Source organism: Oncorhynchus gorbuscha, linkage group LG06 (genome assembly GCF_021184085.1).
Source record: "Oncorhynchus gorbuscha isolate QuinsamMale2020 ecotype Even-year linkage group LG06, OgorEven_v1.0, whole genome shotgun sequence".
Taxonomy (NCBI): Eukaryota; Metazoa; Chordata; class Actinopteri; order Salmoniformes; family Salmonidae; genus Oncorhynchus; species Oncorhynchus gorbuscha.
In genome coordinates, this window is record NC_060178.1 from 88,406,887 (window position 1) to 88,652,590 (window position 245,704).

The following is a 245,704-nucleotide window of genomic DNA, read 5'->3' on the forward strand; positions in this document are numbered from 1 at the left end:
CACAATGCTGGCACAGAGGCACGGAAATCTTGGGTGTTCCCCAAGTCAGCAAAATGCTACACCATTTCTTTCTTCAGATTACTGTCTTTTTCTGTCTCTTTAAAGTCATGTACTGCTTCGTATTGTACGCAGACAGAAAAGAGATGAACACATATAGTTATGGTTTATGGACATGACAAATTGGTGAAGAGTTTGAGTGTCAGTTGTGTTACACCAAAACATGAGAAACTGGCATTAAAAAGCTTTGTACTGTAGTTAGCCAAATGATCCCTTTATGATTCAGCTGTTTTGGGGGTATATCTACAGAAAATCCTCGACATTCTTCTACAGTCTGAGTATAGCACTGGGACTGGTCATGGAGAACATCCAAGCTACTCTAGTGCCTCCATGCCAAGCAGAGCTTACAGCCAAAGGAGCTGTCTACAGGTATAGCTCTGGTCCAGGAGGTTAATGCGCATTCCTCTACTAACAGAGAGTTGCGGAGAGAGTTGTAAGATTGGTGAGTGGGTTCAGGGGTCAGGGGTTGTTGTAGGTGCGTGATGGTACCAGAGCTACAGATATATACACCCACTTCATACGATATGTGGCTTTCTCAATACTTTCACCTAATTCCTGGTGATATAAACATAATTTACAGTATAACCCTCCCTGTGCTTCCAGATATGTCTATTAAGGTAATTAAGGTATAGGTAGGGTTATACAGGTAGGGTTATACAGTATAACCCTCCCTGTGCTTCCAGGTACGTCTATTAAGGTAATTAAGGTATAGGTAGGGTTATACAGGTAGGGTTATACAGTATAACCCTCCCTCTGCTTCCAGGTACGTCTATTAAGGTAATTAAAGTATAGGTAGGGTTATACAGGTAGGGTTATACAGTATAACATAATCCAATAAGTAGGCCTATTAGTTAAGGTAATTAAGGTCCGTTCATCTTATTAGCTGTTCGGTTAGCTTACTGAACATCCTCCAAAACAGCATCATCATACTTGGGTTATAGCATTATGCCGCTATAATGACAGGTCAAATGTATAGGGAATATGGTTTATTTTGTATTTTCAGTGTCATTCCACCCACATCTCATATTCCAGTATATTTGTTGGACATTGATATCAAAGCTAAAAAGGCAGGAAGTATCCTGTAGATCAGAAGACGCAAAAACACACTGGCCAATCGAAATAAGGCTTGGGCCAATACAATAAAATGTACTATTTTGACATGAATGTTTACAATCAATCACAAATATAGTCTTGGGAATGTCTTGGGAATTTACTCCTATTAAATGACCATCCACAAAGTGATAATATGGTGAAATCAAAATCGATAACAATATAATTATGGTGGGACTGCATTTAACAAAAAATACCATATACCCTTTTGCAAACTTTGTTATGTATTGTATCTTACCAGGCATGTCAAAAACAAATGGACCCAAAGCGTACGACTTTCTAATACTGGATACATGTCAGTCTTGAAACACCATTCTACAAATGAAAGTAAAGAAATGAAAATGCTTTCAATGGCAAATAATTTGTCCAGTTTCATAACAATCTAATATAAAGTTTCATCATATGTAATCTTGTGTTGCGTTGCTATCTATTCTGACTGAAGTGACCCTCATTCTCCAAAATGGGTAATTGATGGAGTCTGGTCACTAAGGAGGAACTGGCTGTGCAAACTACATGGCTGAGTGTTAACGTTATTGACTGTCTGACTGTACACTTGATTGATATATGATTATATTTATGTATATTACGTTGCTTCATTTATATATAAATATATATTATGTTACTGCATGTACTGTACATATGAACTGGAAAAAGGTTGTCCTTTTCCAAGAGGTTAGTTTGTACTGATGTGATCAGTAACTCGTGACTGATGAAGAAGGAATCTGAGGGAGAATACTGAATGATGTTTTCCCATGCAAACACCCCATTCGTCCCAACTACTCCTTTGTTCTCTGGAGTTCTATGTTAAAAGAATGTTTCGGGATTTTGGCAATGAGGCCCTAAATCTACTTCCCCAGAGTGGATACCATTTTTATGTCTCTGCATGCAGTTTGAAGGAAGTTGCTAACTTGCGTTAGCGCAATGACTGAAAGTCTATGGGTAATGCTAGTTAGCATTGGCTCGTGAAACGAACTCAACCTTCCTTCATACTGGACACAGAGACATACAAATTGTATCCACGAGTTCATCTTTAATCTGGGGGAAATATATACAATCCCAAAGTATCCCTTTAAAGCTAGAATCTTTACTTGAAACAATAAAGCGGTCAACCCTTTTTGGGGGGTAAAAAAGCTGAGTGATGGGCCTGGTGCAATGTAACCACTCTCTAATTCAGAGAGAGAGCTATGGATGCAAGGACTGACTAGCCAAAATGTCAACATTACAGTTTTAACCATGTTTTGAGGCTATACAGTATTTGTTTACATTTACATTGTTTACAAACATTGGAGTAAAACAAACTTATATTTTGGGTTCTGATGGGGTATGACAGTTGAACTAAGCTCCTGAGGCAAGTTTAAGTTATATTTTCCAAGATTCAATGGGTATATATCATTAAAGCAACTAAAGATTCAAGCTTTAAGGTGTTCTTCAGGTTCCAGTTCCACGGGTTATAGGTGTACTTCCATGTGTTCTCTAGGTGGGTTCTAGATGTTCTTGGGTTCGAGTTCCAAGTTCTTTTTCCAGGTGTTCTACAGGTGGGTTCAACTGTAGGTGTCAACATGGGGTTCTGTAGTTCAGCATTCGTCCTCCACCTCTCTGATGGATGGAATATGGTTGTTGGTGGATTTGTAAGGGTTCTGGTTGACCTGGTGGTTGGCTGTGTGACTACTGTGACTAGTACTCATTGGCTTGATGTGAACGTTCCTGTGGTAGGTCGCGTTCTCAGGCTCATCTGTAAACCATGTCTTTTCTGAGAAGCAACAGAGAAATTAAACAGTTAATGGTTTGTGGATGTTACTGGTTCCATCTTAAATGTCACCCTATTCCCTATACAGTGCACCTTCTTTTGACCAGAGCCCATAGGGAACTGGTCAAAAGTAGTGCACTAGGGAATAAGGTGCAACTTGGAGTGCAATCACTGTTTCCAAAATGTCTAAGTGATTAAATGGCTATATCATAAGCATGCCCAATCAGTACTGTTTAAGCTGAATGGGACCTAATGTCAGATAGCAAGCTATCTTTATAGAATAGTTTACCATGCTGTTGTGTGTGTCAGTGGTCATGCAATGCAAATATCATAATGTAAAGCCACAGTACAATAGTCTGCAACATCAATGCATTCAGCTCTGGGTCAGCTGGGATGGCTGGAATGGACTCATAGGTTGCATCCCTAATGGCACCCTAATCCTTATATAGTGCACTACTTTTGACCCAGAGCTTTATGGGTCCTGGTCAAAAGTAGTGCACTTTAAAGAGAATAGGGTCCCATTTGGGATCCACACAAAATCGATAATGTTTATAATCAAGATTTAACATCATTCAAAAGTAATATTGCTTTATGAGGGGCTTCAGGCTTTGGCTTGATGCAACCTGCATTGTGTGGATCAAATTAGAACTACAAGACCAACTGACAGTTGATTTGATATCCATACTGTATATATCAAATTATGAAATTACTTATTCAATGACATTGTCCTAACAAGTGTACTTTCATAGAAGTATATGGTGGTTAGTGTAGAAAGATCCATAATGGCTGAAGTATCTGGTGGTTAGTGTAGAAAGATCCATAATGGCTGAAGTATCTGGTGGTTAGTGTAGAAAGATCCATAATGGCTGAAGTATCTGGTGGTTAGTGTATAAAGATCCATAATGGCTGAAACATCTGCTGGTTAGTGTAGAAAGATCCATAATGGCTGAAGTATCTGGTGGTTAGTGTAGAAACATGCATAATGGCTGAAGTATCTGGTGACTAGTGTAGAAACATGCATAATGGCTGAAGTATCTGGTGATTAGTGTAGAAAGATCCATAATGGCTGAAGTATCTGGTGGTTAGTGTAGAAACATGCATAATGGCTGAAGTATCTGGTGACTAGTGTAGAAACATGCATAATGGCTGAAGTATCTGGTGATTAGTGTAGAAAGATCCATAATGGCTGAAGTATCTGGTGACTAGTGTAGAAACATGCATAATGGCTGAAGTATCTGGTGACTAGTGTAGAAAGATCCATAATGGCTGAAGTATCTGGTGATTACTGTAGAAACATGCATAATGGCTGAATTATCTAGTGATTAGTGTAGAAACATGCAGAATGGCTGAAGTATCTGGTGATTACTGTAGAAACATGCATAATGGCTGAAGTATCTGGTGACTAGTGTAGAAACATGCATAATGGCTGAAGTATCTGGTGATTAGTGTAGAAACATGCATAATGGCTGAAGTATCTGGTGATTAGTGTCGAAAGATCCATAATGGCTGAAGTATCTGGTGATTACTATAAAAACATGCATAATGGCTGAAGTAGTTGGTGATTAGTGTAGAAACATGCATAATGGCTGAAGTATCTGGTGACTAGTGTAGAAACATGCATAATGGCTGAAGTATCTGGTGATTAGTGTAGAAACATGCATAATGGCTGAAGTATCTGGTGATTAGTGTCGAAAGATCCATAATGGCTGAAGTATCTGGTGATTACTATAAAAACATGCATAATGGCTGAAGTAGTTGGTGATTAGTGTAGAAACATGCATAATGGCTGAAGTATCTGGTGATTAGTGTAGAAACATGCATAATGGCTGAAGTAGTTGGTGATTAGTGTAGAAACATGCATAATGGCTGAAGTAGCTGGTGATTAGTGTAGAAACATGCATAATGGATGAAGTAGCTGGTGATTAGTGTAGAAACATGCATAATGGCTGAAGTATCTGGTGACTAGTGTAGAAACATGCATAATGGCTGAAGTATCTGGGGACTAGTGTTGAAAGATCCATAATGGGGCGGCAGCGTAGCCTAGTGGTTAGAGCGTTGGACTAGTAACCGGAAGGTTGCGAGTTCAATCCCCCCGAGCTGACAAGGTACAAATCTGTCGTTCTGCCCCTGAACAGGCAGTTAACCCACTGTTCCCAGGCCGTCATTGAAAAAAATATTAACTGACTTGCCTAGTTAAATAAAGGTAAAATTTAAAAAAAAAATTAAATTAAAAAATGGCTGAAGTATCTGGTGATTAGTGTAGAAAGATCCATAATGGGTGAAGTATCTGGTGATTAGTGTAGAAACATGCATAATGGCTGAAGTATCTGGTGATTAGTGTAGAAAGATCCATAATAGGTGAAGTATCTGGTGATTACTATAGAAACATGCATAATGGCTGAAGTATCTGGTGATTAGTGTAGAAAGATCCATAATGGGTGAAGTAGCTGGTGATTAGTGTAGAAACATGCATAATGGCTGAAGTATCTGGTGACTAGTGTAGAAAGATCCATAATGGCTAAAAGGATTTACTCTACTTTGACTGACTTCACTTGTTTACTTTATTGTTCCCATCTGGAAAATGTGTTTGCTGTTTAATTTGTCTGAAAACAAGTCAATGTGGCATCAAACCATTTGGTGTGGTCATATAAACTACTCCATAATAGAGTATTTAAGAGGGACTGATGACGAGCTTATAGTCATGCAGGTCTGGGATGCTGTCGGGCGTTGTAGCATTTATTTTGGAAACACCAGAAGCTTCTTTGCTTTCATTTAGAAAGCAAAAAAAAAATCAACAAGGGCATGACTTTGATGCATTATCTACTTCATGCATATTCATTCATCGCATCCATACCTTGGCCCATTTTATTCATCCTTGTTGCACTTTAGAAAAACAAGTGTGAACTACGCATGTAAGACAAATAGGCATCATACATTGTATAACCATACAGTAGGGAGAACAAGTATTTGATACACTGCCGATTTTGCAGGTTTTCCTACTTACAAAGCATGTAGAGGTCTGTCATTTTTATCAGAGGTACACTTCAACTGTGAGAGACGGAATCTAAAACAAAAATCCAGAAAATCACATTGTGTGATTTTTAAGTAATTAATTAGCATTTTATTGCATGACATAAGTATTTGATCACCTACCAACCAGTAAGAATTCCGGCTCTCACAGACCTGTTAGTATTTCTTTAAGAAGCCCTCCTGTTCTCCACTCATTACCTGTAATAACTGCACCTGTTTGAACTCGTTACCTGTATAAAAGACACCTGTACACACACTCAATCAAACAGACTCCAACCTCTTCACAATGGCCAAGACCAGAGAGCTGTGTAAGGACAACTGTTGGCGCAATTATTAGAAAATGGAAGAAGTTCAAGATGACAGTCAATCACCCTCGGTCTGGGGCTCCATGCAAGATCTCACCTCGTGGGGCATCAATGATCATGAGGAAGGTGAGGGATCAGCCCAGAACTACACGGCAGGACCTGGTCAATGACCTGAAGAGAGCTGGGACCACAGTCTCAAAGAAAACCATTAGTAACACACTACACCGTCATGGATTAAAATCCTGCAGCGCACGCAAGGTCCCCCTGCTCAAGCCAGCGCATGTCCAGGCCCGTCTGAAGTTTGCCAATGACCATCTGGATGATCCAGAGGAGGAATGGGAGAAGGTCATCTGGTCTGATGAGACAAAAATAGAGCTTTTTGGTCTAAACTCCACTCGCCATGTTTGGAGGAAGAAGAAGGATAAGTACAACCCCAAGAACACCATCCCAACTGTGAAGCATGGAGGTGGAAACATCATTCTTTGGGGAAGCTTTTCTGCAAAGGGGACAGGATGACTGCACCGTATTGAGGGGAGGATGGATGGGGCCATGTATCGCGAGATCTTGGCTAACAACCTCCTTCCCTCATTAAGAGCATTGAAGATGGGTCGTGGCTGGGTCTTCCAGCATGGCAACGACCCGAAACACACAGCCAGGGCAACTAAGGAGTGGCTCCGTAAGAAGCATCTCAAGGTCCTGGAGTGGCCGAGCCAGTCTCCAGACCTGAACCCAATAGAAAATCTTTGGAGGGAGTTGAAAGTCCTTATTGCCCAGTGACAGCCCCAAAACCTGAAGGATCTGGAGAAGGTCTGTATGGAGGAGTGGGCCAAAATCCCTGCTGCAGTATGTGCAAACCTGGTTAAGAACTACAGGAAACCATATGATCTCTGTAATTGCAAACAAAGGTTCCTGTACCAAATATTAAGTTGTACTTTTCTGATGTATTAAATACTTATGTCATGCAATAAAATGCAAATTAATTACTTATAAATCACACAATGTGGATTCTGAATTTTTGTTTTAGATTCCATCTCTCACAGTTGAAGTGTACCTATGATAAAAAATGACAGACCTCTACATGCTTTGTAAGTAGCAAAACCTACAAAATCGGCAGTGTATCACATACTTGTTCTCCCCACTGTATGTCTAATAACCAGTCTAAATGTGCTAGGATGAAACTTAAAGGGGTTCTTCAGGATTTTGTATCTACTTCCTCTGAGTCAGATGAACTCGTGTATACCATGTTTATGTCTCTGTGTCCACTATGAAGGAAGTTAGAGGTCGTTTCGAGAGCCAATGCTTACTGGCGTCGGCGCAATGTCTAGAAGTCTATAGGTATCTACTAGCATGGGTATCTACGAGTTCATCTGTCTCTGGAGCAGTAGATAAAAGGGCCTCATTGCCAAAATCCCAAAGTATTCCTTTAAGGATTTTGGGCACTGACCAGCCAGGCTGGTAGATCACAAATTCATGTCCAAAATCTGTGCCATGCGATATTTTAACATTTCACTGGCCTGGCTAGCTTGTTTGTCAGATTATCTACTAGTCCAGTATAAAAAGTTCTAGCCTCAGTCTAGCTTAATATCCATCCCTAAAAACATTTGAACACATCAAAGTGTATTACGGTAACATGGTTCCAATTCATTTGCTAATAATTTTATAAAATGATGTTACAGCATGTACTCTACATTGGTATACAAATGCAAAGCAACTATAGAATGTCCATGCTTGTTTCCACAGCGTTCAGAGAGTTGTCCATGCTACTGTATAAATGGTCCTCTTTTTTGATTTGACTGTAATTTTAAAAAAGATATGAAAAGCATGCAACATCCAAACTTAATATTTCTAAAAGTGGCATTCGCCTATATTAAAATACTAAAATAAGTATGCTATGTAAGACCAGAAAATATGCAAGATAAATAAAAACAAGCTTGTAAGTATATTTGTAGTCTCACCTAGAGTACTAACCATTGTAGCATTCACTCAGCAACCTCAGTAACTGTTAAAGATATCCTGTAAATCCACACTTAAACTTCAGTATTTTCAAGGAGATCACACACAAATGATCTCTCAGTATGCAGTTTGTGTGAGTAGTTCCTTGTTTAGAGATTACAAGTGTAGTATTGCATTATATTCAGCTGGAGACTTGGCTTAATAAACCATTTATAAACAGCATGTGACGCCTAGCATTGGGGTGAGTTGCTGTCAGGAGTGTTCTGGAATCCAATGGACTGCTTTAGCATTAGTTAGCCTAGCATGCTGATGAACAAGGCAGTTTAATAAAAGAACGAGTATTATTTCAATCTTCTCGATTTCGCGGATTGGATAATGGGATAATCAGGAGTCCAGTGACACCTTGCATCCCTGGACTGAGATATATCCCTTATCCGTCACTGCAGTGAAAACATAGTCTCATAGGGCCGTTTGGACCTATATAGTTTTTTGGGCCTTTTCCCCAGCATTGTCCCAGCCAGGAAGAATGAAGTCCTCCACAATAACATGGGGCTTGCCTGTCCTAGCCACTCGGTAGCTCACCATATAAGATGCTTCTAAAAAAAAAAAAAAAAAAAATATATATCTAAAAAAAATATGCCATTTAGCAGACGCTTTTATCCAAAGCGACTTACAGTCATGTGTGCATACATTCTACGTATGGGTGGTCCCGGGAATCGAACCCACTACCCTGGCGTTACAAGCGCCATGCTCTACCAACTGAGCTACAGAAGGACCCTTCTTATTAATGGTATCTGTTGCTTTTATACATGTCTTAGTACTCCCGGGGCTTATTTTTCAAATTGCCATGTTTTGCCTCTAAATTTCTGCACAAGTTTCATCGAGTTCTGAGATAGTACTTTTGCACATATAACACACTGTGGCTGAGGAAAGGCACTACTCCTAATATAAGTGAACCCCAAATCAATGTAGTTCTCATCATATTTGCGCCTCTTCGATGGTCCAATGTCCCGGTCTGTTGTTCGATGCTTTCCCGGGTAAGGGGGCAGTAGCTCTTCGGCAGCATCAGTTTCACAACTGTCAGTGTCCATGTTTGCTGGGCTAACAACAAATGTAGAATTACTGACGCTAGCATTGGATGTCCTCGCGGAAGCAGAACAACTTGTGTCGTTGACAGGTGTAGTACTGCTGGTAGTAGCAGTACTACCAGTAGAGCTGGTATGTGTCTCTATGGACACAGGGTTTACTTTTTTAACCATTTATCATTTTTCAAGCAAATGGATTGAGCAGCAGCTGCGTTTGGCTACATATGGACTGTTAGTGGAATTCCCGCAAAAAAAGTAATGGTTAATGTGATTGGATGTTAATTATTTAACTAGGCTACCTGTATTTGACATTGTGTTGTTATTTCGCTGAACACGAGATGGTTTAATTTTATTTTTGGCAGTGAAACAAGGCTACTCACACCTCACCCAAATTTATAGTCCCTTTGGAAAATATAAATGGACTATTTGAAAATGTGAAGAAAAAATATATACTGTATATATGTTTTTTATATATGCCGACGGCATTGCCCAGTGGGGGAAAACCTGACATAGATAAATACATTTATAAATATGTTTATAAAAAGTTAGTCAAACCATTAATCAACCATTAACACATGCCTTATAAGTAATCTGATGAGTTGACAATAACTGCTTTATAACTGGTTTATTAGTACACTGGTAGTACATTATACATTATTTTGAAATTGTGAACATACTATGATCAAACAGCTTATTAATTATCTTAACTCAGTAATAAATAATTTAAATGCTTAAATGTCTATTTAGAGATTACTTACTGACATTTACAAATATAGGAACAATGATTAATACATGTAAGTAAACTGTAAACTGTGGGGCAGTATTTTGATGTTTGGATGAAAAACGTACCCAAATTGAACTGCCTATTTCTCAGGCCCAGAATCTAGAATATGCATATAATTGTCAGATTAGGATAGAAAACACTCTAAAGTTTCCAAAACGGACAAAATATTATATTTGATTATAACAGAACTGATATTTCAGGCGAAAACCAGAGGAAAATCCAACCTGGAAGTGCTGTTTTTCCTGAAAGCTCTCTGTTCTATTGCCTGCCTTCGCTCCATTTAAAGGGGTATCAACCAGATTCATTTTCCTATGGCTTCCCCATGGTGTGAACAGTCTTTAGACAAAGTTTCAGGATTGTATTTTGAAAAATGAGTGAGAAAGATCACATCGCATCATTGCATGGCTGGGTGGCAGCAGCGTTTTGCATGTGCAACAGCTTGGAGCAGACATTTACTCTCTCTCTCCTATTGAAGAAGCTAGTCCCGGTTGAAATATTATCGATTATATATATCGTAAAAACAACCTGAGGATTGATTATAAAAAACGTTTGACATGTTTCTACGAACTTTATGGATAATATTTGGAATTTTTGTCTGCCTGGTCGTGACCGCTCAAGCCTGTGAATTTCTGAACATAACGCACCAACCAAATGGAGGTATTTTGGATATAAAAATAATCTTTATGGAACAAAAGGAACATTTATTGTGTAACTGAGAGTCTTGTGAGTGCAAACTTCCAAAGATCATCAAAGGTAAGCGATTCATTTTATTGCTTTTCTGACTTTCGTGACAAATCTACTTGGCTGCTAGCTGTTTGTAATGTTTTGTCTACTGAGAGAGATGTCCTTACATAAACGCTTGGTATGCTTTTTTGAAATCTGCCACGCCAGGTGGATTAACAACAAACTAAGCTGTGTTTTGCTATATTACACTTGTGATTTAATGAAAATTAATTGTTTGTCTTTTTTTTGCTTTTTCTTTTTTTTTACCCTATTTTCTCCCCAATTTCATGGTATCCAATTGTTTTTAGTAGCTAATATCTTGTCTCATCGCTGCAACTCCCATATGGGCTCGGGAGAGACGAAGGTTGAAAGTCATGCGTCCTCCGATACACAACCCAACCAAGCCGCACTGCTTCTTAACACATCCTACCCGGAAGCCAGCCGCATCAATGTGTCGGAGGAAACACTGTGCACCTGGCAACCTTGGTTAGCGCGCACTGCGCCCGGCTCACCACAGGAGTCGCTGGTGCGCGATGAGACAAGGATATCCCTACCGGCCAACCCCTCCCTAACCCGGACGACGCTAGGCCAATTGTGCGTTGCCCCACGGACCGCCCGGTCGCGGACGGTTACGACAGAGCCTGGGCACGAACCCAGAGTGTCTGGTGGCACAGCTGGCGCTGCAGTACAGCGCCCTTAACCACTGCGCCACCCGGGAGACCATTTTTAGTAATTTAATTTGAATTTTACGCTCTGCAATTCAGTGGATTTTGACGAAAATGATCCCGCTAACGGGATGGGTGCATCAAGAAGTTTTAAGGGATCTTAATATCAAGTGTTACCTTCTGCTGTTATCAGCGCTTGAATTGGGATGAAAGAAGTGCAGGAGCTGTCTTTTTCCAAGTTGGTCCACTAAACTATGTTCGGCGAAATTCAAAAATTACATTATGCTATAGAGACCTCTGATTATTCATTGTTATGGGTTCATACACATTTTCAATGACTTCTCCATGACTTTTAACCAAATTTGCACGGCTATTATTATAGTCTACATGAAAAAGTAAGCATTATTGACACTGGAAGGCTGCTTGCTGTTGCCACCCTTGATATAAAATATTAAAACCAAATACTTCTGCTTTAAAAAATTATTCCCTCATTCAATGAATCAGGGATCAAATGGATAAGGTATCTAACTAGACATGTTTATATACAGCACCAGTCAAAGGTTTGGACATACATACTCATACATACTGCAGGTTTTTCTTTATTGTTTTACTATTTTCTACATTGTAGAATAATAGTGAAGACATCACAGCTATGAAATAACACATATGGGATCATGTAGTAACCAAAAAAGTGTTTAAAAAATCAAAATATATTTGAGATTCATCAATGTAGGGGTGTTATACAGAAGATTGCCCTATTTGGTAAAAGACCAAGTCCATATTATGGCAGGAACAGCTCAAACAAACAAAGAGAAATGACAGTCCACCATTACTTTAAGACATTAATGTCAATCAATCCAGAACATTTCAAGAACTTTGAAAGTATCTTCAAGTGCAGTCGCAAAAAACCACCAAGCACTATATTGAAACTGGCTCTCATGAGGACCGCCACAGGAAAGAAAGACCCAGATTTACCTCTGCTGCAGAGGATAATTTCATTAGAGTTACCAGCTTCATAAATTGCAGGCCAAATAAATGCTTCACAGAGTTCAAGAAACACACATCTCAACATCAACTGTTCAGAGGAGACTGTGTGAATCAGGCTTTCATGGTCAAATTGCTGCAAAGAAACCACTACTATAGGACACCTATAGTAATAAGAGGCTTGCTTGGGACATTAAACCGGTAGAAATATACCCTTTGGTCTGATGAGTCCAAATTTGAGATTTTTTTTGTTCCAACCGCCATGTATTTGTGCGAGGCAGAGTAGGTGAACATATGATCTCCACATGTATGGTTCCCACTGTGAAGAATGGAGGAGGAGGTGTGATGTGCTTTGCTGGTGACACTATCAGTGATTTACTTAGAATTCAAGGCACACTTAACCTCTTCAACCTATGGGGGCGCTATGTCATTATTGGATATAAAAACGTGCCCGTTTTAAGCACAATATTTTGTCACGAAAAGATGCTCGACTATGCATATAATTGCCAGCTTTGGAAAGAAAACACTCTGACGTTTTCAAAACTGCAAAGATATTATCTGTGAGTGCCCCAGAACTGATCTTACAGGCGAAACCAAGATGAAACTTCAAACAGGAAATGAGCAGGATTTTTAACGCTCTGTTTTACTATCGTCTCCTTATAAGGCTGTGAATATGCTGTGAACGAGCTTATGCGCTCTGCCGTTCGTCCAAGATGCCTGTAGCATTGTGACGTGTTTGTAGGCATATCATTGGAAGATTGACCATAAGAGACTACAGTTACCTGGTGTCCGCCCGGTGTCCTTTGTCAAAATTATTGCGTAATCTGTAGGTCCATGCGCGTTCCATTTCTTCAGAAGAGAAAGTCAACTGCCACGAAGGATTTATCATCGATAGATATGTGAAAAACACCTTGAGGATTGATTCTAAACATTGGTTTGCCATGTTTCTGTTGATATTATGGAGTTTGGGAAAAAGTTCGCGTTTTAATGACTTAATATTTGTTTTCGTTTTTTTCTTCTTTTTTTTCTTTCTTACCCAAACGTGATGAACAAAACGGAGCGATTAGTCGACACAAATAATATTTTTTGTAAAAACGGAACATTTGCTATCTAACTGAGAGTCTCCTCATTGAAAACATCTGAGGTTATTCAAAGGTAAATGATGTTATTTGAATCCTTTTCCGGTTTTTGTGAAAATGTTGCATGCTGAATGCCAGGCATAATCCTATGCTAGGCTATCAATACTGTTACACAAATGCTTGTTTAGCTATGGTTCAAAAGCATATTTTGAAAATCTGAGATGACAGTGTTGTTAACAAAAGGCTAAGCTTGAGAGCAAATAGATTAATTGCATTTCATTTGCGATTTTCATGAATAGTTAATGTTGTGTTATGCTAATGAGCTTGCGGATAGATTTACACAATCCTGGATACAGTTTTTTTCTGTAGCTAAACGTGACGCAGAAAACGGAGCGATTTGTCCTAAACAAATAATCGTTCAGGAAAAACTGAACATTTGCTATCAGAGAGTCTCCTCATTGAAAACATCCGAAGTTCTTCAAAGGTAAATTATTTTATTTGAATGCTTTTCTGGTTTTTGTGAAAATGTTGCCTGCTGAATGCTAACGCTAAATGCTATGCTAGCTATCAATACTGTTACACAAATGCTTGTTTTGCAATGGTTGAGAAACATATTTTGAAAATCTGAGATGACAGTGTTGTTAACAAAAGGCTAAGCTTGAGAGCAAATAGATTAATTTCATTTCATTTGCGATTTTCATGAATAGTTGCGTTGTGGTAATGAGCTTGAGGCTGTAGTCACGATACCGGATCTGGGATGGCTCGACGCAAGAAGTTAACCAGCATGGCTACCCCAGCATTCCATCCCATCTGGTTTGCGCTTAGTGGGACTATCATTTGTTTTTCAACAGGACAATGACCCAACACACCTCCAGGCTTTGTGTATTGTAATTGACAAAGAAGGAGAGTGATGGAGTGCTGCATCAGATGACCTGGCCTCCACAATCCCCAACCCTCAACTCAGAGATGGTTTGGGATGAGTTGGACCGCAGAGTGAAGGAAAAGCAGCCAACAAGTGCTCAGAATATGTGGGAACTCATTCAAGACTGTTGGAAAAGCATTCCAGTTGAAGCTGGTTGAGAGAGTGCCAACAGTGTGCAAAGCTGTCATCAAGGCAAAGGATGGCTACTTTGAAGAATCTAAAATCCAAAATATAGTTTGATTTGTTAAACACCTTTGTGGTTATAACATCATTCAATATGTGTTATTTCATAGTTTTGATGTCTTCACTATTATTATACAATGTAGAAAATAGTAACATATAGAAAAACCCTTGAATGAGTAGTTTGACTGGTACTGTATAAGGCTCAGATATTACTGTTTCAGGGGAAATCTCTGCACAGCAAGTTATTTGTCAATTAGGCTATTCTTAGATCATTTTTTACGTTGTCACAATAACTGTTTAATACATTTAAATGTAAGTAATTTAGCAGATGCTCTTATCCAGAGCGACTAACAGTAGGGAACAGTAGGGAATGAACAGGGCTCCGGGCAGCCGAGCGGAAATGGAGGAAAACTCGCCTCCCTGCGGACCTGGCATCCTTTCGCTCCCTCCTCTCTACATTTTCCTCTTCTGTCTCTGCTGCTAAAGCCACTTTCTACCACTCTAAATTCCAAGCTTCTGCCTCTAACCCTAGGAAGCTCTTTGCCACCTTCTCCTCCCTCCTGAATCCTCCTCCTCCCCCCCTCCTCCCTCTCTGCAGATGACTTCGTCAACCATTTTGAAAAGAAGGTCGACGACATCCGATCCTCGTTTGCTAAGTCAAACGACACCGCTGGTTCTGCTCACACTGCCCTACCCTGTGCTCTGACCTCTTTCTCCCCTCTTTCTCCCGATGAAATCTCGCCCAACAACCTGCCTGCTTGACCCTATCCCCTCCTCTCTTCTCCAGACCATTTCCGGAGACCTTCTCCCTTACCTCACCTCGCTCATCAACTCATCCCTGACCGCTGGCTACGTCCCTTCCGTCTTCAAGAGAGCGAGAGTTACACCCCTTCTGAAAAAACCTACACTCGATCCCTCCGATGTCAACAACTACAGACCAGTATCCCTTCTTTCTTTTCTCTCCAAAACTCTTGAACGTGCCGTCCTTGGCCAGCTCTCCCGCTATCTCTCTCAGAATGACCTTCTTGATCCAAATCAGTCAGGTTTCAAGACTAGTCATTCAACTGAGACTGCTCTTCTCTGTATCACGGAGGCGCTCCGCACCGCTAAAGCTAACTCTCTCTCCTCTGCTCTCATCCTTCTAGACCTATCGGCTGCCTTCGATACTGTGAACCATCAGATCCTCCTCTCCACCCTCTCCGAGTTGGGCATCTCCGGCGCGGCCCACGCTTGGATTGCGTCCTACCTGACAGGTCGCTCCTACCAGGTGGCGTGGCGAGAATCTGTCTCCTCACCACGCGCTCTCACCACTGGTGTCCCCCAGGGCTCTGTTCTAGGCCCTCTCCTATTCTCGCTATACACCAAGTCACTTGGCTCTGTCATAACCTCACATGGTCTCTCCTATCATTGCTATGCAGACGACACACAATTAATCTTCTCCTTTCCCCCTTCTGAAGACCAGGTGGCGAATCGCATCTCTGCATGTCTGGCAGACATATCAGTGTGGATGACGGATCACCACCTCAAGCTGAACCTCGGCAAGACGGAGCTGCTCTTCCTCCCGGGGAAGGACTGCCCGTTCCATGATCTCGCCATCACGGTCAACAACTCCATTGTGTCCTCCTCCCAGAGCGCTAAGAACCTTGGCGTGATCCTGGACAACACCCTGTCGTTCTCAACTAACATCAAGGCGGTGGCCCGTTCCTGTAGGTTCATGCTCTACAACATCCGCAGAGTACGACCCTGCCTCACACAGGAAGCGGCGCAGGTCCTAATCCAGGCACTTGTCATCTCCCATCTGGATTACTGCAACTCGCTGTTGGCTGGGCTCCCTGCCTGTGCCATTAAACCCCTACAACTCATCCAGAACGCCGCAGCCCGTCTGGTTTTCAACCTTCCTAAGTTCTCTCACGTCACCCCGCTCCTCCGCTCTCTCCACTGGCTTCCAGTTGAAGCTCGCATCCGCTACAAGACCATGGTGCTTGCCTACGGAGCTGTGAGGGGAACGGCACCTCATTACCTCCAGGCTCTGATCAGGCCCTACACCCAAACAAGGGCACTGCGTTCATCCACCTCTGGCCTGCTCGCCTCCCTACCACTGAGGAAGTACAGTTCCCGCTCAGCCCAGTCAAAACTGTTCGCTGCTCTGGCCCCCCAATGGTGGAACAAACTCCCTCACGACGCCAGGACAGCGGAGTCAATCACCACCTTCCGGAGACACCTGAAACCCCACCTCTTTAAGGAATACCTAGGATAGGATAAGTAATCCTTCTCACCCCCCCCCTTTAAGATTTAGATGCACTATTGTAAAGTGACTGTTCCACTGGATGTCATAAGGTGAATGCACCAATTTGTAAGTCGTTCTGGATAAGAGCGTCTGCTAAATGACTTAAATGTAATGTTAAATGGAATGCATACATTTTCAAACTCCCAGCTTTCGGTGCAGATGTATTTAGGCTATCTATAGTGCCGGTGGAAAGGCGACAACTACATTAATGCTTAGTTAGCTATAATTAAATGGCGACAAAGCTGCGACAAGTTATGTTTTGATTTGGCCATCTCGTTAGACTGTTGTCTGTCATTACTTTATACCGGCTGTTGAAATGTCACACTCTCTCTCCTTGGGCAACAGCCCACTCACACTGGCACTCATGCAGCACCACAGACATGCACTGAAGGGTCATTCGGATAATGGCTGATATGTCATTTTTTAATTGATTGATCATATTTAAAAGTCTACTGTCACACGCAGATTCACTGACTAGCGGCAAATAAACTTGAACAAAGTGGAATCAGAAAAATGAATGCCCACTCTCCCTTGCTATTATTCAATGCAGATCCTGCCTTCATTCCACTTTGATCAAACCTTTTTGCCTTGGTGTGGGAATCTGGGCCGGCAACATGCTATTTTGTTTTATAGAGGAGCCGGTTACATTCCCAAAAAATTTGAAGTGCCAGTAAAGCGCTCAGCTCTGGCCCAAGTCAAGCACTGGCTGTCATCATCGACTTAAGGCACTTCGGTAGCCATTTTGATTTCTATGTTATAGAGCCATTGATGTCGATCAGTGAGAAGAAACCGGATAGGACACTTGACAACAGTTAAGACAGTTCACAGGCATTACTCGACAAACATGGTTACGTCCCAAATGGCACCCTATTCCCTGAACCCGAAAAGCAACAATCTTTTTTCTTTTTTTGCCCCCAAATTGGTAATGATTTAAAAGAGGCACTAACTGTCAAGCAGTAACACTTTTATATTTTATTAACCTTTTGTACCATAAATGAAATGGCCATTAGGGCTCTGGTCAAAAGTAGTGTACTACATAGAGAATAGGGTACCATTTGGGATGCAACCATCTTTAGAGGGGTACATACTTCTGTTTGTCCCGCGAGTCCCTGCTCTTGGCGCGGTTGGTACGGTTGGTGGCAGTGAGAGAATGGACGGAGGAGCTCTTTTTGCTGGAAGAATGGGAGGAGTGGGAGCTGTGGGAGAGGCTGGCCCTGGACTGACCCGCATTGTGGTCAAACTGCATCAGGCAGAAGATCAGGTCTGATGGCACCAACTCAAAACCATATGGCGGATTGGTTATCACATACCTAAAGAGGAAAGAGCCAGTGATGAGTCATCAATTCAGATGATCTACAATTGATTTATCCCAAAAAATTATCAACCAGATGCCAAAGCTGGTTGAAATGGCGTAATTACAAACATATTACATCGGTTGAAATCTAGTTGTAATGATGTCGTTGCAACCAGTTTTGCCTTCTGGGTAGTGGACATTCTGCCAACAGTAATTTAAAACATACTCACCGTTTAGTGCATTGACTTGTATGACTTTGTGTGTTTAAATGTGCGTCTCTTAATCGATAAATTCCGAAGCACAGCATGTTGTATGTTTTTAAAGCTTTACAAAATAAGTCACCGTAGCAGCCACCATCCTGTAAGGCAGAGAAGCAGGACATTTCATACGGAGTTTTGATATTTCACACACGTTTGTCAAATGATACAGATCTCAATTAAAAAATCGGATAAAAATACATATATTTCTTAATGTGAATGAAAGGTGTATTTACATATGAACATACTATATCTCCCTCAAAACTAATTTCATTATAAACATGTCCATTGTTTGTATGGTACAGCATTTGCTATGATAGGGGTCACAGGCCTGGATATATCATATAACCCAGCCATCTCCATATGCCCTGTTCTCCCCTACTGGCCTCGATGAGCAAACAGCCCCGAAGGACTTCTCTCTACTGCAAGCCGAGGTGACAAAACACAACCAGTCACTTACTCCCAAGTCAGCGAAAGGCCCGTCGTACAAGGCTAGCTGTGCCACACGACACCTGTCCCGGTTAGCGAGGGTCTGCGGCGTGCTGTAGCCTCCTCGTAATGCGTTCTCCTCCGCCAACAGACCCTCCAGCTCCGGAGTGGCCCCCCCTGTTACCAGCGTCCGGATCAGGGTGAGGATATTATCATTGAAGTATGTCTGAAAGGATGAAGGAGACGGAGATAGAGAAAGAGAGAGGGAGTATCCTTAAGCAAAGCAAACCCAGTCAAAGTCACAGCTGAATCCACACAAAGTGCCATGCAGCCTGAAGAGATAGTGCTATCTAACCCTGGCCTGTCTCTTCACGTCGCCCTGCGCCCAGACTGAACAAACAGGATATTCCAATTACTGCAGGTTACACTCTCTCTCACTCCTCTCCTTTCACGTCCATCAGACAGAGCTACAGTGACTTGTTCCTACACATTCATGCTGTTGAAGTACTCTTAGGAGTGGTAAGATCGGGAATGAAAGGTTTAGCCGGATAGAGAAGAAACGACAGTAGAGTAGCAGTGGTGGGATAATAAATATGGAACAACCTCCTGTTAGTCAGTTACACCAATGTAGACTAGAGAACATGTTCAGGCCTTTTGATATCTCTGTCCCTTCTCCCTAATATCATGCACATCTTGGTTACTTCTTTGTTCCCCATTAGTGAGCCTGTACTGTGATGTCTGCCGCTTTCTAACGCTGTAGACTATAGAGGCTACAGCTGTCTCTCTGTCTGTCTGTCCTTGTTTGTTCTACACAGGAACATGTCCCCTGGCTGGGCCGCTGTCAGGGCTCCAGAGCAGAATGATGGACGAGGCCAATCTATTAAGTAGCATGACCTTTGTCTACAGTGAATCGCACTTGAAGGCAGCTTCTCAGTCAAAGTGAAAGGTAGACAGATGAAGCTATCATACCAGGTAAAGTGCCAGGCTTTCGTGTCTGTCTTCCAGGAGCTTTTTAAACACTGGGACATAAAATGCAATTGCACCAAGACCTTGCTTGATATGATGATGTCTCTATAGATACCTTTTAGTTAAAAACATCTATAGGTACACCTTCCTAACCAATATTTTCATTGCGCATTTAGGTTATGAAATGTCTAAACCACAAGCACTTTGCGTTATCAACTGTGGTCCGAACCCGGGTCTCTGGCGAGCCCACTGAGCTAAAGCCTAGCCAATCGCTCAGGGAGGCCAACACAAGCCTTCAGGTCTGGGTTTTGTGTCTTACCGCACTCATCAGGGAATCCAGCACACTGACTGCGAAGGCCGTCCCACAGGCAAAGGGCTGAGTGAGGTACAATTCTGTGTCAGGGTCATCATCATCATCCTGGTCCAGGAACTGAACATTGGAGTCATTCACTGGTGGAGAAAGACATACAAATATGAACTTATTGATGTGTATGCTACTACAGTATCATGGTATTGCATGAAACACATGCTGTTGACTTTGTCAGTAACATGCCGACTAGACCGGCCAGGTTGCGTGCGTGAGCATTGCAACACATACATGTTATTCACTCATTTCATCCAAACTGCTCGTGCATCAACGGGCAGTTTGGATGCGCTGATGCGCTGTAAGTCCCGCCTTTCTCATCTACTCATTGGTTTTCCCAAGCATACTAACCCAAGTGGGTGATTGAAAGATGAATGTGGAGAGATTAATCCTCGACCAACCTGTGCCCCCGCACATTGACTCTGTACCGGTACCCCCTGTATATAGCATCGTTACTGTTATTTTACTGCTGCTCTTAAACTATTTTTTACTTATCTATTTTTTTTTTTAACTTAACACTTATTTTTCTTAAAACTGTAATGTTGGTTAAGAGCTTGTAAGAAAAGCATTTCATTGTAAGGTGAAAGTACCTGTTGTACTCAGCGCATTTGACAAATACAATTTGATTTGATTTAATCAAAGAAAACTAATAAAAAACTAACTTGGTCTCCCCTTTACCTGTGAAATAATTGTCAAAGTAGAGATACAAAATCGTGTGTTAACTCAAAATGGGTCAAAATTATACAGAGATCCAGCAAAAAAATAGGACCATTATGGATTTCAGGGAAAATAACAACCCAAAGTTTATCTCCCAGGACAAAGTAGCTAGCATCAACAAGCTAGCTAAATGTCCATGAATCTTTCATGTGTGTTTTGACCAGTCTCCAAATGAATAGAGTTGGTTCACAGTTGGTTTTGATATTTTAACTTCATAAACGCGTCATAAACGTGTCTGGTGGGGAGAGACAATATCGACATGACCACAATGGCGGACGCGCGTATGGGGACGGTTTGGTCAAGGTGTAGGCTTGAATTATCATGCATACTATATACTTTTACATACAGACTAAATGTGCAACTTAATCTAAGACATGGTTCACATCCAACAGTGACTATGAAGCATCACATATTCAGTGATAGAACGTACACAATGCCTTATAGCACAGAGGGATTGCTTTAAACAGTCAATGGCAGGGGATATGGATTGTTATGAGAATGAGAAGGGGTTTAGTATTTCAAAAGTATACATTCAAATCATTGTTGTACTTGGTTGGAGAAGATCTTAATCTTTATAGGCATCCTTGAACCCAAACATACACTGAGTATACAAAACATTAGGTACACCTTCCTAATATTGAGTTGCAACCCCTTTTGCCCTCAGAACAGCCTCAATTATTTGGGGCATATACAAGGTTTCTCTACAAGGTGACGAAAGCGTTCCACAGGCATGCTGGTCCATGTGACTCCAATGCTTGCCACAGTTGTGTCAAGTTGGCTGGATATCCTTTGGGTGGTGGACCATTCTTGATACACACAGGAAACTGTTGAGCGTGAAAGACCCAGTACCGTTGCAGATCTTGACACACTCAAACCAGTGCACCTGGCACCTTCTACCATACACCGTTCAAAGGCACTTAAATCTTTTTTTCTTGTCGATTCAACCTCTGAATGTCACCCAAACACAATCCATGTCTCAATTGTCCCAAGGCTTAAAAATCCTTCTTTAACTTTTTATTGCAGTGGGCTAAATCAGGGTCAAATAATTTCTTGGTAGTCTTAAACAAAATGGATTAAATAAGATAAAAAAATCCTCGACTCTACACACAATACCCCATAAAGACAAAGTGAAAACAGGCTTTAAAAAATGTTTGCAAAAAAAAACAACCTTATTTACATAAGTATGCAGACCCTTTGCTTTGACTCGAAATTGAGCTCAGGTGCATCCCGTTTCCATGGATCATCCTTGAGATGTTTCTACAACTTGATTGGAGTCCACCTGTTGTAAATTCAGTTTATTGGACATGATTTGGAAAGGAACACACCTGTCTATATAAGGTTCCACAGTGACAGTGCATGTCAGAGCAGAAACCGAGCCATGAGGTCGAAGGAATTGTCCGTAGAGCTCCGAGACAGGATTGTGTCGAGGCACAGATCTGGGGAAGGGTACCAAAAAATGTCTGCAGCAATGAAGGTCCACAAGAACACAGTGGCCTCCATCATTCTTAAATGGAAGAAGTTTGGAACCACCAAGACTCTTCCTAGAGCTGGCCGTCCGGCCAAACTGAGCAATCAGGGGAGAACCTGATGGTCACTCTGACCGAGCACTAGAGTTCCTCTGTGGGGACGGGAGAACCTTCCAGAAGTACAACCACCTCTGCAGCACGCCCCCAATGTACATTCCAGAAGACTGAAATATAACAAAACCGTTTGACATAGAAACACTGGATTTTTGGTGTAAAAATCAATAAATGTTTATTAATTATGAAAAATAGTAATAACATTCCACCCATGATGCCACTAGGTGGCGCTTTGGTCATTTGACTGCAGGAAAGGTTTATCCTGTCTCCTCCCCTTCATCTACACTGTGGATTTAACAAATTACATCATAGCTTTCACCTGGATTCACCTGGTCATGGAAAAAGCAGGTGTTCCTAATATTTTGTAAACTCAGTGTATATTGAATCTGTGAGTATTGTTTCTGGTTGGATTTGGGGTCAGCTCTTACACTCATGGCTTTATGCATATTTAAAGCCTCAAGCTTTGAAATTCAATGCAAACAATCCTCAAGAGATCAAATATATAGTCTTAACAACACAGATAAGATATAATTTTGTCTTGTAAATATAGCTAATAGTTCCAGCTATATCTACACTGAACAAAAATATAAACGCAGCATACAACAATATAATTGATTTGACTGAGTTACAGTTCATAACTCAGTAACCTGCATTGCTTGCTGTTTGGGGTTTTAGGCTGGGTTTCTGTACAGCACTTTGAGATATCAGCTGATGTACGAAGGGCTATATAAATAAAAGTTGATTGATTGATTGATTGATATGAGGTTATCAGTCAATTTAAATTAATTCATTTGGACCTAATATATGGATTTCATATGACTGGGAATACAGATATGCATCTGTTGGTCACACATACCTTTAAAAAAATGGGCCTCAGATTTCTGCACTGTTTTTTTGTGCATTCAAATTGCCATCCATGAAATACAATTGGGTTTGTTGTCTGTAGCATATGCCTGCCCATACCATAACCCCACCACTACCATGGGGCACTCTGTTCACAATGTGGACATCAGCAAACTGCTTCCCCATAAGATGCCATAAACGTGGTCTGCAGTTGTGAGGCCGGATGGACGTACTGCCAATTCTCTAAAACGACGTTGGAGGCAGCTTATGGTAGAGAAATGAACATTCAATTCTCTAGCAACAGCTCTGCTGGACATTCCTGCAGTCAGCATGACAATTGCATGCACCCTCAAAACTTGAGACATATGTGGCATTGTGTTGTGTCAAAACTACACATTTTTGAGAGGACTTTTATTGTTCCCAGTACAAGGTGCACCTGAGTAATGATCATGCTATTTAATCAGGTTCTTGATATGCCACACCTGTCAGGTGGATGGATTATCTTGGCCAAGAAAACTTTTTCACTGACAGGGATGCAAACAAATTTATGGGATCTTTTATTTCAACACTTACCATGTTGCGTTTATATTTTTGTTCAGGGTATTCATTTAAAAAGTCTTGTTACATACTTTTCACTGCCCAAAACTATGTCCATTTTTAAAAAACATGCCTTTGACCACAAAAAGCACAAAGCTTTTATAAAATAAAGTATTGATGTTGAGTTTTGTTTCAGAAGTGTTACTTCTATCAGACACTTCCAGCTGGGTGCGAAAATAAACGTCAGTCAGATTTGACGAGTCAGATGAAAGGAAGGAGGTCATTGGCCAGAGGATATGATCTATGAAGAACTAAGATGATACTTTGGGAACAGCCACAAGGACTTGTATTGGGATGAAAGGTCGTTGTGATTCTCAGAAAAGAGAAAGAAAAGAACAGGCGCATGAAGAAAGGAAGAAAAAATAGGCCAACACAGTCAATTGCAACAAAAGAACCCAGAGTAACATAGTACAATGTACTCAAAGTGATACCATGGGAATGAACCAGACTAGGGCTACGTCCCAAATGTCACTCTGTTCCCTACATAGTCCACTACTTTTGACCAAGGCACAGGGCCCTGGTCAAAAGTAATGCACTACATAAGTAATAGTGTGCCATTTGGGAAGCAACCACAGCCTCTTGGGCCAGGCAGCACGAGAAATCAAAAGGCAGCTTGATGGAGGACGAGGAGGAGGCGGCTGTAGAGCAACACTGAGGCAGTAGCTTCTTACCCAGCTCTGTTAATATTTGTATGTTGATCCCACTGCTTTTATCCTGACTGAATGAAACCACAGGCAGGACTTTGCCTGCTGTTTTTGACAATGGTGCTACAGACAAGTGTTAGGGAGAAATAGTTACGTGATGAAGCATGTTCAAGAGGTTATTAAGATCAGATGAATGTATTAGTCACGAATGGTTAGAAACATGAAAATCATCTTCAGAAGGTTAGAGAGCAGCAATTGACTGAGGAATTATGTTCTGTTTGGTTTTGGGTGGTTGTCATCGTCAAAACCTGAAACATTCTTACTATAGATTAGATTAGAAAATGTTTCATATTCTCAATGAGGCAATTCACTTTGGTGCTTTTTCGTCAATCATTAATAACAAATAATTAATATAATTACATGAAACGTTTCCTTTTCACAAATTTCACCCTCCTAAAAGAGTTTGTCAAAGTGACATTTCATTCATACCTGCTGACATACCTAGTTCAGTGATTATGGGGATGTTGGCCCCTGTTGTGATGGAAGCCTGTCGGACCAACCCCCCATGAAGTGGACTGTTTTCAGGAGAGGACCTGTCCATGCCTGGAGGAGTGAAACCTGCATGGAAAGATATATAGACGTTAATGACTGCCTACGACATATATTTAAAGGCTCTATAATTGTGGGTTACTACAAATCACATTCTTGCTATGTAGCACTGTTGTTCTGCCCCTGAGCAAGGCATTTAACCCCATTGTTCCACGGCACCGATGACGTGGATTAAGGCAGCCCTCCGCACCTCTCTGATTCAGCGGGGTTGGGCTAAATGCGTAAAAAACATTTTGGTTGAATGCATTCAGCTGCGCAACTGATTAGGTATCCCCCTTTCCCTTTACTTATCTATTATCTGAGGAAAGTAGTAGAAAGTAGAAAGGAACAAATCATTATTTATTTATAATACATTGATATATGTTTTAGCCATTCTTTGTCACATTCAAATCATTTGTAGTAAGACAATATTACACAATGTTGAGTGCAATATTCTTGAGGTCCCTCCATCCATCCCTAAAACATAACAAATGTTACATGTGGCCCATTTTGATTCCATTAATGCCACAAAATAATAAAACAAGTGATGTGAGATTGACTTGACATCTCTTGCTTTCCTCAAACTGACACGTAAACACATTCACTCAGTGATGCTGTATGCATTATACATGGTCCTTGTTTTGACATCTGTGTCTTGCTGCTGACTACGGAAAACCGTTAGGTCACACAAGTATTAGAGACACAACCCAAGTGCACAGAAATGTATTTTCAGGACAAGAGGTCTCATTTACATGACATTCAATGCCAGGGAGTGGCAGGCCATTATTGAAGACCATCTCACTCCTCTGCCACTTCTCACAAGAGAATTGTTTGATATAATATTGATAAATGATCTGCTATAAAAAAATATATAAAAATGGTCAGATTGATTACATATGAATAATAATCATTCCTATTATTCATTTGCGTTTAATCTACAAACAAATACACATTTAATTGACTTTGCATTCTCAAGTAAAGCATTATGCCAGGATAATGCCAGATTATCACCAATTACATGATGAAGAAACCAACCAGTAGCTAACTAGTCATTGAACATGAATCACCAGGCTTTCCTGTCAAACACACCAGGTCAGGGATATTTGCCCAGCCAGGGCCTGTCTCCTCTGGGCAGAGCACTGAACTATGATAGGCCAACTCCTTCCCCTTGCTCACCTTGGGAGTTAGCCTGCAAGACCCCGATGCTGTCGTCAAACTGCATGGACTTGATGTTGAGTGACGCCAGGATGCATTCCTTGTCTTGCAGTGACGCGTCGTCAATATTGTTCTGATTGGCCGACAGGATGACACACATGTCACAGAGGTTGATATTGACAGCCCTCAGATCGGCCCGGCTTAATGGTGTGCCCTGTGAAATATGAATATAAGATGAACAAACATTGTTATTCTATAATAAATGATAATAGTAGAGATGTGATGGTGTGCCCTGTGACAGGAGAGGGATACAAAGGTGAAAAAGTTATTCTATACACTGTAAAAGATTTCCTGTCATTTTTACAGTAAATTACTGGCAGCACAGTCATTTGTTACAATGTAGTTGAATAAAGCCAACATGTAAAGGTATATACAGCTATATAACATTAAACAAAGATTGTACAATGACTAAGTGTGAATGGTCACGTCATATCGCTGAGTCTCAGTTTCAGTTATTTAACTCAATTAATTTATATTCCTTTTGTCTTCCTTCTGGAGGAAAACAAACTGACATCAATTTTCAAAATGTGATTTAGCTCTACTCACAGGTAAGATGGAGACTTTGGGGAAATTGTGAAGGGTCTCCCATTCCCTCTTCAGATACTCCAGAGAACCCACAAACACGATGGGTTTCAGCTCGTGGTAGTGGAAGTTGCTAGCTCTCAGAGGCATCACAAGGTTCCTTAGGCCCACCAAAGCCGACTTCGCGTCTCCAAATATACAGACGACCACGTGGCCGCTTAGGACAGTCATGGCAGCTTCACTTCTGGTCTGAGACAGGGAAAAGAATCCAGTGACATAATATAATACAAGCCTTATAAAAGGACATTAGAAAGGCTCTTACTTATAACAAGTAATAAAGCATTATACCTGCAGGCTGCAAATTACTAACCTCATTCAGTTCAGTTATTCTGAACAAAGTGTCCCTTGAAATTATTATTAGTCTACTGACTGTAATATAGTATCTATTAGATTGTAATTTGCCATTTCTAATACAGCATATTGGTATAATAAATGTCCTATATACAGGACCCCCCCATGGAGCAAATGGCATGCCAACCACCTCATTACAATGTGTTTAACTGCCCTTTTGTGACACAACACGTCTGTCGCGGGAGAGGACCGTGTCACCAGATGCGTTCCAAATAACATCCATTCCCTTTATAGTTGACTACTTTTGACCAGGACCCACAGAAAATCCATAGATCTCAGGTCAAAAGTAGTGCACTACATAGGAAATAGGGTGCCATTTGGGACACAAGCACTGATGAATGACCCCCTCAGCGGGAGGGAGTATGGAGACGCATGAGGGAGTGAGGTACCCACCAAGATGACCTTCTCGATGTCTTTGGACTGGCACCAGTGGAACATCCCTGTGGAGTCGTACTTCTTCACGTTCATGTCCATGTTCTCAATCTGTTCGTTCCCCGGCATGAGGAGAGGGTCATGCCTAATCAAACAAAAGAAGGAGGGAGGGAGGAGAGAGAAGAGGGAGGAGAGAAATGGAAGGATAAGAGATAGACCTGCAGGGAGGATTGGAAGCTTGTCGTCGTTGTGTCGTTTTAAAATGTAATGAACTGGCGCATAGTCGGCAGCCGCTGGTCAATATTTGAACATCAAGATGAAAGGCAATAAATTGTTGAGCATTATTTACCTGCGGTTGTATAACCTGAAAGTTGGCGAGACAAATCTATCTGGTTTATATTTCAGCTCAGCAGAAGGAGGTATAGTATATAATGCTCACAAGCTAGAGATAAAGAACATCAAGATACTAAAGGATGTTTAGTCTACATGTCAGAAAAGCATATTTCAGATCAGGGAACCTGACTGCTGTTTACAGTATGTACAGTGCCTTCAGAAAGTATTCACACACCTTGACTTTTCACACATTTTGTTGTGTTACAACCTGAATTTAAAATATATTACATTTATATTTTGTGTCACTGGTCTACACACAATACACCATAATGTCAAAGGGGAATTATGTTTTTAATAAAAAATGGAAAGATGAAATGTCTTGAGTCAATAAGGGTTCAACCCATTTGTTATGGCAAGCTTAAAATTACTAGTTCAGGAGTAAACATTTGCTTAACAAGTCACATAATAAATTGCATGGACTCACTCTGTGTGGAATAAAAGTGTTTAACATGATTTTTTAATGACTACCCCATCTCTGTACTCAGCACATACAATTATCTGTCGAGCAGTGCATTTCAAACACAGATTCAACCACAAAGAGCAGGGAGATTTTCTAATGCACCTATTCGTAGATGGGTAAAAACAAAAAACACAGACATTGAATATTTGAGCATGGTCCAGATATTAATTACACTTTGAAAGATGTATAAATGCACCCAGTCACTACAAAGATACAGGTGTCTTTCCTAACTCAGTTGTCGGAGAGGAAGGAAACCACTCAGAGATTTCACCATGAGACCAATGGTGACTTTAAAACTTCTTAAGGCTAGGGGGCAGTATTCAGAAGTTTGGATGAATGAGGTGCCCAAAGTAAACTGCCTATTACTTAGGCCTACAAGCTAGGATATGTATATAATTGGCAGTACTGGATAGACAACACTCTTAAGTTTCCAATATTGTTAGAATAATGACTGTGAGTATAACAGAACTGATATGGTGTCACGCCTTGGTCATTGTATTTTGTGTTTTTGTTATATGTTTGGGTAGGCCAGGGTGTGACATGGATTTATATGTTGTATTCGTATTGGGGTTTGTATTATTTGGGATCGCGGCTGATTAGGGGTGTTGTTAGGCTTGGCTGCCTGAGGCGATTCTCAATCAGAGTCAGGTGCTTATCGTTGTCTCTGATTGGGAACCGTATTTAGGCAGCCTGAGTTTCGCTTTGTATTTCGTGGGTGATTGTACCTGTCTCTGTGTTGTAGTCACCAGATAGGCTGTAATTAGTTTCACGTTCCGTTCTGTTGTTTTTGTATTTAGTTTCAGTATTTTCATGTACCACGTTTTTCATTCATTAAAGTCATGAGTAACCAACACGCTGTATTTCGGTCCGACTCTCTTCCTTCAACAGACGAACGCCGTTACAGAATCATCCACCACTCACGGACCGAGCAGTGTTTGAACTGGCAGGAGTGAAAGGAGGACGTTATGGACGGTAGAGGCATGGATTATACGACGTGGGAAGAAATCGACAGGTGGGCGGCCGACCCAGAGAGTGCAGGCGCCCGCCTGGGATTCGCTTCAGCAGTGCGAAGAGGGCTGCAGGCGAATGGAGTCAAAGAGGAAAACACGGCGACGCAGAGCGAAAACCGAAAGTAACCCCCAATTATTTATTGGGGGAGGGCGCAGAGAGAGAGTGGCTGAGTCAGGGTTCAGACCTGAGCCAACTCTCCCTGTTAATCGTGAAGAGCAGTTGCAGTGGGAGAGGCTGCACCACTTGGAGAATTGGACATGGGAGGAGGAATTAGACGGTAAAGGACCCTGGGCTCAGCCTGGAGAATATCGCCGTCCCAAGGAAGAAATAGAAGCGGTTAAAGCGGAGAGGCGCTGGTATGAGAAGGCAGCACGGCGACGCGGTTGGAAGCCGGAAAAGAAGCCCAAAAAAATTATTGGGGGGGGGGGTAGAAGGGAGTATGGTTATGCCAGGTAGGAGACCTGCGCAAACTCCCTGTGCTCACCGTTGGGCTAGAGAGACCGGGCAGGCACCATGTTATGCTATGGAGCGCACGCTGTTTCCAGTGCAGGTGCAGAGCCAGGTGCGGCACACACCAGCCCTTCCTATTGGCCGGGCTAGAGTGGGCATCGAGCCAGGTAAGCTTGGGCAGGCTCGGTGCTCAAGAGCCCCAGTGTGCCTGCACGGTCCGGTCTATCCAGAGCCACCTCCACACACCAGTCCTCCGGTAGCAGCTCCCCGCACCAGGCTTCCTGTGCGTGTCCTCGATCCAGTACCACCAGTTCCAGCACCACGCACCAGGCCTCCAGTGCGCCTCGCCTGTTTAGCGCAGCCAGAGCCTTTCTCCTCTCCTGCGCTGCCGGAGTCTCCCGTCTGCCTAGCGCCGCCAGTGCCGCCAGTCTGCCCAGCTCCGCCAGTGCTCCCAGTCTGCCCAGCGCCGCCAGTGCTCCCAGTCTGCCCAGCGCCGCCAGTGCTCCCAGTCTGCCCAGCGCCGCCAGTGCTCCCAGTCTGCCCAGCGCCGCCTGTCTGCCCAGCGCTGTGCCCCAGCTGCCCAGCGCCGCCAGTCAGCCCAGCGTCCCCAGACAACCAGTCTCTTCCAGATCTGCCAGACAACCAGTCTCTTCCAGATCTGCCAGACAACCAGTCTCTTCCAGATCTGCTTGTCAACCTGAATCTTCCAGTTCCACCAGCCAGCCAGGATTTACCGGAGCCTACTACCTGCCTGAGCTTCATCTCAGTACTGGGCTTTCTCTCAGTACTGGGCTTCCTCTCAGTACTGGGATTCCTCTCAGTACTGGGCTGCCCCTCAGTCCCGGGCTGCCCCTCTGTCCCGAGCTGCCCCTCTGTCCCGAGCTGCCCCTCTGTCCCGAGCTGCCCCTCTGTCCCGAGATGCCCCTCTGTCCTGAGATGCCCCTCTGTCCCGAGATGCCCCTCTGTCCCGAGCTGCCCCTCTGTCCCGAGATGCCCCTCTGTCCCGAGATGCCCCTCAGTTATGTGGGGATCTGGGTGAGGACTATTAGGCCATGGTCGGCGGAGAGGGTGGATTATCCCAGGACGCGAAGGGGAGGAACAAGGACATTAATGGAGTGGGGTCCACGTCCCGAGCCAGAACCGCCACCATGGACAGACGCCCACCCGGACCCTCCCTATGCTTTTGAGGTGCGTCCGGGAGTCCGCACCTTAGGGGGAAGGGGGGGTTCTGTCGCGCCTTGGTCATTGTATTTTGTGTTTTTGTTATATGTTTGGGTAGGCCAGGGTGTGACATGGGTTTATATGTTGTATTCGTATTGGGGTTTGTATTATTTGGGATCGCGGCTGATTAGGGGTGTTGTTAGGCTTGGCTGCCTGAGGCGATTCTCAATCAGAGTCAGGTGCTTATCGTTGTCTCTGATTGGGAACCGTATTTAGGCAGCCTGAGTTTCGCTTTGTATTTCGTGGGTGATTGTACCTGTCTCTGTGTTGTAGTCACCAGATAGGCTGTAATTAGTTTCACGTTCCGTTCTGTTGTTTTTGTATTTAGTTTCAGTATTTTCATGTACCGCATTTTTCATTCATTAAAGTCATGAGTAACCAACACGCTGCATTTCGGTCCGACTCTCTTCCTTCAACAGACGAACGCCGTTACATATGGCAGGCGAAAACCCGAGGAGAATCCATCCGGAATGCTAACTTTTTGAGGTGACACCATTTAAAATGCTTGTCTATGGGAAATCAAAGGAATACCTCCCAGATTGCAGTTCCTAGGGCTTCCAGTAGATATCAACAGTCTTTAGAAAGAGTTTCAGGCTTGTTTTTTGAAAAATTAGCTTGAATTTGTAGTTTTTCTAGGTGGCTCCCATTTTGGCTGTGGTATTGTGGCGCGCGTGGATGAGAGCGTGCACTTCGTTATTTATCTCCGGCAATGAACATACTATTCTCCGTTAAATTGTATTGTTTATTTACATATTAGGGTACCTGAGGATTGATTAGAAATGTTGTTTGACGTGTTTGGACGAAGGTCATTGCTAACTTTTGGGATTCATTTGCATGCATTTTGAACGAGGGAAACTGGTGGATTACTGAGTCAAGATCACCAACTAAACTGACTTTTTGGGATATAAAGAAGGACTTTATCGAACAAAAGGACCATTCGTTATATAGCTGGAACCCTTGGGATGGCAAACAGAGGAAGATCTTCAAAGGTAAGTGATTTATTTGATCACTATTTCTGACTTTCGTGACGCCTCTGCTTGTTTGAAAAATGATTGTAATGCTTTTGTATATGGGGGGCGCTGTCCTCAGATAATCGCATGGTATGCATTCGCCGTAAAGCCATTTTGAAATCTGACAGAGCGGCTGGATTAACAAGAAGTTAAGCTTTTAAATGACGTAAGACACATGTATTTTCATGAATGTTTAATATTACAAATTAATATTGCGCTCTGCAATTTCACCGGATGTTGGCCAGGTGGGACGCAAGCACAAAGAGGTTTTAAAACAGTTGAATGGCTGTGATAGGAAAAACCTGGGGATGGATCAAAAACACACATCCTTTTTGCAATAAGGCACCAAAGTGTGTCAAAGAAATTAACTTTCTGTCCTGAATACAAAGTGTTATGTTTGGGGCAAATACAACACATCACTGAGTACTATTCCACATATTTTCAAGCATGGTGGTGGCTGCATCATGTTATGGGTATGCTTGTCATCGGCAAGGACTAGGGATTTTTTTGTTTAATAAAAGACTCACAGCTGTAATCGCTGTCAAAGGGGATTCTAACATGTATTGACTCAGGAGTGTGTGTCACGTTGTTCGTAATAATGATGGTTGGACCAAGACGCAGCATACATAGAGTTCCACATATGTTATTAGAGAGTGAAACTTAGAAGAAGAAAAAAACAATAAAGAATAAACTAACCTTGACGACAATGCAGTGCTAACAGGCAACTAAACATAAACAATATCCCATAATATCCCAGGTGGAAAAAATGCTACTTAAGAATGATCCCCAAATAGAGACAACGGTAACCAGCTGCCTCTAAATGGGAATCATACAAATCACCAACATAGAAAATCAAACCTAGGACCCCAACATAGAAAATATAAACTAGAACAAAAAACCCTAGTCACGCCCTAATCTTCTCTACCATAGAAAATACAGGTGACAGTGTGAATACTTATGTAAATTAGATATTTCTTTATTTCATTTTCAATAAATGTGTAAACATTCTAAAAACATGTTTTAACTTTGTCATTATAGGCTATTATATGTAGATGGGTGAGGGAAAAATTGTATCATCCATTTTGAATTCAGGCTTTAACACAACAAAATGTGGAATAAGTCAAGGGCTATGCATACTTTGTGAGGGCACTGGATCGTGTCACAAATGGCACCCTAGTCCCTATATACTGTAGTGAACTACTTTTGACCAGAGCACTATGGGCCTTGGTCAAAAGCAGTGCACTATATAGGGAAAGGGTGCCTTTGGTTCGCACCCTCTTTCACTATTGTTAAGTGTCCTGCACTCAATATAGCACTTTACCTCCTTCAGGTTTTCACATAAGCCATCAGCAGGACTGGCCATAAAATTCCAGTTTCCATCCTCAAAACACACTCATCAATATGATATTAAAAACCTTTTAGAGGATCAGCAAACAAATCACTTTTACTCAAAGTCGAAGTCAAAGCTTTTTTTCTTATTATTTTTTTCCAGACTTTTTTTTTCTGCTTATTCTTGTCAGAAGTGATCAGTGGAGATGCCAACAAACTGCAGGGTCATCAGAGTGAGTGACATCAAATGTGAGGAGGAAGAAGGAAGGAGATGGCAGCAATACACTGCTTCTGGATGCCTCACAAATTGCACCTTACTCCCTATATAGTGCACTACTTACCTTTGACCAAGGCCCAAGAGGCTCTGGACAAATGAGCCTTGGTCAAAAGTTGTGCAATACGAAGGGAATAGGGTGCAATTTGGGACAAAACCTCTGACTGGCATGAGCATGGACAACCAATTACGGCTTCCTTACAGCATACAGCTTCTGACGCTGCACTCCTCACGGTAAAAGCTTTAACAGACCACACTTTAAATATTTCAGCAATTTGCCCAATCATATTTGCTTTCCAAACTGAAGACCATTAATGTTTTAGCATCTGAGCGGTGTGTGTGTCAGGACCGAACAAACCAATTTCTAGTGAGTGCGGTTATGAGCATCTGAGCTTGATGGTATCCTACACTGACCACTAAACGTTCTCCAAACAAGCGTACCTGTGGTTGTACTGTGCATGCACTGACGCTAAAACAGATATGATCTTTACAGTCCGTTTGAAAACAGTTGTAATATTCAGGTTGTGGAGACAGGTTGGGGGGAAGGCCAAACAGTAGTATGAGGGTTAAAGCACATTTTATATGGGATTAATAATTGTGTTTTAGGATATAACGGCTTATCATCAAGTGCTACAGGCATAGAAAAATAAGCATGCCTGTTACCATGTTAATCTATGAAAATAAAACTACTTTTAGTTCCATACATTGTACCTAGCTTTTGTTACAACATGGATTAGTCAAATACATATGCCTGAAGATAATACCCTCTGAAATATGCATATACTCTGTCTTCATCCTTTTAAATACTTTATATTTTTTATCAGTTAAAAGCACTGTATCTTTGATCTGTATGGACATTAGAAGAATGCCACCCTAAGTAAGGTTTTAAGTATGCATGATGGTGTCAACTGAAAGAACAATCCCTCAGGCTCCATCAGACAGGAGACCCAAAATGTCTGCCTGTGGGGGTTTAACCCAAGGCTATAGCCATAATGTTCCTCTCTCTCAGGAAAGTAGTTGGATAACGCTGGCAAACGTCTAATTTAAAGCAGCAATCAGTAGTTGAAACAATAACAAAGCAAACTCCCGTCTCTCTTTTGGTAAAAAGCTGAGGGATAGAGCTAGAGAAATGTAACCACTCTAAAATTCATGGACAGAGCTATGGATGCAAGGAAAGACTATCCATAATATCAAAATTATACTTTGAACAATGTTTTGAGGATATATAGTGTTTATTTAAATGTACATTGTTTACAAACATTGGCGTAAAACAAGCTTATATTTTGGGTTCTGATGGAGTGTGACAACTAAGCTCATGAGGCATTTATTTTATTATAATCTTCAAGAATCAGTGTATATCGTTAATTTATAAGTCCAAAAATGGATGAAGCAACTGCAGATTGCTCCTTTAAAATGCTTTCTACTTCTCAAACTCAAATCTGTCAGGAGAACTCAATTCAAAACGACAATCCAAAAAGACCCAGCTTTGTACGTGAAAGACACAAAGGTTGTGTTTAAACAGGATTAGTGGAAGACAAATCGTGGTTGTTTTATTGTAGTGCACGACCCACACTTAAATATGTGAAGAAACACTATACAGTACCAGTAAACAGTTAGGACACACCTACTCATTCAAGGGTTTTTCTTTATTTAAATAATTTTATACATTGAAGAATAATAGTGAAGACATAAACTATGAAATAACACTTATGGAATCATGTAGTAACCAATAAAGTGTTATTCAAAGCAGCCAGCCTTTGCCTTGATGACAGCTTTGCACACTCTTGACATTCTCTCAACCAGCTCCATGTGGTAGTCACCTAGAATGCATTTCACTTAACAGGTGTGCCTTTTTAAAAGTTAATTTGTGGAATTTCTTTCCTTCTTAATGCATTTGAGCCAATCAGTTGTGTTGTGACAAGGTAGGGGTGATATACAGAAGATAGCCCTATTTGGGAAGACCAAGTCCATATTATGCAAAGAACAGCTCAAATAAGCAAAGACAAATGACAGTCCATCATTACTTTAAGACTTGAAGGTAAATTAATTTGGAAAATTTCAAGAACTTCAACTGCAGTCACAAAAACCATCAAGCGCTATGATGAAACTGCATCTCATGAGGACTGCCACGGGAAAGGAAGACCCAGAGATACCTATGCTGCAGAGGATAAGTTCATTAGAGGTATCAGCCTAGGGCCTCCCGAGTGGTGCAGTGATCAAAGGCTACTAGAGATCCTGGTTCCAGTCCTGGCTCTGTCGAAGCCGGCCACGACCGGGAGACCCAATTTTGTCCATTTGCGCACCAGCGACTCCTGTGGTGGGCCGGGTGGAGTGTGCGCTAACACGGTCACCAGGTGAATGGTGTTTCCTCCAACACGGTGGCGCGGCTGGTTAAGCGGGCATTGTGTCAAGAAGCAGTGCGTCTTGGATGGGTTGTGTTTCGGGGGACACACAGCTCTCGACCTTCGCCTCACCTGAGTCCGTACGGGACTTTCAGTGATGGGACAAGACTGTAACTACCAATTGGATACCAAGAAATTGGGGAGAGAAAGGGGTAAAAAATAAATATATAAAGAGTTAACAGCCTCAGAAATTGAAGCCCAAATGAATGATTCACAGAGCTTAAGTAACAGACACATCTCAACAACAACTGTTCAGAGGAGACTGCGTGAATCAGGCCTTCATGGTCAAATTATTGCAAAGAAACCACTACCAAAGGACACCAATATGAAGAAGAGACTTGCTTGGGCCAAGAAACCCGAGCAATGGACATTAGACCGGTGGAAATCTGTCAAAATGTGGGATTTTTGGTTCCAACCGCCGTGTCTTTGTGAGACGCAGAGAATGTGAATGGATTATCTCCACATGTCTGGTTCCCACCGTGAAGCATGGAGGAGGAGGTGTGATGGTGTGGGGGTGCTTTGCTGGTGACAATATCTGTGATTTATTTATAATTCAAGGCACACTTAACCAGCATGGCTACCACAGGATTCTGCAGCAATACGCCATCCCATCTGGTTTGCGCTTAGTGGGATTATCATTTGTCACATGACAATTATCATTTATCACATGACAATGACCCAACACACCTCCAGGCTGTGTAAGGGCTATTTGACCAAGAAGGAGAGTGATGGAGTGATGCATCCGACTTCAGCCCAATTGAGATGGTTTGGGATGAGTTGGACTGCAGGATAAAGGAAAAGCAGCCAACAAGTGCTCAGCATATGTGGGAACTCCTTCAAGACTGAAAAGCATTCCAGGTGAAGGTAGTTGAGAGAATGCCAAGAGTGTGCAAAGCTACTTTGAAGAATCAGAGTGGCGCAGCGGTCTAAGGCACTGCATCTCAGTGTAAGAGGCGTCAGTACAGTCCCTGGTTCAAATCCAGGCTGTATCACATCCAGCCGTGATTGGGAGTCCCATATGGCGGTGCACAATTGGCCTAGCATCGTCCGGGTTTGGCCGGGGCAGGCCGTCATTGAAAATAAGAATTTGTTCTTAACTGACTTGCCTAGTTAAATTATGTGTTATGTCATAGTTTTGATGCTTTCACTATTATTCTACAATGTAGAAAATTGTAAAAACAAAGAAAAACCCTTGAATGAGTAAGTGTGTCCAACTTTGTACAGGTACTGTATATACAAAAGTATGTGGACACCCCTTCAAATGAGTGGATTCAGCTATTTCAGCCACACCCTATGTTGACAGGTGTATAGAAACGAGCATACAGCCATGCAATCTCCATAGACAAACATTGGCAGTAGATTGGCCTTCCAACAAGTCAGTTTTTACATTTCTGCCATGCTAGAGCTGCCCCGGTCAACTGTAAGTGCTGTTATTGTGAAGTGGAAACATCTAGGAGCAACAACGGCTCTGCTGTGAAGTGGTAGGTCACACAATAAATCTTAACGCTACAGTATACAATGACATTATAGACGATTCTGTACTACTAACTTTGTGGCAATACCCCCGTGCACAAAGCGTGGTCCATACAGAAATGGTTTGTTGAGATCAGTGAGGAAGGACTTGACTGGCTTGCAGAGATCCCTGACCTCAACCCCATCGAACACCTTTGAGATTAATTGGAACGTCGACTACGAGCCAGGCCTAATCGCCCAACATCAGTGTACAACCCCACTAGTGGAAGCAAGTCCCCGCAGCAATGTTCCAACATGTAGCGGAAAGCATTCCTAGAAGAGTGGCGGCTGTTATAACAGCAAAGTGAGGACCAACTCCATATTAATGTCAAGAATTTTGGAATGAGATGTTCGACGTGCAGGTGTCCACATACTTTTGGTCATGTAGTGTATTTTGAACAGATCATTTTAAAGGAATAACATTTATGAAATATGTCAAGTTCTCACAATGGCTGATCATCAGAAACAACCACTTCTATTAGCAATTGGTTATCTCAATGTATTTTATAATTTATTCTCAGTAGTTGCCTGCATGTGGATATACCTCTAGTTCAAAGTATAAACCATTAGCTCCTTCATATGTACATTTTGGCTGGGCTGATCTAACATTATCAATTTACCTTATACATTTTTTTATTTTACCAGGCAGGTCAATTAAGAACAAATTCTTATTTACAGTGACGACCTGACTTGCATGTTGTGTTCTTAATAATCTGTAGGAAGTTGAAAGGAAGACCAGAACAGGTGCTAATAAGAGTGAAAGCATTTAGTGCTTTTACACCCAGCTAAATATTTCATTACGAGCTTGCATGTTTCACCACTCACTCAGTGGAGGCCTGTCACTTCAATCTCCACTCCCCACCATGACTGGTGATTGAGGCAGAGACTGTCTGCCAAGATAGCTATCTCTCACAGTCTCACAGACACACTGTGTGCGTTCCAAATGGCACTCTATTCCCTATATATAGTGCGTTACTTTTGACCAGGGCCCATGAGGCTCTGATCATTAGTAGTGCACTATGTAGGGTATAAGGTGCCATTTGGGAAGCAAACACTGTCAACCATGACGGCCTGGCTGCCTGTCACTAGCCTACACCGCCACTCACCTCAGCCGCGATGTACCCAACATGACATGGGTGTCACGGTGCAGACGGGTATAAGCAAATGCTTTGTGACTTTCCACAATTAGATGTGTCTCATGGCCCATCAAGAGGTATGGAAATGGTGTTAATGTCAGCGAGGAGGAAATCGTCAAGGAGGATAGTGGAAGAGGAGGTGAGGTGTGACTTGTTACTTCAGTGACATGTCACATTCTCTCTCTGCCATCATCAGGAGATGACTATATCACCATGACTGCGTCCCAAATGGCACCATATTCCCTACATAGTGTGTTACTATTGACCAAAATGAAGGGTACTTTGTACTTATAAAATAGGGTTCCATTTGAGATGCATCCAATATCTCCTAGTATCTCCACAGCTGATTGCTTTCATCAACACATACTGTAGGCTATGGGTTAAATTATTTACACGGTGTAGATTTAGCAGAGTCGAAATCTTTATGAATGCCATAGGTTTCAGATCCACCCGTGAACCAAGAAAAGTTTGGGGTGGTTTTATTTTTACATTCTAATTAGTCATATTTATCCTGCCTAGCTTGTAAGCCTATCACAGTGATTGATTCATTTAGATTCACTTTCAACATGAAAGATAATACATCAGTAGCATATAAAATCAATGAATTCTAGAGCATAGGAGTTGACAGCTCAACTGCTCATAGGAGTTGACAGCTCAACTGCTCATAGGAGTTGACAGCTCAACTGCTCATAGGAGTTGACAGCTCAACTGCTCATAGGAGTTGACAGCTCAACTGCTCATAGGAGTTGACAGCTCAACTGCTCATAGGAGTTGACAGCTCAACTGCTCATAGGAGTTGACAGCTCAACTGAGAAGAAACTCTGCTAGAAGCATTTTATTTGTGTCAAATTTCCTCTTCCAGCATTCCCTTTAGTAAGAGTAATGTAGCTACAGCAGCTCCTAGCTGTGGGTGAAAACTCTGTCCCGCTCCACTCCAGCAGGCAATGAAAGCAGGCAATGGCTTTGAAAATGCTCCCCCAATCATACAAACTGACAAAGGCATGCTTTTCAAAAACCCACAGCCAATCTGTTGATCATTACTTATTTACAGAGGCCGTGGGGCCCCCAGGTCCTGTAGAAAACACATTTGATATAGTATACATAACCAGATGGGTTTTTTTCTCCGCTTGTAGAAATAAAGTATCCCTGAGGCTAACCCAAACAATCCCCTCTTCTCCACAGCGCATACAGCCAGGCGATGCACCATGTAGCTATTAAGTAGTTCATATATGAAAGATCAGATCCACCTGTATATACAGCAGTATTAACATGACCAACAGAGGAGGAGGATACGATAGGATAAACTTCAATGTCCCCTAAGGGGGAAATTCGCTTAGACACACAGTACTGCTGTATACAAAATAAACACTGTACATTACACACTTTGATGTGAGTCTGGTGCGTTAGCGTCCATTTAGCTAAGGGCTATAACATGAAAAGGCCTTAGTCTGCGTAACATTACAGATCACCAGGTTTTCAACTACCTTCCCAGGAGCCAGGGAAACCTCCTAAAGTGGTACTTTAAAGCTCTGACACCACTTTGAAGCAAATCAAAAGAGAGCAAATGCCTGCTAAGAAAAATGTCCAGTCAAACAGATCAAAGAAAACATGTAAATTATGTGACAAACAGGGACACTCCTTAGTTTTCTGCACAAAGGTGATTTCCTCATGTAAGAGGGTGAACAAATATTTGTGGGTAACTGTAGTGTAGTACTATAATAACTTGCTTGGAAGTACCTTCAATTCAACTTACTTTTACACAAGTATATAGAGTAGTAATATAAAGTAGAATTACATCATGTTTTATACAGAGAGGTTTGGAGTTGTTCCATACACTGCTGTGTGACTTCTCTCTGATCTGGTCCATCTATTACCTTTCCCCTTTAATGATAAGGATTCTTCTATTCCCTCTAATGGCCTCATGTGTTGAATAACAGTCCCCATCACCCGTCAAAATCAATAAACACTCATTTAATTCCATGGGACAAGATAAAAGCAAGGTAGCATTTGATTTTCAGTTTGGATGGTGATGGTGCACATCACTCGTGGCCTTATGAACCAAAAATAGAACTCAAAGGGATCGCTACAATAGAGGAGTAGCCCCAGGCGATAGAACCACAGGAGCCTCTCTGATTGGTTGGTGATGTCATTAGTGTCACTGCTGTTTAAAGACTCCAGTACATGTGGATGGGACTAGGAGGGTGACAGTTGAGGCCTTAAAACTAGAGTATTTCTCAAACAGATTATCATGGTCGGTCCATCTGTCCCTCTCATTAAATAACTATTGAAGCTCTATGTGTCATTAACCGCTGATGAACTGAAAAAATGCTTCGGCGTTAGAGAGTTCTGTCCCTTCTTTTTCTATGGCTAATTCCATGCAACACTTATCATCACAGTTGTTAGGTTAAAGAAATAGAAAATAATATTACTGATATATAGTGCTCTCTTGAAGCTGTTGTCCTACCTCATCATTTTTGGTGAACCGTTGGGTGAGTTCCTTGTGTCTCCATTACGTTGTTTCTTTTTAGGCGACAGTGTCGAATACTGCTCCTCTTCGACTGCAAGCACAGACAAGAGTGTGAGGAACAAAGGAATGGCTGAGTGAGAACACTTATAGTAAATCATACATTTACTGTATGTACTGTAAGTAACAACACCAAGACAACACAATCAGTTCAAAAGTCAGAGAAGATCCCAAAGAGAGAGGTTAGAATATGGAATGGGAGACCAGGAGGTGAGAAAGGAGTGAGGAAAGGGTGAGGTGGGGTAAGGACAAGACAGGAGGGCACATGGTATGCAAGTACAACCTGACATGTTTGAAAAACAGTCCAAAATCCCCAAAATGCAACTCAACCAAAATGCAGGTGCACATTATCCATGTGTGTGAACATAATGATCCAACATGCTGTATTGCCATCCCCATCATGCTGCTGAAATAATGTATCACTGACTTACTGTAAAACAGACTTACTGTAAAACTTTGATAAGTGCTCATTTTAGCTCTTACTGTAGCTTTCATACTGTGCATAGAATATTATATGACAAAAATGTTACAATACAGTACTGTACAAGAATCACCATAAAAACCAAGCCCACACTAGAAGGGCAATTACAAATGATACCTTCTCTTTTCCTTGTCAAATGTTTCTACTTGCATATCTTGTTCACGTTCTTTAGAAATATACAAATTGTAATTATCCTCATAAAGCAAACAATTTCTGAATCATTGTAGTTTAAAAATGCAGTATGGAATCAACCCATAGAATTAGCTAGGGCTCGATTCAATCCATAGCGTAATAGAAATGTAAAGGCAATGTTCCCGAGTTAGCGGAGACTGCATTCACAGTAAACACTGCATATGATAGCTTAATCGCAAATCAATCGTGTTATAGTGCTGAACTTCAGCAATACGGATTGAATCGAGCCCCTAGTATCACTAAGAGGGTGTGACTGACTGTAACACATGCATTAACCCAGTATAGGCAAATATTATTTAAAATTCCATATGGCCATGTCCCTTTAGCGACTACTCATTATATTAGAAACACTTAAGATGCTTCTACTGCCGGCTATGAAAATCACTCACAATGTTCGTTCATCTAATTAAGATAATAAAGCATAAATATCACGGAGATGACATCGGAAATATGGCCCCTTTGTTCCAATGTCTGAATGCATCTGAGGTGGCTGGTCTTTAGTTTCCTCTCGTCTCGGGGCCTGACGACATTGACTGCAATGCCCTTGGCTCGTGTAATTAGGTTTGTCTGAGTGCCAGTATGATTTATCCACCGCTCAGCTTCCCCTTGGACATTGTCTTTTAACACTACGTGAAGCTACATGCACTGACCCAGGCTCTTCTCTTTGCGGGAAAAATAAATTACAAGTTTCACCCTCGAGTAGAAATTAATTTAGCTGATATCACATTTATACACAAAAAAAGAAAGCAAAAACAGCTCCTCTGTGCCAGTTGAGTGAAAATAAAATTGAAGAAAAACAGCAAGTTGACAGCTTCTAACTAAGACTTTACTAAAATCCTCTCATTGCATGTTAGCGTTTCTATTCACTTATCTTTAACACACAACTAGCCATGTTAGCAGCCATGTTGAGTTAGAACGAGTTAGATATACCAAAAAACAGGGTAATGTCCCAAATGGCACCCTATTCCCTATATAGTGCACTACTTTTGACCAGGGCCCATAGTAGTGCACTAGGCAATAGGGTGTCGTTTGGGACACACAGACAAAACCAGGAGAAGCAGCTAAGTGGTTTTAAATGGTGTTTCAGACTGTCAACATGACACAACGTGTTTAAACCTGACCTTCCTTTACAAAGGAATCTAGAATGTAACTCCTACATTCAAAGGAATAACATCTCAAATATCATGGTCCTTTGAAGTTGGGCTACACGTTCAATTGCAACGCTGCTGGCATGTCTACCTACGACAGCATAATGGAAACAGGGACGAAGCACTGTAAGTAAGGGGCTTTCAGCAGAGTGGGATGCTGCTCACCCACACACAGACACACATACACACTGCTGGAGATGGCTGGTCGTTTGTTCACATCTTCCTCAGTCAGTTTGTTCAATATTTAATAGCTCCCAGCTGACAGCTGCACACACTGGGTCATTAGTAAGGAATGCTACACATGCAACCACTCCACTCCACCCCAGCAGTACAGCAGCCTTAGCTTCAGTCACAAACACATGTGTTGTGACGTTAGCTGTTGTGCAGGGCCTAGCTAGCCTAGGCACACCGTGCCGCACAGAGGCGAAACGCAAAGGGGGCTTGCAACCCCTCCACTAGAGCCTAGCAACAGACTCACAAACACATGCGTTATGATGCTAGCTAGTATTGTTGAGCCGGGCCTAGCTAGCCTAGCCACACCGTGCCGCTAGGAAGGGCAACACGAGGGGGCTTGCAATCTCTTCATTCAATCCCAGCCACGGTCGCAAACACATGCACCTGTGTGTTGTTATCTAGTAGTGGTGAGCAAGGGCCTAGTTACTGTTGCCTAGCTAGTCACACCATGCTGTGGTTCTATGTGAGAGGGCTTCTTACATGTACAGTGTCTCATATTGAGCAGGGTGGCATTACTAGAGTGACTGGGCTGGTATCTGTATTTCACTGGCAGGCTGCGTGCCCTCAGGAGCCTGCTGGCCTCCTCTGCTGCCAGCCCCCCTGGTCCCCTCGCCACCTCGACCAGCTCTCTGGAACCCAGGAGGCTACGCCTCAGCACTGAGGGCCCCCTGGAAGGCTGCAGGCTTCCTTTACGGTTGTTGACTAGAGGAACTGACCCAGAGCCGGATCCAGAGCCAAGCAGTACTACTCCACTGTGGGGCGTTGCTACTTTATGGTGGGTCGCGTTGGCCGTGGAGTTGTGGTTCAATTTAATAGACTTGTTCTGATAGGTTGACCTTTTGATAAGGGTGTTGTCTTTAACTGCCAAATAGAAAATAATGAAAATGAGCAAATAACAATAATCACAGTTTATGAAATGTAGTTTGTCCTCAAATGAGTAACTATGGGGTTGATTTAAAATTTCTTTAATAATGGGTTGGATATCAGGGGATTCTTTTGTTGTTGTTCACAGTCGTGTCATTCCTTATTATTTTAACTACGGGATATGGCACAAGAATACTAACAGCTAAATAATTAAGGATCTCATTGTTATTAAACACCACTTAACCAGTAGACTCTTAAAATGAAATGTTAGATATGACATTTACTTTGATATTCATAATAAACATGAATGAATTAAGCAGGGCTTTCAGGTGTTACTTGGATTGTTGTACGATAAGAACAACGGCATGACAACAGACATTTACAATCAGTGTCTAAAAAGGAAAAATAGCATAATGCTGAATGAGGAAGAACAAAACATAGTTTATCACAATAAATCTAATAAATCAACTATTTTAATCCCTAATCAAAGCTGTTCATTTGTTTATTTACTTCTAATTTCCTAGTGTTTAAAATAGACAAAAATGGTAAATATGACTCAAATGTAACAATACCATCAGGAGGAAGATATTTCCACCTCGCCCAAAGCTAGCTGGGAACAGAAGCCAGTGAAGCCAGGGTGTAGAGATGATTATTTAACTGGTCAGCTGTCTAATACATTACCGTCCCAGCCCCAAACCTCCTGCATTCATCTGTCCCACGTCAAACCCACACTGCTTTACAGCAGGGACAACACATTGTGGCAGATGGGCTGGCTATCTAGGACCAATGATGTTCAGTGCATTCTGAAAGGCTGAATACTTATGTAAGTATGGTATCTGTTTTTTATTTGTAATACATTTGCAAACATTTCTAAAAACCTGTTTTTGCTTTGTAATTATGGGGTATTGTGTTTATATTGATGAGGATGTTTAATACATTTCAGGATAAGGATGTATCGTAACAAAATGTGGAAAAAGTGAAGGGATCAGAATAATTTCTGAATGCCCTGTAAAATATTTGCCCTGGATTGCTGATTCTATGTATTGGCCATTGAGAGCCTTTCAAGACACACGTCAGTATTGGCACTACCCAGGAGGAGCAGTCCTCCATCCATTCTACAGTATTTTAATTAAATGTTTCAAGGATGTACATGTATTTAAATATGTGTGTTGTTGTAGTGGGGACAGTAATATTAGTAACCTCAAAATGATACTTTAAGGAAAAGGTTTTTATATATATACATGTATTTTTTTAGCTCACATAACATAACTGAAAGTATGTATTAAGCTGTCTGTAATATAATTCACTTGGCAAAGATGAATATAGTCATTTATAACTTCTATAGCTTCCAAAATAACATTCTATAGCTAAAAATGTTTAACAATGGTGGGGACCTGGAAAGATGGAGGCACTGTGGTTTCAACACAGCGCCCCCTATCAGTCATCTAGTGTATGTATAAATCATTGTCTAGGGCCCTCAACTCTGTAGATGGTCTATAGTAATATTTTCTCACTGCACTATACCCCTCCTAAATAATGTAGAAGATGATGTGTTCTCATTGTCAACCCCCCCCCCCCTAATGAAAACAATTGATCCAATAGTTATTTCCAAGCTCTCTTGAAATTCTCCAGACATAAGTGTTATCTGAGAACTAGAGTGCTATACTCTACAGTCCAGTGAACTCCAGAGATACCTTAGAGCCGTAGCACCATCTACTGCTCAAATTACAACTAATACTTAATGAAACATATAGTATTGGAATATAAAACTGAAAAACAGGTATCGGTCTGTACTTTCCACAAATAAATATTTTTAAATCAATAAATAAAGTGATACAATAAAATGTCAAAGTTAATTTGCCTCATGTACCATGTCAGGCTTACTGTACAGCAATGTTTTTATCACAGAGCAACATCAGACAGACACAAGCCCCCCTCCCAAAGATACACAACCCAGTCCAGAGAGACATACTACATAGTCACTTTATCAACGTCAGTGGTTGAGGATGTGGGATTATTGAGCAGTGAAACACAGGAGTGGCTGACAAGCAGGGTTGAGGGTTTACCTTTATTTGACTAAGCAAGTAGTTAATAACACATTTTTATTTATATTTAATGCAGTCAATCCAGGAAGTAAACTGGAATTCCAATTCCAATTTTTCTCCCATTAGAAAAATAACCATTAAGGAAAACTGGAATTGTAATTTAAGTGTACTTCCTGAATTAATGAAATTAATTGAAATGGAATTGACCCCAACCCTACTGACGAGCAAACAGGAAAATATGAGGTAGACACAGTCAGAAGGATGACAGCGGGGAATGGACGGGACTGGAAGGGGGGTTAATGACTTAAGAAACAAATAAAAACATAAATTGAAATCAAAACTTACTTGATTTGATATATCCGTTATAGTTATTTTTTGCTGAGAAAAATGCAGATACAATGAGAGGTTACAGGGTTGTTGCAATGAGAGCAAATTATATAGGATAATAATACAGGTTAAAACTGAAGGCTACAATGTTGGTTAGAAAGCCGCTGTTGGGTTGAATCTCTTTAAGACACCACTGAACTGTGGTGTGCCTTGAAGACAATATAGACAAAGCAATGGAAAATAGAAAAAAATATTAAGAAAAAGAAGAATGTTTCAATGATTTGCGGTGATGCTGTCAGCAAGGTGAAATTATGAATGGTTAACTTAAAATGATAAACCGTATTGTTACAGCGCAACGTAGTTGTATTTACTGCATATACAGTACAGCATACATGGATGACAGAGGCCTATAGCAGAATGGTCTACATTTACAAAGGAAAGGTTTTCCCTACTCCCCGGTAGGGATATCCCCGGTTCCACAGGACTGCCTGGGAACATCTGGACGCATGGAAGTTACTTTCTGTGAGTCAGTGATTCGGCTTTTGGACCCAGAGAAAATACATGTTCATAAGTACCTTACGCATTGAATCCCCATTCCTGTATAGTACAATATAAAGGTCAGGCTTTGGGCTAAAGGCAGGACTGTGACAGGACATGTTCAACCAGGGAGCATGCTGTTCCTGGCATCTGTCGCCTGCGATCGGCCGGCACAGGACTAAGAGACTAGCATCTGTCCCCCAGCGAGGGGGGTGAGAGGGACCGAGAAATGGGGAAAGAGGGAGAGAGAGAGGGAGAGAGGGCCCTGGGGGAGGAGAGAGAGAGACAGATGGGGAGAAGGGAAGTGAGGGAGAGGAAAGGAGAGAGAAAGGAGGAGAGAGGGGGCTGTGGGGTGGGTGGGGAGAGAGCGAGAGATGGGGAGAGAAGAGAGTGAGAGGAAGGGAGCGAGAGAGGGGGAGCGAGGGTGCTCTGGGTTGTCTAGTGGTTAGGAACTGTCACCCTGAGTTTCATGACAACCGGTAGCACTCCAAAAAAAAAGAAAATGCAAACATAATTTCCATGTCAGCCCGCGTAAGTCCCTGCCCTCAGCATGCCGCACACCGTGTAGACAGCGACTCTGGAGTATTTTCTGCTATCTTATCCATGCAGCCAGACTACAGCTAGTCAACTGGTCACATCCACAACAGCCCTGGAAGACAGGATGCAGCTGGAGGGGAGAGGATAGCCCCAGAGATGTAACTATGTGCTGCAGATCTGCTTTTGATTAAAATACGTTTGCTTAAACAAATTTGGACTGACTTAATATATCAAAGTAACATGTAACACATTACATATTCTGCTCTTCTCAGGACTTATTTTCCCCCGACACAAACAACAACATGCATTAGTGTCGGGTGATGATGTCATGCGCCGACACCTCAGAGAGATATAAAATGCCTGAGTTATCAGGAACAAAGCTCCCTTGGCTCCATGTCTGTATCTCTGTCTGTAGGGGCCTGAGTTACCAGAGACAAAGCTCCCTTGGCTCCATGTCAGTGTCCCTGTCTGTAGGGGCTTGTTTCTTGGCAGGCTGGGTTGTGTGTCTTACAGCCCCGGCTCTTAAAGCATCTCAGTGATGAGTGATCCAGGTCACTAGTAAATCTACCACGTAGGCCACAGCATTATGAAACCCTTCAACAATGTCCAAATAATAAAGGCAAGGAGAATTGGTTATGTCTATCCAAAATATCTAAATATTATTTAACATTTTGTCAATAAACTTATTCAAATGTAAGAGATGTACTGTAACCAACTAAAAACATTTCATAATTCAATAAAAGAATGATACATCATTTCATACCCATCTTGAAAGAATCCATATAAATTACACATTTTTAAAACAACAACAATAAAGCTGTAAATTATCTGACGCTAAAGTAAAACCAAAACACAAACTATGAAGACACACCAGCACAACCCACGCTAGACTAACATAGCATGCTCTAGAAGAAAACTACCATCTTCACTAGTAGCAGGACAAAGACACTACACAATACCTAAAATCATAACACGAATATCCAACAACATCAACAATTACGCCAGTAGCTAACAAAAGTGACATATTTAAACTATCGATTCCTTTTAAACCATATAGAAAAGAAACGAGCCAGACTTTGTACCACATGAACATACATACAGTGAACATCACGAACATGGATAACACATGCTGTGTCACGTTGACAACTTACAGGCACTTAAAGTGGTTGAGCATTCATTAAGAGAGACAGGAGAGAGAGGGAAGCCACGTTGCTGAAGGGTGTCCTTCGTGTTACTATCATGATGCACATTGGCTGACATGCAAGAGCAGTCACACTCTGAATGGCCGCAATCAAAACAACATGCCAGCATCATTCTCTTGTAGACGGACATCTTGGCTACAGTCATGGGACGGCAGGGTGGTTGGTTGGTTGGATGGCAGGATGAGAGGAGGAGAGGAAAGGCAGCAGGTTAATGGCAACACAAGGTTATTCTGTACCTAGGGAGGAGGATGGGGCTGGGGAATACTTGGGAAGGGAGTAGCTGGGGAGTCAGACTAACTACCACATCACTGACTGGTCCTACTATTCTATCATCTAAAACTGACCAATGTAGCTAAATCCTATTGTGAGCTTTAGTTTGAAAACATTCATTGATGCTAACTTGTGTTCTTATTAAGCACATAAAATGAGGATCTTCAGTCAGTAGCTATCTTCTGAGACTAGTGGATGTAAATATCAAAGGGTCAATGATGACACTCAAGGTCATGGATGATAGATGCCCTGAGGTTAAATACACTGTACTCAATACGTGCATAGAAAAAGGTTAGTGGATGGGCTACTGTATTCGTTGTGTAGTGTATCACAGTTATACACAGTTATAGTATCACAGCTACACCAAAGGTATATCACATGATATAGTATGCAGCCTAAAGGTTTAAATAAAACAGTTTGCTGGTTTTGTGATGAACATGAACTGTAAGCATTTGACAACCCAAGCAAAGCAGGACTGTGGAATCTCAATGTTATGCCAAAAGCTATAACACTACAGTATATCTTTGTCATCTTGACATAGATCCTCAGAGAAGTTCACATGATGTAGCCACTGGATGAGATGTTAGCCACATACAGTACAGTACACACGTAAGAGGATGGGACTGGGTACTGGTTTGGCCTGCATGGGAAAGAATTGAGTTTACTTTGTTGGATTCGTAAAAAGTGAAGGTGAAGTGACTTTTGGGTAGAAAAAAATGGCATCTTCAGATTTCAAATGATAGGCTGCTGTAACAATTACTAGTTGATAGAGTTTGGAGGACATCTGGTGGCTAGTCGCAGTAGAACTGCTTCTTTTTCTACAGAAGTCAAATATGTATCATGTATCATGTAAACACCACACTCTAAAAAAAGGTTATTGAGGGGTTCTTTGTCAGGTGTGAGTGAGGGTGATAAGCCTAACACTTTTTTTTTTTGCATTTCAGGAAGGGTTCTTTACTGCTGTGAAGGTTGTGAAGGACCATCCTGTTCTTTCCCCCCAACATGAATGCCTTTATGCCATGAAGCACGACACTGTTCAAAAGTTACTCTAATTTTTACTCATTCTGGGGGTTTTCTTTATTTTTTACTATTTTCTACATTGTAGAATAACAGTGAAGACATCAAAACTATAAAATAACATATAGAATCATGTAGTAACCAAAAACAAAAAAAAGTTAAGCAAATCAAAATATATTTTATATTTGAGATTCTTCAAAGTAGCCACCATTTGCCTTGATGACAGCTTTGCACACTCTTGGCATTCACTCAACCAGCTTCATGAGGTAGTTACCTGGAATGTATTTCAATTAGCAGGTGTGCCTTGTTAAAAGTTAATTGGTGGAATTTCTTTCCTTCTTAATGCGTTTGAGCCAATCAGTTGTGTTGTGACAATGTAGGGGTGGTATACAGAAGATTGCCCTATTCGGTAAAATACCAAGTCCATATTATGGCAAGAACAGCTCAAATAACCAAACAAATGACAGTCCATCATTACTTTAAGACATGAAGGTCAGTCAATCCGGGAACATTTCAAGAAATGTGAAAGTTTCTTCAATTGCAGTCACAAAAAACATCAAGCCCTATGATGAAACTGGCTCTCATGAGGACTGCCACAGGAAAGGAAGACCAAGAGTTACCTCTGCTGCAGAGGATAGGTTCATTAGAGTTAACTGCACTTCAGATTGCAGCCTAAATAAATGCTTCACAGAGTTCAAGTAACAGACATCTCAACATCAACAGTTCAGAGGAGACTTCATGAATCAGGGTTTCATGGTCAAATTGCTGCAAAGAAAACACTACTGAAAGACACCAATAAGAAGAAGAGACTTGCTTGGATAAAGGAACAATAGCAATGGACATTAGACCGGTGGAAATCTGTCCTTGGTCTGATGAGTCCATATTTTGATTTCTGATTCCAACTGCTGTGTCTTTGTGAAACGCAGAGTAGGTGAACGGATGATCTCTGCATGTGTGATTCCCACCGTGAAGCATGGACGAGGAGGTGTGATTGTGTGGGGAGACTTTTGTGGTGACGCTATCTGTGATTTATTTAGAATTCTAGGCACAATTAACCAGCATGGCTACCACAGCATTCTGCAGAAATACATCATCCAATCTGGTTCGTGCTTAGTGAGACTATAATTTGTTTTTCAACAGGACAATGACCCAAAACACACCTCCAGGCTGTGTAAGGGCTATTAGATCAAGAAGGAGAGTGATGGAGTGCTGCATCAGATGACCTGGCCTACACAATCACCCGACCTCAACCCAATTGAGATGGTTTGGGATGAGTTGGACCTCAGAGTGAAGGAAAATCAGCCAACAATTGCTCAGTATATGTGGGAACTCTATCAAGACTGTTGGAAAAGCATTCCTCATGAAGCTGGTTATGACAATGACTGCCTCTCCTGGTTGACTGCCTCGCCTGGTTCACCAACTACTTCTCTGACAGAGTTCAGTGTGTCAAATCGGAGGGCCTGTTGTCCGGACCTCCCCCTCTATGGGGGTGACACAGGGTTCCATCCTCGGAACGACTCTTTTCTCTGTATACATCAATGATGTCGCTCTTACTGCTGGTGATTCTCTGATACACCTCTACGCAGACAACACCATTCTGTATACTTCTGTCTCTTCTTTGGACACTGTGTTAACAAACCTCCAGATGAGCTTCAATGCCATATTAACACTCCTTCTGTGGCCTCCAACTGCTCTTAAATGCAAGCAAAACTAAATGCATGCTCTTCAACCGATTGCTACACACACCTACCCACCCGTCCAGCATCACTACTCTGGACGGTTCTGACTTAGAATATGTGGACATCTACAAATACATAGGTGTTTGGTTAGACTGTAAACTCTCCTTCCAAAATGTAAATCCAAAATTAAATCTGGAATTGGCTTCCTAATTCACAACAAAGCATCCTTCACTCATGCTGCCAAACATACCCTCGTAAAACTGACTATCCTACCGATCCTTGACTTCGGCAATATCATTTACAAAATAGCCTCCAACACTCTACTCAGCAAATTGGATGCCGTCTATCACAGTGCCATCCGTTTTGTCACCAAAGCCCCATATACTACCCACCACGTCGACCTGAATGCTCTCGTTGGCTGGCCCTCGCTTCGAACTGCAAAAATCACTGAAGCTGGAGACTCATATCTCCCTCACTAGCTTTAAGCACCAGCTGTCAGAGCAGCTCACAGATCACTGCACCTTTACATAGCCCATCTGTAAATAGCCCTCCCAACTACCTCATCACCATATTGTTATTTATTTTGCTCCTTTGCACCCCAGTGCCGCTACTTTCACACTCATCTTCTGCACATCTATCACCCCAGTGTTTCATTTGCCATACTGTAATCATTTCTTCACTATCGCCTATTTATTGCCTCACTCCCCTTATCCTACCCCATTTGCACACACTGTATATAGACTTTCTCTATTGTATTATTGACTGTATGTTTGTTTATTCCATGTGTAACTCTGTGTTGTTGTTTGTGTCGCACTGCTTTGCTTTATCTTGGCCAGGTCGCAGTTGTAAATGAGAACTTGCTCTCAAATAGCCTACCTGGTTAAATAAAGGTGGAACAAAATAATAAATAAATAAATAATAATAATAATAATAATATGCCAAGAGTGTGCAAAGCTGTCATCAGGGTAAGGGTGGCTACTTTGAAGAATCTAATATATTAAATATATTTGGATTTGTTTAACACTTTTTTGGTTACTACATGATTCCATATGAGCTATTTCATAATGGTGATGTCTTCACTATTATTCTGCAATGTAGACAATAGCTCAAAGACAGAAAAACCCTTGCATGACTAGGTGTCCAAACTTATGACTGGTACTGTAACTGTCAACCAGCTGTCAGTAACTTACTGTACTTTACCTGGACTTTTCTCATTACAAGATAGCGTAATATCAGTTGACATCTGCTAAGCATTCTTTGTGGTGAACACACTTGGGACCTCACCTGGCCGTAAACAGACCTTCCTGTCACACCATCAGGTCAGTGAGAGTGACAGAGATCAGCCACAGTAAGTTCCTGTGAATAACTACTTGAAGCAGGCTGACAGTAAAATATTGAAAAATAAACATGAACTACAGTACCTGGTGACCAGCTGCCATTACGTTACTGGAAAATGCACAGTAACCTTAACTCTTACGGAAAAAACACATGAATTTAACATGTGATCCGTTGTGATCACTTGTGATTTAATGTGAAGTTAATGTGATGATGTGATAGATAGCATGTGACAACATGTGACAACATAAAATTACATATGACAACATGTGAGAACATGATCTCATATGAAGTGAATGTGAAATAAATGTGACAACATGGAGATGCAAAATTGCAACATGTGAGAACATGAAACTACATGTGAAAACACGATTTCATGTGAAATAAATGTGACAACATGAGGATGCAACATTTTAACATGAGATACCATTACACTACACGTGACGACATTTGAGCACGTGAAAACATAATCATGTGAAAAAAAATACATCACGGGGATGCAACATTTCAACATGTGATACCATTAATTACACGTGACAACATTTGAGCACATGTGAAAGCCTATATGTCAAATGCCATTTAGAATACTTTAAAAGGCATTATTGACATTCATTCAATTTAAACAGTCATGGTCCCCTGCAGCTTTTGTCTAGTTCCCAGTTTGTTTCAGGGATGACCCCAATTATGTTTTTAGGACATTCTCAGAATGTTGTGTTATAGTCTTCTATAGGTTTTTGTCTAAAATACGGTTAATCTAAAACTAGTTCCTGTATTTTACAGCTAAATTAAGGTGTTACGTTAAAGGACAGTATACTGCAGAGATTGGCAATATATTTATTGCCAATAATACATTTCTGCATGTTGCCTAAAGTTGCAGTAAAAATAAAGTAAACATGCACAACAACCTAAGTGTTATTTCTACAAAATGACAGTATGCTGCTATATTCTGATTTCAATTACTGTAAAATCTTGTATAATTTTGTATTGTGAACACATTTGGGAAAAGCTGCCCAGAATCAAATAAATAATTGTACAATTATCAACACCAGCGTAACATCAACATAAAACTATGCAGGGCTTAAGGACACTACAGTATATATTTGTGGATTTTAACTTGCAACCTCTTGGTAGGGAGTGCATCAATGTTTCTGCAGTGCCAGCAGGGTCATACTCATTACTTGGAACATATTTTTATTACATTTTTTATTTAACTAGGCAAGTCAGTTAACAACAAATTCTTATTTACGATGACAACCTATATATATTAACACACTCCAAAAATAAGGGTATGGTTAATGTACAGTGTTGTTCCTTGGTGTACAAAAAGACAAAGGTACACATATAAACTCACATGGTACAGTTTATATTTTGAATATGAGGTACAATCATTATTACACTTTAAAATATAAGTGGGGCAGAGATGTGCAGTATTTCTGTTACATGTATTTGAAGTATGTATTTCAATTACTTCTGAGTATTTTCTATTACACTGGGCTGAAGTATACTCCAATGTATTTTTGTAACAACATACTTTCGAGTGCTGTAATTCGTATTTTGAAAATATAAAATACTTTTCTATACCATTTTTTTTTATAGTGGTTCAACATTTTGTGGCCACCTTTCACCCTGCATTGGTATCAGAATACTGATGGCACTATGCTGGAATGAGACCATCTGCTACATGAACTAAATATAATTGTGTATGTAAACATGTACAATTGCAAAAGATGCTGAGTATTATTCTAATGAGCTCCGCCACAAAACAAGGTTCGGTCGAGAAGGGATACAGCTTTTGTCGAAATGGACTTTTCATAGCAGGTTTTGGAAAATGTACGCATCAGGTTAATTGAATTAACGTAGCAGGTTAGGATAATTAGGTTAAACTGTGTCCCATCTAGACATTACCCCAAAATAAGGCCAATAATAGTAATAATAATACCCAGTGTGCTTTGCAGTTCATTTTGGTTCATTTTCACATACATTACATTTTGTAATTTAGCAGACACTCCTATCCAGAGTGACTTACAGTCAGTGCATTCAACTAAGGTAGATAAACAACAACATATCATATCAAGTAAGATGTTTCTGTAACCGTTACTAAGAATGCTGTTGCTGTACAGCCCATCTACTTCTGAATGTATTTTTATATTTTAAAATACAAACTACATGTATTTCAATAAAATACATTTCAAAATAAAAGTATTTTGTAGATTATTTTTGTTACATTGATCTTCATGGAAGTTTATAATTGTATTTTGTCATTTTTTACCCATCACTGTGTGGTGGAAAAGTACTGGTTGAGGCTCATTAGCATATGTGGGGGAGTGGTCAAATGTGGCCATTTAGCCAATTTCAGTTTCCCAATGACTTTAAAGCACCTGAATGCACCTGAAGCTGGTATTTCCGACTTCACAATTGGTAAATTCCCACCTCCCACATGGTTACTAATGCAGTACCATATTGAATATATTGGGTAGAAAAATGTACCATTGTACTAGATTCTCTGCACATGTACCCTTTTTGTACACCAGGGAACAACATTGTACTGTAACCCTACATACTTTCATATTTGATAGTGTGTGGAGATATGTTCATGTTCACAAATAACCATCTGGTGGCCCTCCAGAGACATTAATGCACTCCAGACCAAAAGGTTGCAAGGACAAGTGCCAAGATGCACACAGGGCTAGATTCTATAAGATCTGCACTAATGGACACCTGCATAGTGGTTGTTTTGGCAGTGTCGGAGGTGGAACTGCATTAGAGCTGTCAAATCCCCAAGCAGTTCCCGGCCTTATACCTAAGAGGACATTACAATTGGCTGCACAGAGCAGTTTGGAACACCGGACTGTGCTATGTGATCTACAGCTCAATTAGGCTGATAGAATTTAAAATTTCATTATTTCATTATTTCTATATAGCCTACACTTTCTCATTATGAAATTCTAACATGATTAGGATGGGTGTGGCTTTGTGACAATGACCACATGAGCAGCCACTCACCGATTTGACAGGTCTAATGAGTTAAAACTCCAACACCGCCATATTTATTTTACCTTTATTCAACTAGGCAAGTCAGTTAAGAACAAATTCTTACTTACAATGACGGCCTACACTGGCCAAACCTGGATGCCAATTGTGCGCCGTCCTATGGGACTCCCAATCACAGCCGGTTGTGATACAGCTTGGATCACCAATATGCTTGATCTGATTGAATCTAGGCTTTAATGTCAAGTGTCCCTAAGCACTGCTACTTTTTCGTTGGTGTTCTTTGGTTATGGTTGCGTCCAAAGTGTGCTAACGAATGTTAAGGTCAATTCAAAAAGTGAATCAAATTCCCAAATAATCTTAATTTGAATTTCTGTGCACTTCCCGAATACAGTTCGTTGTATAAAGTTCAGCTGAAGAAATACAGAAAAAGTTGTTCCCACTATTTTCATCACAACTCCGTAGCTGGTAACTTACTATAAAATTACAGGATTTTTGATTTTACAGTTTGTCCCAAAAGCACACCTAAACAAGTATCCTATACGTTTAAATGCAATTGCAAGTGAGGAATGGCAAGCTAATTTATGTGAAATCACGTTGAAAGGTGTTTTTGAAATACTTCACATGTGAAAACGTGTTTTTGGAAAACTTCACGTGACATTTCACATTTGAAAACGTGTTTTTGGAAAACTTCACGTGACATTTCACATTTGAAAACGTGTTTTTGGAACACATCACGTGACATTTCACATTTGAAAACGTGTTTTTGGAACACATCACGTGACATTTCACATTTGAAAACGTGTTTTTGGAACACATCACGTGACATTTCACATTTGAAAACGTGTTTTTGGAACACATCACGTGACATTTCACATTTGAAATCATCTGAAATTGTGTTTTTGGAACACATCACTTGTGACATTTCACATTGAAAATGTGTATTTTTGGAACATGTCACGTGACATTTCACATGAGAAATCATGTGAAAATCTGTGTTTTCACATTTTACATTTAAAAACCTGTGTTTTTGGAACACTTTATGTGACATTCTACTTGTGAAAACATGGATTTGGAACAATTCACATGTGGCATTTCACATGTATGATCATGTGAAAACCTGTTTTTCCCGGAACTCTTTACATGATATTTTACATGTAAATATATGTAAATATATATATTTTTTTGTAACACCCTCACGTGAAATTTAACATGTGAAAATATTTTTTTTTTTTTTTTTAGAACACTTCACTTGTGACATTCCACATGTGAAAATGTAAAAACATGTTTTTGGAACACATCATGTGACTTTTCATGTGAATTTTTTTGTTTTTGGAACACTTCACATTAGTGATCACATGCAATTTAATGTGTTATTGCTGTTCAGCTAAAGTATGACCCCACCTGGTTGTTGAACAGACAAACTCTGGAATTTAAGTACACTGACCTTTCTGTTGCGCCACAAAGTCATTGCCACACATATTCATTACCTATAATACATCTCTGCACTCGTCATTGATTTCATTTACTCATTTCATTTACTTCATTTACTTACAGTATTTCAGCAATTTGAGGGTTTTCTGTATAGCTGTCTAATGTTGGTGGGGCATATTATTCTGTTTTAATGTCACACCTGAATCACTATGATAAATATAATAGTTTTTCTTTGATTGTATATTTAACAAAGCTGAGATTTAGGCCTAATAACAGTGGGTTAAGTGCCTTGTTCAGGGGCATAACAACATAATTTTACCTTGTCAGCTCTGGGATTTGATGTTGCAACCTTTCGGTTACTAGTCCAACGCTCTAACCACTAGGCTACCTGCCGCAATGAATAGCATTCTCACATAGGTGTTCATTTTGTCCAGGTGAGAAAGGGCAGTGTGGAATGCGATTGAGATTGCGTCAGCTGTAGATCTGTTGGGGCGGTATGCGAATTGGAGTGGGTCTAGGGTTTCCGGGAAGATGCTGTTGATGTGAGCCATGACCAGCCTTTCAAAGCACTTTATGGCAATCGATGTGAATGCCACAGGGCCGTAATCATTTAGGCAGGTTACCTTCATTTTCTTGGGCACAGGGACTATAGTGTTCTGCTGTAAACATGTTGGTATTACAGATTCGTTCAGGGAGAGGTTGAAAATGTCAGTGAAGACACTTGACAGTTGGTCTGCGCATGCTTTGAGTACATGTCCTGGTAATCCGTCTGGCCCAGCGGCTTTGTGAATATTGACCTGTTTAAAGGTTTTGTTCACATCGGCTACTGAGAGCGTTATCACACAGTCGTCCAGAACAGCTGATGCTTTCATGCAAGCTTCAGTGTTGCTTGCCTCGAAGCGAGCATAAAAGGCATTTAGCTCGACTGGTAGGCTCACGTCACTGGGCAGCTTGCGTCTGGGTTTCCCTTTGTAGTCCTTAATACTTTTAAGCCCTGCCACATCCGACGAGCATCAGAGCCGGTGTAGTAGGATTTCATCTTAATCCTGTATTGACGCTTGGCTTGTTTGATGGTTCGTCTGAGGGCATAGCTGGATTCCCTATAAGCGTCTGGATTAGTCTCCCACTGCTTGAAAGCGACAGCTCTAGCCTTTAGCTCAATGCGGATGTTGCCTGTAATCCATGGCTTCTGGTTCGGATATGTACGTAAAGTCACTGTGAGAACGACGTCGTCGATGCACTTATTGATGAAGTCGATGACTGAGATGGTGTACTCCTCAATGCCATTGGATGAATCCCGGAACATTTTCTAGTCTGTGCTAGCAAAACAGTCCTGTAGTGTAGCATCCGAGTCATCTGACCACTTCTGTATTGTTTGAGTCACTGGTACTTCCCGCTTTAGATGTTGCTTGTAAGCAGGAATCAGGAGGGTAGAATTATGGTAAGATTTGCCAAATGGAGGGCGGGGGAGAGCTTTGTATGCATCTCTGTGTGTGGAGTAAAGGTGGTCCAGGATTTTTTTCCCTCTTGTTGCACCTATGACATGCTGGTAAAAATTTGTCCAAACTGATTTAAGTTTGCCTGCATTAAAGTCCCCGGCCACTAGTAGCACCGTTTCTGGGTAAGCATTTTCTTCTTTGCTTACGGCCTTATAGAGTTGGTTGAGAGTGGTCTTATTGCCAGCTTCGTTCTGTGGTGGTAAATAGACGGCTATGAATAATATAGATGAGAACTCTCTTGGTAGATAGTGTGGTCTACAGCTTATCATAAGGTACTTCTTTAAGACTTCTTTAATATTAGACATCGCGCACCAGCTGTTATTGACAAATAGACACACACCCCCACTCCTCGTCTTACCAGAGGTAGCATCTCTGTTCTGCAGGTGCATGGAAAATACCGGCAGCTCTATATTATCCGTATTGTCGTTCAGTCACGTCACGTAAAACATAAGATGTTACAGTTTTTGATGTCCCGTTGGTAGGATAATCTTAATCGTAGGTCATCAATTTTATTTTCCAATGATTGCACGTTAGCAAGAAGAACGGATGACAGTGGGGGTTTACTCACTCACCTACGGACTCTCAGAAGGAGGCGAGGATCTGGGCCTGTTCCAGTGAAAGCAAGATATCCTTCTCGTCGGACTCGTTAAAGGAAAAAGTTTCTTCCAGTCTGCGGTGAGTAATCGCTGTTCTCATGCCGAGAAGTTATTTTCGGTCAGAAGGGACAGTAGCACCAACATTACGTACACAATAAGTAAAATCAATAAGTTACACAAACCCCCCAAAAATATCAAAACAACACAATTGGTTGGGAGAATGTAAAACGTCAACCATGTTCTTCGGCGCCATCTTTGGTTCACTCCAAAGTAATCAGAATAAAGCAGCAAACTGTCCCTTACAGCAATAATACCTTAATCGAGCTCTAAAAATACAGTTTTTGAATATTTACTGAATTTCCACTGCAACCAGTAGCCAGAAAATGTTGAACAGTGTAATGAAGAACCCTCTGGTTCTGTCAATGTAATTAAGAACTATACACATGGTTATTCGAAGAACTGATGTAAAAAGGCCAAAAAAGGGTTCCTTTACAGGGTCAAAAAAATATATATAATTGGTACAAACTAGCACCCTCTTTTTTTCTCTTGTACCACAGGAAAAATAATTGTTATGTAATTGGACTCGTTTAAGGCTACATTGTATATTTGGCTTCATCAAATACTTAAGGTTGACGGGTATCTACCCTAATGTATAGGGTCGACAAATCTACCAATCATCACGTTTTTTGTGTTCTCCTTGACCTGAGAGTATAGCGTGCAAATGAGATGTGAGTGAACGTGAAGGATGCAGGCAGAAGTGTCCACCATCGCCACATGCAACATGTGCATTACACTCAACAATAACAAAAAAGATTGAACTCAAGGGTAGCAGGCTGTACTACGGAGGGTAGGGGTAGGGCACCTATATTACTCACAATAAAGCACTATACGTGAACAGTTAACACATTGTTTCATGTTCCAAGGCAGCAGAAAGAGAATACATCAAACATTAGCGTCAGTAGATATGGTCATCAAAGTTACATGAGGCAAGCCTCTTTAAACAAGGCACAATATAGAAGAAGCCTGTTTGAAATCTTGAAAGGAGAAAATAAAAACAGATTTAAGACAGATCACACTGTTTTTGTTGTTGTCATGACTGGTCCCAGATCTGCTCAGATTGTTTTGCCAACTTCTATGGTCATTGTAATGCCAAACATGACAGATCTGGGACCAGGCTATTTGTTTCTATATCCTCATTCTCTTTATTGAGTGCTACATTAAATATGAATAAATATGCGACCAAAATGGCCACCTATTCCTTATTGTGTCCACTACTTATGACCAGGGCCCTGTGGGATCTGGTCAAACGTAGTGCAATATATAGGGAATAAAGTGTCATTTGGGAGTTAGCCCAAATGACACTTTATTAATTTTCTGTACACAGTTATTTGTGCACTGGATGCTTGTTTAAAATAATCATATAGCCTTTCCTGAGGCAGAGATTACAGGGTTTTATCCTGTGGATTATTAATAAAGGACATAACTGGTTTAGACAAATGGCTATGCAGATCGTGTAAAGACAATAGCTTTGTTCCAAATGGCATCCTTTTCCCAATATAAGGCATTACTTTTGACCACAGTTCTATGGGTCCTGGTCAAAAGTAGTGCACTATAAAGGAAACAGGGTGTCACATATGACACAGACAATGTAGTGACACTATAATGTGTATGTTAATGTTGGGCTCTGCTCAAACCTCTAAACAAATACCTGTCAACGGGCATCAGAAGAGGTTTTTATTCAACAACTTTGGTAGTTATTGTACATGAATAATATCTAATAATTATAGAAATGTGTATAGTAGAACATTCAGTACAGTATAATCCATGTACAGTATACATATTGTTCAAATACCTTTTATTTTTTTTAAACTAACACCTCGATCACACCGACAGCGTCATTGCATTTTGGTACACCAGAAGTACATTCATTTCCAACGGAACGATGCGTTTGCCTTGCAGCATTCCATTGAAGAGGCAGTTGCAGTGCGCTCTGTGTGGTGCATACGTTGGATTTATTGAACGTATTGCGTCAAACTGTATGTGTCAAACTGTATGTGTCAAACTGTATGTGTCAAACTGTATGTGTTAAACTGTATGTGTCAAACTGTATGTGTCAAACTGTATGTGTTAAAATGTATGTGTCAAACTGTATGTGTTAAACTGTATGTGTCAAACTGTATGTGTTAAACTGTATGTGTCAAACTGTATGTGTTAAACTGTATGTGTCAAACTGTATGTGTCAAACTGTATGTGTTAAACTGTATGTGTTAAACTGTATGTGTCAAACTGTATGTGTCAAACTGTATGTGTTAAAATGTATGTGTCAAACTGTATGTGTTAAACTGTATGTGTCAAACTGTATGTGTTAAACTGTATGTGTTAAACTGTATGTGTCAAACTGTATGTGTTAAACTGTATGTGTCAAACTGTATGTGTTAAACTGTATGTGTCAAACTGTATGTGTCAAACTGTATGTGTTAAACTGTATGTGTTAAACTGTATGTGTCAAACTGTATGTGTTAAACTGTATGTGTCAAACTGTATGTGTCAAAATGTATGTGTATGTGTTAAACGACATCCGATCCTTGTTTGCTAAGTCAAACGACACCGCTGGTTCTGCTCACACTGCCCTACCCTGTGCTCTGACCTCTTTCTCCCCTCTCTCTCCAGATGAAATCTCGCGTCTTGTGACGGCCGGCCGCCCAACAACCTGCCCGCTTGACCCTATCCCCTCCTCTCTTCTCCAGACCATTTCCGGAGACCTTCTCCCTTACCTCACCTCGCTCATCAACTCATCCCTGACCGCTGGCTACGTCCCTTCCGTCTTCAAGAGAGCGAGTTGCACCCCTTCTGAAAAAACCTACACTCGATCCCTCCGATGTCAACAATTACAGACCAGTATCCCTTCTTTCTTTTCTCTCCAAAACTCTTGAACGTGCCGTCCTTGGCCAGCTCTCCCGCTATCTCTCTCTGAATGACCTTCTTGATCCAAATCAGTCAGGTTTCAAGACTAGTCATTCAACTGAGACTGCTCTCCTCTGTATCACGGAGGCGCTCCGCACTGCTAAAGCTAACTCTCTCTCCTCTGCTCTCATCCTTCTAGATCTGTCGGCTGCCTTCGATACTGTGAACCATCAGATCCTCCTCTCCACCCTCTCCGAGTTGGGCATCTCCGGCGCGGCCCACGCTTGGATTGCATCCTACCTGACAGGTCGCTCCTACCAGGTGGCGTGGCGAGAATCTGTCTCCTCACCATGCGCTCTCACCACTGGTGTCCCACAGGGCTCTGTTCTTGGCCCTCTCCTATTCTCGCTATACACCAAGTCACTTGGCTCTGTCATAACCTCACATGGTCTCTCTTATCATTGCTATGCCGACGACACACAATTAATCTTCTCCTTTCCCCCTTCTGATGACCAGGTGGCGAATCGCATCTCTGCATGTCTGGCAGACATATCAGTGTGGATGACGGATCACCACCTCAAGCTGAACCTCGGCAAGACGGAGCTGCTCTTCCTCCCGGGGAAGGACTGCCCGTTCCATGATCTCGCCATCACGGTTGACAACTCCATTGTGTCCTCCTCCCAGAGCGCCAAGAACCTTGGCGTGATCCTGGACAACACCCTGTCGTTCTCAACCAACATCAAGGCGGTGGCCCGTTCCTGTAGGTTCATGCTCTACAACATCCGCAGAGTACGACCCTGCCTCACACAGGAAGCGGCGCAGGTCCTAATCCAGGCACTTGTCATCTCCCGTCTGGATTACTGCAACTCGCTGTTGGCTGGGCTCCCTGCCTGTGCCATTAAACCCCTTCAACTCATCCAGAACGCCGCAGCCCGTCTGGTGTTCAACCTTCCCAAGTTCTCTCACGTCACCCCGCTCCTCCGTTCTCTCCACTGGCTTCCAGTTGAAGCTCGCATCCGCTACAAGACCATGGTGCTTGCCTACGGAGCTGTGAGGGGAACGGCACCTCAGTACCTCCAGGCTCTGATCAGGCCCTACACCCAAACAAGGGCACTGCGTTCATCCACCTCTGGCCTGCTCGCCTCCCTACCACTGAGGAAGTACAGCTCCCGCTCAGCCCAGTCAAAACTGTTCGCTGCCCTGGCCCCCCAATGGTGGAACAAACTCCCTCACGACGCCAGGACAGCGGAGTCAATCACCACCTTCCGGAGACACCTGAAACCCCACCTCTTTAAGGAATACCTAGGATAGGATAAGTAATCCCTCTCACCCCCCTAAGTTTTAGATGCACTATTGTTAAGTGACTGTCCCACTGGATGTCATAAGGTGAATGCACCAATTTGTAAGTCGCTCTGGATAAGAGCGTCTGCTAAATGACTTAAATGTAAATGTAATGTAATGTATGTGTTAAACTGTATGTGTCAAACTGTATGTGTTAAACTGTATGTGTCAAACTGTATGTGTTAAACTGTATGTGTTAAACTGTATGTGTCAAACTGTATGTGTTAAACTGTATGTGTTAAACTGTATGTGTCAAACTGTATGTGTTAAACTGTATGTGTCAAACTGTATGTGTCAAACTGTATGTGTTAAACTGTATGTGTTAAACTGTATGCGTAGACGGCTTAACAGAAACGGTAGCAGAAGGTGAATGTTGAACTTTTGTTGCACACATATCCAGAGGATGCTGCATACCATTTTGCACAACAACAAAGTAGGTGTGATCGAGGCGTAATGCACAGTTTTATACAGTATCTACATATGCATATTAAAATATGCCTGTGCATTAAAGACAAAGCTCAATAAATATTGTTATTAATTAAAGAACAGTAAATAAATACTTACATCGTTTGCATCCACATTTCTTTATCCTTTTGGGATCTGTGATGTCATCGTGACAAGCTTTGCAGTAAAAAAGTGCCCTAAGAAAACAGCACAGTATTAAATCATCAGCAAGTCCAAGAGTAATTGAAAATACAGTAGTTTGATATCAAACTGTATTTGTAGGCTTTCTGTCTCTTCTAACAGAGGCAATTAGGTACATTTTCCTACATTTGCAGTACATTTTATCCTGATGCCTAGTCACCTTATCCCTTTACATATTTACCTCTATCACTCCAGTATCCCTGCACATTGTAAATATGGTACTGGAACTGACCCTGTATATAGTATACTTACTTACCTCATCGTGTTCTTATTATTTATTATTTTTCTATCTCATGTGTTTTTGTTCTACCCTGTTATTTTTAGTATTACACTGTTATTGATTACTGCATTGTTGGGAAATAGCTTGCTAGAAAGGCATTTCACTGTACTTGTGCATGTGACATTAAAACTTGAAACTCGAAACATTCACGTACCTCTTTACTTCTTTGGCATCACTGGCGATAAAGAACCCCAGGGTTCCTTCCTGCATCGTCACATGGTTCCCAGGGTTGATGAGGGTGCTGTTGTCAATACAAACACATATACATGGTCGTCAATGAGGAGAATCTTTCTGTTACATTTAACATCCTAATGCACTAATCACAAGGAATGGTACACAAGTTACGCCTTTCGGACAAACACGGGTTGGTGAGGTACTGTATTTCCTTGGGATTCAAGCTAAAAACAAATGCAGGTGTCACTGGTATTATTAAATGGCTGCCATCACCCAATGATGTCATGTTTGTCATTTATTATCTTGTCTTGTCCCTGTGCTTCCCATTCTATTCGTTTCCCTCTGCTGGTCTTATTTGGTTCTTTCCCCTCCTTCTAGCCCTCTCTCTCCCCCTCCCTCTCTCACTCTCTCGCTCTCTCTTCTCTCTATCGTTCCGTTCCTGCTCCCAGCTGTTCCTATTCCCCTAATCATCATTTAGTCTTCCCACACCTGTTCCCGATCCTTTCCCCTGATTAGAGTCCCTATTTATTCCTTTGTGTTCCGTTCCTGTGCCGTCAGTTCCTTGTTTTGTATTCCATGCTGTGATTGCGTTTCGCCCTGTCCTGTCGTGTTTTTTGCCGTGATTGTGTATCACCCTGTCCTGTCGTGTTTTGTGCCTTCTTCAGACGCTGCGTGTGAGCAGGTGTCTCAGTCGACTACGGCCTGCGCCTACCCGAAGCGACCTGCAGTCTGTGGCCGCTTCTCCAGTTGTTTTCCCTCTACATCTAGAGGATTTCAGTTATTCCGTTTTGAACATTAATAAACTCTGTTTCTGTTAAGTCGCGTTTGGGTCCTCTTTCACCTGCATGACAGAAGGAACCGACCAAAGAATGGACCCAGCGACTTCAGACGCTCGTTACACTGCCGTCGAGATCCAAGGAGCCATGCTCGGCAGACACGAGCAGGAATTGTCCGCTGCTCGCCAGGCCGTGGAAAACCTGGCTGCTCAGGTTTCCGACCTCTCTGGACAGTTCCAGAGTCTACGTCTCGTGCCACCTGTTACTTCCTGGCCTGCCGAGCCTCCAGAACCTAGGGTTAATAACCCACCTTGCTACTCCGGGCAGCCCACTGAGTGCCGCTCCTTTCTCACGCAGTGTGAGATTGTGTTCTCTCTCCAACCCAACACATACTCTAGAGAGAGAGCTCGGGTTGCTTACGTCATTTCACTCCTTACTGGCCGGGCTCGAGAATGGGGCACAGCTATCTGGGAGGCAAGGGCTGATTGCTCTATCAAATTCCAGAACTTTAAAGAGGAGATGATTCGGGTTTTTGACCGTTCAGTTTTTGGTGGGGAGGCTTCTAGGGCCCTGGCTTCCTTATGCCAAGGTGAACGGTCCATAACGGATTATTCCATTGAGTTTCGCACTCTTGCTGCCTCTAGTGAGTGGAACGAGCCGGCGCTGCTCGCTCGTTTTCTGGAGGGACTCCACGCAGTGGTTAAGGATGAGATTCTCTCCCGGGAGGTTCCTTCAGATGTGGACTCTTTGATTGCTCTCGCCATCCGCATAGAACGACGGGTAGATCTTCGTCACCGGGCTCGTGGAAGAGAGCTCGCATCAACGGTGTTTCCCTGCTCCGCATCGCAACCATCTCCCTCCTCTGGCTTTGAGACTGAGCCCATGCAGCTGGGAGGGATTCGCATCTCGAATAAGGAGAGGGAACGGAGGATCACCAACCGCCTGTGCCTCTATTGCGGAGTTGCTGGACATTTTGTTAATTCATGTCCAGTAAGAGGCCAGAGCCCATCAGTAAGCGGAGGGCTACTGGTGAGCGCTACTACTCAGTCCTCTTCATCTAGATCTTGTACTACTATGTCGGTCCATCTACGCTGGACCGGTTCGGGTGCTACATGCAGTGCCTTGATTGACTCTGGGGCTGAGGGTTGTTTCATGGACGAAGCATGGGTTCGGAAACATAACATTCCTTTCAGACCGTTAGACAAGCCTACGCCCATGTTTGCCTTAGATGGTAGTCATCTTCCCAGTATCAAATTTGAGACACTACCTTTAACTCTCACAGTATCTGGTAACCACAGTGAGACTATTTCTTTTTTGATTTTCCGTTCACCGTTTACACCTGTTGTTTTGGGTCATCCCTGGCTAGTATGTCATAATCCTTCTATTAATTGGTCTAGTAATTCTATCCTATCCTGGAACGTTTCTTGTCATGTGAAGTGTTTAATGTCTGCCATCCCTCCCGTTTCTTCTCTCCCTACTTCTCAGGAGGAACCTGGCGATTTGACAGGAGTGCCGGAGGAATATCATGATCTGCGCACGGTCTTCAGTCGGTCCCGAGCCAACTCCCTTCCTCCTCACCGGTCGTATGATTGTAGTATTGATCTCCTTCCAGGGACCACGCCTCCTCGAGGTAGACTATACTCTCTGTCGGCTCCCGAACGTAAGGCTCTCGAGGATTATTTGTCTGTGTCTCTTGACGCCGGTACCATAGTGCCTTCTTCTTCTCCGGCCGGGGCGGGGTTCTTTTTGTTAAGAAGAAGGACGGTACTCTGCGCCCCTGCGTGGATTATCGAGGGCTGAATGACATAACGGTTAAGAATCGTTATCCGCTTCCCCTTATGTCATCAGCCTTCGAGATTCTGCAGGGAGCCAGGTGCTTTACTAAGTTGGACCTTCGTAACGCTTACCATCTCGTGCGCATCAGAGAGGGGGACGAGTGGAAAACGGCGTTTAACACTCCGTTAGGGCATTTTGAGTACCGGGTTCTGCCGTTCGGTCTCGCCAATGCGCCAGCTGTTTTTCAGGCATTAGTTAATGATGTTCTGAGAGACATGCTGAACATTTTTGTTTTTGTCTATCTTGACGATATCCTGATTTTTTCTCCGTCACTCGAGATTCATGTTCAGCACGTTCGACGTGTTCTACAGCGCCTTTTAGAGAATTGTCTCTACGTAAAGGCTGAGAAGTGCTCTTTTCATGTCTCCTCCGTTACTTTTCTCGGTTCCGTTATTTCCGCTGAAGGCATTCAGATGGATTCCGCTAAGGTCCAAGCTGTCAGTGATTGGCCCGTTCCAAGGTCACGTGTCGAGTTGCAGCGCTTTTTAGGTTTCGCTAATTTCTATCGGCGTTTCATTCGTAATTTCGGTCAAGTTGCTGCCCCTCTCACAGCTCTTACTTCTGTCAAGACGTGTTTTAAGTGGTCCGGTTCCGCCCAGGGAGCTTTTGATCTTCTAAAAGAACGTTTTACGTCCGCTCCTATCCTCGTTACTCCTGACGTCACTAGACAATTTATTGTCGAGGTTGACGCTTCAGAGGTAGGCGTGGGAGCCATTCTATCCCAGCGCTTCCAGTCTGACGATAAGGTTCATCCTTGCGCTTATTTTTCTCATCGCCTGTCGCCATCTGAGCGCAACTATGATGTGGGTAACCGTGAACTGCTCGCCATCCGCTTAGCCCTAGGCGAATGGCGACAGTGGTTGGAGGGGGCGACCGTTCCTTTTGTCGTTTGGACAGACCATAAGAACCTTGAGTACATCCGTTCTGCCAAACGACTTAATGCCCGTCAAGCTCGTTGGGCGTTGTTTTTCGCTCGTTTCGAGTTTGTGATTTCTTACCGTCCGGGTAGCAAGAACACCAAGCCTGATGCCTTATCCCGTCTGTTTAGTTCTTCTGTGGCTTCTACTGATCTCGAGGGGATTCTTCCTTATGGGCGTGTTGTCGGGTTGACAGTCTGGGGAATTGAAAGACAGGTTAAGCAAGCACTCACGCACACTGCGTCGCCGCGCGCTTGTCCTAGTAACCTCCTTTTCGTTCCTGTTTCCACTCGTCTGGCTGTTCTTCAGTGGGCTCACTCTGCCAAGTTAGCTGGTCATCCCGGTGTTCGAGGCACTCTTGCGTCTATTCGCCAGCGCTTTTGGTGGCCGACTCAGGAGCGTGACACGCGCCGTTTCGTGGCTGCGTGTTCAGACTGCGCGCAGAAGAAGTCTGGTAATTTTTTTTTCTGCTTCTGCTCCTGGTCTTGCTGGGTCTCAGTCTGTTCCCTGCCATCGCATCTCTCCTGTTCTTGTCCCTGCCCTTGCTGTGTCTCAGTCTGTCCCTAGTTCTCATTTTTTTTTTTTTAGAGTAGTACCCTAGTTTCCCTTTTTATCGTTTTTCGTTACGGTCCTGAGGAGAGGAGTTGGGTTCTTTCTCGGGACGTGCTGGACCGTTTGATCTATGATTTCCTCCGTTGCCGCCAGTGTTCCTCCTCGAGAGCGCCAGGAGGCGCTCGGTGAGTGGGGGTACTGTCATGTTTGTCATTTATTATCTTGTCTTGTCCCTGTGCTTCCCATTCTATTCGTTTCCCTCTGCTGGTCTTATTTGGTTCTTTCCCTCCTTCTAGCCCTCTCTCTCCCCTCCCTCTCTCACTCTCTCGCTCTCTCTTCTCTCTATCGTTCCGTTCCTGCTCCCAGCTGTTCCTATTCCCCTAATCATCATTTAGTCTTCCCACACCTGTTCCCGATCCTTTCCCCTGATTAGAGTCCCTATTTATTCCTTTGTGTTCCGTTCCTGTGCCGTCAGTTCCTTGTTTTGTATTCCATGCTGTGATTGCGTTTCGCCCTGTCCTGTCGTGTTTTTTGCCGTGATTGTGTATCACCCTGTCCTGTCGTGTTTTGTGCCTTCTTCAGACGCTGCGTGTGAGCAGGTGTCTCAGTCGACTACGGCCTGCGCCTACCCGAAGCGACCTGCAGTCTGTGGCCGCTTCTCCAGTTGTTTTCCCCTCTACATCTAGAGGATTTCAGTTATTCCGTTTTGAACATTAATAAACTCTGTTTCTGTTAAGTCGCGTTTGGGTCCTCTTTCACCTGCATGACAAATGATAATTAAACAGTGACAAGTAATGATTAGAGAACCTCCACCTATAGAGAATGGAAGGGACAATATGAGAATCGTCAGAGCTAGTGTAGCCGCGCCAAGGTGCAGCAAGAGAAGGACTGGACATGGGAGGACTAACTGGCAGGTGAAGGACCTTGGGCTCAGCCTGGAGAATATCGCCGCCCCAAGGAAGAACTGGAGGCGACAAAAGTGGAGAGGCGCTGGTATGAGGAGGCAGCACGGCGACACGGATGGAAGCCTGAGAGTCAGCCCCCAAAATTTATTGGGAGGGGGCTCACAGGGAGTATGGCTATGCCAGGTAGGAGATCTGCGCAAACTCCCTGTGCTTACCGGGGGGCTAGAGAGACCGGGCAGGCACCGTGTTATGCTATGGAGCGCACAGTGTTTCCAGTGCGGGTGCATAGCCCGGTGCGGTTCATACCAGCTCTTCGTATTGGCCGGGCTAGAGTGGGCATCGAGCCAGGTAAGGTTGGGCAGGCTTGGTGCTCAAGAGCTCCAGTGCGCCTGCACGGTCCGGTCTATCCAGAGCCACCTCCACACACCAGTCCTCCGGTGGCAGCTCCCAGCACCAGGCTTCCTGTGCATGTTCTCGGTCCAGTTCCACCAGTGCCAGCACCACTCATCAGGCCTACAGTGCACCTCGCCTCTCCAGCGCTGTCGGAGTCTCCCGCCTGTCTAGCGCTATCAGAGCCTTTCTCCTCTACAGCGCTGCTGGAGTCTCCCGCCTGTTCAGCGCTTCCAGAGCCTTCCTCCTCTACAGCGCTGCTGGAGTCTCCTGCCTGTTCAGCGCAGCCTGAGCTGCCAGTCTGCATGGAGCAGCCTGAGCTATCAGACTGCATGGAGCAGCCTGAGCTATCAGACTGCATGGAGCATCTTGAGCTGCCAGTCTGCATAGAGCAGCCAGAGCTGCCAGTCTGCATGGAGCAGCCAGCGCTGTCAGTCTGCATGGAGCAGCCAGAGCTGCCAGTCTGCATAGAGCTGCCAGTCTGCATAGAGCAGCCAGAGCTGTCAGTCTGCATGGAGCAGCCAGAGCTGTCAGTCTGCATGGAGTAGCCAGAGCTGCCAGTCTGCATGGAGCAGCCAGAGCTGCCAGTCTGCATGGAGCAGCCAGAGCAGCTAGATCCGCCAGTCAGCCAGACTCTTCCAGATCTGCCAGTCAGCCAGACTCTTCCAGATCTGCCAGTCAGCCAGACTCTTCCAGATCTGCCAGTCAGCCAGACTCTCCAGATCTGCCAGTCAACCAGACTCTTCCAGATCTGCCAGTCAGCCAGACTCTTCCAGATCTGCCAGTCAACCAGACTCTTCCAGATCTGCCAGTCAACCAGACTACCAGATCCGCCAGTCAACCAGACTCTTCCAGATCCGCCAGTCAACCAGACTCTTCCAGATCTGCCAGTCAACCAGACTCTTCCAGATCCGCCACCCAGCCAGGATCTGCCGGAGCCAACTACCTGCCTGAGCTTCCTCTCAGTGCTGAGCTTCCTCTCAGTGCTGGGCTTCCCCTCAGTGCTGGGCTTCCCCTCAGTCCCGAGCTTCCCCTCAGTCCCGAGCATCCCCTCAGTCCCGAGCTACCCCTCAGTCCCGAGCTGCCTCAGTCCCGAGCTTGCCCCTCAGTCACGAGCTGCCCCTCAGTCCAGTGGGGTTCTGGGTGAGGACTACTAGGCCATGGTCGGCGGCAAGGGTGGACTATCCCAGGACGTGGGGGGGAGGAACTAAGACATTTATGGAGTGGGGTCCACGTCCAGAGCTGGAGCCGCCACCATGGACAGACGCCCACCCTGACCCTCCCTATGGTTTTGAGGTGCGTCCGGGAGTCCGGGGGGGGGGGTTCTGTCACGCCTTGGTCTTAGTATTTTGTGTTTTCTTTATTTATTTGGTCAGGCCAGGGTGTGACATGGGTTATTGTGGTGTGTTTTTTGTCTTGGGGTTTTGTGGGGTGTCTACGTAGTCTATGGCTGCCTGAGGCGGTTCTCAGCCAGAGTCAGGTGATTATCGTTGTCTCTGATTGGGAGCCATATTTAGGCAGCCATATTCTGTGAGTGTTTCGTGGGTGATTGTTCCTGTCTTTGTGTTTGCACCAGATAGGGCTGTTTCGGTTTTCGTTATTTCATTTAGTTATTTTTGTAGTTTCTGTATGTAAGTTTTTCCTTCATTATAATATCATGAATCATCATCACGCTGCATTTTGGTCCGATCCTTGTTCTACCTCTTCGTCAGAGGAGGAGATAGAAGAGAACCGTTACAATACCATTTTCTTTGTCAAACTTTGTAAACTATCTGTAAACCATAAAATGTGTCAAAAATGCCAATTAGTGATGAGTACTGTGTATTAAGTTGAAGTTGAAATCCATTACAATAGATCACAGTCAGGACAGCTGTATTGTCATTGCAGTCTGGCTATTGAGGTTTGCATGTAAAGATCTGGAAAATGGACAACCTGTACTGTGCTGCATATGACTTGGTTCAACATTATTTTGTACAATACAATTTCTGACAAACATCACATTGTACAATTGGCAATGTACAACACAGTGAACTTTACCTGCTTTCCCTTATATCAGACTTGTACTCGATAGCAATCAGTAGCAGCTTCAGCTTCACATAGCAGAGTCTAGAGAGGAGCATTCAAAATCATCTATATTTATACACAATCAGTAGCAGCTTCAGCTTCACATAGCAGAGTCTGGAGAGGAGCATTCAAAATCATCAATATTTATACACAATCAGTAGCAGCTTCAGCTTCACATAGCAGAGTCTGGAGAGGAGCATTCAAAATCATCAATATTTATACACAATCAGTAGCAGCTTCAGCTTCACATAGCAGAGTCTGGAGAGGAGCATTCAAAATCATCAATATTTATACACAATCAGTAGCAGCTTCAGCTTCACATAGCAGAGTCTGGAGAGGAGCATTCAAAATCATCAATATTTATACACAATCAAAGGGATGAGTAGGAGAGAGACAGACAGATGTAGAGAAAGAAAATGAGGGAGAGGTATGGAGAGAGAGAAAATGAGGGAGAGGGATGGAGAGAGAGAAAATGAGGGAGAGGGATGGAGAGAGAGAAAATGAGGGAGAGGGATGGAGAGAGAGAAAATGAGGGAGAGGGATGGAGAGAGAGAAAAATGAGGGAGAGGGATGGAGAGAGAGAAAATGAGGGAGAGGGATGGAGAGAGAGAAAATGAGGGAGAGGGATGGAGAGAGAAAATGAGGGAGAGGGATGGAGAGAGAGAAAAATGAGGGAGAGGGATGGAGAGAGAGAAAATGAGGGAGAGGGATGGAGAGAGAGAAAATGAGGGAGAGGGATGGAGAGAGAAAGAAAATGAGGGAGAGGGATGGAGAGAGAGAAAATGAGGGAGAGGGATGGAGAGAGAGAAAATGAGGGAGAGGGATGGAGAGAGAGAAAATGAGGGAGAGGGATGGAGAGAGAGAAAATGAGGGAGAGGGATGGAGAGAGAAAGAAAATGAGGGAGAGGGATGGAGAGAGAGAAAATGAGGGAGAGGGATGGAGAGAGAGAGAAAATGAGGGAGAGGGATGGAGAGAGAGAAAATGAGGGAGAGGGATGGAGAGAGAGAAAATGAGGGAGAGGGATGGAGAGAGAGAAAATGAGGGAGAGGGATGGAGAGAGAGAAAATGAGGGAGAGGGATGGAGAGAGAGAAAATGAGGGAGAGGGATGGAGAGAGAGAAAATGAGGGAGAGGGATGGAGAGAGAAAGAAAATGAGGGAGAGGGATGGAGAGAGAGAAAATGAGGGAGAGGGATGGAGAGAGAGAAAAATGAGGGAGAGGGATGGAGAGAGAGAAAATGAGGGAGAGGGATGGAGAGAAAGAAAATGAGGGAGAGGGATGGAGAGAGAGAAAATGAGGGAGAGGTATGGAGAGAAAGAAAATGAGGGAGAGGTATGGAGAGAGAGAAAATGAGGGAGAGGGATGGAGAGAGAGAAAATGAGGGAGAGGGATGGAGAGAGAGAAAATGAGGGAGAGGGATGGAGAGAGAGAAAATGAGGGAGAGGGATGGAGAGAGAGAAAATGAGGGAGAGGGATGGAGAGAGAGAAAATGAGGGAGAGGGATGGAGAGAGAGAAAATGAGGGAGAGGGATGGAGAGAGAGAAAATGAGGGAGAGGGATGGAGAGAGAGAAAATGAGGGAGAGGGATGGAGAGAGAGAAAATGAGGGAGAGGGATGGAGAGAGAGAAAATGAGGGAGAGGGATGGAGAGAGAGAAAATGAGGGAGAGGGATGGAGAGAGAGAAAATGAGGGAGAGGGATGGAGAGAGAGAGAAAAGAAAAGATAGAGGGGGAGAGAGTATACTTGATATAGTAGGGTACTTCAGAAAAGAGGGTCATACTTACTCACAAATGGTGGGGAAGGATAAGCCCACAAAGGCACTAGACAGATACTCAGTGTACATTTCATTGGCTACTCCTTCCAGGTAATACTTCTGCCACGTGTCCTCTTCAATCTGAAACAATAACAGATAAAACATGGCTTGCAGAGGTAAAGTATTTTATCATCAACATATTTCACTCACACAAAGGTTAACAAAGTGACCATAAAGCAAATAACACTTTAAGAGTGTCTGTACTGTATGGTGTATACTTAAATATAAGACAAGTATTCTGAAAATGCAAATACAGTCAGAAAACGTGTGAACATTACTGTACTAAAGGCTGTGGAAAAGTAGAATAATGTTAGTTCAATATCTCTGGCTCTTCCTGGTCCTTCGAGACGGATTTAAACGGACAACCTAACAATTACAGTCTCTTTGGCTCTCCCTAACGAGTACCTTGATGAAGGACCTCATGGAGAAGAGGTTGGCCAGCATGGTGGACAGGCCCTGAGCCAGACAGCTCTGTGCTATGAAGCCCAGCTTCAGCTCAGCAAGGCAAATGGCATCGTCACCCTCCTTCCAGTTCCAACTGGGAATATTCAAAAGGTGGGCCTGGGGACACGCAGGAAAGGTGGAGCGAGATTGGGGTTATAGAATTCTCGTACATTTCCTGAATTTTGCAACCCTTCTATACAAAGGAGGTGCAGGAAGAGCATCAGTAGAGAACTCATGTTCGCCTGCCTCCGCTGGAGTTCAATGACACAGTGTAAAAAGTAGCCCTCTGAAGGGTTTGTACTGTACACACCTTGTTGTGGTACTGCAACATCTGGGTAATGATTCTGATTTTTGGGTGGTAGTTCTTGATGGATATCACCCTGGAATATTGTTACAAGAAACAACTTAAGACCCATCTAACAAATCTAGGACACAGTAGTAGTAACACACTTGCTTAGGGAACTTGAGGTTAGACATTGGTATGTATTATCAATGCATTTCTCCAGAATACATTTTCACGTGCTCTCAAGCATACTGTACTTGCGTAATTTATCAAGGCGATAGAACATGGAATAACTTTTGTATATCAGAATACATTTCCATATTTCCAATACACAGTTATACAACACAGCTTGGTTAAGTTGTCTCTGTACCTCATGATGTTGGAGGCATCCTCAGCATCAGGGTCTGCACAGTATTTATTAGCTAGGATCAAACAGGCGTCTGCTGACTCTATCTGAGGGCAGGAGATGACAGAAACATAAGACATGACTCTATACAGACACTGGTCAAAAGTCGTGCACTACTGTAAGTAGGGGAATAGGGTGGCATTTGGGAGGCAGATAGACTTAGGACATTAGACTGATGCCAACCACCCAGGTGCTCCATCTGTAGAGACACTAGAAATCATAACTGCATTCACTCAGAGCTATGAACAGCATTGTACGTCACCGTGCGTTAATTTCTAACTTCAGTCAAAGTATATTGCTCTCTTATTTACCCTTTATAGATATCAATAGCTATGTCCGAATACCCATACTAAATAGTTGGCATTGTGGGTTTTACGAAAATATAAAATGTTATACTATGTGAAATTCCCAAAATGTTGTATGCTTTAAATGCCAGGATGTCATACTCATGTTGGCTTTTCATCTAGTAAAATTCACTGCACACTATTGAGGAAGAGATTAGTCTTTTCAGACCCACGTGTGTTTGACAACAGCTGATAATCAGATATGGTTTCACGCTGTACCCAAAATGAGCGAATGGCGGTAATCAACGCAATTGTGCATTAGATTATGCATTCTCAGTATGGATGAGCCTAGTATGTTGATATTTGTTGCTTACTGCATTCGATTTTACTAAAAACAGACCTTCTAATGTAGTAAGATTTGTACATATTATGCCGTTTTAGTGTGTAGTAAGCAGCACAGATTTCAGGCATAGCCAATAACTTACCTGGCTGCTAAATTATGTCTCAATTAATGTTTGACAGTAAAAAATACAATATACACAATACCATTCAAAGGTTTGGGGTCACTTAGAAAAGTCCAGGTTTTGAAAGAAAAGCAAATTTTTTGCCCATTAAAATAACATCAAATTGGTCAGAAATACAGTGTAAACATTGTTAATGTTGTAAATGACTATTGTAGCTGGAAACAACTGATTTCTTTATGGAATATCTACATAGGCGTACAGAGGCCCATTATCAGCAACCATCACACCTGTGTTCCAATGGCACATTGTACTAGCTAATCCAAGTTAATAATTTTAAAAGGCTAATTGATGATTACAAAAACCTTTTGAAATTATGTTAGCACAGCTGAAAACTGTGGTCCTGATTAAAGAAGCAATAAAACTGAAGGATTCTTTAGACTAGTTGTGTTTCAGGAGCATCAGCATTTGTGGGTTCGATTACAGGCTTAAAGTGGCCACAAACAAAAGACTTTCTTCTGAAATTCGTCAGTCTATTCTTGTTCTGAGAAATGAAGGCTATTCCTTGCGAGAAATTGCCAAGAAACTGAAGATCTCGTACAATGCTGTGTACTACTCCCTTCACAGAACAGCGCAAACTGGCTCTAATCAGAATAGAAAGAGGAGTGGGAGGCCCTGGTGCACAACTGAGCAAGAGGACAAGTGCATTAGAGTGTTTAGTTTGAGAAACAGACGCCTCACAAGTCCTCAAATGGCAGCTTCATTAAATAGTACCCGCAAAACACCAGTCTCAACGTCAACAGCCGTTAGGGAGGAGGTCAGAGACCTGTCCAGATGGTGACAAAATAACAACCTATCCCTCGAAGTAAGCAAGACTGAGGAGATGACTGTGGACTACAGGAAAAGGAGGACCGAGCACGCCCAATTCTCATCGATGGTAGTGGGGAAGGTTGAGAGCTTCAAGTTCCTTGGTGTCCACATAACCAACAAACTAGAATGGTCCAAACACACCAAGACGGTCGTGAAGAGGGCACGACAAGGCCATCAGGAAACTAAAAAAGATTTGGCATGGTTCCTGAGATCCTCAAAAGGTTCTACAGCTGCAACATTGAGAGCATCCTGACTGGTTGCTTCACTGCCTGCTACGGCAATTGATCGGCCTCCGACCGCAAGGCACTACAGAGGGTAGTGCATACGGCCCAGTATATTACTGGAGCTAAGCTGCCTGTCATCCAGGACCTCTACACCAGGCGGTGTCAGAGGAAGGCCCTAAAAATTGTCAAAGACCCCAGCCACCCAAGTCATAGACTGTTCTCTCTACTACCGCATGGCAAGCGGTACCGGAGTCAAGGACAAAAAGGCATCTCAAAAGTTTTTACCCCCAAGCCATAAGACTCCTGAACAGGTAACCAAATGGCTACCCGGACTATTTGCATTGTGTGTCCCCCCCAACCCCTCTTTTACGCTGCTGCTATTCTCTGTTTATCTTATATGCATAGTCACTTTAGTCTCTATACATTTATGTACATACTACCTCAATTGGCCCGACCAACCAGTGCTCCCACACATTGGCTAACCGAGCTCCCTGCATTGTGTCCCACCACCCCCTCTTTTACGCTACTGCTATTCTCTGTCCATCATATATGCGTAGTCACTTTATCCATATCTACATGTACATACTCCCTCAAACAGCCTGACTAACCCGTGTCTGTATGTAGCCTCACTACTTTTATAGCCTCACTACTGTATGTAGCCTCGCTACTGTTATTTTTCACTGTTTATTTACTGTTGTTTTTATTTCTTTACTGACCTATTGTTCACCTAATACCTTTTTTTGCATTGTTGGTTAGAGCCTGTAAGTAAGCATTTCACGGTAAGGTCTACACCTGTTGTATTTGGCGCACGTGACAAATATACTTTGATTTGAACAGTGAAAAGGCGACTCCGGGATGCTGGCCTTCTAGGCAGAGTTCCAAAGAAAGAGCCATATCTCAGACTGGCCAATAAAAAGAAAAGATTAAGATGGGCAAAGAACACAGACACCGAACAGAGGAACTCTGCCTAGAAGACCATTTGAGGTGATTTGGGATGAGTTGGACGGCAGAGTGAAGAAAAAGCAGCCAACAAGTGCTCAGCATGGAGTTGAAGTCAGAAGTTTACATACACCTTAGCCAAATACATTTCAACTCAGTTTTTAACCATTCCTGACAAAGTACAAATTCCCTGTTTTAGGTCAGTTAGGATCCCCACTTCATTTTAAGATTGTGAAATGTCAGAATAATAGTAGAGAAAAAACATTTATTTCAGCTTTAATTCATTTCATCACATTCCCAGTGGGTCTGAAGTTTACATACACTCAATTAGTATTTGGTAGCATTGCCTTTACATTTTTTTTACTTGGATCAAACGTTTCAGGTAGCCTTCCACAAGCTTCCCACAATAAGTTGGGTGAATTTTGTTCCATTCCTCATGACAGAGATGGTGTAACTGATTCAGGATTGTAGGCCTCCTTTGCTCGCACACGCTTTTTCAGTTCTGCCCACATATTTTCTATGGGATTGATGTCAGGGCTTTGTGATGGCCACTCCAATACCTTTACTTTGTTGTCCTTAAGCCATAACTTTGGAAGTATGCTTGTGGTCATTGTCCATTTGGAAGACTCATTTGCGGCCAAGCTTAAACTTCCTGACTGATGTCTTGAGATGTTGCGTCAATATATCCACATCATTTTCCTACCTCATGATTCCATCTGTTTTGTGCAGTGCACAGGTCCCTCCTGCAGCAAAGCACCCCCACAACATGATGCTGCCACCCCCGTGCTTCATGGTTGGGATGGTGTTCTTCGACTTGCAAGCCTCCCCCTTTATCCTCCAAACATAACGATTGTCATTATGGTCAAACAGGTATATTTTTGTTTCATCAGACCAGAAGACATTTCTCCAAAAAGTACAATCTTTTTCCCCATGTGCAGTTGCAAACCATAGTCTGACTTTTTTAATGGTGGTTTTGGAGCAGTGGCTTCTTCCTTGTTGAGCGGCCTTTCAGGTTATGACGATATAGGACTTGTTTTACTGTGGATATAGATACTTTTGCACCTGCTTCCTCCAGCATCTTCACAAGGTCTTTTGCTGTTGTTCTGGGATTGATTTGCACTTTTCGCACCAAAGCACGTTCATCTCTAGGAGACAGACTCCTTCCTGAGCGATATGAGGGCTGCAGGGTCCCATGGTGTTTAGACATGTGTACTATTGTTTGTACAGATGAACGTGGTACCTTCAGGCATTGAGAAATTGCTCCCAAGGATGAAGCAGACTTGTGAGGTCTTGGCTGATTTCTTTGGATTTTCCCATGATGCCAAGCAAAGAGGCACTGAGTTTGAAGGTAGGCATTGAAATACATCCACAGGTACACCGCCAATTGACTCAAATGATGTCAATTAGCCTATCAGAAGCTTCTAAAGCCATGACATAATTTTCAGGGATTTTCCAAGCTGTTTAAAGTCACAGTCAAATTAGTGTATGTAAACTTCTGACCCACTGGACTTGTGATACAGTGAATTATAAGTGAAATAATCTGCCTGTAAACAATTGTTGGAAAAAGTAGTGGTCCTAACCAACTTGCCAAAACTAGAAATTTGTGGAGTGGTTGAAAAATGAGTTTTAATGACTCCAACCTAAGTGTATCAAAACTATGAAATAACACATATAGAATAATGTAGTAACCAAAAAAGTGTTAAACAAATCCAAATATATTTAATATTTGATAGCCACCCTTTTCTTTGATGACAGCTTTGCACACTCTTGGCATTCTCTCAACCAGCTTCACCTGGAATGCTTTTCCAACAGTCTTGAAGAGTTCCCACATACAGTTGAAATCGGAAGTATACGTCTTCACTATTATTCTACAATGTTGAAAATAGAACAAATAAAGAAAAACCCTTGAACGAGTAGGTGTGTCCAAACTTTTGACAAACCTACTAGGCAGAGTTCCTCTGTCGAGCGTCTGTGTTCTTTGCTCATCTTTATTTTTATTTTTATTGGCCACTCTGAGATATGGTTTTTTCTTTGCAACTCTGCCTAGAAGGCCAGCATCCCAGAATCGCCTCTTCACTGTTGACGTTGAGACGGGTGTTTTGCGGGCAATTTGAGGAATGTGTTTCTCAAACTAGACACTAATATATTTGTCCTCTTGCTCAGTTGTGCACCGGGGCCTCCCACTCCTCTTTGTATTCTGTTTAGGGCCAGTTTGCGCTGTTCTGTGAAAGGAGTAGTACACAGCGCTGTACAAGATTTTCAGTTTCTTTGCAACTTCTCGCATGGAATAGCCTTCATTTCTCAGAATGAGAATAGACTGACGAGTTTCAGAAGGAAGTTCATTGTTTCTGGCCATATTGAGCCTGTAATCGAACCCACAAATGATGATGCTCCAGATACTCAACTTGTCTACAGAAGGCCAGTTTTATTGCTTCTTTAATCAGGACAACAGTTTTCAGCTGTGCTAACGTAACTGCAAAAGGGTTTTCTAATGATCAGTTAGCCTTTTAAAATGATAAACTTGGATTAGCTAACACAACATGCCATTGGAACACAGGAGTGATGGTTGCTGATAATGGGCCTCTGTACACCTATGGAGATATTCCATTAAAATCAGCTGTTTCCAGCTACAATAGTGATTTACAACATTAACAATGTCTACACTGTATTTCTGATCAATTTGATGTTATTTTAATGGACAAAAAATGTGCTTTTCTTTCAAAAACAAGGACATTTCTACGTGACCCCAAACTTTTGAACGGTAGTATATATATATATATATATATAAACCCTTGTAAACGCTTTATAAAAGGTTACCATATTGTAAAGTGTGACCAAATGTTCTTATACAACAAGGACCTGGAAAACTTATTGAAGAGTTGGACTGTCAAGGCCCTTTTCTCCATTAGTAGCTGAAAGAAATAAGTCAGGTTAATACTCATTAAAACAGGTCGGTTACCTTGACTCTGGCCAGGTCATGTGGGTTGAGAACAGATCCCTGGTAGAACTCCACCTGGGTGAAGTGGCGTTTAAACAAGGCTTCCAGCTCAAGATTAGGGGAAATACTGGGACACAAAGTAGAGTTTGTTAATGTTAACCATGGCCTCCACTTCACCTCAAGATTCGGTTTAGTACTGGGACAGACAGGAGAGCGACCTATGTGTTAATGTTAGGGGGCTGAGTGAGGTCTTGTCTCCTCAGCAAATCAAAGTGCAATTTATTGTGTAGTATTTGAAATGTAATTTATTCTAATGTATTGCTATAAGTAGTATGCTGGTGTGCCGGGCAGGCCCAGCGCTACCAACGGTTTCCATGGATCTGGGTGCTTTTTAGGATATAGTCATTGTAGAGTCTGAGTATTCCAAAAAAAGGAAAGGTGGTGGCAGTTCCCGAAAGGTTGTTGGGAGTCATTTTTGGGAGCTGCTATCGCCTTTCCTTCTCTGAAACACTCAGTATTGTTATGAGTTTTGGGGCCATTTTTCCAGACCCAGATTAAACATAGTTGTGGAATTAAACACACTTTCAATTTCCCATTGAGTATGTTTTTTAGTCCAGAACTAGGCTTAATCTGGGTCCTGGAAACTGGCCTGTAAAGTGTAAGGAAAAAACATGGTACACTTACTTATGGAGAAAAACAATTTCTACATTGACATCATCCCTGTCCTTGTGTAGGAAGTCTTTAAGGAAGTTGGACACACTTTCAAGTGTTATATGACCACAGACCACGATGTGCCTACAGGAAATAAGATCCAGGAATAGTCATAAGATTTAAGCTATGGTTTGCTAAATGCTGCAGCCAAAATAAAGACGCTGATAAACTACTGATAGATGTCAGTGTCACATTCCTTCTTGATTCTGAAAATAAAATGAAATTATAAATTGGATCTGACAAAAAAGTATTGTCCACACTGTCCACACCACAGTATAGTCAATAAAAAAGGACCTCAAAAATCTGGTTTCTGTGTAGAAAATGAACACTGCCAGCGCATTGTTAACTTCCTCCCCAAAATACATAATTCTCCCTGGTTTGTACATGTTCTGTGATGAACAGAGTTTTTTATGTGAACAGGTGTCAGTAAGAGCTCTTTAGTCCTATGTGGTGCCTGAAGGACAGGAGAGGATCATAGAGCTGAGCATGTTCTGGATTCCCAGTAACAGATTAAAAAGGATGAGTGTCCTTTGTTGGAGATTATGATGTGATTACTACATTGTACAATCCAGGAAAGAGCTTATCTTTAGCTAGAGACATCTTGCCTCCACGTGAGGGAAGTTTTCCGACAGACTGTATCTCTGCTACAGCATAGTACATGCAGGATCGTGAGATGAACTCAGGATGGGTTTAAGAAGGGCATTTTCCAAACCAATTGGTTTGGAAAACATACTGACAACATATTGACAACTCACATACTGTACATTGTTTTGAAATACCTCTTTAATATTGTATCTTATTAGAGTTTGGGACTGCATGTAGCCTAGCGGTTAGGAGTGTTGGGCCAGAAACTGGAAGGTCATTGGTTCAATTCCCTAAGCCGACTAGGTGAAAAATCCCTTGAGCAAGGCACTTAACCCTAATTGCTCCAGGGAAAACCCACTCTGTGGAAGTGGGATATGCAAAAAATTAATTTCCAATTCGTACATGTGAAATCATTATTATTACATTTGTTAATTATTGTATCATATTTACTTTAAATATATTTTTTATTTTTTTTACAGAGATGCTATATTTATATTTGTAGATGAAAAGGTATTAAAATGTATTGACAGTGAAACTGAGACATGATATGAATCACTTGAAACAGAAATACAGATACATCAGCATGCAGAAGGAAAGAGGGACTAAATGGCCAAAACAAAGTTATAGAGACTAAATCCAAGTAAAAAGATTCAACAGAACAAAGTAAACAAAACCAAATTCTAAAAGCGAGAAATCAAAGTTTGTTCAGAGGGTGGAAGCAGGATTTAGGGCAGAATCCTATTGTACCTTAAGAAACATGTTTTTAACTTGAATTTCAGTGTGATCCATGCATTGATTTTGTGTTTGGGCCTAAGGTTGTAGGTCTGACTGAAGATTAAGGCCAGGAATGTAGCAGGGCTTGGAAAATGAAATGAACTGGTGGTACCAGACAAAAAATAGATAATCCAGAAGAGAAAAAACAGGAAATGAAAGGCTAAATATAAAAGGCTAAAAGATAACTAACTAAAAGCATGCGAGGAACATGGACGAAGCAGATGTAATAGGTAACCGCATTTCAAATGATCTGGAAGAGAATTATATTTAAAATAGCTGGTTATTTAACTGCAGGTAATCCCTTCTTGTAGTCTCTTAGGACACTCTTTTGCTATTGTGTAGTATTTTCTATGACATCATCTCTGTCACCAAGATATAAGACATAATGTTCAACATTTATTTTGAAATACTATAAAGGTACTACAGCTATAGCTGCAATCAGTCTTGACTTTACTGTAAAAAAAGATAATAATAAAAACAACTACTTTGTTTTGGGTGGCAAGATGCATATATGATTGGCAAACACAAAACACAGACACAAACATGTAAGTGTTCTAGTAAATAAGCAAGTAAAACACTCAAGCATACAGTATAGCAAATAATACATTTGACACATCACAAAAAAACATGTATTCATTTTAAGAAGCAATGACAGCTAGCACACAAATACCAGTACAAAGCAATAGCGTAAGCTTTCATGGCCAAGCTCTCCAGTCACCAGTATGACTTTTTTCCCCAAAATGTATAAAAGTATTAATATCAATCATTTCTGGATAATTACTGGTACCCCACTTTAGGAGAGGGGGACGAGTAGTCACACCAAAACCACACTTTTTAGAATCATTTTTGTTTTGTATATTTGTTTGACTTACTTTCTGCCTCGTGTTGAGTTATAACTCCCTCCGTATTTCTTCCGATTAAGGATGAGAGCAGCAATTTCTGGCACGTAGCGAGCAAACATGGCCTACATGCATGGAACAGAAAAAAGAAAAGGGCATGCAGAGGATGGTTCTACTGCGGCAGAGGCAGTAGAGCCTCCCAGTAATACTTACTTTCTCCCATTAACCGCACTATAGGAACCACCATATTTCTTGCGGTTTCCTATTAACTCTATGATTTCAGGGACGTAGCTCGCAAACATGGCCTAAGGAGAAGATAGGAGACAGAAGAAAATACTAAAAAAAAGATACGCAAAAGAGAGAGCTGTGCGTCTATTTTTGCTTAAAAGATATCCGTAAAATTATGTATTTTATAGAAAAATTAAGAGAAAAAAAAATTGAATAGAAAATGTTTTTAAAAAAGGGTTTGTCTGGATACAGTAGGTTACACACTGAGTGCACAAAATATTAGGAACACCTGCTTTTTCCATGACATAGACTGACCAGGTGAATCCAGGTGAAAGCTATGATCCCTTATTGATGTCCTTTGTGTTAAATCCACTTCAATCAGTGTAGATGAAGGGGAGGAGACAGGTTAAAGATGGATTTATAAGCATTGAGACAATTTGAACGGGGTATTATGTGGTAGTATGTGCCAGGCCCACTGGTTTGTGTCAAGAACTGCAACGCTGCTGGGTTTTTCACACATAACATTTTCCCATGTGTATCACGAAAGTTACACCACTGAAAGGACATCCAGGCAACATGACACAACTATGGGAAGCATTGGAGTGAACATGGGCCAGCATCCCAACCTGGTGTCAGAGCATTTTGTATTATTCTGTATAATAGTATGATATATTACGTTTCGTATGGTATGTATTAATTTGTGGATGTCCGTCACCCAATTCCTATGATATGTTATGAATTTCCAAAACATATGATATGTTACAAATTCTAGCTAGGTGGCTGATGTTAGGTAGCTGGCTAACGTTAGCTAGGCTAGGGGTTATGGTTTTTGGGTTAAGGTTAGGTAGTTAGCTAAAACGGTTAAGGTTAGGTTTAAGGGAAGGGTTTGCTAACATGCAAAGTAGATAAAAAGTAGTATGTAGTTGAAAAGTTGCTAATTAGCTAAAATGCTAAGGTTTTCCATGATGAGATTTGAACTCACAACCTACTTTCATTTTTGCCTTAAGTAACCATCTGTTTTTACGTAACCATATGTCTCAGATTTACATTTACTATGTTACATCTAGTCTATGAGACCAGGCTGAGCATCCCAGTGGAACACTTTGGACACCTTGTAGAGCCCATTCCCTGACAAATTGAGGCTATTCTGAGGTCAAAGGGGGGGTGCAACTCAATATTAGGAAGGCATTCTTAGTGTTTTGTACACTCAGACAAAGTTAGATTTACTACAGTAAAAGGTATAACACAATCTGAAATGATGTAAAGGTTATCATATTCAGATTTGGAAAAAGTATGATAAGCAATGAAGAAGAAAAAAATGACAGGAAATATTTAACTTAACCAGCTTTTACGGATATTTATTTAGGAAAAAAGCAGGAAAAAATGACAGTTGACTATATCTGTATGCCAAGCTGTGATTGAAAAAAAAATGTTTAAAGTAAGAAAAAGGAAGAAAAAACCCTTATATGCCATGTTTTGTCCAACAAACACTTATGCCAGGTTGATTTGAATAGTACAACCCAATGTAACATAGCTGCAAATTGGATCAATTCATTAAATTGCTGAAAAATTACCTGAATTATGTCAATCCTATAGATTTGAAGCCTTGTGCATACTGACATTTGACTTGACAGTATATACAACTTATATATTGTATACATTTATATAAACTATATAATATAACGATGCGTCATATTGTTAATGTCACTCTGATAATACTCAGGTACAATGTCCAGAGATGAAGGATAATAGAGGACTTTCAGCAACCCTTGAACCTCCGAACTACTGTAGTAGTACTGTACTAATGTACAAACTAAGCCTTCTTCCATTGTTACCCCAAAGACAAATGATCAAGTCAAATGAACATATTAAAAGTTCAATGGTTTTGGTTGCATATCATGCTAACTGACTGTTGTGTATCAATGGGTGTTAGTGGCATACACTGTTGTGTCATGTTAATCATCAAGCTGGTCTATAGATCACTCCTTTCACTGTGTTTGTTGGAATTTGGGGAAGGGGAAGGATTGGGTCACCTGAAACCGCACATTACTTTAGTTAACGTTGCGAACCATTAGAAAACAAATCTTACTCGGTTTGAAAAATATAGAAATACAATAAAACTAAATAATAATAATAAATATACATGTATATACCTACAGTACAATTATTATATAATAAATATTATATGCGTATAATACTTACAAATAATAATACATTTGACAATAAACTGCCATGGGTAACAAACTGCCACAAAAAAACAACTACAAGACAACAATGGAGCTTTGATTTTAACAGGCATTGAAGTGCAAAGACTTTCCAGCTGTTGGTAGCAGCAGCAGGGACATGAATCATGATGATTGCAGGTGTGATCGTATGGATGAAGGACTGAAGCGGGTTAGGAGTAAATTAAATAAGAGAAGGATTTTTACCAAACCACCAAGGATGAAGAAGACCATGAAAAGTCGTCCCAGGGTGGTTTTTGCATACACGTCTCCATAGCCCACAGTGGACATAGTAACCATGAGTAAGTAGACACATTCCCAGTAGGAAAGTGACTGGGAATTTTGGAAGTTTTCCCAAGGATCCCCTGAGTTTTCCACCTAGAACAGAGGTCACAATAACGGATATTGACAGAGAGGAACATGAAGAGCATTGTATTACAACTTACTGACTTGCTTACATACTTACTCAATAGCCGACTCCGAATACCCATACTTGTACTCTAAATAGTAGGCATTTTGGGTATGTGAAAACAGTTTTATAGTATGTGAAATGTAGAAAATGTAGTATGGTTTAAATGCCAGGATGTCATACTCATTTCAGTTTTTCATTTAGTAAATTTGAGGAATAGAATCGCCCACATGTGTCTGACAACGGGTGACTATCAGTTATGGGTACGTGCTGTAGCAAAATGAACAAATGTCAGGAATCAACGCAATTTGCGCATTAGATGCCGCATTCTCAGTAGGATGAGCCAAGTATGCTGATATTTGTTTGCTTACTGCACTCGTTTTTACTTAACAATACGTTCCAAATAGTATGTAGTACGATTAGTACACAGTATGCAGTTTTAGTAAGTAGTAGCCAAGACAGATTTTGGACACGTCCACTTCACATTTTCAGAAGCAATTACCATGCTACCATTTAGTGGTCCTGCTCATTTAAAAACAGACCCGAAAATTCCATTATATCATCCATCAAGTGAGGAATACTTTGTAGGGGCTAGGTTGTACAATGCTTTACTTAACATTATGTCCACCTATCTGTTGTCATGACGTTGGCCGGTGGGTAAGGTTTATGACCCCCCCATAAATACCTTTCTCCCTTCCCTCTGTCTTGACTCTACAGAGAGACTCTTGAAAAGAGAGATTCTGGAAACATCAGAAGGTGGGTGGAAATGAACCCTATTTTGGTAATCCAACCAGGTGAACATATGCGTTGGTACTTAATGAATATGATGTCAGTTCTGTTGTCATCTGATACATCCTCATCAATGATAGGATGACAAATGGTACAGTGGAAAGTCTACACATTATCACATTATCAGATTCACATTATCAGATTCACATGGAATTGTTGTGCAATTTAAATGTTTGATTATGAAATTATTTGGGAGGGGATGAAATGTGATTTCAGCTTATAAAATGTGAGAACTGGGTTTTCATGAGTGAATTAGGCCCGACTCAGTGGCCCACCCACGTGAAGAGACATTGGTTATAAACTATGAAATACGCCCTCCTCTCCCTTCCTATATAAAGCGTTGACGACAATATAACTTGCTGTTCCGGGTACATTAGGATGACGATCCGATGTCAGAAGGGTTCAGATAATAGCTACAGAACTAAGCCAACCTCAGCATGAGCTTTGGTTGCGAATGGTATGAACTGTGAACTCTTATTCGCTACAGAAGTGATACCTCCTAGCCGTTGAGTTAACAATGGCCGCTGTAAACTGGGCTAGGAGAGGACAGAGTATCACCAGAGACACTCTTCAAAGGACAAAGGACTCTATTGGGTAACACAGCCTTCCATCTACCACCAACCTATTGAAGAGTAGCTCAGAGTAAATATTAATTGCATTTTCCTTTTCCAAATAGGCGGTAGAGCATGGCGCTTGTAACGCCAGGGTAGTGGGTTCGATCCCCGGGACCACCCATACGTAGAATGTATGCACACATGACTGTAAGTCGCTTTGGATAAAAGCGTCTGCTAAATGGCATATATTATTATATTATTATATTAATTTAGAATGCATAAGATCCTGTATTTACGATAGAGACATCGCTTCTCCCTTTGTTCTTCAGTCTTCCCGCTGTTTCACCTAAACCCAACCCCCCTTTTTCTTTGTGTAACCAGCTGTCATATCTGTTCTGTCCGCCAGGGACGTTTTCCTTTATGACATCATTTGTAATCAAGGTATGATCCATTCTGTGTGATTAGTTAGATATTTAGTAAATAAATAATTAAACCCAATTTTGTATTGCTGATTCAACTTGTTAGCCAGGGTTCATGAAGATAACAACTTTCAGATGAGACTGAAATAAGGTGACGATTAATATTGACTGCTATTGATGTAAAATATTACTAGGTCCTATTACTAGGTTTATTCGGAAGAGAACAGCTCTATAAATATTATTTTGTGGTGCTCCGACTTTCTAGTTAATTACATTTACATGATTAGCTCAATCAGGTAATATCAATTACGGAGAAAGGATTTTATAAAATAGCATGTCATATCACTTAATCCGGCATAGCCAAAGACACGACACTCTTATATGTGTCAGAGACACAGTATTTACCATAATACAGTACTTAGTCCTTCTGTTTTACCTTTATGGCTCTCTGTGACTTACCAGATGTATGAAGCCTGCCGCTGTTAGCCATGTACTTATGAAGATTGAACATAAGTTCACCAGTTTTATGGAATTGCTATTGAAAACAAGAGAGCCAGACAATATCAATTAACAATGCTAGTGTTCAACACCAAAAGACCTGCCTTGTGTGAGTTCAAAAGAAGAACACCAGTAAAAGATGCCCTTTTGATAACACAATGAATAATTGAACTTGAACTATTATGTCAAAACAGTGCCAAAACATTACATATCACAAAGTAGTTATTGCTGTATAAGTGCCTAATTGTGATTTTGTCCGAAGAACATCCTTTGGGATAATGGATGATAACTGGTTACAGTCTGAGCTGCTCAGCCTACAATATTATGTAACAGCAACAAAACAAAAACTTGGTAAAAATGTTTTTGGGAATAATATTTCAAAATCCTAAATGTTAAACTAATGACAAACTTGCTTTCATGGCCGTTAACTTTTCAATACAGAATCAACTGTGAATACAAATGTTCCTAAGGTATATACAGGTATATTCCAAAATAAAGGAAACACCAACATAAAGTGTGTTAATAAGGCATTGGGCCCATTGAACCAGAACAGCTTCAATGCACCTTGGCATAGATTCTACATCTGGAACTCTGTTATTGGGATGCAACACCATACAGTACTTCCATGAGAATTTCCATCATTTGGTGTTTTGGTGATGGAAACCGCCATCTCAGGCACCACTCCTGAATCTCCCATAAGTGTTCAATTGGGTTGAGATCTGGTGACTGAGACAGCCATGGCATATGGTTTACGTCGTTTTCAGGCTCATCAAACCATTCAGTGACCCCCCTTGCCCTGTGGATGGGGTCATTGTCATCCTGGAAGAGGCCACTCCCATCAGGATAGAAATGATTCACCATAGGTTTATTGACGTTTACCTTGCCCTCTAAGGCAGGGTTTCCCAAACTCGGTCCTTGGGACCCCAGGGGTACACGCTTTGGTTTTTGCCCTACCACTACGCAGCTAATTGAAATAATCAACTAAGCATCCATTTTTGATAATTTCAATCAGTTGTGTAGTGTTTGGAGAAATAAACTTGAGGACCGAGTTTTGAAAATGCTGCTGTAAGGGGTTGAGTGAACCATGCCAGGAGAATATACCCCACACCATAACAGAGTCGCCAGAAGCCTCATTTACTCAAGTGTTTCCTTAATTTTGTCAGTTAACTGTATATTTAGTTAACTGTAATGTTACAGTGACTTGCATTGTTCTGGCCGTTCATGTACTGTGTGTTCTGTTCTGGCCTTACCTCCATTACAGTAAACGAGTCTGGGGATTATTCAAAAAAAATGTTGAGCTATAAGCTCTTTCTGACATCTGTGCATCACAAGCTTTAATTCTAAGCAGTGGGGTAAATTGTAGAATTCATCATGTGGCATGCTGTCCAATAGGTTTCAAAGAGCAGTAAATGTGCACAATTTGGAATTCCAGTGACAAATATCAAAATTAAATTGAATATAGGATATGTTATACATCCTAAAGAACAATACCTAACATGTTACCATTTCAGTTTTGAAAAGTGACAAAAATGATTTACTTGTTATCACAGAAGTACAGTATAATATGGTAACTTCTTTCATTCCCCAAATATGACAGCAATAAACCAAACTGTTCCCAAGTAATCCACCCAGACTGAAAGTAGGCCAAGCTCAGCTGACTAGTTTCCAATAATTATTTTTTTTAAATTGAGAGAAGGTTCTATATTTAACTATTTGCAGTAGCTACTGTACATTAAAATGTCACAGTATTAGAAGAGCCTGTGAGCGTATTGTATAATTGTAAATGTATTAATATTCATCACATATACAGAATTACAAACATTGTCATAACATAGTGCATGCAAATGCTTTGAATCCTACTAACTAGAATTAGTACACACCAAATTTGACTGAAATTGAATACAGTGAAGTTGGAGCAAATAATAATGCACTTACCTTGTTTTTAATATGTTCAAAAACTGTAAGATTTCTGAGAACTGTATCAACCTTAACGCCCTTAAAAACCTCAAGCCTGTGTGAGAGAAAAGTAAAAGTAGAAGTTATTCAGTGTTAATTACTTGCATGTTATTTACATAAATCCACCCACTGTAAATCCGGAAAAACACAGGAAACCAACATAATTGCATACCTTTGAATCCTTCATGCATTTTTAAAAGCTTCAATGGATTCATGACTAATAGAAAATGAAAGGCCTCTCAAATAAACAAAAATAGCAGTGGAAAAGCACAACCAAAATGTTGACCTTTCAAAAAACAAAACAGCAGCGACGAAGCAAGTAGCAGCAACTGAAGGAAAAAAACTTACTAAAAACAACAAACTCTGCATCAAATAATCTTCTGTAGAAAATAAATACAATGCTAATATCAGGAGGCCACTAAGTCACAAAGCACTGGCATAAGGACTTAAAGATCGAAAACAGCAAGAGATGAAAACCTGGATTAGTCGGACCAAAGACATGTGGACAGGCCCAGTTAGATGGGTCAACAGTCGCATTACGTCAAATAATCCCAAATTTGTTGCCATTTGTTTTTTAAATCTGCTAAATCTGAGTACCCTTCCAAGAGTTTAAGAACATAGGTGCACTGGTGAATTGCCAAATGCTGTCGCATGTGTGTGTGGCCTGTGCCACACAAAACCAAACAGCCTGTGGCTAGTGCTAGTTGTGCTCACCAGTACAATCTAATCATCCAACAGTTCGATATGAAAGAATTAATTGCTTATTTTTATAGCACAAATCTTTGTTTCATTATGGCACACAACAGTATGTCAATCCCACAATCCCCTGGGTTAACTAAGTGTACTACAACACATGTACAGTAGATCTAATCTATTGACCTAATCTACAATAGACCTAATCTATTGTCAATGTTGTGTCACCTAGAATAACATTTGTTTTTAAAAAATGACAATATATTGTATTTTCCTCCATTTTCAATGATTATTGTCCATAATTTCCTAAATGATAAAATCAGATTATGTTACTCATAATACCATTTTTTCAATCGCTTTTTTACAAGTATGTGGTAACCGCTTATGTGGTAAATCCACATTGCAATCAATACATGTTCATATAGAAAACTTGCTTTCACAATGCAATGCTCACATTACTTTTGATATGACTGCCTTCTCATTTATTAAAATACAATTTACTCATACTTAATCCATTTTCTCTGAATTGATAATCCCTTACCCGTTTGATAAACCTATAGATTTTAAACTGTTTTGTCTGCTATATACATATGTGGACACCTACAGAACTAAAATGTATGTTTGTAAAGTATAAAGTAGGATATATACGGCAATGTACTATTATGGTTTTAAATCTGATATTGACAGGAACAGAAATGTACTGCATGTAACAAAAACATCCCTTATACAGTAAGCATCCCTTATCCTGGCACCACGCTGCCAGATCTCTGACCACCTCCCTGTACGCTGTCTCATCATCATCTGTGATTAGGCCTACCACCGTCATGTCATCGGAAAATTGAATGATTGTGTTAGAGTCATGCGTGGCTACGCAATTGTTGGTGAACAGGGTGTACAGGCGGGTACTACGCACACAACCCTGAGGGGACCCGTGTTGACGGTCAGCGTGGCGGAAGTGTTGCTACACCTGCATGCTTCTACACCTGCATTGCTTGCTGTTTGGGGTTTTAGGCTGGGTTTCTGTACAGCACTTTGAGATATCAGCTGATGTACGAAGGGCTTTATAAAAATATTTGATTTGATTATCCCTTATATAATTATGGATAAAGTGACTAGGCAACAGGGTAGATAATAAGCAGTAGAAGCAGCGTATGTAATGAGTCAAAAGATTTAGTGCAAAAAAGGGTCAATGCAGATAGTTAAACGGTTAACCACTAGCTACCCAAACTAACTATTTAGATGTCTTATGGCTTGGGGATAGAAGCTGTGGTCCTTTTCAGAGTTGGTGCATAGATACCGCTTGCCATGAGGTAGCAGAGAGAACAGTCTATGACTTGGGTGGTTGGAGTCTTTGACAAATTTGAGAGCCTTTCTCTGACACCGCCTGGTATAGAGGTCCTGGATGGCAGGGAGCTTGGCCCCAGCAACTTCTATGCCAAGCAGTTGCCATACCAAGTGGTAAAGCGGTAAAGCAGCCACTCAAGATGCTCTCAATGGTGCAGCTGTAGAATTTTTGAGGATCTGGGGGCCCATGCCAAGTCTTTTCATCCTCCTGAGGGGGAAGAGCTGCTGTCGTGTCCCCTTCCAGACTGTGTTGGTGTGTGTGGACCATGATAATTCCTTAGGTGATGTGGACACCGAGGAACTTGAATCAAAAAATATGTTTTTTTTTATCAATTAGTATACTTGAGTTTAACCACAATATTTGTTGTATTATTTGTTTTGTCTTTTCAGATGGATTAAACTGAAATTGCAACCAACTTTCTAAGGCTTTAAAAAAATGATATTTTGGAGATGATTTCATTTTCAAACAACTGAAAGTGAGCAGCTGTAATCTGAATAAAGGTCATTCTTGAACATGGTGTGAGACATTCCTACCAATTTAATAGAGAACCATTTAGGATTTAAGTATAACTTTTGTATGACTGATGCCTTTAGTGAGAGGTCTAATGTTTTCATATTTAATCATTCCTGCCCTCTGAATTCATATTTGTTATATAAATAGGCCCTTTTAATTTTGTCTGGCTTGCCATTTCAAATAAAATGGAATATTTTTTATTCACATAATGTAAAAAGCAGGTCACTAGGTGTATGCAAAACCATAAGCAAATAGGTAAACTGTAATATGACTAAGTAGTTCATCAGGGAGATTGTTCCACAAATAGACAGGTATTTTCCTTTCCATGGTAGCAAGATCTTATATATTTTTGCTAACATTCTATAAAAATTTATTGGACTGAGATCATTTCTTTCTTTCGGGATTTGTATACCGAGTATGTCCACATGCCCGTCAGACCTTTTTTTTTGGTAAACTACACAGTAACGTAAAAGTTGCATTTTTTAGTGATCCAATAAGTAATTCAGTACATTTATCATAATTTGGTTTTAATAGATCCTCTATGAGGCTGTGGAGGGATTCTAATTGTGGTTTAAAAAAAGCATGAATCATCAGCGTACGATGACAACTTTGTTTTTAAGCCACAGATTTGAACAGCTAACATCTCGAGGGCAATAATAAATAGATATGCCAATAGTGGACAACCTTGTTTTACTCCTCTTGACAGTTTAAAACTTTCTGAGATATAGCTATTATTTACTATTTTAGACCTAGGGTTAGAATAATAACTTTAACCCATTTTATAAGAGGCTCTAAAAAAAATATTCAAGGCATTTTATATAAACTCCAGTTGTACTTTATCAAAAACCTTTTCAAAATCAGCTATGAAAACCAGGCTTGGTGTCCCTGATATTTCATAGTATTACATTGTTTCCAGTACTTGTCTTATATTATCTCCAATGTATCGTCCATGTAAAAAAACCTGTCTGATTAGGATGAATAATATTTGACAATATTTTTTAATTCTATGCACAATGCATTTAGCTGGAATTTTTGCATCCCAACACTGAAGTGTAAGAGGCCTCCAATTATTTAAACTTGATCTTTATATATACACCACTTGGATCCTGTTTCAGTAATAATGAAATCCGACCGTCTTGTTATGTGTCCGATAATCTACCGTTCATATAGGAGTGGTTAAAACATGCTAATAATGGTCCTCTGACTATATATTTTTTTAAAGTATACTTCTACTGGTATGCCATCCAGCCCTGGAGTTTTCCCAACCTTAAAGGCTTTAGTTGTGTTATTATTATTTTTTATTTCACCTTTATTTAACCAGGTAGGCCAGTTGAGAAGAAGTTCTCATTTACAACTGCGACCTGGCCAAGATAAAGCAAAGCAGTGCAACAAAAACAACAACACAGAGAGATACACACGGGATAAACAAACATACAGTTAAGAACACAATAGAAAAATTGGTATAGTGTGTGCAAATGAATAAGGAGGTAAGGCAATAAATAGGCCAATAGTGGTGAAGTAATTACAATTTAGCAATTACACTGGAGAGATATATGTGCAGATGAGGATGTGCAAGTAGAAAGACTGGTGTGAAAAAGAGCAGAAAAACAAAAACAAATATGGGGATGAAGTAGGTAGTTGGTTGGATGGGCTATTTACAGATGGGCTGTGTACAGCTGCAGCAATCGGTAAGCTGTTCTGCCAGCTGACACTTAAAGTTAGTGAGGGAGATATAAGTCTCCAACTTCAGTGATTTTTGTGATTCGTCATTGGCAGCAGAGAGCTGGAAGGAAAGGCGACCGAATGAGGTGTTGGCTTTGGGGATGATCAGTGAAATATACCTGCTGGAGCGCGTGTTACGGGTGGGTGTTGTCTCTGGTGCCAAGTGAGCTGATTGAAGGCAGAAATTTACCGTGCAAAGATGTATAGATGACCTGGAGCCAGTGGGTTTGGCGACGAATATGTAGCAAGAACCAGCCAACGAGAGCATACAGGTCGCAGTAGTGGGTAGTATATCGGACTTTGGTGACAAAACGGATGGCACTGTGATAGACTGCATCCAATTTGCTGAGTAGAGTGTTGGAGGGTATTTTGTAAATGACATCGCCGAAGTCAAGGATTGGTAGGATAGTCAGTTTTACGAGGGTAAGTTTGGCAGCATGAGTGAAGGAAAAAAGGAAGGAAATAAGGAAGGAAATAAGAAGCCAATTCTAGATTTAACTTTGGATTGGAGATGCTTAATGTGAGTCTGGAAGGAGAGTTTACAGTCTAGCCAGACACCTAGGTATTTGTAGTTGTCCACATATTCTAAGTCAGAACCGTCCAGAGTAGTGAAGCTAGTCGGGCGGGCAGCTATCGGTTGAAGAGCATGTATTTCATTTTACTAGCATTTAGGAGCAGTTGGAGGCCACGGGAGGAGGCATTGAAGCGCATTGAAGCGCGTTTGGAGGTTTGTTAACACAGTGTCTAAAGAAGGGACATATGTATACTGAATGGTGTCGTCTGCGTAGAGGTGGATCAGAGAATCACCAGCAGCAAGAGATCATTGATCATTGACATCATTGATATATACAGAGAAAAGAGTTTGCCCGGGAATTGAACCCTGTGGCACCCCCATAGAAACTGCCAGAGGTCCGGACAACAGGCCCTCCGATTTGACACACTGAACTCTATCTGATACTGTAAGTAGTTAGTGAACCAGGCGAGGCAGTCATTAGAGAAACCAAGGCTATTGAGTCTGCCGATAAGAATACGGTGATTGACAGAGTTGAAAGCCTTGGCCAGGTTGATGAAGACGGCTGCACAGTACTGTATTTTATCGATGGCGGTTATGATATTGTTTAGGACCTTGAGCGTGGCTGAGGTGCACACGTGACCAGCTTGGAAACCAGATTGCATAGCGGAGAAGGTACAGTGGGATTTGAAATGGTCGGTAATCTGTTTGTTCACTTGGCTTTCGAAGACTTTAGAAAGGCAGGGCAGGATGGATATAGGTCTGTCACAGTTTGGGTATGGTCTGTCTCCCCCTTTGAAGAGGTGGATGACTGCGGCCGCTTTCCAATCTTTAGGAATCTTAGACGATACGAAGGAGAGGTTGAACAGACTAGTAACAGGGCTTGCAACAAAGGCGGCAGATCATTTTAGGAAGAGAGGGTCCAGATTGTCCAGCCCAGCTGATTTGTAAGGATCCAGATTTTGCTGCTCTTTCAGAACATCTGCTATCTGGATTTGGGTAACGGAGAAGCAGGGGGGGGGGGGGGGCTTGGGCCAGTTGCTGTCGTGGTGCAGAGCTGTTGGCCGGGGTTGGGGTAGCCAGGTGGAAAGCATGGCCAGCCGTAAAGAAATGCAGATTGAAATTCTCGATTATCGTGGATTTATCAGTGGTGACAGTGTTTCCTAGTCTCGGTGCAGTGGGTAGCTGGGAGGGGGTGCTCTGGGAAAGGGTATATCTGTTCTTAGTTCTACATTTTTTGAGAGGGGCATGCTTATTTAAGAGGGAGAGGAAAGCACTCTTAAAGAACATCTAGGCATCCTCTACTTACGGGATGAGTGTGTGTGTGTGTAGGAAAGTAAAGAAATAAAACAACAGTAAAAAGACATTTGAAAAAAGAGTAGCAAGGCTATATACAGACACATGTTAGTCAGGCTTATTGACGCAGTTTGTACATGTAGGTATCGTTAAAGTGACTATGCATATATGATGAACAGAGAGTAGCATTACATTTACATTTACATTTAAGTCATTTACCAGACGCTCTTATCCAGAGCGACTTACAAATTGGTGCATTCACCTTATGACATCCAGTGGAACAGTCACTTTACAATAGTGCATCTAAATCTTAAAGGGGGGGGGGGGGTGAGAAGGATTACTTATCCTATCCTAGGTATTCCTTAAAGAGGTGGGGTTTCAGGTGTCTCCGGAAGGTGGTGATTGACTCCGCTGTCCTGGCGTCGTGAGGGAGTTTGTTCCACCATTGGGGGGGCCAGAGCAGCGAACAGTTTTGACTGGGCTGAGCGGGAACTGTACTTCCTCGGTGGTAGGGAGGCGAGCAGGCCAGAGGTGGATGAACGCAGTGCCCTTGTTTGGGTGTAGGGCCTGATCAGAGCCTGGAGGTACTGAGGTGCCGTTCCCCTCACAGCTCCGTAGGCAAGCACCATGGTCTTGTAGCGGATGCGAGCTTCAACTGGAAGCCAGTGGAGAGAGCGGAGGAGTGGGGTGACGTGAGAGAACTTGGGAAGGTTGAACACCAGACAGGATGCGGCATTCTGGATGAGTTGTAGGGGTTTAATGGCACAGGCAGGGAGCCCAGCCAACAGCGAGTTGCAGTAATCCAGACGGGAGATGACAAGTGCCTGGATTAGGACCTGCGCCGCTTCCTGTGTGAGGCAGGGTCGTACTCTGCGGATGTTGTAGAGCATGAACCTACAGGAACGGGCCACCGCCTTGATGTTAGTTGAGAACGACAGGGTGTTGTCCAGGATCACGCCAAGGTTCTTAGAGCTCTGGGAGGAGGACACAATGGAGTTGTCAACCGTGATGGCGAGATCATGGAACGGGCAGTCCTTCCCCGGGAGGAAGAGCAGCTCCGTCTTGCCGAGGTTCAGCTTGAGGTGGTGATCCGTCATCCACACTGATATGTCTGCCAGACATGCAGAGATGCGATTCGCCACCTGGTCATCAGAAGGGGGAAAGGAGAAGATTAATTGTGTGTCGTCTGCATAGCAATGATAGGAGAGACCATGTGAGGCTATGACAGAGCCAAGTGACTTGGTGTATAGCGAGAATAGGAGAGGGCCTACAACAGAGCCCTGGGGGACACCAGTGGTGAGAGCGCGTGGTGAGGAGACAGATTCTCTCCACGCCACCTGGTAGGAGCGACCTGTCAGGTAGGACGCAATCCAAGCGTGGGCCGCGCCGGAGATGCCCAACTCGGAGAGGGTGGAGAGGAGGATCTGTTGGTTCACAGCATCGAAGGCAGCCGATAGGTCTAGAAGGATGAGAGCAGAGGAGAGAGAGTTAGCTTTAGCGGTGCGGAGCGCCTCCGTGATACAGAGAAGAGCAGTCTCAGTTGAATGACTAGTCTTGAAACCTGACTGATTTGGATCAAGAAGGTCATTCTGAGAGAGATAGCGGGAGAGCTGGCCAAGGACGGCACGTTCAAGAGTTTTGGAGAGAAAAGAAAGAAGGGATACTGGTCTGTAGTTGTTGACATCGGAGGGATCGAGTGTAGGTTTTTTCAGAAGGGGTGCAACTCTCGCTCTCTTGAAGACGGAAGGGACGTAGCCAGCGGTCAGGGATGAGTTGATGAGCGAGGTGAGGTAAGGGAGAAGGTCTCCGGAAATGGTCTGGAGAAGAGAAAGGAGGGGATAGGGTCAAGCGGGCAGGTTGTTGGGCGGCCGGCCGTCACAAGACGCGAGTTTTCATCTGGAGAGAGAGGGGAGAAAGAGGTCAGAGCACAGGGTAGGGCAGTGTGAGCAGAACCAGCGGTGTCGTTTGACTTAGCAAACGAGGATCGGATGTCGTCGACCTTCTTTTCAAAATGGTTGACGAAGTCATCTGCAGAGAGGGAGGAGGGGGGGATTCAGGAGGGAGGAGAAGGTGGCAAAGAGCTTCCTAGGGTTAGAGGCAGAAGCTTGGAATTTAGAGTGGTAGAAAGTGGCTTTAGCAGCAGAGACAGAAGAGGAAAATGTAGAGAGGAGGGAGCGAAAGGATGCCAGGTCCGCAGGGAGGCGAGTTTTCCTCCATTTCCGCTCGGCTGCCCGGAGCCCTGTTCTGTGAGCTCGCAATGAGTCGTCGAGCCACGGAGCGGGAGGGGAGGACCGAGCCGGCCTGGAGGATAGGGGGCATAGAGAGTCAAAGGATGCAGAAAGGGAAGAGAGGAGGGTTGAGGAGGCAGAATCAGGAGATAGTTTGGAGAAAGTTTGAGCAGAGGGAAGAGATGATAGGATGGAAGAGGAGAGAGTAGCGGGGGAGAGAGAGCGAAGGATGGGACGGCGCGATACCATCCGAGTAGGGGCAGTGTGGGAAGTGTTGGATGAGAGCGAGAGGGAAAAGGATACAAGGTAGTGGTTGGAGACTTGGAGGGGTGTTGCAATGAGGTTAGTGGAAGAACAGCATCTAGTAAAGATGAGGTCGAGCGTATTGCCTGCCTTGTGAGTAGGGGGGAAGGTGAGAGGGTGAGGTCAAAAGAGGAGAGGAGTGGAAAGAAGGAGGCAGAGAGGAATGAGTCAAAGGTGGACGTGGGGAGGTTAAAGTCGCCCAGAACTGTGAGAGGTGAGCCGTCCTCAGGAAAGGAGCTTATCAAGGCATCAAGCTCATTGATGAACTCTCCGAGGGAACCTGGAGGGCGATAAATGATAAGGATGGGCTGGTAACTGTGACAGCATGGAATTCAAAGGAGGCGATAGACAGATGGGTAAGGGGAGAAAGAGAGAATGACCACTTGGGAGAGATGAGGATCCCGGTGCCACCATCCCGCTGACCAGAAGCTCTCGGGGTGTGCGAGAACAAGTGGGCGGACGAAGAGAGAGCAGTAGGAGTGGCAGTGTTATCTGTGGTGATCCATGTTTCCGTCAGTGCCAAGAAGTCGAGGGACTGGAGGGAGGCATAGGCTGAGATGAACTCTGCCTTGTTGGCCGCAGATCGGCAGTTCCAGAGGCTACCGGAGACCTGGAACTCCACGTGGGTCGTAGCAGAAGCGTAAAAAGAGGTGTTTGTGGGTGGTAGGACACAATGCGAATAGTCCGGTTAGCCAATGTGCGGGAGCACTGGTTCGTCAGGCCAATTTCGATAGTATGTACATGAATGTATAGTTAAAGTGACTATGCATATAAGATAAACAGAGAGTAGCAGCAGCGTAAAAGAGGGGTTGGGGGGGGGTGGCACACAATGCAAATAGTCCGGGTAACCATTTGGTTACCTGTTCAGGAGTCTTATGGCTTGGGGGTAAAAACTGTTGAGAAGCCTTTCTGTCCTAGAGTTGGCACTCCGGTACCGCTTGCCATGGGGTAGTAGAGAGAACAGTCTATGACTGGGGTGGCTGGGTTCTTTGACAATTTTTAGGGCCTTCCTCTGACACCGCGTGGCGTAGAGGTCCTGGATGGCAGGCAGCTTTGCCCCAAAGTGATGTACTGAGCCGTATGCACTACCCTCTGAAGTGCCTTAGGAAGTGTTTTAGGGAGTGTTTGACAGTGATGAAGGGTGGTCGTTTGACCGCAGACCGGCAATAAGGACGCAGGCAATAAGGCAGTGAAAACAGCATAGGTGTGTTTAGAGTTGATGATATCTATGAGGGTGCCAATGTTTACGGATTTTGGGTTGTACCTGGTAGGTTCCATGATAATTTATGTGAGATTGAGGGCATCTATCTTAGATTGTAGGATGGCCGGGGTGTTAAGCATATCCCAATTTAGGTCACCTAGCAGTACGCACTCTGACGATAGATGGGGGGGCAATCAATTCACATATGGTGTCCAGGGCACAGCTGGGAGCTGAGGGGGGTCTATAACAAGCGGCAACAGTGAGGGACTTATTTCTGGAGAGATGGATCTTTAAAAGTAGAAGCTCAAACTGTTTGGGCAGTTTCCTTAAAGTACTTTACTTCCTCTTTCAAAATATCATTTGGTGAATCATTCGTGACTCCATCATTTGTAACAAGTTTCAATATATATAGTTTTTGGTAGCATTTCTATGTTAAAGATTGAAAATTAATTTGGTGCATTTTCCCCATATTCCATCCAGTTCGTTTTATTTTTTATAAAATATTACACTGGATCTTTCCTCCATTTCTTTTTGTTTTTCCTCCAACTTATTCTGTGCCTCTATGTACAGTTTTTATTGCTATCTAACTGTACTGTTAGTCCTTCAATTTCCTTTGTTAATATGGACTCTTTTGATCTAAATTGCTTTTGTTTTATAGATGAGTACTAAATTGCATTGCCTCTAAAGGCACATTTAAAAGTGTCCCATACAATAAGGGGATCTGCTGTACCTATGTTATGTCTGAAATAGTCAGTTATAAATTCTTCTGTTCTAGTCATAAACAAGTTATCATCCAGTAGGCTTTGATTAAATTTCCAATATGCTCACCAATACGGAAATTCTGTGAGAGTAATATATATGCCAATTATGTGAAGATCCGACCGCATTCTGTCCCCTATCAACAGTTATTTTAACTTTTGGTGCTAGAAGGAATGACATAAGAAAGTAATCAAGACGACTAGCTTGATTAAGCCTCCGCCATGTATATCTCACTAGGTCAGGGAATTTAAGTCTCTATATATCCACTAATTCCAATATATCCATGACATTCATGATTTCCTTAAGTGCCTGAAGGTGATAGTTAGTAGTGTGATTTCCTTTATGGTCCATAGAGGTTTTTAAAACTGTATTAAAATCCCACACCATAATAATAGTCTAGTGTTGCTTGTAGAGTTGATACATTCTTGTATATATTTTCAAAGAAGCTTGGATCATTATTATTTGGACCATAGAGATTAATAAGCCATATATGTTTATTGTATAATAAAACATTTAAAATAATCCATATACCTTGATGATCTGTTTGGACAATTTGCACATTTGGAACAAAATTACTGTTAATCAATATTGTCACCCCTTTTGAAATTCTTTGCCCATGGGAGAAAAATACATTTCGCCCCCCCCAGTCCTTTTTCCACAAAACTTCATCTAAAATTGTTGAAAGAGTTTCCTGTAAACAATAGATATTATATTCCTTATTTTTTAGCCAGGTAAATACTGATCGTCTTTTCATATTATCTGCTAAGTCACTACAATTATAACTGGCTGTACTTATTTCACCACTTACCATAATGAGACACAAGTTTCAATTCTATTTATCAAAATATATGTTTTTTAAACGTACCATTAAAAAGTAACATGATGTTTGAGTGTCTATATAGCTGTACCATGATATTTGCATTGCTACTAGGTAAACCTCCAATTGGCCCCCACTATTCCACCTGCTAAAAGCCCTCTTCATCCCAAGTTGAGTTGTCATCCCAATGCCCAGCAGACCACCCCCGACCCCCCAGATCCCATAGCCCCGGAGAGACCGGGATCCATCCTTCGAAAAGAGCACACAATGCCACCCACAAAACAGAAGCAGATCAGAATATTAGGTTATCATTGGTGTATTAAAATGAGAGTTAAGGTGATGTCGCCTTGTCCCCTTAATAATGAATCCAAGTGTTTGACATGAGGGAGGGGACCAGTAACTTTATCATCAAACTTTATCAATGTAGAACCTGACATGATGGCTCCTTGCTGTCCCCAGTCCACCTGACTGTGCTGCTGCTCCAGTTTCAACTGTTCTGCCTTATTATTATTTGACCATGCTGGTCATTTATGAACATTTGAACATCTTGGTCATGTTCTGTTATAATCTCTACCCGGCACAGCCAGAAGAGGACTGGCCACCCCACATAGCCCGGTTCCTCTCTAGGTTTCTTCCTAGGTTTTGGCCTTTCTAGGGAGTTTTTCCTAGCCACCGTGCTTTTACACCTGCATTGTTTGCTGTTTGGGGTTTTAGGCTGGGTTTCTGTACAGCACTTTGAGATATCAGCTGATGTACGAAGGGCTATATAAATAAATTTGATTTGATTTGATTTGATTTAGAAGCAACAGTCATTATTCGTACTTGGGTCATCATACTTTGATCTGGTTCCCTTCAAATAATCACGTTGTGAAAAACATGATTGACTGTTCATGACCTTTAACCTGTTTAATGGTCTTACTCACATCGGCTACTGAGAGCGTGATCATACAGTTGTCCGGAAGAGCTGGCGCTCTCATGCATGGTTCAGAGTTGCTAACCTCCAAGGGAGCATAGACGGTATTTAGGTTGTTTGGTAGGCTCAGGACCCGCGGCTGAGTTTTCCTGTGTTATCCGTGATAGTTTGCAAGCCCGGTGTATTAGGATTCGACTTCATCGATGCACTTATTAATGGATGAATCATCGGATGAATCCCGGAACATATTCCAGTCTGTGCTAGTGAAACAGTCCTGTAGTTTAGCATCCACCAATTCCATATTGAAGACGTGTATAGCTTAATGTGAAAACAGTGTAATGTATTGTATTTTACAGAACTGTAGAATACTACATTTAAAGGGACATTTTGAAATGTTTTGCTATTGGATTAACTGGTTGTTGAAAACAACTAAATTGAGAAGATATCATGTTTTCTTTTGATGATTAAATCAATGTTCTCATGGTATTTTACAGTAAACATATATTTTGGATCGATGGTTGTATGGTGAAAGATTAATGCACAATAAAAGGTTTTGAATATAAGACCTGCAGTGCTACAAGTGTTACCAGTTTGGAGTTTTGTACTAAGAGTTTTTAAAATTCACCACATGAGAATAGCACCAAAGCTATGTAGAAACAAATGCCCTCAAAAGATTGACTGTGTCAATCCTAGAAAGTAACTAAAAAACATTACCGTAATGCATGATTCAAGGCCACTAAAACCTCCTACATGTACCAGCAGTAGAGGTATTAACCAGGGTGTCAATGTCTCACTATGATTTAGTCCTGGGTATATGTACTGAATATAAGTATCAAAGCAGAGACTGTCATATAAAAGCAAAGACTGTCATATAATTTCTTGCAACAATTTCTACTCTAAAGTACTTGTAGACTCTAAAGCATATATTCTCTTGAAATGAGTAAATAATCCTAAATAATCTTTAGCTAAACTGCAGAGTCAACAATAAAGTGAAATTCATCTCCATAGACGTGCAGTAAAGCATGCCTTTGGTAACAAAAATGTTACTGTAAATCAAATATCTATAATCTATAAATACAATATATAAATAATTCAGCGTCTCACTTCCTCCACACAAATTTTTATATTGATTTTACAGAAGCTTCGTCCAGATGGCACCACAATGCACAACACAAACCCTGGACCTGAGCTCTCTCTCTTCAGCTGACACGATAGCCGCCAGTGGAATTTGGACCAGGCACAGACTGCCAGTCTCTGGGTTTACATTAAATCCTATCTATTATTTCCTACATCGGCTAGCAAGGTCTTAATGTCTTACCCCAGTAAGAGATTAAATGAAAACAGGAAATCAAAGTGTGATACAGGTTGTCCCGGTCCTCTTTCTCCACGGCCTGCCGTCGCTGGCCCATCTTGACCCTGTAGCCATTCTGAAAGAGCTCCCCGCAAGACTTCTTACGTCTCCACGTGTTCTGAAACGTCTCAGAGCGCGTGCCCCCTTCGGGCCCTCTGTACACTAACATCTTAGTCGGAATCATGATATCTGTCTTCCAAGACTGACAAATACCTTTGGGTAAATGACGGGCAAGTCGGCAAAAGCTTCTCGAAATCAAAAGTTGCCCAGCTGTTGCTTCTTGTCAGTCGGTGTCCAAACAGCTTAGTTCACGGCTTCACAACATCCTCTGGAACCACGTTTTCCAATTCCTTACAACAACTTACCCTATCTAACCACTGCTTCTTTCCCCTTCCTTTATCACACAGCAAATCAATCAAAGGCTCTCAGTGTCCATCTTGGACAGCAGAGAAAAGACGAGCAGGTGGGCTCAACATGTCTGTGTCCAGCAGGAAGAGATTTAGGTGTGCTGAGATCAGATTTACCACAGACACTCATACTGTAGCATCCTCGTTGTGATCATCATTGGTGTACGGCAAGCTTAAAGCAAACCCCTCTTCTGATCCATCAGAATATTACACTATAAGCTCCTTTAGGATTCGGCCAACCCAGAGAAAGACAGAGGGCAGACAGACGGTGAGGCAAGTATGTCCTAATACTACCAGACGATGTACAGTACATCTCATCAGACTGCAGATAGTCTATAGGATGGCCATATTCTGTCATAGACAGTCATTGAAGGGTAGAATGTATTTTAACTCCTCAAAACTGTCACCAGAAAGAAAGTGATGTGGAGTGCCGAGTCAAGCTCTGGGTATACAGTGGCATTATTCCTATTTTGTTGCCTTACAACCTGGAATTAAAATGGATTTTTTTTTGGGGGGGGGTTGTATCATTTCATTTACACAACATGCCTACCACTTTAAAGATGCAAAATATGTTTTGTTGTGAAACAAACAAGAAACAGGATGAAAAAAACAGAAAACTTGAGCATGCAAAATTATTCACCTCCCCCCCAAAGTCAATACTTTGTAGAGCCACCATCTGCAGAAATGACAACTGCAACTCTCTTGGGGTATGTCTCTATAAGCCTGGCACATGTAGCCACTGGGACTTTTGCCCATTCTTCAAGGCAAAAGTGCTCCAGCTCCTTCAAGTTGGATGGGTTCCACTGGTGTACAGCAATATTTAAGTCATACCACAGATTCTCAATTGGATAGAGGTCTGGGCTTTGACTAGGTCATTCCAAGACATTTAAATGTTTCCCCTTCAACCACCCGAGTGTTGCTTTAGCAGTATGCTTAGGGTCATTGTCCTGCTGGAAGGTGAACCTCCGTCCCAGTCTCAAAGCTCTGGAAAACTGAAACAGGTTTCCCTCAAGAATTTCCCTGTATTTAGTATCATCCATCATTCCTTAAATTCTGACCAGTTTCCCAGTCCCTGCCGATGAAAAACTACCCACAGCATGATGCTTCACTGTGGGTATGGTGTTCTCGGGGTGATGAGAGGTGTTGGGTTTGCGCCAGACATAGCGTTTTTCTTGATGGCCAAAAAGCTACATCTGACCAGAGTAACTTCTTCCATATGTTTGGGGAGTCTCCCAGATGCATTTTGGCGAACACCAAACGTGTTTGCCTATTTTCTTCTTTAAGCAAGGGCTTTTTTTCTGGCCACTCTTCTGTACAGCCCAGCTCTGTGGAGTGTACGGCTTATTGTGGTCCTATGGACAGATACTCCAATCTCCGCTGTGGAGCTTTGCAGCTCCTTCAGGGTTATCTTTGGTCTCTTTGTTGCCTCTCTGATTAATGCCCTCCTTTCCTGCTCCATGAGTTCTGGTGGGCGGCCCTCTCTTGGCAGGTTGTTGTGGTGTCATATTTTTTCAATTCTTTTAATAACAGATTTAAATGGTGCTCCATGGGATGTTCAAAGTTTCAGAAATATTTTTTTAGAACCCAACCCTGATCTGTACTTCTCTACAACTTTATCCCAGACCTGTTTGGAGAGCTCCTTGGTCTTCATGGTGCCACTTGCTTCGTGGTGTTGCGGACTCTGGGGTTTTTTCAGAACAGGTGTATATATACTGAGATCATCTGACACTTAGATTGCACACAGGTGGCCTTTATTTAACTAATTATGTGACTTCTGAAGGTAATTGGTTGCACCAGAACTTATTTAGGGGCTTCATAGCAAAGGGGGTGAATACATATGCACGCACCACTTTTCCATTTATTTATTTTTGAAACAAGTTATTTTTTTCATTTCACTTCACCAATTTGGACTATTTTTTGTATGTCCATAACATGAAATCCAAATAAAAATCCATTTAAATTACAGGTTATAATGCAATAAAATAGGAAAAACACCAAGGGGGATGAATACTTTTAAAAGGCACAGTATCTGAGAAGCTTCAGGAATCATTCATTCATTTTTCTCTGGATTTAGTGAAAGAACAATGATCCTGAATTAAAAAGAACAATGATCCTGAATTAAAAAGAACAATGATCCTGAATTAAAAAGAACAATGATCCTGAATTAAAAAGAACAATGATCCTGAATTAATCACAACTGCTGTACAAAAAGTGACTGCTACCTACTGTACATTCAAGCACCTCAAAGCAGGAAAGGGCAGCAATGCTACTGTAAAACAGATGGAAAAGCATTACATTCTATTGATGGAAAGCTTACATAATAGTTCATCTATTGATTCAGTATATCAATTGAGGTACACTTGCTATTGAAAATGTGTGCAATGAAAGTCATTTCAAAACATTCGGATGTCCAAAAAATCAACACAAAAGATAAAACCTTTCCAGCGAGATTACAGAATAACATTTTCAAAAAACATCTCGTATTTTCTTTCAATATCCATAAGTGCGATCATTTAAGGCTAGTATCAGTGGACAGCTTAACACTAAAAGCCTCTTTCTGTGTTTATTTGTACAGCTCGTGAGTAAAAAGCTGGAGCATTTGGAGCAGGAATTAGCTGCTATCTTATCTTTTTGGGCAATGTTCTGCTGCTCCCTGGCACTCGTCCCCGAAAAGCTCTCACAAATTACTTACTAAAGCAGCAATGGAGGCTTGAATTTGAATGACAAACTGGTTTTATTTTCCATCCAAAGGTATCAAAAACCAAAACAGTTGAACTTCCAACTAAGACTTAGTCAACATGGAAACTCCACTTGCATGGTAGTTGCCAGAGTTAGCTATAGTAGTAACTTGGAGGGTAGCCTATAAGCAGTTAACTACAGTAGTAACTTGTAGGGTAGCCTATAAGCAGTTAACTACAGTAGTAACTTGGAGGGAAGCCTATAAGCAGTTGGCTACAGTAGTAACACTTAGGGTAGCCTATAAGCAGATCGCTACAGTAGTAACACTTAGGGTAGCTTATAAGCAGTTAGCTACAATAGTAACACTTAGGGTAGCCTATAAGCAGTTCGCTACAGTAGTAACACTTAGGGTAGCTTATAAGCAGTTAGCTACAGTAGTAACACTTAGGGTAGCCTATAAGCAGTTCGCTACAGTAGTAACACTTAGGGTAGCTTATAAGCAGTTAGCTACAGTAGTAACTTGGCATCTGTGCATGTTTACTTCCAACTAACATAACAGTCCTGAGTGCTTTCTGGGTCTTTAGTGTTTGAGTGCGTATTTGTGGATGTGTGTGTCTGTTTGTATCTATGTCAGAATGTTCAGACAGAAGATTTGGGAAAAGGCTCTTTAGTCAATGAGAGATGGAGCCTGACTAGGGATATGCGAGCGTATTCATTCAGTGAGGGCAGTAGTGCTAAGCTCTATCCACAGAAGTTACAGTGTGACCTGGGTTCAAATACTATTCAAAATAATATCTAATACTTTACTTGGGCTTGATTGAGTTTGCCTGGCTTAATGAACCAATAGAATAGTCCCAAAACTGCAAACCCCACTCTTAATTCAGATATAGCATTGTCATAGCATTGCCAGGTAATCACCATCAATCTCCATCTATTTTTAAAAGCCACTGAGTGCTAAAGCATGTCTTAGTTGGATGCACATTAAGGCCCAGCAGATGGCAGTCTTTTCTTTGGATAATGGACAGCCTGTAGGGTTATCTTACCCTATGGGCCTGGTCAAAGGAAGCGCACTAACTAGGGAATATGGTATCATTTTGGATACAGAGTTTTATCTACCTATGGCCCCTGAGGAGTATCCTACGAATTAGGTTTAAGGACTTAGCGAGGTAACTTTGTGAAACTCTGAGATCAACTCGGGATAACGAGTCATACGAATGTGGCTCACCTTTTAGTCAGGTACATTTCTATGGCAACGAATCATTCAGAACTAACTTGCTCTGGGGTAGGCGAAGTCAGGGCTAACTCCATTAATCATGAATATAAACTCGGCAAAAAAGGAAATGTCCTCTCACTGTCAACTGCGTTTATTTTCAGTAAACTTAACATATGTAAATATTTGTATGAACTTAACAAGATTCAACAACTGAGACATAAACTGAACAAGTTCCACAGACATGTGACGTACAGAAATGGAATAATGTGTCCCTGAACAATTGGGGGGTAAAAATCAAAAGTAACAATCAGTATCTGGTGTGGCCACCAGCTGCATTAAGTACTGCAGTGCATCTCCTCCTCATGGACTGCACCAGATTTGCCAGTTCTTGCTGTGAGACGTTACCCCACTCTTCCACCAAGGCACCTGATATTTCCAGGACATTTCTGGGGGGAATGGACCTAGCCCTCACCCTCCGATCCAACAGGTCCCAGACGTACTCAATGGGATTGAGCTCCGGGCTCTTCACTGGCCATGGCAGAACACTGACATTCCTGTCTTGTAGGAAATCTCACACAGAACGAGCAGTACGGCTGGTGGCATTGTCATCCTGGAGGGTCATGTCAGGATGTGCCTGCAGGAAGGTTACCACACGAGGGAGGAGGATGTCTTCCCTGTAACGCACGGTGTTGAGATTCCCTGCAATGACAACAAGCTCAGTCCGATGATGCTGTGACACACCTCCCCAGACTATGACGGACCCTCCCCCTCCAAATCAATCCCTCTCCAGAGTACAGCCCTCGGTGTAACATTCATTCCTTCGACGATAAACGTGAATCTGACCATCACCCCTGGTGAGACAAAACCGCAACTCTTCAGTGAAGAGCACTTTTTGCTAGTCCTGTCTGGTTCAGTGACTGTGGGTTTGTGCCCATAGGCGATGTTGTTGCCAGTGATGTCTGGTGAGGACCTGCCTTACAACAGGCCAGTGTGGACAGTCTGAGCACTGATGGAGGGATTGTGCGTTCCTGATGTAACTTGGGCAGTTTTTGCCATCCTGTACCTGTCCTGCAGGTGTGATGTCGGATGTACCGATCCTGTGCAGGTGTTGTTACATGAGGTCTGCCACTGACTTTTGGGGAAAAAAGGTGCTGATGCATTGATAAGCACACCAAAGACGACATTAATGATAAGTAATCAAATAAGGATGGCACTTCTAAAGTCTATTTCACACCATATCCTGCTGAATTTGCAAGATAACTTTTCTTTCTTTTCATGACAATGTGGCACTGACTTGCCATGGATTGATGTTTCAGCATTGTCTCAATGAAGAGTTCAGTGTTTGACTAGCCTCGTGCGACTTGCACACGCTGTTACAAGCCTGCTAGAGTTAGCATCAGGCAGAGGAACAATATCCACCATAATAGTACTGATTAAATGTTTCGAACAGTAATTCTCATGTAAAAGTGACTTTTGAGTGACTAAAACATCACCCTTAAAAAATAGGGATTATTTTTTTGAAAAAGTACTTTTTCTCTAATGTCAAACTACCAGGAAATCTGTAAAGACAGACTGAGTGGGCAGGGAGCTAGTAGGCTGAGTGGGCGGGGAGCTAGTAGGCTGAGTGGGCGGGGAGCTAGTAGGCTGAGTGGGCGGGGAGCTAGTAGGCTGAGGGGCGGGGAGCTAGTAGGCTGAGTGGGTGGGGAGCTAGTAGGCTGAGTGGGCAGTGAGCTAGTAGGCTGAGTGGGCGGGGAGCTAGTAGGCTGAGTGGGCGGGGAGCTAGTAGGCTGAGAGCTAGTAGGCTGAGAGCTAGTAGGCTGAGTGGGTGGGGAGCTAGTAGGCTGAGTGGGCAGGGAGCTAGTAGGCTGAGTGGGCGGGGATCTAGAAGGCTGAGTGGGTGGGGAGCTAGTAGGCTGAGTGAGTGGGGAGCTAGTAGGCTGAGTGGGCGGTGAGCTAATACATACATTTTCCATTTGGTATGTCTCTTGATGTAATGACATGAAGAGTCGGAGTTGAGTAACCCTTCCCCGATTTTGTTCCATGCTGGCTGAAGACCTAGCTAGGCAGTAACTAGCTAACACCAGACACAGATGAAGACCTAGCTAGGCAGTAACTAGCTAACACCAGACACAGATGAAGACCTAGCTAGGCAGTAACTAGCTAACACCAGACACAGATGAAGACCTAGCTAGGCAGTAACTAGCTAACACCAGACACAGATGAAGACCTAGCTAGGCAGTAACTAGCTAACACCAGACACAGATGAAGACCTAGCTAGGCAGTAACTAGCTAACACCAGACACAGATGAAGACCTAGCTAGGCAGTAACTAGCTCACACCAGACACAGATGAAGACCTAGCTAGGCAGTAACTAGCTCACACCAGACACAGATGACGTTACCATTGTTGTATTAAAATGAGGCTTTTTGTGATAACAAACATCTCTTAATAATCCAAACTCCATCCCGCCTCCTGAATCCAAGTGTTTGACATGGGGGAGGGGACCAGTAAATTTATGATTAAAATGTATCAATTTAGAAGCAACAGTCATTTTTCATACTTTGGTAGTCCTACTTTGATCTATTTCCACCCAAATATCATCACATTTCATGAGAACCATTTTTTAAATGTAACCTTTATTTACCTAGGAAAGTCAGTTAAGAACAAATTGTTATTTACAATGATGGCCAACAAACATGATTTTGACGGTTCGGGACCTTTAAGCCTGAGCTGGAAGATGAAGTTACCTGAAGCTGGTTAGCTTTAGAAAACCTTAAGTAGATCTATTGTATCTTGCTTCCTAGGATACCCCTTTGGTCAAAAGTAGAGCACTATAAAGATAATAGGGTGCCATTTGGAACATAGACCTTTATCTACCTGTAGCCCTGTTCAAAAGTAGAGCATTATATAGTCAATAGGCTACCATTTGGTACACAGACAGAGCTAAAGCTACAGTCAGATGCTGATCAGGACTGAGAGGAGGGGGGCGTGGTCCTGAGCTCTTATTGACAGCTAATTGACAACTGATTGACAGCTGATAAAGATAAAGCCCTAACCAACACCTGCATGTGATGAAGCAGAAAATCACCTTTATCTGTAATGTCCTATAGACCTCTCGCTCTCTCCTGGAGATTAGCCACAGTCTTCTGCATCCCACATGGAAGCCTATTCCCTATATAGTGCACTACTTTTGACCACGGCCCATGGGGAATAGGTTGTCATTTGGCACACGGTTGTCATTTGGCACACGGTTGTCATTTGGCACACATTCATTTAGTAGATTGATTTCTATTTTAAAGCAATGAATGAGGCAGGCGCCACTCAACAAAAGCCTATTAACTTTAATATCCCACTCATCATGTACTTTCAATCATAGACCAATTTCAATCACTTCAATCATCATTCCATGTACTGTGGCAAGAAAAACAAAAGCTTGTTCAATGACATGAAAGGTATTGAAATGAATTGTTGTATTCCATCATGGCAACTTAATACAAGACTGACAGCAGTGCAATATCACAACACTGTGAAATGTACATTGACAGGAACCAGAAACCATCACTGGTAAGTAAACAAATGATTGCTGCTAATGAACAACCAATACCACTATTACAGTCAGCCCCAACAGCTACTCCCAGCATCTGCGGATGTTGAAAAGAGGGTAGGGTCCAACATAAGCTAACCAAAGTAAAACCAGACCAAAAAGGAATCCATCAGGATCAGAAAACAATGATTTAAATCAACAATACATCTTAAACCACTGTAATACAACTATAATCCACTTGGGGGCGTCGCTGACCTGCTCACCATTTAGGTTGAAATAGAAAACACCACTCCCACGCCACATTTGGCCAACCTGTAGGCTGTTTTGGAGGTCTGAGCAATCCAACCATGACCTAGACTACTACATTAGTACTGGCCCATATAATAGACCTTTAGAGGTGTAAATGTAAACAGGTATTCTGTACTTACCAAGCCAGCTCCTGTTGAGATAAACAGACACGAACACTGGGGGAACAGTGAAGAAGTCCACCACTGAGTTCACCTCCAGCCAGAACCACAGCTTGTCATTGGCTGCAATAAACTGAAAGGGAAAATAAACAAATGAACTACAGTACCAGTCATTCCAGGGTTTTTCTTTATTTTTACTGTATTGTAGAATAATTAGTGAAGATATTAAAATTCTGAAGTAACACTGATGGAATCATGTAGTAACCAAAAGTGTTAAATAAATCCAAATATATTTGAGATTCTTCAAAGTAGCCACTCTTTGTCTATTTGCACACTCTATGCATTCTCTCAACCAGCTTCATGAGGTAGTCACCTGGAATGAATTTCAATTAACAGTGTGCATTGTTAAAAGTTAATTTGGAATGTATTTTCTTCTTAATGTGTTTGACATAATCAGTTGTGTTGTGACAAGATAGGGGTCGTAAACAGAAGAAAGCCCTATTTGGTAAAAGACCAAGTCCATATTATGGCAAGAAGAACTCAAACAAGCAAAGAGAAATGACAGTCCATCATTACTTTAAGACATGAAGGCCAGTCAATCCAGAAAATGTCAAGAACTGCCAAGTGCTATGATGAAACTGTCTTTCATGAGGACCGCCACAGGAAAGGAAGACCCAAAGTTTCCTCTGCTGCAGAGGATGGGTTCATTAGAGTTACCAGCCTCAGAAATTGCAGCTCAAATAAATGCTTCGCAGAGTTCAATTAACAGACACATCTCAACATCAACTGTTCAGAGAAGACTGCGTGAATCAGGCCTTCATGGTTGAATTGCCTCAAAGAAACCACCACTAAAGGACACCAATAAGAGGAAGAGATGTGCTTGGTCCAAGAAACACGAGCAATGGACAACAAGTGCTCAGCATATGTGGGAACTCCTTCAATAACCCACCAGCAGGATTGGGGTGAATTCCACAACTTCAATTCTAACTAAATTACCTCTTCCTGTAAATTTGAATTAAGACATAATTAAATTAATCTTATTTCCAATGTTAGGTACATTCTAAGAATTCCATCCCCAATCCAATATTATCCCCAACAATTAAACAATTCAAATTCAATTCCCCCAGGCTTTCAGACTGATCCTGTCACTGCTCAGACAGCCTAGCTATACTAGAAATACAGAAATACATATACATGTTTTAAGTTATTTAAAACAAATCCTGGATTAAATGTTTTATACTAAGTGCATTAATTCCATTAACTGGGAAATGTACAAATATTGAATTCCAATTCCAATTCCAATTCAATTCCAATTCAAACATTTTAATTCCAATTCAATTCCATTTCCATAACTTGGAGATAATTGAAACTCAAGTCAAATTCACCGTAAATATTCCACTTCCTGCGTGAATTCATAAGGTGAATGCACCAATTTGTAAGTCGCTCTGGATAAGAGCGTCTGCTAAATGACTTAAATGTAATGTAAATGAATTGATTCAACTCTGCCAACCATCCCCCTTTTAATGTTGACACATGACTGTTGTTTGTTCAGGGTACAAAAAGGCATTAAAGTTATGAAAGAACGACAGATGAATGCTTCCACAGTTTTAATGAGTGCAATGTTTCGACTTGAATGACTTTGTTATCGGTCTTTGTTCCATGACATGATTGAAACTTCACTAGAGTAACAACTTGTTGTGTAAAAGTCTTATGTAGCCTTGTACTTTCTTTACTTACCCGTAGACCAAAGTACAAGAGGAAGAAGACGTTGAAAGCCATGTCTATCTGTAGCGTGAAGTCTTTGTAGAAGTTCTGACAGGACTCGATGGGGCTGTCAAAAACACACAGAAAACTAAAATGTTAGAAATTTCTCACTTATTGAAGATGCATTCTTCTTCCCTGATTTAAAAAAAGGCGAAAAAATGAAGAGGAATGAAAGAACTTGAAGGTGCAAAAGTTTGTATTTTCGAATGGATGATAACATGCATAAATAGTCACACAAGAATGTAATTGTAACATGTTGATATACCCCTGATTAACCCTTAAAGAACTGTGTGTACATTATTCTTCTGAAACTCACATTTACATGTTAGTCATTCAGCAGATGCTCTTATCCAGAGTCACTGAAAGTCATAGCATTTTGGCCAAACTGTGGAGTTATTGGCTCAGATTCATTTTAATTTCCACAATACAGAAAAAAACAACGCTGTTGTACACAAAACGGTAATCGTAGGATATCAATTCAATGTAATTAAATCCAAACCAAGATTAGGGAAGGACAAACAATTGGACCAAAACACAGTTTGAGATGATTATGTAAAAAGACAAACAAATAGAGAGGACACCGCTGCACTTGGTTCTGACTCCACTCATTCTGGATCAAGCGTCCACTGGACAGCCTGGCAGCTAGACAGTTCCCCTCCTTCTCTCTCTCTCTTTAGTTAATGGTATTTCTTCATCAGTCCTCACATTGACTTTTCTGAATTGTTTCCTGAGTAGCTAGAATTGTTTCCTGAGTAGCTAGATCTACTCAGGGTTTTATAAAGCTAGCCAGCTTCAGTTGGCGTCAGATTCCATCTTACATGCTGACCAGACCAGATGCTTGGCGTGCGCGAGCGTCGCAAAATACATTTACACATACATGTTACTCATTCTTTGCACCCACACTGCTTGCGAGCGTAAGCGTAGCTAGGCACTCAAATAGAACTTGGTTCTATTTGTGATGCTCGACGCTCTGCAAGTCCTGCCTCTCCCATCTCCTTATTGGTTTTGAGGACCATATACCCACGAGCCATCTCCTCATTGGTTTTTAGGAGCATATACCCATGTCAGTGATTGAAAGATAAACTGAGGTCCACACTCCAGTCGGTTGTGGTAATGCCCCTTTAAGTTGGTTGCCAACCGCCATATAAAGTCCAAAGAAGAGGATTAAGCCTGAAGGAAGGAGGAGAGAATACTAGAAACTAATTCGGTTTACCATTTTATCTGTGGATTCATTCTCGGAGTAGAGGACCTTGTGCACTTCAGGTAAAATAACAACCCAATGTTTAGATTCCAGGACAAATTAGCTAGCAACAGTAAGCGAGCTAGCTAAATTGCCATAAATGTTTAATGCTTTTGGACCTGTCCACAAATTAATATTATTTTTATTTTTGAGTTTTTGATAATTCAATCTGCGTGTCCTCATCGCGTCTGGTGTGCGGGGACGAAATCAACATGCACGCAAGGGCGGACGCACACATGCGTGCGGTCTCGACAGCATGTTAGACTGCCATGTTACGAAGGTGGATATTGACCTGCCTGAACTTCTGGAGAGAGTTTTCTGCACTGAAAGTAAAGGGGCTGAATAATTTTGCACGCCCAATTTTTCAGTTTTTGATTTGTTAAAAAAGTTTGAATTATGCAATAAATGTCGTTCCACTTCATGATTGTGTCCCACTTGTTGTTGGTTCTTCACAAAAAAATACAGTTTTATATCTTTATGTTTGAAGCCTGAAATGTGGCAAAAGGTCGCAAAGTTCAAGGGGGGCAAATACTTTCGCAAGGCACTGTATAATGTGCTCATTTCTGCAAGTTTCCATATGTGACTTTTTGTAGATAGTAAACCCACGGGATGTCACATGCTGCAGTCGCACCCAAACGGACCGTAGCTATATTAGCTATAAGTCCCACAAAGACAAGTTTTATGCTTATGACTAAGTCCCACAAAGACAAGATGAATTATGTCATTTTCCACGACAGATATCTTGTATTTGTAATAAGGTACATTTACACACCCTAAGCCTTTAGAGATTGACAACTCACTCAAGGATGATTGAGGCTGAGGATGTCCTAAAATGTACAATGCACATTGTGTAAAAATAATGCTTCAGTAGGCCTACAAGGCTAATTACAGGAAGGGCCCATATCTGTTACAACCAGCTGTCACTTAACAGACGACACGCCGCTGTGAGTCAAAGTGTGACTTAAGGCAAGCTGAAAGCCTTGTTGTTGACATTGGGTCAGCTAATGACATTGGGTCAGCTAATGACATTGGGTCAGCTAATGACATTGGTTCAGCTAATGACATTGGTTCAGCTAATGACATTGGTTCAGCTAATGACATTGGTTCAGCTAATGCTTCAGGTGATGGACAGAGGGATAATACAGTATACAAACTTCTTAAATTAATTTATATACAACATTTTATTGAAATATAATTATCATAACCTTTAGAAAAACTGACAAGGGAAGTACCACAACACGGTTCATTTTGCAAGTCAAAAGATTTAAGGTCAGGTCAAAGGTCATATGTTCTTCATCAGGTGAAAAGGTATTTCAGGTCGTAACCTGGATGACAGGGTGGGAGTACACATGGTATTGCATAGGACATAACTCTACCTGCGTTCGTTTTGATCATGAAATTGGACAATCACTCACAAAAAACAACAGACAGCGCTAACCATAGTACTCTAGTGTAGTGGTTCTCAACCTGGGGTACTAGTACCTCTGTATTGGCTTATCCACATGGGCTACTTGGGAAAACTCATAAGAACATACAGTAGGCTTAATGATCACTTGCACATGAGGGGGTGCATTGTGAAGGGGTACTTCGGGCAGATTGTGCTATTTTGTATCCAACTTCATATAGCCAGCCAGAAGAAAGGCACACAGACACCCACACTTCAGTTTTTTTTAAACGTTTAGTAAAATATATCAAACAGTGATGACAGCCATTGACAGGACAGTCACAGCCACACGTTCACTGCTCTCAGAATAACTCTCTCAGACTGAATGCACAAAGGGATTGGAAAGTATAAATGCTTTGTAAAAAGTTATATTTTGTGTAATGAAACAATATTCCAATGCCTGAATGAGCCGAGCTGGGCACAATCTCTTGAGACCAGAAGGCTAATGACTTCTCTCTATAAAGTCTGTAGTTGGAAGATCACGATGCTTGCAACACCAGGGTTGTGGGTTCAATTCCCATAGTAGACCAGTACGAAAAATGTATGCATTCACTACTGTAATTCGTTCTGGATAAGTGTGTCTACTATTTGACAAAAGAATGTAAACGTAAGTTTGGCCACACCTCACCCTTGTTCTCTGGGCAATAACAAAAGCTTTTAGGCCTCCTTCCTTTACTTCCTAATGGCACATCAGTAGGCTAAATAATAGCAATATAGCCCTTTTCATGCAAAACACGTCAAAACTCTGAAAGGGCGTTCCGTTGGTGTTTCCTAGTGCTTAATGAGTGATGTTGATTGTTCTAGAACAGGAAATTTGGTATTTCCTGTCTGTTCTGTTCTGTTCCGTCTGAGAGAGGCTCTGATCCTTGTCTTATAGAGATTATTAAGCAATTTCATCTGTGAGTAAAGGATTGTTGGCGTCGTGTGGTCGTTGAAGTATACTGTAAGCCCGGGCGGGCAACGGCAGTTACCTGGAAAGGATGTATCTCTCAAATGAAGAGATGACAGGAAAGGACAGGACAGAAAGACAAGCCAGGAAAGAAAGTACAGGAAAAGACAGGAGAGGACAGACAGGACAGGACATACAGGGACAGGAGGTAAAGGACAGAAAGGACAGGACAGAAAGGACAGACAAGACAGGAGATTAAGGACAGAACGGTAATGACAGGGACAGGACAGACAGGAGGGAAATGACAGAAAGAACATGACAGGGACAGGACAGACAGGACAGGAGGTAAAGGACAGAAAGGACAGGACAGGAGGTAAAGGACAGAACGGACATGACAGGGATAGGACAGAAAGGACAGGACTTGAGGTAAAGGACAGAAAGGACAGGACAGGAGGTAAAGGACAGAAAGAACAGGACAGGAGGTAAAGGACAAAAATAACATGACAGGGATAGAACAGACAGGACAGGAGGTAAAGGACAGAAAAGACATGACAGGACAGACAGGAAAGAACAGAAAGGACATGGCAGGACAGGTCAGACAGTGAAGTACAGAAAGGATAGGACAGAAATAACATGACAGGACAGGAGGTAAAGGACAGAAATGACATGACAGGGACAGGACAGACAGGAGGCAAAGGACAGAAAGGACAGGAGGTAAGGACAGAAAGGAAAGGACAGGAGGTAAAGGACAGAAAGGACAGGACAGGTTGGTAAAGGACAGAAAAGGAGGTAAAGGACAGAAAGGACAGGACAGGAGGTAAAGGACAGAAAGAACAGGACAGGAGGTAAAGGACAGAAAAGACAGGACAGGAGGTAAAGGACAGAAAAGACAGGACAGGAGGTAAAGGACAGAAAAGACAGGACAGGAGGTAAAGGACAGAAAGGACAGGAGGTAAAGGACAGAAAGAACAGGACAGGCGGTAAAGGACAGAACAGACATGGCAGGAGTTAAAGGACAGGAGGTAAAGGACAGAAAGGACATGGCAGGAGTTAAAGGACAGGAGGTAAAGGACAGAAAGGACAGGGCAGGAGGTAAAGGACAGAAAGAACGTGACAGGAGGTGTTCCACTGGATGTCATAAGGTGAATGCACCAATTTGTAAGTCGCTCTGGATAAGAGCGTCTGCTAAATGACTTAAATGTAAATGTAAATGTAAAGGACAGAAAGAACAGGACAGGAGGTAAAGGACAGAAAAGACAGGACAGGAGGTAAAGGACAGAAAAGACAGGACAGGAGGTAAAGGACAGAAAAGACAGGACAGGAGGTAAAGGACAGAAAAGACAGGACAGGAGGTAAAGGACAGAAAGAACAGGACAGGCGGTAAAGGACAGAACAGACATGGCAGGAGGTAAAGGACAGAAAGAACAGGACAGGAGGTAAAGGACAGAAAGAACAGGACAGGAGGTAAAGGACAGAAAGAACAGGACAGGAGGTAAAGGACAGAAAGAACAGGAGGTAAAGGACAGGAAGGACAGGAGGAAAAGGACAGAAAGGACAGGACAGGGGGTAAAGGACATAAAGAACATGACAGGGATAGGACAGACAGGAGGTAAAGGACAGACAGGACATGACAGGGATAGGACAGACAGGACAGGAGGTAAATGACAGAAAGAACATGACAGGGACGGGACAGACAGGACAGGAGGTAAAGGACAGACAGGACAGGAGGTAAAGGACAGAAAGAACATGACCGGGATAGGACAGACAGGACAGGAGGTAAATGACAGAAAGAACATGACAGGGATAGGACAGACAGGACAGGAGGTACAGGACAGAAAGAACATGACAGGGATAGGACAGACAGGACAGGAGGTAAAGGGCAGACAGGACAGGAGGTAAAGGACAGAAAGAACATGACAGGGATAGGACAGACAGGACAGGAGGTACAGGACAGAAAGAACATGACAGGGATAGGACAGACAGGACAGGAGGTAAAGGACAGAAAGAACATGACAGGGATAGGACAGGAGGTAAAGGACAGAAAGAACATGACAGGGATAGGACAGACAGGACAGGAGGTAAAGGACAGAAAGCACATGACAGGGATAGGACAGACAGGACAGGAGGTAAAGGACAGAAAGCACATGACAGGGATAGGACAGACAGGACAGGAGGTAAAGGACAGAAATGACATGACAGGGACAGGACAGACAGGAGGCAAAGGACAGAAAGGACAGGAGGTAAGGACAGAAAGGAAAGGACAGGAGGTAAAGGACAGAAAGGACAGGACAGGAGGTAAAGGACAGAAAGGACAGGACAGGAGGTAAAGGACAGCAAGAACAGGACAGGGGGTAAAGGACAGAAAAGACAGGACAGGAGATAAAGGACAGAAAGAACAGGACAGGAGGTAAAGGACAGAAAGGACAGGAGGTAAAGGACAGAAAGGACAGGACAGGAGGTAAAGGACAGAAAGAACAGGACAGGAGGTAAAGGACAGAACGGACATGGCAGGAGGTAAAGGACAGACAGGACAGGAGGTAAAGGACAGAAAGATCATGACTGGGATAGGACAGACAAGACAGGAGGTAAAGGACAGAAAGATCATGACTGGGATAGGACAGACAAGACAGGAGGTAAAGGACAGAAAGATCATGACTGGGATAGGACAGACAAGACAGGAGGTAAAGGACAGAAAGAACATGACAAGGATAGGACAGACAGGACAGGAGGTAAAGGACAGAAAGAACATGACAGGGATAGGACAGACAGGACAGGAGGTAAAGGACAGAAAGCACATGACAGGGATAGGACAGACAGGACAGGAGGTAAAGGACAGAAATGACATGACAGGGACAGGACAGACAGGAGGTAAAGGACAGAAAGAACATGACAGGGATAGGACAGACAGGACAGGAGGTAAAGGACAGAAAGGACAGGACAGGAGGTAAAGGACAGAAAGAACAGGACAGGAGGTAAAGGACAGAACGGACATGGCAGGAGGTAAAGGACAGACAGGACAGGAGGTAAAGGACAGAAAGATCATGACTGGGATAGGACAGACAAGACAGGAGGTAAAGGACAGAAAGAACATGACAGGGATAGGACAGACAGGACAGGAGGTAAAGGACAGAAAGAACATGACAGGGATAGGACAGACAGGACAGGAGGTAAAGGACAGAAAGCACATGACAGGGATAGGACAGACAGGACAGGAGGTAAAGGACAGAAAGCACATGACAGGGATAGGACAGACAGGACAGGAGGTAAAGGACAGAAAGCACATGACAGGGATAGGACAGACAGGACAGGAGGTAGACATGGAAAGACAGAACAGAGCAGGAGGCAGGATCTGTGCTCAGAGTTCAAACATGTGGTGATGACTGAATCATACAGTACAGTATGTACAGGCATGTGAAAGCTTCTAAACGTCTCAGGATAATAAGAATACATACTTCTGGGCCTTGTTTTACCAGTCACTTAAAAATTCCGATGATCATGCCAACTTTTTAAGTTTCCCAAACAAGCACGTAGTGCTCACTAAGTGTGTTGCTGCTCTCGGATCAGGTTTCTCCATTCAAATATGACCTAAACATTCAAATTCTTCCACAATACTGACGACGGATCAGCTCCTAGAGATATTACCAATGGCTGCAAATAGGCTATTGAGGCGACTTATTATGCTTACCCAATAATAATGCATTAAATCACAGATTTTGCACATCATTGTGCACATGTTGTCACACACCATGAACCACCTTGAGGCAAAAATGACAGACAGTAGCCTAGTCACAAAATATAACTCTATTGATTGGACATGACATCGATTCAATATACAGTTGAAGTCGGACGTTTACATACACCTTAGCCAACTACATTTAAACTCCGTTTTCACAATTCCTGACATTTAATCCTAGTAAAAATTCCCTGTCTTCGGTCAGTTAGGATCACCACTTTATTTTAAGAATGTGAAATGTCAGAATAATAGTAGAGACAATTATTTATTTCAGTTTTTATTTATTTAATCACATTCCCAGTTGGTCAGAAGTTTACATACACTCAATGTGTATTTGGTAGCATTGCCTTCAAATTGTTTAACTTGGGTCAAAGTTTTGGGTATCCTTCCACAAGCTTCCCACAATAAGTTGGGTGACTTTTGGCCCATTGCTCCTGACAGAGCTGGTGTATCTGAGTCAGGTTTGTAGGCCTCCTTGCTCGCACACACTTTTTCAGTTCTGCCCACAAAAATTCTATGTGATTGAGGTCAGAGCTTTGTGATGGCCACTCCTTGACTTTGTTGTCCTTAAGTCATTTTGACACAACTTTGGAAGTATGATTGGGGTCATTGTCCATTTGGAAGACCCATTTGCGACAATATATCCACATAATTTTCCTACCTCATGATGCCATCTATTTTGTGAAGTGCACCAGTCCCTCCTGCAGCAAAGCACCCCCACAACACGATGCTGCCACCCCCGTGCTCCACGGTTGGGATGGTGTTCTTCGGCTTGCAAGCCTCCCCTTTTCCCTCCAAACATAACGATGGTCATTATGGCCAAACAGTTCTATTCTATCAGACCAGAAAACATTTCTCCAAAAAGTACAATCTTTGTCCCCATGTGCAGTTGTAAACCGTAGTTTGGCTTTAATATGGCTGTTTTGGAGCATGGGCTTCTTCCTTGCTGAGCAGCCTTTCAGGTTATGTCGATATAGGGCTTGTTTTACTGCGGATATAGATACTTTTGTACCTATTTCCTCCAGCATCTTCACAAGCTCCTTTGCTGTTGTTCTGTGATTGATTTGCACTTTTCGCACCAAAGTACATCTCTAGGAGACAGAACGTGTTTCCTTCCTGAGCTGTATGATGACTGCATGGTCCCATGGTGTTTATACTTGCATACTATTGCTTGTACAGATGAGCGTTGTACCTTCAGGCTTTTGGAAATTGCTCCCAAGGATGAACCAGATTTGTGGAAGTCAACTATTTTTTTCTGAGGTCTTGGCTGATTTCTTTTGATTTTCCCATGATGTCAAACATTGAGGCGTTGAATTTGAAAGTAGGCCTTGAAATACATCCACAGGTACACCTCCAATTTACTAAAATTATGCCAATTAGCCTATCAGAAGACATTACATCATTTTCTGGAAATTTCCAAGCTGTTGAAAGGCACAGTTAACTTAGTGTATGTAAACTTCTAACCCACTGGAATTGTGATACAGTGAATTATATATAAGTAATATAATCTGTCCGGAAAGAATTGCTGGAAAAATGACTTGTGTCATGCACAAAGTAGATGTCCTAACCAACTTGCCAAAACTATAGTTTGTTAACAAGAAATTTGAGGAGTGGTTGAAAAACTAGTTTTAATGACTCCAACCTAAGTGTATGTAAACTTCTGACTTCAACTGTAATTGAAATAGCCTATATAGGCCCATGTAGCCTACTGTATGTAGGCCTATCTTTTTAATGTAGTCATCTCTGTTTTCATTTGAAGCTTCATTTTATCCGTCACTTATTTGTAACAATTGCAAATACTTTGTAACTTTGTATTTGAAATCAACTTAGTTCTGAAGTTATCGGCATTCACAGTCAGACAGATAGCCTAAACATCTCAATTATAAGTTTAGGGGAGATAAAGTGATGCGGAAGGCATCTAACGATGCATTTTGGCTGCTCTACGAGTGGTCTGAATCCCTCGTACACACAACAAAAATAACGATTCCTCAAGGGTTCTTTGGGAAGGGTGATGGTTCGATGTGGAACCATTGTGATAGAAAAATTACATATTTTCCTGATTTGTTTAATATTAATAGTTAGCAATTAATACTTAACAAATAGGACATTTGTTCTGTTTAATTCTGTGTTTCTGTAAAGAGATGGTTTCCACTCTAGCTTCCTGCAGTTATTCTGCTAGAGATGAGCTGACAATGACTTGGTGATAAAAACCTAAAAGCTGACATTCCATAGACATGATGTGGTGTGTGTGTGAACCGAGATAGAGAGAGCCTGGAAAAGTTTAGGACAATGCCTCATTATCTCATCTTCCTGGCATCTGGGAAACTTTGTCAGTCATATTCAAGGTTGGAATACCTTTCTAGGGGTTCTGATGCTTCTAGCTTGTAGTTGCATTTTTGATAACATACTTACAGTATTTCACTTTTTAATGTGTATAGTATTGCTTACTAGGTGTTGGCCAATGAATGCTGTAACCACTCCCTCTTCAAATCAGGGCTGATTGGAAAAAGCTGTTCAAAAGAGAATATCGTATTATCATTGCTTTGTACTCCCTGATGAAGGCCATGCAGCCAAAACGAGTCGGAGTTTTAAACTTTGTTTCCATTGAAAATGCCATACAAATAAATGCATTTTAATTAGTTATATGAAGAGTGCCTTGGTCCTTTCTTTTTGTGGATTTAGTTTTTGCCTGAGAAATATGGATTGGTAAAGAGTTCCATTCAGCTATGCTCTATATAAAACTGTAGATTTAAGGCGATTTGTCCTTGGTTTGGGTTGTCTTCGCTGCCCTGAATTTGCCTGTCTGGTTTGGTGGTTATGCATGTTGCTAGTATGTACTAACTGGCCTGAATAATACTGTGTTTTTTTTTAAATATAACATTCCTAAAGAAAATCAGAAGACTGGATATTAATTTATTTTCAACGTGAAGCCATGAGAGATTCTAATGCATTTGGATAATATTTATATGGATAGAGCAATGAAGAGCTAATCGGGTTCTATAAAGGGTTCTATATAGCCCCCAAAAGGGTTGTAACCATAGTGGAACCCTTTTTTAGTGCTATATATAATATTTTTTTAATGGATCTTTATAGAACATGAGGAAATGGTTCTTTATAGCACCATACAGGTTCCATATGATTCTAAATGGAATGTGTATGGTGTTCCTGTCCTAAAATTCTATAAAATAACCATTAAAAAAGTTTCTATGTACAGAGGGGAGAACAAGTATTTGATACACTGCCAATTTTGCAGGTTTTCCTACTTGTGAGAGAGACAGAATCTAAAACAAAAATCCAGAAAATCACATTGTATGATTTCTTTACCCCCCCCCTTTTTCTCCTGAATGTCGTGGTATCCAATTGTTTTAGGAGCTACTATCTTGTCTTATCGCTACAACTCCCATATGGGCTCGGGAGAGACGAAGGTTGAAAGTCATGTGTCCTCCGATACACAACCCAACCAAGCCGCACTGCTTCTTAACACAGCGTGCATCCAACCCGGAAGCCAGCCGCACCAATGTGTCAGAGGAAACACCGTGCACCTGGCAACCTTGGTTAGCGCACACTGCACCCTGTCCACCACAGGAGTCGCTGGTGCACGATGAGACAAGGACATCCCTACTGGCCAAGTCCTCCCTAACCCGGATGACGCTAGGCCAATTGTGCATCACCCCACAGAACCTCCCAGTCGCGGCCGGTTACGACAGAGCCTGGGCGCGAACCCAGAGTCTCTGATGGCACAGCTGGCACTGCAGTACAGCGCCACCCGGGAGGCCCTTACATTGTATGATTTTTAAGTAATTCATTTTCATTTTATTGTATGACATAAGTATTTGATACATCAGAAAAGCAGAACTTAATATGTGGTACGGAAACCTTTGTTTGCAATTACAGAGATCATATGTTTCCTGTAGTTATTGACCAGGTTTGCACACACCGCTGCAGGGATTTTGGCCCACTCCTCCATACAGACCTTCTCCAGATCCTTCAGGTTTCGGGGCTGTCGCTGGGCAATACGGACTTTCAGCTCCCTCCAAAGATGTTCTATTGGGTTCAGGTCTGGAGACTGGCTAGGCCACTCCAGGACCTTGAGATGCTTCTTACGGAGCAACTCCTTAGTTGTGTGTTTCGGGTCGTTGTCATGCTGGAAGACCCAGCCACGACCCATCTTCAATGTTCTTACTGAGGGAAGGAGGTTGTTGGCCAAGATTTCGCGATACATGGCCCCATCCATCCTCCCCTCAATACGGTGCAGTCGTCCTGTCCCCTTTGCAGAGAAGCATCCCCAAAGAATGATGTTTCCACCTCCATGCTTCACAGTTGGGATGGTGTTCTTGGGGTTGTACTCATCCTTCTTCTACCTCCAAACCTCAGGATCATTGATGCCCCACAAGGTGAGATCTTGAATGGAGCCCCAGACCGAGGGTGATTGACCGTCATCTTGAACATCTTCCATTTTCTGATAATTGCGCCAACAGTTGTTGCCTTCTCACCAAGCTGCTTTCCTATTGTCCTGTAGCCCATCCCAGCCTTGTGCAGGTCTACAATTTTATACCTGATGTTCTTACACAGTTCTCTGGTCTTGGCCATTGTGGAGAGGTTGGAGTCTGTTTAATTGAGTGTGTGGACAGGTGTCTTTTATACAGGTAACGAGTTCAAACAGGTGCAGTTAATACAGGTAATGAGTGGAGAACAGGAGGGCTTCTTAAAGAAAAATGAACAGGTCTGTGAGAGCCGGAATTCTTACTGGTTGTTAGGTGATCAAACACTTTTGTCATGCAATAAAATACAAATTAATTACTTCAAAATCATACAATGTGATTTTCTGGATTTTTGTTTTAGATTCCATCTCTCACAGTTGAAGTGTACCTATGATACAAATTACAGACCTCTACATGCTTTGTAAGTAGGAAAACCTGCAAAATCGGCAGTGTATCAAATACTTGTTCTCCCACTGTATTTACAGTACACATCTACCTGAATTACCTTGTACCCCTGCACATGGACTCTGTACTGGTAACCACATGTATATCGCCAAGTTATTGTTACTATTTGTGTTGTAATTTTTCAATTATTTATCTTTACCCTCTGCATTGTTGGGCCTGTAAGTAAGCATTTAACTGTTAGTGTACACCTGTTGTTTACGAAGTATGTGACATGAAAGTTCATGTGATTTGAATTGAGAAGTTGAATCAAGTGAGCTACCGCTGGAACAGGTGGGGGTCCCCGAGGAGAGAATTAATTACCATTGACTGATTTAGTAATTGCTCTCAGTTGACACAACACCATCATTGGCCATAGTAATTTATCATATGTAAGGGAATAGCACAACAAATTAGATAAACTGGAATGGCACTCATTCATGGTTGCACAAATCGAGCTGTATGCAAACCCCGTCTTAAAATATTCTAATGAGCCACCTCCTCTATATTATTATCGCTAAAAGAGCAAATAACCCTTTTGTGAACTGTAACCATTGAAGAGCTCAAATGGTTATTTTAGTCAGTTTGGTTCCACATAGAAACATCACCCTTCCCAAAGAATCTTGAAGTACCCTCATGTTTTAGTGTATATGTGATTTTGAATGTACAGGAAGCCAACCATAACTACCATAATCTGCCACATCTACAGTTACAGTTGTATTATCCACTTTGCAGACCATCAAATGTTTAAATATGTGTAAGGAGCATATATTTTTCCCACTGCCGGCTCCCACTGCTGGCTTGCTTCTGAAGATAAGCAGGGTTGGTCCTGGTTGCAGCATACCACCCTGCATCCCACTGCTGGCTCCCACTGCTGGCTTGCTTCTGAAGATAAGCAGGGTTGGTCCTGGTTGCAGCATACCACCCTGCATCCCACTGCTGGCTCCCACTGCTGGCTTGCTTCTGAAGATAAGCAGGGTTGGTCCTGGTTGCAGCATACCACCCTGCATCCCACTGCTGGCTCCCACTGCTGGCTTGCTTCTGAAGATAAGCAGGGTTGGTCCTGGTTGCAGCATACCACCCTGCCTCCCACTGCTGGCTTGCTTCTGAATATAAGCAGGGTTGGTCCTGGTTGAAGCATGCCACCCTGCCTCCCACTGCTGTCCTTGCTTCTGAAGATAAGCAGGGTTGGTCCTGGTTGCAGCATACCACACTGCATCCCACTGCTGGCTTGCTTCTGAAGATAAGCAGGGTTGGTCCTGGTTGCAGCATACCACCCTGCATCCCACTGCTGGCTTGCTTCTGAAGATAAGCAGGGTTGGTCCTGGTTGCAGCATACCACCCTGAATCCCACTGCTGGCTCCCACTGCTGGCTTGCTTCTGAAGATAAGCAGGGTTGGTCCTGGTTGCAGCATACCACCCTGCATCCCACTGCTGGCTCCCACTGCTGGCTTGCTTCTGAAGATAAGCAGGGTTGGTCCTGGTTGCAGCATACCACCCTGCATCCCACTGCTGGCTCCCACTGCTGGCTTGCTTCTGAAGATAAGCAGGGTTGGTCCTGGTTGCAGCATACCACCCTGCATCCCACTGCTGGCTCCCACTGCTGGCTTGCTTCTGAAGATAAGCAAGCAGGGTTGGTCCTGGTTGCCACCCTGCATACCACCCTTGCATCCCTGGTTGCACTGCTGGCTCCCACTGCTGGCTTGCTTCTGAAGATAAGCAGGGTTGGTCCTGGTTGCAGCATGCCACCCTGCCTCCCACTGCTGTCCTTGCTTCTGAAGATAAGCAGGGTTGGTCCTGGTTGCAGCATACCACCCTGCATCCCACTGCTGGCTCCCACTGCTGGCTTGCTTCTGAAGATAAGCAGGGTTGGTCCTGGTTGCAGCATACCACCCTGCATCCCATTGCTGGCTCCCACTGCTGGCTTGCTTCTGAAGATAAGCAGGGTTGGTCCTGGTTGCAGCATACCACCCTGCATCCCATTGCTGGCTCCCACTGCTGGCTTGCTTCTGAAGATAAGCAGGGTTGGTCCTGGTTGCAGCATACCACCCTGCATCCCATTGCTGGCTCCCACTGCTGGCTTGCTTCTGAAGATAAGCAGGGTTGGTCCTGGTTGCAGCATACCACCCTGCATCCCACTGCTGGCTCCCACTGCTGGCTTGCTTCTGAAGATAAGCAGGGTTGGTCCTGGTTGCAGCATACCACCCTGCATCCCACTGCTGGCTCCCACTGCTGGCTTGCTTCTGAAGATAAGCAAGCAGGGTTGGTCCTGGTTGCAGCATACCACCCTGCATCCCACTGCTGGCTCCCACTGCTGGCTTGCTTCTGAAGATAAGCAGGGTTGGTCCTGGTTGCAGCATACCACCCTGCATCCCACTGCTGGCTCCCACTGCTGGCTTGCTTCTGAAGATAAGCAGGGTTGGTCCTGGTTGCAGCATACCACCCTGCATCCCACTGCTGGCTCCCACTGCTGGCTTGCTTCTGAAGATAAGCAGGGTTGGTCCTGGTTGCAGCATGCCACCCTGCCTCCCACTGCTGTCCTTGCTTCTGAAGATAAGCAGGGTTGGTCCTGGTTGCAGCATACCACCCTGCATCCCACTGCTGGCTCCCACTGCTGGCTTGCTTCTGAAGATAAGCAGGGTTGGTCCTGGTTGCAGCATACCACACTGCATCCCATTGCTGGCTCCCACTGCTGGCTTGCTTCTGAAGATAAGCAGGGTTGGTCCTGGTTGCAGCATACCACCCTGCATCCCACTGCTGGCTCCCACTGCTGGCTTGCTTCTGAAGATAAGCAGGGTTGGTCCTGGTTGCAGCATACCACCCTGCATCCCATTGCTGGCTCCCACTGCTGGCTTGCTTCTGAAGATAAGCAGGGTTGGTCCTGGTTGCAGCATACCACCCTGCATCCCATTGCTGGCTCCCACTGCTGGCTTGCTTCTGAAGATAAGCAGGGTTGGTCCTGGTTGCAGCATACCACACTGCATCCCACTGCTGGCTCCCACTGCTGGCTTGCTTCTGAAGATAAGCAGGGTTGGTCCTGGTTGCAGCATACCACCCTGCATCCCACTGCTGGCTTGCTTCTGAAGATAAGCAGGGTTGGTCCTGGTTGCAGCATACCACCCTGCATCCCACTGCTGGCTTGCTTCTGAAGATAAGCAGGGTTGGTCCTGGTCGATCCCTGGATGAGAGACCAGATGCTGCTGGAAGTGGTGTTGCAGGCCCATTAAGAGTCACTCTTTCCTCTGGTCTAAAGAAATACCCCATTGTTCCAGGGCTGTGGTTGGGGACACTGCCCTGTGTAGGGTGCCGTCTTTTGGATGGGATTTTAAATGGGTGTCCTGACTCTCTGTGTTCACTAAAGATCCCATGGCACTTATCATAAGGGTAGGGGTGTTAACACTGGTGTCCTGGCTAAATTCCCAAGCTGTCCTTCATACCATCACGGTCACCTAATCATCCCCAGTTTGCAATTGGCTTGTTCATCCCCCTCCTCTCCCCTGTAACTATTCCCCAGGTTGTTGCTGTAAATGAGAATGTGTTCTCAGTCAACTTACCTGGTAAAATACATATTATTACAGCTTCTCTATAAATCAGGTTATAACCACATTAGTCCACCTGTACCACATCATTTGCCAGATTAGATTTGGATCCCATTGACAAAAAGACCATCTCATTGTATAGTAGAGCTCTGTTGTCACAGTGCAATAGTTTCCAGTATATTAACATAACAAAAAGCACGATACACTGTAGGTTACAGCTGTAATGTGTTGCAAAAAAATAATACTTACTCAGAGGAATCTATGAAGTATATTACAAGGGCTCCGATGCTGAGGGCAAAGACAAGCACCACCTGAAGAGGAGAGAGAGAGGAAAAGTTAGTCTTTATTAATAGGTCAAAGTCAAACTGCCACGTCCGTTTCACCAAATACTGTTTTATCCCTCTGACATCATTGCACACTAATGAACACACAATAGAACAGTAGAGTATGTACTGCCATTATTTTTACCACAATGCTGGATGCTCATTTCCTCAAAGCAATAACAAATGTGCCTCTGGTGGACAGTGGCGCTGTTTTGCCAATCGCAGATCTCAACTTTAAGGCCAAGGATAAATCATTCTTAACTGGCACTGTTAGAATATACACATAGTGAGTAGCTACACATCACATCATCTCATTCTGACAGGGTTATAAAAGAGAGTGCGAGGCTACAACTACACCCATGAACACACACACACACTAGCCTAGCTGAAAGGGAACACACGCAAACACAGAGAGAACTGTGCAGTATGCTACACACTAGCTGAAAGGGAATACAGCACACAGAACTGTAAATAGAGCAGTATGCTACACCCTAGCTGAAAGGGAATACAGCACACAGAACTGTAAATAGAGCAGTATGCTACACCCTAGCTGAAAGGGAATACAGCACACATAACTGTAAATAGAGCAGTATGTTACACCCTAGCTGAAAGGGAATACAGCACACAGAACTGTAAATAGAGCAGTATGCTACACCCTAGCTGAAAGGGAATACAGCACACAGAACTGTAAATAGAGCAGTATGCTACACCCTAGCTGAAAGGGAATACAGCACACATAACTGTAAATAGAGCAGTATGTTACACCCTAGCTGAAAGGGAATACAGCACACAGAACTGTAAATAGAGCAGTATGCTACACCCTACCTGAAAGGGAATACAGCACACAGAACTGTAAATAGAGCAGTATGCTACACCCTAGCTGAAAGGGAATACAGCACACAGAACTGTAAATAGAGCAGTATGCTACACCCTAGCTGAAAGGGAATACAGCACACAGAACTGTAAATAGAGCAGTATGCTACACCCTAGCTGAAAGGGAATACAGCACACATAACTGTAAATAGAGCAGTATGCTACACCCTAGCTGAAAGGGAATACAGCACACAGAACTGTAAATAGAGCAGTATGCTACACCCTAGCTGAAAGGGAATACAGCACACAGAACTGTAAATAGAGCAGTATGCTACACCCTAGCTGAAAGGGAATACAGCACACAGAACTGTAAATAGAGCAGTATGCTACACCCTAGCTGAAAGGGAATACAACACACAGAACTGTAAATAGAGCAGTATGCTACACCCTAGCTGAAAGGGAATACAGCACACAGAACTGTAAATAGAGCAGTATGCTACACCCTAGCTGAAAGGGAATACAGCACACAGAACTGTAAATAAAGCAGTATGCTACACCCTAGCTGAAAGGGAATACAGCACACAGAACTGTAAATAGAGCAGTATGCTACACCCTAGCTGAAAGGGAATACAGCACACAGAACTGTAAATAGAGCAGTATGCTACACCCTAGCTGAAAGGGAATACAGCACACAGAACTGTAAATAGAGCAGTATGCTACACCCTAGCTGAAAGGGAATACAGCCCATAGAACTGTAAATAGAGCAGTATGCTACACCCTAGCTGAAAGGGAATACAACACACAGAACTGTAAATAGAGCAGTATGCTACACCCTAGCTGAAAGGGAATACAACACACAGAACTGTAAATAGAGCAGTATGCTACACCCTAGCTGAAAGGGAATACAACACACAGAACTGTAAACAGAACTTGGCTCATCATGTCAATACAGTGAGATGAGGCGACAGTACAGCGGGGGATAAACAGAGAAACAGCGAAGCCTTGAGCCTAGTCATATAGCTAACACAATAACAAAACAAGGGCATTGAGTGACACCCTCTCTCTCTCTGTCTGTCTAATAGGGGAGGGCCTTTTGAATACAATTGAACATGTAGTCTATCTAAAGCCTGCTCCCAGATATGTTAGTACTGTTAAGCATCGTTTATGGTTGATGTTATGCCTAGTGTTCAGCATTACAAGGATCATGGGAGTTGACGAAACAAAACAAACAGATCTAGGCTCACATTGGGAGAGACTACAGATTAAAGATGCACTATGCAGAAATCGCTCCACCATCGTTCGCCTAATCCCCAACTACAATAAATGCAAGTCCAGTGAAGCTTGACCATGCTGGTCTGACCAGCATCCGACCAGCACGGACCATGCCCTATGGGCCTTGGTCAAAAGTAGTGCCCTATATAGAGTGCTTTTGGGACAGAGCCGGAGACTGGCTTGGGGTAAACTGAGAGAGCAAGCAGTCAATTGAAGAAGAAACGGTGATACCCACCACTTTGCATATTTACACCAGTCAAATAAGGCCAAGAATTGGACAACATTTGAGGGAAAACTCTCCTATTAATTGCGTTGGCAGGAAAACAGGGAAGAAGGAAATCAACTTGATGAGACTGATATTATAGCTTCCATCTGAAGCTCTAGGTTTATAAATAAATACTTTTTTATATAACTATTCTACCTAAAGTATGAAATGCACCACACAACATTAAACATTATTAAAAAGGCCATTAGGGACAATAATAATCTTATTTTTTCTTAAAAGAGTGGGGCAGTCCCACAGTGTATTAGATAAGACAAGTAAGGTAAGAGGAGAGTGGTAAATAGCAGTGGATCGGATTCAAACCCACGCCGCGCAGGTACATGTATTCTGAAGGCAGCGGCTTAGACCACCAGGCCACTATCAAGCATATTGTCATTGCTACAAAATGAACAACCCACATTCCTTATTAAATTGAAAGCACAGTGCATTGAATGTGGTCAGGGCCAGTACACTACAGTATTGTAATCATGAGAAGCACAGATGAGATAAAAGCATCAGAAGCTAACTCCTCTCAGCATCCAGACCCGGGTTCAAATCTTCAAAAATGTTATAGCATTTATTTTAGACTGCCAGGTGGGCGAGGTCTTCACTTTTGAATGCTTTTCTATTGGTTCCATTCCAACATACAAGCTCTATCAAGTACCACTTCAGTATTTGAACACACCTCTGACATGCCACGTTTTACATAATGTTGTACGAAGTAGCAGTGACCCTGCCTGCCTTTGTCTATTTAGTAAATGACAGCCTGAACCAGCAGCAGCCCTAGCCATCCATAATAGATTAGTAGCTCAGAACTCATTCATTTCCATGATGATGTGACATTGTATTGTCAGTGTGTCCATTGACCTCTCCCATGATGAGAAAACACCTTCATGAATTTTTTATTTCCTGTCCTTAGCTTCCTTTTTAAAAGCAGAGCTGGGGTCTCTCTCTCTCTCTCTCTCTCTCTCTCTATGGCAGCCTGTATCATTGATGTTAGTCATTATTAATCATTACATAATCATGCATGGTCAAACCTGCCATCTTCAATATAGTGGTGGATGGGCCACCAGTAGATAGATGGGTGTTTCCACAAGAGGTATATTTACCAAATATACACTGGCAATAGCCCAAAAGAAATAGCCTCTGTATCAGGCTTAACTTGTCCTATCTGAACAGACACAGATAAAGGGCAAGACTGTACAGCCTCCCTCTGAGAAACCAAATGGAATCTGTCAATCTGCTCAAACAGGTAGCCTACATAATATAAGCACTTGGCCCCCAGGACCATACAATTACCCAATTAGCAACTACAACCAATAAACTGGTTCTTCAATGTAAAAGGCAATTCCCACATCCCATTGTTACATTCATCTTAATCAGACATAATTATTTTTTATGATATTTCAACACCACCACCACTGAGACGAGTGCTCACTTCTATTACGCACAACAAAAATGACAGAGACAAAGACACAGACACACGGAACCACGACCTAATCCGGAAAATATGAACAAAGGAAACCACAAATTGAATTAAATAAACAGAACTTCTACCTCATTGGTTTTGCGAACGTTCATGTGCACTATAAATATCACGCCCACTCAGAGCAGGCTAAGAAATGGTTGGCTAAATGTGTCGTAGGCCTATCAAACCAGAAACAGAAATGTCAACGTGTTGCAAGAAACGGTACGCAGACGGAGTGATAGATTTATATTTACCACATAGGGCCTATGCTTTTAAAGGAGTGAACAAAACAGCAAACATTTCAACAAGAGAAAAAATCTCTCTTCACTGGCGGGAGTTCAGAGAGCGAAGAGAGTCTTCACCACAGTAATAATTAACTTTAACAACAAATTGCAAATGCAAGCTTCATAAATAAATTATCAGTTTCAAGCAATTGTTAGGCGTACATACCAAAAGACCAGCAGGCCTATGCTAGTTGACCCATTGCTGGACAACGTGCAAAGTAAACAGTTAATATTATTGATCAAACTATTTTTGGAACTTCATATTTAATTATGGCAACTCTCTCTACCTACAATTTGACATTTGCGCTGCACCCAATCCTATAGCTGTAAAGCAAATCATCAAGCTGTTCGCCAGCTCACCCGACCTGTGTTGATTGACAGTTTGCTGTTTTTTTTATAAGGGCTATGTTGCGGCTAATGTCTCTGGCTGCGTGGAGAGTAATCCACAGAGACTCTGTGCCACAAAATGAGTGACAAAACATTACAAAACCTGGCCAGATCATTTCAAGTCATCAGTCTCAAGTCAAAGTTGAGTCTCGAATTGAGGCTCCAAGTCAAATCATTAAATTTTCTGTCAAGTCTCAAGTCAACAACTCTGCTACACATGCTGGCATTTTCTACTACAAATCAGAATGATTTCCACATAAAAACTCTGTATGAGGAAACATTTATATTCAATGCGGATGTATAGGCTACAATGCTTTCTACTTGCTCTGGTGCACTATATAGGAAGAAGGGTGTCATTTGGGACAGAGCCAAGTTGTACTGTATCCCTACACCATGATTCAAAACACATGCAGAGCATTGAGACACACTCATGTTCATAAATAAACACCAAGACACTATTATCCTGAATTAAACCCCTTGGTAGGTTTGACTTGCCCATTTTGGAATGATCCTTTCCCTATGATAATGCTTTCCTCTATAGAGCCCTGATAACTCCTCCAGTCAGAAATTGGTGAACACACCCACACTCATACACAAACAACACACTCATTAGCCTCTGGGTCTGTGTGAGATATGACTCTAGGCCCACTCTGTAGTAATAACAAGCAGGAAAAAGACAATGAACAGGGAATAGAAAGGGAACAAGGAAAAGACATGGAACAGGGAAAAACAGAACAGGGAAAGAACAGAGAAAGACAGTGAACATGGAAAGAACAGGGAAAAGAAAGGGAACAGGCAAAGACAGGGAACCGGGAAAAGACAGGAATCGGGGAAAAGACAGGGAACATGGAAAGAACAGTGAAAATAAAGGGAAAAGGGAAAAAGACAGGGAACAGAGAAAAGAAGTGGAACAGGGAAAAGAAGTGGAACAGGGAAAAAGACAAGGAAACAGGGAAAAGACAGGAAACAGGGAAAAAGACAGGAAACAGGGAAAAGACAGGAAACAGGTAAAAGACAGGAAACAGGTAAAAGACAGGAAACAGGGAAAAGACAGGAAACAGGGAAAAGACAGGAAACAGGGAAAAGACAGGGAACAGGGAAAAGACAGGGAACAGGGAAATAACAGGGAAAAGACAAGGGAACCGGGAAAAGACAAGGGGACCGGGAAAAGACAAGGGGACCGGGAAAAGACAAGGGAAACACGAAAACACAAGGGAAACAGGAAAAAGACAGGGAACAGGGAAAATAAATGGAACAGGGAAAAAGACAAGGAAAAGACAGGAAACAGGGACAAAGACAGGAAACAGGGAAAATAAATGGAACAGGGAAAAAGACAGGAAATAGGGAAAAAGACAGGAAACAGGGAAAATAAATGGAACACGGAAAAAGACAGGAAACAGGGGAAATAAATGGAACACGGAAAAAGACAGGAAACAGGAAAAAAGACAGGAAACAGGGAAAAAGACAGGAAACAGGGAAAGACAGGAAACAGGGTAAGAGAGGAAACAGGGAAAAGACAGGAAACAGGAAAAGGACAGGAAACAGGGAAAGACAGGAAACAGGGAAAAGACAGGAAACAGGGAAAAGACAGGAAACAGGGAAAAACAGGGAAAAACAGGAAACAGGGAAAAAAGACGGGAAACAGGGAAAAGACAGGAAACAGGGAAAAGACAGGGAACAGAGTAAAGACAGGGAACAGAGAAAAGACAGGGAACAGAGAAAAGACAGGAAACAGGGAAAAGACAGGAAACACGGCAAAGACAGGAAACAGGGAAAAGACAGGAAACAGGGAAAAGACGGGAAACAGAGAAAAGACAGGAAACAGGGAAAAGACGGGAAACAGAGAAAAGACAAGGAACAGAGAAAAGACAGGGAACAGAGAAAAGACAGGGAAAAGTCAGGGAAAATACAAGGGGACCGGGAAAAGACAAGGGGACCGGGAAAAGACAAGGGGACCGGGAAAAGACAAGGGGACCGGGAAAAGACAAGGGGACCGGGAAAAGATAAGGGAAACGGGAAAAGACAAGGGGTGGGGTAAAGACAAGGGAAACGGGAAAAAAGAAAGGGAACAGAGAAAATAAATGGAACAGGGAAAAAGACAAGGAAAAGATAGGAAACAGGGAAAAAGACAGGAAACAGGGATAAAAACAGGAAACAGGGTAAAAGACAGGAAACAGGGAAAATACATGGAACAGGGAAAAAGACAGGAAATAGGGAAAAAGGGAGGAAACAGGGTAAAGACAGGAAACAGGGAAAAGACAGGAAACAGGGAAAAGACGGGAAACAGAGAAAAGACAAGGAACAGAGAAAAGACAGGGAACAGAGAAAAGACAGGGAAAAGTCAGGGAAAATACAAGGGGACCGGGAAAAGACAAGGGGACCGGGAAAAGACAAGGGGACCGGGAAAAGACAAGGGGACCGGGAAAAGACAAGGGGACCGGGAAAAGATAAGGGAAACAGGAAAAGACAAGGGGTGGGGTAAAGACAAGGGAAACGGGAAAAAAGAAAGGGAACAGAGAAAATAAATGGAACAGGGAAAAAGACAAGGAAAAGATAGGAAACAGGGAAAAAGACAGGAAACAGGGATAAAAACAGGAAACAGGGTAAAAGACAGGAAACAGGGAAAATACATGGAACAGGGAAAAAGACAGGAAATAGGGAAAAAGACAGGAAACAGGGTAAAGACAGCAAACAGGGAAAAGACAGGAAACAGGGAAAAGACGGGAAACAGAGAAAAGACAAGGAACAGAGAAAAGACAGGGAACAGAGAAAAGACAGGGAAAAGTCAGGGAAAATACAAGGGGACCGGGAAAAGACAAGGGGACCGGGAAAAGACAAGGGGACCGGGAAAAGACAAGGGGACCGGGAAAAGATAAGGGAAACGGGAAAAGACAAGGGGTGGGGTAAAGACAAGGGAAACGGGAAAAAAGAAAGGGAACAGAGAAAATAAATGGAACAGGGAAAAAGACAAGGAAAAGATAGGAAACAGGGAAAAAGACAGGAAACAGGGATAAAAACAGGAAACAGGGTAAAAGACAGGAAACAGGGAAAATACATGGAACAGGGAAAAAGACAGGAAATAGGGAAAAAGACAGGAAACAGGGTAAAGACAGGAAACAGGGAAAAGACAGGAAACAGGGAAAAGACAGGAAACAGGAAAAGGACAGGACACAGGGAAAGACAGGAAACAGGGTAAAGACATGAAACATGGAAAAGACAGGAAACAGGGAAAAGACAGGAAACAGGGAAAAGACAGGAAACTGGGAAAGGACGGGAAACAGGGAAAAGACGGGAAACAGGGAAAGACGGGAAACAGGGGAAAGACGGGAAACAGGGAAAAGACAGGGAACATAGAAAAGACAGGGAACAGAGAAAAGACAGGGAACAGAGAAAAGACAGGGAACAGGGAAATAACAGGGAAAAGACAAGGGAAACGGGAACAGACAAGGGAAACGGGAAAAGACATACTGAACCGGGAAAAGACAAGGGAACTGGGAAAGACAAGGTTCCTGAGATCCTCAAAAGGTTCTACAGCTGAAACATAGAGAGTAAACTGACTGGTTGAATCACTGCCAGGTACGGCAATTGCTCGGGCTCTACAAAGGGTAGTGCGTATGGCCCCACTGGGGCTAAGCTGCCTGCCATCCAGGACCTCTACACCAGGCGGTGTCAGAGGAAGGCCCTAAAAATTGTCAAAGACCCCAGCCACCCCAGTCATAGACTGTTCTCTCTACTGGCAAGCGGTACCGGAGGGCCAAGTCTAGGACAAAAAGGCTTCTCAACCGTTTTTACCCCCAAGCCATAAGACTCCTGAACGGGTAATCAAATGGCTACCCGGACTATTTGCATTGTGTGCCACCCCCCACAACCCCTCTTTTACGCTGCTGCTTCTCTCTATTTATCATATATGCATAGTCACTTTAACTATATATTCATGTACATACTACCTTAAATTTGCCAACCAACCAGTGCTCCCACACATTGGCTAACCGGGCTATCTGTATCGTGTCCCACCACCCGCCACCCACCACCCGCCAACCCCTCTTTTACGCTACTGCTACTCTCTGTTTATCATATATGCATAGTCACTTTAACCATATCTACATGTACATACTACCTCAATCAGCCTGACTAACCGGTGTCTGTATGTAGCCTCGCAACTTTTATAGCCTCGCTACTGTATATAGCCTGTCTTTTTACTGTTGTTAAATTTCTTTACTTACCTATTGTTCACCTAATACCTTTTTTGCACTATTGGTTAGAGCCTGTAAGTAAGCATTTCACTGTAAGGTCTACACCTCTTGTATTCGGCGCACGATATGATTAGATTTGAATGCATAGTGCCAACTGTAAAGTTTGGTGGATGAGGAATAATGGTCTGGGCTGTTTTTTTTATGGTTAGGCGAGGCCCCTTAGTTCCAGTGAAGGGAATTCTTAACGCTCCAGCATACTGTGACATTCTAGACGATTATGTGCTTCCAATTTTGTGGCACCAGTTTGGGGTAGGTCCTTTCCTGTTTCAGCATGACAATGCCCCCGTGCACAGAGCGAGGTTCCTTCAGAAATGGTTTGTCGAGATCGGTGTGGAAAAACTTGACTGGGTTGCACAGACCCTGAACTCAACCCCATCGAACACCTTTGGGATGAATTGAAATGCCTATTTCGGAGCCAGGCCTAATCGCCCAACATCAGTGCCTGACCTCACTAATGCTCTTGTGGCTGAATGGAAGCAAGTCCCTGCAGCAATGTTCCAACATCTAGTGGAAAGCCTTTCCAGAAGAGTGGAAGCTGTTATGGCAGCAAAAGGCGGGACCAACTCCATATTAATGCCCATGATTTTGTAATAAGATGTTTGAAGAGCAGGTGTTCACACACTTTTGGGCATTTAGTATATGTAAAAAGAAAGGTTCCACCCGTGGTAGATGAGTTATAAACTTGGTATCATGTCACTCCTTAAAGCTATGTGGTTATATTCATTGTCCACAGTCATTGAATCAGCATATCAAATAAGACGCAGAGAAGATATCGAAATGCAACATATATTCTCCTTTGATTTTGACCACTTTTTCTGTCTCAAGCCTGTCTTAGAAAAAATCCAAATCTGGACCACTGTCATAAACCACATTTCTTTGAGACAACTATGTGATGTGATTTTGATATCATACAGATGTATATTGTTGTAGTCTTACAGAATACTACAAACTGATGTGTAAAAACATTAGGCTAGTGAACCCTGGACTGGAGGTGTGGCTTAGTAGGGGTGTGGCTTTCAGATAGTTGACACCCACAATTAAAGGAGGGGACTGGATCTGTCTCCATTTGTTAGTCACACGTGATGTCTCATAGAGCGCTGGCCGAATTTTGGCTAAAAAAGGGTGAATAATGTGTCTTGCCATAGAGGTCAACCATTTACAAAATGTCATTGATTGGCCAGATGGTGGAGCTATAACAAGTGATTGAAAAGGTCACACCTGTCACCATGTTTGACCCCCTCGCCCCATGATATTCAGTACACGGGTCTCTCTCTTCACAAGGAACACATTTGTTTCAGGGACCCGCCATGATGGATTTTCCACCATTTCAAATTTTGTGAAAAACACTTCAAACACTACTTTTCTGCCACCAAATGACCGATCTGCACAAAACGTGATGTGTCGTCTGATGTCTTGATGTGTCGGACAAAGGATTTTTATTTGTATTTATTTCACCTTTATTTAACCAGGTAGGCTAGTTGAGAACACCTTTATTTAACCAGGTAGGCTAGTTGAGAACACCTTTATTTAACCAGGTAGGCTAGTTGAGAACACCTTTATTTAACCAGGTAGGCTAGTTGAGAACACCTTTATTTAACCAGGTAGGCTAGTTGAGAACACCTTTATTTAACCAGGTAGGCTAGTTGAGAACACCTTTATTTAACCAGGTAGGCTAGTTGAGAACACCTTTATTTAAACAGGTAGGCTAGTTGAGAACACCTTTATTTAACCAGGTAGGCTAGTTGAGAACACCTTTATTTAACCAGGTAGGCTAGTTGAGAACACCTTTATTTAAACAGGTAGGCTAGTTGAGAACACCTTTATTTAACCAGGTAGGCTAGTTGAGAACAAGTTCTCATTTGCAACTGCTACCTGGCCAAGATAAAGCATAGCAGTGTGACACAGACAACAACACAGAGTTACACATGGAGTAAACAAAAAACAAGCCAATAACACAATAAACAAGTCAATGACACAGTAGAAAAAATAAAGTCTATATACAGTGTGTGCAAAGGGCATGAGGAGGTAGGCAATAAATAGGCCATAGGAGTGAATAATTACAATTTAGCAGATTAACACTGGAGTGAAAAATGAGCAGATGATGTGCAAGTAGAGATACTGGTGTGCAAAAGAGCAGCAAAGTAAATAAAATAAAAACAGTATGGGGATGAGGTAGGTAGATTGGGTGGGCTATTTACAGATGGACTATGTACAGCTGCAGTGATCGGTTAGCTGCTCAAATAGTTGATGTTTAAAGTTGGTGAGGGAAATAAAAGTCTCCAGCTTCAGCGATTTTTGCAATTTGTTCCAGTCATTGACAGCAGAGAACTGGAAGGAAAAGCGACCAAATGAGGTGTTTGCTTTGGGGATGACCAGTGAGATATACCTGCTGGAACGTGTGCTATGGGTGGGTGTTGTTATCGTGACCAGTGAACTGAGATAAGGCGGAGCTTTACCTAGCAAAGACTTATAGATGACCTGGAGCCAGTGGGTCTGGCGATGAATGTGTAGCGAGGGCCAGCCAACTAGAGCATACAGGTCGCAGTGGTGGGTGGTATAAGGTGATTTGGTAACAAAACAGATGGCACTGATAGACTGCATCCAGTTTGCTGAGTAGAGTGTTGGAAGCTATTTTGCAGATGACATCGCCAAAGTCAAGGATCGGTAGGACAGTCAGTTCTACAAGGGTAAGTTTGGCGGCGTGGGTGAAGGAGGCTTTGTTGCGAAATAGAAAGCCGAATCTAGATTTGATTCTGGATTGGAGATGTGTGATGTAACATGTGTCTGGAAGGAAAGTTTACAGTCTAGCCAGACACCTAGGTATTTATAGTTGTCCACATATTCTAGGTCGGTATCGTCCAGGATGGTGATGCTAGTCGGGCGGGCGGGTGCAGGCAGCGAAAGGTTGAAAAGCATGCATTTGGTTTTACTAGCGTTTAAGAGCAGTTGGAGGCCACTGTAGGAGTGTTGTATGGCATTGAAGCTCATTTGGAGGTTAGTTAGCACAGTGTCCAAGGAAGGGCCAGACGTATACATAATGGTGTCGTCTGCGTAGAGGTGGATCAGGGAATCGCCCGCAGCAAGAGCGACATCATTGATATATACAGAGAAAAGAGTCGGCCCGAGAATTGAACCCTGTGGTACCCCCATAGAGACTGCTAGAGGTCCGGACAACATGCCCTCCGATTTGACACACTGAACTCTGTCTGCAAAGTAGTTGGTGAACCAGGAGAGGCAGTCATTAGAAAAACCAAGGCTATTGAGTCTGCTGATAAGAATATGGTGATTGACAGAGTCGAAAGAATTGGCCAGGTCGATGAAGACGGCTGCACAGTACTGTCTTTTATCGGTGGTGGTTATGATATTGTTTAGTACCTTGAGCGTGGCTGAGGTGCACCCGTGACCGGCTCGGAAGCCGGACTGCACAGCGGAGAAGGTACGGTGGGATTCGAAATGGTCAGTGATCTGTTTATTAACTTTGCTTTAGATAGGCAGGGAAGGATGGATATAGGTCTGTAACAGTTTGGGTCTAGGGTGACACCCCCTTTGAAGAGGGGGATGACTGTGGCAGCTTTCCAATCTTTAGGGATCTCGGACAATACTAAAGAGAGGTTGAACATGCTGGTAATAGGGGTTGCAACAATGGCGGCGGATAGTTTTAGAAAGAAAGGGTCGAGATTGTCTAGCCCAGCTGAATGTCTCTCAACGCACAATTTTCCAGACTAGTACCTAAAAGAACATGGCCGCTATTCAGCAATAAGCATTAATGTCGGTATGATCTAGCACATCAATGTATATAGATCAGTCAAAGATATTCGTATCGTAACAACAACACTGTCAATCCTCAACATATTCAAGATCCTTCATATCGACCACACGGTGGCCCTATAAGAGGCACGTTTATATTTCTTGATCTGTTTGACTCAGAGTGAAGAAATTTGGTACACATGCTCAGCGATATGAGTCTAGCTAACCCACGCGATTACTCAGACATCACTGGCACGATTTTGACGAAACTTGGGTGAATGATGTGTCTTGCCATAGAGATCCAACATTTACAAAATGACACTGATTGGCCTGAGGGGGCCGCTTCAGTAATCAACTGTACGTACATTGGTCACACACAATATCTTAGATACAACTGGCACGATTGTGATGACGCTTGGGTGAATGATGCGTCTTTCCATAGACATCCGTAATTTTCCAAATTACACTGATTTGCCCGAGGGGACACTTCGTCATTCAAGGGGGACATGTTTACTGTTGCCTTGTACTTTTTGGAACCTTTACACAGAGGTTCCTCAAAGACCCTTTTCAGAGGGATTCCTCAAAGAACCTTTTTGAACTGGAAAAGTTCCCCATGTGGCAATTTGTAAAACCCCAAAAGGTTCAAGAGTGTAGAGCCACCCCATTATGTTTGCACTCAGTATGTTCAAAACATTGTCCACAGATAAACCATACAAAATAAACCACATTATCTTTTAGAGGAGGATTGGGAGTCTCAAAATTAATCTCAGGGAACACCTGTTCCCTTGTAGCATACTGACATGGCAACAATGGGTTTTCAAATCTCCAAGCTAATTTAGCTAATATGAGAACGGCATCTCTCCTTGGGCACTTTATGCCAGGAGAGGTGATTGACAAACTTTTACCACAACACTAACAGGATCTTCAACCACAACACCAAATGGGGTTACCATACCAAGGAAATTACAGAATTTTATGGGAAATGTAATAACTACAACTATGAACATGAACACAATTAACAATATAAACTCAATGAGTGTTATTAGAAAGAAACAAGAACACACACTAAATCCAATTATTCGGTCCATTAGTTAGTGACACTGGTTTCATCACAAAGGGAGGTGTACTGTATATGAGTAGGTAGTGTAATACTTGCTGAGTATAACTCAGCCAGGACATCCCTGAGCTCTATCCTTGAGTCCCAAATGGAAGCTTATTCCCTGTTTAGAACACTACTTTTGACAATGGCCTATAGGGGTAGTAGACTATGAAGGGAATAGGGTGCCATTTGGGACTCACCCCTTGTGAGTTATTCAGGTCCCCCCTAAAGTATCTTTGTGTTTTATATTTGGACAAGAGGATAGAGGGAACCCAGGTCAGCAGTTCACCTCAGAGCCAACAACAGGTCAGTGATATATTGGTTTGATGAATGCAGAGCCACATAGTAAACCGTGTTAACCACATAGTACACCGTGTAGCTTGAGAGATTCACAGAGGATGTGACCCTACAGAGATCCATCAGAACACAGGAATGGAAACTGAACAGAGAGCTGACTGCGTCGGACAGAATTCTAGGACAGAGAATGTCTGGCATCCTCCAGATTGGGAGGTTACATTCCAGTTTGACCAATGGACTCATCTAGCACCGTGTGATAACTATGACACCGTCTGGAAACAGAAGATACTCTACAGGAATGACGGAGTCCAAATCATCTTGGCTCCTGGACTCTGTCCACGCATTTCAACGCTGCATTGAAACAATGACTGGTCAATGATCCAAGACCGGCTCAGTTAACTGTGACAATGAGTCGTCATACTGCTGCATCAAATGTACATGATCTTAGGGGCATTGGCAAAGACAATGTAAGTATTCTACTTATGTACCCCTAATTGCACCGAATACATCTGTTTATCCTGCAGCTATTGTAAGCAGTAATCATGAGCCTATAAACCAGAGTTACACTGTTATCGCTGAGGTGGTGTGCAATAGCATAAAGATCATTTTATGCAGCTCACCCTGCACTATCAGCTCCAATGTAAATAACATGAGTAAGTCTACCTCTGATAAGCTTCCCAGTAAAGCAATTAAAACAATCAAGCAACCCAGAAAAGTGCTAAAATAGGCTACATATGTTAATATGGGCTAAGAAACAAGGTCCATGATGTCAATCATTTGCTTTTAACAGATTAACTATGGCTACAGATTCATCTGCCTCAACCTAAAGCCCATTCTTGGAGGAAGCTTCTATAGACCACCAAGTGCTAACAGTCAGTATCTGGATAATATGTGTGAAATGCTTGATAATGTATGTGATATCAACAGAGAAGCATATTTTCTGGGTGATTTAAATATTGACTGGCTATCATCAAGCTGCCGACTCAGAAAAAAATGAAAACTGTAACCAGCGCCTGCAACCTAGATCAGGTTGTCAATCAACATACCAGGGTATTTACAAAATGCACAGGAATTAAATCATCAACATGTATTGATCACATTTTTACTAACGTTGCAGATATTTGCTTTAAAGCAGTATCCAAATCCATAGGATGTAGTGATCACAATATAATAGCCATATCTAGGAAAACCAAAGTTCCTAAGGCTGGGCCTAATATAGTGTATAAAAGGTCATACAAGAAGTTTTGTAGTGATTCATATATTGATGATTTAAAGAATATTTGCTGGTGTGTAATGAGGAGCAACCAGACCCTGCACTTGACGGATTTATGAAACTACCTATTCCAGTTACTAATAAGCACACACCCACTAAGAAAATGACTGTAAAAACTGTTAAATCCCCTTGGAATGATGAGGAATTGAAAAATTGTATGGTTGAGAGGGATGAGGCAAAAGGTATGGCAATTAAGTCTGGCAGCTCAACTGATTGGCAAACATACTGCAAATTAAGAAATCATGTGACTAAACTAAATAAAATGAAAAATAAACTAAAAAATGAAACAAAGATCAATTATATAAAGAATTATTATAAAAATCTTTTTGGGGCACCTTAAATGACATTTTGGGGGAAAAAAGCCAACTCGGCTCCTTCATTCATTGAATCAGATGGCTCATTCATCACAAAGCCCACAGATATTGCAAACTACTTAAATTACTTTTTCATTGGCAAGATAAGCAAACTTAAGGATGGCATGCCAGCAACAAACGCTGACACTACACATCCAAGTATATCAGACCAAATTATTAAAGACAAGACTTGAAGACTTGAATTCTGTAAAGTCAGTGTAGAAAAGGTGAATAAATTATTGTTGTCTATCAATAATGACAAGCCACCGGGGTCTGACAATCTAGATGGAAAATTACTGAGGATAATAACCGGCAATATTGCCACTCCTATTTGCCAAGTCTTCAATTTAAGCCTACAAGAAAGTGTGTGCCCTCAGGCCTGGAGGGCAGCTAAAGTCATTCCCCTACCCAAGAATAGTAAAGCCCCCTTTACTGGCTCAAATAGCCGACCAATCAGACTGTTACCAACCCTTAGTAAACTTCTGGAAAAATGTATTTTGACCAGATGCAATGCTATTTCACAGTAAACTAATTGACAACAGAATTTCAGCATGCTAATAAGGAAGGACACTCATCAAGCACAGCACTTACACAAATGACTGATAATTGATGATAAATGAGAGAAATTCATGATAAAATTATTGTGTGGGCTATCTTGTTAGATGTCAGCGCAGCTTTTGACATTATTGATCATAGTCTGCTTCTGGAAACATGTATGTGTTATGGCTTTACACCCCCTGCTATAATGTGGACAAAGAGTTGCTTGTCTAACAGAACACAGATGGTGTTCTTTAATGGAAGCCTATATAATATAATCCAGTTAGAATCAGGAATTCCCCAGGGTAGCTGTTCAGGCCCCTTGCTTTTTAAAATTTTTACTAACGACATGTCACTAACTTTGAGTAAAGTGTGGCAGATGAATCAGAATTAGTTGTGTAACATAGGCAATTAAGATGTCTCATCTGCATTATATGCTTATTTATATACTTGTTATTAGAATGTATCCCTTTGGACTCTGGTGTTGGCAGTTGCACTTCTTCCCTCAGCTGGGGCTCAGTCACTTGAGGCCCAGAGGTAGAGGTCAGGCTAGTTTTTCACATATCCCTGGTGCTATGCAGAATATCAGAAAGGGAAGAGGACAGGATGGAACACTGTCTTCATATGTGAATGTGTCTTTACCTATTCTTAAACCATGTGAAGGGATGGCATGATTAATGGGGAACCAATTACTTGTCTCCACAATGTCTGTGCGCAAGTCACTCCCTCCTTTGGCATTGGGGGGAGGTGTATGGCAGTGTCTGGAACCATTGTATGTCCTCTGATGTTGCACGTATCCTGGGATAGTGTATGACCTAGAGGCTCACTCCCCTCAGTGAGCTTTTCCATGAGTGGGGTCAAGAAGGGGTTTACTTAAGAAGGGTGTATCTAGAGTTGACAATTGAGTTATGCCATTGGATGAGTTGGTGGTTTTGCACTATGAAGTACCAGGAACGAGATTAGAACCTCGTCTTACGGGCCAAGCTGAACGATAATTTGTAGCGAATGCTATCTAGCTATGGGATACTCCTTTCCCATTTATAAAGTCTCACTTTGTGAACTGTTCCTAATATCTGTGGTTTGTCATGTCAACTAGGGGGACCTTTGCTATAAAAGATCTCAGTAGCCATTGTGTTGTCACTCTCAACAGTTCATTAGAAATGGTGAATCGTTGAAAGTCATTGCTATTGCAAAGCTCTTATTATTAAAAATGTAGTTTAAGTATAACTCTGACTGGTGTGAAAAGTGTGTCTCTCCTCATTTGATAGTAAAGAAATTAACCACCACAAAATCCAGAGTTTCTATGTATGTGGATGACTCAACACTATACATGTCAGCTACTACAGCAACTTAAATGATTGCAACACTCAACAAAGAGCTGCAGTTAGTTTCAGAGTGGGTGGCAAGGAATAAGTTAGCTCTAAATATTTCTAAAACTAAAAGCATTGTATTTGGATCCATAATAAATACAAACAAATACAAAAAATATGGAAAATAACTGAGCACTGACCTCTGACTGTTGAATGTTGCTTCATCTAGTTTGGAGAGATCCCCTTGTCCTTTAAGACAGTAACACAGTACATATTCAAATGACTCCCTTTGTGATGAAATCACAGTCCATACCAGGACAATAACAGGACAATGTTATTGTGAGTAAATGTCACTGACACTAAAATAAACTAATTACACTTGGGCTTCTGAGTGGCTCAGCAGTCTAAGGCACTGCATCTCAGTGCAAGAGGTGTCACTACAATCCCTGGTTTGAATCCAGACTGCATCACATCCGGCCGTGATTGGGAGTCCCATAGGGCGGTGCACAATTGGCCCAGTGGGTTTGGCCGGGGTAGGTCGTCATTGTAAATCAGAATTTGTTCTTAACTGACTTGCCTAGTTAAATAAAATACATATTTTTTTTAAATGAATAAGTGATCATTTCAAATCATTTGTTGTGGGTATCACAAAGTAGCACAGTCCAATGGCAGAATCAAATCAAATCAAAGTTTATTTGTCACATGCGCTGAATACAATAGGTGTAGAGTGAAATGCTTACTTACAGGCTCTAAACAATAGTGCAAAAGCTAGTGGAACAGTAATTTGGAAAGTTGTTTACTGTACAAGAAAAATGGAGCATATGAAAGGTCCTTCCTAACTAGTCTGTTGACACAAAGCCTTCCTTTTACAGCAGTAGGCAGCTGTTCCATTGTATCCATCAGAGGAACTTTGACTAAGTCCCAAATGGTACCATATTCCCTTTATAGTGCACAACTTTTGACTATAGCCCTATGGGCCCGCGTCAAAAGTAGTGCACTGAGTAGGGAATAGGGTGCCATTTGAGACGTGACAGCAGCTACACCACTACGCCCACAGTTTCCAACCACCAAGTGATAACAGCAAGTTAGGATTCTATTCAATCTGTACAACTGAAGCGTTACATGTTGCGCAATAAACATTTTACGGTTATTTCCGATTGATATGTACGCAGCGTTTACCGTAAATGCAATCTCTGCTAGTGTGGCAATATTACCTTTAAATTTCAATCACGCTGTAACACTGAACTTCAGCGATACAGATTGAATAGAGCCCTTAGCATCTTTATGACAACAACCATCACCGTGATGTAGTGATTAACATGATGTAGTGTCACAAGGGAGACTCTGGCAGACATCCGACGAGCATCTGAGACATTTACAACACCATTAATGTGAGGCTCGAAGACCCCTCTCCAACCTGACACAAGAAATGTAATTGGTTATTGCAGAAATGACAGGCATCTTTCTTCAGGTTTACAACAGTAACACCATGTCACCAAGCAACACTGCTGCTGCTGTTGTTTCTGTTGTTGTTGTTGTTTGAAAATGACAATGGTACACAAAAGGAAATGCTAGGTTAAAAAGATATATAATATCAGGGTAAATATTGGACAGAACACACTTTGGGTTATGTTGACCCAGCCAGTTGGGTCACTTAGTTGGGTTGTTGGGTTAATGATGCTGGGTTACTGCTCTTTGACCTATCGGGTCAGATCAGAAGACTGGAAGTGTGACTTAGTAGGGCCGTGTCTTTCAGCTAGTTCAGCTAGTTCAGGCCATCTGTGAGAGTAAATGTCATTTCAGTTCATCTGTTCTGTTGTATTTGTAACTGTATGTTAAGAGCTGACACTTTCATATAATGTATGAGGCCTACACAAGAGTATGAGTTCCTCAACTGCCTATGTATATCCCAGAGTTGGGAGAGTTACCATATTGAAATAATGTTTTATAAAATATTGAAGAAAAAGTGAAATATTCAGTATACAGACTTAACACGATAAAGAGGAATGACGTACTCAAGGGTGGCCATGAGTACATGTTATTCCTAATAGGCATGCCCCCAATAGGCACTCCCCCAATAGGCACGCCCCCAATAGTAATTCCTGTTCATCATGATAAGTTTGTGCACGGCAAATATGAATTATCCTTCAATATTTATACACATGACATATTTGTATTTACATTACTATACAGTCAAAACTTACAGTCCGTGGACATTTGGAATAGACGACAAAGGTACATTAACATAAAACTTGCTCTTTCCTCCACCTCTCTTTTCTTTCATTTAACACCTGCTTTCATTCCTTTTACCTCTCTGCAAATAAACTCTTTTTTTATGCACAGACGAAAGAGATTATTGAGGATAACATCTACAGAGAGGAACAGCTACTGTATGTGGCATGTCGACACAGACCGAGAAATAACCCCCAGACTGCATGGTAATACTATCTGCCTAGGCCCTGTGTGCCGGTAGTGACAGCAGTACACACAACCTGCATACTAATAGGGCCTGTGGAACAACCAAACAACACTCCGCTCCACAGGCCTGTAGTGCATCCTAAATGACACCCTATGTAGTGCACTACATTTGAGTTGGGCCCGTAGCACTATAAAATAAATAAGGCACCATTTGGGACGCATAGCCTGGCTTCCTCAAACATGCTCTTAATATAATCTACACAGCGTGTGTTTCATAAACAACTTATTTCACCCAGACCCAGTAATAACATAACAAAGGAAAATAGGAGAGGACAGGTTCACTGATATTCAAGTCACTCTGGAATCTTCATCTAGATTCTAGAATCTTCATAATCACATAAATAAAACGGAGGGCAGTAACTTGGCAAGCACAAACCATTCAGTAAATTAGATGCTTAATAGTATTTAACAAACATGCCTATACTGAAGTAATTCTGAAAGAAAGTAACACTGCATAAATGAGTCCTTAAAGAAAGTTCTATAAAATGTTAATGTTCTTAGAATAAACTTAAAATAAACAATGCCAAAAAAAATCATTAATTGAAATTTTATTATAAAATGTTGCTTCAGTCAAAGACGCTACTGTACCTGTATACTTTAAATCATTGCGCTAACAGTAGTTAGCATTGGCTCGTGAACAGTAGTTAGCATTGGCTCGTGAACAGTAGTTAGCATTGGCTCGTGAACAGTAGTTAGCATTGGCTCGTGAACAGTAGTTAGCATTGGCTCGTGAACAGTAGTTAGCATTGGCTAGTGAAACTAGCTCTAACTTCCTTCATACTGCACGCATATACATAGAATGGTATCCATGAGTTCATCTGATTCTGGGTAAGTACACTGTAAAACATTTCCTGTTGTTTTTACAGTAACCTACAGCCAACAGTACAGTGCATTACATACAGTACCAGTCGAAGGTTTGGACACACCGACTCATTCAAGGGATTTCTTTATTTGTACTATTTTATACATTGTAGAATAATAGTGAAGATATCAAAACTACAAAATAACACCAAAAGGATTAAACAAATCAAAATATATTTTATATTTGAGATTCTTCAAAGTAGCCACCCTTTTCCTTGACAACTTTGCACACAACTTTGCACACTCACTCTTAACCAGCTTTTTATTTATTTATCATTTGTTTAACTAGGCAAGTTAGTTAAGAACCAATTCTTATTTACAATGATGGCGTACTCCAGCCAAACCCAGACAATGCTGGGCCAATAGCGCACTGCCCTAAGGGACTCTCAATCACGGCCAGATGTGATGCAGCCTGTGTTGAACCAGGTACTGCAGTGACGCCTCTTGCACTGAGATGCAGTGTCTTAGACCACTGCGCCACCAAAGGTAGTCTTCATGAGGTTGTGTTAAACAAATCCAAATATATTTGAGAGTCTTCAAAGTAGCCACCCTTTGCCTCTTTGCATACTCTTGGCATTCTCTCAACCAGCTTCATGAGGGAGTCACCTGTAATGCATTTCAATAAACAGGTGTGCCTTGTTAAAAGTTAATTTGTGGAATTTCTTTCCTTCTTAATGTGTTTGACCCGATCGGTTGTGTTGTGACAAGTTAGGGGGGTGGTATACAGAAGATTACCAAATAGGGCTAAGTCCATATTATGGCAAGAACAGCTCAAATAAGCAAAGAGAAATGACCGTTTCGTTACCAAGAAGGAGAGTGATGAAGTGCTGCAGATGACCTGGCCTCCATAATAACCCGACCTCAACCCAATTGAGATGGTTTGGAATGAGTTGGACCGCAGAGTGAAGGAATGTGTTCACGAGTTACAATTTTCTATTTGAAAGTCCTGTATCATGAAAAAATTATTGCAAAAATTGCAAACGGTTTTGGTATTTTATATCACTTGCACTTCTAGATTAGGGATGTAATGTTTGACACCGGAGCTCAGGGGAATATGTAGAAATCGCTATGCAGTATACTTCAAAGCGGGGTGCCGATGCCTATATCACTTTATCAGGAGCACATGATCAATGTTTGACGAAACAAAGCGTTGGACGTCAACCACTTGATTGGCTTGGTAGAAGACAAAAAGGCTACGCTGAGCACCCGCTAAGGCGTGTGGGACATCATATAATCATTTGGCTGTTTTAGGTTATATTGACCAGCAGGTGCCTCGAGCAATGAACCCATTTTCAAAAACTTCAAGTTTCTCTATCGCTATTCTAGAGACCTTTAAGAAAACTGCATCCAAAAACTACTATTTTTATTTATTTCATTTGTCCATTGTTGACATAGTCCCAAAATTGTTTTGCTTGTTATCCCCGTATGATGCAAAATGCAGCATTGTGGGATGATTTCTGTGTTTTGAATGTTACATACAGTGCCTTTGGAAATTATTCAGACCCCGTGACTTTTCCACATTTTGTTACATTACAGCCTTTTTCTAAAATATATTCATACATTTTTCCTCATCAATCTACACACAATACCCCATCACTGCCACTGTAAAAATAAATCCCTACAGCATGATGCTGCCACCACCATGCGTCATCGAAGGGATGGTGCCAGGTTTCCTCCAGACGTGACGCTTGGCATTCAGGCCAAAGAGTTTAATCTTGGTTTCATCAGACCAGAGAATCTTCTCATGGTTTGAGATAGGGCTTGGCGATATGACCAAAATATTATATCACTGTATTTACTGTAAAAAATTGGACGGTATGAAGGTATTTGACAGTATTTTTTGTTTTTGAATAATAAACGTTCTATATTTGCTTTATAAGTAGTGTGTGACCCTAGGGTGGCAACAAATACATTCTAAGTGTTTTCAATGAGTCTTTCTCCATTCTGATTGTTTTATACTGTTCAATTAAACTTCAACCAAAAAACATTCAGCGCATCTATATATTTCTGCATTTCCTGCACTCAATTGCAGTGGTGGAAAAAGTACCCAGTTGTCATAACGTAAAGATACATAAATAGAAAATTACTCAAGTAAATGTAAAAGTCACCCAGTAAAATACTACTTGAGTAAAAATATTTGTTTTTAAATATTCTTAAGTATCAAAAGTAAATGGAAATGCTGAAATGTTCTGAAGTATCAAAAGCAAAAGTATAAATAATTTCAAATTCCTTATATTAAGCAAACCAGATGGCAGGCACCCTTTTGTTGTTTTTATTTCCAGATAGCCAGGGGCACACTCCATCACTCAGACATCATTTACAAACAAAGCATTTGTGTTTAGTGAGTCCTCCAGATCAGAGGCAGTAGATGACCAGGGATGTTCTCTTGACAAGTTTGTGAATTGGACCAAATGTAACAAGTACTTTTAGGTGTCAGGGAATATGTATGGAGTAAAAGGTACAGTATTTTCTTTCGGAATGTAGTGAAGTAAAAGTAAAAGTTGTCAAAAATGAAAGTAGTCAAGTACAGACACCAAAAAAATGACTTAAGTAGTACCTGAAAGTATTTTTACCTAAGTACTTTACACCACTGCTCAATTAAGATAATTTGGGCAAATAATCAAGGACTTATTTTTAACCAAATGTTGCAATTGCGATTTGACTTGCGAATTAGAGCAAAACTATTGGATTCATGGAAATAGAAGGACTATTCTAATTATATAGTTAGAATATAATAGTGGGTACTTTGAATACAGTGTTGTTTGAGATGACAACGAATTAAAATGCCAGGGAGGAGTTATTGTGACAAGGTAGGAACTAAAGTGTTGATAAGTGTTTCCTAGGGGATCCTAGCTTTGGCTACATTGCATGTTCTCTTAGCTACTTCATGTAGCTAACATATTCTTGCTTTGCATATTCCTCTCTGATTTAGAAGATACTGTTGCGCAAACAATATGCTGATTTAGGTCTACACTATCATTGGTATTATCAGGCTGTATTAGCTAACTACTTTTGCTCTTACTCGGTACATTTATTAGCTAGCTAGCTATTAGCATTAGTGGCTAACAACTAGCGTCTCACAAGATTTAGGGCAACTTGCTAAAAAAGACAGACTAGCTGCTTGCTGATGTAAGAAACAAACTAATAGTGCCATTATAGAACGCTAGTGGATTTATATTAAGAAGCAAAGTGAAAACAGCATTGTTGTCATCAACATTCTTGCATGTGCTGCATTGACCATGCAGACTGAACGCAAGTGTCTCGTGGTTGAGGAACATCAAATGTGCTCCTTAAGTGACAAGGGGCGTGGCTAGGTCTGTGTGGAAAGTGGCACGGCGATAAAGAGCGGAGAGAGATGACTGAAGTAGCGAAGTAAACTATAAAAAGTGTCATTACACATAGTGTATCACATTTAACAAACCAAACACTCAAATACCGATATAGAAGGTAAAGTAAAAACCCAAATCGGTCCCTGCATCAATACCGGTATATCATGAAATATGGTATACCACCCAGCCCTAGTCTGAGAGTTTTTAGGTGCCTTTTGGCAAACTCAAAGCGGGCTGTCATGTGCCTTTTACTGAGGAGTGGCTTCCGTCTGATTGGGGGAGTGCTGTAGGGATTGTTGTCTTTCTGGAAGGTTCTCCCATCTCCAAAGAGGAACTCTAGAGCTCTGTCAGAGTGACCATCGGGTTCTTGGTCACCTCCCTGACCAAGGCCCGATTGCTCAGTTTGAGTGGGCGGCCAGCTCTAGGAAGAGTCTCTGTGGTTCCAAACTTCTTCCGTTTAATTATGATGGAGGTCACTGTTCTTGGGGTCCTTCAATGCTGCAGAAATGTTTTGGTATCCTTCCCCAACCTTTCCAAATCATGTCCAATCAATTGAATTTACCACAGGTGGACACCAATCAAGTTGTAGAAACAGCTCAAGGATGATAAATGGAAACAGGATGCAACTGAGCTCAATTTCGAGTTTCATAGCAGAGTCTTATGTAAATAAGACATTTCTCTTTGGATATTTAATAAATGTGGAAAATTTTCAAAAAAAATATTTTATCTTTGTAATTATGGGGTGTAGAGTGACGAGGGAAAACATGTATTTAATCACTTTTAGAATACCGCTGTAACCTAACAAAATGTGGGAAAAGGGTAGGAATACTTTCCGAAGGCACTGTATGCACAAAACGATACTAAGCAAAACCAGATAACAACTAGTTTCCCCTTCCTTAGGCATGGCTGTTCTAGTCCATATATCTAACAGGATGTTCATTTGACCAGTTTTTCACAGCAGGAAAATAATCCTGCAGTAACAGGATATACAGGTTATTGTGCGGATTAGATTTAATGGACATTTTCGTAGGGGTTGATACATTTATAGTTAGGGAAAATCAAGTCTGACATTTAAGTGAAATCAAAAACTTTAGAAGCATTTTTAAACCTTGAATACCATACACGCTTGCATGCTATGCAGGACATTTCCTGCAACAGGGTGATCAAATTAAGATTCTACACCTGTAGCCTCTCACAACAGATCATAATGAAGTGCTCCTTAACATACTCTTAAGCAGGTTCAATTACAACCATAGACTGCAAATAAATACAGAAGCTAAATAAGACAAATCTTCCCTAAGCACTTTACCATTTACTGACTCAAATACTTGAAGTTATAATATAATGCCATATATCAGCTTGATATTTGTTGATTCCTCGGTGGGGCATGTTACATAATCATTTAGGATGAATCACAATATGAGACAATAGGATGTTGTCACAGTAATGCATATACTTCCATGTCTACCCCCTGCATGACAGGATGACAGCGTAATAATACAGGCAGACAGACAAGACAGACAGACAGAAAAAGAATATCCTAAACATCGTCTATGACGTGATGTGCTGGACACATGGGGGTAAAATATCTCTCTCGCTGAGGAAAGAGGATTTCTCTCTTATGCTGTCAATTAATTATTCTGTCTGTGTTTTTATTCCTTCGTACTGTATTTTAATGTTTACAGAATCATAGCTTCAATATTCAATGCCTTTAAAATAAATGTTGGGCTTTAATGAATTCTACAGAGAATAACCTATTATCTTACATAAGGAAATAACACCAGACAAATGTCCACATTGAAATATTTGATGCGTTTCCTATTTATGATTCCAAATCTGTTCTTCTAACTTTTGATAGTCAACTTAATGGTATAATACACCCAGCAGCAACATGTGAGGGTCATACATTTGGTAATTATGGGAGTCAATAACTACAATAACTACCAAAATAGCATCCCATATGGAGTACACTACATTTGACCAGAGCCTTATGGGTGCTATTTGGGACATCCCAAAGACAAAAGCATGCATTAAAAAAGGATTTATGGGCTGATAAACATTTTAAAAAATAAAAAGCTTGATAAATACATTTGATTAAAAGCGTGTTAATGCATTTATTGCTATAAGAGACATGATGCCTGGCTGTGGCTAATTGCTAATCAGCCATGCCTTGAGCTGCTGTTTACAGAAAGGATGCTAAACTAAGGAGGATGCATGCGCACACACGCAGAGAACAGGCTCCCTCAGTGACGTTAGTGGGAGTTACTCAGTCAACAGAAGGTGCTGCATGAAACCAGGGTGGAAAAAGGAGACGCAGCTGATTTGCTCATTTTTCTTCTGTGTGGTGTTTATGACCCAGCCCCTCCATGGTCAAACATTTTGTCTGATCAGTTTTAACAAGCACAATATCTGTGTTTTTGCTTGTTGCCTTTAGGAATATAAACCCAAAATGTTATCGTAATCTCACAGATTGACACTAGGGACAAGTTCGCACAACTTCTGAACCAAAATTTGGAAACTAATATTTATTTAAAGCCATTCCACAGAACAAAGTCTCTCAAATAAAATAGTCAGGAGTTACAGGAGATATTGGTAAGTCTATAATATGAATTAATGTACAGCATTTCCTTTATGAGATTATATAAACACAACTACCTTTCAAATATTTGAATACCTCTATACCTCTAATACCTCTCTGTCACGGCTACAGCAGCAAAGCAATACAGAGAAGTAGGAATGAAAAAACAGATCAGTTCGACCAGTTTGTGTCAAGCTATTCTGTTAAGTCAGAAGCTTTATAATGCGAGCTCTAAAATACAAGACAAAGTTGCTGTACTGTAAATCCCAAAATTTGAACACATCCAGTTAATAGTCATATTCACACATTTTTTGATAGTCCATAACCAAGACTGAATAGCCCAAACACATTTACAACATCTTGAAATTCAGCACAAGCTGAAAGCTTTTTTATTTTTTACAGACAAAGTAGAATTTACACTTCCCGACAACTGGTTCCCAAATTACAGTCCAGCTTGGTGGGTAAAGTGCTAACCAAACACAAGGAAATGTCTAAATAGTTATTCATGTGACTCCAACATCTTGCTGGCCTTCCTGTTCTGTAGAGACCTGATGTGGGTTTGTGTGGCAGGTGCATAGTCCATAGAGACTACCAGGAACAGCTATTAAACCCTGATGCATCCAAAAAGGCACCCTCTTCCCCATACAGTGCACTACTGGTGACCAGGGACCATAGGGCTCTGATCAGAAGTAGTGCACTCTGTAGGGAATAGAGTGCCATTTGGGATCCAGACAGAGTTGACTAGGCAAACAGGAACAGGTCTTATGTTAAAGGGAACAACGAAATCGAACACTCCAGAGGATGTACATCTAGCACACTTTTCCAGAACCAGTTACTGCAGTAGACTGTGATCTTGGTAGTCTTTAACCTCTTGGAACACTAGGGGCAGTATTTCATTTTTGGATGAAAAAACATTCCCGTTTAAAACAAGATATTTTGTCACGAAAAGATGCTCGACTATGCATATAATTGACAGCTTTGGAAAGAAAACACTGACAATTCCAAAACTGCAAAGATATTATCTGTGAGTGCCACAGAACTGATGCTACAGGCGAAACCAAGATGAAACTTCAAACAGGAAATGAGCAAAATTTTTGAGGCGCTGTTTTCCATTGTCTCCTTATATGGCTGTGAATGCGCCCTGAACGAGCCTACACGTTCTGCGGTTTCCCCAAGGTGTCTGCAGCATTGTGACGTGTTTGTAGGCATATCATTGGAAGATTGGCCATAAGAGACTACATTTACCAGGTGTCCGCCCGGTGTCCTTTGTCGAAATTGGTGCGTAATCTCCAGCTGCAAGCATTCATCCATGTGATTCAGAGGAGAGAGGAGACTTCCACGAACGATATATCATAGAAGAGATATGTGAAAAACACCTTGAGGATTGATTCTAAACAACGTTTACCATGTTTCAGTCGATATTATGGAGTTAATTTGGAAAAAAGTTTGGCGTTTTGATGACTGAATTTTCTTTTCTTTTTGGTAGCCAAACGTGACGAACAAAACGGAGCTCTTTCTCCTACACAATGAATCTTTCAGGAAAAACTGAACATTTCCTATCTAACAGAGAGTCTCCTCATTGAAAACATCTGAAGTTCTTCAAAGGTAAAGTATTGTATTTGAATGCTTTTCTTGTTTTTGTGAAAATGTTGCCCGCTGAATGGTAACGCTAAATGCTATGCTAGCTATCAATACTGTTACACAAATGCTTGTTTTGCTATGGTTGAAAAGCATATTTTGAAAATCTGAGATGACAGTGTTGTTAACAAAAGGCTAAGCTTGAGAGCTAATATATTTATTTAATTTCATTTGCGATTTTCATGAATAGTTAACGTTGTGTTATGCTAATGAGCTTGCGGGATAATTACACTCCTGGATACAGGTTTTTTTCGTAGCTAAACGTGATGAACAAAACGGAGCAATTTGTCCTAAACAAATAATCTTTTTGGAAAAACTGAACATTTGCTATCTAACTGAGATTCTCCTCATTGAAAACATCTGAAGTTCTTCAAAGGTAAATTATTTTATTTGAATGCTTTTCTTGTTTTTGTGAAAATGTTGCATGCTGAATGCTATGCTAAATGCTACGCTAGCTATCAATAATCTTACACAAATGCTTGTTTTGTTATGGTTGAAAAGCATATTTTGAAAATCTGAGATGACAGTGTTGTTAACAAAAGGCTAAGCTTGAGAGCTAGCATATTTATTTCATTTCATTTGCAATTTTCATGAATAGTTAACGTTGCGTTATGGTAATGAGCTTGAGGCTGTATTCATGATCCTGGATCCGGGATGGCTAGAATCAAGAGGTTAAACAATTCTACTTTGAAACAAAAGCACACACACCTCACACATGGTTATGGGCTTTTAAAAAATTTAATAAAAAGACATCTGTACTGTGTCAGAGTCCCTGTCCAGTCCCTGCCCTGCCCAGCTCTGCTGACCTACCATCAGGGGGAACCTGGTTCCACCTTTGGGGTGCCAGGAAAAAGGAGAGCTTGGACTGGGCTGAGTGGGAGCTGCCCTCATGTAGGGGTCGGAGGGCCAAGAGACCAGAGGTGGCAGAACGGAGTGTTCGGGTTGGGGTGTAGGGTTTGAGCTTATCCTGAAGATAGGGAGGGGCAGTTCCTCTTGCTGCTCTGTAGGTAAGCACCATGGTCTTGTAGTGGATGAGAGCCTCGACTGGAAACCAGTGGAGTGTGCGGAGGGGCAGGGTGAAATGGGAAGGTTGAAAACCAAGAAGATGCAGCATTCTGGATAAGTCGCAGGCGTTTGATGGCACAAGCAGAGAGCCCAGCCAACAGCGATTTGCAGTTGTTCAGACAGGAGATGACAAGTGGCATGATTAGGACCTGTGCCGCTTGCTGTGAGAGGTAGGGTCGTACACTACGGATGTTGCAGAGCGTGAACCTGCAGTAGTGAGTCACTGCTTTGAGTGAGTCACTGCACCAAGATTCTTTGCACTCTGGGATGGTGACACTGTGGAGCTGTCATCCATTATGGAGTTCTTTGAGCTGGCAGGCCTTCCCCCGAATGGAAGAGCAGCGCCGTCTTGTCCAGATTGAGGTGATGGTCCACCATCCAAGCGGAGATATCTGCCAGGCATGCAGAAATGTGTCATCCGCATAGCAATGATAGGAGAGACCATGTGAAGATATGGCAGAGACGAGTGACTTGGTGTATAGCGAAGTGGAGAGGGCCTAAAACTGAGCCCTGGGGGACACCAGTAGTGAGAGTAGGTGGTGCAGACACAGATGGTCGGAGCGGCCTGCCAGGTAGGATGCAATCCAAGAGTGTACAGAAGCCCAGCCTTGAGAAGGTGGAAAGGAAGAGATGGTGGAAAGGAGGATATGATGGTTCACGGTGTCGAAGGTAGCGGATAGATCTAAGAGGATGAGAACAGAGAGCGAGGCAGCTTTGTTAGTGTAGAGAGCTTCCGTGACACAGAAGAGCAGTCTCGGTTGAGTGACCCGTCTTGAAGCCTGACTGTTTAGGGTCATTCTGAGAGAGTTGATCAGAGACGGCATGCTCAATTGTTTTGGAAAGAAAGGGGACACAGGTTTATAGTTTGACGTCAAATGAGTCTAGTGTTGGTTTCTTGAGGAGGGGAGCGACTCAAGCCATTTTGAAGTCAGAGGGGATGCAGCCAGTGGTCAGTTGATGGAAGTGAGGAATGGGAGAAAGTCTAGGGAGATGGTCTGGAGAAGGGAAGGCGGGATGGGGTCGAGCGGGCAGGTTGAAAGCGACCAGACCTCACTAGTCACAGGTTTTCATATGGAGAGAGGGGAGAAAGAGGTCAAAGCATAGGGTAGTTCTGTGTGACTGGGACCAGTGGACTCAATAGGCTAAGTGAATGATTTGGAGCGGATAGTCACCCGTATAGGGAGGAGGAGGAAAAGAGTTTCCTAGGGTTAGAGGCAGAAGCTTGAAATTTAGAGCCTTGGAAAGTGGCTTTTGCAGCAGATAAAGAGGAACAGAAGGTAGAGAGGGAGTGAAAGGCTGATAGGTCCTCCAGAAGTTTAGTTTTCCTCCATTTTCACTCAGCTACCTGCAGCCCTGCTCTGTATGCTCGCAATGAGTCCCTCAGCCAGAGCATGAAGGGAGGGCCGAGCCAGCTAGGAGGAAAGGGTACAGTGTGAGTCATAGGAGGCAAAATCAGGGCAGGAGGAAGAATGATTTAGCAGAAGGGAGAGAGGATAGAGTAATGAGAGAGGATAGAGTAGTGGGAGAGAGACAGAGAGAGCAAAGATTGCAATGGCAGATGACCATCTGGAGGGCCTGAGTGGCTAGGGTTGGAGGAAAGGGAGACAAGGTAGTGATCAGAGACCTGGAGTGGAGTTGCAGTGAGATTAGTAGGAGAAAATCCTCTAGTAGAGATGAGGTCAAGCGTTTCCCTGCTTTCTGAGTTGGAGGGGATTGGAAAAGGGTGAGGTCAAAAGAGACAATGAGAGGAAAGAGTTGGAAAGAAGTTCATCGAAGACAGACATCGGGAGGTTGAAGAGTGTTGAGCCATTGTCAGGAAATTAGATTAAAGTGTCAAGCTCACTGAGGAACTCTCCAAGGGCACCTGGTGGGCAATAGATGACAATGTTAAGCTTGAGTGGACAAGTGACAGTATGGAATTCAATGAGGAGACGACAGGTGAGAGAGAATAACCTGTGCCACCACCGTGCCACAGACCAGATGCTCTTGGACTATGAGAGAAGTAGTCAGATGAAGAGAGAGCAGATGGATTAAGTGTTCTCTGGGGTGATCCATGTCTCCGTCAGAGCCAAAATGTCAAGGGACTGAAGGGCAGCATAGGCTGAGATGAACTCTGCGTTCTTGACTGCAGATCAGCAGTTCCAAATGCTGTCAGAGACCCGTAATTCCACATGGCTTGTGCACGCAGGGTACAGTAAATGATAAGAGGAGCACCCAAGAGGTGTGTGGGGGGTCTGTAAAGCCTACAGAGAGAGAAGCGAACAGGTATAAAAAAAAAACTTTAAAAAAATGTATTATTGAATTTTAAAAGATACAATCTACCTGCAGTGAAGCCGCTCAACATTTAGATTACAAGCAGTCATCTAGCAGGCACTCCCATCCAGAGCAACCAAGCGCCCCACCCAAGGGTACAAGAACAGATTCTTCACCCAGTCGAATCAGGGACCCGAAACAGCGACCTCTAGTCCACCGGCCCAAGCTCTCAACCATCCAAGATCCCACCACAGTTCCCCTTGAGAGGCACCTCTCAACCATCCCCCGTCCCCCCTGAAAAACCTCCCAAGACACCGTTCCCTTCCAACTAGAGGTCGACCGATTAATCGGAAAGGCTGATTAATTAGGGCCGATTTCAAGTTTTCATAACAAGCGGTAATCGACATTTTTGGACACCAATTATGGCCAATTACATTGCACTCCACAAGGAGACTGCGTGGCAGGCTGACTACCTATAATGCGAGTGCAGCAAGGAGGCAAGGTAAGGTGCTAGCTAGCAATAAACTTATCTTATAAAAACAATCAATCTTAACATAATCACATGGTTGATGATATTACTAGTTCATCTAGCTTGTCCTGTGTTGCATATAATCGATGCGGTACCTGTTCATTCATCATTGAATCACAGCCTACTTCGCCAAACGGGTGATTTAACAAGCGCATTCACGAAAAAAGCACTGTCGTTGCACCAATGTGTACCTAACCATGAACATCAATGCCTTTCTTAAAATCAATACACAAGTATATATTTTAAAACCTGCATATTTAGTTAATATTGCCTGGTAACATGAATTTATTTTAACTATGGAAATTATGTCACATCTCTTGCGTTCTGTGCAACACAGTCAGGGTATATGCTGCAGTTTGGGCTGCCTGGCTCGGTGCGAATTGTGTGAAGACCATTTCTTCCTAACAAAGACCGTAATTAATTTGCGAGAATTTGACATAATTATTACATTTACATTTACATTTAAGTCATTTAGCAGACGCTCTTATCCAGAGCGACTTACAAATTGGTGCATTCACCTTATGACATCCAGTGGAACAGCCACTTTACAATAGTGCATCTACATATTTTAAGGGGGGGGGGTGAGAAGGATTACTTTATCCTATCCTAGGTATTCCTTAAAGAGGTGGGGTTTCAGGTGTCTCCGGAAGGTGGTGATTGACTCCGCTGTCCTGGCGTCGTGAGGGAGTTTGTTCCACCATTGGACATAACATTGAAGGTTGTGCAATGTAACAGCAATATTTAGACTTAGGGATGCAACCCGTTAGATAAAATATGGAACGGTTCCGTATTTCACTGAAAGAATAGAAGTTTTATTTTGAAATTATAGTTTCCGGATTTGACCATATTAATGACAGATTAATGATCTGTGTGTTAATATAGTATAATTAAGTCTATGATTTGATAGAGCAGTCTGACTGAGCGGTGGTAGACAGCAGCAGGCTCGTAAGCATTCATTCAAACAGCACTTTCCTGCATTTTCCAGCAGCTCTTCGCTGTGCTTCAAGCATTGCGCTGTTCATTACTTCAAGCCTATCAACTCCCGAGATTAGGCTGTCAATACTAAAGTACCTATTAGAACATCCAATAGTCAAAGGTACAGTGGGGCAAAAAAGTATTTAGTCAGCCACCAACTGTGTAAGGTCTCCCACTTAAAAAGATGAGAGAAGCCTGTAATTTTCATCATAGGTACACTTCAACTATGAGAGACAAAATGAGAAAAGAAATCCAGAAAATCACATTATAGAATTTTTTATGAATTTATTTGCAGATTATGGTGGAAAATAAGTATTTGGTCACTTACAAACAAGCAAGATTTCTGGCTCTCACAGACCTGTAACTTCTTCTTTAAGAGGCTCCTCTGTCCTCCACTCGTTACCTGTATTAATGGCACCTGTTTGAACTTGTTATCAGTATAAAAGACACCTGTCCACAACCTCAAACAGTCACACTCCAAACTCCACTATGGCCAAGACCAAAGAGCTGTCAAAGGACACCAGAAACAAAATTGTAGACCTGCACCAGACTGGGAAGACTGAATCTGCAATAGGTAACCAGCTTGGTTTGAAGAAATCAACTGTGGGAGCAATTATTAGGAAATGGAAGACATACAAGACCACTGATAATCTCCCTCGATCTGGGGCTCCACGCAAGATCTCACCCCGTGGGGTCAAAATGATCACAAGAACGGTGAGCAAAAATCCCAGAACCACACGGGGGGACCTAGTGAATGACCTGAAGAGAGCTGGGACCAAAGTAACAAAGCCTACCATCAGTAACACACTATGCCGCCAGGGACTCAAATCCTACAGTGCCAGACGTGTCCCCCTGCTTAAGCCAGTCCATGTCCAGGCCCGTCTGAAGTTTGCTAGAGGGCATTTGGATGATCCAGAAGAAGATTGGGAGAATGCCATATGGTCAGATTAATCCAAAATATAACTTTTTGGTAAAAACTCAACTCATCGTGTTTGGAGGACAAAGAATGCTGAGTTGCAACCAAAGAACACCATACCTACTGTGAAGCATGGGGGTGGAAACATCATGCTTTGGGGCTGTTTTTCTGCAAAGGGACCAGGACGACTGATTCGTGTAAAGGAAAGAATGAATGGGGCCATGTATCGTGAGATTTTGAGTGAAAACCTCCTTCCATCAGCAAGGGCATTGAAGATTAAACGTGGCTGGGTCTTTCAGCATGACAATGATCCCAAACACACCGCCCGGGCAATGAAGGAGTGGCTTCGTAAGAAGCATTTCAAGGTCCTGGAGTGGCCTAGCCAGTATCCATATCTCAACCCCATAGCAAATCTTTGGAGGGAGTTGAAAGTCTGTGTTGCCCAGCAACAGCCCCAAAACTTCACTGCTCTAGAGATCTGCATGGAGGAATGGGCCAAAATACCAGAAACAGTGTGTGAAAACCTTGTGAAGACTTACAGAAAACGTTTGACCTCTGTGTCATTATCAACAAAGGGTATATAATAAAGTATTGAGATAAACGTTTGTTATTGACCAAATACTTATTTTTCACCATAATTTGCAAATAAATTCATTAAAAATCCTACAATGTGATTTTCTGGATTTTTTTTCTCATTTTGTCTGTCATAGTTGAAGTGTACCTATGATGAAAATTACAGGTGGGAGAACTTGCACAATTGGTGGCTAACTAAATACTTTTTCCCCCACTGTATATTAAATACAAATGGTATAGAGAGAAATAGTCCTATAACATCTACAACCTAAAACTTCATACCTAGGAATATTGAAGACTCATGTTAAAAGGAACCACCAGCTTTCATATGTTCTCATCTTCTGAGCAAGGAACTTAAACGTTAGCTTTTTTACATGGCACATATTGCACTTTCACTTTCTTCTCCAACACTTTGTTTTTGCATTATTTAAAACAACTAAATTGATTTTATTGATGTATTATATTAATTTAAAATAAGTGTTAATTCAGTGTTGTTGTAACTGTCATTATTATGCCGATTTGAATATATATACATATATTAAATCGGCATCTGCAGTTTTTGGTCCTCCAATAATCTGTATCGGCGTTGAAAAATCATAATCGGTCAACCTCTACTTCCAACCCAACCAAAACCGACGCAATGAACCACCAAAAATATCAAGAGAGAAAATAATTCACAGACACAGTTGTCAAAGCTACAAAAGAGCAAATAAGATCAGAAAATAACTAGGTGAGAGAGTGGTGTGTAGCCTTTCTCAAAAGAACTCTGCCGAACTGGCTTTGTTTCGGCGACGGGCTTAGTTGTGCTGACAAGACTGACACCACCACTGCTTACAGCTGCCACTGAGAAACCAGGGGAGACTGAAGTACTAACACTAATTGATAATTGCCGAGGTGGAGTGCATGCCGTCCTGTACTAATTGCTGATTGCCTAGGAGAGGAGAAGCCACAACCCTCCAATACAGCCACTGATTACGAAAACAACAACAGTCCCAAATTGCCCTGCCAGTTAATCCTGGTTGAGGTGTCAACAATCATCTATCTGCATGTTATGAGCAGTCAGCAGTTCACACACCAAGTAGGCTACTGGGAAGACAGGCAGCACTTAAAGTAGATGGCCCTAGCTAGCAAAAAGACAGTACTAGACAACGGATCAAGGCAAAAATGATACGTATCACTCCTGGAGAGATCACGAATCCTCTAGCTATAGAATGAAGCACAACTTTAGCTCTATACAGCATATGGAGCAAACAGACTCTGATCAAAACACTGAAAACCACCATGAATGGCACTCTGCTACATATACTATTTTGCTATATGCACCAATTTGTAAGTCGCTCTGGATAAGAGCGTCTGCTAAATGACTTAAATGTAAATGTAATGTAAATGCTATAGACACAGAGAGAACATGTATAAACCAGTGGAGGCTGCTGAGGAGAGAACAACTCATAATAATGGAACGGAGCGAATGGAATGGCATCAGACACATGGAAACCAATGCCCGCTCTCCCCAATTAAGGTGCCACCAACCTCCTGTGGTATAAACACAACACATCAAATATATTTAGCATTTGACTTGACCTACAACGTTCCAAATTCAAAAGGATGTCAAAATGACAAGTAGGCCATATGAGACTGACCCTTCGGCCTATTTTTCCATTCGAGTGCCAGACATTCAACGCAACAGGGGAAACGGTTACCAGCATCTCTGCTGTGCTTTGGTGTATAAAGCTATCTGATAGCCTAAGGGTAACTAGCTATCCCAGAGGGCCTTGATGGCCAAAGGCAATGACTGGTTTAATGTTTTCTAAAGGTGTTACCATGTTACCATAGCATCAATGCTTTGCTGCAGTCAAAAGATAAAATCACCCTTTTGTGTGGAATGTTAGATATTTTTATTAAACATTATCAAAAATATCAAAAAATAAAAGACAATCTGGTGTTTCTATGTCAAACAGTGTTGTTATATTTCAATCTTCTGTGATGTATATAAAGTGCAATATTGGGAAGCAAACTCCAAATTTTAGACATTTCAACTCTATATCTGTCATGGTACATACAGGTGACTTCTTTTTAAGCCCATAACCATGTGTGAGGTGTATACTTTTGTTTCAATTGAGATTTGTTTAAGACTACCAAGAAACACTCTGTGTGACCCTGATTTAGCCCACTACAGTAAAAAGGTTAACATACATTTCCAACAAAAAGATGAACATTTGATGCTTTTTCAGGTAAATGCAGCTTGAATGGAACACCTCAACCAGAACCTTAAAGCATTACTTGACTGGACTCTGTCCAAATGTATTCAACAAAACCAACCTATTCATTCTTTGGCATTGAATACATTTTGTGTGTCATTTTGACAGATTGCCCTTAACTTACAGTAAGTGATGCAGAAATCTTGAAGCACTTAGAAATTGGACACTCAATCAAAGCTTTGGCTGATATCTTGAACGGTTCAGGTTGTATTTCATGTGGTGGTGTAACACTGTAGCTACTCAGAGCCTGAAACACAATACACTTTGTTTGGCTAAGGTCACGTAGTGTCACACAGTGTACAGTGCGGGAGCTGACTAGGACTGTGTCCCAAATGGCACCCTATTCTGTTGAGACTGTATAATGTTCTAATACATCACACTACTATCAGTCTGAGAGATTAAGCATCTCAGAATTAAAGACTTCAAGATATAAAACAGCTTTAACTTAAATAGAATATATCAGTTCATATATCATACTCAATAGAAGTAAATCTAAAGGAACTTTATTGTTAAGTTTTTAGGTTGATTGCAATTAACCAAATAGGCTGATAGAACCTTGACAGAGCTAAGACAGTTATGATAGAACCTTGACAGAGCTAAGACAGTTATGATAGAACCTTGACAGAGCTAAGACAGTTATGATAGAGCCTTGACAGAGCTAAGACAGTTATGATAGAACCTTGACAGAGCTAAGACAGTTATGACAGAGCCTTGACAGAGCTAAGACAGTTATGACAGAACATTGACAGAGCTAAGACAGTTATGATAGAGCCTTGACAGCGCTAAGACAGTTATGACAGAACCTTGACAGAGCTAAGACAGTTATGATAGAGCCTTGACAGAGCTAAGACAGTTATTATGATAGAGCCTTGAGAGCTAAGACAGTTATAACCTTGACAGAGCTAAGACAGTTATGATAGAGACAGAGCTAAGACAGTTATGATAGACAGAGCTAAGACAGTTATGATAGAACCTTGACAGAGCTAAGACAGTTATGATAGAGCCTTGACAGAGCTAAGACAGTTATGATAGAGCCTTGACAGAGCTAAGACAGTTATGACAGAACCTTGACAGAGCTAAGACAGTTATGATAGAGCCTTGACAGAGCTAAGACAGTTATGATAAGACAGTTATGATAGAGCCTTGACAGAGCTAAGACAGTTATGATAGAGCCTTGACAGAGCTAAGACAGTTATGACAGAACCTTGACAGAGCTAAGACAGTTATGATAGAGCCTTGACAGAGCTAAGACAGTTATGATAGAGCCTTGACAGAGCTAAGACAGTTATGATAGAGCCTTGACAGAGCTAAGACAGTTATGATAGAGCCTTGAAAGACAGTTAGAACCTTGACAGAGCTAAGACAGTTATGATAGAACCTTGACAGAGCTAAGACAGTTATGATAGAGCCTTGACAGAGCTAAGACAGTTATGATAGAACCTTGACAGAGCTAAGACAGTTATGATAGAGCCTTGACAGAGCTAAGACAGTTATGACAGAACCTTGACAGAGCTAAGACAGTTATGATAGAACCTTGACAGAGCTAAGACAGTTATGACAGAACCTTGACAGAGCTAAGACAGTTATGACAGAACCTTGACAGAGCTAAGACAGTTATGATAGAGACAGAGCTAAGACAGTTATGATAGAGCCTTGACAGAGCAGAGCTAAGAGCTAAGACAGTTATGATAGAGCCTTGACAGAGCTAAGACAGTTATGATAGAACCTTGACAGAGCTAAGACAGTTATGACAGAGACAGAACCTTGACAGAGCTAAGACAGTTATGATAGAACCTTATGACAGAGCTAAGACAGTTATGACATAGAGCCTTGACAGAGCTAAGACAGTTATGACAGAACCTTGACAGAGCTAAGACAGTTTGACAGAGCTAAGACAGTTATGATAGAACCTTGACAGAGCTAAGACAGTTATGACAGAACCTTGACAGAGCTAAGACAGTTATGATAGAGCCTTGACAGAGCTAAGACAGTTATTGACAGAGCTAAGACAGTTATGACAGAACCTAAGACAGTTATGACAGAACCTTGACAGAGCTAAGACAGTTATGATAGAACCTTGACAGAGCTAAGACAGTTATGACAGAGCTAAGACAGTTATGACAGAACCTTGACAGAGCTAAGACAGTTATGATAGAGCCTTGACAGAGCTAAGACAGTTATGTACCCTAAATGGAATAATAACACAACAGAATTGATATTAACACTGGTACAAACACACACAGACTCTCTCTCTCCTCTAAAGTTGTTCATAATCTTAAAGTGATCGCAGTGTTAATTCAATTCAGACTTGCTTTGGGAAAACCTCACCAGTTTGGTGTAAAGTGGCGATGCGTTAGAAGGAGGATGACAGCTGCTGAATCAGGAAGCCACCTTGCTTGTTAACACCTACTATTACACGTGTGTGTGTGTGTGTGTGGTGTTTTGTTGCGTACGCACAAAATATGACCCCCAAAAAATAGCATTTATAAAAACGGAAGTTGAAGTGAGTTTGTCCTCCCACAAACTTTAGACCATGTGTAATCACAGTTTCTAGTGGTTGAATTATTGCATTGCAAGAAGGTTAAAGTGGCCTAGTAGCCTTGTCAAATCAAATCACATCAAATTTTATTTGTCACATACACATGGTTAGCAGATGTTAATGCGAGTGTAGCGAAATGCTTGTGCTTCTAGTTCCGACAATGCAGTGATAACCAACAAGTAATCTAACTAACAATTCCAAAACTACTGTCTTATACACAGTGTAAGGGGATAAGGAACATGTACATAAGGATATATGAATGAGTGATGGTACAGAGCAGCATACAGTAGATGGTATCGAGTACAGTATATACATATGAGATGAGTGTGTAGACTAAGTAAACAAAGTGGCATAGTTAAAGTGGCTAGTGATACATGTGTTACATAAGGATGCAGTCGATGATGTAGAGTACAGTATATACATATGCATATGAGATGAATAATGTAGGGTAAGTAACATTATATAAGGTAGCATTGTTTAAAGTGGCTAGTGATATATTTACATCATTTCCCATCAATTCCCATTATTAAAATGGCTGGAGTTGGGTCAGTGTCAATGACAGTGTGTTGGCAGCAGCCACTCAATGTTAGTGGTGGCTGTTTAACAGTCTGATGGCCTTGAGATAGAAGCTGTTTTTCAGTCTCTCGGTCCCAGCTTTGATGCACCTGTACTGACCTCGCCTTCTGGATGATAGCGGGGTGAACAGGCAGTGGTTCGGGTGGTTGATGTCCTTGATGATCTTTATGGCCTTCCTGTAACAACGGGTGGTGTAGGTGTCCTGGAGGGCAGGTAGTTTGCCCCCAGTGATGCGTTGTGCAGTCCTCACTACCCTCTGGAGAGCCTTACGGTTGAGGGCGGAGCAGTTGCCCGCCAGGATGCTCTCGATTGTGCATCTGTAGAAGTTTGTGAGTGCTTTTGGTGACAAGCCGAATTTCTTCAGCCTCCTGAGGTTGAATAGGCGCTGCTGCGCCTTCTTCACGACGCTGTCAGTGTGAGTGGACCAATTCAGTTTGTCTGTGATGTGTATGCCGAGGAACTTAAAACTAGCTACCCTCTCCACTACTGTTCCATCGATGTGGATAGGGGGGTGTTCCCTCTGCTGTTTCCTGAAGTCCACAATCATCTCCTTAGTTTTGTTGACGTTGAGTGTGAGGTTATTTTCCTGACACCACACTCCGAGGGCCCTCACCTCCTCCCTGTAGGCCGTCTCGTCGTTGTTGGTAATCAAGCCTACCACTGTTGTGTCGTCCGCAAACTTGATGATTGAGTTGGAGGCGTGCGTGGCCACGCAGTCGTGGGTGAACAGGGAGTACAGGAGAGGGCTCAGAACGCACCCTTGTGGGGCCCCGTGTTGAGGATCAGCGGGGAGGAGATGTTGTTGCCTACCCTCACCACCTGGGGGCGGCCCGTCAGGAAGTCCAGTACCCAGTTGCACAGGGCGGGGTCGAGACCCAGGGTCTCGAGCTTGATGACGAGCTTGGAGGGTACTATGGTGTTGAATGCCGAGCTGTAGTCGATGAACAGCATTCTCACATAGGTATTCCTCTTGTCCAGGTGGGTTAGGGCAGTGTGCAGTGTGGTTGAGATTGCATCGTCTGTGGACCTATTTGGGCAGTAAGCAAATTGGAGTGGGTCTAGGGTGTCAGGTAGGGTGGTGGTGATATGGTCCTTGACTAGTCTCTCAAAGCACTTCATGATGACGGAAGTGAGTGCTACGGGGCGGTAGTCGTTTAGCTCAGTTACCTTAGCTTTCTTGGGAACAGGAACAATGGTGGCCCTCTTGAAGCATGTGGGAACAGCAGACTGGTATAGGGATTGATTGAATATGTCCGTAAACACACCGGCCAGCTGGTCTGCGCATGCTCTGAGGGCGCGGCTGGGGATGCCGTCTGGGCCTGCAGCCTTGCGAGGGTTAACACGTTTAAATGTCTTACTCACCTCGGCTGTAGTGAAGGAGAGACTGCATGTTTCCGTTGCAGGCCGTGTCAGTGGCACTGTATTGTCCTCAAAGCGGGCAAAAAAGTGCACGAATATATGATGACACTCTTATTCATAACAAAGAAACATTTAGTTAAATATAATAACAATAATTGACCATTAGTGAGAACAGCATTAAATCGTTACATTTTATTTTAGCATTTTATTTTAGCATTCAAAAATGATTAGAAATGGGCATATATTTCCTATTATTTTTATTTATTTTCATGATCATTGAAGAATACATTCATTTTCTGACTGTGATGGTTTCATACTGGTAAAATAGCCTATAGGCCTACAACAAGTTTGCATTGGCTACCATTAATCCCATCAGTCATTTAACTGGACCCACTTCACAGTAGTAAATACATAGCTGGTCCATGGGATACAAAGTGTATTGGTACAACAGACGGTTCATCTTTTACATTGACGTTCGTAGGCCACGTCTGAATACTGTACTGTCAAATTTCTCGAGTAGAGAACATTTCATTTCTAAACATAATACATATGACATAATACAGTTGGATAAAGAAGCATTGGGACAGTGACAAATGTTGTTTTTTTGGTTCTGTGCTCCAACGCTTTCGATTTCAAGTGATACAATGACTAGGAGGTTGAAGTGCAGACTGTCAGCTTTTTATTTTAAGGTATTTTCATCCACATCAGGTGAATCATCTAGAAATTACAGCACTAATAGTCCCCCCATTTTACGGGACAAATTCACTTATATGTGTATTATTAAAGTAGTAAAACGTGTATTATTTAATCCCCAAAAGGTTGAGTATTTAGTCCCAATTCAATAGCACGCAATGATTACATCAAGGTTATGATTCTACAAACTTGTTGGATGCATTTGCTGTTTGTTTTGCTTGCGTCTTAAATTATTTTGTGCCCAATAGAAATGAATGGTAACTAATGTATAGTGTCAATTTTATTGTAAATGAGAGTAGAATATGTTTCTAAACACTTCTACATTAATGTGGATGCTTCCATGATTACGGATAGTGCTGAATGAATTGTGAATAATAATGAGTTAGAAAAGTTACAAATGCACAAATAATCAGTCCCCCAAGACACACTAACTTCTCACCATTACAGTAAGAAGGGAGATGATATTTGTGCATCTAACTTTCTCACTCATCATTACACACAATTTTTAGTAATCATAATTGTAATCATCCACATTAGTGTAGAAGTGTTCAGAAACATGTTATTTTTTACAATAAAAGTTACTCCAAAATATCACAATATATTATATACCATTCATTTCTATTGGGCACAACATAAACCAACAGCAAATGCATCCAAAAAGTTTGTAGTCATTGCATGCTAGGAAAATAGGACCAAATACTAAACTTTTGACTACTTTAATACACATACAGTATGAGTAAATCTTTTCCAATACTTTTGGTCCACTAAAATGGAGGGACTATGTACAAAAAGTGCAGAAATTTCTAAACAATTCGCCAGATACGGATGCAAATTGTCACACCTTGGTCATAGTATTTTGTGTTTTCGTTATATATTTGGTCAGGCCAGGGTGGTATGAGGAGGCAGCACGGCGACGCGGATGGAAGCCTGAGAGTCAGCCCCAAAAATGTATTGGGGGGGGGGCTTACAGGGAGTATGGCTATGCCAGGTAGGAGACCTGCGCAAACTCCCTGTGCTTACCGGGGGGCTAGAGAGACCGGGCAGGCACCGTGTTATGCTATGGAGCACACAGTGTTTCCAGTGCGGGTGCAATGCCCGGTGCGGTTCATACCAGCCCTTCGTATTGGCCGGGCTAGAGTGGGCATCGAGCCAGGTAAGGTTGGGCAGGCTCGGTGCTCAAGAGCTCCAGTGCGCCTGCACGGTCCGGTCTATCCAGAGCCACCTCCACACACCAGTCCTCTGGTAGCAGCTCCCCGCACCAAGCTTCCTGTGCATGTCCTCGATCCAGTATCACCAGTTCCAGCACCACGCACCAGGCCTTCAGTGCGCCTCGCCTGTTCAGCACAGCCAGAGCCTTCCTTCCCTCCTGCGCTGTCGGAGTCTCCCGCCTGTTCAGCCTGTTCAGCGCTGCCAGCCTAGCCTGCATGGAGCAGCCAGAGCTGTCAGCCTGCATGGAGCAGCCTGAGCTGTCAGTCTGCATGGATCAGCCAGAGCTGTCAGTCTGCATGGTGCAGCCAGAGCTGCCAGTTTGCATGGAGCAGCCAGAGCTGCCAGTCTGCACAAAGCTGTCAGCCTGCATGGAGCAGCCTGAGCTGTCAGTTTGCATGGATCAGCCAGAGCTGTCAGTCTGCATGGTGCAGCCAGAGCTGCCAGTTTGCATGGAGCAGCCAGAGCTGCCAGTCTGCACAAAGCTGCCAGTCTGCATGGAGCAGCCAGAGCTGTCAGTCTACATGAAGCAGCCAGAGCTGTCAATCTACATGAAGCAGCCAGAGCAGCTAGATCCGCCAGTCAGCCATGATCTTCCAGATCTGCCAGTCAACCAGATTCTTCCAGATCTGCCAGTCAACCAGTCTCTTCCAGATCGGCCAGTCAACCAGTCTCTTCCAGATCTGCCAGTCAACCAGAATCTTCCAGATCCGCCAGCCAGCCAGGATCTACCGGAGCCTACTACCTGCCTGAGCTTCATCTCAGTACTGGGCTTCCTCTCAGTACTGGGCTTCCCCTCAGTCCCGAGCTTCCCCTCAGTCACGAGCTTCCCCTCAGTCACGAGCTGCCTCGGTCCCGAGCTGCCCCTCGGTCCCGAGCTGCCCCTGGGTCCAAGCTGCCCCTCGGTCCCGAGCTGCCCCTCGGTCCCGAGCTGCCCCTCGGTCCCGAGCTGCCCCTCGGTCCCGAGCTGCCCCTCGGTCCCGAGCTGCCTCTCAGTCCCGAGCTGCCCCTCAGTCATGAGCTGCCCCTCAGTTCAGTGGGGTTCTGGGTGAGGACTATTAGGCCATGGTCGGCGGCGAGGGTGGATTATCCCAGGCCGCGAGGGGGAGGAACTATGACATTCTTGGAGTGGGGTCCACGTCCCGAGCCGGAGGCGCCACCATGGACAGACGCCCACCCGGACCCTCCCTATGGTTTTGAGGTGCGTCCAGGAGTCCGCACCTTAGGGGGGGGGGGGTTCTGTCACGCCTTGGTCATAGTATTTTGTGTTTTCGTTATATATTTGGTCAGGCCAGGGTGTGACATGGGTTTAAATGTTGTGTTTCGTATTGGGGTTTTGTAGGCATTGGGATTGCGGCTGAGTAGGGGTGTAGCATTAGGTTTGGCTGCCTGAGGCGGTTCTCAATCAGAGTCAGGTGATTCTCGTTGTCTCTGATTGGGAACCATATTTAGGTAACCGGGGTTTCACTGTGTATTTCGTGGGTGATTGTTCCTGTCTCTGTGTAGTTTTATACCAGACAGGCTGTATAGGTTTTCGCGTTTCGTTTGTTGTTTTTTTGTATATTAAGTTATTTCATGTATCGTCAATAGTTTCATTAAAGAACATGAGTAATCACCATGCTGCATTTTGGTCCGACTCTCTTTCGACAAACGAACGCCGTTACACAAATACCCTCAAATAAAAGTGGACGGTCTGCACTTTAACCTTATAGTCATTGTATCGTTTCAAATCCAAAGTGCGCCATAACAACAAAAAATGTGTCATTTTCCCAGTACTTTTGGAGCTCACTGTACAGTACAGTGCATTTGGAAAGTATTCAGAGCCCTTGACTGGCACCATCCCTACAGTTAAGCATGGTGGTGGCAGCACCAGCGGCAGGGACTGGGAGACTCGTCCGCATCGAGAGAAAGATGAACGGAGCAAAGTACAGAGAAATCCTTGATGAAAACTTGCTCCAGAGCGCACAGGGCCTCAGATTGGGGTGAAGGTTCACCTTCCAACAGGACAACGCCGCTAAGCACACAGCCAAGACAACGCAGGAGTGGCTTCGGGACAAGTCCCTGAAAGTCCTTGAGTGGCACAGCAAGAGCCCGGACTTCAACCCGATTGAACATCTCTGGAGAGACCTTAAAATAGCTATGCAGCGACACTCCCCATACAACCTGACAGAGCTTGAGATGATCTGCAGAGAAGAATGGGGGAAACTCTCCAAATACAGGTGTGGCAAGCTTGTAGCGTCATACTGTCAGAGTGGGGTCAAAGTTTCATCATCGCATTGTGACAGGGCTTGAGAGGATCTGCAGAGAAGAATGGGAGAAACTCCCCCAATTTTTATTTATTTTTAATTTTACTAGGCAAGTCAGTTAAGAACAAATTCTTATTTTCAATGACAGCCTGGATTAACTGCCTGTTCAGGGGCAGAACGACAGATTTGTACCTTGTCAGCTCAGGGATTCGAACTTGCAACCTTTCGGTTTCTAGTCCAACACTCTAACCACTAGGCTACCCTGTGTGCCAAGCTTGCAGCGTCCTAACCAAGAACTCTCGAGGCTCTAATCGCCGCCAAAGGTGCTTCAACAAAGTACTGCATAAAGGGTCGGAATACTTATGTATATGTGATATTTCGTTTTTTATATTGTTTACATTTGCAAAAATGCCTAAAATCCTATTTTTATTTTGTCATAATGGGGTATTGTGTGTAGATTGATGAGGGGAAAAACTACTTAATCCATTTTAGAATAAGGCTGTGACGTAACAACATGTGGAAAATGTCAAAGGGTCCGATAACTTTCCGAAGGTACCGTATCATAATATAAAAATAATAACTATTACAGAATAAATGAGTTCATATTCCCAAAGTAGCCATAAAACAAATTACCATGTGCATCTCTCATTTAATTGGGCCTATTAAATAGGCTATTATAATTTCTAGTGTTGCTCTATGCATCCGAAAGGGAGCTCAGCTTATAATATACAGTAGAATTTAATAGCTGAAGTGTCTGTCAAGTCTTCTGTCAAGACCTCCAAAGACATTTAATCAAGATCGCCACTGCTTTTTCCTTTAGATACTGTCTTGTCCTGATTACAATACCTTGTTAGGTATACAGCAAATAAGAGCGTTGTTGTCACCTTAAAAGGTGAATCGTTTTTCCGGCGAAATTATAATACTGTATGGTGTGCGCCAAAGTGATCAATGTCAATATATTTGTGTGTGTGAAGTCTTTTCAGAAACGCAGCGTTTATAAATCTAAATGTGTCAGAAAAACAAGTCAGTGCCCGACTGTGTCTTTGTAGGGTCGATCTGAGAGTTATGCCACAAAATAGGACTGACATCAATAAATAACCAACATATTAAATATAGGTGAGAAATACTAATAACCACAGCTACTATTCACAGCTACCGCATCAGTAGGAAAAATATACTATGAAGAAGAGCTTTCTTTACATAAAAACAAACAGATTATAGGATACAACTTTGAATTGAGATAATTATATGTGTTCATTTATACAGTTTGAAGAGTAGGAGGAGACAGTGATGGCAACCCAGGGATTGTGCCCCATATGGAATTGTTTTCCCTAAGACAACAGACCAGTCCAGGCAGCTGCCACCAACCTAAAATAGCAGGCTGGGGAGGGTTGACACACAGTGGTGGTGCTAGCTGGGCACTAGGGGTTTATTTGCACTGTGGTGGGAGGAAGGCCAGGAGCAGTTAGAGAGCTGAAAGTCACATGCACGTCTGCATGTGTACACACATAAACACACGCACGCAGGAACGGACAAACAGAAGCACGCACATATACACACACACTTTCCAATCCCACTGGCATCACAGGCCACAGGTGGCACATCGCCTTATCTCCAACGCCAAAGGGCACTGAAGCTGGTGACTATGTGTGACACCAATGATGGCTCCACTCTCCACTACATATGCCAGCAGCACTACTACCCTGTAGAGCCAAGAGTCAGGAGAGGGCAGGATAGGGCAGGAGAGGAGAGGAGAGGAGAGGAGAGGAGAGGAGAGGAGAGGAGAGGAGAGGAGAGGGAGGAGAGGAGGAGAGAAGAGGGGAAGAAGGGAGAGGGCAGGAGAGGAGAGGGGAAGAAGGGAGAGGGCAGGAGAGAAGAGGTGAGGGCAGGAGAGGAGAGGGGAGGAAAGGAGAGGGCAGGAGAGAAGAGGTGAGGGCAGGAGAGGAGAGGGGAGGTAAGGAGAGGGCAGGAGAGGAGAGGGGAGGAAAGGAGAGGGCAGGAGAGAAGAGGTGAGGGCAGGAGAGGAGAGGGGAGGTAAGGAGAGGGCAGGAGAGGAGAGGGGAGGTAAGGAGAGGGCAGGAGAGGAGAGGGGAGGAAAGGAGAGGGAAGGAGAGGAGAGGGCAGGAGAGAAGAGGGGAAGAAGGGAGAGGGCAGGAGAGGAGAGGGGAGGAAAGGAGAGGGCAGGAGAGAAGAGGGGAGGAAAGGAGAGGGCAGGAGAGAAGAGTGGAAGAAGGGAGAGGGCAGGAGAGGAGAGGGGAGGAAAGGAGAGGGCAGGAGAGAAGAGGGGAAGAAGGGAGAGGGCAGGAGAGGAGATGGGAGGAAAGGAGAGGGCAGGAGAGAAGAGGTGAGGGCAGGAGAGGAGAGGGCAGGAGAGAAGAGGTGAGGGCAGGAGAGGAGAGGGGAGGAAAGGAGAGGGCAGGAGAGTAGAGAAGAGGAGAGGGCAGGAGAGGAGAGAAGAGGAGAGGGCAGGAGAGAAGAGAGGAGAGGGCAGGAGAGGAGAGTGGAGGAAAGGAGAGGGCAGGAGAGAAGAGGTGAGGGCAGGAGAGGAGAGGGGAGGGCAGGAGAGTAGAGAAGAGGAGAGGGCAGGAGAGGAGAGAAGAGGAGAGGGCAGGAGAGGAGAGAAGAGGAGAGGGCAGGAGAGGAGAGGGGAGGGCAGGAGAGAAGAGGTGAGGGCAGGAGAGGAGAGGGGAGGTAAGAAGAGGGCAGGAGAGAAGAGGGGAGGAAAGGAGAGGACAGGAGAGAAGAGGGGAGGAAAGGAGAGGGCAGGAGAGAAGAGGGGAGGAAAGGAGAGGGCAGGAGAGGAGAGGAGAGGGGAGGTAAGGAGAGGGCAGGAGAGAAGAGGGGAAGAAAGGAGAGGGCAGGAGAGAAGAGTGGAGGAAAGGAGAGGGCAGGAGAGGAGAGGGGAGGTAAGGAGAGGGCAGGAGAGAAGAGGGGAAGAAAGGAGAGGGCAGGAGAGGAGAGGGGAGGAAAGGAGAGGGCAGGAGAGAAGAGGGGAGGAAAGGAGAGGAGAGGGGAGGAAAGGAGAGGGCAGGAGAGGAGAGGGGAGGTAAGGAGAGGGAAGGAGAGAAGAGGGGAGGAAAGGAGAGGGCAGGAGAGAAGAGGGGAGGAAAGGAGAGGGCAGGAGAGGAGAGGGGAGGTAAGGAGAGGGCAGGAGAGAAGAGGGGAAGAAAGGAGAGGGCAGGAGATAAGAGGGGAAGAAAGGAGAGGGCAGGAGAGAGAGGGGAGGGCAGGAGAGGGCAGGAGAGAAGAGGTGAGGGCAGGAGAGGAGAGAAGAGGAGAGGGCAGGAGAGGAGAGGGGAGGGCAGGAGAGAAGAGGTGAGGTCAGGAGAGGAGAGGGGAGGTAAGGAGAGGAGAGGGGAGGGGGAAGGAGGGGGGAGGAGAGAAGAGGGGAAGAAGGGAGAGGGCAGGAGAGGAGAGGGGAGGAAAGGAGAGGGCAGGAGAGAAGAGGGGAAGAAGGGAGAGGGCAGGAGAGGAGAGGGGAGGTAAGGAGAGGGCAGGAGAGAAGAGGGGAGGAAAGGAGAGGGCAGGAGAGAAGAGGGGAAGAAGGGAGAGGGCAGGAGAGGAGAGGGGAGGAAAGGAGAGGGCAGGAGAGAAGAGGGGAGGAAAGGAGAGGGCAGGAGAGAAGAGGGGAGGAAAGGAGAGGGCAGGAGAGGAGAGGGGAGGTAAGGAGAGGGCAGGAGAGAAGAGGGGAAGAAAGGAGAGGGCAGGAGAGGAGAGGGGAGGAAAGGAGAGGGCAGGAGAGGAGAGGGGAGGAAAGGAGAGGGCAGGAGAGAAGAGGGGAAGAAGGGAGAGGGCAGGAGAGGAGAGGGGAGGAAAGGAGAGGGCAGGAGAGAAGAGGGGAGGAAAGGAGAGGGCAGGAGAGAAGAGGTGAGGGCAGGAGAGGAGAGGGGAGGGCAGGAGAGTAGAGAAGAGGAGAGGGCAGGAGAGGAGAGGGGAGAGCAGGAGAGAAGAGGTGAGGGCAGGAGAGGAGAGGGGAGGAAAGGAGAGGGTAGGAGAGAAGAGGGGAGGAAAGGAGAGGGCAGGAGAGAAGAGGGGAGGAAAGGAGAGGGCAGGAGAGAAGAGGGGAGGAAAGGAGAGGGCAGGAGAGGAGAGGAGAGGAAAGGAGAGGGCAGGAGAGGAGAGGGGAGGTAAGGAGAGGGCAGGAGAGAAGAGGGGAAGAAAGGAGAGGGCAGGAGAGAAGAGGGGAGGAAAGGAGAGGGCAGGAGAGGAGAGGGGAGGTAAGGAGAGGGCAGGAGAGAAGAGGGGAAGAAAGGAGAGGGCAGGAGAGGAGAGGGAGGAAAGGAGAGGGCAGGAGAGAAGAGGGGAGGAAAGGAGAGGAGAGGGGAGGAAAGGAGAGGGCAGGAGAGGAGAGGGGAGGTAAGGAGAGGGCAGGAGAGAAGAGGGGAGGAAAGGAGAGGGCAGGAGAGAAGAGGGAGGAAAGGAGAGGGCAGTAGAGGAGAGGGGAGGAAAGGAGAGGAGAGGGGAGGTAAGGAGAGGGCAGGAGAGAAGAGGGGAAGAAAGGAGAGGGCAGGAGAGGAGAGGGGAGGAAAGGAGAGGGCAGGAGAGAAGAGGGGAGGAAAGGAGAGGGCAGGAGAGAAGAGGTGAGGGCAGGAGAGGAGAGGGGGGGGAGGGCAGGAGAGTAGAGAAGAGGAGAGGGCAGGAGAGGAGAGGGGAGGGCAGGAGAGAAGAGGTGAGGGCAGGAGAGGAGAGGGCAGGAGATAAGAGGTGAGGGCAGGAGAGGAGAGGGGAGGGCAGGAGAGTAGAGAAGAGGAGAGGGCAGGAGAGGAGGGCAGGAGAGGAGGGAGGGAGGGCAGGAGAGTAGAGAAGAGGAGAGGGCAGGAGAGGAGAGGGGAGGGCAGGAGAGAAGAGGTGAGGGCAGGAGATGAGAGGGGAGGGCAGGAGAGTAGAGAAGATGAGAGGGCAGGAGAGAAGAGGTGAGGGCAGTAGAGAAGAGATGAGGGCAGGAGAGGAGAGGGGAGGGCAGGAGAGAAGAGGGGAAGAAAGGAGAGGGCAGGAGAGAAGAGGGGAGGAAAGGAGAGGGCAGGAGAGAAGAGGGGAAGAAAGGAGAGGGCAGGAGAGAAGAGATGAGGGCAGGAGAGGAGAGGGGAGGGCAGGAGAGAAGAGGGGAAGAAAGGAGAAGGCAGGAGAGAAGAGGTGAGGGCAGGAGAGGAGAGGAGAGGGCAGGAGAGAAGAGGGGAGGAAAGGAGAGGGCAAGAGAGAAGAGGGGAGAAAAGGAGAAGGCAGGAGAGAAGAGGTGAGGGCAGGAGAGGAGAGGAGAGGGCAGGAGAGAAGAGGGGAGGAAAGGAGAGGGCAAGAGAGAAGAGGGGAAGAAAGGAGAGGGCAGGAGAGAAGAGGTGAGGGCAGTAGAGAAGAGATGAGGGCAGGAGAGGAGAGGGGAGGGCAGGAGAGAAGAGGGGAAGAAAGGAGAGGGCAGGAGAGAAGAGGTGAGGGCAGTAGAGAAGAGATGAGGGCAGGAGAGGAGAGGGGAGGGCAGGAGAGAAGAGGGGAAGAAAGGAGAAGGCAGGAGAGAAGAGGTGAGGGCAGGAGAGGAGAGGAGAGGGCAGGAGAGAAGAGGGGAGGAAAGGAGAGGGCAAGAGAGAAGAGGGGAGAAAAGGAGAAGGCAGGAGAGAAGAGGTGAGGGCAGGAGAGGAGAGGAGAGGGCAGGAGAGAAGAGGGGAGGGCAGGAGAGGGCAGGAGAGAAGATGGGAGGAAAGGAGAGGGCAGGAGATAAGAGGTGAGGGCAGGAGAGGAGAGGAGAGGGCAGGAGAGTAGAGAAGAGGAGAGGGCAGGAGAGGAGAGGTGAGGGCAGGAGAGGGCAGGAGAGGAGAGGGGAGGGCAGGAGAGTAGAGAAGAGGAGAGGGCAGGAGAGGAGAGGGGAGGGCAGGAGAGAAGAGGTGAGGGCAGGAGAGGAGAGGGAGGGCAGGAGAGTAGAGAAGATGAGAGGGCAGGAGAGAAGAGGTGAGGGCAGGAGAGGAGGTGAGGGGAGGACAGGAGGGGGAGGGCAGGAAGGAAAGGGGAGGGCAGGAGAGTAGAGAAGAGGAGAGGGCAGGAGAGGAGAGGGGAGGGCAGGAGAGGGGAGGGCAGGAGAGGAGAGGGGAGGGCAGGAGAGGAGAGGGGAGGGCAGGAGAGAAGAGGAGAGGCCAGGAGAGAAGAGGGGAGGGCAGGAGAGGAGAGGGGAGGGCAGGAGAGGAGAGGGAGGGCAGGAGAGGAGGGAGAGGAGAGGAGCGGAGAGGAGAGGGCAGGAGAGAAGAGGAGAGGGCAGGAGAGGAGAGAAGAGGAGAGGGCAGGAGAGGAGAGGGGAGGGCAGGAGAGGAAAGGGGAGGGCAGGAGAGGAGAGAAGAGGAGAGGGCAGGAGAGGAGAGGGGAGGGCAGGAGAGGAAAGGGGAGGGCAGGAGAGGAGAGAAGAGGAGAGGGCAGGAGAGGAGAGAAGAGGGCAGGAGAGAAGAGGTGAGGGCAGGAGAGGAGAGGGGAGGGCAGGAGAGTAGAGAAGAGGGGAGGGCAGGAGAGGGGAGGGCAGGAGAGAAGAGGGCAGGAGAGAAGAGGGGAGGGCAGCGCAGGAGAGGAGAGGGGAGGAGAGAAGAGGGGAGGGCAGGAGAGAAGAGGGGAGGGCGGGAGAGGAGAGGGGAGGGCAGGAGAGGAGAGGGGAGGGCAGGGCAGGAGAGGAGAGGAAAGGAGAGGGCAGGAGAGGAGAGGAGAGGGGGGGAGGGCAGGAGAGGGGAGGCCAGGAGAGGAGAGGGGAGGGCAGGAGAGGAGAGGGGAGGGCAGGAGAGGAGAAGGTAAGGCAGGCGAGGAGTGGGGAGGGCAGGAGAGGAGAGGGGAGGGCAGAAGAAGAGAGAAGAGGGGAGGGAAGGGGAGGGCAGGAGAGGAGTGGGGAGGGCAGGAGAGGAGAAGGGGAGGGCAGTTGAGAAGACGGGAGTCCAGGGCAGGAGAGGAGAGGGGAGGAGAGGAGAGGGGAGGGCAGGAGAGAAGAGGGGAGGGCAGTTGAGAAGAGGGGAGGGCAGGAGAGGAGAGGGGAGGGCAGGAGAGGAGAGGGGAGGGCAGGAGAGGAGAGAAGAGGGGAGGGAAGGGGAGAGCAGGATAAGAGCAAGATGGTAAACTCAGCATTGCCTGACCCATTAAGGAGAGGAGAGTGTTGTTATGGTGACTTTGTACTGAGATGAATGGAACATAAATGGTTTGATGATAACAACCCATTTCAGTTGTATCATCTACCATCTCTCTTCAGGTAACGCTGAGTTTCCCCTCCCATTACTTTCCAATGACACAAAGGATGTTTCTCTTTGCAATAGTGCTACAGAGTGTCACGCTCTCTCACCCTCCCCCCCCTCTCTCAATTCAATTCAAGGTGCTTTATTGGCATGAGAAGAATGTGTTAAAATTGCCAAAGCAAGTTAATTATGAAGATAATATACAAAGTGAAATAAACAATAACAAATGAACAGTTGACATTATACTCACAGAAGTTACAAAATAATAAAGACATTACAAATGTTATATTATGTAAATATATAGTGTTGTAAGGATGTGCAAATGGTTGAAGTACAAAAGGGAAAATAAATAAACATAAATATTGGTTGTATTTCCAATGGTGTTTGTTCTTCACTTGTTGCCCTTTTCTTGTGGCAGCAGGTCACAAATCTTGCTAGTGGGATGGCACACTGTGGAATTTCATCCAGTAGATATGGGAGTTTATCAAAATCGGAGGGGATTTGAATTCTTTGTGGATCTGTGTAATCTGAGGGAAATATGTGTCTCTAATATGGTCATACATTTGGCAGGAAGTTAGGAAGTGCAGTTCAGTTTCCCCCTCATTTTGTGGGCAGTGTGCACATAGCCTGTCTTCTCTTGAGAGCCAGGTCTGCCTACTGCAGCCTTTCTCAATAGCAAGGCTATGCTCAATGAGTCTTTACATAGTGAAGGCTTTCCTTAAGTTTGGGTCAGTCACAGTGGTCAGATATTATGCCACGGTGGACAAATAGCATTCCAGTTTGCTCAGTTTTTAGTTAATTCTTTCCAATGTGTCAAGTAATTCTCTTTTTGTTTTCTCATGATTTGGTTAGGTCTAATTGTGTTGCTGTCCTGAGGTCTGTTTGTGAACAGAGCCCAAGGACCAGCTTGCTTAGGGGACTCATCTCCAGGATCATCTCTCTGTAGGTGAGGGCTTTGTTATGGAGGGTTTGGGAATCACTTCCTTTTAGGTGGTTGTAAAATGTAACATCTCTTTTCTGGATTTTGATAATTAGCGGGTATCGGCCTAATTCTGCTCTACATGCATTATTAGGTGTTTAACGTTGTACACAGATTATATTTTTGCAGAATTCAGTGTCAATTTGGTGTTTGTCCCATTTTGTGAATTATTGGTTGGTGAGCGGACCCCAGACCTCACAACCGTAAAGGGAAATGGGTTCTATAACTGATTCAAGTATTTTTAGCTAGATCCTAATTGGTATGTCAAATTTTATGTTCCTTTTGATGGCATAGAAGGCCCTTCGAGCCTTGTTTCTCAGATCGTTCACAGCTTTGTGGAAGTTACCTGTGGCGCTGATGTTAGGCCAAGGTATCGTTTTTTGTGTACTCTAGGGCAACTGTGTGTAGATGTCATTTGTATTTGTGGTCCTGGCAACTGGACCTTTTTTGAAACACCATTATTTTGGTCTTACTGAGATTTACTGTCAGGGCTGAGGTCTGGCAGAATCTGTGCAGAAGATCTAAGTGCTGCTGTAGGCCCTCCTTGGTTGGTGACAGAAACACCAGATCATCAGCAAACAGTAGACATTCTAGTAGGGTGAGGCCGGGTGCTGCAGATTGTTCTAGTGCCCTCGCCAATTCATTGATATTTATATTGAATAGGGTGGGGCTTAAGCTGCATCCCTGTCTCACCCCACAGCCCTGTGGGAAGAAATGTGTGTGTTTTGCCAATTTTAACCACACACTTGTTGTTGGTGTACATGGATTTTATAATGTTGTATGTTTTCCCCCAACACCACTTTCCATCAATCTGTATAGCAGACCCTCATGATAAATTGAGTCAAAGGCTTTTTTTTTTATCAACAAAGATAAGACTTTGCTTTGGTTTTGGTTTGTTTGTTTGTCAATTAGGGTGTGCAGGGTGAATACGTGGTCTGTCGTACAATAATTTGGTAAAAAGCCAATTTGACATTCGCTCAGTTTTCCCTGAGGAAATGTACGAGTCTGCTGTTAATGATAATGCAGAGGATTTTCCCAAGGTTGCTGTTGACGCATATCCCACAATAGTTATTGGGGTCAAATTTGTCTCCACTTTTGTGGATTTGGGTGATCAGTCCTTGGTTCCAAATATTGGGGAAGATGTCAGAGCTAAGGATGATGTTAAAGAGTTTTAGTGTAGCCAATTGTAATTTGTTTTCTGTATATTTGATCATTTCATTGAGGATACCATCAACACCACAGGCCTTTTGGGGTTTTTATTTTGTTCTGTAGTTCATTCAAGGTAATTGGAGAATCCAGTGCATTCTGGCAGTCTTTAATCGTTGATTCTAAGATTTGTATTTGATCTTGTATATGTTCTTTCTGTTTTTTCTTTGTTATAGAGCCAAAAAGATTGTAGAAGTGGTTCACCCATACATCTCCATTTTGGATAGATGATTATTTGTGTTTTTGTTTGTTAAGCATTTTCCAATTTTCCCAGAAGTGTTGATTCTATGGATTCTTCAATTACATTAAGCTGATTTCTGACGTGCTGTTCCTTCTTTTTCCGTAGTGTATTTCTGTATTGTTTTAGTGATTAACCATAGTGAAAGTGTAGACTCAGGTTCTGGGTCTCTTTGTTTTTCGTTGGACAGGTTTCTCAATTTCTTTCTTAGTTTTTTGCACTCTTCATCAAATCATTTGTCATTGTTGTTCGTTTTCTTTGGTTTTCTGTTTTTTTTTTTTTTTTGATAGGGAAGCTAAGAGGTCAAATATACTGTTAAGATGTTCTACTGCCAAGTTTACACCTTCACTATTACAGTGGAACGTTTTGTCCAGGAAGTTGTCTAAAAAGGTTGAATTTGTTGTTGCCTAATTGTTTTTTGGTAGGTTTCCATACTACATTTCTTCCATATATAGCATTTCTTAATATTACTCAGTTCCTTTGGCTTTGATGCCTCATGATTGAATATTGCTGTGATATGATAGGGGTGTCAGTGGGCTGACTGTGAATGCTCTGAGAGACTCTGGGTTGAGGTCAGTGATAAAGTAGTCTACAGTACTGCTGCCAAGAGATGAGCTATAGGTGTACCTACCATAGGAGTCCCCTCGAAGCCTAACATTGACTATGTACATACCCAGCGTGCGACAGAGCTGCTGGACTTCCAATCCGTTTTTTGTTGGTTATGTTGTCATAGTTGTGCCTAGGCGGGCATATGGGGGAGGGAATGCTGTCACCTCTAGGCAGGTGTTTGTCCCCCTGTGTGCTGAGGGTGTCAGGTTCTTGTCCGGTTCTGGCATTTAGGTCGCCAGACTAGTACATGTCCCTGGGCCTGGAAATGATAGCTTCTCCATCCTGGAGAGGGAAATCAGTCTTCAGTAAAGTATGGTGATTCTAGTGGGGGGATATAGGTAGCACACAGGAGGACATTTTTCTCTGTTAAGATCATTTCTTTTGAATTTCTAGCCAAATGTAAAATGTTCCTGTTTTGATTAATTTAATAGAGTGAGTTAGGTCTTCTCTATAGCAAATTAGCATACCCCCTGAGTGTTCCCTGTTTCACATCTAGTAGTTTGGTGGATGGAACTACCAGCTCCCTGTAACCTAGAGGGTAAACAGTGCGTCCGTCTCCTCTATACCATGTTTCTTGTAGGATGGCAATGTCTGTATTTACGATTTCTTCGATGAAGTCCAGGTTCCTGCTCTTTAGGTCAAAGGAAGATGATCTCAGGCCTTGGATATTCCAGGATGAGATAGTGAAGGTTTATTGTTCTATAAAGTGTCCAATGTTGTTGGCTGTATGGTTTGGCCTCAGGCCAGTAAGTGTGAGCAGAGCCTGCTGAGCATCTGGTACATTCCATTGCTTGGGCTAGTGTAAGAGTGTGAGTTGGGCCTGTTTGCCCGCCCACGCCCTGGGTGTATGTGTGACTTCCAAGTTGAGGCCCTCTTTGTGGGAGTGGGGGACATGGGGTGGGCAAGAGGGGCATAGGTCTGATCTGAGGGGGCCTAAATGGGGTGTGGGCATGGTTGACTTGGGGGGGGGTGGATGTGGCTGGATCTGGATGTAGGTCCTCTCGGCGGTGGAGTGATAGTCCCATAGGGTGGCGCACAATTGCGCACAATTGACCCAGCATTGTCAGGGTTTGGCCGGGGTAGGCCACCATTGTAAATAAGAATTGGTTCTTAACTGACTTGCCTAGTTAAATAAAGGTTAAATAAAAATGTTTAAATAAAACATCAAACAACAAGAAACTCCTTTGTTGTTCATATCATCGACACAGCTTCAATTCACTGACCCCCCCATTTAGTCTGGTCTAGGAATATGATCAATGTCATCATTTGTCTCATCCTCAACTATAAGCTACATTCCACATACTTTATAAGTATTGCTTACAAAAACAATGCTCAAAGGTTAATGAAGAAAGGGTTAAAAAAATACAACGCACTGTAAAAATATACTGTATATTGATGCAACTACAATTGTAAGGCAACCAGCTGCAATAGGATTGTGAGTTTGCTCAACATTTGGGCATAAAGCTGAACCAACATACATTCTCAAGTTGAATAGTATGTTCACTCAACTTTGAACTTTAATGAAGGTGAACATTCACTTCAACTTGAGAAATTATTCTACCATATTTGCATAACCTGCAATAGAGCATGCTGGGAAATATAATAATGATGGGCGTGCTTTAGAGCAAACATACGTTTGTAATTTTACTCAGGAAGTTGGTTCAAATTCAGATCATTTTGAGCAGAGTTTGAGTAAACAAACTTTTACACATTAGCTCAAATTCTTGTCCTTTTTAAGTCCACTCAAATCACATAATAAACGTTGATTAAGCCATTGGTTAAATTGGCTTTTTTACAGTGTAGGTTTCCATGACCTTAACCATCACTCATATGGCCTGTATAAATGTGTTTCTCACATCCATGACATGACTGGGATTGGGTTTAAGGTCGAGGTCATAGTGCCAGTGGTAGTTCTAGTTCTACGCTTCCAATAATAGAACACCTTTCCCAGTGGCCAGCCAAGCCTCATTCTCTCTCCTATTTCTGCCTTTTTTCTCTCTCTCTCCTCCCAATCTCCCGCTCTCCTTCCTTCTCTCCTCCTTTTTCTCTTTCTTCCTCTCTCTAAATGTCACTCAGCAGGGGACTGTCACATCAGACAAAACATGCTTTACTGAGAAACCAAATCGGCCAGAAATGTAAAATCCTCCACTCAAAGACAAACACATTTCAACTGTCTTTCAACTACGCCCAATAAATGACATCGACATTGTTTTCTGGCCACCTGTTCAGCCCAGAGAACAGCAGCTTAATGACACCTCTAATGAATAGTCTTGACTCATACACAACAGTATGGTTGATTACAGAGAATCGGAAAAGGAGAAGGGAATCTAAGGTTTTCATGGGTTTGCATGTTTCGTTACAATATTGTTTTGAACATTTGTTTTAGGATTGATGCCCAACTGAACGGCAGGGCTACCGACGTTAAGGGTAATCTGAAGATGGTGCTGGCTAAAGCTAAAACTGGCGTATAGAGATATTGAGATATATTGAGAGTATAGAGATATTGTTATCCACGTTGGCACCAACGACGTTAGGATGAGACAGTCAGAGGTCACCAAGCGCAACATAGCTTCAGCGTGTAAATCAGCTAGAAAGATGAGTCGGCATCGAGTAATTGTCTCTGGCCCTCTCCCAGTTACGGGGAGTGATGAGCTCTACAGCAGAGTCTCACAACTCAATCGCTGGTTGAAAACTGTTGTTTTCTGCCCCTCCCAAAAGATCGAATTTGTAGATAATTGGCCCTCTTTCTGGGACTCACCCACAAACAGGAACAAGCCTGGCCTGCTGAGGAGTGACAGACTCCATCCTAGCTGGAGGGGTGCTCTCATCTTATCTACCAACATAGACAGGGCTCTAACTCCACTAGTTCCACAATGAAATAGGGTGCAGGCCTATTAGTGGAGTCTGCCACTAGCACAGTCAGTGTAGTCAGCTCAGCTATCCCCATTGAGACCGTGTCTGTGCCTCGACCTAGGTTGGGCAAAACTAAGCATGGCGGTGTTCGCTTTAGCAACCTACTAGGATAAAGACCTCCTCCATTCCTGCCATTATTGAAAGAGATTGTGATACCTCACATCTCAAAATAGGGATACTTAATTTTAGATCCCTCACTTCAAAGGCAGTTATAGTCAATAACAGGGCGGCAGGGTAGCCTAGTGGTTAAAGTGTTGGGCTAGTAACCAGAAGGTTGAAAGTTCAAACCCCCGAGCTGACAAGGTACAAATCTGTCTGTCTGCCCCTGAACGGGCAGTTAAGCCACTGTTCCTAGGCCGTCATTGAAAATAAGAATTTGTTCTTAACTGACTTGCCTAGTTAAATAAAGCTTAAACAAAAATAATAATTTAAAAAAAATAACTAATCACTGATCATAATTTTGATGTGATTGACCGGACTGAAACATGGCTTAAGGCTGATGAATTTACTGTGTTAAATGAGGCCTCACCTCCTGTTTACACTAGTGACCATATCCCGCAAAGGCGGAGGTGTTGCTAACATTTACGATAGCAAATTTCTATTTTGTTATATCTGGAGTACGTCTCCTGTCTTATCAGGTGTCATGTGTGAATATAAGTAGGACCTGAGCCCTAGGACCATGCCTGAGGACTCCCTGGCATGATGACTCCTTGCTGTCCCCAGTGCACCTGGCCGTGCTGCTGCTCCAGTTCCAACTGTGCTGCCTACGTCTATGGAACCCTGACCTGTTCACCGGACGTGCTACCTGTCCCAGACCTGCTGTTTTCAACTCTCTAGAGACAGCAGGAGCGGTAGAGGTGCTGACCTGTTGCACCCTCGACAACTACTGTGATTATTATTATTTGACCATGCTGGTCATTTATGAACATTTGAACATCTTGGCTATTTTCTGTTATAATCTCCACCCGGCACAGCCCGAAGAGGACTGGCCACCCCTCATAGCCTGGTTCCTCTCGAGTTTTTCCTAACCACCGTGCTTCTACACCTGCATTGCTTGCTGTTTGGGGTTTTAGGCTGGGTTTCTGTATAGCACTTTGAGATATCAGCTGATGTAAGAAGGGCTATATAAATAAATTTGATTTGAGAGAGAATAATTCTCAGAGAGAGAAATGTTTACCTTCCAATAGTTATTGTTTATTTCACTTTTGTTTATTATCTATTTCACTTGCTTTGGCAATGTAAACACATGTTTCCATGCTAATTAAGCCCCTTAAATTGAAATTTAAATTGAATTGAGAGAAAATAATTATCAGAGAGAGAGAGAGAAGAATTCTCAGAGAGAGAGAGAAGAATTCTCAGAGAGAGAGAGAAGAATTCTCAGAGAGAGAGAGAGAAGAATTCTCAGAGAGAGAGAGAGAAGAATTCTCAGAGAGAGAGAGAGAGAGAGAAGAATTCTCAGAGAGAGAGAAGAATTCTCAGAGAGAGAGAGAGAGAGAGAGAAGAATTCTCAGAGAGAGAGAGAGAGAGAGAGAGAGAGAATTCTCAGAGAGAGAGAGAGAGAGAGAAGAATTCTCAGAGAGAGAGAGAGAGAGAGAGAGAGAGAATTCTCAGAGAGAGAGAGAGAGAGAGAAGAGAGAGAGAAGAAGAATTCTCAGAGAGAGAGAGAAGAGAGAAGAATTCTCAGAGAGAGAGAGAGAGAGAAGAATTCTCAGAGAGAGAGAGAGAACTCTGCATTGCATCTTCTGTTTTATCTGGGTGCACAGGGAGGGCATGCTGTTGATCATAAACAGATAAGCTTTTAAGAGATAGAGACGAGCTTAGGAAGGATATTGTAATCAAATAAACTTGTTTGATCTTTTACTATCTGTAAAGACGGGTCCCAGGCTTCCCTGCTGCAAAATAACAGATATAATAAGACTGGCATTCTGAGGGGACACCTATTTCTTCAGTCAGTCAGTCAGTCATGCTCCTGCTGTCAAAACATTAACAGACATTTTAGTTTCTGTCTGAGGCGCAGACAGAAATGTTACATTAATATCCGATTCTATTCTCTCATGCACTCAAGACCCGAAATACACCCTCAGATGGCCCAGAAATAGGCTTTAATTTGCCCCCTAAACAGGCTGACACAGAATACACACATCTGCCATGCTTAGGCAAGCTGTTGTTGCCATGGTGACAGTCAGGGTCTAGTCACTAAACAGTGGCGGTTGGCTCCACTGTGCTATTATTATTAAGCTGCATTGGAACCCTCGTAGAGATCACACTAGTCCTTATATGATCACACACACACACACAAACATACATTGACATACACGCATTGACACACACACAATGACACTTCTTTTCTCTAAATCATCACAGCTGCCAAAACCAACCAGAGAGGGACATTATTCACATAGTGATATGTCGATCAGATGATTTCGCTTCCTGCTCTGTCTTTGGCTACATCCCAACTGGCACCCTATTCCCTATACTACTTTTGACCAGGGTCTATAGGGCTCTGGTCAAAAGTTGTGTGCTCTGTAGGGAATAGGGTGCTATTTCAGAATCAGTTTTTATCATAGAGGAGAGAACTAGGAAGCTATCTGGCTAAATCCTCATTTAGGAGCCGTTATCCTCTTTTATTTCCAGCCACCACACAGATTAGAGGACAGGACAAACAGTACCAGCATGACCTGAGACATACGGGCTCTATTTTAACAAACCTAACGGAATGGTAATTCTTAGCGCTGGTGGTAGCGTTATAGGTTCAGGGGGGTGTCAGAAATATTTTTGCAATTTTCACAACCGGAATTATAGGCGCAGAAGCTGCCGGTGGCGCAAAAGGGCTACATTTTGATGAATAAACAAGTTGTGGGGGTGTCGACGCTAGACACCTCACTTGCCAATCAGAACATGCTTCATAGCTAAATATGTGGTTGCTTCAAGTTGTGTATTTATTGTGTTGTTCTCAAGTCCAATTGGAATGTTAGTCCGTTATGGCCTAGTTCGTTAAATAGCCTACCACATATTTGCTAAATGTTTTCAATATGTATGCTGTTTACCTTGTTCTAATTGCATTGCTTCAATATGGAAATACATTGTTAAACATAGGCTATACTATTCACACGGATATAGGGGCTAGGCCTACTGTAAATTACAGTCTGGACATGACAATAGATTACATTGACTAGGCTATTGATAAGGTCTACAATTATGATCAAACCAAATAAAAACGAAACAACAACTTGTTTTAAATAGGCTGTGTCTAAATACAGTTCCAGGCACCAGAATTGCACCCCGTGGTCATATAATACAGACAAGGCAACGGGCTACGGAGGGTTTTACACACACAAACTTTTCACAGGAGCTGGATAAAGATCCAATATAAAGAGAAGGGGGGGGGGGGGGATTTCCATTCACCGTAATTGCTCCCAAATGTTTTACAAACATCATGGAACAATATTACACATCGTATTTGCATTTCTCCAGAAATAGCAGGTGAAATTGCATTCAAGCCATGTACGGTCTCACCATAAGGCCATGGACAGTAAATCTTGGTAATAAGTTTGTTTTTCATTTAATTTAAAAAACTATCAATCTGTTTTTTTACGCCAACAACAATATTTCGAAATAGGATCGGGTCAGAGGCATGATATCATAAAAACGCATCTCGTTCCACGAGCGTAAGGCAATGTGTGCACAGTAGGCCTAAGTGCTCTTCGGCAGGGCACATGGATGTTAATCCTATCGATTGAATATCGTTTATTAAATAGTATACAATAACACTACAATAGGCCTAGTTATAACAAACATGTAGCCAATCACATTTGGAAATATTTGTCTACACACATTGGATTCACATTTCGAAAATGTACTGTATGTTGGACAAGAGGACATGGCTCAAACAGTCTAATAAGATTAGACTACCATCGCTGTTGATATCTCACTGGGCAGAAACTAGTTGAATCAATGTTGTTTCATGTCAATTCAACAACAAATAAATCTAAAAGTTAATTGGATTTGCAAAAAGTAATCAACATAAAGCCATTTCGTCTTTTCCACCCAACTTTGAACCTAAATCCAATGACATGGTCATTTTTTGTTCTTGATTTCATGTTGAATTCATGTTAGTTGACCACTCAACCAGATGTAAATGAAACTAGACTTCAACTAGACTTTGCCCAGTGGGATTTGCCTGTTAGGGACTTCGCCACATGAAAGGTAAACAAACAAACAGGCAAATAGCCTAGGTCACAGGCGGATTCAGCACCAAAGACAGTAATCGGAATTCCCCCAATTTGACAGTAAGGTCCAACAAATTTAAGTGACAGATGTATTTTTTTAAACAAAATGGTCAAGGAAAAAGAAGCTGTCTATTGTAAACAGACTTCCTACAGTCACTGACACCTTTTCACAAACTTCTCACAGAAGCTGCATGGACAAAAATCTTGTCCAATATAAAGAAAAAACAAGAATGCCTGTTCATTGTTTTGCTGCTTGTGATATTCTTTTATAAAACATTGGTTAAAGACTACTGACTAGGCTACTGTGTTTTTATAAAACATTGGTTAAAGGCTACTGACTAGGCTACTGTGTTTTTATAAAACATTAGTTAAAGGCTACTGACTAGGCTACTGTGTTTTTATAAAACATTAGTTAAAGGCTACTGACTTAGTTAAAGGCTAGGCTACTGTGTTTTTATAAAACATTAGTTAAAGGCTACTGACTAGGCTACTGTGTTTTTATAAAACATTAGTTAAAGACTACTGACTAGGCTACTGTGTTTTTATAAAACATTAGTTAAAGACTACTGACTAGGCTACTGTGTTTTTATAAAACATTAGTTAAAGACTACTGACTAGGCTACTGTGTTTTTATAAAACATTAGTTAAAGACTACTGACTAGGCTACTGTGTTTTTATAAAACATTAGTTAAAGGCTACTGACTAGGCTACTGTGTTTTTATAAAACATTAGTTAAAGGCTACTGACTAGGCTACTGTGTTTTTATAAAACATTAGTTAAAGGCTACTGACTAGGCTACTGTGTTTTTATAAAACATTAGTTAAAGGCTACTGACTAGGCTACTGTGTTTTTATAAAACATTATAAAACATTACTGTGTTTTTAAAAACATTAGTTAAAGGCTACTGACTAGGCTACTGTGTTTTTATAAAACATTAGTTAAAGGCTACTGACTAGGCTACTGTGTTTTTATAAAACATTAGTTAAAGGCTACTGACTAGGCTACTGTGTTTTTATAAAACATTAGTTAAAGGCTACTGACTAGGCTACTGTGTTTTTATAAAACATTAGTTAAAGACTACTGACTGTGTTTGTTTTTATAAAACATTAGTTAAAGCTACTGACTGTTTTTTTTATAAAACATTAGTTAAAGGCTACTGACTAGGCTACTGTGTTTTTATAAAACATTAGTTAAAGACTACTGACTAGGCTACTGTGTTTTTATAAAACATTAGTTAAAGGCTACTGACTAGGCTACTGTGTTTTTATAAAACATTAGTTAAAGACTACTGACTAGGCTACTGTGTTTTTATAAAACATTGGTTAAAGACTACTGACTAGGCTACTGTGTTTTTATAAAACATTGGTTAAAGACTACTGACTAGGCTACTGTGTTTTTATAAAACATTAGTTAAAGGCTACTGACTAGGCTACTGTGTTTTTATAAAACATTAGTTAAAGGCTACTGACTAGGCTACTGTGTTTTTATAAAACATTGGTTAAAGGCTACTGACTAGGCTACTGTGTTTTTATAAAACATTAGTTAAAGGCTACTGACTAGGCTACTGTGTTTTTATAAAACATTAGTTAAAGACTACTGACTAGGCTACTGTGTTTTTATAAAACATTAGTTAAAGACTACTGTAGTTTTTTTTATAAAACATTAGTTAAAGGCTACTGACTAGGCTACTGTGTTTTTATAAAACATTAGTTAAAGGCTACTGACTAGGCCACTGTGTTTTTATAAAACATTAGTTAAAGACTACTGACTAGGCTACTGTGTTTTTATAAAACATTAGTTAAAGGCTACTGACTAGGCCACTGTGTTTTTATAAAACATTAGTTAAAGACTACTGACTAGGCTACTGTGTTTTTATAAAACATTAGTTAAAGGCTACTGACTAGGCTACTGTGTTTTTATAAAACATTGGTTAAAGGCTACTGACTAGGCTACTGTGCACCTCTGCTGGAAAAATGGATGCCATAACCAATTGTGTTACAGCTTTTGGCGGGTCTTAAATATCACCATTAACAATGGTTGAAATTGGCACATTGGCGCAAGTTTTTAAGGACACACCTCAAACATGTCCACCCCTCCGACCTCAGTGCAAGCGAGCTGATATAAGACAGGTAAATGACCAACCCTGGCGCCAGGTTCTGAAAATAGCAGAGCACTGGCTTTTACAAGTCAAAATTGCCAAAGAGTGTGCGTTTGACACTAGCTCCAGTTTAACGCCAGCCGAAAATAGACGCCAGGCTCTGTCTCTGTTTCCAACAGTAAGGGTTGTTCTGCTTCACTAAGCCTAGGTGAAACTGCACCATTCTGACAGTGAATAAAATGACAGTTCCTTCCTGGTCCATGCTGCTAAAATCATGATTGACAGCCTCCCTCCATCAATGTAGACAGTACAGTGGGCCAGGCCGGCTGGAGGTTGGACTACAATTGGGACTTGGGAGCAGGGTGGGGATGGAGGGGATGAAGAGGGGTGGCAGAGGAGATAATCCACTGGATGTCATAAGGTGAATGCACCAATTTGTAAGTCGCTCTGGATAAGAGCGTCTGCTAAATGACGTAAATGTAAATGTAAATAATGCCCTTTAAACACTGCATCCAGCCTACAGCAGCCCTTGGTACACCACTCCAACGTACACACGCCATTTCATTAGACTTACCTCCCCAGTCCTCCCCCATCATCACCCGTCCCTAAACTAGCTTTGCTAAGCACTGAAAGCCAAATCATCAATGATGGCATCAACCCTTTTAAGGAGAAGATGTACTGCCAACAGCGACCGCTCTGATGCCAAGCTGATTTTGCACCTTGCAGAGGATGACTGAGGACAGAAGACTGTCCTTAATTATAGGCCGCCTGGGCTGGCAGGATACACAGGATGGGTCCCAAATGGCACCATTCCCTATATAGTGCACTATGGGTTTCCGTATGGGCCCTGGTCAAACATAGGGCACTATAAAGGGAATAGAGTGCCATTCGGGTCATGGGACGGGGTTAAAGTGAAATGAGGAGCCTCTCTCTAATCTGATGCTGGTTAAGTCTCTTCGCTTAATCTCACTATACAATATAATAAGGATAACGTAGGATGGAGCGGAGAGGAGGGGGGGCATGTGACACACACACTTTGGTGAGCACTTCCACTGGTTCGGCTGATGATATTTGGGTTCTTCAAATACTATATAAAATCATTTAAAATACTTTATCTGTACTTGAGTGAGCTAGTCTGGTATAACAGGCCAATAGAGCAGATCCATAACTGCAACCCCCTCCTACCTTGCACTCGAGGCAGACCAGAGCATACGCTCCAAGTATTTGAAATATTTCAAATATTGTTTGAACCCAGGTCCGCTGGCTCACCAAAATGTAAACGGATCAACTGTGCTCTCTTGCTCTCGCTCTCCCTCTCAGGATAAGGGTATTACGGGATGGGATGGGGGGGTATGGCCTTAATACTGTCCTATCTCAGATCCACTTCTCCACTTTGTCAGACGTCACCCTGGCTTTGTTGTGACTGATGGACGGCGTAGCTCTTTGTGTGTGAGACCATGTTAGGTTATGGTCTGTAAAAGCATCAGACTGAGGGAGACACTGTAATTGGTGGTTTTTGATGAAGGCTCTTGATAAAAATAGAATATTAATTATTTAGCCTAAATGTTGGTCAAGTAAATCACAACAAGCAGACATGCATGTGCAACTTCCATTGTAATTTGTATCGACATAAATACAGCAAGTATTTCATTTGCAGCCCTGAGAGTGAGCTTATGTGGCTTGCCAAATGTATTCAATAATTAACTTATCATAATGACTAATGCAGGAAATGAACAGGCCCACAGAACAAATGGCACATTCAAGCCATTTGTATAAGAATATTCATAAAAATGGAATGCTGGTTTTCAACGCTTCCGGGATTCCACTTTTTCTGAGTCCTCCATATTCCTTATCAACTTTTCCTGACAGGTGACATTCATGTGTACCACGCCTTGTGAAAAAATAAAGCAACCCAGAACAACAATATGAGACACTAACTCACCCGGACGCTGTCCTAATATGGACACCATACAGGTAACTATAAAACATAAACCCTCCAGGATTCTGCCCTTATATGGATACTGTAGTACCAGGACTTGGTCCTAATAAGGACACCATAGAGATGACTATGCAACATGGACTCCCCAGGACTCTGTTCTAATAAGGACACCATACAGATGACTATGCAACATGGACTCCCCAGGACTCTGTTCTAATAAGGACACCATACAGATGACTATGCAACATGGACTCCCCAGGACTCTGTTCTAATTTGTACACCATACAGATGACTATGCAACATGGACTCCCCAGGACTCTGTTCTAATTTGTACACCATACAGATGACTATGCAACATGGACTCCCCAGGACTCGGTCCTAATAAGGACACCATACAGATGACTATGCAACATGGACTCCCCAGGACTCTGTTCTAATAAGGACAACATACAGATGACTATGCAACATGGACTCCCCAGGACTCTGTTCTAATAAGGACAACATACAGATGACTATGCAACATGGACTCCCCAGGACTCGGTCCTAATAAGGACACCATACAGATGACTCTGCAACATGGACTCCCCAGGACTCTGTTCTAATAAGGACAACATACAGATGACTATGCAACATGGACTCCCCAGGACTCTGTTCTAATAAGGACAACATACAGATGACTATGCAACATGGACTCCCCAGGACTCTGTTCTAATAAGGACACCATACAGATGACTATGCAACATGGACTCCCCAGGACTCTATTCTAATTTGTACACCATACAGATGACTATGCAACATGGACTCCCCAGGACTCTGTTCTAATTTGTACACCATACAGATGACTATGCAACATGGACTCCCCAGGACTCGGTCCTAATAAGGACACCATACAGATGACTATGCAACATGGACTCCCCAGGACTCTGTTCTAATAAGGACACCATACAGATGACTATGCAACATGGACTCCCCAGGACTCTGTTCTAATAAGGACAACATACAGATGACTATGCAACATGGACTCCCCAGGACTCTGTTCTAATAAGGACACCATACAGATGACTATGCAACATGGACTCCCCAGGACTCTGTTCTAATAAGGACAACATACAGATGACTATGCAACATGGACTCCCCAGGACTCTGTTCTAATAAGGACACCATACAGATGACTATGCAACATGGACTCCCCAGGACTCTGGTCTAATTTGTACACCATACCGATGATTATGCAACATGGACTCCCCAGGACTCTGGTCTAATTTGTACACCATAGAGATGACTATGCAACATGGACTCCCCAGGACTCTGTTCTAATAAGGACACCATACAGATGACTATGCAACATGGACTCCCCAGGACTCTGTTCTAATAAGGACACCATACAGATGACTATGCAACATGGACTCCCCAGGACTCTGTTCTAATAAGGACACCATACAGATGACTATGCAACATGGACTTCCCAGGACTCTGTTCTAATTTGTACACCATACAGATGATTATGCAACATGGACTCCCCAGGACTCTGTTCTAATAAGGACACCATACAGATGACTATGCAACATGGACTCCCCAGGACTCTGTTCTAATAAGGACACCATACAGATGACTATGCAACATGGACTCCCCAGGACTCTGTTCTAATTTGTACACCATACAGATGACTATGCAACATGGACTCCCCAGGACTCGGTCCTAATAAGGACAACATACATACAGATGACTATGCAACATGGACTCCCCAGGACTCTGGTCTAATTTGTACACCATACAGATGACTATGCAACATGGACTCCCCAGGACTCTGTTCTAATTTGTACACCATACAGATGACTATGCAACATGGACTCCCCAGGACTCTGTTCTAATTTGTACACCATACAGATGACTATGCAACATGGACTTCCCAGGACTCTGTTCTAATTTGTACACCATACAGATGACTATACAACATGGACTCCCCAGGACTCTGTTCTAATTTGTACACCATACAGATGACTATGCAACATGGACTTCCCAGGACTCTGTTCTAATTTGTACACCATACAGATGACTATGCAACATGGACTCCCCAGGACTCTGTTCTAATAAGGACACCATACAGATGACTATGCAACATGGACTCCCCAGGACTCTGTTCTAATAAGGACACCATACAGATGACTATGCAACATGGACTCACCAGGACTCTGCCCGTCAGTGTCTGGGCTGATATCATGACCCCAGCCCAGTCTTTGACGGAGGTCATCCAGCCCACCTCACTGAGTGCAGCCACCGTCTCCTTGGTGTGCTTGATCCCATCCCCATGGGAGGTAGGGTTGTGGACCCGCTGAGCATTCTAGAAGAGAGAGAAAGAGCAAGATGTATTAGAAGAAAGAGATGGAGACGGGGGTGAGAAAGGAATAGAGACAGAGACAATCAGCATTACTAATCAGGTTAAAAGATCTTCAGAGCAAATGTATCGAATGTACTATCACGCTCCACCGGTCTCAAGCCCTGAAGAACAATACATGGTCGAGACCAAAGCAGCCTGTTTTGCTTTCAATACGTCAACACACACGTTAGCAGGAGACAGGAGAGTAAGGCAAACACTGAGCCTAACACGGGCCTGGGAGGCTGTGTGCATGCGTGTGAGTGCGTGTCTCTCTCTGTGTGCGCCTGTGTCTGTATGTGTGTCTCTGGGAGAACGTGTGTATGTGTGAGGAGTGTCTCCATGGTAGCCAAGCAGCCAAAGAGCACCTCTGCTGCTGCAGCCCAGCCAACTCACTGAGTTTCTGCCTCACTGAGTTTCTGCCTCAGTGAGTGGGCTGGGCTGTCTGCTGCCTCAGTGAGTTTCTGCCTCAGTGAGTGGGCTGGGCTGTCTGCTGCCTCAGTGAGTTTCTGCCTCAGTGAGTGGGCTGGGCTGTCTGCTGCCTCAGTGAGTTTCTGCCTCAGTGAGTGGGCTGGGCTGTCTGCCTCCTCAGTGAGTTTCTGCCTCAGTGAGTGGGTTGGGCTGTCTGCTGCCTCAGTGAGTTTCTGCCTCAGTGAGTGGGCTGGGCTGTCTGCTGCCTCAGTGAGTTTCTGCCTCAGTGAGTGGGCTGGGCTGTCTGCTTCCTCAGTGAGTGGGCTGGGCTGTCTGCTGCCTCATTGAGTGGGCTGGACTGTCTGCTGCCTCAGTGAGTGGGCTGGACTGTCTGCTGCCTCAGTGAGTGGGTTGGACTGTCTGCTGCCTCGGTGAGTGGGCTGGACTGTCTGCTGCCTCGGTGAGTGGGCTGGACTGTCTGCTGCCTCGGTGAGTGGGCTGGACTGTCTGCTGCCTCGGTGAGTGGGCTGGACTGTCTGCTGCCTCGGTGAGTGGGCTGGACTGTCTGCTGCCTCAGTGAGTTTCTGCCTCAGTGAGTCAACTGGGCTCTGCTGCCTCAGTGAGTTTCTGCCTCAGTAAATGGGCTAGGATGTCTGCTGTGCGAATACTTAACAGTGTGTGCCATAAGCGCATCTGAAGTATCCTATAAGTGTAACAGCGTTCTTCGTTTGTAGAAAGAGAGTCGGACCGAAATGCAGCGTAGTGGTTACTCATGACTTTAATGGAAAAAGTGACACATGAAATAACTATACAAAATACAAAACAACAAACGGAACGTGAAACCTAATTACAGCCTATCTGGTGAAACTACACAGAGACATGAACAATCACCCACGAAATACACAGTGAAACCCCGGCTACCTAAATACGGTTCCCAATCAGAGACAACGAGAATCACCTGACTCTGATTGAGAACCGCCTCAGGCAGCCAAGCCGATACAACACCCCTACTCAGCCGCGATCCCAAATACTACAAACCCCAATACGAAAATACAATAACCCCATGTCACACCCTGGCCTGAACAAATAATAAAGAAAGCACAAAATACTAAGACCAAGGCGTGACAATAAGTATAACTGTAGAACCTGTCATTTGTTCTACCTGGAACCAGAGGGTTCTTCATGGGAGGCTGAATTTCTGTTAGGTGTATTTAAAATACGTATTTTAATTACTTCTGTATGTTGTATTAGACTGGATTGAACTACACTCCAATTACATTTGTAACAATATACTTTTGAAAGCTGAAATGTGTATTTTCAAAATACAAAATACCTTTCTACACCATTTCTATATAGCTGTTCACAATCTTGTGGCCCTAATCTTTTCACCCTACATTGGTATCAAAAGTCTGATGGCACTACGGAGTGATAAGAGTGTCTGCTAAATTAACTAAATATACATGTGTAAAAATGAACAATTGCAAAGCATGCTGAGTATTACTCTGAGCTCAGCTCCGAAACAAGGCAAATGACAATACTCAGTGTGCTTTGCAGTTGTTAATTTTCACATGTACATTTAGGTTATTTAGCAGACACTATTATCCAGAGTGACAGTGAATTCAACTCAGGTAGATAAACAACAACATATCACAGTCATAGCAAGTACAACGTTTCTGGAACAGTTACTGAGAATGTTGTTGCTGTTCGGCGGGCTACTTGCAAATGTAGTTTTAGATTTTAAAATACAAAATACATGTATTTTAATGATATACAATACTTTGCAAAAGTATCTTATATTTTATTTTGACACATTGTTCTTTAGGGTATTTTGTAATTGTAATTCAATGGCCTCAAAATGGTTCCCCCCCATAGGGACAGATTACAAAACCCTGTAACCAAAGGGTTCTTCATGAGGGTTCTACTTGATGTAACACATTTATAACACCCATAGAATTTTAACAATATAATATGGCTGACCATAAAAAATAACTGTACGGTTCTTCAAAGGGTTCTACAAGCAACCTTTCAAATTGAGAACATTAAGAACATGTTCCTTTTTATTTTTGTATTTTTTTATTGAATATTTAAAACATACAATATACTTGCAGTGAAGCCGCTCAACAACTACATCACATTTGTCATCTAACAGACTCACATCCAGAGTGACACACAGAAGCAACCAGGGTAAATGCCCTGCTCAAGGGCACGTTGACAGATCCCCCACAAGGTCAAAAACGGGGAGCAAAACCAGAGATCCATCAGCCACCGGCCCAAGCTCCCAACCGCCAGGCCACCAGCCCTCCAAGATTGGCCATCAGCACTCCAAGATCCCCCCCCACACAGTTCCCCAAGAGCTGCCCCTCAATCATCCATGGTTCTTTATAGAACCATCAAAAACGGAATCTATATACTTCAGCACCAAAAAGGTATGCACTATGGTTACAAGTCAAAGAATCTGGTACTATTTAGAAGAAGAAAATTATTTCCGTTCACTACCTCGTGAAGCGCCCCGCAGCCCCATCACATGACGCTCCTTGCTTTTCTACCCATAACCCCCGTAGCCTGCACCCCACTGCCCAATGACCTCACGCCGTCAGATGTTTGTTTCGTCCCAAATGGCACCCTATTTCCTATATAGTTCCCTACTTTTGACCAGGGCCCATAGGGCAGTAATACACTATAAACGGAATAGGGTGCCATTTGGCATGCATCCCTATTTTCACAGGAGCTCAGGACCTATGAAGAATCGCTTGATGTAATTTCAGTGGGTTCTGAGAAGGTCGAGAGGCCAATATGAACATGTTCACTGATGGGGAAAGAATAGAATACAACAACAAGACGCTGTGGTGATTGTGACCTTGTTTTCTCACAGATGATGGCACTGTGGGTGCGTGCCTGTGCGTGCGCTCGAGCGTATACCTATCTGCGTCATTTCCAACAGCTGGTTAAACAATGCTACGTTTATTAGAGTCAGACTGCTGTTGCAGTGTTAATACCCAGGATTTCAGCATGCCGTTCTCCCAACATGCACTGGGGTTGTTGTGTGTCTACACTGATTGGCTAGCACGACTTCAAAGCTCTCCTGGCATGTAACTGCGCAGCAAGCAGCATGTGCTGTGCCTCTGCTTCAGCCATAAACCTTCAGAGAACTGGGGGATCGACACTGTTCCGATGGCACTCACGCAAAGCACAGGATGTATGAATGGAAAGGCTACTAACACAGAAACAAAATCGCGCTCAATTGTTTGTATGTCTGTGAACAGCAGACAATAAAGCATAATAACTCTAAAATATGTGAACAGATATAAAGGACAGTTCTGAAATGAGGTTATATTATCAGAGAGGATATAATTATTCTGTGGCTCTGTCATGAGGAGATTCAAACCAAACTCAAGTGGTAATACTGGCACTGATAATAATATGTGGAAAACCCCCATAATGAACAAACCCAGCTTGTTGTTGTTGTGGTTGTTTTGTGTTTTTGTTGCAGCAGATCGTCTTTAAGGGAGGTACCGTAACAGTTGCGGAACGGAAAACAGCATATTTAGTCGTATTTATTGTCAGTTTAATGCTGTGAAATCTAGGTCACGTCCAAAATGACATCCTATTCCCTACATAGTGCACTACTTTTTACCAGAGCCCTATGAGCCCTGGTCAAAAGTAGTGTGCTATATAGGTAATAGTGTGCCTTTTGGGAAGCATGCATAATCGTGTTAGTAGGAGCTATTATTCAGAGCAAAGCCAGGCATCCTCTAGCAGACGAGCAGATGAACCATCTCCTATTGCAGGGGTAGGCAACCCTGTTCCTGGAGTGCTGCAGGTACTTCAATACTTTGTCACAACTAGGTACCACACGAGACCAACTGAGGAAGGCCCTAAAAAATTGTCAAAGACTCCAGTCAGCCAAGTCAGACAGTTTTCTCTGCTACCACAAGGCAAGCGGTACCGGAACACCAAGTCTAGGTCCAAAATGGTTTCTCAACAGCTTCTACCCCTAAGCCATAAGACTGCTGAACATTTAATCAAATGGCCACCCGGACTATTTACATTGACCCCCCTCTTGGTTTTACACTGCTGCTACTCAATGTTTATTATCTATGCATAGTGACTTTACCCCTACCTACATGTACAAATTACCTTGATTTACCTGGTCCCCGCACATTGACTCGGTACCGGTACCCCCTGTATATAGCCTCCACATTGACTCGGTACCGGTACCCCCTGTATATAGCCTCCACATTGACTCGGTACCGGTACCCCCTGCATATAGCCTCCACATTGACTCGGTACCGGTACCCCCTGCATATAGCCTCCACATTGACTCGGTACCGGTACCCCCTGTATATAGCCTCCACATTGACTCGGTACCTTTGTTTTATTTTTTACTTTAGTTTATTAAGTAAATATTTTCTTATTTCTTGAACTGCATTGTTGGTTAAGGGCCTGTAAGCATTTCACGATAAGGTTGTATTCGGCTCATGTGACAAATCAAATTTGATTTGATTTGATAATTGATCAGTTCATTGATTGCCTAAATTCAACACACCTGGTCTTCCAGGTTGGTTAAATCAAATACATGCAGCACATGCAGAACTCCAGGACCAGGGTTCTATTGTCTGGCCAGGGACATGCTCCTGCCCGCATGAGGCATGGGCTCCATCCCAAATTAAACCTATTTCTACTTTAGTGCAATACTTTTGAACAGGGCCTGTAATAGTCACTATAGAGGACATGAAGGTCAGTCAATGCGGAAAATGTCAAGAACTTTGAAAGGTCCTTCAATTGCAGTCGCAAAAACCATCAAGCGCTATGATGAAACTGGCTCTCATGAGGACCGTCACAGGAAAGGAAGACCCTGAGTTACCTCTGCTGCAGAGGATAAGTTCATTAGAGTTAACTGCACCTCAAAAATTGCAGCCCAAATAAATGCGTCAGAGTTCAAGGAGCAGACTAACGGCGTTCTTCGTTTGTCGAAAGAGAGTCGGAGCGAAATGCAGCGTAGTGGTTACTCATGTCTTTAATGAACAAAGATCGTGATACATGAAATAACTTATACATATACAAAAACAACAAACGGAACGTGAAACCTATTACAGCCTATCTGGTGAAACTACACAGAGACAGGAACAATCACCCACGAAATACAAAGCGAAACCAGGCTACCTAAATACGGTTCCCAATCAGAGACAACGAGAATCACCTGACTCTGATTGAGAATCGCCTCAGGCAGCCAAGCCCATACAACACCCCTACTCAGCCGCAATCCCAATAATACAAAAACCCCAATACGAAATATAACAACATAAACCCATGTCACACCCTGGCCTGACCAAATAATAAAGAAAACACAAAATACTAAGACCAAGGCGTGACAGAACCCCCCCCCCCTAAGGTGCGGACTCCCGGACGCACCTCAAAACCATAGGGAGGGTCCGGGTGGGCGTCTGTCCATGGTGGCGGTTCCGGCTCGGGACGTGGACCCCACTCCATTAAAGTCATAGTTCCTCCCCTTCGCGTCCTAGGATAATCCATCTTCGCCGCCGACCATGGCCTAATAGTCCTCACCCAGAACCCCACAGAACTGAGGAGCAGCTCGTGACTGAGGGGCATCTTGGGACTGAGGGACAGCTCGGGACTGAGGGGCAGCTCGGGACTGAGGGGCAGCCCGGAACTGAGGTGAAGCCCAGTACTGAGAGAATGCCCAGTACTGATAGGAAGCCCAGTACTGAGAGGAAGCCCAGTACTGAGATGAAGCTCAGGCAGGTAGTAGGCTCCGGTAGATCCTGGCTGGCTGGCGGATCTGGAAGAGACTGGTTGACTGAAGATTGGTGGTTGAAGATTTCCCTCTAGTGGTGTGGGGGCTGTGCTTTGGCAAAGTGGGTGGGGTTATATCCTTCCTGTTTGGCCCTGTCCGGGGGTGTCCTCGGATGGGGCCACAGTGTCTCCTGACCCCTCCTGTCTCAGCCTCCAGTATTTATGCTGCAGTAGTTTATGTGTCGGGGGGCTAGGGTCAGTTTGTTTATCTGGAGTACCTCTCCTGTCCTATTCGGTGTCCTGTGTAAATCTAAGTGTGCGTTCTCTAATTCTCTCTTTCTTTCTCTCTCTCGGAGGACCTGAGCCCTAGAACCATGCCCCAGGACTACCTGACATGATGACTCCTTGCTGTCCCCAGTCCACCTGGCCATGCTGCTGCTCCAGTTTCAACTGGCCTGGGCCCTAGGACCATGTCCCAGGACTACCTGACATGAGGACTCCTTGCTGTCCCCAGTCCACCTGGCCATGCTCCTGCTCCAGTTTCAACTGTTCTGCCTTACTATTATTCAACCATGCTGGTCATTTATGAACATTTGAACATCTTGGCCACGTTCTGTTATAATCTCCACCTGGCACAGCCAGAAGAGGACTGGCCACCCCACATATGCTCTCTCTAATTCTCTCTTTCTTTCTCTCTCTCGGAGGACCTGAGCCCTAGGACCGTGCCCCAGGACTACCTGACATGATGGCTCCTTGCTGTCCCCAGTCCATCTGACTGTGCTGCTGCTCCAGTTTCAACTGTTCTGCCTTATTATTATTTGACCATGCTGGTCATTTATGAACATTTGAACATCTTGGTCATGTTCTGTTATAATCTCTACCCGGCACAGCCAGAAGTGGACTGGCCACCCCACATAGCCCGGTTCCTCTCTAGGTTTCTTCCTAGGTTTTGGCCTTTCTAGGGAGTTTTTCCTAGCCACCGTGCTTTTACACCTGCATTGTTTGCTGTTTGGGGTTTTAGGCTGGGTTTCTGTACAGCACTTTGAGATATCAGCTGATGTACGAAGGGCTATATAAATAAATTTGATTTGATTTGATTTGATCTGGAAGAGACTGGTTGACTGGCAGATCTGGAAGAGACTGGTTGACTGGCAGATCTGGAAGAGACTGGTTGACTGGCAGATCTGGAAGAGACTGATTGACTGGCAGATCTGGAAGAGACTGGTTGACTGGCAGATCTGGAAGAGACTGGTTGACTGGCAGATCTGGAAGAGACTGGTTGACTGGCAGATCTGGAAGAATCTGGTTGACTGGCAGATCTAGAAGATCATGGCTGACTGGCGGATCTAGCTGCTCTATGCAGACTGACAGCTCCTTGCAGACTGACACCTCTGGCAGCTCCATGCAGGCTGACAGCTCTTTGCAGACTGACAGCTCTGGCTGCTTCATGCAGACTGACAGCTCTGGCTGCTTCGAACAGACTGACAGCTTTGACTGCTCCATGCAGGCTGACAGCTCTGGCTGCTTTATGCAGACTGACAGCTCTGGCTGCTCCATGCAGGCTGACAGCACCCTGCAGACTGGTAGCTCCTTGCAGACTGACAGCTCCTTGCAGACTGGCAGCTCCTTGCAGACTGGCAGCTCCTTGCAGACTGACAGCTCTGGTTGCGTCATGCAGACTGACAGCTCTGGCTGCTTCATGCAGACTGCCAGCACCTTGCAGACTGACAGCTCCCTGCAGACTGGCAGCTCAGGCTGCTCCGAACAGGCAGGAGGCTCCGGCAGCGCTGTACAGGAGGAAGGCTCTGATAGCGCTGAACAGGCGGGAGACTCCGACAGCGCAGGAGGGAAGGAAGGCTCTGATAGCGCTGAACAGACAGGAGACTCCAGTAGCGCAGGAGGGAAGGAAGGCTCTGGCTGTGCTAAACAGGCGAGACGCACAGAAGGCCTGGTGCGTGGTGCTGGAACTGGTGCTACAGGATTGAGGACACGCACAGGAAGCCTGGTGCGGGGAGCTGCTACCGGAGGACTGGTGTGTGGAGGTGGTTCTGGATAGACCGGACCGTGCAGGCGCACTGGAGCCCTTGAGCACCGAGCCTGCCCAAGCTTACCTGGCTCGATGCCCGCGTCGCTGTGCTGCCTCCTCATACCAGCGCCTCTCCGCTTTTCCCATCTCTATTTCCTCCTTGGGGCGGCGATATTCACCAGGCTGAGCCCAGGGTCCTTTTCCGTCCAGTTCCTCCTCCCATGTCCAATTCTCCAAGTGGTGCAGCCTCTCCCACTGCAACTACTCTTCACAATTAACAGGGAGAGTAGGCTCAGGTCTGACTCCTGACTCAGCCACTCTCTGAGCCCTCCCCCAATAAATATTTGGGGGTTACTTTCGGTTTTCGCTCTGCGCCGCCGTGTCTTTCTTTTGGCCTCCATTCGCCTATAGCCCTCTTCGCATTGCTCCAGCGAATCCCAGGCGGGCTCCTGCACTCTCTCTGGGTCGGACGCCCACCTGTCGATTTCTTCCCACATCATATACTCCATGCCTCTGCTATCCATAACGTCCTCCCTTCGCTGTTCAAGCTGTCGCTGCCTGTTAACACGCTGCTCGGTCCGTGTGTGGTGGGTGATTCTGTAACGGCGTTCTTCGTTTGTCGAAAGAGAGTCGGAGCGAAATGCAGCGTAGTGGTTACTCATGTCTTTAATGAACAAAGATCGTGATACATGAAATAACTTATACAAAAAAACAACAAGCGGAATGTGAAACCTATTACAGCCTATCTGGTGAAACTACACAGAGACAGGTACAATCACCCACGAAATACAAAGAGAAACCAGGCTACCTAAATACGGTTCCCAATCAGAGACAACGAGAATCACCTGACTCTGATTGAGAACCGCCTCAGGCAGCCAAGCCCATACAACACCCCTACTCAGCCACAATCCCAATAATACAAAAACCCCAATACGAAATATAACAACATAAACCCATGTCACACCCTGGCCTGACCAAATAATAAAGAAAACACAAAATACTAAGACCAAGGCATGACACAGACACATCTCAACATCAACTGTTCAGAGGAGACTGTGTGAATCAGGCCTTTGTGGCCGAATTGCTGCAAAGAAACTACTACTAAAGGACACCAATAAGAAGAAGAGACCTGCTTGGGCCAAGAAACACGAGCAATGGACATTAGACCTTTGGAAATCTGTCCTTTGGTCTGATGAGTCCAAATTTGAGATGTTTGGTTCCAACCGCTGTGTTTTTGTGAGATGCAGAGTAGGTGAACAGATGATCTCCGCATGTGTGGTTTCCACCGTGAAGCATGGAGGAGGAGGTGTAGCGGTGTTTTACTGGTGAGATTGTCAGTGATTTATTTAGAAAACATTTAACCAGCATGGATACCACAGCATTCTGCAGCGATGCGCCATCCCATCTGTATTTCGTTTCGTGGGACTATCATTTGTTTTTCAACAGGACAATGACACAACAATGACACAAGCAAGGGCTGCCTTCTAGAGAGACATCAGAGATTGTAACATTCTCTGTTTCATGGAAAAATGGCTCTCTCAGGATATGTTGTTGGAATTGGTTCAGCCACCGGGCTTGTCCATGCATCGAGCCGACAGAGATAAACACTTCTTTGGGAAGAGGAAGGGCGGGGGGTGTATGCTTCATGATTAACGACTCATAGTGTAATCAAAACAAGTCATAACAAATCCTTCTGCTCACCCGTCCTAGAATTCCTTACAATCAAATGCCGGCCATATTACCTCCCAAGAAAATGTTCTTAAGTTATTGTCACAGCTGTGTACATTCCCCCTCAAGCAAACACACCCTCAAGGAACTTCACTGGACTCTATGTAAACTGGAACACATATATCCTGAGGCTGCATTTATTGTAGCTGTGGATTTTAACAAAGCAAATTTGAGAACAAGGCTACCTAAATTCTATCAGCAAATTGATTGCAGTACTCGTGGCGGTAATACACTAGATCACTGCTACTCTAACTTCCGCAATGCATACAAAGCCTTCCCCCGCCCTCCCTTCGGCAAATCCGACCACGACACCATCTTGCTCCTACCAGAAAATCAAACAGGATGTACCATGGACTAGAACCATTCAATGCTGGTCTAACCAATCAGAATCCACATTTCAAGATTGCTTTGATCACGCGGACTGGAATATGTTCCGGTCAGCCTCAGAGAACAATATCGATCTGTACACTGACTCGTTGAGTGAGTTTAAATGGAAATGCATTTGAGATGTTGTACCCACTATGACTATTAAAACCTATCCTAACCAGAAACCACGGATGAATGGCGGCATTCGCGCAAAACTGAAAGTGCAAACCACCGCATTTAACTATGGAAAGAGGTCTGCGAATATGGCTGAATATAAACAGTGTAGTTATTCCCTCCACAAGGCAAACAAACAAGCGAAATGCCGGTACAGGAACAAGGTGGAGTCACAATTCAACGGCTCAGACACGAGACGTATGTGACAGGGTCTTTAGGAAATCACAGACTACAAAAGAAAACCAGCCACGTCACAGACACCGACTTCACGCTTCTAGACAAACTAAACACCTTCTTGCCCGATTTGAGGATAATACAGTGCCACCATCACGGCCCGCTAACAAGGACTGCACCCCCCCTTTTCTTCTCCGTGGCCGACGTGAGTAAAACATATAAACGTGTTAACCCTCGCAAGGCTGCTGGCCCAGATGGCATCCCTGGCCGCGTCCTCAGAGCATGTGCTGACCAGCTGGCTGGTGTGTTTACGGACATATTCAATCTCTCCCTATCCCAGTCTGCTGTCTCCACATGCTTCAAGATGGCCACCATTGTTCCTGTACCCAGAAGGCAAAGATAACTTAACTAAATGACAAACGCCCTGTAGCACTCACTTTTGTCATCATGAAGTGCTTTGAGAGACTAGTCAAGGATCATATCAACTCCACCTTACCGGCCGCCCTAGACCTACTTCCGTTTGCATACCGCCCCAACAGGTCCACAGACGATGCAATCGCCATCACACTGCACATGCCCTATCCCATTTGGACAAGAGGAATACCTATGTAAGAATGCTGTTCATTGACTACAGCTCAGCATTCAACACCATAGTACCCTCCAAGCCCATCATCAAGCCCTCAACATAGGGCCCCACAAGGGTGCGTGCTCAGCCCCTTCCAGTACTCCCTGTTCACCCACGACTGAGTGGCCATGCAAGCCTCCAACTCAATCATCAAGTTTGCAGACGACACAACATGACACAACACACAACACTCCCTGATGAGACATCCTACAGGGAGGAGGTGAAGGTACTCAGAGTTTGGTGTCAGGAAAAAAACCTCTCACTCAACGTCAACAAAACAAAGGAGATGATCGTGGGCTTCAAAAAAACAGTAGGTGGGAGCACCCCCCTATCCACATCGAAGGGACAGCAGCAGAGAAGGTGGATTGTTTTAAGTACCTTGGCGTACACATCACAGACAAACTGAAATGGTCTACCCATACAGACAGTGTGGTGAAGAAGGCGCAACAGTGCCCTTCAAGCTCAGGAGGCTGAAGAAATTTGGCTTGTCACCCAAAACCCTCACAAACTTTTACAGGTGCACATTTGAGAGCATCCTGTCGGGCTGTATCACCGCCTGGTACGGCAACTGCACCACCCTCAACCACAAAGCTCTCCAGAGGATGATGTGGTTGGCACAACGCATCACCGGGGGCAAACTACCCGCCCTCTATGACACCTACACCACCCGATGTCACAGGAAGGCCAAAAATATTATCAAGGACAACACCTGAGCCACTGCCTGGTCACACCGCTACCATCCAGAAGGCGAGGTCAGTACAGGTGCATCAAAGCTGGGACCGAGAGACTGAAAAACAGCTTCTATGTCAAGGCTATCAGACTGTTAAACAGCAGTCACTAACTCAGAGAGGCTGCTGCCTAGATTGAGACCCAATCGCTGGCCACTTTAATAAAATGGATCACAAGTCACTTTAAACAATGCCACTTTAAATAATGCCACTTTTTATAATGTTTACATATCTTACATTACTCATATCATATGTATATACTGTATTTTATACCATCTATTGCACCTTGCCTATGCTGCCATATATTTTTATATGTACATATTCTCATTTACCCCTTCAGATGTAAATTTTTACAAAACATTCTGTTTTTTCTGTACATTTTTCTGAATTCTGTGTTTCACGGTTTATGCAAATGTTATCATCATAAAGAGTGTCTAATAATGTGAATGAATAACAGTAAATGTTTCATTATACATTTTAAAAAGTAATGTAAGAATCTAGGCAACAATGCAGCAAGCAATAGGCAAAACCTAGAGTTATACTTATAAATGTTGCATTCATTCTTTTTTGTAAAATAGAGTGCTTCACATCAGTGTTTCATTATAAATGAAAAAAAATACCAAAGGATTAATGCAAGGATCTATGGCTCATCCATAGCTGGAGCCTGCCCACGGATCTTCTGTAGAACGGCACTCATATGCTGGTCGAACACACGTGGTAGGTGAGTTTGACGGAGGCTACTGTCATTTTCGGGCAATGCTCCTCCCTGTTTACAATGCTTCACTAGAAACAAGCCGTAGCTTTCTTTCCTTTTCTAAGGGGAAGTCAGACTCGGTGCACACAGCCACAAAGTCCTGAATAAATTCTCGTCTTGAATCTTCTGATGCGCTTGCACTAGTAATGGTTGTTTGAAGAGGTATGTTCTGGCTAACACGGTGCTTTTCCTTGTTCTTCACATGGGCTTTAGACTTTAAGTGGTCATCACATGTATTTTTACGGGTCCAATCAATAGTATGTTGACAGAATTAGCAGAACAGCTTATCGCCTGACTCATAATAGTCCTTTGGGTAATACTCTGCTCTGAATTTAGGGGTTAGAGTAGATTTTTTTAAATGTTTACGACTTGGCCATCTTAAACGGCCTCTTCGACATGTTTCTCAAAGTGACAGCCAAAGTTTTCGACCGACCCCCCTCGAAAACAGAAGTATTTCTCTAGATCTACTCGTCTGTAATTTTACAATTCATTTTGATTACTACAATAATTAGGCCCACTTTTGATTAAAAACAATTAACAAATTCAGCCAAATAATTGAAAATTCTGCAATATTCCTTGTTTTACAGTTAATTCCATTTTTATTAGTAAATTCCGCTATTCCGTCCGCGTTTTTTCGCATCACGGAAATCATAGGGCCCCTGGAGAGCTGCATCAGATGACCTGGCCTCCACAATCACCCGACCTCATCCCAATTGAGATGGTTTAGGATGAGTTGGACTGCAGAGTGAAGGAAAAGCAGCCAACAAGTGCTCAGCATATGCGGAAACTCCTTCAAGACGGTTGGAAAAGCATTCCAGCTGAAGCTGGTTGAGAGAATGCCAAGAGTGTGCAAAGCTGTCTGTCATCAAGGCAAAGGGTGGCTCCTTTGAAGAATCTAAAATATAAAATACTACATGATCCCATATGTGTTATTTCATAGTGTTGATGTCTTTACTATTATTCTACAATGTAGAAAATAGTACAAATAAATAAAAACCTTTGAATGAGTAGGTGTCTCAAACTTTTCACTGGTACTGTATGTTTCAGTAAGATTGGGTTTTTGGCATTTATAGTAATAGTTATCAACTACTGCAGGTTGTGGTGGAAGCTGCAGAGGGGTATATGGGTGTGCGAGACTTGACATCAGAAGAGTTACAGGGTGTGTTGGTGTGGTGGTGGTGTCCCATCCTTTCAGCACTAAATATATTTAAATAGTGGAGTAGGGTATTTATTAATACTTTTTGTGAGTGTAGTGTTCGATGGTAAGGTATTTGTGGTATTATTTTATTTTTATTTATTTTTTCAAGCACAGTAATAGGGAGTTATACTCCAGTCTAGTAGGTGGTGGTAATGCAACATTTTATTGGATGCCAACCGGCGTTAAACGTCATCGAAGAAGAAGAGGGGAACCATTTAAAAAAGCAGTGGAACTGGCTTTGAGGTCCAAAGTTGAATTTGAGAGCACTGGGGCATACTTTGAGCACTCTAGTTCTTCCATACAGCTTTGGAGATGTAAGAGATGGAGATGGAAACGTTTCAATACAGGTGGTCACTCTCAGACATGTTTCTGTCTCTATTGACATGAATGTAAGGAATGCGCTACCATTTAATATGACCAATAAAATATGAGATGTGTGGGCTATTGTTTTGTTTGTATCTCCTATCAGCTTGGCTTAGTTACTGAGTCGGAGACGAGTGGAGGAGAGAACAGTAGAGGAGGAAGGGAGGAGAGGGCATTTCAATTGAGTCCCAGTTAGTAATAATAATAATATATGCCATTTAGCAGACGCTTTTATCCAAAGCGACTTACAGTCATGTGTGCATACATTCTACGTATGGGTGGTCCCGGGGATCGAACCCACTAGTCGTATCTGACTAAGAGGATCAGGATAAGTGGATCTGTGTTAGGGTGAGACACTAGTGAGAGGGGAAAATGTTTGTTTGTGTTGTCAGACTGAATAGCTTGATTGAAATTTAAAGACAATGTTCCCCCGTTAGCGGAGACTGGATTCACTGTAAACGCTGCATATGTCGGCTCAATCTGAAATAACCTTAATCTAGCAATCAAACAAGGAAATGGTTCCATATCGTTTTCAAGTATTCATTTTTCCCATATGGGATTTTAGAAACACTTCAAATAATGTTTGTGTTTCATGTTGGCTTACCCTGGCATGACGTTTTGATTACCGTGCAAATCTCTCTAAGACAAGGGGACTTTTATCAATATATTGGCCAATATATTTTCCCCCCTAATTAGCTGCTAATGTGACGATCATAAAGAACTACAAATGCCATGATGATCTGGACAAGACTGCTGAATCGAGGCAAAAGTAAGAATCTTTGGATCAACTATCTATCGTTAGCTACATTTAGTAATGAATAAACTGGCAAAATTTCTTTGAATTGACAATTATATGAATTGTCTTATTCAAGTTTAAAATGGACACAATACCTGTTACCAAAGATGTCAGCTAGAGATGACGTGCAGGAGCTTGCAGGGATTTGTAGTCTTGCATGATGTCTACTTTGATGCTAGTTAGCATTTTCAAACAATTGCAACCGCTAGGTTTTATGGGTATTATGACACATCCAATTTGGGTCTCTATAGAAATCCAATCAGAGTTAGGATATCCCAAAATGTTTACTTTTAGTCAATGCCAAACTGCATTTAAAATGACTGCCAAAATGGAGAAATTTGATAAGTGAGACTATCTAAACCATCTAAATGTGATTAGCCATGTTAGTAACGGGTGAAATAACTACTAACAAATTAGATTAGTTAAGAAACATTTGTTATTTATCTTTGTGTATAATAAGATCAATCTAATCAATCAATCAATCAAGGTATATGCAAAAACAAACCTATTATATAGATACCAACAACTCTAAAAATCTACCTGCATGCTGGGAAATATGATAATGAGGGGCGTGTTTTGAGTATGTGTGATGATTGTACCTTTAAATTCAAGATATTGGGTTAAGAAATGTACCAATATACTAGATTATCCACACATGTACCCTAAAAGGTACCGAACAGATTATATGTGCACCTCTGAAGATACCCTATGTGTAATTTGTACCCCCAGGCACAATACTTTACACTAAACATATCCTTTTTTCTGAGTGTGTATACAATGCTACACATTGCTACATTCAGAGATGTGCAAAGATATGTAATGTATCTTGTTACAATTACACAATACTCTAAAGACCAATGTAACAATATAAAATACAAATACCATTGACATTTAGGTTATTTAGCAGACACTTATCTCACCATAGTGCCATCAGACTTCTGATACTAATGCAGGGTGAAAGAGAGCCACTAAATTGTGAACCGCTATAAAACATGGTATAGAAAAGTATTTTATATTTTGAAAATACAAATTACAGGTCTTGAAGTATCTTGTTACAAAATACATTGAATTGTAGTGCAGAAGTAATTAAATATGTATTTTAAATACATATAACTGAAATACTGTCATGTTTGTCATTTATTATCATGTCTTGTCCCTGTGCTCCCCATGCTATTCGTTTCCCTCTGCTGGTCTTATTTGGTTCTTTCCCTCCTTCTATCCCTCTCTCTCCCCCTCCCTCTCTCACTCTCTCGCTCTCTCTTCTCTCTATCGTTCCGTTCCTGCTCCCAGCTGTTCCTATTCCCCTAATCATCATTTAGTCTTCCCACACCTGTTCCCGATCCTTTCCCCTGATTAGAGTCCCTATTTATTCCTTTGTGTTCCGTTCCTGTCCCGTCGGTTCCTTGTTTTGTATTCACCATGCTGTGATTGTGTTTCGCCCTGTCCTGTCGTGTTTTTTGCCTTCATCAGATGCTGTGTGTGAGCAGGTGTCTCTGTCTACTACGGCCTGCGCCTACCCGAAGCGACCTGCAGTCTGTGGCCGCTTCTCTTGTCATTCCCCTCTACAGACTAGAGGATTTCTGTTATTCCCTGTTTGGACTTGAATAAACTCTGTTTCTGTTAAGTCGCTTTTGGGTCCTCTATCACCTGCATGACAAATACTGCCCATCTCTGGTGACACGACACTCTGAATTACCCTTCTGGCCATGGTACTCTGTAAAGCTTGAAGCCATTTTGATTTAGTCTAGTGCAACATGTCTTCAATATAGCTGAGGAGTCATTCACAACCATTGATTTAGTAGAATTAAAAAAGCATGTTTTTAGTCATACTGTTACATAGAAAGAAGTACTAAATACACCTATGTAATGAACCTTCAGTGGAGCTCTTTCTATCAGATACACATCGTTCTCTACACATAGTTCTAAGCCAAGGTCAGGGAAATGTTGTTGCTTTTGACATATGACATTCAAACGGCACCTGGTTAAATTGTACCCTGAACGTAATTCACAGAGATAATGACTGAGTAGTCAACGAGAGAATCTGATGGAAAAATTGAAAAAAGTGGCATTAAATTCATATAATTGGCTTCAAACTGTGACCCTCTCAGATAGTTAATGACTAAGTCTAAAAATGTAGCATGAAAAAGCCGTTCTCTATGAATTTTTTATGTCAGAAATGGCAGAGTTCAGAGATAAATGGCCAGTGGTGATATTAGACATCCCTCAGACCAATTAGTATAGTGAAAAGAGCCCCTCATAAATCAAAGATGGCTGTCTAGCTTCATCCTCAGGGAACCAAGATGACTGTTCTCACCTTCAGGAAACCAAAGTGGACTCCAATGTGAAGATCCTTTCATTTCTACTGGATTCCCAACTTCCCAATCAAGGCAAAATGGGTAGATTATAATACCACTAATTAATATAGAATGAATGAAGTGAACATATCAGTGAAATTTGCATTGATGGATGTAACTTGTGAGGATGCAGACTCGCGCCAGAAATACAGACGTTTTTCAACTTAAATTTCCTATTTATTCATGTTCAGATGAGAGGTTGCGTTTATATGTGTTAGTGGTTAATGGTGGTTCTTTACATCCAGGCTTATATCGAGTCCTTACGTTGCTTGTTTTGACAAAAAAAACATGTTTTAGTTTGTAACACTTCTACCGCAACTATCCTGCTCGAGTCTCATGACATGATGGCGGGGTGTTCTACAGAGTGCCTGGTAACAGGCAGAGGCCGATACGTAAGCTCATTAAAGATCAGTGATACTATCAAGAGCAGTGTGCAGTATCCTTTTTCCTTCATATTTTGAAATGTCTGTGACATAATATTACATTTCATGCTATTTAAAATGTTAAATATTATTACCAGTTACCATCATATTTGTTGATGTAGATTTTTTTTGTATGTTTCTTGTTTTGAGGTGTCTTATTTTGTTTCATGTGAGGATAGGAATGGTTCCACCTGTTATTGGTATTTCCAATGGGACCATTTCCTGTTTCGAGGTCTTGTCTGGTCCAAAAAGTTGGACCTGAACCTAAAATGGACCGAAGGACAATCAGACCCGAACAGACCCAATAATTTTATTGAAAAGGTGGACCCGGACCCGAACAATCAGACCCGAGCCCAAATGGACCTGACGATAACTAGAACTAGACACATACAGTTGAAGTCGAAGTTTACATACACCTTAGCCAAATACATTTAAACTCAGTTTTTCACAATTCCTGACATTTAATCCTAGTAAAAAGTCCCTGTCTTAGGTCAGTTAGGATCACCACTTTATTTTAAGAATGTGAAATGTCAGAATAATAGTAGAGAGAAGGATTTATTTCAGCTTTTATTTCTTTCATCACATTCCCAGTGGGTCAGAAGTTTACATACACTCAATTAGTATTTGGTACCATTGCCTTCAAATGGTTTAACTTTGGTCAAACGTTTTGAGTAATCTTCCACAAGCTTCCCACAATAAGTTGGGTGAATTTTGGCCCATTCCTCCTAACAGAGCTGGTGTAACTGAGTCAGGTTTGTAGGCCTCCTTGCTCGCACACGCGTTTTCAGTTCTGCTCACAAATTTTCTATAGGATTGAGGTCAGGGCTTTAAGCAGTACATTCCACAGAGCTGGGCTTTATGGAAGAGTGGCCAGAAAAAAAGCCATTGCTTAAAGATAAAAATAAACAAACATGTTTAGTGTTCGCCAAAAGGCATGTGGGAGACTCCCCAAACATATGGAAGAAGGTATTCTGGTCAGATGAGACCGAAATGTAGCTTTTTGGCATCACCCCAAGAATACTATCCCCACAGTGAAACATGGTGGTGGCAGCATCATGCTGTGGGGATGTTTTTCATCGGCAGGTACTGGGAAACTGGTCAGAATTGAAGGAATGATGGATGGTGCTAAATACTGGGAAATTCTTGAGGGAAAGCTGTTTCAGTCTACTGGAGATTTGAGACTGGGACGGAGGTTCACCTTCCAGCAGGACAACAGCCCAAAGCATACTGCTAAAGCAACACTCCCGTCGTTTAAGGGGAAACATCTAATTGTCTTGGAATGGCTAAGTCAAAGCCCAGACTTCATTCCAATTGAGAATCTGTGGTATGACTTAAATATTGCTGTATGCCAGTGGAACCCATCCAACTTGAAGGAGCTTGAGCAGATTTGCCTTGAAGAATGGGCAAAAATCCCAGTGATGTGCCAAGCTTATAGAGACATACCCCAAGAGACTTGTAGCTGTAATTGCTGTAAAAGGAGACTCTACAAAGTATTGTTTTTGGGGGGGTGAAAAGTTATGCACTCTCAAGTTTTCTGTTTTTTGTCTTAGTTCTTGTTTGTTTCACAAGAAAAAGCATCTTCAAAGTGGTAGGCATGTTGTGTAAATTAAAATGATATAAACCCCACAAAAATCTATTTTAATTCCAGGTTGTAAGGCAACTGTCACGTTCTGACCCTAGTTCTTGTGTTATTTCTTTGTTTTAATTGGTCAGGACGTGAGTTGGGTGGGTATTCTATGTTTTGTGTTTCTAGGTTGGGTTTCTGTTTTGGCCTAGTATGGTTCTCAATCAGAGGCAGGTGCCGTTAGTTGTCTCTGATTGAGAATCATACTTAGGTAGCCTGGTTTCACTGTTGGTTTGTGGGTGTTTGTTTCCGTGTCTGTCACGACACGGTACTGTTTCGTTCATGTTCACATTTATTATTTTGTATTTCTTAGTGTTCAGTTGATGTTTTATAATAAAATGACGAACACTTACCATGCCACATATTGGTGCGATCCTTTTACTCCTCTTCAGATGAAGAGGAGGAAATCTGCCGTGACGGCAAAATAATAGGAAAAATGCCAAGGGGGTGAATACTTTCACCAGCCACTATGTTGGATATCCCTTCTATAAGGAAATGTAATAGAGTAAAATAAATATGGTATAGGCTATGCAGAGCCATTGTTGGGTCCACTCTGGTCTATCAGGTGTGGTTACATAGAACCGAGACCCGATGACAATCAAACAGGACCGACCCGGACCCGGGGGAAGAGTTTGAACTTTGGACCCGGATCTTGGGTATTTGAGTTTGGGGGGACCCATGAAGCCCTCTATCTGTTCTAAGTTGAAAGGGCTGGTCGTGTATGGACAATTGTATGCTCTCAGGTAAGCCTATTTCACTCCTGTTTGTGAGTCGTTCTGTAGAGTTTGCAGTTTTTATGTACATTTTGCATAGATGAAAGCCAGGGTATAAACAAATTGTTTAGAAAAATTACTTTGTTAATTAGTAACATCAATTTTTATATATTCTTGTAACACTATACATCATTAATCATTGCAATATCATTAACTTTGTAAATGATCTGCTTTATGACTATTTGATACATTATGCAGTCACTTCTAAATTTAGGTTACACTTTCATCCAAACTAAATCTAGGCTCTATACCATGTCGGATATTAGACATGATTGATCAGCACTCTAATCTCTGGATCCTTCAACATCAGTTCTTAAAGGAAGAAGACATTGAACAGGAATAGAACACGAGGCCCTTGATACAATTTCTGCAGAAGTCTTTGCATTATTCAAAAACATATTAATACATATGTCACAAGATCTCAATTATAAATGAATCTGTTCTCTATGGTGAAAACTAAAAGATAGGGAGGCATCTCAAAACATTCAAAAGTGGTATTAAAGTACCTGTTATTACCACTGTTTGGGCTATAGTCCAATACATGCCAATATTTTGCCAGTTGATTAACAAAAGACCCACACAGATTGCTTAGTGCTTACTCATATAAAATTACACTTCTGTAATGCTAAACTTGGACATTACCAGAATATCTCCATTCATCCCATTTGTGTTTTGCGCATAATAATTTTCAATCAGAGACTGTAGGCATAACTCTTATAAGATACAGGATATTCTAAGCAAGAATGGAATGAAAGGGAATGTCCTGAATGTGCAAGTTCAGAAGTTAGAGAAGAGTAATATAACAGTGAGTAAAACATATCATTTACACAGATAACAAGAATAACCTTTTTCCATGTAAGAATATAACTGTCATACACAATCTCTGTGTGTGTGTGTGTGTGTGTGTGTGTGTGTGTGTGTGTGTGTGTGTGTGTGTGTGTGTGTGTGTGTGTGTGTGTGTGTGTGTGTGTGTGTGTGTGTGTGTGTGTGTGTGTGTGTGTGTGTGTGTGTGTGTGTGTGTGTGTGTGTGTGTGTGTGTGTGTGTGTGCGTGCGTGTGTGTGAAAATCCGATCAGGAAAAGCATTTACAGAGCACATTTTAAAGAAGCCCAAAACCTAGCGTTTTGCAATTATGTTAGCACAGCTGAAAACTGTTGATCTGATTAAAGAAGCAATAAAACTGTCCTTCTTTAGACTAGTTGAATATCTGGAGCATCAGCATTTGTTGGTTTGATTACAGGCTCAAAATGGCCAGAAACAATTAACTTTCTTCTGAAACTCATCAGTCTATTCTTGTTCTGAGAAATGAAGTCTATTCCATGCGAGAAATTGCCAAGAAACTGACAATCTCGTACAATGCTGTGTACTACTCCCCTCACAGAACAGCGCAAATTGGCTCTAACCAGAATAGAAAGAGTGGGAGGCCCTGGTGCACAACTGAGCAAAAGGACAAGTACATTAGAGTGCCTAGTTTGAGAAACAGATGACTTACAAGTCCTCAACTGGCAGCTTCATTAAATAGTACCCACAAAACACCAGTCTCAATGTCAACAGTGAAGAGGCGACTCTGGGATGCTAGCCTTCTTGGCCAGCAATTATGTTAGCTGTGCTAACATAATTGCAAAAGGTTTTTCTAATGATTAATTAGCCTTTTAAAATGATAAACTTGGATTAGCTACCACAACGTGCCATTGGAATACAGGTGTGATGGTTGCTGATAATGGGCCTTTGTACGCCCATGTAGATATTCCATAAAAAAATCTGTTGTTTCCAACTACAATAGTCATTTACAACATTAACAATGTCTACACTGTACTTTTGATCAATTTGATGTTATGTTAATGGTCAGAAAATGTGTTTTTCTTTCAAAAACAAAGACATTTCTAAACGACACCAAACTTTTCAAACCATGAGACATCCAAAATCGGCCTTCTCATGAAAATGTCTGTAGTGTCTGAACGGTTTAGCCACTCTATGGAAAAATGAGACCGTCACGAACACAATAGTGTTCTCCATTTTGAACTACGACCCCTACATGTGAAACGGTACTCATCTGAAGGTAACCCATACAAGCAAATGGAAGTATGGAGGAAGTTGTGTAGCAAAAAGGGGGTTAAATATAAATGTGTCCAAAAAACAAACATTTCCTGAGATTTCTTATTACCTCCTAGATATAGGACAGACACTTCAAAACCTTATTCATTATTTATTTTTTGCCGATTATGAATGTGTAATTCAATGTGTTTCTATGTACCATCGTAGTAAAGCCCAAATTCGTTATTTTATATACCTACAGGGGTCCAAAAAATTCTAAATCAAATAATAAATTATCCATGGTATGACCATCTTCAAACATTATCCATAACAGAGTATGAATATTCTCTCAGAGAATGACAGAGGATTAACAGTGTGGTCAGCTGACTTCCTGAGCTAAAGTATGTGCTCAGGTGTCCCCTGCTTGCCAAGCGTAGTAGTGAATACCGAACAGCACCCTGACTCACCTATTGATGCTCTTTTGACCCTATGTTCACCCGGCTACACAGCTGATGCCCCCCTGGACTGTTTGAATAACTTGGTACCTAATTATGTTTATGTTTGAATCTATTCTACCACGCCCATAAATCTGCTCCTTTTATTCTCTGTCCCCAACGCACTAGACGACCAGTTCTTATAGCTGTCGGCTGTACCCTTATCCTACTGCTCCTCCGATGATGTAGAGGTTAACCCAGGCCCTGTAGCCCCCAATTCAACTCCTATTCCCCAGGTGCTCTCATTTGTTGACTTCTGTAACCGTAAAAGCCTTGGTTTCATGCATATTAACATCAGAAGCCTCCTCCGTAAGTTTTTAATTTTAATTTTATTTTTTTACTGCTTTAGCACACTCCGCCAACCCTGATGTCCTAGTTGTGTCTGAATCCTGGCTTAGGAAGGCCACCAAAAATTCAGAAATTTCTATCCCCAACTACAGCATTTTACGTCAAGAAAGAACTGCCGAAGGGGGTGGAGTTGCAATCTACTGCAGAGACAGCCTGCAGAGTTCTGTCATGCTATCCAGGTCTGTGCCCAAACAATTTGAGCTTCTACTTTTGAAAAGCCACCTTTGCAGAAATAAGTCTCTCACTGTTGCCGCTTGTTATAGACCCCCCTCAGCCCTTAGCTGTGCCCTGGACAACATATGTGAATTAATTGCCCCCCATTTATCTTCAGAGTTTGTACTGATAGGTGACCTAAACTGGGATATGCTTAACACCCCGGCCGTCCTACAATCTAAGATAGATGCCCTCAATCTCACACAAATTATCCTGGAACCTACCAGGTACGACCCTAAATCCGTAAACACAGGCACCCTCATAGATATCATCCTGACCAACATTCCCTCTAAATACACCTCTGCTGTCTTCAAGCAGGATCTCAGCGATCACTGCCTCTATCCGTAATGGGTCAGCGATCAAACAACCACCCCTCATCACTGTCAAACGCTCCCTAAAACACTTCAGCCAGCAGGCCTTTCTAATCAACCTGGCCCAGGTATCCTGGAAGGATATTGACCTCATCCCATCAGTAGAGGATATCTGTTTATTCTAAAAGTGCTTAACCTCACCATCTTAAATAAGCATGCCCCATTGACAATAATGTAGAACTAAGCACAGATACAGCCCTTGGATCACTCCAGACCTGACTGCACTTGACCAGCACAAAACATTGTGTGGCGTACTGCATTTTCACCGATATGCAACTTTTCAGGGAAGCTAGGATCCAATATCCTCAGTCAGTTAGGAAAGCTAAGGCTAGCTTTTTCAAACAGAAATGTGCATCCTGTAGCAGAAACTCCTAAATGTTCTGGGACACTGTAAAGTCCATGAAGAGTAAGAGCACCTCCTCCCAGATGCCCACTGCACTGAGGTTAGGAAACACTGTCACCACCGATAAATCTATGATAATCGAGAATTTCAATAAGCATTTTTCTACGGCTGACCATGCTTGTGGCAGCAGGGTAGCCTAGTGGTTAGAGTGTTGGACTAGTAACCGAGAGGTTGCAAGTTCGAATCCCCGAGCTGACAAGGTACAAATCTGTCATTCTGCCCCTGAACAGGCAGTTAACCCACTGTTCCTAGGCTGTCATTGAAAATAAGAATTTGTTCTTAACTGACTTGTCTAGTAAAATTACATTTCCACCTGGCTACCACTACCCTGGTCAACAGCTCTGCACCCCCCACAGAAACTTGCCCAAGCCTCCCCATTGCTCCTTCACCCAAATCCAGATAGCTGATGTTCTGAAAGAGCTGCAAAATCTTGTATCCCTACAAATCAGCTGGGCAAGACAATCTGGACCCTCTCTTTCTAAAATGATCCGCCACAATTGTTGCAACCTCTATTACTAGCTTGTTCAAACTTTCGTATCGTCTGAGATCCCCAAAGATTGGTAAGCTGCCGCGGTCATCCCCCTCTTCAAAGGGGGAGACACTCTAGACCCAAACTGTTACAGACTTATATCTATCCCACCCTGCCTTTCCAAGGTCTTCGAAAGCCAAGTTATCAAACAGATCACCGGCCATTTCGAATCACACCGTACCTTCTCCGCTATGCAATCTGGTTTCTGAGCTGGTCATAGGTGCACCTCAGCTACGCTCAAGGTCCTAAATGATATCATAACCTCCATCAATAAAAGACAATACTGTCCAGCCGTCTTCATCAACCTCGCCAAGGTTTCGACTCTGTCAATCACCGCATTCTTATCGGCAAACTCAACAGCCTTGGTTTCCTCTTTAAGGAATACCTAGGATAGGATAAAGTAATCCTTCTCACACCCCCCCCTTAAAAGATGTAGATGCACTATTGTAAAGTGGCTGTTCCACTGGATGTCATAAGGTGAATGCACCAATTTGTAAGTCGCTCTGGATAAGAGTGTCTGCTAAATGACTTAAATGTAAATGTAATGTAATGTTTCTCAAATGGCTGCCTCGCCTGGTTCACCAACTGCTTCTCAGACAGAGTTCAGTGTGTCAAATCGGAGTGCCTGTTGTCCGGACTCTGGCAGTCTCTGTGGGGGTGCCACAGGGTTCAATTCTCGGGCCGACTCTTTTCTCTGTATACATCAATGAAGTCGCTCTCGCTGCTGGTGATTCTCTGATCCAGCTCTACGCAGACGACACCATTCTGTATACTTCTGGCCCTTCTTCGGACACTGTGTTAACAAATCTCCAGACGAACTTCAATGCCATATAACACTCCTTCCATGGCCTCCAACTGCTCTTAAATGCAAGTAAAACAAAATGCATGCACTTCAACCAATCGCTGCCTGCACCTGCCCGCCTATCTAGCATCATTACTCTGGACGGTTCTGACTTAGAATATGTGGACAACTACAAATAACAAGGTGTCTGGTTAGACTGTAAACTCAACTTCCAGACTCATATTAAGCATCTCCAATCCAAAATTAAATCTAGAATTGGCTTCCTATTTCGCAACAAAACCTCCTTCACTCATGCTGCCAAATATACCCTCGTAAAATTGACTATCCTGTCGATCCTTCACTTCAGCAATGTCATTTTCAAAATAGCCTCCAACACTCTACTCAGCAAATTGGATGTCGTCTATCACAGTGCCATCCGTTTTGTCACCAAAGCCCCATATACTACCCACCAATGCGACCTGTATGCTCTCGTTGGCTGGCCCTCGCTACATATTCGTCGCCAAACCCACTGGCTCCAGGTCATCTATAAGTTTTTGCTAGGTAAAGTCCTGCCTTATCTCAGCTCACTGGTAACCATAGCAACACCCAACCGTAGCACATCCTTCAGCAGGTATATTTCGCCGGTCATCCCCAAAGCCAACACTTACTTTGGCCGCCTTTCCTTCCAGTTTTGTACTGCCAATGACTGGAACGAATTGCAAAAATCACTGAAGCTGAAGTCTTATCTCCCTCTATAACTTTAAGCATCAGCTGTCAGAGCAGCTTACTGATCACTGCACATGTACACAGCCCATCTGTAAATAGCCCACCCAACTACCTCATCCCCATATTGTTTTTTTCCCTCTCTTTTGCATCCCAGTATCTTTACTTGCACATCATCATCTGCACATCTATCACTCTAGTGTTAATGCTAAATTGTAATTATTTCACTTTTATGGCCAATATTTTGCCTTACCTCCCTAATCTTACTACATTTGCACACATTGTATATAGATTTTTCTATTGTGTTATTGACTGTACGTTTGTTTATCCCATGTGAAACGCTGTGTTATTGTTTTTGTCGCACTACTTTGCCTTATCTTGGCCAGGTCGCAGTTGTAAATGAGAACTTGTTCTCAACTGGCCTACCTGGTTAAATAAAGGTGAGAAAAAAAAACCTGACTACTGTCTGTTAACCCTCACACTGACACCTGGTGATTTGGTGGTCCCCAGAATGGAAAAGGTTGTGGACCGCTGCACTAGACAGACTGAGACACCCAGCAGTGATGCACATTGAGGGCATGGATGGAGCCATGTCTGCACATAACCCAGACCACCATAAGTATAAGTTTGTGTCCAAAATGGCATCCTATTACTGCACTACAAAGGGAATAAATTGCCATTTGGGACTCACAGTATAAACTGTCAAAACGATGGGTCCTTTTCCTCTGGAATATAAGAAGCACATATAATCAACCCATGAAGTAAAATGCAACATCCATTTATGGCCAGCTATGTAAACTCTAACATTGATTTATCCTGCAATATATGTTGATCAATTGGTAATATACATTTTTGTTCTAATTCCTCTAATGGGAAAAGTAATCAGATTACGTTACTAAGTTTGGGTAATCCAAAAGTTACATTACTGATTAAGATTTTGGACAGCTACACTATATATACAAAAGTATGTGGACAAACCTTCATTTGGCTATTTCAGCCACACCCGTTGCTGACAGTTGTATAAAATCGAGCACACAGCCATGCAATCTTCATAGAAAAACATTGACAATAGAATGACTTTACTGAAGAGCTTAGTGACTTTCAATGTGGCACCGTCATAGGATGCCACCTTTCCAACAAGTCAGTTTGTCAAATCTCTACTGTGCAAAGAGCCACGGTCAACTGTAAGTGCTGTTATTGCAAAGTAGAAATCTCTAGGAGCAACAAAGGCTCAGCCACAAAGTGGTAGGCCATACAAGCTCACAGAACAGGGCCTAAGAGGAATGAAGCACGTAGCACATAAAAACAATACTCACTACCGAGTTCCAAACTGCCTCTAGAACCAATGTCAGCACAATAACTTTTCATCGGGAGCTTTATGAAATGGGTTTCCATGGCCGAGCAGCGGTACACAAGCCTAAGATCACCATGTGCAATGCCAAGCGTCGGCTGGAGTGGTGTAAAGCTCACCGCCATTGGAGCAGTGGAAACACGTTCTCTGGAGTGATGAATCACACTTCACCATCTGGCAGTCCGACAGACAAATCTGGGTTAGGCAGATGCCAGGAGAACTCTACCTGCCCGAATGCATAATGCCAACTGTAAAGTTGGTGGAGGAGGAATACTTTTTTCATGGTTCAGGCCTCTTAGTTCCAGTGAAGGGAAATCTTAACATACAATGACATTCTACATGATTCTGTGCTTCCAACTTTGTAGCAACAGTTTGGGGAAGGCCTTTTGCTATTTCAGCATGACAATGTCCCCATGCAAAAAGCGAGGTCCATAATGAAATGGTTTGTCGATCTGTTTGGAAGAACTTGACTGGCCTGCAAAGAGCCCTGACCTCAACCCCATCGAACACCTTTGGGATGAATTGGGACGCCGACTGCCAGCCATGTCTAATCGCCCAACATCAGTGCTTGACCTCATTAATGCTCTTGTGGCTGAATGGAAGCATGTTCCCACATCAATGTTCCAACATCTAGTGAAATGCCTTCCCAGAAGAGTGGTCGCTGTTATGACAGCAAAGTCCAACTCAATATTAATACCCATGATTTTGGAATGAAATGTTCGACCAGCGGGTGTCCACATACAGTTACACTACACTACAAGTCTTTGCTAGGTAAAGCTCTGCCTTATCTCAGCTCACTGGTCACAATAACAACTCCCACCCGTAGCACGGGCTCCAGCAGGTATATCTCATCCCCAAAGCCAACACCTCTTTGGCCGCCTTTCCTTCCAGTTCTCGCTGCCAATGACTGGAACGAATTGCAAAAATCGCTGAAGCTCAGCTATCTGAGCAGCTAACCGATCGCTGCAGCTGTACATAGCCCATCTGTAAATATCCCATCCAATCTCCCTCTTCCCCATATTGTTTTAATTTACTTTTCTGCACTTTTGCACACCACTATTTCTACTTGCACATCATCTGCACATCTATCACTCCAGTGTTAATTTGCTCAATTGTAATTACTACACTACTATGGAATATTTATTTCCTTGCCACCTCATGCCATTTGCACACTGTATATAGACTTTATTTTTTCTATTGTGTTATTGACTGTACGCTTGTTTATTCCATGTGTAACACTGTGTTTGTATCGCACTGGTTTGCTTTATCTTGTCCAGGTCGCAGTGGTAAATGAGAACTTGTTCTCAACTAGCCTACCTGATTGAATAAAGGTGAAATTAAAAACAAGTTTAAAAAAAAATCTGCATCACCAAAAGTAACAGATTACATTTTGAAAGTTGACTACCAAATCCTGCTTACCAGTAGCAGCAGGTTCCCATTGCCAGGTATAGTTTGCATCCAAAATGGCACCCTATTCCTATATAGTGTACTACTTTTGACCAGAACCATGGTCAAAAGTAGTGCACTATTTCTGAAATAGGGTGTCATTTGGGACGCATCCACTGTGGTGTTCACCATGAACACCACTTTCTTCTTTTCCCTGACCTGACAGCCAGTCAGTGATAATGGGCATTATTCATCAGCAGTTCATTAATCTCACAGCATTGTCATCAGATGAGGAAACTACATCCATGGGAGGGAGAGGGGGGAGCGAGAGCGAAAGAGTTGAAGAGATCTGGCTGTTCCATTCCAGGATAATGTTCCCTCCCCTCTACCCTCCTTCACTTCTCTTCACAGATCTGATTGGACTGTATAGGCCTAAGTGAAATCAATGTGAGAGATTGTTTTGACCTATCCAGTTGTCTCAGACATGTTAAAAGGGAGGTAATGAGGACAGAGAATACAGTCAATCTGGGGTTGTGTCCCAAATAGCACCATATTCCCGATATAGTGCACTACTTCTGACCAGCGCTCTATTAGCCCTGGTCAAAGGTACTGCTCTATAAAGGGAATAGGGTGCCATTTGGGATGCACCCTAGAGCTCAAAGAGCAACATGGAGCTTCCCCTTTCAGGACACTGCAGTGGGTGAGTGGGGGGAGATATCTCCCTCATAAACAGAGAGAGGCCAACTTAAAAACAACAAGGAGAAACGGAACAGATTATCAGCCTCCATCTATGAAACACTAAAAGCACCTGCTCTATTCTAGGTGCTTTGTTTGTGATGCTAATCACATGCACAGATTGGGTGGGGGTGGGTGGGAAACGGTGTTCCTGTTCCTACACTAACCAGCTCTCTGTTAGATCCTGAGCCTAGACAATTGCATAAGGGGAAGGATTTTCACTTAAAATGAATTACTTTGCTTGTTGCTTAGCAACCAAAAAAACGGACTCACATTGTATACATACATATGTGCCAGTTGCCTGTCGACTGATTGACATTACATCTGTGTGTGTGGGTGTGTGATTCTTGGGGGAGAGAAAATAGAGGAAGACGTGAGTGAGTGAGTGACATGCAAAAGAGGAGAGGGCAGAAGGAAGGGAGAGCTGGATGACACACGAGAGGAAGAGTGATTAATGTTCGTTCCATTGGTTCGATCTGGTAAAAAAAATGCTGGCTTACTCATCATTACCTAGTGCTCCAGTCTCTCATGGTGCTTTAAAGTGGAACTGACAGCGTTTTAGCAACGTGAAATAAAATCAGTTCATATACACCCGCTGAAAGAATATGAGGCCTTTTTTTACGTATGAGAAGTGAGCACTTAGATAAAGACATTTTCAAACTTTGATAGAATGTTTGGGAATGAAATTAAGGCATTTGTGAAATTTCTATAGCAATATAGAGTGGGAAAGCGACCATGGGTTTGGACAATTAATAGATACTACTTGAGCTCACAGTACCCTGGGAAAACTCAGTAGATGAGGCTTATGAGCGAAAACATCTGCGCTATGCTGATCTAGCTGCCGAAGCATCATGGCTGGAACACAGAAGTCCGACCAGTGGAGGTGGGCTGCAGAGGTTTTGTGGCAACATCTACAACCAGACTGCTTAGAGACCTGGGAATTAAGGGCCAGAGCCAGCGTTCGGCAATCAAAGCTGTATCAGAGGCGGCAGAAGGCAGCAGTCAGTGGCTCTGGATGAAGAGGAAAGACCCCAGCTGGGCCCCGAAGTGAGAGGGCCAGGAGGTATGCGGTCAACAATGCTTGACTCAGGGAGGAGGACGCCCCTGCCATGCATAGTCCCATGGGATGTTGGCTATCAACAACAAGGCAACTCCTATGACTAATTGGGAATGGGACGCAAGCGTAGGATTGATCACCCTGTCGCTGGCCGCCTCTGAGGAGGGTGTATAGTGTGAAAGGCCGAAACACCCTAGGAACCAAAGGTACACTACTGACGATGCGCTCCCCAAATTTCACCACGCTCACTGTTCATTAACTCTTGGAAGTGCTTGCACAAAGGATAGTAACATCTCATCCTGTGTTCTTGGAATCTACAGTAAATAAAACCTAATAAAAATGTGTCAAGTCTTGTCCAGGGCTATGTTCAATACGTTTTTACGTTCTGGAACGTTCAATTGAACGGAAACGGTGCTGTACTGAACGGCCAGTTGAAAAGAGGGGAGAGGTTGGGTTGTGGAGAGCTGTCAGCACGGCCACTGCCCTTTAAATACGTCACTCATTGCTTCCATGGTACACTTCACCACACCCAACAAACAGGAGCAAACGTACCTCAAAGTCTGTTCAAAAACGTTCAAGAATGTTTTGGGGAAATGTGTCATTCAGTACAAACCGTTCTGTAACATGGCAAACATTCAAGAGAACTGAACACACCTCAGGATAGACTCTACACAGACAGGGGTACCATAGCCAATCAGAGCTAAATAAGCCATTTGCCACATGGGCCTGTCATCCTTCCCTTTGAACTGGACTGTGTGTTTACAGGAGGTAGCACCAGTGTGACTTTAGATCGTTAGAAAGCATTCGCCAAAAGCCACAAAATAGTGGATTTCTGCAAATATGTAAATACCACGGGAGTGCCTTAGATTTGGGAACTTTACAGTTCTATTGTTCAAACAACCATGAACAGGTAGGGTCTCGCTCCCTCGGTTGCCTATGCACATCATCAACAACAACAACACATCATCAACAACAATAATAACAAGATCAACAACTAATGTTAGCCAGAGCAAGATGAGCTCAAATCTATCGAGAAAACAGTAGATAAACCACCCCCCCAAAAATGAGCTTGTAGTCGGAAGACTAAATTGCAATGATAAACAATAGGAATAGTAGACTGCTCGCCCTTCTGCAGCTTGCCTGCCAATGCATTGTTTACCCAACCCACGTTTTGACAACTGAATGCGAACATGCCTGCCCTCCCATTTGATTGATGCCAAATACATTTGATTGACAACTAAGTGATACGCTAACTGCGGATAACAGTCTTTCAAGTTCAGCATAGCTAGCTAGAAAACGGATTCCCATTTCTTGCTAGCTAGCAAACGGATTCCCATTTCTTGCTAGCTAGCAAACAGATTCCCATTTCTTGCTAGCTAGCAAACTGATTCCCATTTCTTGCTAGCTAGCAAACTGATTCCCATTTCTTGCTAGCTAGCAAACGGATTCCCATTTCTTGCCAACTAACCAGATGACACCTGCATCTCTAGCTAGTGATGGGGAAACAAACCTTCCTGAAGCATTGATCATTTCCAGCAAACTGATTCCCATTTCTTGCTAGCTAGCAAACGGATTCCCATTTCTTGCTAACTAACCAGATGACACCTGCATCTCTAGCTAGTGATGGGGAAACAAACCTTCCTGAAGCATTGATCATTTCCAGCAAACTGATTCCCATTTCTTGCTAGCTAGCAAACGGATTCCCATTTCTTGCTAACTAACCAGATGACACCTGCATCTCTAGCTAGTGATGGGGAAACAAACCTTCCTGAAGCATTGATCATTTCCAGCAAACTGATTCCCATTTCTTGCTAGCTAGCAAACGGATTCCCATTTCTTGCTAACTAACCAGATGACACCTGCATCTCTAGCTAGTGATGGGGAAACAAACCTTCCTGAAGCATTGATCATTTCCAGCCAATTGTGTCAAGTAAGTTCGTTACTCCTGGCTTTGAGTCACAGTGTACACTATTGGCACCTGCTGATCAAAATCATTTAGAGCAGCCAACTTATTATAGACAAAGTCCCACACTCCATAGCGCCTGCACAGGATAGCATTTTTGTCTTCTATCAACCCAATCAAGTGGCTGTTCGACGAAACAAAGCTTGATCACATACTTCTGATAAAGTGATAAACTGTTCAGCGATTTCGACGCATGCCTCGGAGCTCTGGTATCAAACCTTAAATCACCAATGACATGACATCCCCCTCAGCAGCTTTCTCTTCCCTCTCTCTCCCTTCTCCCCCTTTCTCTCTCCCCTCTAACCCCCTCTCTCTCTCCCCCCTCTCGCTCTCTTTCTCTCCCCCTTTCTCTCGCCTCCACTCTTTCTCTCCCCCACTTTCTCTCCCTCTCTCTCTTTTTTTCTCTCCTTCTCCCCCTGTCTCTCTCTCTCTCCCTCCACCCCCCTCTCTCTCTCACCCCTCCCCCTCTCTCTCTATTCCTTCTCTCTCTCCGAAGGACTGATTGCAGCAAACAATATACCAGGTCAGCTGTGATTTACAACCTGATAGCAATATTTGTTGGACTACCAAGAAATGTAATGGTGAATATGCTATATTAATCAGGAATTGAACTGCATCCATCTATTCTGCCAACAACGCCTTATTCTACGTCATTTATTTTTTTGTCAAATAGAACATATCTTTAGAGCTTCTTATAAAGATGGTTTTGTGGTATAAACTGGTAATTTGATCTTTTTGAGAGATATGATTGTCTGTTTGTTTCATATCTGTAAACGAGTTAAAACACTCAGTCTTTATTGTCATGCCAAACATGTATTTTGGAGTGGGCTGCAAGCAGCACATACAGTATGGAGACAGACTATAGTGCAACAGGTTGACAGTCAAAGAACCACTTTCCCTTAGTAATTTCCCTTAGTAATGCCAAAGCATTATTTCCCTCACAGTAGATATAATCATGATTTTCATATTAACCGTCCAGGCAGGCGATGCGAAACAGCTTAGTGAGGATAATGACTTTTAGATGGGTATTTTACTCAACAGCTGTATATGCATACATGAGTGAGAGTACTACAGTAATCTCATACTGGTCTCGTTTCATACTGGTTCACACCTCACACACTACTCTTCTCACTGGTCTCTTAGCGTTGGCTCATACAGCAGTGGTCATCTCAGCACTATAATTCCTCAAAACAAGATTATTATTTTCTTGACCAACTCAAATCTTTGTTGTCAAATAGATCCATGCTCATTAGAGTGATTGAATCCTCTATATTATACATGGTTGATACAACGATTGGAGAGAAACAGAGAGAGCGAGAGAGATCACTGAAGGTCCAAGTCCTTCCCTCTCTTTGCCATCTCTCTCACTGATCTGCATTAGGTTGGGAGGTAATTACTACACTGGATGATTAAACACGTGGCTAGACATTGAGTTCCATCTATGATGCATTGTTACCTGTACTGTAGAGTTTTACGCATTAGAGTTTTTCTCCAAGTTTGGAGGATGAGAATAACGCTCTGTCCCAAATGGCACCATATGCCCTATATAGTGCACTACTTTTGACCAGATCCCTATGGGCCTTGGTCAAACGTAGTGCACTACAGGGAGGTATCCCTATTGATTGCACTTAATTTGTGATCTAATAATCTGCCAAAGTAACCTGGCCACTAACTGCTCACCTCATTAGTTGTACAATAAAGCGATACCAGGTGTGTTCATCAACAAACAGTATTAAGTAATGTAGCGTTATTCATGATCGGCAAGATGACATAATCCACAGCAAGCCTATAGAATCAGAAATTGAGATGAACCGGTTCTTACATTTACAAGAAGCTCTTATCCAGAGTGACTTGCAGGAGCAATTAGGGTTAAGTGCCTTGCTCGAGGGGACATTTTTCACCGAGTCGCCTCAGGGATTCAAACCAGCAACTTTTCAGTTACTGGCCCAACGCACTTCACCACTAGGGTACCTGCTGCCCTTCTTACAGCAGCATTATACAAAGAAAATTGTCACCCCTATTCCTGAGAAATAGACACATTCCCTACACAGCCATGTGAATGTCAAGACTGCAAACACAGTCCATACACAGCCATGGGAATGTAAAAACTGCAAACAATATTTTAAAATATTGTATGATACTGTATTCTGTGGTACAGTATTCTCACTAATGCAACAAATATAGCATCTTACAAGGCATACCTCAAAATATGTTAATGTGCCCTAGATTATTTTGCCACCCACAACATTCTCCCACAATGCCCCACAACTCACAGTATGCTGCTGTAAATATACAGAAAAACAGGTAATACAGTACTTTACTGTGAAGTGTAGTGGAATGCCATTCAACCCACAAAATGCATTGCTCTTTACAGTACTGTTGTCACGCCCTGACCTTAGATATCTCTGTTTTTCTATATATTTTGGTTAGGTCAGGGTGTGACTAGGGTTTTTGTATGTCTAGGGGGTTTTGTATGTCTATGTTGGCCTGATATGGTTCCCAATCAGAGACAGCTGTTTATCGTTGTCTCTGATTGGGGATCATATTTAGGTAGCCATTTCCTCTTTTGTGTTGTGGGATCTTGACTATGTGCCTGTCAGCACTAGTTTGTATAGCGTTGATTATGTTGCTTTTGTTCAGTGTTTCATTCATTAAATGAATGTACACATAACACGCTGCGCCTAGGTCTCACTCATACGACAATCGTGACAACTGTACTGTAATGTAGATTTACAGTAGCTAACTGTAAAAGTTTTGCTGTAAATTTATAGCAACTTGTTAGTGTTGCTGACACCTTTATCAACTATTGATATAGAGATTTGGTCACTCTAGTGACACACACAGTATGGTTCTGGCAACTGATGATGCTTTTAAAGAATGTCTCTTTGACACACAACAATGCTTGACTGGTGTAATAGAACAGCAGCTGTCAGTGGTGGGGGTGTGTCCAGGGTAGAGACTGGGGAAAACTATTCCTGACTAACTGTTGGAATCTTGTCAACGAACTGTGTGTGTGTGTGTGGTGCGTGCGTGTTTGCGAGCCTACATATTTTCCTGGACAACATTGCTTCATGGAAAAGTTTGTCATTATAACCAGAGTTGTCTAAAGTATTTCTTCAGATGCAATCTCACCTTTTGTTAATTTGTGTATTTGTCGCAGTCTGATCGAGTTACACTTCTATTAAATAAACGGAATATACATACTGCATGTATATATAGTATGAAGTACCACAGCTGCCTTTCATCCATCAATTGCTAAGACAGGCCTACATGACAGGCCTACATGACAGGCCTACCTGACAGGCCTACCTGACAGGCCTACATGACAGGCCTACCTGACAGTCCTACATGACAGGTCTACCTGACAGGCCTACCTGACAGGCCTACATGACAGGCATACCTGACAGGCCTACATGACAGGCCTACATGACAGGCCTACATGACAGGCCTACCTGACAGGCCTACATGACAGGCCTACCTGACAGGCCTACATGACAGGCCTACCTGACAGGCCTACAGATGACAATGGCTTTAACAAGTTGCTTTGGTTCTAAACCTGCTCGTGTAATTTCAGACAATGAAGAAAAGGGCCCCCATCAGTGATACATCTGTGTTTGTTCATTCAACATTCGGCCAAATATACCATAGAGCGTTTTTTTTTAAATGGTGTCCTACCTCAAAACAAAACAAACATTCCCTAAAAACAAAACTAAAATTCCCAACAAACATTTTCATAATGAATACATGAAAAAAAGTATACTTTCGGTATTGTAATTATTTGATATGATTTAGTTTCTGATTGATTTCTGACAGGTCAAATAATTCTCACTTGAAACAACAGGTGTCAAGAATAGAGGCAGCGCTCAAGAGCCTCAGTAATATTATGCCAAATCATTACACAAAAGATCTGCACATCTAAAACGCATATACTCTAATTCACACTTAATGAAATACACTTGAAATGTAATAACTCACAAGTTTCACTGTTACAATGTTATGCAGGTGTTATAACTGTATTGTAATGTTATAACTGTTATTTTTTCATTTGGGGGAAAGGTAACAATGTGGCTCAGTGATTTTTGGTGGGAAGCATTATTGCACAGACTGTCACAGGCCTATAGTAAAGAAAATACCCAATTCTATATGCATCCAAATGGTATGAAGCCAAAGTTCCACACTAAAACAGCAACATAGACTTTAGTCAATTTATGTCACAAGTTCTGAAGGTATTGGAAATGTGCTGTGTGTGGACGTATGAATATGACCAACCTTCTTTTTGGTGTTACAGTGGCAGCAGACGGTCCACAGGTACTTGAGAGTTCTCCAGAGCAGAATGATGAAGAGACCCCCAAAGAACGTGACCATGGAGGAGGCAAGGAAAGCCCACCACATGCGCTGCCCGTTGCTATCACAGGGCACATCTGGGGAGAACGGGATGATCACATCCATCTTGGATATGCGGATAGAGGGAGAGTCCGGGTAGTAACTATGTTTACCTTTAGGCATTATTCTGAGGCTACTGATGCCCAGGGATAGGTTTCCATGTTCTATAACTAGTATCCAGACGATATGGGTAGTTCCAGCCAGTGCCCCATACCCCACAATTCAGCCATATTGCTTCAACTAACTACCAACCTTCCTTCCTGTACTCTACCCTGTCCGTTTACATCAGTCCTTCAATGTAAATGTTGTGTTCTCAGCGACCTGTGACGCAGAAACTGCACTTCAAAGGACAGGATATGATCGTTCCATTAGCAGAAGTCATTCACAGATCGCACAATAAGTTATATGCGAATTGTATGCGAAATCAGATATTTCTTCAAAACTCGTTCATATAATTATATATTGAAAAGCCCGTTGCTCTTCTTCTTTGTTGTTTCTTTTGGTGTAATAGTTCAATATTTCCAGGAAAGGCAGCAATTATCTTCGAGTCACATGTCGTTCTGGTTTCTCCATCAGGTAACCAAATCGCGTAAAGGCAATCGATGGTAACCCTCGCCCTCACTCACAAAACTCCACCTTGTTGAGAACCAACCGCCGCTTTCTATGGCCGTTATTTCTGGTCCATTTAGCGCTCTCGTTAGGTGTTGATTACTACTTTCTCTCTTTATGACCGCAGATGACTTATTTATTTCCGTTCATTAAAGCTGTTCAATAACGCTTTCCATAGGTTTTCTTGTCCTCTTCTTGCTTCAGTGGCGGCCAGATGATAGCGGCTGACTGTCAGATCTATTTGGAAGATGATAAGGAACTGGGAGGGCGGTTTACAGGTAGCGGGGGTGGAGCCATCAACAAGATCCGGCCAACTCATGGGTTTCGGCGATCCTCAAACATTATTCTCTTATCGGTGATTCCACGTCCATGTTGGCGACCGTTCTCATCCGTACATCCTTACACAAATATGCACTAAACCCAATGTCTTGAAAGCGTTTTGCGTCTGAGGGAGAAGGAGAGGATGACTTTTTCCAGAAAAGAATACAGCAGAAATATGTTGTCCACACATCGGCTTGAATAGAACCTGTTGAAAAGCCACACAAAAGCAATCTGTTGCTCTTTTAACGTTTCTTCATGCCAAGGAAACAAGTAGGCTACCTAGAATTTAAGTGAAAATACGTAGCTTTGTCACATGTAAAATATCCATACAAAATGTATAATTTAAAGCATTATTACGTTTATTGATTTTAAAGATGGATTATGATGATGAAATTAAGCAATTAAATCAATTAATTAATTGCTCGGAAATTATGCAGCGCCAATTGTCGTTTTAAATATATAACGTGTTGTTCTGACAGTTATCGTTAGTCAGGTTTAAAAACAACTATTTTTTTTACAGTTTACCATGTACTAATTTATAAAGTGGAGATTCTGCTCTCCCTTGTGGTCACATATTGAATTGATCCCCTAATCGTGAGCCTGAGCTAGCAGAGATTTTTTTTTTTTTTTTTTACCTTTGTTTAACTTGGCAAGTCAGCAAATTCTTATTTACAATGACGGCCTACACCAGCCAAACCCGGACGACGCTAGGCCAATTGTGCGCCGCCCTATGGGACTCTCAATCACGGCCAGATGTGATACAGCCTGGAATCGAACCAGGGACTGTAGTGACGCCTCTTAATTGTATATTATATTGACAAGATAGTCGAGTGACCGCTCTAACAATGGAAATACATGGCCTCAAAAATGGAAGAGGTACAGGGTGAGGCGGGATCAGGTAGGACCATTCTAGCCAATGAGAGGGCAGATACACACGAAGAACAGGCTATAAAGAAATCTTTGTATCTGTGCTATTTGGCGTCTGTGACAGCATGGACATCTCCATGAATTTTTCATTGGCTGATTCCACCTAAAAATCCCCACCCAGTTGACTACTTCAAAATGCTGGAAGCCCTCAATGGCAAAGTCCATGCTAAAAATGGGTTATATCCATGAGGAGTCCTTTATCTCTATGACAACAGGCACAACTCTGATATAACATTGTTTTTTTTTCAAAGTTGCCGAAATGCCATGTATGTCCAAATTCAACATTGAACTCCATACAAAAATTCCTCTCTTCGTGGGCAGATTTTGGGCTGAGTAAAACCTCTCCCTTTGCCTCTTCCTCTCTGGTTCGGATGGGGAAATTGGAATGGACAGAACGTGCATAACAAATTCAGTTTCATGTGCGTTTTCTACGTTTCTAAGAAATCATTCTCAGGGGGAAAAAAACAGTTTGTTTCAAATGGAGACAAAAAGATACTGGCCGATACACCCCATTGATTACCGAAAGGTTGCCGGTTCGAATCCCCGATCTGATAAGTTAAAAAACTGTCGTTCTGCCCCTGAACAGGCAGTTAACCCACTGTTCCCCGGTAGCCGTAATTGTAAATAAGAATTTGTTCTTAACTGACTTGCCTAGTTAAATAAAGGCAGAATTTAACGTTCCTGAAGATTACAGCTGGATTTCTTAAAACGTTCCCAACGGGAGATAACATGCTCCCGAGGGCTAAACTATGATTGCAACGAAAAACCCAAAGGGTTAAACAGCAAGCAGATCAGTTAAACTCTTATTACCTTGACAAGTAGTTATGATACCAGTCATCTGGTCGAGATTCTCTACTCCCATCCCCAATGAAATATCGATCAAGAGAATCAGAAAGAAGCTGATGAATGTAAAAAATACTTATTTGACTATAAGAATATAGAAGTAGTAGGCCTGTATTTCTTTAAAACGCAGAAACGTTTTGTTCCAACATTCATTTAAATTTATTCGTAAGAAATATATTTTTAAATAAAAATGTATGGCAAATATAAAACCTTTGCCAAATCATATTGCAGCAAATGAGTCTTAACAATGAAACATTAGTAGGCTCTGGTATCACAGACACTTATATATCAGTTTCATTAAAACTGCATAAATCGCAGTGTACAAACTTAAACTTTAATCAGAGAATACAAAATAACATCAAGAAAGCACTAAACCAAAGCAATGCCCCTACAAGCCACGCCTCCCAAGTCTTCTAATAAGCTGCAGTCATTACAATATATTTGGTCAAAATGCATTTTTATTGTACTTGACAAATACCAAAAGCACTAACATGCATTTAATTGTATTTTAATGACTACAAACATGATACATTACCGGTCATATGGTGACTCCATGTCTTTCATGTGCATATGACAAATAAACAAATTAACTTGAGAGCATTTGCAACCAATGTCCAACGGGCAAAACTTCATTTGTACTGGGTCGTTCCATGAAATGAGTGCTCTTTCATATGTTAAGTATAACTAATATTGAATTTTCAAAGCCTGTTACATGAAATTAAGTCCCCTTTAATATAGGCAACATTGATCTGATCATCTGATTTTCAACATGAATAAAGTGCATTTTGACATGTCCCTCTCTGCACCCTCTGTGAATCCTAGGAAGATTTTAACCCACTAAAATACAAAATAATGTCACCATCATTGCAAAGCCCAAGTTAGCTTTGAAGATTATTATTTATTAGTGATTAATTTATGTCTGTCCCTCATTTTATGGTCAAATCTGTTATGTGAACTGAACTCTCATTTTAATATGGAAACATTGAACAGTCAAATGGGAAACACTTTACTTGACACCCAGTGTCATGACACGGTCATAACTATGTCATAATATGGTCATAACACTGTCATGACCCATATGTTCACCTGTTGTGACCCATATTGCGTTATTTTATGGCTGGTTATGACACCTACATAAGTGTCAAAACCCACATTTATTGATAATTTTTTTCCCTGCCAAGAAATTTCCTTTCGTTTTGAAAGTTGTTTCTTGAATCCTTTGTTGTTGTTGTAATGAATTCTTTACATTCATTTTTTCCATCATATTTTAAATAACTTGTAGAAAATAATAGAAAATACATGTATCTCTGCAATGCATTTTGGCATTACATGCATTTTAGCAAAGATGCAAATATATCTACATGTATTTGAAATACATTTTTACGTGACGTTAAATATATTGAAAGTGTTAAATTAACAGTAGGTTTCCATCCAATTGGCGACAGATGTTCATGTGACTATAAAAAAATCTGCATAAAGAAAATGCTAATTTTCCCGCTGGTTGCTGTTTCCACCAAACATACAGTGGGGCAAAAAAGTATTTAGTCAGCCACCAATTGCGCAAGTTCTCCCACTTAAAAAGATGAGAGGCCTGTAATTTTCATCATAGGTACACTTCAACTCTGACAGACAAATTTAGAAAAAAAAATCCAGAAAATCACATTGTAGGATTTTTAATGAATTTATTTGCAAATTATGGTGGAAAATAAGTATTTGGTCACCTACAAACAAGCAAGATTTCGCTCCCTCTCTCTGACAAATCCCTAAGCATTTTTTCCCCTCTCCGACAACTGAGTTAGGAATGACGCCTGTATTTTTGTTGTGACTAGGTTTATTGATACACCATCCAAAGTGTAATTAATAACTTCACCATGCTAAAAGGGATATTCAATGTCTGCTTTTTTATTTTTACCCATCAACCAATAGGTGCCCTTTGCGAGGCAGTGGAAAACCTCCCTGGTCTTTGTGGTTGAATCTGTGTTTGAAATTCATTGCTCCACTGAGGGACCTTACATATGTGGGGTACAAAGATAAGGTAGTCATTTAAAAATAATGTTCAACACTATTATTGCATACAGAGTGAGTCCATGCAAATTATTATGTGACTTCTTAAGCAAATATTTACTTCTGAACTTATTTAGGCTTTCCATAACAAAGGGGTTGAATACTTATTGACTGAAGACATCTCAGCTTTACGTTTTTAATAATTTCTAAAATGTCTAAAAACATAATTGCACTTTGATATTATGGGGTATTGTAATGGATTTAGCCTCATGGAATTCCCTATTGTCCCCTAAAGAAGACCCCAGTTACCAATAACAATGCCATCAATCAATCAACTGTATTTATAAAGCTATTTTTACAATCGGCAGTTGTCAAAGTTCTTAACAGTACCTCAGCCTAAATGACAACGGCCAAGCAGAAACATATTGGCTAGGTTGGAAAAACTCCTACCATTACCTCACCTACTGCCACTTTCCAATATCCCTGCTGTTTTCACGGTTGACTTACAGTAGTCTATTATTGTCTACATGTCTGTCTTTCTGTGACAGTCTAGGTGCACTTCCATTTCTATAAAATTAGTTGTTAAATTATCCACAACTTGATTATCTCAGATTCATTCACATCACGGACACATTCCAAATCTGATTAATCAAAGTGATTCAAATATAATTCATTTAAAATGGGCCTAGCCGACAATTCTCTACTCCACCTGCGTTGGCTAGTGCAGGCAGCATAATTGTGAATCACTGAAGATCTCTGGTTGACATTTTCCTTTGTAATTGGAGGAAATATTAAATCTGCTGAAACAAGCACAGTGGTTCTCTATGGACGTGTGTACACACACAAGCTCCCTCTCACTGACACACACGCTCCCTCGCTCTGACTGACCCACACACACACACATATGCTCACACACACACACACTCTCTGTCTCTCTCACACACACACTGATGCAGTGGCGGCAGTGAACATGGAGAGGGTCTGACTGAAGCTAAGCCTTCTCTGTCATCAGCTGAGTGCCAGCTGTCGCTGAGAGGGGAGAGGCTGGGCCTTACAGTAAACTACCAGCTCTAAGCACTGTAGCGAAGGAGAAACTGGGCCTTACAGTAAACTACCAGCTCTAAGCTCTGTAGCGAAGGAGAAACTGGGCCTTACAGTAAACTACCAGCTCTAAGCTCTGTAGCGATGGAGAGACTGGGCATTACAGTAAACTACCAGCTCTAAGCTCTGTAGCGATGGAGAGACTGGGCATTACAGTAAACTACCAGCTCTAAGCTCTGTAGCGATGGAGAGACTTGGCATTACAGTAAACTACCAGCTCTAAGCTCTGTAGCAAAGGAGAGACTGGGCCTTACAGTAAACTACCCTCTCTAAGCTCTGTAGCGATGGAGAGACTTGGCCTTACAGTAAACTACCATCTCTAAGCTCTGTAGCGAAGCAGAGACTGGGCCTTACAGTAAACTACCAGCTCTAAGCTCTGTAGCGATGGAGAGACTGGGCATTACAGTAAACTACCAGCTCTAAGCTCTGTAGCGATGGAGAGACTGGGCCTTACAGTAAACTACCCTCTCTAAGCTCTGTAGCGATGGAGAGACTGGGCCTTACAGTAAACTACCATCTCTAAGCTCTGTAGCGAAGGAGAGACTGGGCCTTACAGTAAACTACCATCTCTAAGCTCTGTAGCGATGGAGAGACTGGGCCTTACAGTAAACTACCATCACTAAGCTCTGTAGCGATGGAGAGACTGGGCCTTACAGTAAACTACCATCTCTATGCTCTGTAGCGAAGGAGAGACTGTTCAGATTACCTCAACTAGCCTGTACCCCTGCACGCTGACTCGGTACCGATGCCCCCTGTATATGGCCTCTTTATTGTGTTACTTTTTATTTTAGTCTACTTGGTAAATATTTTCTTCTTCTTGAACTGCACTGTTGGTTAACGGCTTGTAAGTAAGCGTTTCACGGTTAAGTCTACACTTGTGGCATTTGGCGCATGTGACATAATGTTTGATTTGACTTTACTCTCCCACCTGGTCTTCAAATTATGGCAAAGAGAAAAATGTGCAGTTTTATCACTAATCTCATGCTATTCTACACATTTTGCCATGTGGCTGAGAAAGTTTTGTTTTTTAAAGCTAATTAAAGCTCAAATATAGGTGTGTTTACTTTGATAAAGGGACTGGTTTATGTGCTGTCTCATTTGCTAAATCAACAAATATAAGTAGGCAGTGATACCCATAGAAACACAGTGACATATGCCTCAATGCGGTCATATTTGTGGCTTATTGGGGGTGTGACTTTCAGTTATTTTTGCCCACCAGTGAGAGTGAATATCATTTCTGGCTATGCTACTGCTACATATTCCTGAGACTCTCTCACCTGGTCTTCAAATTAGGGAACTTCCATTTATATAACGTGTTTGAGTACAGTATGTCTGTTAGTACAGAGACTATTCATTTAATCAATCAACAAAATGTACTTTATAAAGCCGTTTTTACATCAGCATTTGTCACAAAGTGCTTTACAGAAACCCAGTCTAAAATCCCAGAGAGCAAGCAATAAAGAGGCAGAAGCACAGTTTCTAGGAAAAACTCTCTAGAAGACAGGAACGTTGGAAGAAACCTACAGGAACCAGGTTCCGAAGGGTGGCCAGGCCTCTTCTGGCTGTACCGGGTTAGAGAGGAACCAGGCTCCGAGGGGTGGCCAGGCCTCTTCTGGCTGTACCGGGTAGAGAGGAACCAGGCTCCGAGGTGTGGCCAGGCCTCTTCTGGCTGTGCTGGGTAGAGAGGAACCAGGCTCCGAGGGGTGGCCAGGCCTCTTCTGGCTGTACCGGGTTAGAGAGGAACCAGGCTCCGAGGGGTGGCCAGTCCACTTCTGGCTGTGCTGGGTAGAGAGGAACCAGGCTCCGAGGGGTGGCCAGTCCACTTCTGGCTGTGCTGGGTAGAGAGGAACCAGGCTCCGAGGGGTGGCCAGGCCTCTTCTGGCTGTACCGGGTAGAGAGGAACCAGGCTCCGAGGTGTGGCCAGGCCTCTTCTGGCTGTGCTGGGTAGAGAGGAACCAGGCTCCGAGGGGTGGCCAGGCCTCTTCTGGCTGTACCGGGTTAGAGAGGAACCAGGCTCCGAGGGGTGGCCAGTCCACTTCTGGCTGTGCTGGGTAGAGAGGAACCAGGCTCCGAGGGGTGGCCAGTCCACTTCTGGCTGTGCTGGGTAGAGAGGAACCAGGCTCCGAGGGGTGGCCAGGCCTCTTCTGGCTGTACCGGGTTAGAGAGGAACCAGGCTCCGAGGGGTGGCCAGTCCACTTCTGGCTGTGCTGGGTAGAGAGGAACCAGGCTCCGAGGGGTGGCCAGTCCACTTCTGGCTGTGCTGGGTAGAGAGGAACCAGGCTCCGAGGGGTGGCCAGTCCACTTCTGGCTGTGCTGGGTAGAGAGGAACCAGGCTCTGAGGGGTGGCCAGTCCACTTCTGGCTGTGCTGGGTAGAGAGGAACCAGGCTCCGAGGGGTGGCCAGTCCACTTCTGGCTGTGCTGGGTAGAGAGGAACCAGGCTCCGAGGGGTGGCCAGTCCACTGCTGGCTGTGCTGTGTGTAAAACAAAGGTGAAAAATATGAATATAACAGAGACAAAAGGAGATAGATCATACAGACATGATAACGGGCATAATTAGACACTCCTCTTGGAATAATATGGATAGATTGGCTTCTTCTATAGACCAAATACACTAGTACCAAAGGGGACAGAGTGTCGGTCAGACAAGGAGTGA

At 42.7% G+C, this 245,704-nt stretch overlaps 1 protein-coding gene across 5 annotated transcripts; it reads right to left on the bottom strand.

The window, feature by feature from the left end:
* Positions 1 to 2,115: 2,115 nt before the first annotated feature.
* LOC124038495 (calcium-activated potassium channel subunit alpha-1-like) lies at positions 2,116 to 238,108 on the bottom strand. Of its 5 annotated transcripts, XM_046354448.1 has the most exons (30): positions 237,132 to 238,108; positions 200,017 to 200,172; positions 130,933 to 130,994; positions 114,890 to 114,983; positions 113,174 to 113,285; positions 91,230 to 91,305; positions 89,256 to 89,331; positions 86,833 to 87,003; positions 84,389 to 84,480; positions 81,951 to 82,061; positions 81,288 to 81,393; positions 75,515 to 75,597; positions 75,172 to 75,241; positions 74,823 to 74,978; positions 74,389 to 74,498; positions 72,578 to 72,646; positions 65,145 to 65,231; positions 64,630 to 64,706; positions 60,696 to 60,704; positions 46,745 to 46,777; positions 41,376 to 41,469; positions 27,735 to 27,858; positions 26,955 to 27,179; positions 26,370 to 26,562; positions 25,095 to 25,223; positions 20,180 to 20,310; positions 18,926 to 19,120; positions 18,439 to 18,566; positions 18,003 to 18,224; positions 2,116 to 2,917 (listed from the first exon to the last, which is right to left on the bottom strand). In XM_046354448.1, exons 1-30 carry the CDS (start codon positions 237,366 to 237,368, stop codon positions 2,896 to 2,898), a joined length of 3,450 nt encoding a protein of 1,149 aa, XP_046210404.1. In that variant the 5' UTR covers positions 237,369 to 238,108; the 3' UTR covers positions 2,116 to 2,895. The 5 variants fall into 5 exon arrangements, with proteins under 5 accessions (XP_046210404.1, XP_046210409.1, XP_046210405.1 ...); XM_046354453.1 differs by lacking the exons at positions 46,745 to 46,777; positions 60,696 to 60,704 and adding an exon at positions 5,769 to 5,797 and having other exon boundaries at positions 25,107 to 25,223; XM_046354449.1 differs by lacking the exon at positions 60,696 to 60,704.
* Positions 238,109 to 245,704: the final 7,596 nt, after the last annotated feature.

Excerpts from the sequence above, each read along its gene's own strand:
- LOC124038495 (XM_046354453.1), bottom strand. The coding sequence starts at position 237,368 with ATGCCTAAAGGTAAACATAGTTACTACCCGGACTCTCCCTCTATCCGC. Across the intron at positions 84,481-86,832 it reads TCTTCATCCTTGGTGGTTTG|GCCATGTTTGCGAGCTACGT; the intron begins GTAAAAATCCTT and ends TCTTCTCCTTAG. Across the intron at positions 18,225-18,438 it reads ACAAGTCAATGCACTAAACG|GTATGTGATAACCAATCCGC; the intron begins GTGAGTATGTTT and ends TTTCCTCTTTAG.